Here is a 281,114-nt window from a genome sequence, read left to right as displayed (position 1 = left end):
TTTTAAATCTTTTTGTCAGATGTTATTGTGGTATACCGAAGCATAATTACAAGCATTCCATAAGCGTCAAATGTTTATTGATAATTACATCAAGTACACCCACCTCTTCAAGTCAAGTAGGCTTTTCATTTTAATCATATACAGTTCAATTCAATTAAATTTTCTTTATATTGTGGCGTGGGCGGGGTTTCGGTTGGGAACCATCATGCTTTGCGGGAGGGGTTGTTTTGTTGTCACCCTGTTGGGGAAAGGTGTTTGGGTTAGTGGGTTCGGCCAGGTTGTGTGTGTGTGTGAGAAGTGTGTCTTGTGTTTGTGACTGTTATTGTGAATGTGCCGTTGTGTTCTGAACCAATTAAAAATACTCCCAGCCATTGCATTGGGCAGCCAGGAAGCTCACTTGTCTCTCCAAGTTCCTGCTTAGCGGTAAAAACGCTACAATATATTTCTTTTAACAATAGTCATTATCTCAAAGCAGCTTCACAAAATTAAAAAAAGATTATAGAAATGTGTAGGAGAAAGTAAAAATGTGTATAGATCATAGTAAACAGTTTGTCCCTGATGAGCAAACCAAGGCAGACGGCGACGGTGGCAAGAAAAAACTCCCTGAGATGGCAATAGGACAAAACCTTGAGAGGAACCAGGCAGGGAACCCATCCTCATTTGGGTCATAACAGATAGCAGGAATTGTTCTGCAGTGTTAGGACTCGTTCAGTATAACAGGAGATGTGTTTAAGTTAATATGGAATTTAGTTTATTATTGGAGGCTCAGGTTTTTGCAGACATACTGTAGGGCAGCTGGAAGTTCGACATAACAGAAGGTATCTTAAGTTAACATTAAGTCCAGTTCAGTTTAGCACTAGCATGGCACGAGTATGAGTCAGACAGGTAAAGAGGGCAGAGGGAGTCTGGATCACATTAAATCATGAAGCATAATCCAGCTGGAGGTAGTCCTTCTCTGGATGCCTCAGGGTTCACACATGGTTAACCTCTGTCTACTAGAGCTGGCACAATCTCCAGGTGCTCAAAAATGGGTAGAAAAAGAAATAACAGGTGGAAAAGAATTAGCGCAGTTGCCACTAATTATATTTATATATTAATTATATTAGCAGCACAATGCAACCACGGGGGGGCGCAATCCAGTGTCTTCTTGTGCCAGTCCCAAGTCTGGATAAATGCAGAGGGTTGTGTCAGGAAGGGCATCCGACGTAAAACATTTGCCAAATCAATGATGCGAATCAAGAATATAATTTCCATACCGGATCGGTCGTGGCTCGGGTTAACAACGACCGCCACTGGTGCTGTTGACCTACAGGGTGCTGGTGGAAATTGGGCTACTGTTGGTCGAAGAAGGAGAGGAGGAAGGAGTGTTCGTAAGCAGAGAGAGAAGAGGAAAGGCAAGAGTTTAGGAGTGATAGTAGGGACTTTGAATGTTGGGACCATGACAGGGAAGGGAAGAGAGTTAGTTGATATGATGTAGAGAAGAAAGGTGGATATACTGTGTGTACAGGAGACCAGGTGGAAAGGTAGCAAGGCTAGAAGCTTAGGATCAGGGTTCAAATTGTTTTACCATGGGGTGGATAGGAAAAGAAATGGAGTAGGAGTTATCCTAAAAGAGGAGTTTGTAAGGAATGTTCTAGAGGTGAAGAGAGTATCAGATAGGGTGATGAGTCTGAAGCTGGAAATTGAAGGGATAATGTTCAATGTTGTTAGTGGTTATGCCCCACAGGTAGGATGTGAGTTAAAAGAGAAGGAGAAATTCTGGAGTGAGTTACATGCAGAGCATCCCCAGAGGTGAAAGAGTGGTGATTGGTGCAGACTTTAATGGACATGTTGGGGAAGGGAACAGAGGTGATAAAAATGTGATGGGCAGGTTTGGTCTTCAGGACAGAAATGTAGAAGGACAGATGGTGGTGGACTTTGCAAATAAGATGGAAATGGCAGTGGTAAATACTTTCTTCCAGAAGAGGCAGGAACATAGGGTGACATATAAGAGTGGAGGCAGAAGCACTCAGGTCGACTACATCTTGTGTCGACGTTGTAACCTGAAAGAGATCAGTGACTGCAAAGTGTTGGTAGGGGAGAGTGTAGCCAGCCAACACAGAATGGTCGTGTGTAAAATAACCCTGGTGGTGAGGAAGGTGAAGAGGACAAAGGCAGAGCAGAGGACAAAGTGGTGGAAGCTGAGAAAGGAAGAATTTTGTGAAGTCTTTAGGGAGGAGTTGAGACAGGCTATAGGTGGTCAGGAGGTGCTTTCAGTTGACTGGACAACTACAGCCATTGTGATCAGGGAGACAGGTAGGAGGGTACTTGGTGTATCATCAGGTAAGGGGAAAGTGGACAAGGAGACTTGGTGGTGGAATGAGGAAGTCCAGGAGTGTATACAGGGAAAGAGGCTAGCTAGAAGAAGTGGGACACTGAGAGGACTGAAGAGAGTGGACAGGAGTACAGGGAGATGCAGAGTAAGGTGAAGGTAGAGGTGGCAAAGGCCAAACAAAGAGCATATGAGGACTTGTATGCTAGGCTAGACAGTAAGGAGGGAGAGGGGGATCTGTACAGGTTGGCAAGGCAGAGAGATAGAGATGGGAAGGATGTGCAGCAGGTTAGAGTGATTAAAGATAGAGATGGAAATGTACTGACAGATGCCAGGAGGGTGATGGGAAGATGGAAGGAGTATTTTAAGGAGTTGATGAATGAGGAAAACGAAAGAGAACAAAGAGTAGAAGAGGTGTCTGTTGTCGAACATGAAGTAGCAAATATTGGTAGAAGTGAGGTGAGAAGGGCGTTAAAGAGGATGAAGAGTGGAAAGGCTGTTGGTCCTGATGACATACCTGTGGAGGTATGGAAGTGCTTAGGAGAGGTGGCAGTAGAGTTTTTGACAAGTTTGTTTAACAAGATCTTGGAGAGTGAGAGGATTCCAGAGGAATGGAGGAGAAGTGTATTGGTGCCAATTTTTAAGAACAAGGGAGATGTGCAAAGCTGTGGCAATTATGGAGGTATAAAGCTAATGAGCCAGACAATGAAGCTGTGGGAAAGAGTAGTGGAAGCTAGGCTAAGGGCAGAGGTGAGCATTTGTGAGCAGCAATATGGTTTTATGCCTAGAAAGAGTACATCAGATGCAGTATTTGCTTTGAGGATGCTGGCGGAGAAGTACAGAGAAGGTAACAGGGAGTTGCATTGTGTCTTTTTAGATTTAGAGAAAGCGTATGACAGGGTGCCAAGAAAGGAGCTGTGGTATTGTATGAGGAAGTCTGGAGTGGCAGAGAAGTATGTTAGAGTGGTGCAGGACATGTATGAGAGCTGTAAGACAGTGGTAAGATGTGCTGTAGGTGTAACAGAAGAGTTCAAGGTGGAGGTGGGTCTGCATCAAGGATCGGCTCTAAGCCCCTTTTTGTTTGCTCTGGTGATGGACAGGATGACAGATGAGGTAAGACAGGAGTCCCCATGGACTATGATGTTTGCAGATGACATTGTGCTCTGTAGCGAGAGCAGGGAACAGGTGGAGGAAAATTTGGAGAGGTGGAGGTATGCTCTGGAAAGCAGAGGAATGAAGGTTAGTCGCAGCAAGACGGAATACATGTGTGTAAATGAGAGGGACCCAGGAGGATCGGTGAGGCTACAGGGAGCAGAGGTAAAGAAGGTGCAGGATTTTAAGTACTTGGGGTCAACGGTCCAGAGCAACGGAGAGTGTGGAAAGGAGGTGAAGAGGCGGGTACAGGCAGGTTGGAATGGGTGGAGAAAAGTGTCAGGTGTGTTGTGCGATAAAAGAGTATCAGCGAGAATGAAAGGAAAGGTGTACAGGACAGTGGTGAGACCAGCGATGCTCTACGGCTTAGAGACAGTGGCGCTGAAGAAAAGACAGGAGGCAGAGTTGGAGGTAGCAGAGCTGAAAATGTTGAGGTTCTCTTTGGGAGTGACTAAGATGGATAGGATTAAGAATGAGTTTATCAGAGGAACAACCCACGTTAGATGCTTTGGAGATAAAGTCAGAGAGGCCAGATTGAGGTGGTTTGGACATGTTCAGAGGAGAGATTGTGAATATATCGGTAGAAGGATGCTGAGGTTGGAACTGCCAGGCAGGAGGTCTAGAGGAAGACCAAAAAAGGAGATTTATGGATGCAGTGAGAGAGGACATAGAGGTAGTTGGTGTGAGAGAAGAGGATGCAGAGGATAGGGTTAGATGGAGGCAGATGATTCGCTGTGGCGACCCCTGAAAGGGAACAGCCGAAAGACAAAGAAGAAGAATTATATTAGCAGCACTAGATGAGTGTATGGATTTTAAATGTACTGGAGTATGAGGTTATGGGATAAATTATGTGTATGCCAGGCTAAAAACTGTGTTATTAGACAGCAAATTGTCCCCTGAAAATTATGTTTCCAATATTACAAAAACAGCCTTTTTCCACCTTAGAAATATTGTCAAGCTCAGAGATATTTTGTCCATATCTAATGCAGAAAAGCTACGTAGTCCATGCATTCGTGACCTCCAGGCTGGACTATTGTAATGCATTACTAGATGGTTGTCCTGCATTCATAATAAACAAGCTACACCCTGCTATGCCCAGATCTTTTATTGTCGAGCTGGTAGTAATAGTACATGCTTCTAAATGCAAGCTGAAGTGTACTGTTTTTTGGACCAATGAATAATATTCCTGTCTTAATCTCTGTCTGAATTTAGTAAGAGAAAATTATCTGTCATCCAATCATTTATATCTTGGACACACTCAGTTAATCTAGACAACTTGGATATTTTATCTTGTTTCGATGAGATGTATAACAGTATGTGTAGCAGTGGAAACTAATCCCATGTCTTTTAATGATGTTACCCAAGGGACGCATGTATATGGAAAACAGCAGAGGTTCTAAAACTGACCCTTGTGGGACCCCATATTTTACTGGTATTACACCAGACAGTGTACATGTACAGACATCGATCAGACAGGTAGGATCTAAACCATTTTTATGTCTGTCCCTGAATACCCATGGGATTTTGTAAGCGATTTATGAGATCTATAGTGTCGAATGCGGCACTAAGATCAAGTAAGATGAGTATTGATATGCAGCCTTGGTCTGAAATTGAAATCAAGTTATTTTAGTGCAGTTTCTGTACTATGATGGGGCCTGAACCCTGACTGGAATTCTTCAAAGATATTATTTTCCTGTATGAATGCGCATGTTTGAGCTGACACCACCTTTTCTAATATTTTTGATATAAAAACAAAATCAGTCTGTAATTTGTTATTTCATTAAGGTCTATGTTTTTTTTTTTTTATTAGCCTAGATAACTGCTAACTTGAAAGATTTGGGGATGTAATCTAAATATAGTCAAAAATTCATAATGTTTAGAAGCGCTCTCCAGCTGTATGCATCACATCTTTTAGTGATCTAGTTGGAATTTTATCTAACAAACACGTTGCTGATTGAGCTGTGGTGATAGGTTTGTACAGCTCTTTCAGTCCTATACCTGTAAAGCATTGAAATCTAGATGTGGAGCTTGAGCCTAAACCACTGTAGATCACAATATAGAGGTTGATCACGCTGTTAGAGGTTGAACACCCAATATTTTCTTTCTAATACTATCGATTATTTCATTGAAGAAATTCATAAAGTCTTCACTGCTAAACTGTGATGGAATACTCTCTGCAGCTATCTTAGGTTTTGTTAATCTAGCCACTGTACAAAATAAGAAGCTGGGATTGTTTTGGTTTATTGCTATCATTTTGCTCAGATGCTCGACCCTAGCAGCTTTTAGAGCTTGTTTATAGCTGGAAATACTGTACTGTCTTTATATGCAATTCAAAAAACTTCTAATTTAGTTTTTTCCATCTTCACTTGAGGTCACGGGTTGCTTTTTTGAGGGCGTGCATATGACTATTGAACCATGGTGCAGGTGTATTTTTCTCTAATGGGGGCAACAGTGTCTATTGTGCTCGTAAAAATAGTGTCTATGCTGTAAGTCACTTCATTTAGATCAACTGCATTTAGGAGTCTAGTAAGAAGTTGAGACAGATCACTTGTGAATGAACTAAAATTTCGATGTTTTTTCCCCCGAGCCACTTAGTTATCACTTTTGCCTTATAGCAAGGTGCTCCATCATGCTGGAAAACAGCATTGTTGTGAGGTCACAGTACCAACCACTACGCCATCTTAGATGGCCTACTAACCACTTGGGCCGTTTTAAATATAATTATAAAAGATTTTTTTTTTTTTTACACAATATTCTATTTTTTTTTTTATAGCTGCCCTGTTACAGAGGTAACACTTTATTGGGGATTCCCAATAATATGACGATATTGCATAAGCTGCTCAGGTCTGCTGAATGATGCCAAAAGCGCATGTAACATTCTTGCACGATTTCAGAAGGCTAACACTAAGCGTTTTTATTCTCTATTTAACACATTTCTGTAAATTATTAATTCATTTATTTATTTAAATGCCGAAACGCATTTGTGCGCAGGCTCCACCCCTTATTTGTGACGCAACGCACGCGTTACTTTTCCCGCGTCCCTATTGGTCAGACTCGGGCTTTATTCCAATCGCGTTCCGTTCTGGCGATGTGAACACGCACTGTAGCCTGCGCATCTCAGCCGCGTGCGTCCTACCGAGGACACTAGGTGTGCGATAGGGAGCGTGTGGGGCACGGGGCACTGGGGCTCTGCGATCCTGCACTGGGGCAACAACGCACAGGGAAACATGGGCTCGCTTAAACTGGTACGGTAAGATCCAGATCTCTTTATTTCTCATGGAAGAGGTCTAATATGACTCCTTTCTCTTTCTCCATAATGTCGTTGTTAACTCTTCTGTTGCTGTCTTATGCATAGTGACGTCACTTGCGTAGTTTGTTATTTGTTTATATTTTATTTGGCATTAAGTTGATACATTTGAGAGGAAAAGGAAAGTTAGGAATGTTAGTTGCTCATATTGATTCCTTTCACTGTGTGTACTTTATTTATACACTAATAACCTACTGAATTAAAGCTTTTTGTGCGTTTGCTTTATTTCTGCTTTAGGAGTCATGTATGAATTAACAATAATTATTCATTTATTAAAGTATAAAGATCGAAGTATCTATCTATCTATCTATCCATCCATCTGTCTATGTTGTTATGCATGCAATGCATATTTTCTCCTCTCTGTGAGACATTGGAGATATCCTGTAGTCTGGAATAAAACCCCGAGCTCATTGAAAGAGTTTTTTTTTTCCATCAGGGTCAGCTGCCTGTGGGGTATCTATGACTTGTTTGTAAATGTCTTCTAGATGCTCTGTGCTGTCTCTCTCCTGTGCGCATCAAGAATTTGTCTGGCACTGGTCATACAACGCCCTGGAAAACTGGACTCATCCCGCCAGCAATGTGAGCCTTACTGTTCACTCCTTTTTACCATCATAGCCTAATCAAATATCCTATTCATCTGCTTTAAATTCAGCTGTTGATAAATGTGTGTTTAAGTTTATGGGAGCCGCCAAGACAAGTACAGAATGCTGGATAACCTTTACTCCCCGTAACAGTAAATGTATGTCAATTTTTTAAGTATTTAAAAAGATGATAATGTATATTTTCATGAGTGAGTTCTTGGTGTATTTCATTCAGGACAATACACGAATCTTGTCTTGCTAGCCCCTAACTATGATTGTCACGTATGCAAAGTTTTTTTTTTCTAAATATTGTTTTACTTGCTCCCTGTCTAATATTTATATGCGGTCCGGAATCAGGTTTCCTTCAGTGATCAAACATTACTGTGTATAGAGCATTAAGAAACCTTACTTATATTGTGATATTCACAAAGTTGAAAATTATTATGTAAAAAACTAGAGAAGTACATTTCCTGAAAAATGTGAGTGGTGCTTGCCATGGCAAAGCAGTGGAGTCATGCTAGAAACATGCATAATTGTTGCAAAACATTCTAATGATGTTGCTAGCAACATGCTAATCGGCTAAACATCATAAAACCAAGACCCTTGTCCGGTGTGTGCATGCAAGCCTCTTTCAAATGTGGTAAATTTGAGATTTCTATCAAATTCCTGCTCTGCACTAAAATCCATCAAAGTTGGTGTCAATGTTAAGTCTATCCGATATATTGAAGAGGTTAATTGTCCCCTGTGGGGTCAATTTACCGCCCACTCCTTTAAAAAGTCTTAATACCCCAATCCAGAATAGGCCTATAAACCAGATATGACACCTCTTTTAAGGGTGGACGATGGTATGATACGGTACTAGTTACGCGCCAAAGTCCGCATTACATGTCAATGGGGCACCTCTTGTGCCCCGGGGGTAAAACTTGTTTCTACCCTCAAGCAGGGGATATGTTCTGACACAGTTTGCAAACCTCTTTACATGTGGTAAATATGAGACGTCTACAAAATTTTTGTCAAAATGACCCCTTAGAAAAGTCATACAGATGGTACTCAAGCGGTAATCTGGTTTGACCGCCGCTCACCACCCCTCACGCACCCCATTCCAGAATAGGCCGCATGATTTGACACCTCATTCATGTGTCTACGACAAACTGTACGGGACTAGTTACACGCCAAACTTTTTTATGGAAAAAGAATAATAAACAGAAAGAAAAGAATAATAAGCCTGAGAGATAACAGTAGCAGTGCTTCACTTCACAAGCACCACTAATAAGAAAATTGTGTGTGTGTCAGGCTGCTGCTTTGTGCTCTATGAAACAAGGCTTAGTTCTAAAGTAAGCAGTCAGAGTGAAACATGCTGATTCTGCTGAGACAGTGTATAGCTAATTTTTTACAAGCAACATTGGTGTGTGTGTTTGTCAAGCATAAGTAAAGTTCAAGGACTAACTCCTACTGACTAACAAAGCACTGACACACTATCCATTATTGCTAAATTAACGAAAGAAAGCCTCACCATATCAATAATAACATGCTTTTATTTGTTGTATAACAAGACAATTTGAATCCTTTTGTTATAAGAGTTGGACTGTCCTCTGCACCAGTCTCTTTGACTGAGCTGTTATGGGAACAACAACTTTTAGAATGAGCATATTGAATTTATCACTTATGTTACAGTCACACATAAATATTCTGGTTCACACTGTAGTCCATTGCCTGATCAAAAAAATGTCCCACAGAGCACCTGAGGTCTAGGCTCATAACACTGCCTCCAGAGGCTTGTACAGAAGCCCCATGCACCATGCACTTTCCTTTTTTTATCTGATATGCCCATCGCTCTGGAATAGGGTCAATCTGGATTGATCAGACCACATGGCCATCATTCTTTGCTCCAGTGTCCACTGCATGCTTATGTAAAATGCTAGCATTCTGGAGTGCCTAGTATATTGCCATTCTACCTCTTAATCAGATGGTCACTTCCTTTTCTTGGTGAAGATGAGTGGGAATAACTGCTAGACTCTTTGGCGATAACCCTAGTTCCCAAACCTCATATGCCTGCTATTCGGCAATACCCAAATAACTTGTATAACAACATATTGCAATATAACAATATATTACAATAACTTTTTATCCGGACTATCAGTGCCATTGTGTGACATGCATGGAGACAAGGTGTGTTAAATTCATTAGTGCCAAAGAATTTCTTGTTTCTACATTTTGCCTTCCTTGTCACAAAACACACACACACACACACACACACACACACACACACACAAAAGGAGCCCTACTGCAAAATTTGATACATGTGTCTGGCAAACAGTTTTTGATTTGGCTTCTTGCACAGCAGTCAAATGCGCAGCCCCATGTAGCCAGCCAGACAGACAGAGCAGATGTGTTAGCTCCTTCGCAATACTTGTTCCAAAAGTTGATTGCTTTTCCCCCTGCATTTAAGTGCAGGCCATTTCTTTGGGGAGTGCCTAAACATTTGCTAGCACTGTGTGTGTGCCAGCTCTGACCTTAACATATTCCAGTTACATTCACATGAACAAATACTGTTTCTAGATTTCTAGTCTGTTGTAAATTTGGGTGATTTTCACTTTATTGTGTCATATGTCAATATTGAGAAGTATGGAGTAAGTGCCAGTTATTTTTTTTACCTTAAATCAATAGGCAGTAGATTAAAACAAGAAAGAAGGAAGAATTTTACAGGAGAAGAGATATCCATCATTAATTCAGTAGTTGAAATCAAGAAGCGACACTGGCAGTCATAGCCTGCTGTTTGAGTTTAACAAACTTTTAGTTACCAGGTCAGACAATTATTTACGGAGCTCTGCTTCAGAGATATCAAAGAAGTCAACTTGTGAAGCTAATGTTAACGCCTCTGCAAACATGCAAATGTTAATCTTCTCTTTCACGTCTCAGACCAGGCTGACACCGCATATGACAGCACCTCAGGATCGTGCAAAAACAGGTGCTTCGAGCTACAGGAGGTCCAGATACCCAACTGCCGCTGTGACAACCTCTGCAAAACCTACAGCAGCTGCTGTTCAGACTTTGACGAGCACTGTTTAAAGACAAGTGGGTTGCTCTCTTCTCTAAAGTCATGTATGCTGACCTTACAGATGTTAGAGTGATGTAAATTGGAAAGGTCATCCGTTAAGGATTTTGGGCAAGATCAACAAACTCCTTGATTAAAAATGCTAGAAAGTTGGACAAGGAAAATAAAATAGATGATCATATCAAATTAAGCTGTTCTGTTATTTTTGTTCAAATCCTGACGAGTCATGACAAGAACACCTAAAAATTTACCTAAATATCCAAAAAAGGAAAACATCTGGATGTAAACATATCCTTTTGTTTAAATATATTTATATGTTCTTACTTTTTGAATGAAATAAAAAATAAGGACCAACTCCCCTGAAAAAAGGTTTCTTTGTTTCTTAACTATGATCCAGTGCTGTTGTATTTACTCTGTGGTAATTAGAGGGCCATTTAGCCATGGCTGCTTTCCAGTAATCATGAGTTTTGTGATTGGTTCTGTGTCTATTAGAGGGAGGCTTTGAGTGCAGTAAGGAGCGATGTGGAGAGACTCGAAATGACCAGCACGCCTGCCACTGCTCAGAAGACTGCCTGGCTAAAGGAGACTGCTGTACAAACTACAAGACACTCTGTAAAGGTACTAAACCTGTGCCCTAGATTAATTATGCTATGTATATTGTTTATTTAATAAACAATATACATAGCATAATGTTTAAGTCATTAGAGGGTTGTTGACATCAAACGGGTCATTGCGCAGAAGCAAGTCATTGCGGGGAAGAGCAGAAAACAGTTGAGAGTAAAATCTCCCTTTACTGTATGTCTCTGTATAATCCCCTGTTACACTAATGCACTTATCATAGCATTGCACTTGGTTTGACTTAAATACCCCTCACAGATGGATTTATTAATACGGCCATGAACAAAGTAGATGTATATAATATCTTGGTGTCTAGGACTGGGATATTTGTAAAGATTTTAATCTTATATAAAAATTTAATTGTTTAATTTACCATTAACTGTATTTTTTTTATATAATCAATGCAACTGTATGACCAAGACAAAGCAATTTCCCTCTGGGATTAATAAAGTTCTTTGAGTCTTGAATCTTGAACCCAATCAACAGAAATCGGCTAAGCAAAATTTTTGCATTAGATTAACATTTGTTCTTGTTAATTCATACATCTGTAGAGTGTACTGTAACAGTATAGCATGTAATATTGAATCACCAGCGGTTAACAGTATTCACCTCTATTCTAGGTGATACTCCATGGTTGGAAGAAGATTGTGAGGAGATAAAAAGCCATGAGTGTCCTGCTGGGTGAGTGGACCACCTACTTTTTTTTATTTTTAACTCACTTCCGCTGGATTCACACTTTCGCTGGTCTACTTTTAGTAACCTTTCTATAATAAGCTTTTACATATCCAACACCTGGATGAGAGCATCCCTATGTCGAAAAATTATATATACTGGATAATGCTAATGCTAATCTTACTACTGTGATACCCTGTTCCTCTTCACAAAAGTAGATTCTGTTTTAGCCCTTTACCTCTAAAACGCTTGTAAACAAGGGTCTTTTCATGCTATTTTGCATATCTGTAGCATGCTAATGGCTTGTTAAGCCGATGCTGCAGGATCATGTGGCATCAGCCTGCGAAGTACATCTGGTTGACCAAACACCTGCAAATGAGCTCCTTTTGACTCAGGAGGTGTGAGGACTAATTGCATGCGTGACATGTTAAAAGTTGATTAGCATTTGACACTTCAGAAATAAGACAAGAACCTTTAGTACATATTAGCGCAAAGCTTTCCCCTAAGTGCATATCAATTCAGTGCTACATATTAATATAAATTTCAGAAAGTTCATCAAGTTCAACATCTCAAAATGTCTTATCTCTTTTTTTTTAGGTTTGTTCGTCCACCGCTCATCATGCTCTCTGTTGATGGCTTTAGAGCCTCTTACATGAAAAAGGGCAACATGGTGATTCCCAACATAGAAAAACTGAGTATGACAAATTCTCTGTTATAATGCAACATGTAGGAGAGGGATTCGAGTCAAAACAGAACTTGTGATGAAGTTCTTCATGAATGAAGTAGTACAACTAATTGAAATTAACAGAACATATCATGCACAGTACAGCAATGAGTATCTTAGCTGCAGTAAAACATGTATAGTGCAAATGTTTTAAAGAAGGTCATATGTCCATGAATGACGATCCCGGCCATGATGGCTCAGAGCCACAGCAGTTGTTTTCATCAACCTTCAGTCAGTGTAATACCTGATCCTTGAAACCCGATGGTGGGGACTGTCTATGGGAGCTGTACACATGATCGTTCACCAACACCAGTTTGCACATTACAGGAAATCGACTGTGAGGTAATGCCACATCCCTTGTACAGGCCTTGTCCTTACACCAAGCCATTTTCACATTTTTGTGCCATTTAAGTAGTTCCTGGGAGGGAAGTGTTTTAGACATAATGCAGGCCATTATGGCACTGGCATACTGAGAAAACTTTCCACCTTGATGATATCCAAGCCCTAGTGAAACACTGGGATAAGTGCACGAGTGTAGCTGGGAATTATATAGGGAAACAAAGGAATAAAGGGAGTATTTACTTGTTATTCTAAACAATACACAGTCCTGGTTTGACTCGAACACCACTCATACTCTACGTTATAATGCACGAACCAATGTTGCTGGCTGGTTTTGAAGTCTGATTTTCTCCTCATACTGATGCTTTTACTTGTAGGAACATGTGGCACACACGCACCGTACATGAGACCCATCTACCCAACGAAAACCTATCCAAACCTATATACAATTGCCACGGTATACATCATTTTTATTTTTTGCACGTTATTATTGTTGTCTTTTGTAGCTTTTGTTATAATTAATGGGTAGGCATGAGACAATACATTATAACCACAATATGAGATACATCCTGATACAAGCTTCACAAGATGATATTGACACAATAAAAAATAAAAGTTTTATTTTGTAATGGAAACTAATCACAGCAATATCAATACATTGTTTAGAAAAACAAGAACTTTTGGTAAATAAAAGATATTTTGATATTTAAATTTAAAATATTTTAAAGATTTAACCAAATGGCATGTTGTTTGCGTACACACCTGAAAAGACTTAATATGACGTTGTATATAGGATCTTAAAAAGCAAAGACCCTTGCTTTTAAAAGCAAGCACTATCCAGAGTAAGTCTTTTTGTTTTGTAATTATCAAAAGAATATTGTATAACTTTTTTGATTCATTGATAGAAGTGTAATTACCTACTGGTATGGTGATTTCAGAGCATTTTCTTTGTAGGGACTTTACCCTGAGTCACATGGCATCGTGGGTAATAGCATGTATGACCCCATTTTTGATGCGATGTTCACCCTGCGAGGGAAAGAAAAGCTTAACCATCGCTGGTGGGGAGGACAGCCTGTGAGTCCATACTCTTCTCTACATTTCATTAACATGATCAAAGCCTAATTTTTAATGAATTTATTAAAATGTTTGAGCGTATAATCACTGACATGGTTTTCGGCTATCGAATTTATATGTATGGAGTATTTAAATATTCAATATTATACCTACTAGTAATGAGGAACATTCTGTTAAGATTGAGTACACTGTCAGGAAGCTGATAATGTAATCGTTTGTGTGTTGACCTTTACCAGATGCGAGCGTTGGACTTGCTGCTTAGTTTTTGTTTTGTTTTTTGAAGTTCAAAAGGACTTTGGCATTGAACACCGCACAGAACTTCCTGTACGATATCCATGTGGAGAGTTTTTTTTTTTCTCTAATACAAAGCAAAATCCCTAGTGTTGAATTAAGACCCAGACTGGTAATTTATCACCATACAGTGCTTATACGTCCAGTTTTAACGTTTTTTGAAAGTGTTAAAATATAACACACACACACTTAAATCCCTTTCTATTATAACGGTTTATTTACGCAAATGAAGTCCAGTAATAGACAGAATTAAAAATGTTTTAGTTTATATTCATTAACATAGTCCAAAGTTTTCTGTTAGTAAACATTTAATATTTATGGAAGAGATCGTCAGTGTAGGGACTTTGTGTAAGTCAATAAGTTTCCTGAGATTATTTTTATAGCAGTTACAGTCAGCAGTTTAATTACACTCATTATTGAATAATAATTGGCTTTTAGTGATTTGTAAGTTTTTTTCTGTGGCAGAATGATTAAATAATCTATATCCTCAATAGAAGAAAATTCGAAGAATTTAAAGGTTGATTTTAATTTGGTTTTCCGATATTAGCACAAAGTCAAAATTATACATACAGCGTCAATTCAGTTTTAATTCAGTCTTGCTGAAAGTTTGGAGCTATATTTTTATTTGCCACGCCTTTCAGCTTCTGGTTGGTGATCATGATTGAGTACACCTGGTAGCATCTCGGGATGAAAAAGGGATTGTTTGACAGCACTTAGTGGATTGTCCAACACACAGTTCAACTGGAAAGTTCAAGAAGCTCAGTGCAGATCTGAGAAAGAGATTGATAGAAAGTGAGGATTGTCACTTGGCTCAATTTCTAAACAACTTGAGTCCAAACTCATTTCAAACTCAGTTTAAGTGTACATACAGTAAGTTATTTGGAGATGTAGCCGCTTCACCAGGGTCTGGAAAAAGATCCACACTGCTGAGACACAACAGAGAGGTAATTAGTTCACCTAGTCAAGAACAAGCCAGGAACCACCACAGAGCAGGCCTGGCATCAACTGGTGGCTGCAGAAACACCAGTATCACTAAGCCAGTTTTATATCGCCATGGTCCTAAAGGCTGCTGTCCAAGAAAAGGGTATATTAGGAGTAAAGGTAAGGCGTTTAACCCCAAGAACACTATACTAACTGTTAACTGTGGTGGTGGTAGCATCATGCGTTGGGGCTGTTTTGCTGCCAATGGAACTGGTTCATTGCACAAAGTGGATTAAATTATGTAAAATAATTATTCAACATAACCTCAAATCATGAGTTAAAAATGAAATTGAGTGTTCAAGGACCATGAACCCAAACACACATTAGAGCTTGTGAGTGAGCTTGTGAGTGAGCTTTTGGAGCCTCGTCTAATTGAAAATTTGTGAACCAGGCTTAAAAGTCAGGTCCGCGACTCTCATGAAGACCTTCCCAGGAAGGCAAGACCCAAACCCGCCTCTGCTGAAGAGGAGAAATTCAGCCTCAGATATCACCAATTAACAACCAGCACCTCAGATTAGAGCCGTTATGAGGCTTTACAGAGCAGACACAGTATCAGACACATCTCAATATCAACTATTTAAAGGAAATTATTGCATATTTTGAAGCCTTCAGCATTGTTTTACAGTGTAGAAAGAAAGAAAAATAAGGAAAGACCATGGGATTAGAAGGTGTGTCCAGACTTTTGACTGGTAGTATAATTTTGACTTTGTATCGAATTCAGTAAACCACAAATAAATGAAAACTTATGTGTTAAATGGTTAGTGTTTGCCTTCTTTAAACATGTATATTGGAAAATCATTCTTCCCCAGAAAAGTGCAATATTGCTATGACATTCATGTTCATGATAAGTCTGTGTACATTTCCTCATCAGGATCTCCCTTTTTCCTGTTCGAAATTAAATAAAATAAAAACAAGGCAGTTCGTAATGTTATGCAGAAACTTCTTCCACTATCTGGTGTCCACACAGAATGCATGAGTGTCTAATTTTTAATTTAGCTATGATTTTGAGCACATTTCCTCACATTTCCTTGAAATTAGTTCCTGTCAATGCCACTGAACATCAGGTCAGCTGTATTAATGTCTCTACTGAGTACTTACCCTTCCAAGAGAAAAGGAAAGCATCTTTATCTGGAGGACATTAGCTCAACAGTCAGGTCTGATCTGGGTTTTCACTTTTGCTACAAACCATAGTGTTAAGTGCAACAGCGTCACGGGATGCCAGCTATAAATGTGTAACACATGGAGGTCTTTTGGGTTCTGCACTATGCTGACAGTGGTTAGCCAACTCCATCTCTGGTCCTCATTAGTGGCTCTCAGCTTTAGTAACATGTTTTCTTCTGCACATTTTGCAGCTGGAAAAAATAGGACGTATTGTTTTCACCAGCAGCAAGGGTGGTTGCTATTAAAGTCACCCTGTGGGGTTTAAAAGTCTCTCTATTACAGGTTAATTGTATATATTTACAGAGCATGTAGTTTGAAAGAAAACTAAGCTGTTCATAGTTCATAGCAATTTCAGTGCCACTAATAATAAAACGTATATGCAAATGCTATACAAGTAGTTTGAAACTTAGTAAGATATTTATGCCATGAAGGATTTTAGAACTTAGTTCTTATCTACAACCATAAGCAACATGTTATTATTGAAATGTCAAGACTCAATTGTTATACAGTAGTTTACATAAGACCTATTTTAAGTGTTATCTGGGAAATTTCTCCATAGAAATTAGAATTATATTTTTGTAAAAACACTTGAGTAATTTAGAGTAACTGAATCCACTTTGTTCTTCTAAAACTTCAAAATCACTTGGATTCCCATTTTTTCTCTCCAGATCTGGATAACTGCTGTGAAACAGGGGGTAAAGGCTGGAACTTTCTTCTGGCCTGTGTAAGTGTGAATGTTTCTGTGTGAGTTCCTTTGTAACATTATCCCCATCCTAGACCAATGCATATCCAGCAAATATATCCGACACCAGTGTTTTCCTTTTCCCACAAGTCTCGTGGAAAAGCCAAACAAAAAGCCTTAACCACACCATGGATATTTTCGAAATCACATGCCAGACAAACCCCCTAGCTCGCATTAATCACATTCGCACACAGAGGCCTGTTAGACTAGAGTCTTGTTTCCTTCCACATGAATAAACATGGGCTGCTTGGTGTTATGCATGACTGACGGAAAAGACCCCTCTAGTGTACTGGTAGCAATTTGTGCAAAAATGGCTTATATGCACAAAGCATAGCAATTGTGGATTCTGACTTTTTAGCTCTTTATTTTAAGAGTGCCATTCAAGTGCCATTTTAGGTGGAAATAAATCATGCTATGATATGTGTGTTAAAGCCAAGGCAGCTGAGGTTATGAGGCTATGTAGAATGGATTATCCTATATGATATCCTATATATCCTATATAAAAGTGCAAAAGTCTTAGGTACCATATTATCTGTAGTACAAATCTTATTCTATATGTTTTTCATGTCTGCATTATTATGTACAAAACCATTTACTACTTCCAAACATCCCTTAAAAATTAATAAGCATTACAAAAGAATATTTGCATGCCTGTAAAGAATGCAACATACAGTATCACATACCATACCTGTTTTTAAACAAACAAAAGGAAACCCTAATTTGCGCTCCTAGTTTTTGCATCAAGATAAAAAGGAGTGATGTGACAAAGTTACCAGGAGAACAGGGACATATTGTCCAGAACACTTAGTAAATATAAGTTATATAACAGCTGTTTTATTACAAAATGTAACTGCACAAATCTGTACCCAACACTACTGATTATTTTCAAGCAAAGAGTAGATATTTACTGTGTTTATTTTATAACACTTAGTGCTTTTTATAGAAGTTTCTTATATGTAGAAATGCTTTCAAAAGCATATTTTCTTACGCCATTCTTTTATATGTTTCCAAGAAACACAGAACTGTAAATAAAACAGCTGTTATGTTTTACTGAGTGTGCTGGAGAATGAGTTCTTCCAATTTTGTAACATTCGTTCCTGTTTATTTTTTTACAAACCCAGGAGCCTAGATTAGTTTTTACTTTTTTTTGTTCATTTCTATCTGAAAACTGGTCTGTCATGTAATATGTTGCTTTCTTTACAGGCATGCAAATATTCTTCTGTAATGTTATATATATTGTTTGTGTGTTTGCAGAGGAATTCCACTGGAAAGGAGAGTGTTGACCATGCTGCAGTGGCTTCACCTTCCTGACGCAGAGAGGTCAGTACACTCCTATAGTCTGAACACCTGGAGAAGTGACTTTGTGTAATAGTGTAATAACAACACCAGCACGCAGAACAGTATGTCTCTTTGGCTGTTCCACCATAAGGCTTCAGTAACTAAAGTGAAATCACATTGCAATCAAAATGTGCTCGCCCTATCATCCGGAGATCGCTGGTTCGGTTCCCGGGTGATGCTGTAACCTCTCGCTGTAAACTTTAGAGGGTACTAAGTGCTTCCAATCAGGGGCGCCTGTCAGGTCACGCGAGCGGAGGGGGCAGATAGCGCTGTCCCCTGAGTGTGTTACGCGGCCCCCAACGGTGCGTGAGCGAGCAGTTTGAAAAGATGCGGTCGGTTTCCTCCCAACCACCATTTTTTACATATCTGGAAATATTTGTACTTTTCTCCAGGGCTGTTTACCTTCTTGTTTTGAATGAATGCTCACAGGCGAGTTGGTGTGTTCACAGGCCCTATGTTTATGCCATGCACTCTGAGCAAATGGACGCATACGGCCACAAACTCGGACCTGAGAACTCTGAGGTAAGTGCAGCTTGCAAGAAAACATAAGCCTTTAACCGTGTCATAAGCACACAGACATGAAAACATGAGTATTTCTCTTTCAAACATGCACTTTCAAACGAGAATTTAGTATACACAAACACAAATTCATAGTGAGCAGCTGCTAAGCTCTTGTATTTTAAAAGTAAATTGTTTAAAATATTTCCTTCTGTATATTATATATTATGTTTACAGATGAGTAACTCATTGAAGGAGTATGATAAGGTGGCTGGGCAGCTGATGGATGGCCTGAAACAGATGAATCTCCATCGATGTGTCAATATCATTATGGTTGGAGATCATGGTAACCTCTGTATAATTGTATAATGTATAATTGTCAAAGGTGAAACATAGTTAATGTTAATAGAGGTCTAAGGAGGAGGAGTTATTGCATAGTACATGTTTTTTATTAGTATTACCAAAATCTCCATATTACGTTAGCAGTGTGGCCACGCACCCCCAGGGTTGATGGTGCTATCCTGGCCGGGTCTGTGTGTGTAGTTCACATGTTCTCCCCATGCTTCTCCAACAGTCCAAAGACATGCAGATATGGTTATTTAGCGTTCCCAAATTGCATGTAGTGCGTGCGTGCATGTCTGCGTGTGCTCTGTGATGGATTGGTACACTAACTCTTCTGGGATAGACTTTAGGATAGACCCTAGGCCACCGTGAACCTGTGTATGTTGTATGAAGTAGGTAACTGAACTGTATTCTGTTTTTTTAGGGATGGAGGAAGCTCACTGTGACCGTACAGAGTTTCTCAGCTCTTACATGTCCAACACTGATGACATTATTCTGGTTCCCGGCTCTCTCGGAAGAATCCGAGCTCGAAATCCCAACAACTCGAAATGTAAGAAAGCTGGGAGAAATTTTATTGATGCTATGAAAACATCACAGGCTGTATGTTAGGCTGTGCAGAATTGCTAAAATGTTGCAGTGTCAGTCTAGCTAGGTGGAGTAGTTGGAGAAGTTATGGTATAAAGCACTCGTGTTTTCTGACACTGAAACAGTATTAAGTCTATTTTCTCTATTTCTAGATGATCCAAAAGCAGTAGTGGCAAACCTTACAGTGAGTACACTCACTCATATAATTATGCACTGTCTATTTTTCAACTCCTATCCTATTCAAGTGCAAACTAGGCTTTGTAACTCTGCTGGCTATGACTCCTGTTATAGTGTAAGAAGCCAGACCAGCACTTCAAGCCGTACCTAAAACAGCATCTTCCCAAACGCCTCCACTATGCCAACAACCGCCGCATTGAGGAGATTCATCTGATGGTGGAAAGAAAATGGCATGTAGCAAGGTAAATAGAGATATTTGCGATATAGATAGTATATTATATATACACTTCTATAATGGTCAATCATGATACATCAGTAGATTTACTCTAACACAGATAGGATCATACAACACTGCTTCTAGAGGCTTGCACATGCACGTGTTCTTCCAGGGTCAGTCTGGACTCCTCAGAACACATGACCTTTTTCCATTGCTCCACCCGGAACACTTTTTTTCCTAATTAGCCTCACAGTGTTTTTCTTATAACCACACTGTCCCGATCCTGTTTGATGTCATTACATTATGCATTACTTTCACTATTGAACATAGCTGTGATTTCTCCTGTTGATTTTTTACAATGCCACTTCACTAAGTGTTTAAGTGATTTCTATTTCTATTTTTTTTCCGAACACATATTTTTCTGCAGTTAACAGCTCAGCTCCATGCTGCCAGGTTTCAATAAGGTGTTAGACAGTTCTTAATCAAATTCTAGTAATTTTTTTTTTACCTTTTTTAATTATTTTACCTGAAAGCTTGCCATCTTGGATAACATGAAGACCATAAATAAGAGTTTTAGACTTTGTTAATTGTTAAACTTATTCTCAGCTATTGACATTGTTATAACAATGTCAACAGAACTGTTAGCATGTGGAAAGCTGAATAATTATATAAATGCATGAAATTATAAAGTAACAATACAGAAATAAAATTAATAATAAAAATGTCCAGTATTTGTTTTCATCTTTTTTTTTTTTTTTTTTGTTTTCCAAACTTCATAGTTTGCTATGTTGCATTACTGATTTATGTCTTATTTCTGTCTAAGCTCCAGTTTGCTTGATTAGCTAGAGAAAAAAAAATTCTAAAAGGACTCTAATAAAGCATGTTCCTTAAATTACGTGATCTATCCAAGCCAGTGCTCTGAAAGTTTTTTCAATAGCTTTTAGTCCTGCACTCAACATTCAAAACCCATCAACATGCCTTACCAGCCCACACTGGAAAGCCACAATTCCTAAAGCAAACCCATGAGGTCATTCCCAGCACTAGTGGCATCCTCTGAAAACATTCCATAAAGGAGATGGAGGTGAAGACTTATGGTGGGGTCTCCCTGTGCCGTTTGCCTTGGCTGGCAATCAGTGCTTAACTGAAAAGGTTCTTTCATACCGACCAGTTGAGATACAGACCTGTCTAATCGGTGGCACCAGAGCCGTTTTTCTCAGGACAGTTTCTCTGCTGTTGGAGGCAGCAGCATGAAGCAGGCTTTTAAATCTTCTGCTTGAATGAAATAAGCTAAAGCAGAATGCTGGTGTATGTTCACCCATCTGGCTGCAGTCTGATTTATGCTTACTGCTTGAGGAGGACCACAGGTTTGCTGTAATAATATTTAATAGAAGTCATTATCAGCAGTCATGAAAAATACTTTAGGTTTCTGTTGCGTATGAACAGTAAAGCTAGAGATTCATTAGGATGCTTATGTGTCTCTTCATATAAACATGTATATTTGAGATGAGTATGCAGTGTGACCCATGAACAACATAGGTGTAGAATGCTGGAGGGTGTAATTGAACGGTTCACTTTGTTTGCCACAGAAAGCCTCCTGAAGTGAAAAAGCCTTTGGGCAAGTGTGGCTTCTCAGGTGACCACGGATATGATAACAAGATCAACAGCATGCAGGTACGGACACGTGGTCTCGCACTGGCTTTAGAACAGAGCTGTGCAAGAGTTTCTCATCTATTTGATTCTCTCTTTTTAGACCATTTTCCTTGGATATGGACCAATGTTTAAATTCAAGACCAAGATACCACCATTCGAAAATATCGAGCTGTACAACATTATGTGTGGTACGACTCTTCATGCACTTCAGCAAATTCACATTTTTCACAGAATTTAAATCTCGTGAATTGTAAGCCACGTGTAGCTAATATACTGATTTCTGTTAACATGATTATGCTGGAGCATACACCTAAATGTTATATAATCACTTATAGACAGAATATCTCATATCACGTAGCCACATTAGCAGAACACAATGCTATATAGAAACAGCAGCTACATGTTGTGTGAATTACAATCCTAAAACTCACTCACGCCTATCATTTTTAGATCTCCTTGGGTTAAAGCCTGTGCCCAACAATGGGACCCACGGTAGCCTGAACCACCTACTGAGAAATCCTGTCCACAAACCTAGCATGCCTGAAGAAGTGTCCAAACCAACCCCGTCTGGGCCAGGCACTGACGTAACGGATGACCTGGGCTGCACCTGTGATGAAAAAGTCAGTAACAAAGCATGTTCAGGGCCTCATCATAAATTTTTCACTGATTAGAATCATGAAGTTGAATCTGAGTATTTACTGAAGTATAGACTGTTCGCCATAATGATGTAAACCAGTTCGAATCTGCATTTTTCCAGTTGCCTAATTACAGCCATTTATAAAAAAAAATCTTTCTACATGTGATTAGCGGAGCTTGGGGGAAATGGATTCCATTACCTATCGCAATTCTTTGATGTGCTAGTTTATGTATCGCCACATTGGATCCAAAATTGTGTTTTTCAACGAGTTATTAAATTTATAATAGAGATGCATGTTAGAAGACTTTCTAACGACGATGGTGCTGAGGGAAAACTCCCTGAAAAGGCAATAGGAAGAAACCTTGAGAGGAACCAGACTGAACAGGGAACCCATCCTCATTTGGGTGATAACGGACAGCAGGAAATGTTAATGCCGTTATAAAGCTGCTGAATAAGGCTGAGGTTTCAAGTTATGACCACTTTTTTTAAGGTTCTAGGTCTTAAAATTGTAAAAAAATAAATAAATAAATAAAAAACGGAAAAGAGTAATATCGTATTGCCATATTTATAAAATTGTGATACTTTACAGAATTGCAATACAAGTCGAATCGGCACCTGGTTATTGTGATAACTGGTCATGGCATGATTCCCATCACTAGTAATTAGTTTTGTTTTGTATTAATGTGTATCTTAGTGACATGGATGGCAAGTGGAAACATTTATATTTTCTGTGCTGTTTTCTGCCTTTGTTTTCCTTTTCCTGTATTTCTACAAGATGTTGCACTGTAAACCTGCAAGGTAAATGATATTAACCCTTGTGTTCTGTTTCAGTCTAAAAAAATGTTCAGAACGTGCAGAAGTGCTATAATTTACTGCTTTAGACAGTGTAAAAGCTTATCTTAATGAATCTAAACATGTTCTTCGAGGGGCATTCAAGTTAAACCGGGACTTTAACTTATTGTGAATTAAGGTGTAAAACCGGTTGACATTTACAGACGACTTCAAACACAGTACGCTGATGAAACTCTTAGGTGCAGTAAAACATTTAAATGGTGCAAATGTTTTAGAAAAAGCTGTACATGTCTGTGAATAAGGATCCTGGCAGAGGTGATGTGGAACCCAAGGCATTCGTTTCCATGAACATTCAGTGAGTGGACTGTCTGATCCTCGAAAATAGACAGATTTCAGCAACTTGACTCACTCAAAGTCATTGTCATATGTTTGGACAGTATGATCATGTACTGAGAAAATTTGGAATAACGCTGGGATAACTGCATTAGTGTAGCAGGGGATTATATAGAGAAATAAAGGGAGTTCTCTTATTTCTGTTATTCTGTGCAATCAAAAATCACCGTGCTCCATGAACGCCTCTCGTATATTACAGAGATGATTAGGATAGGTTTAAGTGAGGAATCTCTTGGGTCTTCAGGTGCTCTTTCCATATGTATTATTTATATCGGTCATAACAGAGATGCTAGACTTTGCAGTTGATTCTAAAAATTTTAAGTGGATCTGGAGCAAATCTATCTTCTAATCATGAATAGAACACAGGGGTTAAAAAGAAACAACAAGCAGAATAATGTTGTCTTCCTCCAAACAGTGATTTTGTTTAGACCCTCTTGCTAGAGATTTTCACCTTTAATCTTTTGCAGTTTCGTTCAAAAAGTAGGGGGCAGAGGGCTTTGAAAGTGGCCTTGGTAAGAGCCTATAACCTGGAGTCACTGTGGCTCTGTCTCTTACAGAACAAAGTGGAGGAACTCAATCAGCGACTGAGACAAGTTATCGATGGTAATGACACATGTCTGTTTGACTAAATACATAGATTAAACTTTTCTTAGACTCAGATTAGGACTACACTTTTAAAACTAGTAATGATAGCTTAATATAGCTATTTCTCTTTGTCATTTTACAGACAGCAAGAATCTTCCTTATGGTCGACCAGCAGTCTTGTTCCACACCAAGTACAGCATTTTGCACCACAGTGACTACATCAGTGGCTATAGTGAAGCACTTGCCATGCCTCTATGGACTTCCTACACAGTCTCTAAACAGGTACAGTTGTCTCGTACTGAAGTGAATACAGGGCTGTCCCAGGTTTAGTGAGGGACCGGAGATGGATATCAGACCCTTGGCCTTTTTTAAAAACTATTATCTGTATTATTTTGAACAACATCCAAATGCACAATGTGGCATTAGGATGCGCTACTAATGCTGACGGTGTATTTGCACTTTATTTATAGGTGCAATTATGTTTTATAAGATGCAGGTTGTACGTTTGAGCAAGTAGCATTGGTTGACATTTACATTTTTTTTAAGATTTAAGCACGTGATGTAGCACAATCAGAGCTCCAGGCAAGCTCTTAATCCCAAAATGGCTCTCAATATTTAGAAATCATTATTGATTATTTAATTTTATTATTTTATTCATTATTATTATCTGATAATGAAGACTGAATACTAACTAAGTCTGTCCGGGAGTGAACAAAGTCAGAGAATTTGGTTTGGCCATGTACTTTTCTTTAGTTGGGTTTCTAGATGAGCTACGTTACGGGTAGCTGGTTAGTTAGAACGGCACTGGATACGTTTTTAAAGCTACTAAGAAGAAAAAAGGCAAAAAGAAATTCTTAATGTCACTAAAATAAATGTAACACGGATGAGAAAATACTGGCAAAATTAAGCATTAAATTACAAAATTATAAAATTCATAGCTAATCTCTCAGTGATGACTTTGTTGGATTCTTGTTTTTCACTTTATCAAGTGCTTTATTAATGTCCCATAATCAAACTAATTTGTGCTTTATATTGTGTGAAAAGAACTCTGAAAGGATCTTTTTTTAAGATGTAAACGTTGTTTGATATCTTACCCAGCTATCTTCAATATCATTAGTACCGTTGCAGTACTGTTGTACTTTACAGCCTTATTTAGATGCTTTATCAGTCTAAGATGAAAAAAAAACATGAGCTTTAAAAACGTTGACGGTCATTATTTTTGGTTGCCATATACAGTACCTTGAAATTGGTCTTAGATTTCTGGTGATGATTATGTTGCTTAGAAAACTCTGCAGTTTACAGTAACTTCTTCAAAGTGAATATTCTGTACCTGCATATACTTTGTATGTGCTCTTCGTTTGTGATTCACTAACTGCTTCAGACACCAGTGCCCTGAAATTTCAATTCACTTACCTGTCAGATAATGCATTTTAACATCTGTGATTTCTTTCTGTTTCACTCCTGTTCCAAACACCTTGGATAGCTTTAAATGCATATAAGATTCTGCCCCCTAATCCCCGCTTTGTGAAAGGGGATTTTTTCATCTCCCCGATTTTTTGCCATTATATTTAGTCATATCCAGGTCCCATCCGTCATTGGTGTGTTCCTCCATCAAGACTACTACTACCAGTCAGGTAGGGCCAAAGACCCTCACGTTTTCTCCGAGTCACCCGACGTGCGCTATAGGACAGCGCTATCCACTTGCGTAAGCTCATAGATGCCCATGACTAGCTGTAGACCTATTATTGATACGAGAGCGAAAGTACCTCTCATTCCTCCACTCAGAGAGAGCTTTGCCATTCAACTCTCTCTAGGCACCCTGCTGCGAGAGGTTACAGCATCACCCGGGAATCAAACTAGCGAGAGTCTCCAGAGTCTCCCAGAATGAGGCATTTTCTATTTTTCTGTCAGTTCCCCATTTTTAGGAATTGCTAAAATAATAATAATAGGGCAACAAACAAGTTTTTTTTATTTATTTATTTATTGCACCAACAGATCTGTTGTCTATAGATTTAATTAGGAGTGTTAATGACCTCATTAATATTAATGTGTTTAGCAAGCTAGAAGTACAAATAACCCTCTTTATCTTGTTACAACATTGGGGGCTGAGATACAAGCTCCATATCAGTAGCCGTTAGTGGTTCACACAGGCAAGTAGACACAGTTTCTGTGGGTTTTTTTTTTCTGCTGATTCCGCAAAATGACTAGCCTCAGTTTCAGCTTTCATTTTTAAGTTACATTTTGCATAGATCCAATTGTAAGCCTCCATCTTGAATTGAATTCAACCCTAAACTGTCTCTAGGTGAGAATGCAGTCTGTTGTGGTGTTTTTAATCCAAATGAAGCAGAGAATTTTTTTTTTTTTAAATCCAAGAAAGAAAACAATGTAGGAACACATCCACACTGGACTCGTGAAAGAATGGCTAGAATGCAAATTATGTGAAACAACTCCACTTTAAACACAGCAGCAAAGCAGTTTTACAGATTTACAACAGATCAAGAACTTATGTGTGAACTCCAGATACGTACAAAATAGAGGATTTCTAACCATATTGAATGTGTGAGAGATAACACAAGGGAAGAACCTTAAAAGAAGCCACACTCAAACGGGAGCTCAGATTATGTGGTTATCCATTTTTTGTGTCAATTTTTTTACATGCTATTTTAAATATGGCATAAAACAGATGAATTAAAACATGTTTCACATTCCTGCATTTGATTTTGATGAACATATATCCTTTTTTAGTGTCTGTCAACTTGACTGTCAAATGAACAAACTTTCAGGTTGACGTTACCGCTCTGCCTGAAGCTCTGAATACGTGTGTGAGACCTGATGCCAGAGTGTCTCCAGCCTCCAGCCAGTCCTGCAGCGGCTACCGAGCGGACAAACAGATCTCCTACGCGTTTCTCTACCCACCTCGTGAGTCACACCAGACTAAACAAACTGAATGAATGACTCAATGAATGACTCTTTGTTTATTTTAACTGATATAATGATATACAATATTTTGGATATTAAATGTTAAATAATATTTCTTAACATAATAGCAGCAAGATAAAATGTAAATATAAATATAATATTTTGAGTCTGTCTAGCTGGAAAAAAAAATGAAGTAATTTTTAATACATATTTCATTATTAATTAGATTTAATCACAGCAAAGTTTACATGTGAAAATGACTCTTTCACTCTTTTTGAGTCCTGGAATATGTCTGTGCCGTCAGGGCAGCAAAATAAAATGGTTGGGATAACCTGTGTTATCCGGTATATAGTATGGGATTCAGTGCATTCAGGTCATCTGCTAACTTTGTTATTGCCACATAACATTACTGAGTCTAGACCTGAGCAACTGAAGCCAAACCCCAGATCATAACACTGCCTCCAGAGGCCTGTACAGTGGCCACTATGCATGAAGGGTGCATCATTTCATGCACTTCCCATCTTACTCTGACACTCATCACTCTAAAAATGTGGTCAATCTGAGCTCATCATCCCACAAGCCACTTAATAATATAGTTAGCTGTAAAGCTCTACTGACCATGACTGAAATCAGTGCATATGCAGTTAAATATTTTTTTATTTGCTCAGTTTGGTCTTTGTGTCATTATTGACAGAGTTAGCCTCGAGCAATGATGCAAGATATGATGCTCTGTTGATCACCAACACAGTGCCGATGTACCCAGCTTTCAAACGTAAGTATTACAATCATAAGCCTGATGGAAATCTGAGTTATTTTTATGCTTTTTGACTTAGGAACAGAGCGTGTAACTGCCTGATGCCTGTGTAACTTTGCATGCATGCTGTTTTTCCAGACTTGTCTTATTTGTTTCAAGGTCTTCATTATGCTTTTTCTTTAGGAATATCTTTAACAAACTCTGGGATCTTCCAGTAACAGATGTATTTATATTAAAATCTTGTGACACTTTTATTACACACAGGTTGATTAAAACCATTTAAATAATTATGTGACTTTTGCACTAGAACCTCTGGTTCTTTGTAGAGAATTGTCCTTGATGGATGTGATAAACATTTAATATTTGTGCAAGCCACAGTACACTGTGTTTCTAAGCACAACATTTACTTAGTATTTCAAATTCATGTATAACTGTTAAAAAGCCACCCCATGAGATTCTAATAAGTATATAATGTATGTATAATAAAGTTCACAAATAGGCCTGATGAGAAATGCAGGCCAGACCACAATACTTTTATTTTTAAGGTTTTTTTTTTTTAGGTCTACCACAGTCCTGTAATAAATCTTTATATATACACTCAACAAAAATATAAACGCAACACCTTTGTTTCTGCTCCGATTTTTCATGAGATGGACTTAAAGATCTAAAATTCATTCCAGATACACAATATTACCATTTCTCTCAAACATTGTTCACAAATCAGTCTAAATGTGTGATAGTGAGCACTTCTGCTTTGCTGAGATAATCCATCCCACCTCACAGGTGTGCCACATCAAGATGCTGATCTGACATCATGAGTAGTGCACAGGTGTACCTTATACTGCCCACAATAAAAGGCCACCCTGGAATGTGCAGTTTTGTCTCACAGCAAAATGCCACAGATGCCACAAGCATTGAGGGAGCGTGCAATTGGCATGCTGACAGCAGGAATGTCAACCAGATCTGTTGCTCGTGCATTGAATGTTCATTTCTCCACCATAAGCCGTCTCCAAAGGCGTTTCAGAGAATATGGCAGTACATCCAACCGGCCTCACAACCGCAGACCACGTGTAACCACACCAGCCCAGGACCTCCACATCCAGCAGGTTCACCTCCAAGATCATCTGAGACCAGCCACTCAGACAGCTGCTGAAATAATTGGTTTGCATAACCAAACAATTTCTGCACAAACTGTCAGAAACCGTCTCAGGGAAGCCCAAGTGCATGCTCGTCGTCCTCATCGGGGTCTTGACCTGACTCCAGCACTAACACCGTAACAGACTTGAGTGGGCAAATGCTCACATTCGATGGCGTCTGGCATGTTGGAGAGGTGTTCTCTTCACGGATGAATCTCGGTTTACATTGTTCAGGGCAGATGGCAGACAGCGTGTGTGGCGTTGTGTGGGTGAGCGCTTTGCTGATGTCAATGTTGTGGATCGAGTGGCCCATGGTGGTGGTGGGGTTATGGTATGGGCAGGCATTTGTTATGGACGAAGAACACAGGTACATTTTATTGATGGCATTTTGAATGCACAGAGATACCGTGATGAGATCCTGAGGCCCATTGTTGTGCCATACATTCATGAACATCACCTCATGTTTCAGCAAGATAATGCACGGCCCCGTGTTGCAGGGATCTGTACACAGTTCTTGAAACCTGAAAATGTCCCAGTTCTTGCATGGCCAGCATACTCACCGGACATGTCACCCGTTGAGCATGTTTGGGATGTGCTTGACCGGCGTATACGACAGCGTGTACCAGTTCCCACTAATATCCAACAACTTCGCACAGCCATTGAAGAGGAGTGGACCAACATTCCACAGGCCACAACTGACAATCTGATAAACTCTATGCGAAGAAGATGTGTTGCACTGCATGAGGCAAATGGTGGTCACACCAGATACTGACCGGTTCTGAGTCCCCAGACCCCCAATAAAGCAAAAAACTGCACATTCCAGGGTGGCCTTTTATTGTGGGCAGTATAAGGTACACCTGTGCACTACTCATGATGTCAGATCAGCATCTTGATGTGGCACACCTGTGAGGTGGGATGGATTATCTCAGCAAAGCAGAAGTGCTCACTATCACACATTTAGACTGATTTGTGAACAATGTTTGAGAGAAATGGTAATATTGTGTATCTGGAATGAATTTTTGATCTTTAAGTCCATCTCATGAAAAATCGGAGCAGAAACAAAGGTGTTGCGTTTATATTTTTGTTGAGAGTATATATATATATATATATATATTAGTTATTTGGAACATATTCAAGTGTGTATACACTGGGTCAATATATTAGATTTCCATATGAGATGCCGATGAATAGACAAGGCAAAAATACTCTGTACTGTATGTGTACATCTGACTATTACACCCATATGGATCTTCCCCAGTCTGTGACCACAAAGCTGGAAGCATACAATACTCTAAACTGTTGTATGCTGTAGCAATAGGATTTGTCTTTACTGGAACTAAAGGATCCAACCTGTTTCAGCATGACAGTGCATACAGTAAATCAAGGTCCATGAAGACTTGTTTCGTCAAGGTTGGTGTGTAAGAACAGGTGTGACCTGCAGGGAGCCCTGACCTCAACCCCATTCAACACCTGTGGGATGGACTGGAATGCTGAGTGCATGCTGGGAGTTCTCGCCTGAGCTCCCTAATGCCTGAATGGACAAATTCCCACAGCCATGCTCTAATACATCTGTGTTACCTTATGTTTGGCCCCATAGTGTAGTCTAAGGTTACTTTTACTGCTAAACATTAACAATGGAGAAAAATAGAAGCTAGCATTAGAAAAACTTCATAACAGTGATTTAGGTTATAGCTGAAAGTGAAAGCATGTGCTTAAAGTCAACCATGTTGTCCAGAGGTTTATGTGGTACAGGAGAAAGGGGGTCACACAGAATTGATTTTGCTTAAGAGTTTCTGATTCAAATGATAAGGATGTTTTGTGTCTTCTGCATAGTCTTTATTCTGAGGTGAAACAGCTATCATTAAATTCCCGGGGAGGTGAGTGGGGGGTCTTTACAGAAGAAGCTGTGTGTGTGTGTTTGTGTCTTTAACACCGCGTGTGGGCTTTGATATTAGCTCAGGTTAGAAATAGCGCCTTGTATTAGTGATGCCTCTGTTTCAGATGTTGTGATCATACACAGAACATCTCCTGAAGGAAACAAATCAGTAACGGTAAAGGTTGCCCAAAAATATTATTTTAGAGAAAATGACTCTAATGGACAAATGGCCACTCTCAGGATGTTTAAGATTAAGCTCACAAACTACACAAAAATGAAAAACCAAATCAAGTTAAGCTTTTAATTTAATCTAAATGAAAAGTTATAAGTACACTCCAACAGTCAAGCCCATATTTTTAGTGTTGTGGAGAAGGACACAGATGCTTCACAGATGCAGATGTGTCTGCTTTCCATTAGTTAAACTGGAACAGGGAGCACTGGATTTCTCTTTGAAGAGCTGCCACTTGCAGAGTGCTCTCTCTCTCTCTCTTTTCCTCTTGACATGTGAAATCATTTACTTATTGTAATGTGCAAAATGCCAATTCAAGATTAAAAAAAGCGAAATGTAAAATCAGTTTTTACTTTCAGTTTTACTTACTGGCCTCCATGTCTTAATATCCCTCCATTTTTCTGTTTATCCATCTGTCTCTGTAGGTGTGTGGACATATTTTCAGAAGACTTTGATAAAGAAGTATGCCAGTGAGCGGAACGGCCTTAACCTGGTTGTCGGGCCCATCTTTGACTATGACTCTGATGGCCTTCAGGACTCAGAAGAAAAGATGAAACAGTAAGTGGATTGAGAAAATGGTGAACAGTGAAAAACTTGATGATGGTCATGAACTTTTGCTTATCATACAGTGTATCGGGAAAGCGTTCACAAAGCTTCACTTTTTTTTTACACTTTATGTTACCAGACATATTCAGCTTAAAATTCATTATTTTTCTTAAAATTCTACAAACAATACCCCATAATGACAACGAGAACAATGTTTGTTTAAAATATTTGCAAATTTATTAAAAAGAAAAAAAAGAAAAAGAAATCACACGTACATAAGTATTCCCAACCTTTGCCATGACACTCAGAATTAAGTTAAGCCTTTATTTGTCACATATACATTACAGCACAGTGAAATTCCTTCTTCGCATATCCCAGCGTGGGGTCAGAGCGCAGGGTCAGCCATGATACAGGGCCCCTGGAGCAGATAGGGTTAAGGGCCTTGCTCAAGGGCCCAACAGTGGGAACCTGGTGGAGCTGGGGATTGAACCGCCGATCTTCAGGTCGGTAACTCAGTGCCTTAGCCGTCTGAGCCATCACTGCCCCTTAGGTGCCAATTAGGTGTGTGCGTGCGTGTTCTGGTGATGGGTTGGCACACTGTTCAGGATGTACCCCTGCTGGTGCCCCGAGTGAGCTGGGATGGGCTCCAGGTCCCTGTGACCTTTTACAGTATAAGCTTTCAAGTATTATTAGATTTTTACACGTAAATAAGTCCACTCAAATGCTGGCAAAACAACAGGCTAAATTCCCCCCACAATATACAATACAATCAAGTCAAATTTAAGAAGCAAGATATTCGATACCTAAACATAAGGGTGAGTCAAAAAAAGAAAAGAAAAGTGGGCTGCACTGTCTTATCAGTGCTTTCCGTTTAAGACTACTGTCTCCCCAGTCACTGCTGTGCAGGTGTGAATGTGTTACATTAGTTCATCTGTAACTGCGGTGTGAACAAAAATGAATGCACCACTTGTGATTTGCATGAAGGAAGCGTGCAATGATTAGTTTTTGGTGGTCTGAGGGTGAGCCTGATGCCGAAACAACTCACAGAAGAGCATAAACAGAAGTGTTCACCCGAAGGACTGATACACTAAGGAAGGTGAACGTTTCTTAAAGAGAATGATTACTGGTGAAGTGACATGGATTCATCACTACGAGCCTGAGTGTAAACAGCAGAGTGTGACACAGAAGCATCCTCAACCACCAAGTCAAACACCATCTAATAAAATTAATGATAATAGCCTTCTGGGATTCTCAAGGGCCAGTATTGGAACATTATCAGGAAGAGGTTTAACAATTGACAGTGCTCATTCCATTGAGATGTTTATTGAAGAGCTAAAGCTTAAACTTCAGATTAAATGCAGAGGACTGATATCCAAAGATGTCAGGATCTTGTAGGACGATGACGTCCACATACTTCTGCTCACACTGTCAACACTCACTTAACTCAAAACTTTTGTTTTGAGGTGTTAAACCATCCTCCCTTTTGTCCTGATCTTGCTCCATTGGACTTTCACTTGGTTGGTCCCCTGAAAGCAGCCCTGTGAGTATGAAGATTCAATTTTGATGAAGAACAGATGGACAAAGTGTATTGAAAAGTAGTGAGATTATGTTAAATATTTGTCTTTTTAATTATTAATAAAATAAATTCTAGACACACCAGAGTGCAGATAATTTTTGACTCACCCTTGAATATTAAAGACAATATTTTCTATCCTAAGATCTGTGGCAGTTATAGTTTATTCCTGGGTAATTTCTGCACAGGGTGAGGGCCACAGATGTCCTTGTCGTTTATTTGGATGTTAAGTGGCCTGAACTGGCCAACTCATCATCTGTGTGAAAGCTGGGGGTGAAAGTAAAAAGACTGTAGGATCATGAAAGCAACTGAGCCCACACTGGCATGCTATCTGGAATATCAACACATTTACCTTTAATACTTTAATATGTTGTGGACTGATGTTGTGAAAGTAAGTTTGGATATCTGTGTGGCTGTTTCTAGGTATGTGACCAACCCAGTGCCCATCCCCACTCATTTCTTCATTGTGGCGACCAGCTGCCTGGACTACACGCAGAATGTAGACTCGTGCACCGGTCCTCTGAGTGTGTTCTCCTTCATCCTGCCTCACAGAGCGGATAATGATGAGAGCTGCAATGTAAGACAGACCTTTTATGCAGTTATTTTTAATCCTATGCGGTCATTTGTTTGCTGTCATACAGTTAAAGTTGGCCAAGACGCAACACAAAGCAACACATTCATAATCCTCTATTTCCGTTTTAGGGTACAAGTTAAAGTTTACTGTCTAACAGGCAACATATTTACTAACCAAGGAAAAAAATAAATTAAGAATGCTTCTGTTGTAAAATTAACCATATTGTGCAAATTACACAGCTGAATAATCATACACTTTCCTAAAATGGGTTTGTTTAGGAGTGTGTGTAGTGAAAAAAAGTGGTATTGGCCATGTTGAAACACATTTTACATTTAACTTTTATTTATTACCTTAAGAAAACCACTTAACAGTGAAGTAAGTCAGAAAAAAAAGCTATGATTTGCTAGAGAGAATAAAGGATGGACTGTGGGGCATTAGGAAAAAGATCATGGTCTGATGAGTCCAGATTTATCGGTGCGTCAGCGTAACAGGAAGGCAGTGATGCCCCCCTTCATGTCTAGTGTCTACTGTACAAGCCTGTCGGGCAGTGTTATGATCTAGGTTGCTTCTGTTGGTCGTGTTTAGGTTTAGCAATGTTACGTGTCCAAGAATTAAGGCCAGCTGATGACCAAAATGTACTGAATGACAAGGTTATCACATCTATGGATTTTTTCTTCCCTGATGGCACGGGCATATTACAAGGTGAGGATGTCAGGATTAGAGATTCTTTTCACACATGGATTTGCCACCACAGAGAATCTTTGGCATGTGCCGGAGAACACTTTACGCAGCAGTCTGGCTCTTCCTGCATCAATATAATATCTTAGAGAGAAATGATGTAAAAAATAAAAGTGCAGGAACATTGCATAAGCTGATCAAAAACGATGCCATAGACATAACCAAAGCAACTGGCACTGCAAGGAAATATTAGAGTGTGAGACTTGTTTTTTTTTTTCCATTCCTTTTTTTTGTTTTTTGTTAGTGAACAATTTTGTTTCTCCTGCAGAGTTCGGAGGATGAACCCAAGTGGGTGGAGGAGCTGATGAAGATGCACACAGCACGAGTCCGAGATGTGGAGATTCTAACAGGGCTTGATTTCTATCGACGCACCAGCCAAAGCTACACAGATATTCTCTCACTAAAGACATACCTGCACACATATGAGAGTGAGATCTGAACCACTGCCTTCCCTGCACTAATGTATTCCTCCTTTATCAAATCCCACAACCTGACCCCAGACCTGTCTTGCCCCATGACATCAAATGGTTAGGTGTATATTTTTATACAAGTCTCCTTTCAACATTTTGTAATTGATTATGTAAAAATGTCACTTTTTTATTTTTATTCCAGCTCTGTCTTTTGATGAGTAAAGAATGGAAAAAATCTTTAATGTATGCTTTTATGTAATGTTGTCTTTAACATGTACCACTTTTGTGATGTGACTTGTTTATTTTTTAAACGATTTCATGACATTAAAAACTTTTGTACGTATGTTCTAATTAGTTTTGTGGAAAACAGCATCATCTTGTGGTCATTTGGCAACAGCCAAAAATCATTGTATTGCGAGATAAAATAACATTTTTAAATTATTTGTAAATTGTCAGAATAAATTTAACTTAAAAAAAGGTTTAGATTTGATATTGCAAGTACAACATCTAAAATACCTTATCAGTACCAGATTAGTACTCAAATGTCTTAATTACTAAGCTACCCCTGTCTCATGTTTGTAGGGTAATTTGTTTTTTGCTTTTTGTAAAATCAGTGCTTTAGTCTTTCCCTTAGCAATGTACATCATACAATGTTTTTGCAATGTTTCTTTTACCAATACTGAGTGACAGAAGAACAAACACTCCCAAACTTAAAATACACCCATGTGCAAAGCCTATATAAAATGATTCAGGGTAAAGTATTGTTAAAACCTTTTTTTTTTATTTTATTTTTTTTTAGTAAAGCATGCTTCAATGGCAGCTTCCCCAAAGTTATTTCATCAACAAAATAATATGGATTTGTATTATTCATCCATCCATTATCTACAGTATACTACTTATCCTGTTTAGGGTCATGGGATCCTGGATGAACTCCATCTCAGTAAACTTAGAGCTCATGACAGTGTACACCATGGATGGGGTGCCAACTCATCATCACACCAAATCCAGAGTGCATCTCGAAAATGTAGAGTATTATGAAAAAGTTAATTTTTTTGTGACTTAATTCAAAAAGAGAAACTGATATATTCTAGATTTAATACAAGTGAAGTTTCCATTTCGATTATTACAGCTTATAGCTGATAAAAATCCAGTATGTCAATAATTTGTAAATATTTAAATCTGGGTTGGAGTGAATTACTAATCCTACAGAATAAATACCATGTATCTCAATCTATTTTTGTTTCAATTCAATTCACTTTTATGTGTATAGCGCTTTTAGCAATTGTCATTGTCGCAAAGCAGCTTTACACAATCAAAAGAACTATTTAAGTTTGTATGGAATTTGAATGCGTATGAATCAAAATTGTCAGATAGTCCCCACCTAGATGAGCAAGCCGAGGGCAACAGTGGTGAGGAAAAACTCCCTGAGATGGTAATAGGAAGAAACCTTGAGAGGAACCAGACTCAACAGGGAACCCATCCTCATCTGGGTGAAACAGAGCAGGAATTGATCTGCATTCATAGTGTGTGTTAAGTGGAAGGCAGTTCAGCTATAACAGTTGATGTTAATTGATGTTAATATGGAGTCCAGGTAGTTACTGGATGCTCAGGTAGACTTATAGGAAATTCCAGTCCTGAACTGTCAAGCAACTGCAGCCAAGTCAAGTCCTTCATCTTCTTCATGGTATAGTGAAACCGTCCCCAGACACCGGAAGCATCGCAAAGAGAGACACGGGGCATCCATGTGACGAGATCTCCAACCAGGAGTAGGGCACCACAATGAATCAGACAGGTCCAGAGGGCAGAGGGAGTCTGGATCACTGGCAACTCAGGAACCGCATGTGTAGCTCGACAGAGAAAGGGAAAGAGGAAAGAAGGGAGAGCAGAAGAGGAGAGAACAGTTAGGTATGGTCACAGTCACATAATGTATAAGGTGAATGTTTGTTTAGTGTAGAGTGCAAGCAGGGACTCCGGCAGGACTAACTATGACAGCATAACTAAAAGGGAGAGCCAGAAGGAAACACAGACATGAGGGCTCCCTGAGATGTAAAGCAAACAATCACCTCACCGTCAACAAACCTGAGTGATACCAGTTCACCATAATACTCTACGTCCATGAGTCCCCCAGATCTGCTCCTTTACCTAAGGCAAATCTATTTATAAAAATGCTTAATTAAATAAATAGGTTTTTAGCCTGGACTTAAACACTGAGACTGTGTCTGAGTCCCGAACACTATTTGGAAGACTATTCCATAATTATGGGGCTTTGTAAGAAAAAGCTCTGCCCCCAGCTGTAGTTTTCATAATATGCGGTGCTGATAAGCAGCCTGCATCCTTTGATCGAAGTAGGCGTGGCGGATCGTAAGACACTAGCAGTTCACTCAGATACTGCGGCGCGAGACCATTTAATGCTTTATATTTTAAGAGTATTATTTTAAAATCGATGCAAAGTGGAGTGAAGATAAGATAGGGGTGATGTGCTCGTATTTTCTGGTTCTAGTGAGGACTCTCGCTGCTGCATTCTGGACTAACTGCAGCTTGTTTATGCACCTAGTTGAACAACCAGACAGTAGGGCATTACAATAGTCCAACCTGGAGGTGATATAAGCATGAACTAGTTTTTCTGCATTGTTTAGTGACAATACAGTATATTCCTTAACTAGGCAATATTTCTGAGGTGAAAGAATGCTATCCTGGTGATATTTTCTATATGAGCTTTAAATGAAAGACTAGAATCTATAATCACCCCGAGTCTTTCACTGTTGCACTAAATAGAACAGAAAGGCCCTCTAAAGTTACGGTGTGATCTAAAATCTTGCTTCTAGCTGCATGCGGTCCTATGACTAGAACTTCTGTCTTATCTCAGATTAAGCAGAAGGAAGTTAATTAGCATCCAGTCTCTTATATCCTTGACACATAACTTTAGCAAGCTGGTTTTTCTCATCTGGTTTTACTGAGACATATAACTGTGTGTTGTCAGCATAACAAAGAAAACTAATACCATGCTTACAGATTATGTTGCCCAAAGGAAGCATGTTAAAGGGAAAAAAGCAGTGGGCCTAAAACTGGACCCTGTGGAATACAATATCCATTAGAAAACATGCAGAATAGTCACCATACTAGGATCTGAGCCAGGAGAGGGCCGTTCCCTTAATTCCTACTACATTTTCTAATCTGTGAAAAAGAATACTATGATCAATGGTGTCAAAAGCTGCACTGAGGTCGAGTAATACAAGCATAGTTACACAACCCTGATCAGAGGTCAATAGGAGGTAATTTACTACTTTACTGAGTGCTGTCTCTGTGCTTTGATGAGGCCTAAATCCTGACTGATACAGTTCCTGTATGCTATTTCTATGTAGATATGAGCATAGCTGCTCCGCTATTATCTTTTCCAGAATCTTAGAGATGAAGGGGAGGTTTGATATCGGCCTGTAATTGGACAGCTGACAGAGGTTGAGGTCAGACTTCTTAATTATCGGTTTAATAACTGCTAATTTAAATGAATTTGGAACATACCCAATGCTAAGTAAAGAATTAATTCTGTTAATTCTTTCTAGTTCTGTTATTTCTGGCACTATCTGTTTAAGAAAATGTGTCGGTACAGGATCTAATATACAGGTTGATGAATTTGCAGAAGAGATGAGTGAAATTAGTTCATTCTCTTCAAGTGGAGTAAAGTATTCTAGGTTCTAGCTCTTTCACTTAGTTAAATCCACTTTGAACGATTATTGTGTAAACTGCAAAGCTGTCAGACACAAGAATTAAAGTGATTCCAGAATTGATCCCCATGTCCCCTGTAGTTGGCTATGGCTTTTTTCGAGTTTAAAGCAGAGGCTGATGTGCAAATTCCCAGATAACTCGACATATATCAGACTCCTGATCCAAGATAATTTTATTAACAATAACTGCTTTAAATGTAAGAGATCTTTCTATTTTTTTGCTTAGCTTGGGTAACAGACACAGTCTCAATACAGTGAACCCTGAGTCACGACTCTATGCAGCTATGCAGACGGTTGGTCTAGCCTGTCTGTCTGCCCCCGGGCTCTGGATTGTCACCGATTAACTAGGCCTCTTCTGAGACTATGAGCTATATTACAAGAAATGAGAGCAGTCCTGCCCTAACAGGTCAGCTTTGCCCTCAAAGGTCTTCCAGTTATCTATAAAGCCCATGTTATTTTCAGGGCACCCCCTGGACATCCAGCGGTTCAGCGACCATAACCTGCTGTAAGCTATGTCAATGTCTCATTGGAATGGGACCAGAGCATACTACTTCATTGAACATCGCTTTGCTAATTTAAACACCTCTTTAAAGGTACTCTTACTAACCTCTGACTGACGAAGGCGTATACTGTTAGCTCCAGCATGTACGACTACCTTAAAGAACCTATACCTAAAGCCCTAAGATTACCTGCTATTTCCAGTGCTCTGAGCCACCATTTACAGAAATTTTTGGGAAATAGCTATAAACTGTTGCATTCCTAGTATCAACCATGTCAGAATTGTCTTGCTAAGGAGAAGTTCAGGACTCTGGCTCAAGAAATTGCTGTGTGGTGCAAAGTCCTCTTTTCTAAAACTAAACTCAAGTTTGTATTTCATTTGGAAATCAAGGTCACAAAGTCTGTTGAAGTGAGGCACAGAATCCAAGCTGCTCGAAGTGTGACTTCAGTAGTTGATGATGAGTTGAGATGTCATGCCATCTGCTGGTGCTGGTCCACTGTGTTTCATCAAGTCCGATGTAACACAGCTGTCTACCAGAATTTTTTAGAGCACTTTATGCATTTTATCTGTTGACAAGCTTTATGAAAATGCTGATTGCCTTTTTATACCACAGTGCCAAATCCATACCTAACTGGTTTGCTGACTATAGCCCCATTTGGATAGGACTAGTTTTACAGGGGGTCGTTAGAGAAATGTTTGTTTCACAGACGTACTTTCTGATTTTAATCCTATTCTTTCTCTCACACGACCTCTGTAAAATTTCCAGAGAAAATTACCTTTTTCAGCAAACTCGGCGGTCCTCTGAGAAATCTAATCCCACCTGAATGCGAATGTCTGTGATTGTCGAAAATGTTTTTTTCCAGAACGCGTTTTCTTTTGTGTTTTGATCAACGTGAACTACTTTACTATCTCTAGCGCGCCAGTATTCAAGTTTGCGCACCGATAATGGATGTAGAATCCACGCATCCTGGACATGTGGTCTTGTGCAACGCCTACATGTAAAACACAGACACTCCTATCTCCGTAATAAACACGGAGATGTTAGTCCCGTCTGAATGCATACATGAAATGACAGACGTCTTCTGAAAAAAATTCTAACTCAAACGTCATTTGGAAAAACTAGTCCCGTCCGAATAGGGCTTCAATTAATTCAATTCAATTCAATTTTATTTGTATAGCACTTTAAACAATTGGCATTGTCCCAAAGCAGCTTTACACAATCAAAAAAATTATTTAATTCAATTCAATTAGTTATTGAAAACTCAGGTAGACTTGTATGTAAGTTCCAGTCCTGAACTATCGAACTGTCAAGTCCTCAGAGAAACAGCTGCCAACACCAGTCAAGGCCAGAACCGTCTTTTAGGTAGAGAGAATCATCCCCAGACACGAGACCAAAGAGACACACGGGGCATCCATGTGACGAGATCTCCAACCAGAAGCGGGGCACCAGGATGGGTCAGACAGGTCCGAAGGCTGAGGGAGTCTGGATCACTGGCAGCTCAGGAACGACATGTGTAGCTCCACAAAAAGAGGGAAGGAGAGAGAGGGGGAGAGAGGGAAGAGAGGGGGGAGGAAGAGAACAGGAGAGGGAAGAGCAGAAGAGGAGAGATAACAGTTAGGTATGGTCACAGTCACACAATGTATAATGTGAATGTATATTAACTGTAGAGTGCAAGCAGAAACTCCGGCAAGACTAACTATGACAGCATAACTAAAAGGGAGAGCCAGAAGGAAACACAGACATGAGGGCTTCCTGAGATGTAAAGCAAACAATCACCTCACCGTCAACAAACCTGAGTGATACCAGTTCACCATAATACTCTACGTCCATGAGTCCCCCAGATCTGCTCCTTTACCTAGGGCAAATCTATTTATAAAAATGCTTAATTAAATAAATAGGTTTTTAGCCTGGACTTAAACACTGAGACTGTGTCTGAGTCCCGAACACTATTTGGAAGACTATTCCATAATTTTGGGGCTTTGTAAGAAAAAGCTCTGCCCCCAGCTGTAATTTATATAATATGCAGTACTGACAGGCAGCCTGCATCCTTTGATCGAAGTAGGCGTGGCGGATCGTAAGACACTAGCAGTTCACTCAGATACTGCGGCGCGAGACCATTTAATGCTCTATATGTCAAAAGTAGTATTTTAAAATCAATGCGAAATTTCACAGGGAGCCAATGCAGTGAAGATAAGATAGGGGTGATGTGCTCATATCTTCTGGTTCTGGTGAGGACTCTCGCTGCTGCATTCTGGACTAGCTGAAGCTTGTTTATGCACCTAGTTGAACAACCAGACAGTAAGGCATTACAATAGTCCAACCTAGAGATGATAAAAGCATGAACTAGTTTTTTTGCATCGTTAAGCGACAATATATTTCTTATCTTGGCAATATTTCTGAGGTGAAAGAATGCTATCCTGGTAATATTATCTACATGAGCTTCAAATGAAAGGCTGGAATCTATAATCACACCAAGGTCTTTTACTGTTGCACTTGATGGAACAGAAAGGCCATATAAAGTTACAAAGTAATCAAGAATCTTACTTCTAGCTGGATGCGGTTCTATGACTAGAACTTCTGTCTTATCTGGATTAAGCAGAAGGAAGTTATTTAGCATCCAATTTCTTATGTCCTGCACATATCGCTCAACTTTAGTAAGCTGGTTTATCTCATCAGGTTTTGCTGAGACATATAACTGTGTGTAATCAGCATAACAGTAAAAACTAATAAAACTGAACCCTGTGGAACACCAAACTCCACTAGAGAACATGCAGAATAATCACCATTTAAGTCTACATACTGATAACGATGGGTCAGATAGGATCTAAGCCAGAAGAGGGCTGTACCCTTAATTCCTACTACATTTTCTAATCTGTGAAGAAGAATACTATGATCAATGGTGTCAAAAGCTGCACTGAGGTCGAGTAATACAAGCATGGTTACACAACCTTGATCAGAGGCCAATAGGAGGTCATTTACTACTTTAACGAGTGCTGTCTCTGTGTTGTGATGAGGCCTAAATCCTGATTGATACAGTTCATGTATGCCATGTTCATTAGTTCTTCTCTTCATGGGGAGTAAAGTATTCTAGCTTCCGATCTGACATGGCTAGTTTAACATCTGCATAACTTACATTGTTTGGTTTCAAAGCCTCAATTTTATGCCTAATATTTACAATTTTATTATTAAAAAAGTTCATGAAGTCCTCACTATTGCATGATGTTGTTGTGGAGATTTCTGCAGTGGTCTTATTTCTGGTTAATTTGGCTACAGCATTAAATAAGAATCTAGGATTATTTTTGTTATTTTCTATAAGAGTGGAGAGATATGTTGATCTAGCTACACTAAGATATTTTCTATAGTTCAGGATGCTCTCCTTCCATGCTATTTGAAATACTAACAATTTAGTTTGACGCCATTTCCCTTCTAATTTCCGAGCGTTCTGTTTTAAAGAGCGTGTATGATGTTATACCAGGGAGCAAGTTTCTTATCTCTAATAATTTTTCTTTTAACTGGAGCTACATAATCTAAGGTATAGCGGAACGTCGACTCTAAATATTCAGTCGCCTGATCGAGTTCTGTGGGGGCAGACGATGATCTAATCAAAGTTGGTACTGTAACTCTGGGAGATTACTAATAAAACTCTGTGTGGTAGTTGATGTGAATGTACGTTTAGTACGGTAGCATGGGGCTGTGCGTACGTTATTACTATAACACAATTGAGAAAAGATAGTGATCTGATATAACTTCAGACATGGACTTGTAAACAATTTTCTTATACTTAATCTGAAGAATATTATTAAATCTAAAGTGTGACCTGCTTTACGAGTGGGTCCTACAACACACTGATTTACTCCTACTAAGTCCAGTATGGACATAAATGCTTTACGCACAGGGTCTTCTGGATTCTCAAAATGAATAATAAAATCTCCAGCAATTAACGCCTTGTCTACAGAAACGACTAGGTTTGAGAGGAAATCTGCAAATTCACTAGGAAATTCAGAGTACGGCCCTGGAGGTCTGTAAATGACAATTATTGGAATCGACTGAGCTGACTTTATATTTCTAGCTATACTTGTTATGTTACTATAGAGAACTTCAAATGAATTAAATTTGTGTCCATGTTTTTGTATAATAGTCAAATGATCATTGCGAATAACTGCGACGCCTCCTCCTCTACCAGTTAACCGAGGCTGGTGTATGTAGCTGTATCCAGGAGGACTAGCTTCATTTAGAGCTACATACTCGTCCTGTTTAATCCAGGTTTCTGTTAAACAGAGAATATCAAATTCCTGATCCGTGATAATTTTATTAACTATAACTGCTTTAGATGCGAGAGATCTAATATTTAACAGTCCTAGCTTCAGATCAGAGGTGTCGGCTGCGCATTCAGTGTGATCCGAGTTTGTGGTATCTATGTTAATTAAATTACTAAAACATACTTTCTGGGTCGTTCTACATTTTTGCTTAATTTGGGTAACAGACACAGTCTCAATACAGTGAACCCTGAGTCACGACTTTATGCAGCTAGCAGACGGTTGGTTTAGCCTGTCTGTCTGCCCCCTGGCCTGGGCTCTGGATTGTCACTGATTAACTAGGCCTCTTCTAAGACTATATTACAAGAAATGAGAGCAGCACCTTCCTGAGTGGGATGGATACATAAAGCCCACATTATTTTCTGAGCACCAACTGGATATCCAGCGGTTCAGCGACCATAACCTGCTGTCAGCTATGTCGCCACGCCTCATTGGGATGGGCATATTACGTCATCGGACATCGCCTTCGCTTGTTTAAACACCTCTGAAAAGTTACTCTTATTAACCTCTGATTGACGAAGGTGTATATCAGTAGCTCCTGAATGTATCACTATCTTAGAGAACCTATGCTGTCCTAGAGCCCTAAGATTACCTGCTATGTCCGGTGACATATGATATTGCCAACTTGCCTGACCAGAACCGCATAGAGGATCTGTAGGCTTTTGTCAAAAGGAGAAACACTTTTGACGCTTCAATACAGACAAGCTAAAGGCTGCTATAAAAGCAACATGATTTTCAATATTTTCTATATTGTTAATATTTTGAGATACTGGATTTTTTTCATCAACTTTATGCCATATGTATAAAAATGACAAAGAAGGCATGAAATATTTCATGTAAATAATCTAGGATGTGAGTTTTACTTAATTTAATCAAGAAAGAAAATTAACCTTTAAATGATATTCTCACTGTTTGAGATGTGCTGTACATATATAATAACCTATCATCTCCAATAATATATATGTGCCAACATATTTTTGACAGCTAAAAAATATAAATAATTATTATGTTTAATAGTTCTCCTATTGATATGATTTGTAGGTTTTGTATTTGAACAGATAAATAAAATTATTTAATGTAAAATTATTCCTGTTCTCTGGAACTTTATTGGGACTTCTCTAGCTTCCTCTTATTAAACTCTTATCTACACCTCTATCAAGCACGTGCATCAGACTATGACACCTAAGACTGGTTAACAGCATGTTAGTGCTGTGAGCTAAGCATAGATAATTGTACTGTAGAAAGACACAACGAAGGTAAGTGTTTATGTTTCCTAAATGACAGTGTTTGTTTACTCTGTAACCTCGCAGTCACGCCTTGTTTTTGAACCGCACGATGTATACAGTCCGTTTAAACGTGCGGGTCGTTGCATAACACCTGCCCTAACAGGAACGTCTCCGCGTTTGCGCATAGGAGGCGGGGCTACGGATTTGTCCCGAGTTGCCATTCGCCTAGCTCTCTGGTAGTGGGCGTGGTTACGCGGTTCATTCACAAATCTCTGGGGCTGCAGCTCGAGTACACGTGTAACGATAAACGCAATGTTGCCAGATTGGGGATAATCCTCTTCCTTTTTTATCATCATAACACCAAGGATTCGATTTTTTTTGTAATATTATTTTATTCCCATACATTTGGGGATTGTATGTGTCAATTTACAAGTTTAGCTATTTAGCAATTTAGCTATTTTGGGTATAAATAGAGTGTACAATTAGAAATGAGTTATGTGAATCAATCTGGCTACAGTAATATTAAGTAAATAGCCTGCAAAGACACTGAGCATGTTTTTAAATGTGTGTGTGCACGCGTGTCTTCTAGGGTTCATGGTTTGATTCCGCCTCAGGTTTGTGTGAATGGAGTTTGCATGTTCTCCCTGTGCTTGGTGGGTTTCCTCCGGGTGCTCTGGTTTTCTTCTACAGTCCAAAGACATGCAGATTAGCATAACTGGTGTTTGGTAGTGTGTGAATGTGAGTGTGTGTTTGTGTGTATATGTGTGTGGGATTGGGATCCAGGATGTACCCCGCTTTAAGCCCTAAGTCTCCTGGGATACAGGCCTCTTACGACACTGTATACCAGATAAAGAGTTATAGACAGTGTGTGTGTGTGTGTGTGTGTGTGTGTGTGAGAGAGAGAGAGAGAGATGGTACTGTATAAAATGTCTGCCAGCACATCACCAATTAGAATTCTTCTGATTTCCAGTATTTTTTTATTTGATTAGTGCTTACTTTTTTAGTACTTATGAGACCTTTTATTAACCTATCTTTATTAAATCTATTGAGAATAAAGCTTTTATATAGAGAAGGTAGCCATATACCAGGAGATGCATTGCTACATGATAAGGTGTTCAATACATACACAATGGTGTAAAGATATGAAATGATTATTGTTTTGTATGTAAAAGTCCAGTTTTTAATAGTAAATACATTACTGTATGTGTGAAAACATAAAATTTTAAAGTAATAATAAAAAACATGTCATTGTTAATATTACCATGTGACTAATTTTTTATAAAAATAATTGTTTTTCTTTGGACTCCACAACTGACTTTTGTTCTCCTATTAATTTACATTTTAACTGATTTGTCACCATCTAAATATACAGTAAGGTTTTTTTTTTAAATATTTTGGTCCATCCACAACACATCAGGTGACGGATACTCCACACCCTGGAGATATATGCGGCGTTTCTGTGGCAGTTACTTAAGGGGTCAGGTTGCCAGCTTGACGCCTGATTGTCTTTGATTTACACATTATGAGCAATTTGGGAATGCCAGTTAGCCTAACCTGCATGTCTTTGGACTGTAGGAAAAACCAGAGTCCCACTCACTCATTGTCTATACTGCTTTATCTTGTATTCAGGGTCGCGAGAGCCTGGAGCCTATTCCAGGAGACTTAGGACATGAGTCAGTGTACACTCTGGACAGCCAATTCATCACAGGACACACACACACATTTACACACTCATTTACACACTACGGGCAATCTGGGAACACCAATTTGCCTAATCTCCAGGTCTTTGGACTGTGGGAGGAAACCAGAGTACCCAGAGCAAACCCACCAAGCATGGAGGGAACATTTGAACTCCATGCCAACGGGAATCGAGCGCTGACCCTGAGTGTGCAAGGCGACACCACTACGCTGCCAAACACTCATGACCGGTGTGGTCAAATCATTAGACCAAGTGAATTTCGTGTCTTAGCATTTTATTACTAGTATTAGTTTATTCCTATTAGCAGTTCATTCCTAGATTCCATTTGTGGTCAAGTAGTTTTAACAACTAAAGAAGAAATAACTTTCATGAATCAAATACCAATCAGATTTTTACTGAAGGCTTTTGACTCATTCAAAGTTCTATTACTTGCTGCATCACACACCTTTAGAAGAGGCATGATCTGTCTGACAGTACCATGATCGTAAATAAATGCATCTACTCTGTGCATGGATATTGGATGATCCTTTCAGAAACAGGAACATCTAAATATAGTGGATATAAAAAAAAAGTCTACACACCCCTGTTACAATGCCAGGTTTTTGTGAGGAAAAAAAATTAGACCAAGATAAATAATTTCAGAACTTTTTCCACCTTTTAATGTGACCTATAACATGTACAGCTCAATTGAAAAGCAAACTTAAATCTTTTAGGGGAGTAAAAGATACACTCTTTAATAACTACGAATGTGGCTGTGGTCAGAGTTAAGCAATCAAACTCATGTTGAATAGGAGTCAGTCAGTACACACCTGCTGGAGCTGCAAGGCGACACCACTACGCTGCTGTACGAAGTACTAGAGTGATCAGATCAACCTCTGACAATCTATCCATCTATCTGGTTAGATTTGTATACACTTATACACTTAACCATGGAAAATAGTTTTCTGGCATAAAATGTGGTTATAATTGTTAGGGAATTAAAACCTGTTTGTTTAATTTATTAGCACACATCCTCCAATGATCAGCGGTAAATCCCAAAAGACACTAAAGTAAAAACGTTTGATGTTCACACTCATTACAGATCCAGCCCAGGACTGTGATACTAAAGCACACGTCAAACACGTGTGGGCGTGCTCAAAACGTGGTGTAGTGCACACCGTCTAATCAGAGGCTGCTAGATTACTGGCTCGCGGCTCCAGCAGTGGGAGGAGGAGCATCCGGAGAGCACGCGGTGATTGGCCGCGTGCAGCAGGGACTAAATCCGGCACGTGTATCCGAGCGCCTGCTGACGTTGAGAGAGAAGAGGAGAGAGAGAGAGAGAGAGAGAGAGTGAAGAGAGAAAGAAGGAGAGAAAGAGGGAGAAGCGGAGACGAGACACGAGTCAGGACACACTCCCGCCGAGCGACACACGTCTGTCTGAGCCGCAGGACTGCGACCGGTGTGTGAGGTGAGAATACTGCAGTGTGTTTACTCCTGAGAGATAAACAGTCCTGTAGTAACAGATTCCTTCCTGTCTCAGTGATTTCATTTAATTCGCACATCACTGATCTAGAATCAGTGTCAGCATGGACCAGACTGTTTGTTCGCTTGTTTGTTTTGCTGTCTTGTTTGTTTTTCCTGCTCTATTGTATCCGCAGTGCTTTTACTTTTCTTCCTCCTCTCTGGGAATCCTTCTGAGATTTTGTGTTCCTGGATCTGTTGTGTTTGTGTTCCAGTGCAACGTGTCTTTCATTCCTGTATGTCACTCACTTCTTCACCATCATCTCCACCGCTTTATCCTGTATACAGGGTCACGGGGACCCCAGTCCACCCCAACAGCCTCCTGTATGTTACCTTGAAAGGTATTAACGTAATATATTGCTATAGTGATTACAGCATTGTGTTGCGTTATATGAGGAGGATATGGCACATTTACATTTCATGTTACTGTGAGTTGAATTGTGTACCTACTGGACTTATAATTGACACAGAGAGTTGGCATCCTTTAACAGTCTACAAACTTTTGTGTCTGTTGGCATATATTACTATGTCTAAATGTGGTTTAGTGGTTAGCACCGTGGCCCAACTTTTGGGGTTTGATTCCTTCCTCAGGTCTGTTTACATGCAGTTTGCATGTTTGTATTGTTCTATGCTTGGTGGGTTTCCCCAGGTACTTCAGTTTCCTTCCACAGTACAAACGCATACAGGGTAGGCTAACTGGCATTTCCAAATTGTTTGTAGTGCGTGAGCAAATGTGAGACAAATCATTAGCCCAATCAAACTTTGTATCTGTGTAGGTTTTTTCTATTCCCAATTTCCTTGTGGTCAAGTAGTATCAACAGCTAATGAATACTTTACTTCTTAATGGTAATTGGCATGTTTAATGTTGGTCTTCAAATGCCTGCTGCATCACACACCTTGGATGGGGCTGACAGTGTCATGATTGTAAATAAATGCATCTACTCACGTGCATCAATGACGGGTGATCTTCTCAGAAACCGGAACATCTAGACATGTGCAAACATAAATGTAAAAAAACTGCAAACATTTTGTCCAAAAGCTGATAGTTGAAACGTCCTGGTTACCATGCCATTGTGATTTGCTACAACAGACTATTGTACTATTACACAGTAATTCCATCCTCAGGAATTTATATATGCCTTTTTAGTCGTATCTAGTCTGTTTTACTGCACTCAACAACTTAAATAACTCCAAAATATTACAATTGACTGTAAACTGGTAAATAATCTTTATTCAAATTAAATTTATCCTAAAATCAAAACCGATTTAAAGTACTTAAAATCACTTTTGGATGGGAGTGACCTTGGACCCACCACTGGTCTGGATAAGCTTAAAATGGCAACATAGAGCCATATTGGGGACTAACTACATGCACAATGAAGGTAGGGGGGCTGGTAAAATGCCAGTAAGCATATGATTGACAGCTTTAGATGGTCCAGGGCAGGGATGGCGAACCTGTTTGCCATAATGAGCCCCCCAAAATAAAAACAACAGTATCACAACTTATACACTTAATTACATAACAGAATAGTTTTCGTGGATTTTAATTAACCTACCTCCTTTTATTTGACTCAGTGGGACACCTGACAGTCCTTTCACGATCTTTTTTAGGCCTGGCTTGTATTCAGTTGTGGCTACTCGTAGTAACTCTTTCACATGTGTCGAAAAAAGTGATAAACAGATGTAAGTTGACCCAAACATTGGGATATCTCTCAACCGGCACAGTCTTCTAAAACTCCTCGGTTTCTTCCTTCAGAACACTTTTAAGTCTGTCATCCTCAGATAGTTAGATCATTTCAAGCTGAGACGCTGCTTTATCTTCCACTAAAGTTTTTTTTTTTTTTTTTTTACAGTCTGATTCTGCAGTGAATGGGTTGATCAGAAATGTAATCTGCGGTCTTTTTGCCGTAGGTTGGAGAATCTCTCCTCAAAACTTTTCAAGTAGTGTTACATATTGTGCAGTACTCCCTTTAACAACCTCTGCTGCTTGTTCACTTGCCTTCAACAAGGTTGGAAAATGTGTAAAGTCTCCCTTTTGGAGATGTGTCCTGAATAGCTTGGGTTTGTTGACAAATGTGAAAACACTCTGCACCATCTTTAACTTCCCTTGCTGATCCACATTCAGTCCACTTAGATAATGCAGAATGTCGACCAAAAATGGCAATTCTGAAATTCATCGTGTAGCTCGGGATAGTCCTTATGTTTCTCTGCAAGGAACAGTTTCACCGGATTCAAAAGCTCAAAGAAACGAAAAACCACATTACCTCTTGAAAGTCATCTCACACTGCAGTGCAAAAGCAAATCAGATGGAAGGTTCTTCATCAAGTTCATCAATGAGATTTTTGAACTGTCTGTAAATGAGAGCATGTGTGCGTATAAAATTGAAAATTTCCAGCACAGGTTTCATGATGTAGTCTAAGTTCAGCTTTTTAGACACCAAGTGCTCTTGATGAATAATACAGTGAAATGCAGTAAAAAATCTGCTTTACACAGCCCTACAAGACCTTTCTCAGATCCCAACATGGCCGGAGCCATTAGTTATTGCTGTTAGTTTTGATAACTGCAGATTTGCTTTCTCAACAACAGTTATCAGTGTCTCTTTTAGACTGATGCCACGAGTTCTGTCTTTCAGCGGCACAATGTCAAGCAGCTCTTCCTTAATTGCGCTAATTGTGCCTTCTGACACAAACCGTACAAATATTGCCAATTGTGTCTTGTCTTGAACATCGCACGACTCATCCAACGCAATGCTAAAATACTGGCACTTCTGAAAATCAGATAATAAATGTGTTTCTACTAAATTGTTAATGTCCGTTATTCTCTGTTCAACAGTGTGCCATGACAGCTGAAGGTCCTTTACTGTGAACGTTTCAAATTTTTCATTTTTGGGACAAAGTATAGCAACAGCATCACTGAGGCACTTTTTAACAAATTCCCCTTCAAGGTATGGCTTTTTTGCATGAGCAATTTCCCATGCTAGTTGATATGATGCTAATGTGAGCGTCTCTGAATGCTTGGTACATTTTCTGAAAAGCAGAGTTTGCCGGGTATGGCACAGGACCCATCTTTGTGATGGCAGCCCGTGAAAGAAACAGTGGCACGCTCCTTCCCTCCATAGTGCTAGGGTCTACCCCTTGGGCAAGCGAGATTATCCCTTAAGCCCCCCTTACGAGGGTCACATTTAAACTCTTCTACTATTCTATCTTTACATGATTGGTAGAACTTTCATCACTCCGTAGGGATAATAATTGATCCCCACTATCCCAATTAATTTAAAAGGGACAACTTGTTTGCCGTCATTTGTGACTCGTGTCGGTGGAGGAAGAGATCCGGGTTTCTGAAAAATGTGGTTTGCTGCGGCTTCCATTATTTCAACATGACACTTTAGCTCCTACTTCATCTAGACGAGAGGTTGGAATGGCTTGATCTAATCAATCAGCTGGTCAAAGCATACTCCTAGAATGTTCTGAGATAAATGAACATCAGTAACTTTCAGACTCATTGAAGACTTTGGCTAAGGGTCAATCAAGTGATTTGAGCAACTTGTTGCTTACTTTGCTTGAGTATATCATCACTATATCCTTGATGCATAATCTGCAGGAGTTCCGCAGCGCTGTGCAACCCTGGGCTCCAAGGTGGGTGAGGAGTAGAGATGATGAAAAGGAAAACTTAAAATATGGCTACAAAACACAACTCAAAAAAACATTTTTTGGACCTGGATACGAACAACACCTTTGGAAAGACATGTGCTTCTACGACAAGTAATGATGACTGGCCAAAATTTATTATAATTGAAGCTTCTTCTTCTGATCTCCCAATCACCAAACTTTCCCCTTTTGCTATACAACAATGTATTAAAGGAATAGCAGCAACGGTTAAAGAAGTAAAAAAAATTACGAACTGGACAAATTCTTGTGGAATGTAACAAAAAGGCCAATGCTGAAAATTGATTACATGCCAACATGTTAGCTGGTATACATGTTAAGACATCACCACATACAACGCTGAACTACAGTAAAGGGGTAATCTGTACCACAGAACTGGATGATGTCGATGAAGAAATAAAAAACGAACTTAAGACCCAAGGAGTAATAAATGTAAAAAGAATAATAATCAAAAGAGAAGAATGAGTAATTAAAACAAATACATACATTATTACATTCAATAAACTAAAAATCCAAGGATGAATTCTGATTGGGTATCTAAGTGTTCCAGTAGACCTCTTTATACCTAATCCCCTTAGGTGTTTCAACTGCCAAAAATATGGGCATGAATCGAATGGATGCAAAAATAAACACATTTGTTGTAATTGTGGGGAAGGAGGCCATGACAAAGAGAGCTGTGAAAGGCCATCCAAATGTTGTAATTGCTCAGGCAATCACTCAGCTGCATCAAAACAATGTCCCATGTGGATCAAAGACAAAGAAATACAGAAGGACAGATGTTTAAAGAGGATCAGTTACTCTGAAGCAAGGAATATAGTGGCTGCTGCTTCTGTTTTTGCTTTAAACAAAATGTTTGCTTGTGTGGTCAAAAAAACTGTGAAGACAATTGATTGCCAAACAGATATCACCTGGATGCATAAAGATAAACCCCAAACCATTAACCAAGACTGATACTTCAAAAACAAGACAAATTAAAGATGCAGAAATGGAAGATCTGGAACACCCCAGCAGTAGCCCTTCTCCTAGAAACAGAATATAGACAACGGTCCTTGTTTTTCCTAATAGATGATGGAAAATGTTATAATTCAGTGGAACTGTCGTGGTGTTCAATGTCTAACTGCAACCATCAACCTGATTGCTGTATGCCTTCAAGAGACACAGCTATCATCAGATAACGCTTTCACTTTTAAAAATTTTATTGCTTTTAATACTTTTGGTCCCAATAAATAGCCATAAATAGCCATAACTACCATTGGGGTAGTAATCACTGCAATGCAAAAGGAAAGAAGATTGAAGATTTTATTGAAAACCATACCCTATGTATCTTAAATAATGGATTAAATACATATCTTCACCCAGGACATGGAACATACTCCGCAATCGACTTAACAATTTGTCAGCCTGAACTCGTTTAAGATTTATCATGGAAAGTACATCAAGATTTATGTGGAAGTGATCATTTCCCAATTATAGTTACTATCAAAGGAAAAGAAAAAGAAGTAAAAGTACAAAGATGGCAAATAAAAAAGGCAAACTAGTATCATTTTCAATCTCTCTGCTATAAAAGATTTGTTGAACTCTCAGATCATAGCCTAGACCCCATGCAGAAATTTACGCTACAGCTTTGAAACTCTCATAGCTGTAGCGAAAACTACAGTTCCAAGAACATCTCTAAATAAAGCATCTAAACGAATCCCATGGTTTAATGAGAGGTGTAAGGAGGCTATAAAAGAAAGAAAAAAAGCTTTTGTTTCTTCAGATACTCAACAACAACAAATCTTATCAAACTTAAAATGAAGAGAGCACAAGCAAGAAGAACCATAAAAGAAGTAAAAAAGGAAAGCTGGAGAAAATTAGTTTTCAACATGTCAACAAACACTCCATCAAGTAAAATATGGAAACTAATACGAAAAATGAAAGGAGAAAATAATGGTCCACAAATACAACACATCAAACAGAATGATTCAATCTTGACCTCAAAAGAAGAAATTGTGAACATATTAGCAAAAACTTTCGAAAAGAACTTAATTGAAAACTGCATTCCTGCTTTTAGAGCCCTTCATGATAAAAAAATAAAAAATAATAACTTTAACTCCAGTAATATAGAGCCCTACAAACGACCTTTTTAAATGAAAGAACTACAACGAGCCATTAAAAAAAATTCCAAAATACAGCAGTTGAACCAGATAATATCCACTATCAATTTTTAAAGAATTTACCCCACCTCTTTCTTAAAAAAACTTCTCAACAATTTTTAACTCTATCTGGATATCAGGAAATATTCCATCCGCTTGGCGTGAAGCAGAAATAATTCCTATCCCAAAGCCAGGGAAAGACCATAAAGATCCTTCTAACTATTGCTCTAACCAGTTGTTTATGCAAAACAATGGAACGGATGGTGAATGACCGCCTGGTCTGGGTACTGGAATCCGAACATCACATAAATACTGCCCAATGTGGATTCAGGAAAGGACGAATCGCTATAGACCACCTGGTGTGTCTTGAAAGCTATATTCGTGATGGCTTTCTTAGAAAAGAACATGCTGTGGCAGTATTTTTTTATTTAGAGAAGGCCTACGACACAACATGGAAACAAGGAATTTTAAACGATTTGTATCAAATGAATTTTGGGGGACATTTACCTATTTTTATTCAAAGTTTCTTATTTGATAGAGTTTTTAGAGTAAAAGTAGCAAACATTATCAAAACTGCACAAACAAGAACTTGGAGTACCTCAAGGAAGCATTTTATCTGAAGATTAATAGTATTGTTAAAAACATTGGCTTTGTAGTCTATATGTAGATGATATCTTCATTTGCTACAGAAGTAAGAACATGATAACTATTGAGCGGAAAATCCAAAAGAAAATAAATAAAATACAATCCTGGTCAATACAGAATGGCTTCAAGTTCTCACATACAAAAACTGTCTGCATGCATTGTTGCCAGCTTCAATCACTACATAACGAACCAGAGTTGGTTATGGATGGAACCCCCATTAAAGTCGTTCAAGAGACTAAATTTCTTGGCGTTACCCTTGACAGCAAATTATCTTTTATTCCACACAATAAACTTCTTAAAAAGAAATGTTTCAAAGCCATGAATATTTTAAAGATTTTATCCAAAACCAAATAGGGAGCAGACAGTTCATCTTTAATAAATATATATAAAACTTTACTTCGATCAAAACTGGCTTATGGAAGTATAATTTATGGTTCAGCCAGGAAATCATATATACGCCTTCTGGACACTGTACATCACCAAGGCATACGACTGGCATTAGGAGCCTACAGAACATCACCAATCCAAAGTCAGAGGTCGAAGCAAATGAACCCTCCTTGGAAAACAGACGATTAAAATTGGCACTACAATATACAATTAAGCTGAGAACAAATAAGGAAAATCAAAAGAAACCAAACTATATCCGCCCACTTGGTTTACGTATTAAAACACATTTAGAGAACCTAAAAGTTGACTTGACCAACTTTTTGCTCATGGAGTTACCCCATGGAACCTCAAAAAGCCTAACATCTACCTGGATCTAAGAAAAAAACAGAAGTCTAAGACCCATCCGAACGAATATCACCAACAGTTTCTGGACATAAGAGGAAAATTACCACAGCATACCCCAGTATACATGGATGGGTAGAAATCGGGTAATAAAGTGGCAGCAGCCTTTGCAACAAACCTACTACAGCAAGGTGTACAGTACGCATCTCCGGTCAAAGTAAAATTTTTACTGCAGAAGCAAATGCTCTGCTCATGGCTTTAAAATTCATTGAAACCACATCATGAAAGGTTTACGGAATAATATCGGACTCAAAATCATGTCTCCAAGCATTAGAAAATACAAAAACAGATCATCCAACAATAGTGGAAATACTAACAAAGGTATCATTCTTAGAAGCCAATAATTTTAACATAGTTTTCTTTTGGATACCCGGACACTCAGGAATCCCTGGTAATGAGAAGGCGAATAGAGCTGCCAAGGAAGCATTGTCTAAAAGACCAGTCAAATGTTTTATTTCCTCCTCAGATTTAAAGCCAGTTTTAAATTAATTCATCAAAAATAAATGGCAATCAAAATGGGACCGATGCTCAAATAATAAACTATATCAAATAAACTCTGATGTTGGATCTAGACATACTTTTCCTTTTAGAAATCGCTGGGACCAAGTGACCTATACAAGATGCAGGATAGGACACACAAAAGCAACACATTTTTACTGTCAGGAAAAAAACCCACCACAATGTTTAACATGCAGACCCAGTTGTCCATTAAACATATTTTATTTGACTGTACTTTCTTACATGTTTTCAATAAGGCTCATGCTCACACTCTCATTATAACAAGATGAACATTTATTAGTCTTCCCCTTTTTGACCAATGCCGATCACTGAACACAGTAAAAAAAACTGTTCGCCTCCTTAATCATCACACCTACAAGGGCAGTGTGGCCAACAGAGGTTTTTAATATAACTGGAGTGCAGATAATTTTTGACTCACCCACATTGTTTCACATGTTTATTTATTTACATCTGAGCAGTTTTAGGTTAAGTGTTTTGCTGGGCCTCAGGGGCCCAACAATGGCCCAACAGTGGCAGCTTGGTCATGCTGGGATTTGAACCCATAATCTTTTGTCTTAGGGTGGAAAAGATGTTTAAAAGAGTGCCTGCTCCTTAATGCTTCTTATGGATGGATCTCTGTTCTTATGTTGGGATTGAAAACAAATCATCCAAATCATGTCCAATCAACTGAATTTACCACAGGTGGACTCCAATAAGCTGCAGAAACATCTCAAGGATGATCAGGGACAACAGGATGCACCTGAGCTCAATTTTGCAAAGGCTGTAAATACTTGTCTACTTCGGATGCTGTGTATCAGTCACACTCATCAGTCACAACACAAAACACTAATTTACCAATCAGGAGTCATGTGAATCACTTTCACTTTCCTCTTGCTTCCTCGTTTACTTTTGATGTAACTCGTGTGACTTATTACATTGAAGCAGCTTTTAGGAAGCAGTTTACAGGAGTAGTATGCCATTATTTTTATAAGCCCACAAATTTTGGCAATTAATGCAGGTCGTACAGGTGGAGGGACTGGCTCATGAAGGGACCCAATGGCTAATAAAACCTCCCCACAGTAACAGCTTGTTTTTATTTTTCTAAGGGACCCGATCAATGATCTTGCCTAAAATCCAGTTTTCTGATTTGGGACTAGGTGGTCGGATCACCCTAAATTTTGCACCCATTCCCACAAAACTTACATAAACATGTCCGTCTGGGTCTCCAAACGAGCTCCACTTTGGCACAAAACTGTTTTCATTATGGTTACTAGATTGATACCAATGCCGAACCATCCTGACTCTTAGCTCACTTGTTTTTGGCCCAATCAGAAAACGTGACATATCAAAGGGCTCAAAAACTCTACTACTTTGGTAAAAATCATCCCGATCACACATAATCAATGGGCCAGAATTCACTGCAAATATTTCTCCATAGACTGTAATAATGGGGTTTCTACAGTGGTCACACACTTATTTAGCAAAAATCAAGTCCATTTCTGTATGGACAATGTGCATACAGTTAAAGTTCTCTTACTGGTATAATCAACATCCGTGCACGCGTGTACTGTTTACTATAACACTGTGACCACGTGTGTGCGCGTAAAACATTTTATTTTGTGTCTGTTTGCGTGGGTGTACAGCGCACGTGTACAGGAAAAGCAAGTCTCATTAGAGAGGTTAAAGATCCATTTTCTCTTTCTGTATCAGCCTGCTCTTTGTGTCTGTGTGCGCGTGCATCATTGGACACCATGCCCCACACACACACAGACCCCTACCTTCGCTTTCACAGAAACACACACTCTTTCTCTCTGCTCTTCACAGAAACACTGCTCTGTCGCGATTTTTTTTCCGCACAGTAAAGTGCAGGTTAATTAGTTTTATTTTTACTTTACAGCAGTCATTCCGTTAGTGTGTCACTCAATCGAGTGTCATTAGAGACATTTCTTGTTTATTTTTACGATAAAAGTGTTTCCGTTGTGTGTGTGTGAAAAGAGTGGAGGAAGGGTAACTGTGTAAGATGAGAAGGGGGAGGGACTCCTTACTTTAGCTTCACACACAGCGCCTGTGCGCACAAATGGAAACACTTATCTGTCTGCATTTATTTTTACTTTTTTTTTTACAAACTAAAAAAAAAAGTACTTAATTAGATTGTTGTTGTTGTTGTTGGTCTTTTGACTGTTCCCATCAAGCGATCTGCATAAAACTTGGCAGAGGGTTAGAATTATATTTTGATAGTTTAAATTTTCATGTATAAGGTTTCATAATTAACCTGTCCTGTAAACATATCCTGTTTCATTATATAAATGTTAAGTATTATAGCATCTTCCGTTCACATGAGCTTACATAGCCAACATACAGTAGCTGTAATTGACAGGAAAGGATGAGAGGGTCATACACATCCAAAAAGCATGGCCACTTTTGCTCTCTTTTTTTTTTTTTTTTGCTTCAGTCTGTGGCATCATCTGGATTTGAATTTACGATCCCTGGATGGAGTGCACTCTATTTTTTTTGTGTGTAAAGAGCATTATTGTTGTTATTATTAACCAGTAGTGGACAAGCCAGTTTATTGTAGCGCTCATTCCACTTCTTGTTGCAGTTAACCGGTGTGAATACTCTGTGGTGACTGTATATCATGGGCTCATACCTAAGACTTCTTTCACATATGGACTTGAAAACACAGATAGCAGTTTGGCGTGAATGTTAGAATGACATCCTGAGAAGATCGACCGAGATTCCTTCAACCTGTAGACAGGTTCTTGCATGAGTGATGGACAAGAGTTCATTGGGAATACCTTAAATGACATGTTTGAATGTTTGATTATACATATAATTATTTATCTAATAAGTCTATACGAGACAGAAAGTCTAACACATTAGCACAAGGGAAATTTCTGAACTGAGAGAACTAGGATATAGGATATACTGGGATATAAAAGGAATCAGAAATGATGTTTTAATGTTAGAATTTACATGATGACTGGATGAATTGATCTTTGCGGATGAGCTTGAATTTATGAACATGCCACCCTATACCTATTTCTTTATGTGCTGGTGGTGGGTCGCAAGGGGTAGAGGGGGTCACTTATCTGTTCGACATCATGTGTGCTCTTTCATGTTGGTGGAAGCTAGAAACAGGCATTCCACTGGCACTGCTCGAGCTGGGTCTTGTTTTGGAGTCACATGTGCTTGCAGATTCACAGATACAGAAGTGTGGTTTAGGTGTATGAGGAAACTGGGTGGTGGGGGATGGGGCAGACAGTTAGCCAGTTTGTGTGTGAATGTGTGCGTGTACACATGTGCGCACATGAACTGGAAGGGTTTGAAGAGTATTTTACACGTGCACACACACACACACACACACACACACACAGTTCAATTTCCCTTTCATTGCCCAGGAAGGTTCAGCCAGGATGGTGTATCCCATTTGAACTGATGCTGAATGCAGTTTCCAGCTGACAATTATACTTGCCCAGTATTTTATTTATTTATTTTTTTGTTTATTTAGTCGTATAAGTATTTTTTTAATTGTTTTTTTATATCTACTTAATGACCTGAAGTTTTAAAATGATTATTGTTATAATAATATTTTTTCTCACCCCTTCTCTGTTTCTTCTTTTCATCTTTCTTTCCACCTGCCTGTCTGTCTGACCCTTAGACATGCAGTCAGTAGAAAGCACATCCACTCAGACGTCACCCTATTGTCCCAACTTTGGTGCCAAAGACTCTGAAGTCTTCCTGTCAGGGGATGAGAGGTCAGAAGTCACTGGAGATCACGGTCGATCAGGCTTGTCTTCATCCTCCTCTTCAGGACAGGAATGGAGCAGCACAGAGAGCGAGCGAGAGAAGAAGAAAGAGACAGCCGGAGGCACGCAGGGAGACCAGCTGTTCGCTCAAAAAGTGAGGATGTCTAATGTTATTTACATAATGTATTCACATTCATATCGATTTAAGTATTTTTTTTATTATTATTACAAGACATCTGCACAGAATTCTCCATATACATTTAGATCCTTAATAAAAACACCAGAGGTGAATCAAACTAAACTCAAAAGGGAGCCCATGGCAGGAGAAAGTATAACACACATGATACTAGTCTTTCACACATGATACTAGTCTTTCATATAAGCATAAGCATAAGCATGAGCATAAGACAATACTAGTCTTTCATATGAGCATAAGCATTTGCATATGAGGTCTTGTTGTTGTTTTTGTTTTCTTCATATTGTTACTGCATAGCTATAAATTAATAATATAGTTTCTATAGTGTATAGTTTCCTGTGTAAAGTGCAATCTTTAGGCTATCCATTTAAAACTGTCCACTGGAGTCTTCATAATTTTTGTGCAGTGTGATCCATGTCAGTCCCGAAACAATTCTTCATACAAACATCGAAGCAAAAGTGAGTGATTTTCGTATGTAGCAGAAGTGAGTGATTTTCATCAATCACTAAACAATTCTCCAGGCAGGAGCACAGCTGAGTTATTTATGTGCCAAAATTTAACAAACAAACACAATCTGCTTTGCAAAGAAAAAAAAAAATCGACTTTCTCACAAATGCACCCTCCGTATTTTCTCACAAATGCAATGGAGCAACTTCCTCTTCCAAAACAGCAGATGGCGCTATCGGTCAATTTACTCTATTCTCCCGAGACCTCAAACAAAGTGTTTATATGGTTTACCCTTATCCCTTATATAACTGTGTTCCCCTACAGGGCTCTATCCTAAAGATAGTGGATTGTTAATATCTCTGGCTGTCTGAATATATAATGGACACCTCAAAACTGTTCCCCACTCATATTCCTCTGGGACATAAGGGTAAACCATATAAACACATTGTTTGGGGTCTCGAGAGAATAGAGTAAATTGACCGATAGCGCCATCTGCTGTTTTGGAAGAGGAAGTTGCTCCATTGCATTTGTGAGAAAATACGACGTATGCATTTGTGAGAAAATACGGAGGGTGCATTTGTGAGAAAGTCGATTTTTTTTCTTTGCAAAGCAGATTGTGTTTGTTTGTTAAATTTTGGCACATAATTAACTCCATACTACACAGCATCAGTTTTATCAGGTACATCTAGAGACTGAAGGAGTCAGGGTCACCATCAGAATGGACATTATGTTCAAAGTACAAGCAGGAACTCTGGCAAGACAAGCTACGACAGTGAAGCAAAAAGGGAGAGCCAGAAGGTAACACAGGCAGGAGGGCAACCTCTGATTAAAGCATGCATGGTGGATTATAACTGATTAAGTACTGTGGTGCAAGGCATTCAGTGCCTTATAAAGCAATAGTAAGGAGTCTTGCTGCCGCAGTCTTGACTAACTGCAGCTAGTTTATATGATACTGTAGGTTAGAGGTGTATTGACAAACTAGACTTCAGCAAGTTTTTATTTTTTGCAATTCTGCTACTAGAATGAAAGTCCTATACACATGAAACGTTACAAAAAACTAAAATGTATATACAGTACCAGTCAAAGGTTTGGACACACCTGCTACTGACTTAGTGTTTTTTGTTTTTTGCTTCATTTTCGAAATTCTACAACAATACTTCAAAAACTATGAAATAAAAAGCAAGAGCAAGGTAATTAGAAGAACAGTACTGTGTCAAGTGCTTTGCAAATTCCATCAAGCTCCATGATGAAACTGTCTGTCATGAAGACCTCCCCAGGAAAGCAAGACCAAAACTGACCTCTGCCGCAATCAGAACCTCAGATTAGAGCCGTTATGAAGCTTTATAAAACATGAGTAGCAGATACAGTGCATTTCGTTACCACCTGTTTAAAGGAGATTATTGCATATTTTGTACGCCTTCAGCATTGTTTTACAGTGCAGAAAGAAATAAAAACCAGGAAAGACCATAAAATTAGAAGGGGTGTCCAAACTTTTGACTGGTAGTGTGTATGTGTAATTTATAAAAGGCTGGTAATGAGTTGAGTAGTTAAATCAGATGTGCAGGAGAAAATACTCAAATGTGCAGGGTAAAGTGCTTTTCAAGACCAGGGTTTAGAACCATGTTTACACCTCACATGATTTTTTTTATGTCTGCACTTTATGCCTGTAATTTATTCTGTCTCTCTGTCTCTCACTTACTTGATTTGTCCCTTTCTCTCTATTAGTGTTTGGAGCTTCATGGTTTCATCCGACCCCTTCTTGAACTTTTGAATGGCCTAAAGAAAGGACGATTTGACAAAGGTGATTTGTAAGCATGTGTAAAATTTTTAGCACATTCCTGATGGAAAATTACAGCAAATGTAATGAGAGCTGTTTGTATGCAGATTAATAGTTGCTAACTCTTTTCCAACCAAGAATGTACAAAATAATGAACAGATACTTTTACAGAAACCAATAGCTAATCAATTGACTAATTTTTTTGACGTGCATCAGTAACGGAAAGAGTGCTTCTAGCTTTTTTTAGACACTTGACTACAACAAACCAAATATAAGATTATTATATCAATATTTTAAAGGTAAATTTCTTATTCTCTTGTAAAATAACTTTGCTTGTCTTAAACATTTATTTCTTGAAAAAAAGACCTAAAAATGTTTATTTAACAAACTTAAGTAAAATGTGCCTGCAAAAAGGATTAAATTATTTTTTTTTATTTGCTTAGTTTTAATATAAAATTTAAAAAATGTCAATAGATTATATACGTTTTTTCACTAGCTTCCTTTCTGCAGTAGATATAAAAGTCTGTCACTCCTGGTAAAAACATATTTTAAAAAAATACAATTTAAAGACAAATCATGGATCTTCGTCCTACCCCTAGTTATTTATTCATTTTGTGTGAATGCAGAAATTCCTGACTGCACATTTATATCACATCCCTCACTATTCTCCTTAAACCTGCACTAGTGGAAATGCTCATTTTTAATTTTTTCTTTTGGCTGGCGGTTCTCTGCGATTACTTTGTTTAGTGTGATATATATATAAATATCAAAAATTCAATCAGGTAAATTTCAGCCTTTACAGACATTATATGCCACAGTATCTCCAGAGACATCATCAGGATTAAAAATGTCTGAAGTCCCCCCTCCTGAGGATTCAAGTACTAGCTTATTTTCTAAAGTCCATATTTATGCACTTAATTGGATCGTCCCACTTTTGAGTTGAAACATGTTAGTAGCCTAGTTAATTGAACTTCTGGGACAAGCATCATACAGTAAATACTTATGGCCAGTTAATGAATTTTTGATTTACCCAGCTTTAACCCATACATATGGCTGCTATGAGTGTTCCACCTTCAACAAATCCTCTGTAATCATCAGTCGCCTGTAAGCAAATTCTGCTTTGTTTAGACCACAACATCAATGCATTGAAAACAGGAGATGAGCCACATGTATTCAAAAACTCTATTTAATACTTTACTTAATTAATAGTCTGTTGATGAATATGTTTGTCATTCACATGTTGACCAGCACAGCCTCGGGTTATGCTTGAGGTCTGTAATAACCACTGTGTGTGATTGAGTGTAAGTGTGTAGCCAGGATTTCCAATGCTTACATCTTTCTGGACCCAGTCCCAGGTTAATGTACAAGAAAATAAATATTAATTAGAATATTAATTAGAATTAGAAAGCTTGTGTATAATAATTCTACATATAGTAAAATTCTACTATAGTCATAATTATATACCAGTATAATAAGAATCAGTATTCCGAATATATATTTGAAAATTTAATAAATGGAAAATAAAAAATAATTTATTTATAAATGTATCACTTGATTAGTTTGACCTTAATGAGCAATGATTGCAAGGAAAAACTCCCTGAGATGACAGAAGGAAGAAAGTTCCTTGATCAGAGCCATTCTTTTTTGGGTCATACCGGACAGCCCGACCATAAATAAACCCATTCTTTTACTGGGAGCTATATGGTTTAAAGTGCCATATATACAGTATAGCAGGAAATCATATCAGTTGCAGTTCAAACCATCTTCATGTTTTCTCAGTGGAACTGTCCTAAGCAGTCCTACTGCATGTATCTACTGTAAGCAGACCATTTGGGGCTGTTCTCAACAACAGTGAGGGTCTCCATGTTTGAAGAACTCCAACCAGAAGTAGGGCATTAGAATGGATCAGGCTGATGCAGAGAGCATATGGGGTGAGAATCACTGGTAACTCAGGGGTGTTGTGTGTGTAGCTCAACAGAGGGAGAGCGAGAGGAATGAGGGAGCAGGGGAAAGAGGAAACCTCACTGTTAGCAAACCTAAGTGGGGAAGACTATATCCAAACATAGCAGTTTACCATAAAACATTATCTCCCCGAGATTCGCCCCCTTAACCTAGGCCAGTGGTTGGCAACCTTAAACACTCAAAGAGCCATTTGGACCCGTTTCCCACAGAAAAGAGAACCCCGGGACCCACAAAACCCTTTTGACATTTAAAATGAAGATAACACTGCATATACATATACTGTGTTTTTTTACACACTGTGTACGTACACTGTGTACATGTGACGTCATTCTTTTATCACGTGTACTGGAGCGGGCAGTATCAATTAAAGTAAAGATATCATATTAATATGACACAATAATTTAAACTTTGATTAAATCATGAAATATTAAATGTTCTATAGGCTAGTAATCTGTAATAAATAAATGTTGGTACATTCTTAATCAATTATACATTCTTAATCAGTGCTGGTGACTTTGCAGAGTGTTTTGAATGGTGGAGTTTTGTTCCCTTCACCGACATTCACTGCAAACTTGACAGAATACAGTACACCCAAAATCATCACAGACTATAAAAACCTTACCCTGGACTTCAAGCAACTTGGATTCTGTGCCTCTCCACTCAGTTAAATTCTTTTCTTTCTCTGGAAGTAGTTGTATGGCCAGTTCCAGTTAATCATACGACTAGTTCCAGTTGGCCATATCTAATGTACTAAATAACCTGTAACTTGGGTTAGCTCAGTGGGACTGCAGAAGCTTCATATGAGTCTTAGCTGAACTTTGGAATGCATTTTTTGCACAGAACATGGAAAGCCCTTTTAAAAGATTTGAGGTAAGGCCAAGTGCAACAGGGGAATATGGAATGGGATGTTAATCACATGTTTAAAATCACTTGAAGAGATGTACTACAGCAGACATGTATGAATCATTGACTACTATTATTTGTGGTTGACATCCTATCACCTGTGTGTTTATTTGACAGGCCTAAACAGTTTCCAGCAGAGTGTAGCCATGGACCGAATCCAGAGGATCATTGGAGTGCTTCAGAAGCCACACATCGGGTAAATTAACAGCATAAGCTGTACATATGCCAAAAGGGCCAGCAGAGCCCTGGACATATACATTAGCAGTAGCATAACAGAAAGAGATATAGCCAATAAGGACTGAAAACAGCTTGAAAGCAGCATGGAAGCAGTAGAAGAAGAACAAAGCTCATTTAAGAGCAAGAATTATGAAAAATAGTATTTAATAGGGGTTAAATACTGTCAGTATGTTAAACAAAGGGTACCATGTATTGTACATTGGACAATTAGGCAGAAATAGATTTTTGTATCTCTATAAGCTGGTTTCCACCAACATGAAAACTTAACTTTTACCTGTGTAAAGCATACATCCAAAGCCATTTTATGGTCAGAATTCTTGTAAAACTTTACCAAAATTCAGCTTAACATTACTTCTTGCATGCAGACAATCGATACAGAACTGCAAAAAATGAAGAGCATTTTACATGCAAACATTTGGTGTGTACTTTTATAAAGAGAAAATTACTGAAGTTATCAAATTATCAGTTTAGACAGGTCAGGATTTGCCCATATCTAATCTTAATTATGTAATGGTAAACAGATGGTGTAGATTAAAAAAATGGGGGACAAAATTGCCCAGGATCATTTGAAAAATATTCCCTAAAGTACAGCTTTTGTGCTTAATGATCCTAGTAATAGCCTGGAGCATTCGCAAAACAATATGACAGTGAAATGTCATGGGAGGTGATGGAGGAATTAAGCATTGACAAAACTTCACTGTAATGGAAAAACTGTTTTCTCTAGGATTTAAACAATGTAAATTTTCCCTTTCACGTATACTGGTGGCATTTGGACGAAATAGCCCATTAACAAGGTGTTATACAGTATCAGAAAAATTATTGTGAGGGGAAAATTTTTTTAAATGCTGCCCATGTTGTTGAACTCTCTGGAGTCACTGTTTCCTTTCTTTAAAGGGAGAAGTATTTGCCGACTCTGCTGCAGGTGGAGATGATGCTAAAGCTTTGGTTCCCTCAAGTAAGCCCTCAGGCTACAGGCACAAGTGTGTCTCAACACCTATCAGGACAGGGTCCGTCCAGCAGCAGCACACCTCCGCACAAGCAGAAAGACCAACTGCACATTCCGGTTAAGGTCAGTGTGGCCAAAATCTGCCGTCCTCTAATGTCTAACTAAACCAAAGCTGTGATGTACCTTTAGTAAGTTACTGAAGATGTTTTTGATTAACAAGGAAAAGACAAACAGCAATTTAAAGAATGCTGATGATGACTTGAATGATATTGTTTACTAATTTTTGTTAACCTCTCTGTCTCTCATTAGAAGCGAAGACTGAGCTGGTCAGACACAGACGCTTCTCCTACTTCTACTCCTGTTGCATGTAAGTGCTTCCACATAAAAGGTCAGCAGAAAGAAGAACAAAGACAAGGTTTGTCTGATAGCTCTGTGCCCGCATCCCATGTAGACCAATCCGACTGGAGCAGTGAGCAAAAGTCAGCTCCCAGAGGCCTTTGTGGTGCTGAGTCTGGCCTGACATGGGTCCATGTCACCCCAATCCTTTCTCCACCCAAGTCTCATCCCCTTCTCAGTGAGAGAGAAGGTGGAACCAAAGACATCAGAAATGACCACTTTTTAGTTACACCTCCTTCACCGGCCAGCAGGGGCAGTCCAGCAACGCAGGACAACTCCATATCCTCGACTACGCCCTGCTCTGACCCAGTGACTTACCAAATCCAGCCAGTGACTCTGGTGACTCCGACAGAGAGGCAGAGTCAGTGTTCTCTGGTCACAGAGCAACTTTCAAGCGTATTACAAAGTCAGAAACAAACACAGACTTGTTTGGAAAACTTTTGAGAGATTTCTTTTTTTAATGGTGATTCTTTATCTTAATTTATATTTTATTTAGGCAGCTTAGCCTTTGCAATTTTGTTCTTTAAGAAATATAATCAAAAACCATTGGAAGCCCATGAACATTAGCAGCAGTGGGACTGGCTGATCCAGCAGGTGTGTGCATGCTTTTTAGGAACTTGACTCTAGATGTTTGTCTAAGTTACCTTAAAAAAATATGGTGAATGAAATTCACCCAATATTTGATGATCTTTAAAAAAAAAAATTCAGTAGCCGCGTTTATTAGGACATGAGGAAGACATTACACAGAACCTAGCTACAAATACACAGGACATACATACATGCATCCGGTTTTCCTGTGTGCGGAATTTAGGTTTCCGTTTTTCAGAAGGGAAATCATTGGAGGATATAACTACAAAGCCACAATGTTTCCAAGAAATGTAATGTTGAATTTAAAAGCAGAAGATGTATGCAGGATAAGCAGGATATGAAAAAAATATTTGTAAATTATTCTATTGAAATCCCCAAAAGAAATTCACAAATTAAGACAAATATGGTTAGCCATTTAATCAGGACAAAAGGAATGGCATCATAAAAAGGGAGGAAGCACATGGTAGGATACACAAAAAAATGTATTTAGACTGTTATTGAATATTAACACTAACACTGTTAGTGTTTTTTAGTTTTAAAAACCTCTTACATCGCCTTCAAATCCACCGGTTTGCCTACTGTATTTTCTGACAGCAGCAGAAGGTTTTAAACACACTGATAAGCTCGATATATGTTTAACATCACTGTGCATAAAACGTTTTAATGTAATGTCTCACTCAGATTTAATTATCAAAGATTGTTTTAAGCATCTTGCCTTGCTCCTGCTTCTGCAAAAACACAGAATCATGCAATCACAACTCAGCACTTCCACTCAACTGGCAAATACGTTTAAGCGTAGAGTATTGTTCTATATAGGTTGATAAAGTCTTGGGGTCGTAGGTGCTGTAATGTCCATTTTGGATAATTTTTCCTTTGGTTTGGTTTGCCATTTTCTTTTCAGATCTTGCTGGCTTTTGCCTTTTGTGGTGTTTTGTTGTCTCTGAAATGTAAATGAAAATTTAATGAAATGTAAATTCTAGATAGATGAAATAAGGTTCCCTTCATGGTCTTTCATGAAGCTTGTTAAGACATGAATCTGAAGTGACTCCCCAATATATTCTGATACTCGCCGGCTTGTCCAACACTAGGAATAGGTTAAACCTAGATTCTATTCTTAGTGCTAACCTTGCGATTTAAGTATGACAGCACAATCTGGAGTGTGTTATTCTGTTTATACCACAGTGAAATTCCACATTAGCGTTTACTTTATTAATTAATGACACATAACACATTTTACCAGTCTAGATTTATTGGGAAATGTCTCCAGCGTCTTTCTCTATCTCTGAATGAGCCGTTACTGTTAGTGTAGAAACTATATAGTCACCAACATGATGTGAAAGTAGTTCTGTATGGTCTGCAGTACTGGAAAGAGAAGAGACCAGATGCCTGCCAAAAATGTGCTACCATTCACAGAAGCACTTTTAACAAGATAACACATCTGATAACTTTGTCTCATTAGTAAGTACCTCTTTTCAGATGGCCTCAGGACCGTCTGTGTTGTTTTGTTCATGACTAAGATGTGCTACAAAGCTAACTCGCTTCTACCACATGACTGAATCTCTTTTTAACCATTACTTGGTGTGTGGAACAAGGGATTGTACACCCTATATTCAACCCTGAAACTGGGAAGTTTATATAATAAACTATAATTGAAAATATATAATAAATCTTGTATGCTTCTCGGGACTGACCAGCACATTCATAGTTTATTCTCCACACCTTTTGGCTACATAGTACCGGTGAAAATTTAAGGCTACTTTCACCACTGTTAATTACACTAATTGTCAGTCGCCAGCTCCGTCAGTCGGGGTCAGTCTATTTCGCCAGTCATAGAGGGCTATGTGTTGGTGGAGCAAAATAACAAAACAAATCTGTTGATGATAAACTGTATTTGTGGAACTGTTGTATAAAAGTAATATCACACTTAAGGTTCTGTGTTTTTTAATGAATATTAGAATATGCCTTTGACAAGGCCAGTTATTATAGAATCTTAGTTAACATGTAATACCTGTTAAGTGAGAAGTATAAAGTTTTTTTATGTAAAATACAAATTATTTAATGCAATTATATAGTTTTCTATCTATATACTGAGACTAAAGAATAACAGTGAAAAAAAAGTTAAACCTTTCCTTACTAGCCCTATTCAAAATGAATAAGAATGGTACTGAGGATTTCTTTCATATATTTATTTCAGAAGAAAACCCACTTAATTTTCACAATTTAGTGATATTAAATTGTCAGTAGTGATAATGTAGTTCAAAAGACATCAGCTAAACTGGATACAGGAGGCAGTGTTGGAGATAAAGGTGGTTACTCCTACTGTAGATACAGGAGGTTTTGGGAAACAAAAAAAATACAAACCATAAAAGTAGTGTTAAGAATGTTTTTCATTGGGTTAAAAAAAAGAAGTAAAGGGAATGGCAGGCCATGAGACTAAGAAGATTTTGCTTAAGACATAAAAAAATATTGACAAAAATGGTGAAATCTAAGGACATTAAGAGGACAGGGGTTTCATAATGGAATAAGAAGATGTAGTGGTACGGAACAGCTTGGGCATATGTTATTTTATACTTTGTTATTTTATATTATAGTTATATTTTGCTTTCAAGTCATAATTCTTTCAAAAACAATGAAAGTGCTTTAAGTCATAATTCTTAACCTTCAACCAAGAAAAAAAAACAATAATTAAAAAAGGCTCTTCATCTCAAACACAAGTTCAGCACGTGATGTCTAGTCAATGGCTGTGTGCAGCATCAGCAATAAATAAAATAGCACTTCTGATCTCTAAAGTCAGATGATACTCTATTGTATATACAAGTGTTTATTTAGATTGAGCTAAATCAAATGCAACAAAAGGTCCTATCTGAATAGTGTATACACAGGATAATGTAAAAAATAAATAAATAAGTGCAATAAGTGGGTGCATGATACAGAGCTGGCGGAAGATCAAGTCAAGAGAATCAACCTGGAGCAAAATAGTGAAAAACTGGCTCTGGTTTTCTCAACTCAGTCTTTGATGTTCTCCTTAAGGCAATGCACCAATACCTGGTTCCCATTAATCTTGGATCTTAAATGTTTAAAAGACGTATGGAAAACACTGGAATAGATAGGTGCGCAGTTTCAGTACGTACTGTACTGTGGATAGCTGTGGTTAAGGGCATGGTCAAAGGTCAAATCGGGTATTCCACATGCAAAGATTAAAGGAAAAAAGATGTGTGGAAGGAGAAAAGAAAATGCCAGAATAGTGGGGTCAGGTTCCTAGTATGATGCTTTTTCCCTCATCAGTTCCTGGGCAATGTCAACACCTGTAGCAAGTCAACATCAGTCTTTTTTTTTTGAGGAATAAGTATCTTGTGTATGTAAGATAACAGACGTGAACATGGCCAAAGACAATAAAGGCCCAGAAAGAAATAAACGTTTGCAAAAAGTAATGGTTGTACATAGAGCCCCTGAAGGTGAGCACATATTTTATATTTATTTGTTTGTTTATAAATTATTTTTTTTCTGTTGATTTGGTTATTAATTTATTTGTCCCCATATGTGAGGGGTATTTCTTGTACAGGTTTTTTTTTTTTTTTGGTGCAGAGAGTGACAGTTAACTGACAGTTGCATTACAGTTTCATTGTTGTCTATATTAGTGGAAAGAAAGCAAGAGAAACCTGTGCCTTTTCATAAAATAGAATATATGCAAGCAATTGTTGATTATGGTTTTTATTGCACATGGGACATGCTTAGTTCTACACACATCTTTGTTAGATGTCCAAGTCCACTAAAATGGTTTCATTTTGATTTCATTAAGAAATTTTTACTATTTACCAATGTAATACAAATAGAGATGGTAATACAATGAACATCGTAAAGACCTCCTAATTAGAGCATTTGAACCATTTAAAGAGTTAAAACTGTATTTTAATGGTTTGAATGAAGCAAACATTATGCTGCTACACATTAAAAAAAAAAAAAAACGTTTAATCTGTCCCACTTTTTATTCTCCTTTTTTTTTTAACCTAATACATTTTTACACATTTTTAAACAGTAGTTTTATACCAAATTATTGCACTTCTCTTGTGTTTCTCTGCTCTACAGTCTCTAGCTTTGTCTCTTTCTGTATTTTTATTGTTCTTACTACTTTTTTCCAGTCTTTTAATAAAAGAAAAATTGAAAAAAGTGTTCCATTATATACGTTGTGTGCATCTGTAAGGATTGTGTATGTGAGGTTTTGTGTGTTTGTGCAAATTCAATTAAAACCCTAGGCTTAGGAGGTGACAATGTGAGAAGTGAAAAACTCCTGCTTCTGATAAGGAACATACACACATACAGTGTGTACAGCCAAAAAAGTCTCACACACTAATATTCTTATCTGTCCTTTTTTACAGCAGGCAATATGAGGCATTCAGTGTGCTCCCAAAACCAGTCTTTCACAGTTTGATTCCTGAAACATGCCAACGTCATTAGAGAAGAAAAACTCCATACAGTAGATGTGATACTCTGGTCATTAAGTACATTCAAGACATTAGCTGACATTTTATTACCATATAACATTGCTGAGCCTAGACCTGACCAACTGAATCTCTCAGATAATACTGTAATACTGCCTTCAGAGGCTTGTATAGTGGGAACTATGCATGATGGCATCATGAGGGCACACATCTCTGCGAAACAGGATACATCTGGACTCATCAGACCACATGACCTTTTCCCATTGCTGCAAAATCCAGTCTTTATGCTTCCTAGCAAACTGAAGTCTTTTTTCTTGAAGAGGTTTCAAGTTCTCTATTTTTTTATGGCCACAAAGCTGTTTAGCTAAATCACATGAACACACATTAATGATTTTCCTCTGAACACATTTCTTCCACACAGTTGGCGTTTAGGTTTTAATAAAGCATTGGACGGTTCTTAATTCAATTACAGTAACTTCAGTAATCTGTTTTCTTTGTTGCGTTTAGCCACACAGTGTAATTTACACTCGAAACACAAAAAAAGAATCTGATCATGTGTCAGGTAAAGAAGTCATAGTCAGAAAAGTATGGTGCATGCTATATACAGTGGGGTCCCAACGTCTGAGAGTAAATTTAAACCTAAGAAAAATAAATAAATAAATAAAGCGTAGAGTATTAAAAACATAAAACAAGTTCAATTTATGATGAGTAAACAAAAAAACAAGTACTTTATAGATTAATTTATTTATTCATCTACTATACTGCGTATCCCGTACATAGAAGCTGAAGTCTAGAGACGGAACGGATTAAATCTGTATGCTGAGGTACCCCTGTATATTATTTAAATATAAAATCTAATTTATCAGAAAAGCATCAGAGTCCGGATAGAACTGTAGTGATTTGCCTGGTTTAGAGGTTTAAACAAATAAAACAAGTAAAATTCATAATGAGTGAACTAAACAAGAACTCTATTTCTAAATCTATTTTATTGAGTTTTATCATCATTGAAACGCATTCAGTTAACACTCAGATGGATTTGGTCTAACATGGGTCATCTGGTTTTTCAAATCACTTTGTACACTGAGTTCATGTCATCTGAGTGCACAATTTCATTAAAGCAAAGGAGGCACAAATCACTCATTTTTTTTTTACTGAATGCAAACATTTTCACTTATGGTGTTACACTATGCCACTGTTCATTTTCTTAAACAGATAGTACCAGCAAGAACAGAACCCCTGTTGAGAATAATTAATTCTTCACTTAGCATTGGGTATGTTCCAAAATCATTATTATTGATTTAATAATTATCATAAATTAAATTAGCAGTTATTAAACTGATTATTAAGAAACCTGACCTTGACCCCTGTCAGCTGTCCAATTACAGGCAAATATCAAACCTCCCATTTATCTCTAAGATTCTGGAAAAGATAGTAGCAGAGCAACTATGATCATATCTACATAGAAATGGCATACATGAACTGTATCAGTCAGGATTTAGGCCTCATCACAGCACAGAAACAGCACTCGTTAAAGTAGTAAATGACCTCCTATTGGCCTCTGATCAAGGTTGTGTAACTATGCTTGTATTACTCGACCTCAGTGCAGCGTTTGACACCATTGATCAGCGTGAGGCCAATATTCTTCTTCACAGATTAGAAAATGTAGTAGGAATTAAGGGTACAGCCCTCTCCTGGCTCAGATCCTATCTGACTCATCGTTACCAGTATGTAGACTTAAATGGTGATTATTCTGCATGTTCTCTAGTGGAGTTTGGCGTTCCGCAGGGTTCAGTTTTAGGTCCACTGCTTTTTTCCCTTTACATGCTTCCTCTGGGCAACATAATCCATAAGTATGGTAATAGTTTTTAGACGACACACGACACACAGTTACTGTATATGTCTCAGCAAAACCTGATGAGATAAACCATCTTACTAAAGTTGAGCAATGTGTGCAGGACATAAGAAATTGGATGCTAATTAACTTCCTTCTGCTTAATCCAGATAAGACAGAAGTTCTAGTCATAGGACCTAGAAGTAAGATTCTAGATCACACCGTAACTTTAGATGGCCTTTCTGTTCCATCAAGTGCAACAGTAAAAGACATTGGTGTGATTATAGATTTCAGCCTTTCATTTGAAGCTCATGTAGATAATATTACCAGGATAGCATTCTTTCACCTCAGAAATATTGCCAAGATAAGCTTTTATCACCTCTAGGTTGGACTATTGTAATGCCCTACTGTCTGGTTTTTCAACTAGGTGCGTAAACAAGCTTTAGCTTGTCCAGAATGCAGCAGCGAGAGTCCTCACTAGAACCAGAAGATATGAACACATCACACCTCATCTTATCTTCACTTCATTGGCTCCCTGTGAAATTTTGCATTGATTTTAAAATACTACTCTTGACATATAAAGCATGAAATGGTCTCGCGCCGCAGTATCTGAGTGAACTGCTAGTGTCTTACGATCCGCCACGCCTACTTATTAAAACCTATTTATTTAATCAAGCATTTTTATAATTATATTTGTCTTACATAAAGGAGCAGATCTGGGGGACTCATAAAAGTTGTGACATTGCATAAACTTATCAAACTTATGCCATGGTGAATGTGTACCATAATCAAAGCGAAAGGTAATCCAACCAAATATTAGAATGTTTTTTTTTGTGGCTGGGCACTGCAGATATGGGGACATATACATTCTTTTTAAATCCAGTTAGAAGTGAGATTAGATCTTCAGATTAAAATGGCTCAGTATGTGTTGTTTACCCTTACCAAATACATGATTAGTCTATCCTAAACATGTATTTGTACTCTCCTGTGCTTAGCCTTTACAAAGTCTTACCTGTTACCATAGTTGGGCAAAGTGTACAAATCCTGTAAGTAACATATTACTCAAGTAAAAGTAGAATGCCTGTACAAATTCAAGTACAAAAGTTGGGTTAGTGGTTAGCACTATTGTCGTCCACCTCTATAGTCTGGGCTTGATTCCCACCTCCCACTGTGTGCATGATGTTTGCATGTTCTCCTTGTGCTTGGTGAATTTCCTCCAGGTTCTACGTTTTCCTCCCACAGTCCAAATACATGGAGGTTAAGCTGATTGGTGTCAAATTTCCCCTAGTGTGTCTATGCGTGTACCCTGTAATAGATAGGCACTCTGTCCAGGATGTACTCTGCCTCGTGCCCTAAGTCTCCTGGAATGGGCTTCAGGCCTCCCGCGACCCTGTATACAGGATAAAGCGGTAAAAATACAAAAGTATGCCCCTTCAAATTTTCAGTTAGCATCACTTACCCTCTCTCTACATAGCTCCCCTAATTTTGATCTATGTATTAATTTATTGGGGCAGTGGTGGCTCAGAGGGGTAAGGCACTGAGTTACTGATCGGAAGATCGGCAATTCGATCCCCAGCTCCACCAGGTTGCCACTGTTGGGCCCTTAACCCTAACTGCTCCAAGGCCGCTGCTCATGGCTGGGATATCTAAAGAAGGAATTGTGGAATTGTACACTGTGCTGTAATGAATATGTGACAAATAATGGCTCAATTTATTGAGCTTCCACTGAGCTCTTCTAGTTGCCTTATACAGTGGAACCTTGGATTACGCGCATAATTTGTTCCGGAAGCGGGCTCGTATTCCAAAAGAAATAATGGAAACTCAAATTATTTGTTCCACACCTCAAAAAAAATAAATACATAAAATTAATTAACACAAAATATTAATTAAATTAAATTAAATTAAATTTTATTTATATAGCGCTTTTAACAATGGTCATTGTCTCAAAGCAGCTTCACAAAAAATTAAAGAATCTTTTTTTTTTTTTTTTAGAAAAGAAAATAAAATAAAATATTTGGAAGTGTGTATGTGTGAGAAAAATGTGTCTAGATAATAATTAGATGAATGAATGATGAATGAAATGTCTCTGATGAGCAAGCCAAGGGTGACGGCGATGGCAAGGAAAAACTCCCTAAAATGGCAATAGGAAGAAACCTTGAGAGGAACCAGACTCAATCAGGGAACCCATCCTCATCTGTGTGATAACAGATAGAAATAACATCATGTGTGTTGTGCAGGTGAAAGTTCAATATAACAGAAGTTGTGTAGATTAACATGAAGTCCAGTTCAGCACAGGGAGTCAGTAGGTGCAGAGGGCAGATGGGGTCTGGGTCACTGGAAGCACAGGAGCAGGATGTGTAGCTCCAGCCATCATAAAGCAGAATCCAGCTGGAGCTGGTCCTTCTCTGGATGCCTCAGAAACCTTGCAGGGTTGGCCTTTGTCTACTAAAGCTGGCACAATCTCCAGGTGCCTCGGGATGGGTAGAAAAATACAGAAAAGATTGAGAGAATTAGCGTAGTTGCCATTCAGGATAGGTGTACTGGAGTATGAGGTTATGGGATGAGTTATGCGTATGCCAGATTAAAGAGATGCGTCTTGAGTCTACTTTTGAATTGGGAAACCGTGTATGCTCCCCGAACACTGTCTGGAAGGCTATTCCAATGTTTTGGAGCTAAATATGAAAATGCCCTGCATTTTTAAAATTCTGTAGATTTTAAAATTCTGGGAATTACCAGAAGTCCGGAGTTTTGTGATCTTAAGGAACGTGGTAGATTATAGCGTATCAGAAGACTAGTGAGGTATGTGGGAGCTTAACCATTTAAAGCTTTGTATGTAAGTAGTACTATTTTGTAATTAATTCTAAACTGAACAGGTAGCCAGTGCAGAGATGATAATATAGGTGTTATATGATCATATTTTCTGGATCTAGTGAGAACCCTGGTGGCTGCATTTTGGACTAACTGTAGCTTGTTTATTGAGGATGCAGGACAACCACCTAGTAATGCATTACAATAGTCCAGTCTGGAGGTCATGAATGCATGAACTAGCTTTTCTGCATCAGATACGGATAGGATACTCCTAAGTTTGGCAATATTTCTAAGATGGAAAAAGGCTGTTTTTGTGATATTGGAAATATGATTTTCAAAAGACAAGCTACTGTCTAATATTACGCCCAGGTCTTTTACTGTTGAGCTGGTAGTAACAGTACATCCTTCTAAATGCAGGCTGAATTGTGAAAGCTGTTGTGTGCTGTTTTTTGGGCCGATGAGTAATATCTCTGTCTTATCTGAATTTAGTAAAAGAAAGTTATTGGTCATCCAATCTTTTATGTCCTGGACACACTCGGTTAATCTAGACAACTTGGGTATTTTATCTGGTTTTGTTGAGATATAAAATTGGGTATCATCAGCATAACAATGAACACTAATCCCATGCCTTCTAATGATGTTTCCCAAGGGAAGCATGTACATTGAGAACAGCAGAGGTCCTAAAACTGACCCTTGTGGGACCCCATATTTCACTGGCATTACATCAGATGGTTCTCCATTTAGATCTACAAAATGGTATCGATCAGACAGGTAGGACCTAAACCATTTTAATACCTGCCCCTGAATACCTATATTATTTTGTAGGCGATCTATGAGAATATTATGATCTATGGTGTTGAATGCAGCACTAAGATCGAGTAAGACTAGTATTGAGATGCAGCCTTGGTCTGAAGCTAAAAACAAGTCGTTTGCAATCTTAACTAGTGCAGTTTCTGTACTATGATGGGGCCTGAAACCTGACTGAAATTCTTCTAGGATGTTGTTTTCCTGCAAGAATGTGCATGTTTGAGCTGATACTACCTTTTCTAATATTTTTAAAATCGGTCTGTAATTTGTTATTTCATTCGCGTCCAAATTAGATTTTTTAGATTTAGATTTAGTAAAAAACAAATTAACCTTTGTTAACCTTTGTGCGTCTGGTGTCTGGGGATGGTTCTCTCTACCTAGAAAATGGTTCTGGCCTTGACTGGTGTTGGCAACTGTTTCTCTGGGGACTTGACAGTTCGATGGTTCAGAACTGGAACTTCTTACAAGTCTACCTGGGTCTTCAATAACTACCTGGACTCCATATTAACATCAATTAACATCAGCTATTATCCCACCCTACACACTGTATAAATGAAGATCATTTACTGCTTTCTGTTTCACCCAAATGAGGATGGGTTTCCTGTTGAGTCTGGTTTCTCTCAAGGTTTCTTCCTATTACCATCTCAGGGAGTTTTTCCTTGCCACTGTCGCCCTCGGCTTGCTCACCAGGGACAAACTGACCATTTTGATTCATACAAATTCACATTTCATACAAACTTAAATAATTCTTTTGACTGTGTAAAGCTGCTTTGCGGCAATGAAAAGTGCTAAAAGCGCTATACAAATAAAATTGAATTGAATTGGAACCTGCACTTTACCTTAAAAAAAAAAGTAAAAATAAATCCCAACAGATAGGTGTTTCTATTTATGCACGCAGACACTCTGTGTGTGTATGTGTGTGTGTGTGTGTGTGTGTTTGGGTCTGTCGTTATGTGTGTGTGCCTGTGCGCGTAACACCGTACCGGTTCACAAACACACACACACACGGTAAAGGCGAGAGAGAGAGAGAGTGTGTGTGTGAACCAACACAGTGTCAAATTACGCACGCGCACACATAAGCTGATAAAGAAAATGGATTTTTAACCTTATAATAAAAAACAGTAAAAATGAATCCCAACTGATAAGTGTTTCCGTTTATGCGCGCAGGCGCTGTGTGTGTGTTTGGGCCTCTCGTTATGTGTGGGCGCGTAATTTAACACTGTGCCAGTTCACAAACGTACACACACGCTAAAGGCAAGACGGAGAGAGAGAGAGTATGAACCGGCACGGTGTCAAATTTCGCACGCGCACAGGCTGAGGGAAAAAATTGATTTTTAACCATCTAATGAGACTTTCCCTTGCTTTACACACGCACACACATGTGTGTTATAAGAAACAGTACACGCGCGCTGTAAACACAAAATAAACTGTGTTTTACACACACACGTGGTCACAGTGTTACAGTAAACACTACATGCGTGCACGGATGTGGATTATACCAGTAAGAGACACGCGCTAAGACCCAGCAGGGGAGACGAATACCAGCAATTCCGCAGCGCAAGAGAGAGGAAAAACCGTTGGCTCAGTTGTGATCACGTGACACTGTTAAAACAAGAAGCGCATGCGTGATACATAATACTTGGTGCTCGTAAAACAAAACTTGCTCGTTTTTCAAGTCAAAATTTATTACAAATTTTTGCTCGTCTTGCAGAACACTCGCAAACCGCGTTACTTACAATCCAAGGTTTCACTGTATTCAATATACTGTATTAAAAAACTTTTTTTTTTATAAACACATAATCAATGCATAATCATGCTCAATAATCAGGATCTCAATATTGACCAAAAATAATCAGGATTATATTTTTTTCCCATTTTTTAAGTAGTCCTATCTAATAGTATCACTTTGCTTGACATGTCATATCTGGACAAGTCAATGTAATGCAATTTTCAACAGGAAATGTTGCAAAGAAAAAAAACTACCAAAACATGACTAAAAACAGCATAAATATCATTGCTATGCTCAGAATCATAGTAGTGTTTTATAGTGGGTAAGAGGCCTACTCATGGGGAAACCAGTCAGAGTTGAGTCCTATCACCATAGCAATGGTAAGAGAAGCTGGCAGAGGTATGATAAAAGGAGAAGAAAGTAAACAGAAGAGGAGATAATCAAGCTTCTGCTGCCAAAAATTCCCCAGGCATAAAATCTGTGTTTGAGCTCAGCAGCCTTTGTTCATACAAATAACAAACAAAATTAAAATTTTAGAAATAAAATTGATGTAAATTGAACTTAATTGAATGAGGTAAAAAAAAACTATTAATATTTTATTATCTACCGTGTTGCATTTGCACACAATAATTTAATATACTTTTATAATTTATGTAATAATTAATTGAAAACAGCCATGGTCAAAAACAAACGTGAAATCACCTTGCTTCCCCTTGTCCTACACACACACACACACACCTCCTGCTTCGTTTGAAACTACCCCTGTTTTTATTTTCAGTCTAAAGAGGAGAGAGGGAAGGCAGTAGAATGGGGGTCTGCCAAAAACTGCATGGAGACAAGGGGGGAGGGAGGGACAGTTGTATGTGATGGGTGAGGGGTTGGAATCTATGCAAGCTGAATCATACAGGGACGACTAAGTGGGCCATGTGAATCCAAACGTTTGTATGCGTGCATGTATATGTGTATGTGTGGAGTGGAAGATAAACTAAAGAAATGTACATATGTTATTTTTGTTTAGATGGACACCATGCCTCACTAAATACCTAAACCTTGTATGCAGTTAATGTGCTGCTCCGACATGTGGATGCTTTTGGGAACTTAAACAGTGCACGTGGATGCAAATTTACGCTGTGGCAGAATATAACATGCACAAATCAAATATAATACATAAACCACAAATACTGTACATTTGGTCAAAGCAATCAATCTGACAAGTCTATGAAAGTAAGCTAAGTAATTAGTTAATAATTTATTAACGCTACAGAGTGGCATCCCCCAGCGTATACACTGTTATATGAATATATGACTGCACTAACCAAATTTCTTTTTATAAATTAAATTAAAAAATTCAAGAATGCTATAGCACAAAATATTAAATTATAATATGTAACTCATACTTATGTAATTTAAACTACCATTAAAAGTTTCACCTTTAAATTTCCATGGTCTTTCCTGAATTAGATTTCTTTCTACAGTGTAAAACTATTCTGAAGCCGTCCAAAATATACAATAATCTCCTTTGCACAGTGATATTGAGATGTATCTGCTACTCATGATCTGTAAAGTCTTTCTCACGGCTCTAATCTGAGGTGCTGGTTGTTAATTGGTGATTTCTGTGGCTGGTGATTCTAAATGAACTTCTTCTCTGCAGCAGAGCTCAGTTTTGGTCTTGCTTTACTTGTTTCAGTTCATTTGCTATAATATATATATATATATATATATATATATATATATATATATATATATATAACATATGATCTGTTCTATAGCCCATCTGCTTTAACTTATTTTTTTATTTATAAGACAACCTTTCAGTTTTGTAAATATTCTAGTTATAGTGTGTTAAGTCTTCCTTTAGGTTAAACATTTTTGAGAATTAGACCATCCAGCTAAGATAAATGTTATGTCGTTGATTGATAAAATCTGAATTAAGGATATTTTCTTCTTCTTTGTCTTTCGGCTGTTCCCTTTTAGGGGTCGCCACAGCAAATCATCTGCCCCATCTAACCCTATCCCCTGCATCCTCTTCTTTTACACCAACTAACTTCATGTCCTCTCTCACTGCATCCATAAATCTCCTCTTTGGTCTTCCTCTAGACCTCCTGCCTGGCAGTTCCAACCTCAGCATCCTTCTACCGATATATTCACAATCTCTCCTCTGAACATGTCCAAAACACCTCAATCTGGCCTCTCTGACTTTATCTCCAAAAAATCTAACGTGGGTTGTCCCTCTGATAAACTCATTCTTGAGGATTAAGGATATTTTATTTTATTTATTTAATTTTATTTTTCAGTTTCACCCTGAGGGATTGCCACCTTATTGTGGTCAGGGGGTTTGCGTGCCTCAGTGACCTTAAGATCTATACCAGCAGGAGCTTAGTCTTCAAGTGGGACACCCAAGTTAGACAGGTCTGAAGGTCTAACTGGTATGAAGGTGAAGGTGCTGGTATATGTTTTTGGTGCTGTCTAGTTTTCCTTTTTGTTACTTTGATTATGTTCAACAGTTAAAGACTTTATCCCTCAAACATGGACATTTATTTATCTATCAGTAAATTACTACATACATCCTGAGTCCTAGAGGTCTTTCATTTACATGTCAGCCTAAGTAAAAGTACAAAATTACGAACCTTAACATTTACTCAAGTATCAAATTTACTGAGCTTGTACTAGCTCACAGTAGCCTTTTTTCATAGTAAAAACTTCTCTCTCTCTCTCTCTCTGCTTCCAGATGGCGAACATGCTGCTTTGTCTGCAACAAGCCCCACAACTAAGTTTTTAAACACCTGTAACATTATTAAGCATGTCACAAAGGAAACACAATTACGCGTAATTTTTCACAGATGACCCATGCTTTAAATACTACACAATACAGTACTTTGTAATGCAATGCCATGCAGAAATATAATGACGTAAAGTACAGATATTTGTTTTAGGATATAATAGAGTAAAAGTAAAAAGTAGCTTCTAATATAACTACTTAAGTAAAATACAAATACTTAAGTACAGTAACAAAGTAAATTTATTATAATGATAATTTCAGTTCAGGTCTGGAGACGTGACAAACACAAACATGATGAATAGGACATGTGACTTTGCATGATTAAAGATGTACAGCTGTTATCACTTAGAGTGTACTCACTTTTGTTGCCAGATATTTTAACAATAATGGCTATATGTTGAGTTATTTTCAGAGAACAGTAAATCTGTACTGTTTTACAAAATGCACATTGACTTTCTCTGAAATATATCCATGTCTCATTTCTATAGAATTGTTCTATAGAAGATATTTGCTGAAATTAGAGGTGTGTACTCACTTTTGTGAATTACTATTTTATAGTCACAAATTTCCACTCGTCAGCCTTCATAAATGAATTAATCTGTGGAGGGGGGATGCACAGCATACACATGACTAAGAAACAAAGATGGTGAGCCACAAAAACTTCCAAAATATTTTCTTGGTCAGTAGAAATATGAAAATGTTTTTTTAAGGCTCCTTTTAAAATGTTTTTTGAGATCACAATTGTTACTACTGTAGTTTGGAGGTTTCTGAGCTGAGAGCCCAGACAGAAAGAGACCAGCCTTCGTAGACTGAACACAGAGTTACATTATTTAAGGCCAAAAGCATGTGGAAACCTTATTATCAATCACATATGTGGCTTTTCCATAAAGGGTTGCCACAAGGTGTGAAGCACACAACTATCTAGAAAGTCCTTCTGTGTCGTAACGTTTGCCATCTCCTCACTGGGAAGTGGCCCAAACCACTTATTTCCAGTAAAGAGAACGACAAAGCCATTGTTCACAAACTTAGCTCCATAAATATATGGTTTGCCAAGCCTGAAGAATTCCAGTGCCCTTTCACAGAGGCCTGGCCTAATCCTAGACAAACATATTTTGGATAAACTGGAAGACTAAATACATACCAAGCCTTCTTGCCCAACCTTAGTGCTTGACCCTATTAATACTCTTGTAGCTGAATGGACAAATTTTTGCACAAACGAGACAATAAAAGTGAGAATTCATTTTCCCGCCCAATACACTGATGTAAGCGTATGTCGTCTTTGCGCCATCTAGCGGTAGTAATAATTAAACATCATTAAATGTGGTAGTGTCTGCTGTAACTGCACACCACACTTTACAATGCTGCATTGTACAAATTTGATTGATTAAACACTTTTTTGCTGTTAGCATTGCTGCTACACTTATTGTTGCTGGAATACTCAGTATTAAAGCCCAATGTCGCACTAACAAGAAGTTCTGTTGTCACTGCACGGTGTATTGTCCTGTTTATTCACTCTTCTCTGCATTTAGACAGTCACGTGTACTGCATTAGTATGTTGTTATATTCTGCACCATGATTCTGTAGAAATGATATTTGTTCTGATTTACACAAGCTACTGTATATAGAGAAATGACAATAAAAACACAAATGGTCAGTGTTGTAGGATAAAGTAAAATTTTCCCAGGTGACATCATGTTGCTTCAGGCCTTGTGCTAAAACCCCTTACCTTATTATGTGTTTTTTTGTTTGTTTGTTTGTTTCAGGGGGTTCCCTGGCACACCTGGATGACATACTGCATGCCACCTATATTTTCAGTCGGCGCTTCATTAACGTGGTTGGCATGTATTGCCTGAAGGAACAACGACCTCTGTACAGAACCAAACAGTCATCAACAGTGACATCAGGCTTTAGCATTGTAAAAGCATGACAAGGGCTCCACCTATTTGCCCTTAGCAAATGTGTGTGTGTGTGTGAGAGAGAGAGAAAGAGAGAGTGAAAAACCTTACAAATATACTTCATCTGCACTCTAATTCCATAAACATATTCTCAATTGCTCTTCTAAAACTACAGGCTTTAAAGTGACCCAGGACAGTATGCCAGCTTTTTGATTGTCACAACATTGTGGCAAAGTTACTACGCTAATTTTTAAAGTTAGAATTAATTTGATAAAATGATATTGACCAAATGTTGACTAAGTGAGGTTGTTTCACTAAATATGAATCAAAGTGGAGTAAGTGATCGCCACTAGTCCAGCAAGGAACTTGCTGAGCCTCAACTCTATAAATAAATATACTGTATACTCTTTTTTCAAATAACAGGTCAAAAAACAAGTGCAAAAAAAGCTCTTCCAGTCAAAAAGACAGTCTTACCTTGGTATCCGCGTGGGTTTAGTTCTAAGAACTTCCCCTCCCTATCTGTAGATGTTCAAAGCCCTTATATAAAAGGTGTAGTATCACATATTCTCCCTTAAACATTTAGTTGTCTCCAGGTTGCCTGTAATATCTAAAACGCATACTGTATATTGCTATAGTTTAATACTGTATTTTTTTTTACACAATTGACACAATTTCTTTATTGAAAGAGCCTGCCTAAATAATCCACTGTAGAAGGTACAACTGGGATTTACCAAATCATTAAATGAAGACGTAGCTGAAAGGAAAACAAAAACTAGCATTATACAAATTCTATAAATGAATGCTAACTATATTACTGACTAAGTCATAGTTTAAAAAAACAAACTAATACTATTATTGGTCCTTGATTCTTGGGTGTGGACATTGCAACCTAATCACAGCTATGTGATGATGTCATTAGAGTGTCTGCTGGGTAATAGTGTTGTTGTTAATTTTTCTTCTTTTGGCTGCTTCCATTAGAAGTTGCCTTAGCTGATTATTGGATGCGCATATTGGATTTGGCAAAGGTTTTACAATTAATGGACTTCTTGTTGCAACTGACACTGAGAGTGCCCTGACTTGTGTAAGCCCAGTTCGTAGCCAAATGATGAAAAGAGTTTATTAAAATATAAAATTAGTCACTATTAAATTTTATCACTTTAATCTAATTGTTGACAAGGAGAGCTATCAAGGTTCATACACAAAATAATGTTATTAACTAAAGGCTTTAAGGTTGTATTCAGTGCTCACAGCTGAAGGAGCTACTGCTTTAACAACATCAGAATAAAGTAGGCATAATTGTGGAAGAATAATAATGAATAGTTGCCCAATTTTTTTTACAAATAAAAATCAGAAAAGTGTGGAGCATATTTGTATTTAGACCCCTGTACTCTGATACCAGAATCTGATATCCTTTGGAATCAATTGGCTTCAGGAGTCACCTAATTAGTAAATAATTAGTAAATAAAGTCCACCTGTGTGTGTAATTTAATCTGTGAATTAAAAAGTTGTTCTGTGAATCCCTCAGAAGCTTGTTGAGAACATTAGCAAACAAACAGCATCATGAAGCTCAAGGAACACACCACACAGTTTAGGGATAAAGTTTAAGGAGTTTGAATACTTTTGCATGACACTGTACATATCCAAGGATAAATTTATAAAATTGGAAAAACTGTGGCACTCTCTAAGTATGTTTAAAGTATGTAAATAACCTTTAAAAAGTAAACGTTTTTGCTCCAAATGTCCACATATATTCCAGCAATTATTAAGTATTTCCACAGCAGAAGCTTGCTAGTCTGCATCAGGGAATAATGGACTTTCTCTAACACCTGACTGGTCTAAATGGTGTTCTGTTAACATAGCAAAAAACAAACAACAACAACAAAAAAAAAACAGCATTGCAAGTCCGAAGCGTTAATCATCTTGCTCCATACGTTTAAAGAATTTACAAAAACATTATCATGAGCCCATTAATGATGATGACGATGATGATGATAATTATTATTGATAATGTTGTTTTGTTATATTATTGTTGTTGATAATGTTGTTTTGTTGATAATGTTGTTGTTTTGTTATATTACTTGTTGTTGATGGTGATTTTGTTATTGTTGTTGATGATGGTAATTTTGTTATTGTTGTTATTATCGATGTTGTTTTAGTTATATTAATATTATCATTATTATTGGAAGTGTTTTTGTTATTATTATTATTATCACGTGTTAACTGTTTATCTTTTAATGAATTAAAACTTTTTTTTTCAAAGCGCTGGAAAATGTTTGTAAAGGAGAAAATGGAAAAATGTTAATAATGGAAAAACAGTGTAAAACTGGACTAGGCAATTTTTTTTCCATCACTACGTCAATCAATGACTGTGGCTCCGCCCCTTTAGCACAGTTCTGATACGCTGGCAGGCTGCGAGCCAATCGAATGCTTGGCCCTTAGTGATGTGGGCGGGACGGAACAGTGACGTCTCTGAATACGTGATGAGCAGCGTTGAGGCTGGGTTCAGGCCACGCCTCTGCGTGAGGAATGTCACAGTCAGACTGAGGCAAGTACGAGCCGGAGAGACCTCGCGTCCTTAAGCGTTAGTGTTCCAGCCGGGATACATGTGAGCATGGCGTACCACAACCAGTACAGAGCTCCTCAGTACAGCGCCGGGCCGCCGGATCAAGCGTTTCTGTGGAATATCTTTCAGAGGTGAGAGAGAGAGAGAGAGATTCCGCATTGATCTAGTGCTGCGGCGGGCGCGCGCGACCTCAGCCAAGTTGTTGTGAACTGATTAGTTTCGGTTTGCGATCGACTGGATCTCTCAGGAAACTTAACAGCTGTGCTCTGTGTTTATGCTTAAAACGTGTGTCTGTAATGTTCTGAAATTGTGTCTACAGGATTCGAAGTTGATTAACGGCAAACCTTTAATGTAACTGTAGCCGCTTCCTGTTTAATGAGCCACATCTGGATGACCCGCGTTTACTGAATACACACACACAGAGAGACACACACACGCTACAGTACAATCCTGACACTAACACACTGCGGGAGAGAGAGAGAGAGTTATCAGTGCTGTTAAACTGAGATTTGGTTGAGTTGTACAGGTGATTTTATGAGCTGTGCGTTTACACTGGCGGAGCAGCTATTCAGTCTTTACGGTAATTTGCAGGAAGCAGAAACAGGGGTGGCGCGCGCACACAGTGCTCGAGCTTTACCCTGAGAGCTCTGTAAGATTACACACAGCCTCAGTCTAACAAGTCTCAGCTTCATTTCCACCAGAACAAACAAGTCCTCAGTCCTCCTGCTGAGATGTCTCTGTTTCCTCTGTGTGTGTGTGTGTGTGTGTGTGTTGGGGGGGGATGTTGGAAATCTTTAGGGTTTATACAGTATGTTCCATTCCTTCCTTGCTTCTGGCCAAATAACTCTTTTCCAGCTAGACTTCTATACGATTGCCAGGTTCCCCCCCCCCCCCCCCCCTCGCTCCCTCTCCCTCTCTCTTTTTTTTGTTCAGTAGTTACTGTTACTGTGTGTGTAGTTGTTGTTTCTGTGCCCGGCCTGTTGCTAGGAAATATCTGACTCACTTGAGAATTTCTAGCTTTCTTTTTAGTTTTGTTTAGAGCCAGCGATTATGGGAGGACGCCTGATCCGTAACGCAGAAAAAAACCAAAAGCATATTGAAATCATTATTCACCAAGCAAACTTGTTTCAGCTGAGGATTTCAGTGTTTCTTGTAATATAAAAGCTGAAAACATCAACCACGTGAAAGGCTCTTTCATCAGAGAGAAAACTTGTTTGCTCTCTTTGTGTGGGAAAGCGTTGACTAATATGTATAGACAGCCGTTATGAATTAATAAATTGGAGGCTGAGTGTAGTTTGGATATTTTATATTAAGGATTTATAATACAACAGTTAGTTCTAATCTGTTTGGTCGAGAAGTGCTGACAATAGATGTTAACAGCACTGGGATTTTCTCTAACTTTATTGTCTGTATATATCTATGAGGACAGTTTTTTTCTTCCTGGATAAAGACGTTAATCAAATTTGCTATTTAGGGATACAGTCATATATATAATATATATTTATATACATACATACATACATACATACATACATACATACATACATACATACACATCAGGTGACAACCTGGATATATATATATATATATATCACTCACTCACCGTCCATACCGCTTTATACTGTGTGTATATATATATATATATATATATATATATATATATATATATATATATATATATACACACACACACATAATTTCAATGGCAGTTACTTAAGTGCTGTGATGAATTGGCACTCTGTCCAAGGTGTACCGTTCCTCGTGCCCTAAGCCTCCTGGCATAGGCTCCAGGCCCCCGCGACCCTGAATACAGTATAAAGCAGTATAGACGGTGAGTGAGTGATCTTAAGTGGTTGGGATGCCGGCTTGATTGTCGCTCACACATTTCAGGCACTATTTGAACGCTAATTAGCCTAACCTGCAGGTCTTTGGACTGTGTGAGGAAATGGGGTACCCAGAGGGAACCCACCAAGCATCGGCAGCACTTTCAAACTCCATGCACACCAACCCGAAGCGGGAATCTAACCCTTGACTTAGAAGGTGCACAGCGACAGTGCTAATCACTAGGGCGCCGTGCTGGTATATCTTTCCGTTTTACAGGTATTCTAACAATCATTAATTAACCGACACTTACTGTTGTTCGCAGCATGGGTGAAAGTACGGGCCCCAGGAGAGAGCAACTCCCTGTCAAAACCAACCGTCAACAACAGGCACCGAAGCAAGAACGACATTATGACATCTTTAACAACACTGTAGCGGTTGCCTTTATATCGTTCCGAATTGCCTCTAAACCGAATTGCCAAAACACCGTATGTTGTTGAATCACAATTCTTGCTCTAACCCTTGATCAAGGGCACTACTCTGTGTGTGACAAGGGAATTTACCCACCTACATAGCGCAATTAGACCCTGGGATTAGACCCTGAAATTTGAAAGTTATTGGAGCTGATTTTCAAAAGTGGAATAAGTGGAAATTATAAATAAAATAAATCTTGTTAGTTTCTCAGGCCATGGTTTAGTCTCCGCACCTTTTGGCTACATAGTACTGGTAATACATTGAAACTACTTCTAGCTTAACACAAGTTGCATTAGTTGCGGAAGGATATGAGATTGTACGCGCAAAATAAATGAATAAATAAACAAAAAAATCAAGAGCTGTTGATAATATATGGTGTTTGTGGAACTGTTGTATAAAAGTGATATCACACTCAAAGTCGTGCTGTTGTGCTGGAAATCTTGACTATGAACACATGACTACACCCTCATGACTATGACGCATCACATTTAATTTCACACATGAAATATAACATGTCCAAATAATAAATAATTTGTGTGTGTGAGTACGTGTATGAGCAGTTTGTTCTATTAACTCGACATTGTTGTATCCAGGTTCATTTGATCAAACTGACAAGAAAATTGTTGATTAAAATTTTGTTTTTACCCCCATAGGGTGGACAAAGACAGGAGCGGATCAATCTCAGATACGGAGCTTCAGCAAGCTCTATCAAATGGTACGTAGGTTTCAGTACTCATCACACCTGTTCATCGAGCACAGTGTTGGTCAAGCACAAAAAGTCCACGTGAAAGTCTAAGAAGGCAGTTTCCCATTGCTCAAGAGTGTTTCAGAATTTGGGCAGTTACGCACCAAAGTTAGGATTACCATGAAGGAATAAAGTTGCATGTGCTTAAATATGGAGCCTCAAGCTTATGCATGTTAAGTTGTTTGTGTTATGGATGTCAGATTCCATTGTACATAGTCCATATATACATTTTTTCACAAAAAAAATAATTTTGGCAATAAGTAAAACAAAAAGCGCTATTGCACATATTCCTAAATGTTCATTCTTTTAACTGAGTAGTTTGTTGAACAGGCCTTAGTCTTCTTTTTAAGATTCTAAAAGCTCAGCGCACTGGTCATCGCCTCTGTTTCCATGTGTCTTTAGAAATGTCCATATGGGTTTGTCTGTCTGTCTGTTCATCCGTCCGTACATACCCCTCAAGCATATCTAAACCAGCCCTGAAACCACCCGTGCATTATCTTGGTTGTGTTTTTGGTCACTGTTACATGTTTGGTTATTCTAGTTACCCCTTTAACATAAAGCCTTGATTGGTGAAGCTCTGAGGATTTCCTGGCCATAACCCACTTCCCCTGTGTTTGGTTAGGCTTAGTTTAGTTTAGTAAGAGTTTGATTTAGTTCGATGTTGATTGTGGTGTTTGATGTTTGCTCGGGTACTGTGAGGTTTGACCGCTTGGTGTTTTTTTTTTTTTTTTTAGGTAGTGTGTTAAAATGGATGGAACATTTATCCGGTAGCCAGTGTAGTATGAGTACATTAGGGGTAATCTTGTTAAATGTTTTGCCAGTGCATGCACCATGATCCAATTTTAGTCTAATTAGATTACTACAACAAACTTTACAGATACTGACAGTGACTGATTTAGCTTTTTTATTTTGAGCTAATCAGTAACGTTTTATTAGAAGTGACATTCCTCCATGTCAAGCATCGCTACAAGTCCTTGACTTTTTTTTTGGATGTCCCAAAATAGGGGATCTTATTTATATGACGTAGACCAAATATTTAAACGTGCATTTGTGACATTTCCCAAGTTTCCATTACAAGTTTCAAAACAAATCATATTTATTTGAAAAGAAAACTCAGCTCTGCCATTTGCTTCAGATCAGATCGTTGTTAAATGTTAAATATATGTTAAACAAGTGGTCAGTTCAGCTTAGACACCACGACAGGTTTACTCTAATGGTGTTGTTTCAAATCAAATTGAAATTTTATTTGTCACATACACAGTCGTACACAGTATGATATGCAGTGAAATGCTTATACGACCACCAGTGACCTTAATTTATATTTATTTCATACGTATAAGTTTTTATAAAAAATTAAAACTTATATGTAAGAAAGAAATATGACTAAAAAGAAATACGAAAGAAAATAAATTTAACTAGGAAAAATAAACTGTACAAATAAGGGCATGATAAAAATATTACAAAATATAGAAGAAAAAAAATTATATATATATATAACATTTGAACATCAGCAGTTTATGAACATCAGCAGTTAGACAAACTCATGATGTTTTTAAAATACCAATATGACCACAAATCACTTAAAATGAGATGGCTTGCCAATTTTGGCTTGCCTAAAACAATCCATAGTTTCTTTAAATCTTTGACGTACCCAAAGAGTGTAAAACACTGTTTATCGTTCATTTTGGGGTAAAATAAATGTATTACGTCCACAGCAGCCTGTATACCAGTATCACCGACTGGATCAGGAGCTGTTTGTGGGAGCACATGGCTGGTGATAAATGTTTAAAAGAAAGCAGTTGCAGTTTCACTTTTCAGTTTCTCGGTTCGTCACATCGCTCTCCAGTTTTGTTTTGCCAACTCTGCTTTCTAGTACTGAAGACTACCAGCTCTCATTTATAATGAGTTCACTGTGTGAATGTGTGGTTCAGTCTAGCCAATCATATAACGCTGGTGTGAATAAGAAGTGACGTGTGCAAATGTACGTGTCCAAGAAGGTTCCTACGCACATGACCAAGAGCTTTCATTACACACACACACACACACACACACATACATATAATGTATAATACCGTATTTATGAGAGAGCTTAAGCTACATATTTATACTGACACCCAATGTTTTAGTATAAATCGTGTTGTAGTTAGTTTTAGTCTGTGACCAAATAATAACAGAAAGATATTTTGCTGTTATTAATGTAAGCAGCATATTTTCCATAACTGACCTCTTTGCAGGCCAAATTTAAACATAATGGTAAAGTCAGGTTTTGCGTCTTCAGTAAAAGCTGTTAAGACGCCGAGTAAATTCCTTATGGAACTGCAAAGATTTCTTACATTCTTTACTCAAGAAGCAATTAGTCTTCACACCAAATATCAACTTTCTTTAGTGTCCTTACTGTTTGTTGTTTTTAAGATACATAACACAAAATCCCTCCCACCCGAGCACAGTTTATGATCTCTATAACCTCTCATAGTGTGTGTTTGTGTTTACGTCTCTGTTTTAAAGGGTCAGTAATTTGATAAATCTGCTTAGTTGTGATTTTTACTATCACCTTATTAAGCTATCTTTTTATTTATTTTTTATTTTTTTACACTTAGCTCTTTTTCTCACCCTCGGTGTGTGTTGCTGTGGTTTCGTTGTCTTTTCCTACGCGGGCGTAGCAGTGAGGAGGGTCAGTGTGTACTGCATAAAAACGTCTTTGTTTCTGAGGCCAGTCCAGTGCGCTGCCAGATTCCATCGCCGTTAACCAGCTTATTAACAGACAGGCTTGAACCTATGTGTATACACACACTCTCTCTCTCTCACACACACACACACACACACACTATGTGACCGACCTGACCTCACTGAGTCTGTGGAACCCACATACAGTATGACTCATATCGGACACATGGTGTCACCAGGAGAACCTGATTTGAGTCGTGTGGTAAACTCTTCTTCCCCTCCACCTTCTCTTTCTATTTAATTCACTCTTTAACTTTACTCCTCTCTATCTCCTCTGTGATTTCTCATCCTTTTCTCCCACTCGTGTGGTCAGACGTTGCTGGAAGATCTCTTTTAGCCCGTAGGAGGAATTAGCCTACATGGAGCGTAGTTTATCACACCTGCAGTCCATCTCGCAGCGTACTGAGCGCCTGACTCAGCAAAAAACAAGCAGATTTATTGTCCACTTTGTCCGTTCTAGTAATTACATCCAGCCGGTGGCCGAAGCCCTGCGAGATAACGCGCTCTGTTTCTCAGTAAAGAGTCCGTGAAATTAAATGTAGTATTTAAAGATCACTATGGGTCGTGATTTTTGTTGTTGTCGACCCAAATATGTATAAGAAAATTATAAGACTTATAAATAATAAACCCTCATCCTGTGTGTGCCTGTCTGTCTCTCTGTTTGTCTGTGTGTGTCCCTGTGTGTGTCTCTGTGCCTGTGTGTCTGCGCCTGTGCCCCTGTGTGTCTCGGTCTGTCTGTGTGTCTGTCTGTGTGTGAACTCATTGTCCACTTTTATTTTCCTGTATGATTATACATCAGAAGACTCCAGAGTAAAGGACATTTCTGTACATCATGGCGTCCATGTGGCAGTACAGACTTTTGTGTCCACATAATTGCAGTGCGTGTGTAAGCAGTCAGTCGAGTGTGCCATCATGCTGTACCTTGCACGTAACCTGTAAATGTGTCCACTAGGGGGCAGAAAAGGGGAGAAAGTTATAGAGTTTCCATGAGCATGTGAGCAGGGAGCGTGGATGAAGGTGACCTGGTCTGATAAGTCACATGTTCTGTTACACATTCACTTCAAACTTGCACACATTGTGCAGCCCGGCAGCTGAAAACATTGATTTAGAAATTTGTTACTTATAAATTTACAGATTTGTTTCTTTGCAGTAAGAGCTATGTATTGTAATACATAATATGCAGTAAAGGAAATGTAGCTACAGTAGTATTTAGATAATTTTATGGTTGGGTAGGTCTGTATGACTTTAGATTACACTCATAAAGGGAAAGGCAGCTCAGACCAAAACTTTTTTTCGGTCGTTGACCCTTATTTACCTCAATAAATACCACAATTTACCTTGATCACCATGCAGAGCTACAGTACTGAGCAACAGTCTCAAACTGTCCCTAATTGCTTCATGTTAAATCATTTTAAATGATGTAGATTAAATCAGGGGTGCGGGAGAAACAAGTTGGCCTCACCTTTTTCAATGAGTCAGTTCGGGAGCACCATGATAGAAAATGTCTGTCCTGTAAATCTGTCCTGATGGTGAACCATCCTAATTTCAGAAAATCTTCAACAAAACAGAGTTCACAGTCCAATGCAGTGGAAAACAGCTCTGAGACAAAATGGTGTCCGGGATTCCCCTCGCAATTTTAAAGGCACAGAGACAACGCTGTTACGTTTGACGTGTGAGATTCATTTCCTTACGTGTGGTTATAGTGTTTGGCCGCATGATGGCCCTGTGGGGAAAGGTGACAGAGATTTGTTCAAGTAGATTGTTATGCTTTACATTATATATTTGTGTCAACGGTGTATAAGACTCACTTTATTAAACTTAGAAATAAATCCGACTTACAAACGTAACTGACTTAGGAATGGAACTTGTCAGTAAGTCCCTGTATGATACCTGTATTAATTTTTTTTTTAAGCTTGACTGATTCATAGATCACTGTGTGACCAAAAAAGTCCTAACGGACGCCTGGGAAACTGTTCCTAAAGGCTGTTTCTACATTTAAAAAATACAAGAAAGTCTATCTATGTGGAATATGAAAAAATATGAAAAAATGAGGGGTGACTCAAGACTTATACACAGTACTGTATATCAGACGTCATGAGTGATTGTTTAGTATTAATCAAGTCTTTGAAATAAGTCTCTGGCTCAGTCATAATCATGAGCTGTAGAATAAAAAAAACTGAACTAACCCTGGGATGTGTGAAGTAAAGAATTTCTCTGTACTGTAATGTGTATTTAGTAAATTAGGGCTTCATTGTCTCATCACGTGAAACGTTAAATGATTCCTGCTGTTGCTTGTGTTATTAAAATATTTTCCTCTTTTGTTTTTTTTTCTTTGCAGGCACATGGACACCATTCAATCCTGTGACTGTCAGATCAATTATAGGTGAGGAAACCCTTTGTGTTTTAGCAAGTGTCTCACTTTAATTTGTGTCACAAAGGTCGTTTATTTATAGTTCCTGTACAATTAAAGTGAGTGTTTTAGAGCTTTTTTCGTGTAGCTTTCTTGACGCTGTGGACGTGAAAAAGCCAGTGTATGTGCAGTGTGTGTAGTGTCTTAACACTGCTGTTAAAATTGCAGGGTTTTAGGGTGTAAAAAAATCTATCTTTAAAGCTGGCTATCAATCAACAGAAAAACAGAAACCAACCTTTGATAATCTGTTTGTACACTCTACATGCCACATACACACCTTAAGTAATTAAATTTAAAGCATATTTTACAGACATAGTGCTCAGTCTTTTTTGGAAAACAATCGAGATTCCTCATCATGATTTCATCAATTTTATTCCATTGTTCCTTGCAAAAGTACTCCAGATTTGAGAAATTTCCAGGGAATCCCCTGTGCAAGGTCTCTCTCATGTCATTTCACAGACTCTTTTAAAGTAGTTTGTAGGTCTGGGATCTGACTTGGCCAATGCAAAATGTTTGTCTGTTAAAGCCATTCCACTGTTGACTCGTACTTGTGATGTGTGTCAGTATACAGGCTGGAATGGAGTTTTTGTTCAGGCTGTCTATGAGAGAATCCTGATGATCTTCTGTCAGTGACCAGAACTCATTTCTCAGCTAAAAGAGCCTTACACAGACTTGTAGCGCAATGCTGCCACCACCATGTTCAAGAGTGTTTAGAGCAATGGACTGTCTGGTGGTTTTTGCACCAAACATGTCTTTTAGAACTAAATACAAAATGCTCTGCCTTGGTCACATCAGACTGCAACGTGTATTAAGACATGGTTTGCGGAGATAGTGTGTATGTTTTGGACATCTGTCTACTTTACCCTGGATCTTAGACAGACAAAGAATGCAGTAGATTGTTGTCACTTGCATGGAGTGCAATTCTCACCCGTCACTAGGGGGCTCCATATTAAGGCTACTCCTACCAGTCAGTCAGGGAGCGCTGAAGACCATTTCCTCCAAACCACGTGACACCAGTTGACCGCATCCTTTCGATCGATGGGGGCGGCGTAACGCACTCGGAGAACAGCGCTATCCGCTTCTCCCGCTTGTTCGAACTCATGCCCCCTGGCTGCAGAGCCGTGATTAATGTAAGAACACTAAGTGATTCCCGTTCCACCCTCTATGACACCTCGACCAATCAGCTCTCTCTAGACTACGGGAGGCTTCAGCTTCACTTGCGATTCGAACTTGAGATCTCCAGATGTTAGGGCGAGCACTTTACTGCCACACGACTCTGGAAACCAAAAACCTGCAATTGTATGCAGACTTTTTAAATCCACTGAACATACCGTGACTCACACTCACATGGGCGATGGATAATAACAAAAATAGTTTTTATAGAGGTGATTATTTTATTTTACAGTTCCTGGGGAAAAAGGAAAAGTTTTTGATTACTCATTCTGTACTCATCCAATTTTTTTGCAATCAGATGCTCTCTAGGACTCGTCCCACCCCATCCAAAAAAAGCTGTGTTTACCGGCTTACATTAGCAGATGGTGGGTCATTCATATGTAGTTTTAGTCGTGCAGCTTCCCACACATTATTTCTATTTCACACGTCCCTCAGGCGATGGTTTGAGTTTATTTGTGTTGGTCTGTACTCATTCTCACAGCGAAACCAAACATGTAGGACAAAAGGATAACGAGCTCCGCTGGACATGACTGTCTATATGATATGATGCACAGTTTTTGTACGAGGCTTAACTTAGCGAGCATTTATTTAAACTGCTTCGTTCTGTTTCATACTGTTTGTCGTGTCCTGCTCTGTTCTGCTGTACTACACAAGTCAGGTTTTATTACATATTATATTTTAGTTAAACTGTAAGCAGTAATTTGGCACGTTGTTGCCTGGGGGGGTTAGAGGGAATGAAGATACTCAAAATCTGGCACATGGGGCTCATACGGAGAAGTTTAAATTTATTTGACCCAAAGGTTGTGACCTTTTTATTCCAATGAGTGCATCACTGATTATTAATTTACTAATAATCAAATGCTAATTACGTTCCTCACAGCACGGCTGATGAGTTTCTTTAGCCTTGGTGAGAAGTGCAGAATGTAAGGAAGTATAGTAAGCTGTAGCCCTTGTGGAATTGAACCAGGCCCTTTGACATGCTCCCTCCCTGACTTTCTTAAAAGGAAATAAATCAGCGAACAAAATCAATTTATGCCTCTCAAGTCACTTCTTGTGCACTTCACCTAATTATCCTCGTTACTGAATCTGGTTATAGGACTAAACCTGCCCTTTGCAGCAAATCACGATCATCGTACCGCTCACTCATTTACACGCTCTTCTGCACCCACACGCACACACACTCACACACTCACCCACGCACACACTCGAGGACAAAAGTAAAACTGTGCCTACTGTAACTACTCTCTCTCTCTCCTTTCTCATCTCTCTCTCTCTCTCTCATCTCTCACTTTCTCTTCTAGCTATGTTCGACAGAGACAACAAAGGCGGAGTGAACTTTAACGAGTTTGCTGGTGTGTGGAAGTACATCACAGACTGGCAGAACATCTTTCGCACTTACGACCGTGATAACTCAGGGTTCATTGACAAGAACGAGCTGAAACAGGCTCTCACTGGCTTTGGTAAGCAACATAATGCTAATGTTTATACATAATTCAGTACAGGATCTCTGAAAACGCAAGAACCAGTGGGAGTGTGACGATCTGCAAAAACACGATAAAGGGACTTGACATACAGTAATATGTAGAACATCAAGAAGAAAGAGATGGCTGACCACGGTGTAAATAATACATTTACATTTAGCCGACGCTCTTATCCAGAGCAACTTACATTTTTTATCTCATTACACATCTGAGCAGTTGAGGGTTAAGGGCCTTGCTCAAGGGCCCAACAGTGGCAACTTGGTGGTTGTGGGGTTTGAACCTGGGATCTTCCGAACCATAGTCCAATGCCTTAACCACTGAGTTCTGTGTGTAAAAACATGATAAAGATCATCTATCATCTGACCTCAGACAAACAACAACAACAAATCATTTTTTTGTTCACCGTGCCATTATTTATTTTAATGGAAATACCAATAAAAGTACCCCCTGATCCAATAGCGTGTAGATCCCTCTTCAGCAGCAATAACCTGATGCAATCTCAGTCTCTCACAACGTTTTGTTTAATTCTTCTTTACAACTTTGTTTCAGTTCATTGAGGATTTTGAGGTATTTGACTTTGACTCAGCCATTCCAAAACCTTGATTCTTCTCTCTTTCAGCCGTTCTGATGTAGAGTTCCCAGAGTGCTTTATATAATTTTCCTGTTGCATGACCCAATTTTAACCAAGCTTTAGCTGTCAGACAGATGACTGACCTCAAATTTGCCTCTACAATATTCTGTATGGTGTACAGAGTTGTACAGAAGGGTACAAAGTCGACTTGAAGCTGCTCAGGTGCTGCTGCTGCAAAAACAAGTCCAGATCTTTACCCCTCAACTGCTCTGCTTAACAGTGTGTGTGAGGTGTTTCTGCTAAAATGATGTTTGCTTTTCCCCAAACATGGCACCGGACATTAACGCCAGACAACTCCACTTTGGTCTCATTTGTCCACAGGACATCTTATCTTTTCAGCCACAGTTTTATGAGCCTCATTCGTGCTTCCATGTTCATGTTCCAAGAGCATGTTCCTCCTGGCAACAATCCAAACAAACCGTAACTGTTCAGTCTTCTTCTAATAGAGCAGTCATGAACTTTAACATTTAACATGCTCAGTGAGGCCTGTAGGGTCTGACCTTGGGGTATGATATGTATTGGGACGTCCACTCCTGGGAAGATTGTTTACTGTCTTGGATATTTTCCACTTGGTGAATAATCTCTAAATTGTTTGGAAATAGTTTTATTACCCTTTTCAGATTGATGCAGCAACAGTTACTTCTCTAAGACTACTGCTTATGTCTCTTCATATTGTTAACTCGCACACCTGAATGCTCCAAAAGAGCAAACTGACCAAACATCTGCTTTTGTAGTTTTTTTTTTTTTTTTTTTTGTTAAATAAATATTATGATGATTGTTGTTCGTTGTTGTTCGTCTGAGGTTTTATTTGCCTAATACCAAGACCGGCTATGATCAGATGATTTTTATTATGTTCTTACAATAAAAGAGGGTGCACTAACTTTTACACCTCACTATATGTGTAGTTTTGGAGATTTCAGACACCTTGTACATTTGTGTGTCTGTAAATTTGAATACAATAGAAATAGAATGGTGTAAATAATAAATTTGTATTTATTTACCTTGGAAAATGTTTTGTGTGTGTGTGTGTGTGTATATGTATGTATGTGTGTGTGTGTATATATATATATATATATATTAGGGATGCACCGAAATGAAAATTCTGGGCCGAAAACGAAACCGAAATTTTTGGATGCACTTGGCCGAAAACCGATACCGAAACCGAAAATGGCTTCATTAAAAAACATGTTTAAAATATTTTCTTTTTGTTTGTATTAAAAAAACTACAAATTAATTAAGCAATCAAACTTTTATTGATAATAAATAACAGTAATAAGGCTGTTTAACAATAACAAAACTTGCTTCCAAGTGCTTCCGAACCGCCGACATACTCCGTGTTTGATGCGTAATGACAGCGCGAACGAGACGGGAGGATGGGAGAGGCGTGGCGACAATTTCGGCTTTTATTTTCGGCGCTTTCTTACGTTTCGGCCGAAACCGATAATGCTATTTCGGCCGAAAATGTTCGGCGGCCGAAATTTCGGTGCATCCCTAATATATATATATATATATATATATACTACTCTTCAGCATAAGGCAACATGACCTCTTTAAGTATTCTGATCTACTCAAATCGATCCATGATCCCTGAAATGTGATAAATAGGCCCAACACCATAGTACGAGAAGCATCCCCATATCATGATGCTTGTGCCTCCATGCTTCACTGTCTTCACAGTGTACTGTGGCTTGAATTCAATGTTTGTGAGTCGCCTGACAAACTGTCTGCAGCCTCTAGACCCAAAAAGCACAATCTTGCAAAATCAGTCCACAAAATATTGCGCTATTTCTCTTTAGGCCAGTCAATGTGTTCTTTGGCAAACTGTAACCTCTTCAGCACACATCTTTTTTCCAACAATGGGACTTCGCGCGCTTCTTTCAAATAACTTTCTGGTTTTGGTCTCCATTTTAAAGCATTTGATATCATTTTAGCAGAGCAGGCTATCATTTTCTGCACTTCTTTGTATGTTTTTTCATCTCTAATCAACTTTTGAATCAAAGTACGCTGTTCTTCTGAACAATGTCTGGACAACCCATTTTACTCAGATTTTCAGAGAGAAATGCACTGGACAACATTTTCTGCATTTATCCTTAAATAAGGGGAACTTGTTTGACACCTGTTTTTTACAGAATAATTTACCTCTCTAATTGAACTTAACACTGCAATTTTTTTTAACAGACTATTTTTTTTCACTTACATTAAACTAATAATACATTTAGCACATTTTTCTTTATGTTGTGATTCAGAATACAACCTGCAGGGTGTCCAATGCATTTATGTGATTTAAATTAAAAGTTATTATACGGATCTGGGCCCGTATTCACAAAGCTTCTTAAGTCTAAAAGTTGCTCCTAGTGACGAAATTCTAAGAAAATTCTTAGAATTATGACATTTTTTTTTTTAGAATTTTCCCTTAAATTTAGGATTAAATCTTAGTTAAGATAACATCTTAGCTTTAAAAACAGCTCCTGGGGGAAAGAAGAAATATTCTCCAAATACTGAACATAAAGATAAAAGAAAACTTTCTGTCCAATTTGGTTTTCTTGTTGTTTTACTTCCTCACATCTCTCTTGAATTGTTCGCTACATAATCTCCAAAAGTGCAACTTAAAACATGCAATCATGTAAATTGGTAAAAGGTCAGCCATTTTGCTCCCGTCAATCTGAAATGGTATAATAAAAGTAATAATAAAATCAGTATGGTAAATAAATGTAAGAACTTTAATATAGTAACTACTGTGTGGAAATTGTAGGAAAGAAGACATATTTTTAACATTTGGCTGTTTTAATTAACTTTAATATATTTAGTCTATACAAACATTATGATATCATGTATTCTATTTTCACAAAGAGTGTATTTCAAGACCTTTGCAAAGGTTATTTTTTATCAACCAATCACAGTCCTTGAATTGCTGCATCATCCCTAGCAAACCCCCTCACTAAGATAAATGTTTTTGTACTTTCCTTACTCAGAGTTGCTCTAAGAAGTTTTCTAAATCACTTTTAGCCTAGGACTCCCAGCTAGGACATTTTAGGCTAAGATAGGAGCTCTCTGAAAGAATTCTAAGAAGCTTTGTGAATACAGGCCCTGGAGTTTTACTCACTTTTTTTAACACACTGCTATTATTTTGAACACCACTGTATGTGTATATATCTATAAATAATTTTTTCATTTATTTTTTGTTACAATTTTTTTTGAAAAAGTCAATTTTCATATATAATTTTTTTAAAGCATAATAATATGCATTTTGTGTTGATTGTGCCACTATGTGTTTACTTTTATTACTATGTTATTTACATTGTTCCTTAAGTGTGCTTGTGGTAAATCTAATACTTTGGCACAGTTGTTTAAGCGCCACGTTCGTTTTCTTGTGCAGGGTATCGTCTCTCAGATCAGTTCTACAACACGCTGATAGAGAAGTTTGACCGGCAGAGGAAAGGACAGGTAGCTTTCGATGACTTCATACAGTGCTGCATTGTACTACAGGTAAAACTCACCCAGCAACCAATCAATATTTATTATAAAACTTTGTCACTTGAACGAGTGAAATTAATCTTTTCCTTTTTTCTGCTCGATCAGAGGTTAACTGACGTCTTCAGGCGATATGACACAGACCAGGACGGCTGGATCCAGGTTTCCTACGAGCAGTATCTCTCAATGGTCTTCAACATTGTATAGCACAACCTGACCACAAACACCAGTGCCAAACCAGAAATCTTTCACTTTCTACTGGTCTTCCACCAGTGACACCATACACACCTCACTGAAGGTTTACGGGACAGGAGATTTAGTCTTTACTTAATGGATCTTTTTGTCTGCCCTTCTGTCTGTTTTCATCTTTCTTCATGTTGATAAACATAATGCATCTAAAAAGATGGTAATACTACTCCCCCTTTTTTCCCCCACGTTAAAAAGCTTTGTATTGTAAGCTGTGTTGTATCATTAAACCACATTGTATATGTCATAGTACCATTCAGATGCATGCCTTCTGATAAATGTCATTGTTCTTAAAGCATGATCTAACTTGAGTTTTCTGTTAAAGCCATGTTTACAGTGAAGATTTTTAACTGAGCATTTTGAAAATGCAGAAGATTTTTATTTGAGATCACAGGAACAAGGACTTTTGTATGGCCGTGTGCATGGAGCTTTGCAACTGCAAAATGTTCTATCCAGATAAAAAAAAAAAAAAATACAATAAAACAATTTTATCTGTTTTTTCCCTGTGGGCTCGACTTCCTTTTGGATTTATAGCGCAAGACATTCCAGCTACATGTTTAACACATGGTTAAGTGCATTTCACCAAAAAAACTAAATTCTGTATATTGATTGACCAATCATCAGCAGATATGTATGTGATATTTTGTTTCTTTGCTAAAATAAATATTTGTAATCACTAACATTTCTTTAAGCATAATTCTTTATCAGTTATTTAGAATGTTTTGCCAGTTGTTGTATTATTAAAACTGGCAAATACAGGAAGAATACATCAGTTTATATACGGTATAACCAGATTTATTCTTATGTATTTACTTGAAAAATATGTAACTGATAACAAAAGTACTCATCTTCAAATTTTACTCAGCACTTAGTCTGTATTAGCTCACAATAAAGTTGTAGTTAAAGAGTTTCGCTCTTGTGCTCTCTCTTTCATAAACCTGGAATCTTTCTTGCAGACCTTCGATAGAACATCGGAGCCAGAAGGTTGGCGGGAGTGGAGCACTAGCCTTATCCCACTGCTCACTCCAGAGGATAGCTTGTAGATGGCTCCAGCCCACAAGGTTGTGGAGAAAATCACCATTGACTTTGCCTTGTGCCTCCTCCCGGAAGAAGAACGAAAGGCTGTGGTGCTCTCCCCTGATGTAGAAAAAAAAGGACCCCCTAAAGCAGGAGGCCTTACAGCATGTCCCTCGAGCTGAACCACCCCAAACTACAGCGTACCAAAGTCTATGGGCCGGTGACTACAGCAGCCAAGAAAACTTTCCTGCTCCCACCTTATGCAGTCGTACCGCCGAAGGCTCACTCCCCACTGCCTGTGATACATGTGATCATCCCACACTACAGCCCAACCAAAAAAAGAAGTTGCATCTTATGGCCTTGGAGCTGGCTCTGCAAAGAGGCCGCACGGCCTCGTCCAGCATTCATGGCCCAAGTCTAGGATGATGGCATAGATACTGAGAGGGAAGGTGAGCAAAACCTTACCGCTAACCTGTTTCTCTTCCTGCCTCAGCAGGTTACACGTAAGCCCTACAGCAGAAGGAAGACCTACGCCTAAAAAACAGCTGGGGTCAAGTGAGGGAGATCAAGGGTGGGACTGAGGATAATGGATGCCCCAAGCCCCATTATATTTCCTCGTCCGTAGAGACCTCCTATACTATCACACAATGAGAAGAGGATAATTGTGTGACCTCCTAGTCCCACAAGAAAAAAGTTGACATTGTTATGCACCTGGCGCACTCTCACCTTCTCAGCGGCCACCTGGGAGTAAAGAACACAATGGAGAAGATCAAGGATCGCTTCCATTGGCCGGGGCTTGAGGGCGAGGTAAGGAACTTCTGTCAACGGTGTCCTGAGTGCCAGAGGACTGCGTTCAAGAAGCCGGCCCCCGCCCCACTAATTCCTCTGCCCATAATCGGAACACCTTTTAAACGTATCGGGATGGACCTGGTCGGCTCACTTCCAATGTCTGCGAGGGGCCATGAGTACATCTTGGTAGTAATAGACTATGCCACACACTACCATGAGGCTCTTCCACTTCGGAAAGTGACTTCCAAAGCTCTTTAGTCGTGTGGGCCTATCAAAGGAGCTCCTTACTGATCAAGGAACCCCCTTTATGTCAAAATTAATGGCAGATATTTGCCGGCTGTTGCAGGTGAAACAGATGCGCACCTGCGTTTATCACCCCCAGACCGACGGCCTGGTGGAGAGGTTCAATCAAACGCTCAAGAGGATGCTACATCGAGTGACCAGTGAAGGTGGTCATAACTGGGACCAGCTACTCGCGCATGTCCTCTTTGCAATCCGAAAGACTCCCCAGGCCTCCACTGGTTTCACCCCCTTCGAACTACTATTTGGGAGGAGGCCTGCTGCCGCGGTCTGCTGGCTGTGGCGAAAGAGGCCTGGGAGAAGCAGCCTTCATCGTTCCGTTCTGCAGTGGAGTACGTGTGAGATATGCAGTCCAAAATTTCCCAAATACTCCCTATAGTGCGAGAGCACATGAAGCAAGCATAAGCAGACCAACGGAAAGCATATGACCGGCCAGCCCAGACCCGAGAGTTTCAACCAGGGGACCGAGTGCTCCTGCTCCTACCCAGTGCCAACTGTAAGTTTCTGGCTCGGTAGCAGGGACCTTACACCGTTACGGAACGAGTGGGACCAGTAAACTATAGACTGCAACAGCCGGGTAAGAGAAAAAACACTGAGCCCTATCATATAAATCTTTTAAAAAAGTGGATTGAACCGTTGCCACTAATCTCAGCTCTTGCCTCTCTCTCCAGAAGCACAGGGTCATGAGCTAGTGCAGCGAGGTAAAGACCTTTCACCACTACAGCAACAAGGGCTGAACGAGCTTATAGAACAGTTTCAAGACATGAACTCCTAAAAACGCACCTTGTGAAACATGACATCAAAACCCCAACAGGTACAATTGTCCGCTTACGACCCTACAGAGCCCTGGAGGCCCGCCGCCGTGCCATTGGCGCTGAAGTCGCAAAAATGCTCCGTGATGGCATCATAGAGGAGTCCACTAGCCCCTGCTCCAGCTCCATTGTTGCCATGCCAAAGCCGATGGATCGATCAGGATATGCAACAACTTCAGGCGCCTGAACCAAATCTGAGTTTGATGCATACCCGTTGCCTCGAGTGGACGACCTTGTTGAGCCGCTAGGAACAGCAAGGTTCATATCCACACTGGACCTAACCAAGGGTTACTGGCAAGTGGCCCTCACAGCTGATGCTAAGGAAAAAACTTTCGTCCTTTTGTACTGGACAGGGTCTTTGGCATTACAGGGTCTTTCCCTTAGGTGGGCCAGGCACTTTTCAGCTGAAACCGCAAGAGAAAAAAGTTACAGCGGTCCACACTTTCCCACCACCGATGAAAAACAGGTACAGGCTTTTCTGGGGCTAGCAGGATACTACAGACATTTTGTGTCTAACTTCTTCTCTGTGGCAGCACCCCTCTCCAATCTTCTCAGGAAGGGACAGCCAGAGAAAGTACCATGGACCAAAGAAGCAGAAAAGGCTTTCCAACAACTTAAAACCCACCTCACCAGCTCCCCCATCCTCCGGAACCCGACTTTGACCATCCTTTTCTTGTTCACACCGATGCATCAGAAACTGGGCTAGGATCAGTTCTCTCTCAGGACTTTGAGGGTGAGGAACACCCAATCCTATATATGAGTAGAAAACTCACCCCAGTGAAACAGAAGTACGCGGCTATTAAGCGATCGGCCCTTGCCATCAAATGGGCAATAGATAAACTAAAGTATTACCTGGTGCTGTGATGGCGGGCCTAGAGCCAGCGCCTCTTATCATGTACCACCCTCACACTTAACCAAGAAGAGGAAAACCCAGCATAGGTTCAGCACCATGGCCAGCTCCACCTCATGCACACAAGGGGGACTGTTTTTTAACTTTGACACTTAAAGGAGCACATATAGCATATGTTAAAATATATAAATGTACTTTTTCATACACAGTATACTGTGTACAGTGTGTGCATATATATTACCTGCCATTAAAATATATAAATACTTATTATAATAACCATAACGGATAAATAGAAAAATAAATACAAAAAGCCCAATATCAAAAGAATTACGTTAATGTGGATGTTTGAAAAACTCATCAGTAACTCAAGACAACAATGCACAAGGGGGTCAAAATGGGAATTATAGTTAAATGTGATTTGAAGTATTGAGCATCTTTAAAAAACCATAAAGATGGCTTGCAACTACATTTGCTATGAGTAGTATTAGCCTTACACTGACTGGCCACTCATTAGGTACAATGGCTTGTTAATGCTTATTAATTAGCCAGTCACATGGCAGCTATTCAGTGGCTTTAGGCATGCAGACTTGGTCAAGACAAGCTTCTAAAGTTCAAACCAAGCACCAGAATGAGGAAGAAAGGTGATTTAAGTGACTTTGAATGTGACATGTTTGTTGGTCCCAGACTGGCTGGTCTACTGGGATTTTCTCACACAACCATCTCTAGCAGGGTGCGAATGCCTTTTTGATGTCAGACGTCAGGGGAGAATGGCCAGACTGGTTCAAGTTGATAGAAAAGCAACAGTAACTCAAATAACATCTCATTACAACTGAGGTATGCCAAAGAGCATCTTTGAACATACAACACATCGAGCCTTGAAGCAGAATGCAGGAGACCACACAGGGTTCTGCTCCCATCAGCTAAGAACAGGAAACTAAAGACAACAGAGGATTGGAACAACTTTGCTTGGTCTGATAAGTCTCGATTTTTGCTGCGACATTTGGATGATGGGGTCAGATGTTGTGCTTTGTGCTTAACGAGAGAGGCATTCTGTTCGTCCTTGAAGTAAGGCCCATGCCGTGCACAGGGGAGAAAAATGTGCTCTCATATAATAAAGTAAAGTAAATACAGAAAAGCAAGAATGTGACAGACAGATTCGTTAAAGCTCAGAGAAAGTTATATAGTAAGGACGCGGGTGAGAATTTTTTTTACAATACAAGTACGGGTAATGTAAAATCATGCTTAGGTTCATCCACTGTCCTGCTCTCTTAGACACAAATGTGGAAAAATTATGTTTGTCTTTTCTAAAACTTAATTAAAATAAATTCTACAGCCAGAGTGCAGTTAATTTTTGACTCATCCTTGTACCATTAATCAAACACTGTTGCACTGGAGCCAAAGTTTATAAACACTTATTGGTGTTTATTGAACCTAATAAATGAGTTGTATTTCACTCTGACTTTTGTCAGACACGAAATCACGAACAGTTTGCATGCTCTCTGCTATGTGATGGTTAAATAAAATGTACATTGTGTGCGGAGAACCAGCAGGGACTTCAGCGAGACTATAGAAAAGTGAGTGCCAGAATGTACAGACGTGAGGACGACCCTTGCTGCTTGTTCGTCTTCCTCCATGCACTGTGCAACTCAGTAAATGTCCAGCTGAGCAGTGAGCTCTGCTGCTTGCTGTTAGATAACATGCAGCAGACGATCCTGAGCTGCTCTCTCCGCCTCATCTGTTCATTCTGGCACACTGTGCCGTCAGTCTTTGGTTGATACTGGGAGTGTGACACATGACACGGATAGATAAGTATGCAGTCGAAAACACGGCATTAGTTTGTTTATTCAGCTGTGGACACATACGGTGCCATGCCACACACAACACCAGCCATGTGGTTCTATACAGTTTACACTGAGGTTGTACCGTGTGGAGGCATCGTGTTCATTTCTGAGAATGTGCACATGCAATTCAAGGACACATGTACTGATGAATCTTAACAGAAAATTAAAAGGCCTTGACAGACATTTTATCTTTAGTAGCGAGAGCATTGCTGTGAAAAAGAAAAGGTTCAAAAGATTGTTCTGAACACATGAAAGCCAACAAAAGGGATTTAAAGTAATGAGCTTATTCGTGTGCAGTTTCTTTCATCAAGATGGATTCTCCACTGGGATGAATGGAACAATTAAATAGAAATACTGAAAAGTGGCAAATATGCAGGAACAAAGAATTTACTCTAAGCTCACCAAAGAATCAAAAATCAGGAACAGGTCAGATTGTCTATTAGTTACAGGTGAAGTAATGTTATTCGCACCTTTAATGTCTATTTGCAGGGGCTAATGCCTTTATCATTACAGTCCTACGGGCATATTGTTACCCAGGAGTAAAGAAGCAGGGGAAAAGTTTGGATACACCTTGGAGACATGCTGGAGATTTCAAAACTATACAATTATGCAATTAAGTAACAACAACAATAACAACAGTCAATTACTATTTTAGGATGTGAAGGTCAGCTGTTCTGGAATAGTTCTTGCAAAAACAGTATTGTTGAGTGCATTTGCAAAACCCATTAAGCACCATGATGAAACTGTCTCCATCCCATGACCGAAAGACCAAAACGTACCTCTTACGTACGCTGCAGAGGAGAAGTTCATTTAGAGTCACCAGCCTCTGAAATCACCAATTAACAACCAGCACCTCAGATTAGAGCCGTTATAAAGGCTTTACAGAGCAGAGGTATCAGATACATCTCAATAACAACTGTGTAAAGGGGATTATTGTACATTTTGGACACCTTCAGCATTGTTTTACAGTGTAGAAAGAAAGAATCAGAGAAGACCCTGGAATTATAAGGTGTGTCCAAACTTTTGACTGGTAGTGTAGTTTTTCTAAACCTGTAGACTAGCTGTCTGGTCTTCTGTATGAACTCTGGAGTCAATGACTTTCAAATTGCTTTACTTTTTAGAACAGACTTTTTATACTGCTCATCAGAAGGTCCCCGGGTTCAAGCCCCAGCGTCGCCTGGCTGCCACTGTGGTATTGTGGTAAATGTACAAATGTTTTTGGTTTATCGTCCTCCTGTACTACTCTGCATCTCTTTCTCTGCGTGCCTTTAATTACTCCCCTGGGGATAATTTTTTTTTTCTTTTTTATTTGATTGAATTGAATTGAAAAACTATGTGGCCTTGAGCAAGGTCCTTCACCCCAACTACGCAGATACAATCAAGGGTGTGGATGGACTTTACCGCACCTTATAGACTCACATATTCCTCCATAGTAGCTGTAGTGTTGCTCATTATCATTTACAAAGGACACTAATAACACTGAGTGAAGCTTAGCAATTTTACCTCCCTCCTGTTAACTCCCGTTGCTAATTGTCCTGTCTGCCCTAGTTCTCCTAGTTTTAATTTTAGAAGAAACACATCAGAACTTTATCAGACAAAATAAAAGCTAAAATAAGAATATTTTTTTCTGAGCCATAAAATCTATCTATCTATCTATCTATCTATCTATCTATCTATCTATCTATCTGTCTGTCTGTCTGTCTGTCTGTCTGTCTGTCTGTCTGGCTAAAGTTAAAAGAACAAAATATGAGGGTGGAGGATATTCTCATTTGTAGGCATGCAAGGGGAAGAGGGAGGGAAAACAGTGTTTTCCTCCTAGTGTGTGACAGCGTGAGCAGAGTGCAAAAAAAATTACATTTAACTGGGAACCTCTTACAGCAAACAGCCCAAAAATCTGACTACACTGAAGAACTGAGGAAAAACTAATTAAGTAAACATTGGGAAGCTGCATGGTGGTATAGCAGCGTCCTACACCTCCAGGGTGCAGGTTCAATTCCCACATCAGGATTTGTGTGCAATGCATGTTTGCCTGTTCTCCCTGTTCTTGGTGCGTTTCCTCCGGTTTCCTCCCACAGTCCAAAGACCTGGACATTAGGCTAATAGGTGTTCCCAAATTGCCAGTAGTGCATAAATGAGTGTGCGAGTGCTTAATTAGTATGAGTGAGAGTGGACCAAATGTCTCAATTTGGTACACTCTGAGCTGCCAGTGATCCAGACTCCCTCTGCCCTCCGGACCTGTCTGACCCATCCTGGTGCCCCGCTCCTGGTTGGAGATCTCGTCACATGGATCCCCTGTGTGTCTCTTTGGAATGCATCTGGTGTCTGGGGATGGTTTCACTCTATCATAAAGACGGTTTTGGCCTCGACTGCTGTTGGCAGCTGTTTCTCTGAGGACTTGACTTGGCTGCGGTTGCTCGATAGTTCAAGAATGCAATTGTCTTCAATAACTACCTGGACTCCATATTAACATCAATTAACATCAACTGTTATAGATGAACTTGCTAACACACCTAACACACAGTATGAATGCAGATCAATCCCTGCTATCTGTTTCACCCAAATGAGGATGGGTTCCCTGTTGAGTCTGGTTCCTCTCAAGGTTTCTTCCTATTACCATCTCAGGGAGTTTTCCTTGCCACTGTCGCCCGCGGCTTGCTCACCAGGGACAAACTGACCATCTTGATCCATGCACACTTACATTCCATACAGACTTAAATAATTCTTTTGATTGTGTAAAGCTGCTTTGCGACACTGACAATTGTTAAAAGCGCTATACAAATAAAATTGAATTGAAAATTGAATTGAATTAAATCGTTTGTGAAAACCATGAGTGAGATTTAAAGACCTCCTCTGAAAACCAACAGAAATTGAAATAAAAAAATCTATAGAATTTTTTTTTTTAATGAATGACAGCAAAACTAATTCAAAATCCACCACTAGAGGGCGCAGACTTAAAAAAAAAAAAAAAAGAAAGAAAGAAAAGCTTGGCTTTATGTAAAGGGCCAGTTAATAAAAAGTTGTGAAATATCAAAGCACAACTTTAATTAGGTATAAGTTGATATGACATGTTTTGGATACTGAGGGAAAAGTTTGCATTAAGCCAAATCTGTCCATCCAGCCCTGTCCATACTCATTATTAAAACTTACATACAAATGATACAATCTGTTAAGCTGGAGTCTGGGAAAGCAATCGAATGGACGTTTTTGAAAAATACAGAATGAGAAAGGATTGTACTGGGGGAATCCATCTCAGCACAACTACTTTAGCAGAAATGCTAATTAAGCAACTCGGCTAATAGATTGTGGAACGAACGCTGAAACTGTTAAAATACTAAATGTAATCTCTTTGTGTTCTTGATTTGACTAATATAATGTAATGTTGTAGTGCTTCAGTTTTTCTCCAGGTCCTATTGCCTTCTTGACTGAGACAGAAGCTACGCCAAGTGTGAGTATCATTGTTTAAGTTCCAGGTGATTTGTAGCAAAATACAGTATGTGTGTTCCTGTGGAATAGTGGATATTAATAGAGATTAACTATATAGTATGTCTATTTGTAGATCTCATCGCATGGAGGCCCTGTGTGGTGGGCTTGGGATGTATGTGGTGACGGTTCCACCTGGACTCGGCCGGCTCATGCAGACAGCTGTTCTCTGAAGCTTGTGACTGCAGTCACTCAATAGTTCAGGACTAAACAATTTTGTACTTGAGTCTCCAATGACAAAACTGGTCTAACACATCTCTCCTAACACACAGTATGAATGCAGATCAATCCCTGCTATCTGTTTCACCCAGATGAGGATGGGTTCCCTGTTGAGTCTGGTTCCTCTCAAGGTTTCTTCCTGTTGCCATCTCAGGGAGTTTTTCCTCACCACTGACGCCCTCGGCTTGCTCACCAGATCATTTTGATTTATACACATTTTCAAACACATTTCAAACTCATTTCCATAATTTTTTGATTCTGTAGATCAACAGGGATAAATAGAGATCAGGGACTTATACAGTAGATATTTTCTTACACATTTCATACTCAATTCCGTATTTATTCTAGTCTGTAAAGATGCTTTGCAACAACAACCATTGTTAAAAGTGCTATATAAATAAAACTAAATTTGATTGAATATAGTGATTTAAAAACACACACAGCTGTTTAAAAATTTTTTAGTTTAAGGTAGACAGGGGAATTTTGCGAGGAAGGAAAAAAACAATCATGTCTGTCATTCATGAACCATCCATAACATAATGGGCTTTACTACTTACTGTAGGCTTGGGCTTTATTACTACTGGTACTCGTATATATAATAACTCGTACCAACTCTGCAGCCTGAGATGTCATTAAAGAATGCTTTATCTGCCAACAATAATATCAAATTTAATGGCAGGAAAAAAAGAAAGACCAGTCTGACAGCTGACACAATAATTTAACTCTATTCACACCAATCCAGCTAAAAGGAGGAAGGACATCCCACATCTTGGGACATACAGGCTTCAATAAATGTTAATGAGAAGGAACGTACAGTACACTCTTTACATAGATGTCTTTTAGAAAAGGGTGGCTGCAAAAAAAAACATTCTCATCAAAAAGAATATTACAGCCCAACTGTGGCAGCAAATTCTCAGTTCCAATTTCAGCATGGTGTTTGTGTGTGTGTGTGTGTGCGCGCGCATGTTTGTGCACGTGTGCGTGCGCATGTGTGTGCACGTGTGTGTGTGTGCGTGCGTGCGCGTGCGTGCGCCCTGCAATGGATTGGCACTGCGTCCAGAGTGTGACCTGTCTAGTGTCTCGTGTCCCCCGGGATCAGCTCCAGGCCTGCTGTGACCCTGTGAGTTTGTGTATGGGAGCATTTTCTGAAAACTGAAGTCTTGGTATAATTAAATGGCCAGAAATAGCAGAAGTGAATGAATGTGGGATATTTTTGGACAATTTGTCTTTGCTTTTTCTCTTAAAAGAAATATTGAGGAATTGTGAGATGGACTTTGGTACCCAAGGAAACAGGAACTATGCCTAGGGTCAAGAACATGAGTTTAGTACAAACCTCAAAATTGCAGGTGTGAGACCAGGAAAAATAAAAAATTAGGAAATTAAAAAGATGGAAAAATATAAAGCAAAATCAGGAGGAGGTCCTAGAAACAAAGCCAGAACAAAGACATCCTTTTTGAGCAACCAATGAGGACTGTGCCATCCTGCAAATAGTGACGGGGTAAAAAATGTCATCAAAACCTATCATGATTCTTTTGTGTGGCTGCTCATGTATCGCCACAAAGATTCAGCAAATGAAGTCATATTAACCCGGTTCCTGTTCGTAATTAGTATAAAGAATCTGGTACGAGTATGGATGTTAAAATGAGCTAGAAGACCCAAATAAAGAGTGACCTCATTTTTTACACACACACACACACACACACACACACAGTGTACAGTGAATTGAGGGCGTATGAACAATACTGCAGGAATGTAACACCAGCCTACAATAACACGTCACGACAGAACAGCTACTGGAAACTGCAGACTACAAAATACAGGCCTGTGCAACTAAATGCATTACTGAAAATCTGTAAATTGTAACTGAATCCTTTATGCAAACTTTAATATAAAAATGCATATTACAGTACTTTTAAATTTTTTATATAATTTTCTGTATTTATTTTCCCCTTAAGAATAACTGGAACTTTTAAATAAGCACCGCTCCTGTTCTTGACATCTTGGTTTCATTTTGACAGAGATGAGTATTTCAAATTTTAAACTATTATTTCTTTGTACAAAATAAGCAATTCTAGTCTTCATAGTGTTTGTCTGGCAAAACCTATTTCTGATGATTGCCAGAGGCTGTTTGTTCTTATTTATCTGATGTCAGAGTTTCTTCAGTGACCCCAATGGATACATGAACAAACTCGCACAGTAACAAGAACAGCGGGTGAAAAGAGACTAAACATCTCAGTTTTAATTATTGACAGTTTAGTTGATTTCTTATTTTTGTTCCAGATCAATGTAACATACTGATAGTCTTCCTGGTAATGTAGCCTCGGGGCTGTTTTCTTGCTGGTACCAGAACATTTCATTCGAAACCGAGTTGGCTCTGCGAGGAGGTTCCAAGATTACATACACCGGTGGCCAGAAGTATTAAGACTAAAGTGAAATTCAATGGTTTCATGACACTCATTTTTTTTAGATGAGACAATTAACTACTGACGATTAAGATAAAACAAAGAATTTGTTATTTTATGCAGTGAATAATACTATACATACATATACTATACAACAATCAATATTTAGTATGAACACTATATTCTTCAAACCCCTTCTTCTCCTCACCAGTGTCTGCTTGTGGTCCACCAACACCATGGACAGCTTTTTGTTTAGTATGTGCTGCTTCAACACTTAATTTTGAACTTAATTTACATTTCCTCATGAAAGTGATCTATTTTTGTGATGCATCAAGAATTATGAAAAAGAGATTAAGCCAAAAACAAGCTACATAACGGCGAAGCATGACACACTAGGAGATGTTCAGTAGAAACTCGGTTTGTTATGAGGTTTGTTCCAGGTCTCTTGGAATCCACACAAGCCCGGTGGTAACTACAAGCCCCCAACAACCTACATCAACAAAAACATTTCACACTTTCAGTTATGTGTCTGACAGACTAGCAAACTTCACAGGCAAGTTCAACATTACACGCATTCGTACGGGCCGGTTAAATTGGCAGATGCTTCAGAATCTCTCCGAGAACGTCTCCACACCCTGACACACTCCGAGGACTTAGAGGAGAACAACACAAGATCAACTTCTTCATTTGTAATTTGTTTTAAAAGACCTGCCACATATAAAAGACCTATTTATTTGTTAGTCGTTGGTTTTTTTGCTGCTGTTTTACACTTAGTTGATTGTGGAGAGAAAAAAACAGTCTGAAAGAACAACATAAAAATTTGGAATAGAAAAGGTAGAACTTCTTTGTTTTTTGCAAAGTTACGCTGGCGGGCCAGGAGAGTGATCACAGGTTCCAGGAAGAGGCTGGCTTTCGGGACGCTTTAAAAAATTTTGGGGAATTTTTCCAAGAAGAGAAAATGATACGGACGGAAACTGAGAAGGAGATTCCCATGTGTGTGTCTCTGCCGATTGAAGTGACGAGTCCTGACCAGGCGTTTCCTTTCCTGAACACCACGCTAGCAGACCTGGGTATTGATGAGTGAGTCCTTAAAGCCAAACTGTTAACACCCTATATACATGTTTCTGGATAACGTTACTGTTAAAAGTTAATGTACAATATACACTGATCAGCCACAACATTAAAACCACCAAGTGAATGGAATAACATTATCAGTTATACAGTATATCAGTGAACTGGTGATAGGATCATGAGTATACTGTAGACCAGCTTGTCCAGTCTGATCCCACAGAAAAGCCAATGTAGCAGAAATTGCTGAAAAGAAACCCAACACTGACCGTGATAGTCCCCAAGATGCCAAACTCCCCAGATCGTTTTCTGACCATGATATGCAAACAAGTCTAATCCATTTGGCCCACAACGCAACCCACAGCATCCAAAGGGTCGACCGCTAACATCAGGGTGCCAGACACCACAGTACACCCCCAGGGCGCGGAGCCACAACCCAAGGGGCAAACGCTGCTCCAGAGGAACAAGGGGAACCTACACAATACTGGGCTGAATGTTTTGGGTTGTAATGTAATGGCTGATCAGTGTACACTTGTAAATTTTTTATACAAATGCTTTATGATTTAATTATATAAAAACTCATAGCAAAAGAAAGCAACCTGTTGAATATGAAAGTAAACTTTGAGAAGAACCATGATCACAACTAAATAAATTTAGCAGATGATGTATGAAATGTCCATGATGGTCCTAACATGTATATCTTTCCTTTTGCAGACCTATACTTTGTACATTTATGATTGTCTCTGCAACATCCTTTAGTTACATCATGTCATTTTTAGATGTTTTCTGTGGTGTCAGTGCGAATAACTTGTAAATGAAAGACACCGTGTTTGTTTGTAGATCTGCAGTGAAGGAGCGTGTGGTGTGGGTGGACACCAAGCGCACACAGGTGAGGAGCAAATCAGGAAAACTTAAGGAGAAGGAGGTGTCTGTGCTGGAGATACGAGTGAAAGCACAGCTGCCCGGTCAAACCAAATGCCAGGAGGTTCTCTACAGCACCGAGTCTCACACGGACCGCTTATACTGTCGCAGCGGCATCACCTTCCTGCCATGGACACACACTCAGCCAGGTTAGGAAATCTTCAATGGTTATGCATCATCAAGGTTTTTTTTTTTTTTTTTTTTTTTTTTAAACCCCAAAGTTCACCTTATTGTTTTGGTCAGAAATACTGAAGACCATGAGGTGTGATTCATCAGGATGGCTGGGCAGAATTTTAATCATCACAGTGTAAATGTTTTTCTATTTGCAGTTGACAGTGAGATGGTGGAAATGACCCTGGCTCTGGACACACAATCCCACACCACAAAGAAGTCGTCGGAGGAGAAAATCTCAGTGGAATAAACAAACATCATAACGCACAACATTTTTAGATATAAATCGTCTGTAGCCTGCTGCTCACTGCAACACTGCTTTAAGACAGACATTGTGGTTTTATTAAAGCATCAAACCTTCATTCAATCTCCAAACGGTGGTTACAGTAACCGCTTACAACAACTGCATTGAAAGATGGGACAATAATAACATCACGACTTCTTCAGGATAAATGCATTTTAAACGGAATTTTAAACAGCAGCAAGGAAAACTAAAGAAAAAAAAACACCAACTTTCTTCTTTGTATAGAAAACTGAAGGAAAAGCCTTTGGTGTTTAACTGAAGATTAAACTGTATTCCACTAAAAACTGGACATATTTAAAGATATAACTTCTGAGCATGCTTTGTGAAACTCAAAAATAGCTACTGTACATTTAAACACTTCCTTAAATATAGTTTTGTTTTTTCTTTATATAACCTTTCTGAGTTGCAGTAGTGATGATGAATAACCAAGAAATGAAGTTTTTATTAACTTTCACAAAATATAGAATTTCATGAAAAGAATTTTTGAATTCACCTCGAATTAAATCAAGCCACATGTTGATAAAATGAAATGTCACAACTTTACAAAACCAACATCAAAAAAAAAAAAGAGAAATAACATAACACTGCAAAACAAACATGGGTAAAGGGAAGTGCTGAGGTGTAGATAAGTGACTAGTTGTTAGTTAAATATCAGCTATACCTCAAAAAAAAAAAACTATTTGTATTTTGGTTCCTCTTCTAAGATTGAGTGACTAAAGTTGTCATATTCGTTCTTTTCTCGACTGGAAGTGACATCACAGCGCTCTCGAACTCCTGAGAGTATCGCTGTCCCATGTCTCTGAGCAACATGACAAGTGTGTTCTGGGTCTCTAAAAACAAAATTAAAAAAAATAAAACATTTAATCCGGATAATGGATTAAAACATACTTATTGGACATGCAGACATTAATAACCTTTATAAAAGCAGCACTTGAAAGAAACCGTAAAGCCAGCCATCTAACCTGCATCAATATCCTTTGTTCCTAGGACTTGTGCTGCAGCACTCAGGATTGGCTTCATATGGCTGACAACCTACAGAGATTTAAAACAGTGATAAGAGATCTGAAGAGAACTGAAAATGGCATTACACTATGAAATATGAGAAGTCTAATTAGCACTGAGCAAATTACCAGTGCTGGGTTATGGGAGTAGAGGAAAGCCAGGCAACTGTAGACAGTCTTATTCTCCTCGAGGTCTTCTTTAAGAGGAAGACAATCCAGAAGAGCAGGAAAGACCTGGAGAAGTGTTCAAAATACAGCACAGGATTTAATATCTGGAAGCAAAATGTAGTAAAAGCCCTTTGAAGAGCAACGTTATACAATAATGATGGAGACTGTTGAGGTAATGATCCTCCAGCACATCGGTCATGTTTTATTCCTGACATACAAAATTTAACAGCTTCATTTTAGTTCAGTGAATAATTTAGTTCCAGTTTAAACACTGCAATGGTTTTATTCATCCATTGTCATTTATACATCTTCAGGAAGCCCTTTGTCCTCGTCGTGGTGGTAAAGAGAAACTGATCTACCTGCTGGCACACTGCTGGCATCAGTGTGAAAATGAGTTGCCTGTTTATCTGGGTCGTCATTGGTTACCTTTGTTTCATGCACTTTACAGAAAATAATCAATCAGCTCTCCAAAAATGTTAAGTCTGGGACTTTAAAGGTTTAAAACCCTTAAAGCTCAGAGCATTTTAGCCATTAGGGTTTTGCTGTTTTTAAGAAAAAAATATTGCAGCTTGTGCAGGATTGGGCACTATAGCATGACATTCTGGTAGTGGTGAAATTTACCCTTTACAAAAGTAATGATAACCTTAGTTTTACCTGATATAGCCATACAGTTTGAAGTTTAAAGCCTCCCAGTCAATCGTCATTGACCTACGCTGTTGCCAGCACACATCTGTGCCACTTGAGTTTTAAGGTTTTATTATTTTTAACCAGTAGACAGAACTAGAGCCTGGATCTCTACTGCACCTCAGAGCACTCAGTGTCTCCGGGTTCCTGACCCTCACTGAATTGTTCAAGCTTCAATGCTGTCAGTTATGTTCATTACTGTTTCAATGACTTGAGACATCAAGACGACTAATCCTTTTAACCAATCAACATATAGACAATGTGTGTCTGAGCAGGACAAAAAATGTATATGTATACATGTATATGTATGAAGAGTGTACTGTCTAATAAACTTTGAGCCTATGTTAATCCCTCCCACCTACACATGTTACCGAGGCCCAGTGAAGAACTAATTCTGCCTAGAAGCTAATTAAAAACCTTTTATCTTAATGGACAAGACAAACCAGGATTTCAGCAGTGAGTCTTGGGGCTGATGTGGATTTCCTGCAGATTGTATTATCCATTAAAAACAATTTGGGTTAAATAAATGGTATGATGTGAGAGATTAGAAATTTGGTTTATGAAAAATATTGAACCAGTAGACACAGGGGTTATGGTGCAGTTTGGGAGTTTCTACTCAGTGGTGGGGAGAGAAATAGGTGCGACAGTGTTTGTTGCATTTCAAATAATTCAGCCAGTGGTAAATCTGTGTTCATAAATCCATTTCCAGTGAACATCACTAACACTACAAATGATATGTTTAAAGAATGCAGATTATTATTAAAAAGAAATCAGAAAAAAACATACTGTGATACAATTTATCACAATATTAAAATCACAGTCAGAGAACCTACACTACCAGTCAAAAGTTTGGACACCACTTCTAATTACATTGTGACTTTTATTTTAAATAACATTCTAAAATAAAATATTAAATATGCAATAATCTCTTTTGAACAGTTGATGTAAAAATGTCTGATACTTATGATATGTAAATCCATCATAATCTCTATAATCTTCATAATGCCTCTAATCTGAGGTTCTGTTTGTTAATTGGTGATTTCTGAGGCTGGTAACTCTAAATGAACTTCTCCGCAGCAGAGGTCAGTTTTGGTCTTACTTTTCTGGGAAAGTCTTCATGAGAGACAGTTTTATCATGAAGCTTGATGGGTTGTGAATCAAGTTGTTTAAAAGATGGACAATACTGTTCTTACAAAAACTGTTCCAGAAAAACTAATGTTTTACTTCATTATCTAAACGCCATATGTGTAACTATGTGCAACATCCTTCATATCACTCATTTAAAATATCCAGTATTGATCTAGAATGTATAAAATAGATCACACAGGAAAAAAAAAAGATTGAATTAGAAAAGGTTTCCAAACTTTAACTGGTACTGTACTTTTAAAAATGTTGTTGTTACAACTTGGCAAAAGTTTTTACGCCGGATGCCGTAAAATTTTTTAAATGAAAAAATATAATATATTATTTTTCAAGTTGATGCTTAATGCACTACAGATCGTTCTCTACGTTTTCTTCAACACACTTACAAAAGGCAAATTTAATCAAAATGCGTCACCAAAGACTGGCCAACCTGCACCGTACTGTACCTGCTCTAGTGGTACTCCCTCGGTGTGGCTCGTGATCATCCGGCAAAGTGCAGCACACAGATTATCGATCACTCTCCTGTCTGACTCTTTGACCAGCATGTTGGAGAAGACAGACAACATCATGGGGTAATGACTGCAGTAAGACGATGAGGAAAACCAAACGATTCAGAACCAAAACAAGTAAAAAAAAAAATTACAGGAGAGAGACATGTAGCGTATACAGAAAAGAGTCAAGGATACGAGGAGATGAGCGGTCCGGCGGCCTGTGCCAGAGCTCCCAGGCCGAACACACTGTTATTGCGCACCTCTGCATCGCTGTCTTTAACACCACTAACGAACACCGGCAGCAGCCGATTGGACAGCTTTTCTGCGATGGCCCTACCCCCGGATACACCGGCCAAAGAATGCAGCGTCTCGCTGAGTGTGCCTACAGAAAAGGACCGGTCTGCCACGGTGCACGAAGACTTCTGCAGGCCGGAGGAAAAGACTGAGTCACGCTCTACAGAATACAGATCACTGTGGGATTTCTTATGAGGAAAACAGAGGGTAGAACTCACAGCTTTGTTCATAATCAGAGGCAGAAGATCATTGAGGTGAGAATAAAACGTGTCCGCTGGTACGGCTGAAGCGAGGACAGGAATTCCCTCCCCAGCAAACTCCTGCAGCATGGCATCGTACTCGGCCTAAAGCAGACATAATTACAAAAAACTAATGATATCTCTGTGATGCCTAAGCGCACCTGACTTTAATTTTCTTTTGCTGATGTATGTACACATGTAGATTAGTATAAGGAGGCAGATAAGAACCTGTTGTTCGTCATCATCTCCTTCATCACCTCCTCCGTCCTGACAGACAGTCTGTGAAACACAAAGAACGTGACAGATGAAACAAACGGCATTGTATTAAAAATTTATTATACACAACTAAAATTAGTTAATCACAATCATAACAATAAGTGGTTGGTTATTGTTATGATCATGATTAACTAACTTTGGTGTTACCCTTAACATAGGCTCTCTAGGGACAAATATGTTTAGAACAATCTAAATAGAGTGGTACGTTGGCATACAAACATCTCACAACGTAAATTTTCACATTAAGAACTTAAATTTTGCAAGAAATTTGCCTCGGCATACGAAGCATTTACAGCACACGAGAGAATTAACCAAGTTTTCTTTGCGTCAGTGGAAAGCTAAGTAAAGAGTTTTATTTTTATTTTTTTGCAGTTTGTGCAAAAAGACATAGCACCATGGATCTTAATAAAGTTAGCAAAGCTGGTAGCAAGAAGGTAGCAGAGGTACCGCTGTATTTACATTTTAGGCTACGATTATCTAGACAGCTAAATTAATAGTCAGAGCTTTTACTTCCTGAAATTCTGACCCACATTTTATGAAAAGAAATTTCAATTTGCTGAACAACATTATCTTTAAGCCATTTTGTCCTAACTATACAAAGTACAGTATGTCTAGAAACCCTGTTCTGGGAAAGATGATGTCATCAAGTTTATATCTTAAGTTGTTGCTTTAGTATATTTAAATAATTAAATACTATTAAATACTAAATAGTTTCTCACCTTTCTAAAGTACAGTCTCATTTATAGAACATAATGCTACCACCACCATGAAACCCTGGTCATCACCTCACCTTCTTCTTCAGCACATCTCGGATGGCATGACTGACTTCAGCTAATCTTTGGGGCGTCTGCAAAGCTTCACCTTTGCACATTTTGATAACGCTGTTCATGGCCTCCAAAACTCCCATCACTACTTGTCGCTCACGCTCCTGCTTCACTGCCTCGAGGAAGCAGGGAATCACCACATCCAGCAGTTTATGCAGCGCTACAAAACACACACACACACGCTTTTGATTAGACATAGGACTGATGATCGTCAAAGGGTGGGTTATTTTAATTTACTTAAAATCCAGAGCCTAATAACTGCATTACTGGATACGCACTGATTAGAGTAGAAGATGAGTACTGGGTATTGGGTATATGAAAGATGGTGCTTTAAATAATAAGATAAAGAGGGGTGTGAAAATGATGTGTATGAGGTTATACCCTGACGATTAGCCTCAGTAGGATTTTCCTGCCAGACTTTATGCTGAGCTCGACAGAATTGGCCCAGGGCACCAAAGGCTGCTTTTCTCACGTTCTCGTGTGGAAACTGTTACACACACATACCACAAGTTATTGATGAAGCATTACACACAATGCAGTTTACTGACCCACACATAATAAAAAGTCACTTAAGCGTTGCACACACGACTAATTTAATATGCTAAAATCATATTTTAATAAAGTCAGTGTGTTAAAATCCAGGTAGTCCCCGACTTATGAACATTCGAGTTACAAATTTCCACAGATAGGAACAGAGCACGGCTCTACAATACGTCCGGTTCAATCACGAAAGTAGCTCATGTGTATTGTATGAAAAAAACAGTATAGTGCAGCAGATACCAATATTTACAATTATTTACAATATTTTCTGTGTGAAAGTGAATGTATAAAATGTCTAATAAAAAAATAAAAAGTCCGGTACATTGTACGTGTGTGTGTGGGGGAGCGAGAGAAATGAGTCAGCCTATGAATCAGTCCGGATGTCAGATGTCTGTCCTGTAGTCAATCCTAATTTCCTGTGTTCAGTCCAATAGAGTGGAAAACAGCTCAAAATGAGACAGAGAGACAAAATGGCGTCCAGGACCCCCTTGTGATTTAAAGGCGCAGGGAAAACACTGTTACATGTGTGTGAGAATCATTTCCTTAGGCACCCAATGACAGTGTGGGGGAAAAAATAGACAATTTTTTCAAATCAAGTTATGCTTTACATATGCTCTTTATGCTCTATATGCTTTACATTGTAAATTTGTGTCAAAGGCGTAAAAACTCTGTCGGACGCAAAAACAAATCCGAATTACGAATGCACTCCCGGAACAGAACTCGTTTGTAAGTCGGGACTACCTGCACTGGCTAATGAATATCAATGCTTGAGAGACGTTTTTTCAGCGACTTACATCACAGAGACCAAAGACCTGCTCAAAGCTCGACTCCAAGAAGGGCTGAAATGCAGCACTGAGAGAGAGAGAGAGAGAGAGAGGTTTATACCCAAACCATATAAATCATCAGCATCAGACAATTTTATGAAAGCAACAATATGTACACAAACACACAACCTTAAAAAAAATACCATGCTTTTGAAATTAAAAGGAAAAAAAAAAAAAGGGTGTGTTGTAGTATCTATGCTGTTACCCGGTGTTAAAGGCGATTTCCCCCAGGGCATCACAAGCATCCTCCTTCTCATCAATGTAAGCATTTTCCACACTGAAACTACAAAAAAGAAAAAGCATTAAAATCACTGTGACCTCAAAGCACACACAAAAGAAAAAAATCTGTAAAGACAAAAGAAACGCACCCAGCAACATCCTCAACCTCATTCTCTCCATCTTCCTCCAATACAGCATCACCTTCATCATCATTGTCGTCATCATCATCATCCAATAGAACAAACTGCTTGTCCTCCTCTACATGAGCCTGTGATGAGACACACATTACGAACATTCTCGGAAAGTAATTGGTACGAGCACAGTGTGTCTGTTACTTTTTCGGCACTGACCGTCACACCCTCTGTAGATTTTAGGGACATGAGCATCAGCGTGGTGATCGCAGTAAGGTGAGGGTCAATACTTTCTGAACTGATTGTGGACACGGCTGAGAACAGGCTGTACCTGAACAAGCAAAACAAAAAGATGAAACAATTACTTGCAAATTTAATTGACATTAACTACAGCTAGACAGTTATTTACAGTGTGTATCTGAATGGATCATCACGCACACAACACTGCATTTATTCATGTATTTTCCCCTCTAAAAAAATATTTTTTGGATGGGGAGGTGTGTTAATAAAGTCATGGAGTGTACTTGGTCATTTAAGTCACAATCAAATATTTTATTTTTTTTTTTTGTCTGCATAGTCATGTCACTAGAAAGAATAGACTTCCCTCCATCCCTGAAGTTATGTCCACTGGGTCTTTTATAAAAAAAAAGATCCGTTCCGAATTGACATTTCAGACAATATTCAATGACATCTGTTACAAAAAACATTTTTTTATTATTTTAGAATAAAGAACAATAAAATTAGATAGTTTCAGAGATCGTGTCAGAGATTTGATTTTAGTCAAGTTACTCAGTTAGAGTATATAAAGTGGACTCCATATGAACTTTAACACTTCTCCCCAAACACTTAGTATGACTGCAAATTAAATTCAGTTTTATTTATAAACCGCTATTAACAGTGGTCATTGTCGTAAAGCAGCTTTACAAAATCAAAATGATTAATTTGTCCCTGATGAAGCTGAGTGTGACGGTGGCGAGAAAAAAACTCCCTGAGATGGCAATAAGAAGAAACCTTGAGAGGAACCTGACTCAACGGGAACCCATCCTTATCTGGGTGAGCAGAGAAAGCAGGGACTTTAGAGACCAAGAGGAAAATTGGTTAATACGGAGTCCAGTTTCGTTATTAGAGGCTCAAGCACCAAACTGTTTATAGGAATTTCAGTATTGAGTAACTGCAACGTAGCTACAGACATTTACACATACACCTAAACGGTACATTTAGAGACAGGGTAAAATGAAGGGAGTATGAAAAGAATATTTATATATTTTTTATAAATACAATAAATGAAACAAGCTGCGTTAACTGACATGCTTTGTGGGAGCTCTGAGACCCACGTTACCTTGTTAAAGAAATACTGTAAAAAAAAAAAAAAGAAAAAAAAAAAGAAAAAAAAAAAAGAAAAAAGGGACCAGTCATCAAAATCATGGTAGAATCGAGCGAATTAAACTCGTCTGTAGACGTACGTGCAGCGGCGCAGATCCGGATCATCTACAGCATCAGTAAGCTTCAGACCCAGCTGCACACACTCCGCAGCCAATGGACCGAAGACATCCTTACCAACAGTGCGGGCCAACACGGACAGTGTGTCTGAGTCAAAGTGGAGAAAAATAGAAAGAGAAGGATGAGGACTCAGGAAAAAGTTCAGATTATGAAATATTTTTTTAAAAAGTATAGATATAAAGGAAGTAGGTATAATCTGTACCCAAGGCCTGGGTCTGCAGCGGTCTCATTTCATCACGCGTGTCTATTAGGAAACCCTTCAAGCTTTCTATCACAGGAGGGAAGTAGGGCACCAACATCTCTTTGGCAGCATTTGCTATTTAAAAAAAAAAGAAAAAAAATGCATTAATCTGGAGATGGGATGTGTAGACACAGCATCAAACATGCAATGAAATGAAAGAATTAAACAGAAAAAAACAAAGGCAAGCAACAGTAGACTAGCAAAACAGGTATGTGTAAGTATACACACATTTTGACAGAAGGGGTTAAAAAAAAAAAAAGAAAAGTTATTAATTTAAGTTATTATTAAGACTCTTCTGATTACCGATGGCTCCTATAGCACTGACAGCAAGCTCCTTAAGCTTAAGGTTGACCGAGTTGTTCAGGGCGGATAGCATGGTCTCCATAAGAGTAGGCAGGTAAGACTGAATATCATCATCTGGTGGAGAGAGAGGAGGAGAACATCTACACATCATTAAACTAGATTTTGCGTGTGTGTGTAGTACAGTGGAACCTTGAATTGCAGGCATAATTCATTCCAAAAGAGGGCTCGTATATCAAACACCCATAAACCAAAGCAAATCTCACCATAAGAAATAACGAAAACTCTATTCATTCCACAACTAAAAAAAAAAGCATAAAAATTTATACAAAACAAAGTAAAAAAAAATAAAACAAATTAAACTGCAGTTTACCATTTAAATTTAAAAAAGATTTTTTTTGAGAGAGAACGACAAACATACAAACAGCAAATGTTGGGATCATATTAAATAAACAAATGCGTTTGCGGACGTAAAAAGACATTCATTCTAAGGGCTGCATGGTCATTTTTTATGTTAAAAATAAAAAAAGTCAGTCAGACTTGTGTAGCGCGCGTGCTGGTGGTCACGTGGCTTTCCGCAGCGCAGTGTGGAGATGGGAGAAAATGGATACAGAAGAGACCGACGCTGAACTTGTGCCCAGAAAAAAAATGCAACCTCTTTTACTTGGTGATATTTTGGTTTCAGGATATCGGACACTGAGCAGAAAGAGGTACTGTGCAAAATTGGCAAAACTAAAGTCGCTACATCACGTGGCAACACGACAAATTTATATCAGCACCTGAAGCAACACAGAGAAAAGTATGATAAATGCATGGCGGTAAAAGCCAAGAGTAGTAAAAAAAACCAAACAAAGCACACCCCAGTGTGAGCAGAACAAAACAACACATTATTACAGATGCGTTTGTAAGTCTCAGTAAGTGGCGTAGCGACGTTGAACTTGAAATAACTGCAGTGAAATTCTTTTTAACCCCCCCTTTGGTCAAGCAGGACGACTGACATAACCGCGCACAATGAGTTTGAACTGAAAAGCCGTTGCCTGCAAACATCGTATTTCCCTGACGATCACACCGGAGAGAACATACTGTAGCCGCGGGTTTGAGAGAGGCCCTGACTGCATGGGACCTCTGTAAGGATGGCTTGGTCGCAGTCGCAACAGACAACGGCACGCACATCGCCAAAGCGGGGGGTTAATCACTGGACTAGGTTACAGTGCTTCGGGCATAGACTTCATTTGGCCATCGGTAAGTTAAATTAATTTAATCTTTTCATATTTAAAGCTACTTAACTGTACGTTAGAGAAAACAGCTATTAACAGATTTATTTAAGAATAAATGGAAATACAGTGTGTCACAAAGAACACTAGAAATGTCTCATTTAAATTATTTTCATGATTATTAGCAAGTCTCTAAAATTAATATGTTTAAGGGCCCTTTTCTTTCATCTTTTCTTCATCATTAGATTAAAAATGGTGAGTGATTTGATAAGAATACCAATAAAGTATGTTACATCCTCCATATAAATGTCCCTGTTTTGTTTTTATAAAATACTGATTCCCATCCGTTGTAGGTGATGTTAACTACGTAAAAACATGAAAAACAAAACATCAGTCAGGTGAACTAAACATAAAAGCAACAGATTTGTAACAGAAATAAATACACCCTCAAGCACCTTTTACACATAAGACTCTGAGGCACACACTCTCACAGCACTTGGGTCTGATGTTTCTAACATTATTTGACTGTGCTTTATAAATAAATAAATAGGTTACCTTACCGTACTATGATTAATAATGATTTTTTTTTTTTTTTGTTTACTAAATAGGACACATTCTTACCCAGGTTCTCTATGAAGTTCTCCAGAGCATAGAAAGCCTTGGTGACATGTCCGATTTTCCCCTCGTTCAGAGAAGACAGGTATCCTAGTAACAGGGGCATCAGCTCCGCGTGATACTTACTGACCTCCGGCTGTGACAAAGCAAGTCATGAGTAAACACACCAGTTAAGACTGAACCCACCTGCTTACTATAAAGCATCTACGGCTTTACACGTCACATAAAACACGTCCTCTTACCTGCAGGTATTCAGAGAACTGACCCAGAGCGAAAAGTGCCGCACTGCGCACGACCTGGCTGCTGTCAGACAGACTGCGACACACTGTCTCCAGCATAGACGACAGCATCCTGATACACACACACATGGGTTAGCGCACATTTATTCACTTATGTGAAGAAAAAAGTCAACACATAGAGTAAGGCCTACTTGGTACGAATGTGGTCTGCACAACCCTCTGCCAGCACGGCGAGGCACATGATCCCCCCTTTTCTCTGATAAGCATTCTCACTGGACAGGCAGGCCTGAGTCAGGGGCATCTAGAAGACAGGAGACGCCAGAGATTTAGGAACGAAATACAACTCCAAGCACAAGAACCAAGTCACTGAGTATTTTCAAACAGCAACATGCTCTAAAATGTGATTCTGCTCATAACACCTTAAAACACTTTAATTAGCCACAGACTATATACAAACTTAAATAATTCTTTTGATTGTGTAAAGCTGCTTTGCGACAATGACAATTGTTAAAAGCGCCATACAAATAAAAATAAATTGAATTGAATACATACTTGTGTCATGGTCGGGTCCATAACAGACCAAACTTGAGGTTTTCTGTTTCTAACATCATTTGACAAAAATACATGATGTCCCAAAAAACTTAGGTTCACAGTTCAACAACAGACACTTCTCACTCAGGAATAGAGAATGGTACGCAAGCGTGTTTGGCGCGAGCTGGACTTGACGTGTGTCGTGTCACAGGCAGTAAGCATATTGAACATTAGTAAAGCTTTGTGAAATCCTTTATAAAACTACATCTGTTTGAATATTTTGTTGGAATTTAAATATTTCAACATGTTGCACATAGTTCAGCATGTTTAATTTCGTTTGCCTCGACCAGGGGACGGCAACCCGCGGCTCCACAGTTACATGTGGCTCTTTCATCCCTCTGAGGCGGCTCTCTGTGGCTTTGGAAAATAAATAATGTACATTTAATTTAAATATATTTTAGTTTTTCTTTATGTAATTCTATATTTAAAGATTATAATGACCTTAAAATAAAACATTGAATTTTTTGTTGCTTAAAATGTTCGTCACAACCGCTGATGTGCGACAAAAGGGATTTGTGGCTCCTGGTGTTTTTTTTCTGTGGGAAAAGTGTTTAAGGTTGCCGACCCCTGGACTAGGACATGTAGTTACCCAGATATTTATATTTAAAATTATCTCCATTTTTTTGGGACACCCTGTACTTTAAAGAGGACAAATTCACCCAATTGCACCCAAACAATCATGCTCCATTAAAGGAATCTCCTATACTGCTTATTCAGCGCATGGAAACCACACACACACGGATTCCAAGGCGGGAATCGAACCCTCGACTCTGGAGGTGTAGGGCCACAGTGCTAACCACTACGACACTGTGACGACTGTATCTGACCATGTAAGAAGATGCTACAAATGTGAGTTTATTAAATAAGATATTGTAATAATTTCTTTAGTTACATTTATAAGAGACAAGTGAGCCGCCACTCAGCGCCATGTCAGCTGCTTAATTTTAGGGCTGGGTAATTAAAATAATTTTATATTTTCAATTAGGATCTTGGCTTCCAATGATTATACAAAAAATAATAATAAACAGTTCAATTCCCAATGATCATCTAGTTTTGTGTTAAAAATTCATTAGCCTTACAGCAGTGCTTGTGCTTTCGTCCAAAGTTAGAGTAATCATATTAAATAAACCTGATGTTAATATTGAAAACAATTAACTCAATTAGGACTCTTGCAGTGTAATTACACTTTAGCACTCTTACTAAATTAAAATCAATCAAAATTAAGAATTCAACATCGTATTTGAAATTACAAGTGATTAAATAAGAAATAATAAATATTACCAATGGCCTCATATTACATTCTATATATTGATGTTCTTACTTACCACATGGCTGAAAAGTTTTTCAGGCGGCATATGAAGAGCCATCGTGTCGATCACCTGAAAATTTTAAATTAATAAAAAATATGTTGGAAAGATTGTTTAAATTTATCCTTCTCAAGTGTCAGTCACATGAATTAATTAGTTTTTATTAATAATTTTAAAAATGTGCTTCCACTTTTTTTAACTTTCCTTTCTATTAGTCTTTCCTCCTGACATGTTTTTTTATATATAAAATTAACATACAGTGGAACCTTGGATTCCAAGCATAATTCCAGGAGCGGGCTTGTATTCCAAAACACTCTTAAACCAAATTTAATTTTCCCATAAAAAATAATGAAAACTTAAATAATTCATTCCACAGCCCAAAACATTAATACATAATACTAACAAAATATAAAGTAAAAATAAAACAAATTAACCTGCACTTTATCTGCGCAAAGGCTGAGGGAGAAAATGCAATGTTAACCTTCTAATGAGACTTTTATAAAAAAAAACAGTACAGGCATGCTACAAAATAAAATATGTTTTACACACACGCATGGTCACAGTGTTACAGTAAACAGTACACGCGTGCACGGATGTTGATTATACCAGTAAGAGAAGTGCACTTAGACCCAGCAGGGGAGACGATTACCCACAATTCCAAGAGCGCAAAAGAGAAAAAAAACGTTGGCTCGGTTGTGATCACGTGACGCTCGGCGTCAGAACAAGAAGCGCATGATACATGATACTCGGTGATCGTAAACCAAGACTTGCCCGTTTTTCAAGTCAATTTATTAAAAATCTTTGCTCGTCTTGCGGAACACATGCAAATCGCGTTCCACTGTAACAGGTTCCACTGTAACAGGTTCCACTGTATTTTTCCACTTGTATTTAAGCGTTCAAGGTCAACGTCTTTGTGTGTGACTGTCTATTTATCTTTTTCTTTTTGCGTGACTAACAAGGAGCCTCTCTAATGACACTTGCTTTTGCCTACTTTTAAGTAGGGTTGGGTATTGTTTGGTTTTTTTCCGATGCCAGTGCCAAATCGATACTTTTAAAACGGTACCGGTGCCAAAACGGTGCCCGACTTTACAAAAGCCACAAAATGATGGTGGATGACTCAAGAATACATTTTTATTGAGAAAAAAATATATAAAATAATTTTTCCTTAGTCAAATTAGCCTTCTTTGCAATGGTAAATGGGGTCACTGTTGTAGTACTACTAGTACTAGCTGGAAAGCCATAATGGTAAATAGAATCCATGTTACATTAGTTTTTACAAATCGTTTGACCATTTGTTAGCATGAATGCAAGATTTGCATTTTGCAATTAACATTACATTAGCCTACGACTAACCTGCGGAAAGGCTGCTGTCGTTATCATAATCATGGACTCCCCTTTTTGCTACGGTTGGTATGACTGGGGCTGGGCTCATCCACACCGATAGTGCCAGCTGTTGTCCACAAGCTGTCAAACACGGTGCATCCCTCTGCTTTTAAGTTTATTCTGTGTGCCCTCAAATGTTTCATTAGATTTGACGTGTTTCTCCCCTTACTGCTGTAAAACATTTGCTGCACGTCGCGATGTCGGAATCCTTTCTTGTGAAATATAGCCACACTATCGACTGTTTAGTTTTAGTCATTTTAACTAAAGTTGTTTAATTTAGCAAGCTAAGCTAGCGGTAGACCACCTGCTGCCGTCAGAGCAAGTGTATCTCGGATGGTCTCATTTCCTGATGATTTGTGCTTTAAATTTTTTTATTTAATCTAATAAACTTTTAATCTACACAAATAAAATGGACAGTAACATTACTGCAACAATGTTCTGGATTTGTATTATCAAAGCTTTCCGAAGTTCTCAAGATGTTTCTTATTAAGGAAATAATTTATTTTTCCCCATCATTTCTGACACCCCATGAATGCAGTATTTAAATTTTACTAGCGATCATGTGTGTTGAGGAATCTGATGCTTATTACAACTCCGTCATTCAATCGACAGTTCAGGCATTTAAGTGGCACCGAAATTCGCGTTCCGTTTCAGTCCGGTACATACCGGTTATATAGGTACCAGTGCCATATTGGCACGGGTTTTCGGTACCCAACCCTACTCTTAAGGACTGCACAAAAATGTGACGTTGCATTGTCGTTAGACTGATCTCACACACTGCTACAGACCTTTAAACCCTTTTTTTCCTGTTGCAGTACAGTTACTAAAGAAAAGTCACTTTACTTGAACACAAAATAATGTAAGCAAAGGTTTATCTGTATATTATTCATTAAATACACATTATTGCTCACTCATCTTCACTTTGTCTTGTATTCAGGGTCGCTGGGATCTGCACCTTATCCCAGGTGGCTTGAGACAGGGTGCCAATCCATCGCAGGGCACACACACCAATTCACACACTACGGGCAATTTGGAAACGCCAATTAGCCTAACCTGCACATCTTTGGTTTTGGGAGGAAACCTGGGTACCTGGAGGAAACCCACCAAGCACAGGGGAAAACATGCAGACTCCATGCACACAGAGAAGGGGAATCGAGTCTGGACGGGAGTCAAACCCGGACCCTGGAGGTTCAAGGCGACAGTGCTAACCACTACACCACTGTGCACACATCAATGTTATATAACTAAAATCTTCCAAAAACAAAAGTTTGAAATCGGGCAAATACGAGCGTGCATACCTGAGCAGCAAAGTGTTTGGGTCTCTCACTGTCCTCATCTCCGTCATCGCTCTCCTCATCCTCAGGGTCCTCCTCTCCAGGTGCAGGTGTGGCGCTCAAAATAGGAAACACGACTTGCAGGATCGGTGCCAGAAGCTTCTGCTTTATTACAGCCTTGAAGAAGAGCGTAGGGTATAAATGCCTGCTCAAACACTATTTTCACAGAGTATGACCTACTATGAGTCTCGAAGAGTAATAAGTACCTTGTTCTTGAGTCTAACGAGGAGGGCAATACAGGACAGGGCCTTGACACGGAGAGAATTGCTAAGGGAAACATCAGCGCTCACCTTAAAGGAAAAAGACGGAACCAAATCACTCTTAATAGTGATCATTTATTCATCTTTCTACTGCACCACACTACTACTTGACACACACAAACCTGTTAGAAACGTCCTTTAAATCATAAACTAACGTTTGCAAAACAGAGCTTGTTAAAACCCACCTCCAAACAAAAGCGAACAATTTCAGCGATGTGTGGAACCACGATCGAGACCTCGCTCTCCAACAACTCATCAAACACCTCCATCGCCTGACTGGCCTGGTCCTGTAACACAAGACAAAGTCAAGGACACACAAAAGGACAAAACATTAAAACAGATTTAGGAATGCTGAATGGTTTTAAGAAAGCTCAATAGCTGAGTAGTTAGCGCATGCTTTATGGGTGATCAATACATCAATACAGGGTGGAGAACGCATTGTAAGAGACTCTGACCTGGTCAGCCTGAATGAGGTGTTTTAGAGCAGTTAACAGTTGGGGGATTAACGAGCGCATCAGATTCTAAAAGAAAGAAGAAAAAAAACACACACACAAAGAAAACAAAGTAAATGATCCTGTGACAATACTGAGAGATTTTGTTTTTGTTCCTATACATGTCCAAACAAGAGTCTAGAGTTTTTAAAAAACAAACACCATATGGCATCATGTTTAAAATATCTAACCATCAAGAGAATTCATTTCATATGTATGACTTAAACAGGATAAACCTATTTGCATTAAGATCGAGGCGTGTTTAAAAAAAAAATCTTTTTTTTTTTTTTGCAGTTAAGTTGGACAGAGCTCACCATCTCCTCTGTGCCAGTGTAAGCTGTGATGGCAGTCAGGGTGAGGATGCAATAGTACAAGGCGGTAGTGTTGGTCACATCCTGGAGCACAACGCCAAACAGTTGCAGCAGCTGCTTGTAGTGAGGCTTGAAGGGCTCAGGGTTTGATTCCACAACTTTGCTCAGCAACAACAGACCGACCTGGGAGAGAGGGAAAAAAAAAAGATTGTTTAAAAAAAAATTGAGAAAGAAGTGGGTAACTCATCATAAAAGCATTTAATTAATTAGCACAAATAAGAATGATTATATTAGGTTGTCCATTAAAGTGAAACAAGCTAAATAAAGTTTGTAAAAAGTGGTGTATATATATACACATATATACACACACACACACACTATAAATTGAACTATAACTGTAAATGATGTTCTGTAAGCAATAAACAAAGACCTCAGCTGACTGAAGACTTACAAATCTACAGTCATGATTACAGACCAGGATGTTTTTTTTCTCCTCCAGCACACGATAGTTTAACCAAATGCAAATCAAGTGTGCTTTTGACTTTAGTGTTAACTCGCATGCCTTGAGCTCCCCTAATTTATTTATATTAGCTGAAATTAAATAATGTAAAATTAAAATGAAAGAAACAAGAACAGATGTTTTACTGCAACAGGCTGCAAAGTGCTTAAATTTAAAAACTAAGCTGTTTATGTAAAAAACCTCAGCAGCAACCCCATTTCCCCTCTCGTCTGTTCCAAACAGTCAGCGTTTAACATCATCGTCATCACTTAAATCATTCAAATGTCAGTTTGTGGCTTAACAAACAAAAAACATTCTTCTGAACCTGCTCAGAGACCAGGAATGGACTGAAAATGAGAGATACAAGTCCTTCAGGAAGCCTGGAGAACTAATCCTCAAGACCTCATAAAATAAAAATACAAGAAAATCTTTAAAAGCAAATTATGGCAATTAAAACACAACTTTACGTATTAAATAAATAAATATATTTAATATATGAAGCCCAATATGAGGATTTCTCAGAGATTTATACTGACACCTTGTGGCATAAGATTTGTACTTCTCTGTTATCCTGGTTTGTGTTTTTTTGAAAAACAATCTCTTCATACTAAATAGACAGATTTATTGAGTATTAGTATCAGGAGCATTTAGTGTTTAATAAAGCTTACTGTTAAACTCTCTGAGCAGTGGGTCTGTACTCTGGTGTTACAAAAAAAAAACAATAAGTATATAAAAATAACTTTGCATGAGGAACTTAAACCTTTTCCTAGGAATCGGTTGATACACTATTAGTTCATGGTTCAAGTTCATTTTCTCCCCATAGAGAGAAGGGTCTCTCAAATCATTACAAATTTATTCTGGCTTTTGAGTTAATGATAAATCTTTAACACCCTGATGGACATGGAGGTGATCCCCGGAGTGATCCCATCACCCCCATTAACAGGGTACAAGATCATCTTAAATCTGTTGCACTGGCTGTTTCCAATCATAACTTTTCTTCTTTTTTCATGTGATTTCTATAACTCACCTGTCTGTCCTGAGGGTTGTTGCTGTTGGTGGATTCAGTCAGTAGTGTGAACAGAGCGGGCCAGCGGTCGGGTGTTTCGTGTTTCACCATCACAGCACTGAGCTGAGCGAGAGAGTAGCGAACTGTGTGCCTTGACAAGGGGGTGAGGGAAAGAACATAAGCAATTATCTAAAAACTAGGCACCTTCCTGCGAAATTAATGAAATTAAATAAATAAAATTCTCCACACAAGCATGTTAAAGGTGAAAAAAAAAGACTGACTTACTCTGTTTCTTGTCTGAAAGCTTGCAGGACCACAGCCTTTAGACTAAAGAATGAAATTAAAGGCTTAATCTGACATGTCCATCCCATAATATACAGTACAGAATGGGCCATGAGTTTCCATACAGAATTTTATTATTATTTTTTTTTAATTAAAATAAAATATTTATAATTAATAATTATTTTGTTTACATTTCAGATACAGTACACTTAAAAGATTTGGCAAAAGAGCAACAAATTGAAATCATACAGATGGCAGGGTCAGAAAGCAGTCACATGGCTGCAACAAAACTTAACAGAGATATTATAACATAATATTGATGGGTATGAATAAATACCTAGGAGTAAATAATTCCATTAAAAAAAAAAAATCCCCCCACCACCATGTATGGAAACTTAAGCCTCACCCTGTATAACGTAAATGCCACAGTACATGTAAAATAAGCTTTAACCTCTCTCTATGATCAGGAATAATTTTCTTCCAATGCTTTTTGACTCGCATTCTCAACATCACCACAGCTGACTGCCGGATCTAAAAAAGAAAGTGTAATAAACTTTAGAAGATGAGACAGCATACACTGATCAGCCATAACATTATGACCACCTGCGTAGATCCTTTTTGCCACCAAAACAGTGATGCACTATGTGTTCTGAGTACTTTCTATCAGACCCAGCTTTACCCATTTCATCCAACTGAGTTAACTCAGGAACACCACCCAGGCAGAGCAAGCGCAACACTCTCCAAATAGTCATAAATGTTGTATTGATCATTGGATCCGACCCCACCTCCCAGCTCACTTTGTGCTCACGCACGACACACCACAAAAGACCAAGTTTAATCACACACACACAAAGCACGTTTCCATAACAGCTTCTTTCCAGCCACAGTCAGACTGATGGCAAAAGAAACAAGGGAGGAAAACAGCACCCTTGTAAGATACTCTGTACATATGGAGACCTGCTGTTGTACATGTATCTGTTATAAGATTGATGATCCTTTATCTATTTATCACTAAAGACCAAAAAGCAACATAAAAAACAAAGTTATTATAATAATGTAAACAGGTTTAGCAGCTTGCCTTCTTTTGGACCGTTTTTGGTAGGTCATGCCCTCTGCACTCTGACAAGACCTGCTGTATGCACTCAAACAGTCATCTAGTCATCACAATGTGGCCCATGCCACACTAGCTATGGTTACAATAATTCACCTGAAAGTGGTTGCCATATTACGCAGTAGAGTGAACCTTTTAGTTTTTCCTGAAGTTGATGTGTTGAAAGCAGTAAAAAAGTGATCTGAACGACTTTTACAAGGAACAAACTGTGACTGTAAGAACACTGGGTCAGTCCAATACTAGGGAATCAGTGAATCCTGCGAGGGTCATGCACGTAGGGAGCCTGTGAAGTTTAATTCAAATGAAGTAACATACTGATGGAGATTAGTGCTAGAAAGTAGGGAGGGAAATCACCAGTCACCTCCGGATATGACGTTATAACAGTACCTATACCCAAGTTTAATTATTTATCAAACATAGCCTGTTAATTGTAACATTAGTTCTCACCAAACTTAAACAATACATCACAAACTTCAAATACAAGAGCTTAATAATTAACATCAAACTCAATTAAGCAAAAAGCAACATTGTTACTGATCAACACACATCTCTGTCATACATTTATTTATATATTTAAAAAAAAAATTGAAGAGAGCAAATAATTCAGTTTAATCACACGATGGAAAACATCACAAAAGTTCACTGCGTCACCATCATTGATGTCACATGGGCAGGTGGTCATAATGTTCTGGCTGATTAGGCTTGTGTGTGTGTGTGTGTGTGTGTGTGTGAATGAAGACACAGTGGGTTCCCACCTGTGGATTTGTGGATCCAGTCATGACTGTGCATAGTGCTGGGATTATAGCCGGGTCTTTGAAAGCCTGTTTCAGCTCAGCAGTGGCCTGGAATTATTATAATAAAAATCACCATTATCATAATAATAATAATAATAAAAATAACTGAAGTAACTCTACAGCAGTTAAGCCTCTCTGAGGCAGCCTCATACCTGCTGAATAGCCGCATTATCAGGGAGAGTCAGCTGGGACAGGATGCGCTCTAACTCTTCAGACATTTCAGCTGGAACTGGAATTTACAGGAGGAAACGTCAGCAGTACCGGCTACCACGCTAGCTCTCGGTGTGTGTGTGTGACTGAGAGATGAAGAGGGGCTTGAGGCTTTGTGAGGTGACAGAGGTAGGGTGAGAAGTGTGTCAAGAATCACACTGATTCGAGTCAAACAGAAAAAAAACTGACATAAGATTAAAACGTACGCGCGCGCGTGTGTGTGTGAGAGAGAGAGAGAGAGGACCGAGCTGACCGGAAACACGCCCGAGGCGCCAAGCACGCGCGTTAGTAAAGTTGTGCTCGAACTCCGGCAGCACGCGGGCTGGAGGGAAAGAAGCGCGAGCCGGGTTGTTAAAGGGACAGCAGCTTGTACACCAAAGCCGAAGCGCACCCAACCAGCGCCACCTATAGGCACGGAGGACACTCTCCCGCAATAATAATAATAATGATAATTCTGTATCACACATGCGTCAATCTACAGAAAAGGTGGAATTTTGTTAATAAAAATTTCCTTACATGTATTTGTTTTTTTTTTTCATTCCTAGAACTTCTTTAATAGCAATGCATTTTAAACTCTATGAACTCTTTGCTGTGCATTAAATTAAAAAAATACAATAATAATGACGTTTTTAAACAAACGTTTCTAACATTCCTTTTGCAGTTGTCCAGTGCTCTCCACCCAATGACCTCTGATGACTTCAAATTTGCAAAATTATTTTAAAATAAAGCTCTTTTTGTGTAACAGCAACACCATAACATATTTTAGGGTGACTGATATTTATTTTATATTATGTATAATCAATTATTGCTTCAGGATTTTAGTGTTTATTTTATTTTATAATATATTGTTGTTATTGTAAATCAGATTTATTTCAAAATAAAAATATCTAAAAAAAAAAGTACATGGTCCCACTCCCATATACTTAAGTATGACAAGATATTTGTCTTGGTCTTACTTGGTCTTTAAAAAATGCTAAAATTAAATATCGAACATTAAAATAAGAAATTGTATTTCATGATTGATAGTAAATACTACATTTTCTAAACATGTACAGGTAATGTGTCTGTTTTGTTATTGTAGAATGATCCACATAAGTTTCAGGTTAAACAAAAAGTTTTTTTTTTGTTTTTTTTTAAGAGGGGAAAAATCCACCCAGTGATTAGCATTAAACATTGTAAAGAAAGTTTTCAAGAACAATAGATATCACTCCTTGCTTTTGAAGTTGATGTGCAGACACAGAGCGATAATGTGGTGATGATTGGCTATTTGTGCATGAATTAACACCTGAATACCTGAGCATTAACCCATAAAGTTGAACAGATTAGGCTCATTAGGAAGGAGAAAAACAACTCCATTGAAAAGCAAGACAAACGCAAAGACATACATGGGGGAAAAGGTAAAAAGCATTAGGGTATGAATTGCTTTATATGTTTTTACATCTGTATTAATGTCTCTTGTGTTCAGTTGGCATTATTTTTACTGTCTTGCTTTTTGGGGTCCCAGAGACACCAAGGCTGCATTTGTATTAAAAAGAAATCCAAATATTTTATGAGTCTATAACTCTGACTACTCACTACACAGAAAGTGTTTTGTATAAGGAATTTGATTCCTGTTATTAGTGACTCTTAAACAGACCTACATAACAACACAGTACATCTGGTTTATAGACAAGACACCATACAAAGTAAGTACACAACATTTAAGAACTATACAGAATAAATTAAGCCAGCAGAAATATACAGAGTACAGCACAGATCTACAATGTACATAAAGTAAGTGTTCATGGTAGAGTGCATCTCATAGAAAAAGGGAGGATTCTTTATGACTACTTGTCCAATATACAATACATGGTAGACGATGTGTACAACAATTTTACATTTTAAAATGTACTTCTATCTTTTTTCCTACTGCAGTAAAATTTGTCTCTCTATTTTTCTATTTTTTACCACCATTCTTTCTAGTACTTCACTGTATATCATACTGTGTATAGGCAAGTATGTGGCAAATAAAATTAGAATTTAAATATTCAACTCCAGACAGAACATACATGTACAAAAAGATTTAATTCATTGATATTGTATAGCTGATTTCTCTGACACCTTAAACACAAATTATGTATAAATGAATACAGAGAGTGTCCGGGGCACAATAACAGAATGCTTGTTTACTGGCGGAATCTTGCAGAATTAGGAAAAGCTAAAACTGAAAAAAAAAATAAAGATAAAACTGGTTAAAAAAAAACTCTGTGGTCCCGGTTACCCCAAACAGAACATAAGGGTTTATCTCAATATTGAATTATATCATAATATAAAAATAAAACCGCAGCTATATTGCAATTATCCAGAACAGCAAATAAATTGTTTTTGCTGTCGTTGGAGTCGAAAAATGCAAGGTTCCTCCTTTGAAAGGATCTTTTTAAACAGTTGTCTCTAAGTCATGCTATACATAGGCCTACTTATACATTTTATAAGATTATTAGCACTCTACTGCATCTAAAAAAAAAGGATATATTGCAACGATATTGCAAACTTTCTTCATACTTACAGGTATTTAAATTAGCAATTAATGTGCTCTTTAAATAATGAAACACAAAAATAATCAAAGACAAGTAATCATTTAAAATAAATAAATACAAGTAAAATAAAACAAGAAAGCACAAAACGTGAACCACACTGAGTTCTGGAAAAAACTTTAGAACTTAAAGTAGCAATAAAAGATGAAACAGTTCATTAAACAGTAAATCATTAAATAAATAGGGGAGGTTTTTAAGGGTGTGGTTTTTCAGAGCCCTAAGTTTTGACTCCCCCACCCTGTTTCTGATTGGTCTGAACAACAGTCTTCCGGATCCACCTGATCCACCCCCACACACACACCTGGCTTTATAAACCCTCATCAACACGCTGGACGGTTTATGTAGATGATGAGTGTGTTACTGGGACACAGCGCGCGCTCGGACTGAGGGGGACTTGCTCTGCAGGAGTGCCGGGTTTCTGTTCACTCACTCACTCACTCTGTGACGGGAGGTTAGACTGTGCATCAACCCTGCGACTGTTTAATCCGGTATACCTGTTGAACCCACTGCTAGCACAGAGATGGCGGACTGGAAGGTGCCGGTGAGCTACAACTACAGTCCGTCGTACCACGCTTACGCGTACGGGTTGATGTACCCGCAGCCACACGAGCAAGCACACCCTAACATGAGCTGGGCAGAGCATGCTTACGGCTCCTCTGTAGGGCTGACCGGGGGCTACTACACCTCACAGCCGCCCTCCTCCTCTCAAACTCCACCCGGAAGTCCGGACTTCACCACCCCGAGCTCTGAGGCGCAGTACCCGGGCTCGGTGGTGTACTACGCAGACTCGAAGGGACACACGCAGACCGGCCGTCTGTTCCTCTCGCACAACCGGGTCCAGTTTGATCACGTGAGTAAGGAGCAGGAGCGAGCAGGCAGTGACACGCCGAGCGACTCCGAGGGACACACACCAGGTCGCCAAAACTTTTTACGCAAATCCTAATTAATTACCCATAACAGGCCTTTTCTCGATATTAGTTCCAGTCCTATTTTTTTCCTCTTCACTTTCACGTGTATAAGTGTTTATAACTTGCTCTCATTTCCTCCGACAGATTCCTGGAGTTCGGGGAGCAGTCGGGAGGGCAGCGCTGCACCGGTGGATCTGGATCTCTCCGAATGGACTAAAAAAGAGCGGACACATGAGCTGGACACCGGCAGCCCCGAGGTCGTTTCCAGCTCACTGTCCGCCCCATCAGAAGAACCGAACTGCATGAGTGTAGAGAGGGACTGCGGCTTGCCCGCGGTGTCCACAGTCCCGCCGTCCCCTGAGCCGGTCTCCGCGCCGCACCCGCGCAAGGCCAAAGCGCGCACCGCCTTCTCCGAGGAGCAGATGAGCGCCCTGAACGACCGCTTTAACATGCAGAGATACCTCACCCCGGCCGAGATGAAGACTCTAGCAGGGCTCACGGGACTCACCTACAAGCAGGTATTTATTCATTTATTTATAGCTACAATTAACCAGCTGTAACTTCCATAAGACCTGAACACTGATCATCTGAACACTGTCTTCTCGTTTGAAGGTGAAAACCTGGTTTCAAAATCGCAGAATGAAACTAAAGAGGCACCAGAAAGATAACAGCTGGGTAACTGAGCGGTACATCACCACTGGGATTCCAAACGCTCAGACTACACATTCTCAGGTAGATACAGGTTGTTTTGGTGATGTTTATCATTAAAGCCATGCTGCTGCAGGTAACTCTCTCCTTCCGAATATTGACCTCTATCTTGTCCCTCTCAGTTCCAGGTGGATGCCCCAATACTGACCCAGAACCTTTATAACAACTCCCAATTAAGAGATGCTGTGTTTAAGAAGAGCCCTCCACAGACTCCCTCGTTTTACCTGAACTACCCCAGGCCTCTGTCCCCTTCCCAGGTCTCACCCAGGTCTCAGGGGACTTGGCGTCTACCCCCAGCTGTGCAGCACTACGAATTCCTCAATCCTTCCAGCTATGTGTCAGCTGGTGGGAATGTTGGTACCAGTGATGCTGGCACTGTTGATCCAGGCAGCAGCCCTACACAGATGGCCACAGTGCATAACGCCACACACTGGTCATCTTAGTGAACTGCACTTGGCTGGCTGCCTGTGGTTTGTGTGCATGTGTAAATAGTTTTGAATCTGTTTGTGATCATGGCAAAAAGCATTCCATGTTGCACTCATGAAGGGTTGGGGGCTGGTCACTATTTGGTTATGACTCTGCTCTGACCGGGGGCATTGGTTCCAGACCCTGACCCTCCAAGACTGGAACAGGAAACCCTATTGTAGACTGTCTGTGAATGGTTCCTGATTTAAGGAGTCATTTTTCTCATTTTTTTTTATTTTTTATTTTTAAATTGGCTACAAACTAATTTGTCAATGCTCTGAACATGATTTTCATTCCTCTACTTTTATATGGAAGATCTATTTTTATAATTTCAACGCACCTCCCAGAGTATTTAATGTCTTACCAGGAACCCTTGCTCTTTTAATCCCTGCAATTCTCAAGGTGTTCAGCACCGGTCTTACAAGCTGTGCTTTTGCAGCCATTCTACACATGTATGTTGTCATGGGGTGTTAAATAAATTTTTATTTGGTGTTCCTGAAAATGTCTTCACCTATGCTAAAAGAACCTTTTTATATAACCAAATCTCTTGTCTGTGTTTACAGTAAGCTGTGACGTCCAAATCCATTTGTACTTGTAACTTGGCTTGTATATGGTTGTCTTTGAAGCTACCAATGACTAAAGAATGCATTTGTTTATTGACCTTTTGGTTTGGTGTAGCTTGAACCTTCTTGATGTCCGTTTAGTAGCTATAGGATGGGTGCAAGTTTCCCCACAGATGGCATTGAAATAATCAACTTTTATATTGACCTCATTCCTTAAAGTTAATTTGACTAAATCATTGTATTGTCGGCCAACACTTTTTTTCTTTTTTTCTTTTTTGTAAGCAGATAATACTTCATCTAATTTAATTATGTATGTTTGCATAAATGCTTTTGAATTTACATCAAAATGGTTTGTGCATCTTTTATTAGGCAACTTTTTGGGGGTGGATTAAAAAAAAAAATAAACACAAGTTTAATAAATGCCATGTAATTAATCATGACATACATTCCACTATTAATAGATAACACAATTACTGTACATCACCATGTATTTATATCAGGAAACAAAGTTTTTGGGGTAAATCCAATCTTTGACATTTTACATGGCAGAGGGGGCACACTTGGGGTATTTTGTTTAATAAAGTTGTTAACCCGAAGTTGAAAATGATGTGGTTTTTTTTTTTTTTTTTTTTTTTTTTGCATAATGAAGTTAGGATTAGCCATATGTCTATATTCTGCTAATTTGTCTACAACACATATGCCAAAGTTTAATATTTCCAATACTGTATATGATGGCCTCTAATTGGTAAATCTGTTGGTATGGACCAAACAGATTTTGGAAACCTTGTTTTGATCTTGTGTTTTGCTAAAGGGGAAATATATTGAACTCAATATATGTGCATGGAACCAGTGTACTGTGTGTCAAAAAGACATTCCCCGCACCCTAAACGGGTGTCCCCATCAGGATGTGTGGGTTCATGCTATCTAGATCAAATTTGGACTCCGTCATTACAAAAATTTACATACTGGCAATTTCTTTTTAATGTTTGTCCAATGTAGACTTCAGATTCTGGGTTGCCAGGATGAGAAGTCTGTATTTTTAAGCCATGTAAACCATTTGCTCCAGTGATCCCAATCTAGTTCTTCCTCTTTTAAAACAGTTTGCTCCACTTGTCCGTCTAAGCCAGTGGTTCTCAGTCCTGGTCCTGAATGACCTGTACTCTGCACATTTTCTTAGCTACAAACACACTTGGTATAACTAATCAGCTAATTAAACAGACTTAACACTAAAATGTGCTGGACCTGGGTTTCTCCATGAGTAGTGTTGCAAAACTGCTGGTCTAAGAATAAGTAAATCTATTCGGATAGAAATAAGGTTAAAAACAACCAATATTTAATCAATAGAATTTTTCCTATAAATGTTTGAGGTGATTACCTTGGGTTGCCGTTGCAGTGTATTTTCAGCATTAGTACTGACATCAGTGTATGTGGCCTGTCTAAAAAAAATGAAAGGTAATGTCAGAGTTGCTTAGGCAGACCTGCATGTACTTGGATGCTGACATGATCAGAAATGACAAAAAGCATTTATTTGTGCATCATTTATACATGTTGTGCACCCAAAATAAACATGTGCACTCATTTGGTTTTTGAGAGATTAACCATTAACACATTCATGTTTGTGCACATTTAAGGTATTAAAATTTAATATATGAATACATTTTATTATAGTATATATATATATATATATATATATAGTAATTTTCTCAACAAGGAAATCTATAAGAATAAAAAAAATTAGATTTATATTGTATTTTATTACTGAAGTAAGTTTAAACATTTCAAACCCACATGTATCAGTGAACATTGACTTACTCTGTGGTCACAGTGAAGATCAGTTAGTTTTAGTTTAGAATTCTATCAACAAAAAAATTGATCATCTAACGATTGTAATTGTCCATTGTAAAGTTCATCAGGAATAGCCTCCGTCTGCAAAAGTATTTAGAAACAGCTGGGCCAGCCTATTAAGGCCTAATATTTTTATTATTCCAGCAGGCTCCTTAATTTATATTGCAAAGAATTCCTCTTTGCTCCAAATGATTGATAAAAGGAGCTATTACTGAAATGAATAAAGTGTCATTGTGTTATTACATAGGCTGGTATTTCATGTATATTAGTTAAATAAAATAAATAAATTAGTTAAATTTGCTGTAAGATAATATTTTTTTTTGAAAATGCAAGTCATCTGACAAAAGAAGAGGATTAGGAATGTATTCAATCATAGAACATTTCTTTAACATATATAATAACTCCTCTGTGATTAGGATGTTTGATAAATTGATATTCAATTCAAGTCAATAAATTAATATTTTCTTTTCTTGTTAATAAAAAGGTACAAGGACAGATTTTCCCCACACACTCAAGTCCCAGATATGTGGGCTGCTTTCTGATGTTCTGCCCACTGGACTGGAGCAGCAGGATGGTGAAGAGAGTTTGGCTGCAAGCGGGTCCGAACCCCCAGTGGAAGTACCATGCTACTGTATGTATGCTGTGTGCTGAGTTGTTGGATGGTGGCGGTGACATCAGCAGCTTAGTATCGTTGCAGTTGAACCTTTACCTATCAGAGCCAATGATCTATACAAAATATACAGCCTCTTGTTTTTTGACAGAACAATAAAAGCCGCTTTCCTGCTACCAGACAAGCAGCACGAACCTCCCTCTGTGCTCCATGCACAAGTGCTGATAGCGAGCAAATTTTTAGCACAGCAAGAAATATTATAGATGAGAAGCAAAACAAGTTGTCAGCCAAAAATGGGGAGATGCTTACAGTATATTTCTAAAGAAAAAATCTGCGATTGATGCTTAAGAAATAAGCTACTAATCTTTATCCACTCTTTCTCATTCTCCACTTCACTCCTGCTCTCTCTACTCCTCTCTAAATGCCCACAAAACCTCACTGAGCTTCTTCTGAGCCACCGTGAGAGTGCAGTTGTGCTTCTGCTTTTCTTCTTGACATCCCAAGAGATGTGAACATGCAATGGCCGACCTCAGAAGGGAGTTAAAGTTATAGACGGATATATAAGACTGTTTGTTCTGTCTGTTATTTTGTTTATTTTTATATAATCTACAGGAAAGTTCTATTTGTAAAACTCAAATAGAGCCAGCTCCTACCCAGCACATGCTGCTTGCCATTTGTCAATTCATGATATTCCTCTTGTAATTTCAATACTTAATTGTTGTTGTAATCATAGTTGAATAAATAATGCTACATGATAAGACTTCAAATAGACCCTGTAATCGGTGTAATCAGTTTCTAGTGATCTGACATCAGTGATTGCCCCTAAAATCCTGATGGAGCAACCCAAGGGACAAGTGAGCAGAAGTATCTTATCTGATAGGAGATCCATTATACAGATGTTACAGTCACCTCTGGAATAATCCAGGCATCCTTTAAAACTCATTAGCCACCTAAATGCGTTGTAAATATTGTTGCCAGTTAGTATTAAACATGATCAATAGTGGTGCTTTGACGTTTATTAGGCACAAAGTCACAGAACACAGCTATGATCTGCAAACAGACAAACATTACTGCAAATGAATAAACTCTACTGTTTTTGCTGGTATCAGGAGTGAAGTGAAGGGGTTTAAGTAAAGACGATCGCAAGGGCCCTGAGTCACTTAAAATGCTTGCAGTTGAAAAGTGCTCAGTATATTAGTTTTTCCAGGGGCCCAAAATCTCTAGTGGTGCCCCTGGCTCACATTAAACTTTAAGAGCTATAACCACATTCACATTCACCTGATTGCTGTTCCTGCCCTTCACTCTCACAGTGTTCCTCTCCTTGTGTGCAAGACAGCTCCTCTTCATTCTCTCACTGAGGTTTAAGTTTTTAAGCCTGACGCTGAGTGTGACACGAGGGAGAGAAAGGCCCTATGCAGCTGCAGAGAAGTGATATCTTAGTAAATGGAAATATCTTGAATCTCGTAAAACAATAAAAAAAAATGATTAAGCTTATTTCTATGCAAATTTGTTGCTATGTCTAAACAAAAGCCACCATCATTTTGCAAGGATAATTGGTTATGTTGTATGAGGGTCAGAATCAAAAATTGGGTTTATTAGACCTTTTGTTTGCTGAACCATCTTATCAGGCTACTGTCTCCCCAGTCATTTTTCAGTTCCCCCAAAAGCAGCCCTACAAGGACGAAGACTCACTGCTGATGAAGAAGTGAAGACGGCGGTGGATTTGTGGCAAAGTGGATTGAAAAGCAATGATGTTATATGGAAAAATTATGTATTTTTACAAAAATGAATTCTACAGAGTGCGGCTTATTTTTGACTCACCCTCGTATGTTTTTTTCCCAAATATTTTATGAAGCTTAAGTGAAAAATGTCTATACTTGTTACATTGTATTTTAATTGTAATACTATATGAGATGATTAAATTATAATTGAGATGATCTTCCAAAAAAAGAAAAAGATTTGCTATGATGTCACACAACTTAATTTCATTCAGCTAATCTTTTCAGAATTTCTAAACACACCCATTTTTAACGTGCAGTAATTACTAGAAACTATCACACCCCAAGAATTGTGTGTCATACCATCGGAGAAAACTGTTCTGACCTGATTTTCTTCTTGATGTGACTGATTTTTGGTTGGTTTAGGCTCGTCAGTAAGCCAATACATTTAACTAGTTAATAATAAAATAAATTATAGATGTACACCTTATTGATATGTTATATTGTCAAAAAAAACAGGGTTTATGAAGCACGTATACATCATGCAGTACAATATTTTAGTATGACTTGTATACTTTGTTGTAAAAATTCATGAACATTTAAATTTGGAAAAGCTTTAATTTCCTAATGTTTATTAGAGAAATGCTACAGATTTCTTTTTTGTAGGAAAAAGGTAGCTTTATTGAAAAGATTGTATATGTACATCTGAAATAAGATCACAGTAAATGGTGTATAGTAGAACATATTGCTTCCACATCTGATAATAAAACCTTGATCTTGCAGACTGTTCTCCCGTCTCACTCCACAGACAGTTAAGACGTCCCTACACTCACAGACCTTAAACTAGACAGCTCCTGGCTTGAATGTTTATTTATGCTTACTAATACTGCTTTAACAGATTTAATATAGCTTTAACATTCGCTGGTTTCTTTCTCATTGGTCTTATTGTTTTAAATATTCCTTTTTAAAACTGTCTCCTCTGTGGTTATTCAGCTCCTCTCACTGCCTCGCTGTTCACATACACCTCTGTGTATTTCACTGTATTATATAAAAAGACGACCCCTTTTGCACACATATGCATTGATATATGTACGTACACACCTACACACACACTCACATGCACGCACACACCCGATCTACATGACAAACATCACATCCCATAGCAAAAAAAAAAAAAAAAAAAATCTGGTTTCTGAACCCCGTATAAACTACCTAGTTCTGATTGAATGCACTCTGCATTTGGAAAAAAAATAATTAAATATCATTACTATACGAGTCAGATTCAATTTTAGTAAACTTTTGTTGAACATGCTATAGTTTTTCCACTCTGCTTTCATGTCATTCAAATACAAATATTGTAATGTCAACAAATATTTGCTTATAATTTAACTGTATAGATCTCGTATGAATTTAAAGCGTTAGTCTTTCTTTGAGATAAATCTCAAATTTCTTAAAGAGATGGTTTACAATCAGTTTCCTGAAAAACCACCGATCGTCCATTCTCACAAGTTTCACGATAAAGTGTCCAGCAACAGACAAAAAATAGTGGACGGTGCTATTCGCACCCATCTTCAGTCCATTTTCAGGCTGCGATAGATGTAACGAATAAACGTGAGCGAGGCCCAGAACGAAACGGTCCCGAGCATGAGTGAGAAGACGAACGCGGTGAGAAAGGAATAGCCGAAAAACTCTGTGCTCTGCACCAGACCGCTCATGCTCGATCGGTTCCAGTAGTAGAAGAGAGAGTACGCGAATATGAACAGGCCGGTGGACCCGGTGCTCAGGATGCTTCGCCACCACCAGCGATAATCTTCACCCGAAAGCAGGAAGTAGGTGAGGGCCACAGAGATGCACGCTCCCACGGACAGCAGGATGGCAAAGACGCACAGCAGGATGCCGTACAGCGTGTACTGCTCCCGACCCCACACGGTCGCAAATATGTAGTAGAGCTCCACGGAGATGGCGCTGTGGGATAAGGCGTACGGAAATTGCATCGTTAAAAACATTTTCACACACTGTTAGATCAAGGCTAAAATGTATTCTCTTACACTGCTCACCTGAAAGGCAGGAATCCCCCGATGGCCATGTGCACAGCCGTGTGTTTATACCACGGTTGTGCTGGAATCTGACGTGGAATGTTGCGTGTGCGGCACGGTGCCTGAAAGCTGCCAGACCGGTTTTTACCCACGATCCCTCCAATCACTGTAAGCGGGAACCCAACCAGCACCCAAGCACCTAGCAACAGGAGCACTGTAGTCGCAGGGAGTGCCTGAGTGGAACCGCTCCACCAGTGTACAGAGTTTACTACACTCCAAGTCAGAAAGAGAGGCGCTGCGAGAGAGACAGAGATTATACAACGCAAAATAATGCACTGAGCAATATCCTAACAAATCCTAAACTACACAATGTCTCACCAGAGAAAAGCGTGGAGGTGAGGATGATGTTCCAAACCCAGCGCTGACCGTGGATCTGCGTGTAGAAGCTACATGAGCAGTACCCAGATACACAGCTAGTCAGTGCATACAATACGATCGCCGCAGAGTTGATGGCTCCATGTCGATGCACGTTAAACATCCCCAGCAGTGCCATGATGATAATTCCTAACAACGAAAAGATCATCATTCAGGGTGCACGACGACAAAGATGCGGCGCACTCACACACAGATTCTTACCGGTGGCCAGGGTGAGAAACTGCGTTCCTACTCCAAGCACGGCGCACAGCAAGATTTTGTAGGGAGGAAACCGAAAGACGTCTGTGTGAATGATCTTCCAGCCGTTGTCCCCCTGATCCAGATCGTCACAGCTCCCGTCTTCTTCTACGTTATATCTGTAACATTTAAGCATTTTAACAGAACTGAATCAGCAACAGAGCTGCATATACTGTATGACTGAAGTCGTGCTTTTTAATAAAACTCTATATCTAGCACTGATGTGTGTGTCCCATACCATGCACTAACTATGTGCTTTCCATAAATCTCGTCACGATTATTTGTATTCTATTTCTCTTTTAACTTGAATGTTTGAAAATTAAAATAGAAGTAGAGGTAGAAAAAAAAAGGAAGTGGGAGGGAAGGAGAATGGAGTTGGAGCTGATAGTTTCTGCTGATAAAAGATAGACAAGTAGGAGTGAGAGCTACAACATTTATCACCTCTGGGAATAAATTAATAGCATTAACACATTCCAGAAAAGGATTCCACGTGTCACAGAATGTCTTGCTAGGGCCTGTATGTGAGAATTTAAGTTACAGAGAACTTCCCTGATCCAACGGTCAAGTGTTTGGGGGCGCGTGATTTTAAACAACATCAAATTAAACAAGATCAAATTCCGGGCTGGCGAACTTGTGAAACAAAAAAACAGAGCTTATTTCATTGCCACCGAGAGGTTAGTGACAAAATCAGAATACGATTAGCTGGGGCTCGTGTACACCAGCTGCAGACATCAGGGACAGTGGGTAAGTCCTGACTAGTTTTGCATTTGTGTAATGAACTTTGTGTGAAACTTTGCATTGGATTAGACCTTGGCAGACACAATATAGAGGAAGAGTCGACCAAGTTTAAGGCCAAGTCTTATTGCTGATCTGTTAAATCCAAGAACAGGTCATCTTCTCACATCTGTTATATCATGGTTAGGGGGTTCCTTTTGTTGGTGTTTACAGTTAAACATGTCAGTCAGTCAATGGGGTTGTGAGTTTTAGAGGTGATATTTGGATGAAAGTTCTATAAAGAATTAAAAGAGGTCATCTTTGAAGAGCATTTGATGCCATTACTCTGTCCGACTTAAAGATATGGTTTTTAAGTATGTTAATGTACATTTCAATATATGTAAATTTAAACTTCCTGTGCAACTATGCAACTTTTTTGTGCAAGATACGTTAATTGATATTTTTACATTTCAATATACGTAAATAAATAACGTAAAACTTCCTGTGCAATATATGTAAATTTTGGTGCCATATGTCTAAACTGTTTCTAGTCTAATTTATGTTGTGTATAAAGTGTGTAAAGTTTAATTTGTGTATCATGTGTAGTATGTTTAAAGAACCTAATTTCGTAGGACTTCCCACAAGTTTTAATGACAATAAACATTCTATTCTATTAAGTTTTTTCAAATAAGGCTCAAAATTTTTAGCACATTAAAAACAATTGTGTTTGTTCTTATACTGTTAGAGGGAGTCAAAGGTGGGAACATTAGGCAGAACGTGATAAAAGGTGTGGGGCTAATGTCTCACCTGGATCAGGTGCTCCATAGCAAAGGTGGAAGGTAACGGAGGACATTTACTTTGTTACTGTAGTTATGAACATTTTTCATGCATCTGTACTGCACTTGAGTAGTTTTATTAGGAGGATATGTTTAACTTTTACTCTGCTCAAAAACACAAAAGGTATCTGTACTTTTACTAAACTACACTTCTGCATGGTGTTTTATTACCCAGCAGTGGTGTGAAGTATCAAAAGCAGACTGTTATGTGCGACTTATGACTCGACTTTCCTTCGACACACGCCTAATTATGAACTGGTGTTTGAAATCAAAGTGGAGCCGATTTCAGACGGCAACAGTAAGTTTTTTTTTTACTATAAAAAATTTAAAATCTATTGTGAGCTTGTGTGTGTGTACAGGCCCTGTACTTTTGATCCTTAAGTAAATGGAGGACTTCTTTGGCTTAAGTAATATTTGGCACAGGAAATCTTTGTTTAATCAAGTACAGGACTTGTGTACTTTGCACACCTCTGCCAGACCATCATATTAAGGAATAAAACAGAATAGAATAGAATCTTTATTGTTACTATACAAGTGCCGTTCTTAGTGCAAGGCAAAGTGTTGGACTGTAGGATTGCCTTCAAATACTAGCATTTGGTGATTAATATAGGAATATGTTTAAAAAGGAATTTTGTGAACGACAACTAAATTGATGCAATTTATTTGGCCTATAAGGGAGAGCTGTCTGGGAGAGCTGTAAGACGGACCAGCAGTTGAAATCTCTTTCCGTTCTTTTGACTAGAGGGAGACAGTTTGCACAGAACGCGTCACGTACGGATGCTTTGACAAACACTTCCAGTTACCGAAATCCATCATCTTGGACAGGCAGTTTAAGTCGTCCTAAAGCAGTATAAACATTATGGACACTGTAGTTACCCCTCCCCCCCCCGCCCCCTAACCCAACCTCCACATATGACTTTTTCTCTCCCCCCATGCTACGTTCTTCCGTCTCTTTGATATCATTTCTATCCGTCCTCACCTTGCAAAGTCATTCTTTAACACCCTCATGAGGATGATGATAACGAAGCCTAGCAGCAGCACCACCAGCACCAACGAGTTAATGATGGACAGCCAATGGATCTCCAGCGTCTTCGGGAAGAAGGAGTAGTCTCGGAGGCGCTCGGCTCTGCGCGCATAGGGCAAGGGACTTTCGAACCAGTGGACACTGTAGGTGTGGGTCACCAAGAGACCCCCGTTATTGTGGTTTGCACCTTCGCCTGCTCCCTCCTCCAAAGGCACCGGCTTCACATCTTTAACGGACACGTTGGCAAAGATCACAGAGTTTCCATTATACTCAATGTTGAAGTCTAAGTGGGTCCACAAGCCAACCTGAGAAAGAGAGAGAAAGAGAGAGAGAGAAAGGGGGAAAAGGCAGAGATGTTCATTATGTTACTATCAGGCCAAACAAAATATCCAGAGATGCATCGGTATAATGAGAAAACATCGGCAAGTGACACAGCATGAGAAAAATCACAGATTTAGAGATTTAAAAAAAATCACAATAAGCAGACCTTGTGACTGTGAGGCAGAAAACCACTTTCTTCCATGTATCCCACAAATCCCCAGATTGGAATATCATCCAGAACAAATTCAAAGTAATATAGCTCTTCGATTGCTTCTCTCAACTGATCCACCTATAAAAATTTTTTTAATAAAAATAAATTGTTACCCATCATTACCTGTAAAAAAATGCAATACTTCTTTTTAAAATAAAATATTTAGCACACGCAAATCAAAGTCTAAAGGTACACCTGAAACATAAACGTTAAGTTGATTGATTATATGACATGACGGATAAGCGCTGTGTAACCGTGCGAGTCCAATGTCAACGATACCTCTTTCTCCGACAGTGTAAGCTGACATAGTGTTTGCTTTTCTGTGTTTTCCCTGAAGTTGATTTTGTATAAAGACTCTGCCATCCTGTCACCATCCAAAACCTCTCCCAGACTTAAGGCTTTATGGTGCACCTGCGCAATTCATAAATCGACCATAAAATCAAATTTTGCAACGATGTCAAATCCGGCTGTAATAAAAAAAAGTCACAATCACCTCTTTGGGTCTGCAGACGGGGAGTGTATAATAATGATAGGTTTCCTGGGGGTTATGATAAGGCCCCACTTTATTCACGTAAAGAACCATGGGCTCCCCTTCTTTATAAGTGGCTGTGTAGGACACTTGTGGAAACAGGCACAGGAGAAGGAGCCAAGAGCCCGTGATCGAGCCAAGAGTCGCCATCATGGTCCCTGTGAGAAAGAGAGAGAGAGAGAGAAAAAAAAAACATACCTTTAACGCCACAAACAGCTTAAAATATAAAGCTGGCAAAAATCCAAACACTGAATAAATATTTGTTGCTCTGCTCATGGCTCTCCTTCATGATTAGAAAAGCAAACAATGTGATGGAGGACGTCTCTAAAAGAGCATTTTAATTTGCTAAATAAAAATTATTCAGAATGTTTGTTTGTTTTCTCACAATTATTAAATTTAAATAAAAAAATAATAACCTTCAAAATAATTTTCCCCTTATTATTTCTATTTCATTAAAAGCATAGTCATACAGTGAAATCTCGGATTGCGAGTAATGCAGTTTGCGAGTGTTCCGCAAGACGAGCAAAGAGTTTTAATAAATTTTAACTTGAAAAACAAACGAGTCTTGGTTTCCGAGTACCGAGTAGAGCAGGCTGATAGAGAGAGAGAAAATGGATCTTTAACCTCTCTAATAAGAGTTGCTTTTGCTTTATTTATCATGTGCTTTTTGTTTTAATGCCGAGCGCCACGTGATCACAACTAAGCCAATGGTTTTTCTCTCTCTTGCGCTGCGGTTTTGTGGGTAATCGTCTCCCCTGCTGCGTCTTAGTGGGTGTCTCTTACTGGTATGACCATGTGTGTGTGTAAAACATTTTATTTTGTGTTTGTATGCGTGTGTGTACGCATGATGAATGAAGCAAAAGCAAGTCTTATTAGACCCTGAAGTGGAGAGCGTTTTCTCTCTCTGTATCAGCCTGCCCTTTGCATCTGTGTGCGCGCGCGTCATTGGACATCGTCCCCCCCCCCCCCCACAGACAGACCCCTCCTACTTTTGCCTTTACAGACACATACACACTCTTTCTTTCTGCTCTACACAGAAACACTGCTCTGTCGCGATTCTTTTCAAAGGTAAAGTGCAGGTTAATTTGTTTTATTTTTACTTTACAGCAGTGATTCCGTTAGTGTGTCGCTTAATCAAGTGTCAGAGATTTCTTGATAATTTTTTTGATAAAACAGTGTTTCTGTTGTGTGCGTGCGTGTGTGTGTGAAAAGAGTGGAGGAAGGGTAACTGTGTAAGATGAGAAGGGGAAAAGGGGAGGGTTTAAAAGGGGAGGGACTACTTACTTTAGCTTCACACACATACATGCGCTTGCATGCATAAAAGGAAACTTATTTGTCTGGATTTATTTTTTACTTTTTTTTAAAAGGTAAAGGGAAGGTTAATTTGTTTCTTTTTTACTTTATAGTTTATGTTAATTATTTTTATGTATTAAATTTTTTGGGGCTGTGGAAGGAATAATTTAAGTTTCCATTATTTCTTATGGGGAAATTCAATTTGGTTCACGAGTCTTTTGGAATATGAGCCTGCTTCCTGAACGAAACATGCTCGTAATCCAAGGTTCGACATTCTTTTTTCAGGAATCTATCGTATATCATGTGTAAGTACATGACCCCAGATCTTGGTCATTATAAATGTTTTTGCTCTGCACACCGTCTGTGAAGTTTGCACAATGTAAGTAATCGGGGCCAAACACTCAATCTCTCATTCCGGGCAAAAATTCATGTATTTGTATCAAGCATTTGCTGTCAAACTAAAATCGTGTTGTTGTTTTTTTTAAGTTACAGTGTATTTAGAACAAATCTACCTTGTTTCTTTACCAGGAACTAGCTGTAATTGCTGATCACAGCACAGTGGGACATGAGGAATTTTCATACGAAAAATGTAGATTTGGCCTCGATTACTTTTAGTAAGCCACTGTTGAGTGACAATCTCACGACTGTCACCCAACAATTTGGTTGTGCAGAACAGGAAAATAAATGACGACTGAGACATTATATAACACTTATACACAACTTAACATCAGACACAACAAGACATCAGACACTTATATACAACTCAATTTTGATTTAAGATAGACTTGAAAAAACAAACTAGCACAGCAGAAACTGCAGCTCCATATTGAAACTCCATATTGTGTGAATGCAGAAACTGCAGCTCTGCATTCACACAATATGGTTTTTAAGTTCTCATCACAGATGCTGGTTATATAAGCTGTAACTCCGGCTTTTGACTCACCACCAGTGTGGAAGTCTGACTAAGTTGTGCCTGCGTGAGCATATGTTCCCACCAACCTATCGCTGATCACCGCTGTTTGTCCAACCCATACACTTCTTCGCTCTCCACTTCAGGGTCTGCCTATATTTACAAGTAACTAAAGTGAGTTGTTACATCCATAACATTTCCTGCATTTCTATTGCCAGACTACCCACTAACACTATATCGAGTAGTCATATTCTAATAGCATTTTAGCTTCATTGCTTAAACCCCATCCTTATGTACCATTCTAGACCTTTGCTGAGCAATAACTAGAACCAGATCTCTTATTACAGTTTTCCTGGAACCTTTTAAATGTTCGGTTTTCCTTATCAGTCATTTGGGTTTTCTAAATCGTTAAACACTCTGAAATGTAAGGTCAGGGTTGTGAATCTGGTATGCAGTTCATGACAATCAGGATGACAGTAGAAATTTGTAGAAAGAAAAATCTGATAGAATCAGAGGTAGACTGTTAAATCAATTTAATTATTTAGGGGGGCACATTTATTACATTATTTTATTTATTTATTTATTTATTTATGGGGCCAAATTTATTAAATTTAATTAAAATTGTTTTATTTAAGTAATTTAACTCTTCCTTCAGGCTTTGGGAGCTTGATTTTCAAATGAAATGAAACATTTTATTTTATCATATTATTTTTTTTGTTTTTTTAGCCCAGGTAAAGGCACTGCTGATGTAACAGTTTGTAGGCCATTTCCTGAAGACGTCCGTGTGGTGGCTCTTAATGCACTGACTCCAGCCTTATTCCACTTCTTGTAAAGTTCTTGGATTAGCTTCGCTCCCGCACCTTTTCCTGTCACACTATTCCCCCTCCAGTCAACTTTCCATTAATATGCTTCAATATAGCACATTCTGAGGGGGTCAATGAGCGTTTTCTGGACAACTGTCTAGTCAGTAGTCTTCACCATAATTGTGATTGTGTGGACTGAATTACACGGAGAGATTCACAATATTTCTACAGTTTGAACAGTAATTTCCTCAAACCTGAAATTAAATATTCTAATATTTTGAGATACTGTCTGTCTAGATGATTTTCCTTGATGTGGGCGTGGCTATACGCATCACTCAGCAGAGCTAATCAATGCAATAGTTTGCTGTGTATACACAAGGTATGTGGAAGAAAAAAAAACGACAGTAATGCACCTTACAAACTTCCACAATCCTCATCAAACACAAACAAAAAGCATGACACAGCATGGCCTACACCAAGAAATGCAATGTATAGAAAGAAAATTGAACCTTGCGCCCCAAATTAAATAAAAATATTGATTAGAAGGGAAGTTATGAGCAGTTGCTTGTCCAATGCTTATCAGCTTATTTTTTAAGGGTAACTTTGAACTATTTCCACAAACCCATAACCCATCAATGGCGGGTACTAACGCTAGTTATTAAAAACATTTTCTACAACACTATAATTTTTTTAAGAAACACAGTACAATCAAGCTACAGGATTAGTTTTAGTACTTACATTGAAACCTCAGATTGCGAGTAACACGGTTTGCAAGTGTTCTGAAAGACGAGCAAGATTTTTAATAAATTTTGACTTGAAAAACTAACAAGTCTTGATTTACGAGTACCAAGGATCATGTATCACACATGCGCTTCTTATTATGACGCCGAGCGTCACGTGATTACACTGCATAGCGTCTATGGAAGTCACCTGACAAAGGAACAAACAATTCAGAGTGGAAGAGTCATTAAGAAAGAATCGCTCAATTTTGTTAACTGTACGTACTCTACGGAGGTTTTGTGATGATTTGCGCATGCCCGCCCAGTAAAAAATGATCAGTCAATCTCTGAGACTACTCATTCTTCTTAGTCACATTAAAAATTTGTTCAAAAAGAATGAATTTATGAAGTTTATGAACGACCCACCACTACTTAGGGCTCGTCTCTTACTGGTATAATCAACATCCGTGCACGCGTGTACTGTGTACTATAACATTGTGAACATGTGGGTGAGTGTAAAACATATTTTATTTTGTGTCTGTATGCGTGTGTGTACAGTGCGCATGCACTGTTTTTTATAACACTTGTGTGTGCGCGCATGTAAAGCAAAAGAAAGTCTCATTAGAGAGGTTAAAGATCCATTTCCTCTCTCTGCTCAAGGCTTAGCCTGCTCTTTGTCGGTGTGCGCATGCGCGTCATTGGACACAGACACGGTCCCAGTCCCAGTCCCTTCCCACTTCCACCCTCTGCAGGTAAACTACAGGTTAATTTGTTTTATTTTTACTTTACAGCAGTGATCGCTGTATTGTAAAAATGTGTCGCACAATCGAATGTCATTAGAGAGATTTTGTTTATTTTTCCGATAAAATAGTGTTTCTATTGTGTGCGCGCGTGTGTAAAAAGAGTGGAGAAAGAGTAACTGTGTAAGACAATACGGGAGAGAGGGGAACTTACTGTAGATTTGCACACACACAGCACCTTTGCGCACAAACAGAAACACTTTTATCTGTCTGGATTTATTCTTACTTTTTTTGTAAAAGGTTAAAAAAGTGCAGGTTAATTTGTTTTAGTTTTACTTTATATTTTGTGTTAATTATTTTTATATATTGATTTTTTCGGCTGTGAAATGAATAATTTGAGTTTCGATTATTTCTTTTGGGACAATTTAATTTGGTTTACGAGTGTTTTGGAATACCGCTTCTGGGGCAAATTATGCTCGTAATCCAAGGTTACAATGTACTGTATTTGAGCATTTGAAACTAATGTTATAAGAAATAGGCTGCATTTAATTAATCATCAAACTTTTTAAAGGTTTAACCGCCAAAATCGCATAAAATACACACAGTGTTCAGTTTGTACACAGTGTTCAGTTTGTGAAACCCTGAGTATGACATGCGAATCATGGTGACGATTTAAACTTGTCACTGACGTCATTTGGTGGCTTAAAAGCGACTTCTTGAATACGGAGTAGACACTTTCCCCTGAAAGCACTCCAGAACACTGGGGTTAGACGGACAGCCTGGTAAAATACATCACTGCTGGAGTGAGAAGATCAAAGCAGACAAAATAACACAGAATATAAACGTGGAGTTTTATAAATGTAGACACGCGATGAGGACACCGGTATGACACTGACTAACTTACTTTACACTTTCACTTCACAACACTCTTACAGTCGTGTAGCTCCAGACAATCGAGTTTTAATTATTTTTTTATTTCTCTCAAACTGGATTCACATACGTACAAGATCCGGGAATAAACGGCTCTCTGCCGCCAGCCTGCGTGAAGCCGAAACGCTTCCGTGAAAAGCGAAATGCAACAAAAACCTGTTTCCGCCGCCTGTAGTGCAGGAGTCCTCCCGGGCAGCCGGCGGGCTTTATCCCCCCTGTCCGCTCAGCAAGCAAAGAACACACACAGCCGCATATCTGCGCGTATCGCCGAATCCAGAGTTATTAAAAAACAGGTCGATTTACTTCTTTAACACATCCGAATGACTCGGGAGGAGGCGCCGCGCCGCCGTATCCACGTCACCGTCAACCAAAATATCGCCGATTTTTCCGGGATGGGCGTGGCCAAGAGAAACGCTGCACCTGTTTAGATAGTTTTACTTTCCCACAAAGTGAAATGTCATACCTAAACTTTTAAACAAAATACATAAGCCTACACTTATATCTTTTTATTTTATTTTAATATATACATTTACACCCGTTTCCGACAGCTCTTCATCGGTTGAATATTTCAGTAACTCTGATTTGACGCATGCGCAGTGGAGCCGCCGATCTTGTACTAAAGATGCACGCTCGGTCCTTAGTGAAGATTAGGTGAAGATTCATAAACCGCGTTCTCCATAACCGGGAAGTCGGAACCGCCTACTTCCGGTATCAGTACACAGTTCGATTTGACATATATTTAGCCAAATAAATGTATACCCACTTCAGAAAAACCTGTATAAATATTTTAATACTAAATGTATTGCAATACGTTTCTTATTTATATATGGTAATAATAATAATATATACATATATGATATGATATGAATATAATATACATCATACTATTTATCTTTTTCTGATGTGTCATAATTCTTTTGGCTGATTCTGTGCCTTATAGGTCTTTATGTGCTGTATGCTTCCCCCTGCAATTTTCTCCTTTTACAACAGTATTTAATGTTTAAAAAATGGTTGTCATATCATATAATAATAATAATAATAATAATAATAATAATAAACTAAGCCGTGTCGCTAAATTGGAACCAAAAAGTAATTTGGATAGTACTTGAATTACAGTATTTTTAAATAAAGTGGACATGATATTTGTGTTACTAGCGCCGAACATGAAAGTTCGATTTGATTAAACGAACGTGGACTAACATTTAAATTATAAAAATTTCAAATACAAATAAAAATAAACTTACTTCTTAAAAACTTATTTTACTTTGTTATTTATTCCTTCCTGTTACTTGACTATGAGCGCCGCCATCTTGAAATAAACTTGAAGCTCTTGGGAAAGTTGAAATTACAAGTCGGAAAGTCGTTTAAACAGATATTTCCCTAGCTAGCCAATCGAAAGCACCTTATTTGGAAATTCCTACTTGATCTAAAATACAGCAGGTCCGCGGTGGCTTCGCGCATGAGCCCATACAAATCAATCCTGATGAATCGATGTACAATATCCGGGGGGCACGCCGAGTCAGATCGACTCGTTATGTCTGATTACGTAAAGTTTTCGCAGCGCGCGCGAAATAGACGTGCTCGTCCCGCGTTTGTGCAGGAGTGCTGTATCATTTATATAGGTTTGTTTTGGGTGAGTGATGTCGTTTAATTATCTTTTTGCTAAGTGTGTTGTTGTTGTTGGCACAGTTCTTATACAGGCATAATCGATGTGTTAAAGCGACAGAGTTTGAGTGAACTAAACGCTGTAATGTCTGTGTCGCAGCTGCGCGCGCTGTAAATTACCCGCAATAACTGTGTTTATTTGTTAATGGAGACCGTGTGGAGTTGTCACTGATGTTAAAAACATATATTAAGTGTGAATACACAGCAATAGTGCCTGCCAGCGTCATAAAAAAGAGCATAAATTCACAGACGTGCATACAATACTGTGCAAAGTCTTAGGCACGTGCAGATACCTAGTATAGAGCATGGATGTCTATAAAAATACTGCAATAATCAGTCTATAATTAGTGTGACCAGCCTTTGCTTAAAGCATAGTGTCAGCTACAGTGTGTGCAGTTTTATAAGAAAATTAGCTGCTTAGTTTTACTGCAGACACAGGCCTTATGAAGATAGCTGATATTTTTTTGTAAAATTATTATTATTTAGCTTGAATACTAATGCTTGAAAATCAAAAATGTTTTTTTTTTACTAGTAAATTCTGAACTAATGTTGTCACAATACTGAAATATTTGTTTCAAACCCAGGCATCACTAAATGGTGGTCTGTACCTAGACTGATTTACAGTTCTGTCTGGACCCTGATGCTTTTCTGATGAATAAGAATAATTAATATACCATGTAGTCAAAGGCTGTTTCCCCCCAAAGTGTCTGTAGCTGTACGCATCACTTAACAGAGTCGCTCAACACGATAGTTTACCATGTACAAACAGTGTGAGGAAGAAACAGAAATGAAAGCACGACAGAGCGTGGATTACTCAAAAAATAAAAATAGAGTATAAAAACTGAACATTTAAAGATGAGTGAACAGATCAATGTAAATTCTTTTGCGGGAAGTTTTAAAAACAGTTTTTCTCATCTGTTTGAGCAAATGTATTCGCAGCAGTCCAAGGTGAGGGTGTGTAAAATGCTTGAACTGAGAGTGCGGTATGGCAGATTCACTAAATATTGATTAAAAATTGTTTGTTATCCAGACAAATACTAAGAAATATACTTGGCAATCAAAGCTTTAAATGTACACATGTTTTACTATATTTACTGAAAACTAGCAATACATTTTATTTAAATACTATGGAAATTTTAAACTGCTCATGTTTTTATAGACTTCATAAATACACATTAATAAAATACATATGCTATGAAAATTAAACAAATCCTGTATCCACAATGTATTTTAACACTGCAGTACATTAGGCCGTTTTACATTAGGGCCTTGGTAGCATTTCCGAGAACACTTGACCCCAAAGTCTGGTTCACTTTGATCAGTGAGGACACAATAGTTTCAATCAGTTGTTCCTGGTGTTAGTGAGTGTTTAAAACTGCATGATAACTGACTGGATTATGGTGCTGGGAGATTAGGTTCAGCAGGTATTAACTGAAGAAAAAAAAAAAAATATATATATATATATATATTTGTTTGTCCTCTGTCCACTACAGAGTAAGAAAGTATACATTTTGTACTTTTTTGTCTATTTTTTGAGGAAGTAGACTGGAATGTGTAGCCAATGTCCCAGCTCTCCCACACTTTAAAACAGTGTGTGCACAGCGGTGCTGTTATCAGGCGCCCACTTTTTTGCCCACTTTATAACTGAAATATGTTTTTCATTTTAAATTCTTTATTACTAGTAGAAATATATTAAGTATTTTTCTATTTTTACTCAAGTACAAATGTAAAAGGAGGACTTTTATGTGAGTAATTTTTTTACCTTGTGTATCTCCACTTTTTCCTCAAGTACAGGATTTGTTTACTTTGTCCACAACCTTTTTTCTAGTACAGTGGTACTATTCTGGTATAAAGCTCAACATTATTCTTCATATATATTTCCCCTTTTTTTAATGTAATTTAACTGCAATATTACAATGCTAATATTGTATTTCTTTTTCATCCATTTGTTTAAGAAATCGTGTTTTTCATAGTTAATGTCTTTGTAGTTCAAATAAAGGATTTAAGTGTGTAATTAGTGTGTTTCCATTCTCAGGCATCCAGCTGATCGACATGGGAATTCACGGCCTTGCCAAGTTAATAGCTGATCAGGCGCCAACAGCCATCAAGGAGCAGGATATTAAAAATTACTTCGGTAAGTCGGCAGACTATCATACAGTAAAGTGAGGGATAACGTGTGCAGTAATCATCAGGCTTTGTACACGTAAAATGAATTGTGTTGTTTATTATTATTATTATTATTATTATTATTATTATGTGCATTGTGGATTGATATTTTTAACCTACTTTTTTGGACAACAACAAACACATCATCAGGTGTACATACTGCAAAACAAACGCACACAAAAATAAATTTTGAGTTAAATGTAAACAAATGTGAAGAGTAAACAAACCACGTGTATTTTGATAGTTTTTAAGAATTTCAAACAAACAGTTCTCCTCAGACATATAATAATTACACAACAAAATGTGAAATAGTTACTTGTCCAAAAAACATATTTATTGTTTATATCCATGAAGTAAGTGGACAATAAAAGGTATCCTCCAGGTTATTTTTTCATTTTCCAAACTAGAAATTCCTCAAACGTTGAAGTGTAAAACTGAGAACGATGTCATTTTTGATCATAAACATATGTGACCTCCAGAACTCTGATTACTTTGAACGTTTGTCCCTCGTTTCCTGATAACCATAGGTGTTTATAAGTGTTTATCATTGCTTATTATTTAATTTCTTAAAAACATTAGTGTTTCCTTACCAATGGTCAAAATGAATGAACATCTCTACTTAGTGTGCTTATACACTGATCAGCGATAACATTAACACCACCGTCAAGTCAATAGAATAACTCTGACTAATCTACGTATCACAGCCTGCCGAGCTGGAGCTGACACAATACTAGGCTTAACATTTTGCTGTTTAATGTTCTGGCTGATCGGTGTATATGAATATATTGATCAATACATCTCTCCTGACAAATGGAGTGTACTTACTCTATATATTTCACTGCTTTGATTGTTTGTCACTAGTGTGACCTACCCAACTTTTTAATCTTTGCTGTACTTCACATTTAGGACGCAAGATTGCCATCGATGCCTCCATGTGCATTTACCAGTTTCTGATCGCAGTCAGACAAGACGGGAACGTTTTACAAAATGAAGATGGAGAGACAACAAGGTACCATACAAGTGATAGCTATAACAGATGTAGATACTCCTGTTTTTTAATATCACGCATTTCTGTAATAAATGTCTCCGTACTCAGGAGCAGTATTTATTAGTGTGTTATTAAGTAGTTTAGTGCTCAGAGTTGGATTTGCTCCACCCTGTATGAGAGGTTTGTATGAGTAGTCCAGGGGTGAGCGCTCAAATCTGTCCATGCCGGTACTTAGTAAGGAATTGGACATACAGTGGAACCTCAGATTACGAGCTTAATTCGTTCAGGAAGCGGGCTCGTATTCCAAAACACTCGTAAACCAAATTTAATTTTCCCATAGGAAATAATGGAAACTTAAATTATTCGTTCTACAGCCCAAAAAATAAATACATAAATATAATTAATACAAAATATAAAGTAAAAATAAAACAAATTAACCTGTACTTTACCTTAAAAAAATGTAAAAATAAATCCCGACAGATAAGGGTTTTCGTTTGTGCACGCAGAGTGTACGTGTGTAAAATGTGCGTGCGTGCACACACACACACACATTAACGGATAGACCGTTTTAAAAACCATTTAATAATTAGCAAGGAACATTCCTAGTCACACTCACGTGAGTGCATACTAACAGGATCACTGCTGTAAGTAAAACAACAACAACAACAAAAAACAAAGTAAACAGCTCCTCACCTTTGAAAACAATCGCAACAGAGAGAAGTTTGTTTATTTGGCAACCTGAGAGAAGGGGGGCTGAAGGGGGGCTCGCTCGCGTCTACGGCCCCCTTCTCTCAGGTTGCCAAACAAACACACAAACTCTCTGCCTTACACAGACACAAACACACACACGCACACTCAAAAACACTGCAAGCACTAAGACCCAGCAGGGAAGACGATCGGTCTCGGCTTTACAGCTCCCCTTCTCTCAGGTTGCCAAACAAACACACAAACTCTTCTCTGCCGCGACTGTTTTTAAAGGTGAGGAGCTGTTTAATTTTTGTTGTTGTTGTTGTTTTACTTTACAGTAGTGATCCCGTTAGTATGCACTCACGCGAGTGTGACTAGCGATGTTCCTTGCTAATTTTTAAACGGTTTTAAAAACGGTCTCTCCGTTAATGTGTGTGTGTGTGTGTGTGTGTGTGCCCGCACGCACATCTCATACACACAGACACACAGCGCGTGTGTGTGTGTATTCACCCAGCAGGAGAGACGATTACCTACAATTCCGCTGCAAGAGAGAGAAAAACCGTTGGCTCACTTGTGATGGTGACGTAACGCTCGTTGTTAAAACAAGAAGCGCATACGTAAAACATGATACTCGGTGCTCGTAAACTAAGGCAATGCTCGTTTTTCAAGTAAAAAATAATTAAAAATCGTTGCTTGTCTTGCAAAACACTCGTAAACCACGTTACTCGTAATCCGAGGTTCCACTGTATTTTGACTGGACTGGTCTTCTTGGTGTTTTCCGGCGGTTTGTATCCACTACGTTGCATTATCGCCATCTTCTGGTCTTGATCTGCACTCTGCAATTCATTATGAAGTTTACTTTAGCTATGAGCCATACTGATGTCAAAATGACTTCGTACCAGCTCAGCATCGTAGTGGTTCAAAGTCAAAATCTGTGAATGTGATGAAGTGGCTTTATGCATTTTGCATTGTTACTCTGATTTAAGGCTCCAATATTTTACTATTTCTTTAGAACAGTAACCAAGTTAGAGTATGTCTGTTAATGCCCCACCACATAATGCTTTTTGGTAATTACCTCAAACTCCCTTTATTTCACTCCAAATCTGCCATTTTAGTGTCTATTTAAATAAGCTACTGCTGAGCCACGCCCCCCACCAGTGCGGAACAAGCTGGGGGAGGGGATCTTATTATATGTTGACTAACATTGGTTGGTTTATTACAACAATGGGAAATATCAAGGAGTAGGGAATATTTTCATTTCCTCACATTTTTTGAATGTATACAGACAACTAAAAAAGTGAATTCTGAATGATATATCCCATTTAACATCAGACTACAGTACTGAGCTGGCGTTCAGTAATTCGCATTATATTCGGTGGCTGTGATACTGTCATCACAGCCATGTTTAAACTGCATGTGTCAGAAACTTAAGTGTACAGAATGTCTATAGTCTATATGGGATGTTGTACTGTAAGTGCTTGGTGGTTACTGTAACACAGTATATATAAATACACTACAGTTCCTACATAATACCAGTGATTAAAAACACTTTGTCTAAACTAAAACTACACAATTCTTCGAGATTATTTGGAAATAGTTGAGCTTTTTAGGCATAAAATAATATATTTGTTTTTTTATTTCTTTCCATATCATCCCGTCTGCCTGGCAGCCACCTCATGGGCATGTTCTACAGGACCATCCGAATGCTGGACAGTGGCATCAAGCCCGTGTATGTGTTTGACGGGAAGCCGCCTCAGCTCAAGTCCGGAGAGGTAATAAACGATTAACAAGAAGAAGTCCTGTTGGTCTCTGTGTGTGATCAGTAAGTCGCGAAACATCAGTAAGTCGTGAAAATCAGTAAGTCGGACAGAGTAAGTCTTATACGCCTTTGACACAAATAAACAATATAAACCATACCAATCCACTCAACTTAATTTGTCCCCTTTTCCCACACTGCCATCATGTGGCCAAGAACATAAGCACGCCTAAGGAAATGGATCTCACAGTAAAATGTTGCCTCTGCATCTTTAAATCACGAGGGGAATCCCAGGTGCCATTTTGTATCAAATCGAATTTCCCCATAAGATATAATGGAAACCCTGATGATTCATTCCACAACCCAAAAATATTTATATAAAAATTATTTATAGAAAAAGTTAAAAAAAGGTAGAAATAAAATGAAGAAACAGAACATGAATTTCGGTGCCACTTAAATGCCTGAACTGTCGATTAAAATATTTGTTCTCTGGATTTATATATTTTTGTAGATTAATAGTTTATTAGATTAAATAAAAAAAATTTAAAGCACAAATCATCAGGAAATGAGACCCATCCGAGATGCGCGTGAATGCAGCAACTACCGTTACACTTGCTCTGACGGCAGCAGGTGGTCTACCACTATCTTACCTTGCTAAATTAAACTTTGGTTAAAATGCCTAAAACTAAACGGTCGAAAGTGTGGCAATATTTCACAAGAAAGGATTCCGACACTGCGACGTGCAGCAAATATTTTACAGCAGTTGCGTGTAAAGGGGGAAACATGTCAAATCTAATGAAACATTTGAGGGCACACAGAATAAAGTTAAAAGCAGAGGGATGCACCGTGTTTGACAGCTTGCGGACAACAGCTGGCACTATCGGTGTGGACGACCCTCATACCAACCGTAGCAAAAAGGAGTTCGCTGATTATGATGACGACGGCAGCCTTTCCGCAGGTTGGTTGTAGGCTAATGTAATGTTAATCACAAAATGCAAATCTTGCATTCATGATAACTAATGGTCAAACAATGACATTAGTATTTGTAAAATACTAATGTAACATGGATTCTGTTTATAATTATGGCTTTCCAGCTAGTACTAGTAGTACTACAACAGTGACCCCATTTACCATTGCAAAGAAGTCTATGCATGTCCTGTGCAGGGCATGCAATAAGTCAGGAAATGTGTCGTATTTTGCTAGAAAAGGCAAATATGGTGAAATTTCTGCAAAAGAATTGCTAAAATTTGAAGCGGTTTAGTTATTGTAGTTGGGTTAGGTGACTTATGTTTTGTTGCTGTTGTTTTTTGTATTTACTTATATATTCATATATTCTTTAAACTTTTAATATATTGTTAAATTTTAAGCATTCAATTGTTTGTTCAATAAAAATGTATTCTTGAGTCATCCACCCTCATTTTGTGGCTTTTGTAAAGTATCGGTTAAGGCACCATTTTGGCACCGGTATCGAAAAAAACCCAAACGATACCCAACCCTAGATGCAGCCACTAGATGCAGCACTATTAATCACATAAACTAGTCTAAAAATGTATTACAGGTAATATATGTACAAAGTGAGGAATTTGCATAGAGTTTGTCAATAAAAAAAGTTTATTTATTTTGAGTTGGTAAATATATAAATATCTGCTTAATGAGATTAGTCCAATTATTTGATGTTTGCCTGGATAATTACGTTCCGATACAAAATTGTACATTTAATAGGTAAATATCGCAGCTTAAATTGCAATCATGTGTCAGAATAATTACAATATTTTCAATAATTAGTTTTTCTTAATCATTAATTCTTTACATGAGGCCTGTGATCACTTGCATTCAAACTACTTCAAGATCAGAAATAATTCTCATACACTTGTCACTGATGAAGTAATTCAGATTAACCCCAAATAAAGAGTCCATGGTCATCAAAGCAAGCTCATTATTAAAAGGAATCCAGTGTACGGGTATGTTTACAGGTGGAAACTTTAAAGCAGTTGTGGAACTCACTCAGGATAAGAGCATCTACTAAATGCCTAAATGTAAATCTAATGTGAATCTAATCACACGAGGTGTACAAAAGCATTTCAAAAACTGTACTATGGACTACATAACTTGGAATCCTGTAAAGGTTATTTACCAGTGAAGAGAATCAGACACCATGGTTAAGTTAACAAGTATTGGACACTCCTCCCAAAAAGACAAAATGACGTTTGTTCAAGCATTCAGTAAACACCATGTAGCGTTATCATCCTCTTGACGTCTTCCCGGGCTTCCTTTAAACAGGGTCAGCTGACCCCGCTGCTTTTGTAGAACCAAAACACCAAACCTATGTGCTTGTTTTTTTTATGCTATACATTGTATATTTGTGTCAAAGGTGTGTAAGATTCATTTTATTGGACTTACAAACGAATCCGACTTATGAATGTGCTCCCGAAACAGAACTCGTTCTTAAGTCAGGGACTTACTGTAATGTACAATTTTATGAATGCATATGAGTGTTTTCATTGTGACAGCGCAACATAATTTTCTGAAGTACTGACTAATATTATTTTTAAGTAATAATGTTTATATTTCTAATGCCACTTTATTCTAGTGTAACTTTCTGAGGCTGTGCTTTTATCACTGAACTTTGATGCTTTTTTTTTCAGTTGGAGAAAAGAGGAGAGAGGAGAGCAGAGGCTGAAAAGCTGCTAGCACAAGCACAGGAATTGGGTATAACAGAAACGCTTCACACGGCGAGCTGATGTTTAAAATCTCCAGAAATGACACCTTGGTGTTAAGTTCAAATGAAGTGAGTTAGCAGGGTTTTGAAAAGAGCGACAATTAATGGCAGTGACTTTTTTTTTTTTGAAGGTGAACAGGAGAACATTGACAAGTTCAGCAGACGTCTTGTAAAAGTCACCAAGCAACATAATGATGAGTGTAAGAAGCTCCTTACGCTGATGGGAGTGCCCTACATAGAGGTATTGTTTATCTAGTTATTGTTCTAAGTCTTTACTTACACAGGGTCACTTTTCAAAACATAGTCGCCTTGGATATTGATGTTTTTAGTGTACACGTAAGAGAGACGGATAGTGTTACAGTTGAGAGTCTGCTAGCTGTAGAGCTCTTAGGCTCCAGTAGACACTAAAACACAATTAACACTCATGAACAAACTCCACTTGCCCAGGCTCCATGCGAGGCCGAGGCCAGCTGTGCGGCTCTGGTGAAGGCAGGGAAGGTGTACGCCACGGCAACTGAAGATATGGACGGGTTAACCTTTGGAACAACCGTCCTGCTGAGACACTTAACCTCTAGCGAAGCCAAGTATGTTTATCTCGCTGTTGATTTCTATGTTATCTGTAACCTCAGTTTTAGGGAAGAAGAGTTTGCCACATTTCATGTCTTTGCATAATTGACTATTTAATATGTTCTGTTTAAAGCATTGCTGTATATTGTTAATTTGATACCCGATAAGGTAAACTGTCAGTTTAAAGCACAAAATAAATACATCGCTTAACATCTATTCTCACCGTCTAGGAATGTCTACAACTGCACATTTAACTGCTCAGTATTTGAACACCAGAATCACTACCTGGGTAGCGTAGCGTCTTCTTAGAGTAGAATTCTGATGCAAAGAGCAGCAGCATTGTGTCAGATCGTGTAATATACTGGTTTAATTGTTTAACCAAAGACCAGGAGGCAGTGGATGAAAGACAAAAGTAACAGACAGGTGGGAGAGAGACTGGCTCTTATGGAGTTTACTGATCAGAACTAGATGCAAAGTTTCTTCTCTCTGAAACTCCTGTGTATACTGTACAGTGATACAAAGAAATTTGCAAGTGATCCCAAACCTTAGTGGTAGTTTAGGTACAGTGGCCAATATTGGTTTAAGCCCAGGGGCCCATCGCTCTGTGTAGTACACCAATCCTAGGTGTAATACACAACATTTAAATCTAATAAGACGCCGTGTGTAACAAACTACATAGTTACACCACTGTTGATTTTCCAGCTGTTGCTATTATTGCTGTACAATGAATCAGCCAACAGGGAACTAAAACCACAGAAACAGCCGTTTTCACCGTACGCACAGACATCGTTGTTTGGAATAACAAGTCATATTTGACAACACATGTTTAATAGTAATATTTTTACCCTCTTGACCCTTTTCTCCCCCCACCACATGTAGGAAACTTCCGATCCAGGAGTTTCATTTCAGCCGCATTCTGCAGGAAATGAACATGTCACATCAACAGTTCATCGATTTGTGTATCCTCCTCGGCTGTGACTACTGTGGCACAATCAAAGGAATTGGACCCAAGAGAGCAATTGACCTCATCAAACAACATGGTTCAATAGAGGAAATCCTGGACAACATTGACCAGTCTGTGAGTTCACATATAATCACTAACACATGTTGGGCTGCATGGATCCCCTAGTGAGAAGTCAGTGTTTTTGTAGTTATGATGTATTTATTTTTAAACATGTTGATGACAAATGCTGTTTGTGTCAGGGTCTGATACTTTAATGTCATCAAGCTTTAAACCATGTGGGAGAAAATACCTGGTGCAGCAGGGAAGTTTTTTTTTAAAAGATAAACTTTGGAATTAGTGTTAAAATAAAGAAATGCATGACAAACTGGTTAGAGAGTTTTATAATACAGTATCTCAAACAATAACATTTAACAAAGGTAAATTAAAATCTCTCAAGTGGGATTGGCACTGCGTGCAGCGGCTTGGCAGTATGGGGTGTGTCAATCTACCGATGGTAGGGCTTAGACCCGGATCCTCAGATCCAAAAATCAATGACCCAGAGCCCTAGCCACCGCTTACACGCCTTACATTTAATGTATCCTTGTAAAAATAGTTCCTTTTGACTTGATACTTGACACACAGCTTTGATTTTAACAAAGTATCTATACTCAGCAAAAAAAGAAACGTCCCTTTTTCAGGATTGTGTATTTCAACAATAATGTTGTAAAAATCCAAATAACTTTACAGATCTTCATTGTAAAGGGTTTAAACAATGTTTTCCATGCATGTTCAATTAACCATAACCAATTAATTAACATGCGCCTGTGGAATGGTCGTTAAGACCTTAACAGCTTACAGAAAGTAGGCATTTAAGGTCACAGTTCTAAAAACGCAGGACACTAAAGAGACTTGTCTACCGACTGTGAAAAACACCCAAAAAAAGATGCCCAGGGTCCCTGCTCATCTGCGTGAACGTGCATTAGGCATGCTGCAGGAAGGCATGAGGACTGCTGATGTGGCTAGGGCGATAAATCGCCATGTCCGCACCGTGAGACGCCTAAGACGGCGCTACAGGGAGACAGGAAGGACGGCTGATCATCCTTGCAGTGAAAGACCACGTGTAACAACACCTGCACAGGATCGGTACATCCGAATATCACACCTGCGTGACAGGTACAGGATGACCACAACAACTGCCCGAGTCACACCAGGAACACACAATCCCTCCATCAGTGCTCAGACTGTCCGCAATAGGCAGTCCATGAGGAGGAGATGCACTGCAGTACTTCAAGCAGCTGGTGGCCACACCAGATACTGACTGGTACTTTTGATTTCGAGCCTCCCTTCATTCAGGGAAACATTGGGAAACATTTTTAGTTTACGTCTTATGGTGTTGACTCTTTTAGTGTTCATACAAATATTTACTCATTAAGTTTACTGAAAGTAAAAACAGTTGAAAGTCAGAGGACGTTTCTTATTTGCTGAGTATAGAAGCTTTTATGAATGAAAAATGAAATGAGTAATTAAACTTGTTTCCTCAGCCATCTTATTATCCGCACTAAACGTGCCTTTATCACTCACCGTTAACCGGCTAACCATGCTGCCATTATGAAAAGACATTAGGATCAGACTTGGTCATATGATGAATCTGCTTCAAAAAATAGTACCGCGTTAACATTTCTAGATTAATCACAAGTGTTAACATGTTACTATTGACAGCCCTAGTAATTAATTGAAAAACATATTGTGTGTGGTTGCACAGAAACACCCTGCCCCAGAAGACTGGCTTTTTAAAGAGGCTCGAACCCTGTTTCTGGAGCCTGAGGTAGTGGACTGTTCCACTGTCGATCTCAAGTGGAACGAACCTGACGAGGAGGGACTCATCCAGTTTATGTGCAGCGAGAAGCAGTTCAGGTGAGCATGGACACTTCATACAACACACACCTCTCTAGGATGGATTTAGTTTATTTACTGATAAGACGCAGGTCTATGTTGAGTTGTTTAGTTTAAAAGCAGTTTTTAATAGTACACTTTTACATTTAATAAGGAGAAGTATACGTTTTAGACAAGAGACAGCATATTGTGAAATGTTCCCAGCTGTCAGGTCTGTTATCTGTTCAGTATATTATTTAACATTTATTGCTTTCATGTTCGTTGGCAGTGAGGAGCGTATCCGTAACGGCTGTAAGAAAATCATGAAGAGCCGACAGGGGAGCACTCAAGGACGCCTGGACACATTCTTCACCGTCACAGGATCCATCTCTTCTAAACGCAAGGTTTGTACTGAAACTGAAATCTTTGTCCCTGTGCTGTGGCAAGCTTCATTCTGGTTTTAGATTATTTTAATTTCTATTTCACATTCCTACAGGAGCCTGAAGCAAAAGGCTCAGCCAAGAAGAAACAGAAGACAGGTGCAACACCAGGCAAATTCAAGAAGGGCAAATGAAGCCGTCTAAAGTGAACGCATGGGACTATGAGGAGCCGGGGACCGGTGAACACGCTTTGACTGCGTCCTTGTGCTTCCTGTGGGGTTTTCATATTGAAAAGTCACCTGGAAAAACAAAAGCAGTTACTGAAAAACTTGTCGATGTGAACGTGTTCTAATTTGAATTAAATAAAGAAGCTTTTCTAAACGCTTTGTGAAAGTTTTTTTTTTTTTCATGAATTGTACTGCCAATTATTTTACACTTGTTCAGGTCAAATCATTTATCCCCATTTAAGTTTATTTTTTTTGTCTGTGAAATAATAGTGATTTTGCAGTCTTCAATAACTGAATAAAACGGCTTAATTAGCGTTGGGGGCGTTACTTTTTAAAGTAACTAATTACATTACAAAATTACTGTCATTAAAAAGTAATCAGTTACATTACAGCATTACCTTCTGATAAAAGTAACTAGTTCGAGTACTTTTCCATTGCAGAAAATGAAAACTCCTTCGTGATTCCTCATGCATGTTGTTTTAGTCAAGAACTTTATAATTACTCTACCATCACTCAGCCAAGGCTGGCCCATAATCTGTTAAATACTAACACCCCTATCTCACCTACGCGGTTTCTTGCGGTGGCCGTGAGTACGGTTCATCATGATTCACCGCGAGTTTTGGCGATGTGATTAGGTTTCCATCTTTCTGTGCGTCTGTCCTCGTATAGTCAAACCTGAATGAGCTAGTATAACCACAGGAATAACAGAGTCGGAGATCCTGCTCACTGCGACTAAAGTGAAGCTGTTCTGTCGGTCCAGGCCTGAATGCAAATCCTCCGTACTCGGCTGCAGAAATGAACCACGGCTTTAGAGGGAAACACACCAGGGCTCGACTCGAATTGATTCACTGTTGTGAAAACACCCACAGCGTTTGCTTAGTTAGTGTGAAATGAGACATTAATATCAGAGAGTTAAAAACATCTGCGCAATTCGTTTCAGATTGAAATTTCATCTGCGTTGTTGAGAAGTAAAGTATGTTCTTTGTGGTGTGTATTTTCGAGTTATAGCTCAGACGATTATAATATAATAATTTTAATAATAATATTATAATAATTTTTATCTTTGCAGTCTGAACCTATAAACTACAACACTGATAATGTAGTGAATCCTTTAATACCGTATAAAGTGCACGGTAATTGTCAGGTTTGTGTTCAGTGGCGCCGGAGTAAGTTTGTGCGAGTGTCTCTTTTCCCCCACAAAAGTAAATAACACGAGAGCTATTAGAGGTTTTCCCTCAGTGTGAGTACTGCAGCTCAGCTGCGAGACATCATTTATAACAAATTAATAAAAAGTGATTGAGCGTAAAATGACTATAAAGTATTTCTGGTTCAATATTTACATTTAAAAATAACCAGAACTAATGAAACAAAACCACAGGATTTAAACAACATGATATTTATTTTTGATTGATCTCATTCCAGATAAGTGTGTTGATCTGATTTAAAGTCTGAATACAAGTTTGAGTGTCTGCAGAAAATTTTCACATTTCTAATTTTTAAGTTTGGGAATGGCTGTATACGGTTTACACAGTCACATGACCTCCACAAATGGGGGTCACTGTCACATGCCCTCTAACCTTTGGTCATGTGGCCAAAAGTTTTAAAAATGACACAAATATAAGTTTACACACAGTTTGTTGCTAGTCTGCTTTTAGATCTTTGTTTCAGTTGTTTCTGTGACGTACGGAAATATAATTACAAGCACTTCATACGTTCCAAAGGCTTTTATCGACAATTACATGACATTTATGCACAGAGTCAGTATTTGCAGTGTTGGCCCTTCTTTTTCAGGACCTCTGCAATTCGACTGGGCTCTCAACCACAAGGTGACCACACTTGACCACAAGTTCTCAATGGGATTAAGATCTGAGGAGTTTCCAGGCCATGGACCCAAAATTTCCATGTTTTGGTCCCCGAGCCACTTAGTTATCACTTTTGCGTTATGGCACGGTGCTCCATCGTGCTGGAAAATGCATTGTTCTTCACCAAACTGTTGTCGGATTGTCGGAAGACGTTGCTGTTGGAGGATGTTTTGGTACCATTCTTTATTCATGGCTGTGTTTTGGGGCAAAATTGTGAGTGAGCCCACTCCCTTGGATGAAAAGCAACCCCACACATGAATGGTCTCAGGATGCTCTACTGTTGGCATGACACAGAACAAGACTTTTTCCAGATGCCCCGAACAATCGGAAAGAGGCTTCATCCGAGAACATGACTTTGCCCCAGTCCTCAGCATTTCATTCACCATACTTTCTGCAGATGATCAATCTGATCAATCTGTTTTGTGGCTTCTTTGCTGCCCTTCTTGACACCAGGCCATCTTCCAAAAGTCTTCGCCTCACTGTGTGTGCAGATTCGCTCACACCTGCCTGCTGCCATTCCTGAGCAAGCTCTGCACTGGTGGCACGCCGATCCCACAGCTAAATCCTCTTTGGGAGACGTTCCTGGCGCTCCTGCTTTTCCTGGCGCTTGCTGGACTTTCTTGGACGCCCTGAAGTCTTCTTAACGAAAATTGAACCTCTTTCCTTGAAGTTCTTGATGATCCTATAAATTGTTGATTTAGGTGCAATTTTATGACCCACAATATCCTCGCCTGTGAAGCCATTTTTATACAACGCAATGATGGCTGAACACGTTTCTTTGCAGGTCACCATGGTTAACAATGGAAGAACAATGATTTCAAGCATCACCCTCCTTTTAACATGTCAAGTCTGCCATTCTAACCCAATCAGCCTGACCTAATGATCTCCAGCCTTGTGCTCATCAACATTCTCACGTGAGTTAACAAGACGATTACTAAAATGATCTCAGCAGGTCCTTTAATGACAGCAATAAAATGCAATAGAAAGGTTTTTTTTTGGGATTAAGTTAATTTTCGAGGCAAAGAAGGACTATGCAATTCATCTGATCACTCTTCATAACATTCTGGAGTATATGCAAATTGCTATTATAAAAACTTGAGCAGCAACTTTTCCAATTTCCAATATTTATGTAATTCTCAAATCTTTTGGCCACGACTGTACTATTGTGAGGTTATACACCGATCAGTCATAACATTACATCTGGAAGAAGTGAGTGGGAGATATTCGGCAGCAAATTTACATTTTGTCCCTGAATTTGACGTTGAGAGCAAAAAAAAAATGGAAAAGTGTCAAGGATGTGAGAGGCTGATAAAAAATGGCTGGATGGCTGGGTGACTGGATCAGAGCAACATCAAACCTGCAGCTTTTTAATTTTTATTTGTTTAGCGCTTTTAACAATTTACATTGTCACAAAGCAGCTTTACACAATCAAAAGAATTAAGTTTGTATGAAATGTGTATGAATCAAAATGATAAGATTGTCCCTGATGAGCAAGCCGAGGACGACGGTGACAGTGGCAAGGAAAAACTCCCTGAGATGGTAATAGGAAGAAACCTTGAGAGGAACCAGACTCAACAGGGAACGCATCCTTATCTGAGTGAAAACAGATAGCAGGGATTGATTTGCATAATATTATGCGAGACTGGAAGTTCAGTATAAGAGGAGATGTGTAAGATTAAAGTCCAGTTTGTTCCTGGAGGCTCAGGTAGACTGTAAGAAATTCCAGTCCTGAACTATTGAGCGACTGAAGTTACAGGTCCTCAGAGAACAGCTGTCTGCATCAGTCGAGGACAGGACCACCTTCATGGAGAAGTGGAGCCATCCCCAGTCACCACATGCATCCCAGGCAGACCACACGGGGCATCAGTAGCTCTTCTGGTCTGAAGTGATCAGGAACAACTAAAAGTGCCTCAAAAAAGGAAGACGGGTTGATGGGAGACCAGGGCTCTGGTGCATCATCTGGTCTGATCCAGTAGAAGAGCTACTGTAGCTCAAATTGATGAAAAAATGAATGCTGTAAGTTCTGAAAGAAAGGTGTCAGTACACACAGTTTGTTGTGTATAGGGCTGTGCAGCTGCAGATCATGCCCACCCGTGCCCACTTTCAAAAACACCTACACTGGTCATGTGGGCTTTTGATGAATTGTGTTTTCTTTTGCACCATGTGAAAGGCTGTGTGTGTGTCGCTCACCTGGGGAAGAGATGGCACCAGAATGCACTATGGGAAGAAGGTGAGTATGATACTCTGGGCGATGTTCTGCTGGGAAACCTTAAATCCTACCATTCATGTGGGACGTATTACCTCCCACAACCTCAACTCATCACCTCATTACCACAGAGTCTTGTTTGCACATTTGCACGTGTACTTTATGTTGTCTCTTTTGTATAAAAACATAGATAGTTCCCAGTCAGCCAGCTAATTAGGTTAGCTATTTTTTTTTTGTTAATTTATGTTGTATGGAGCACCCTGCTCCTGGAGGAATTGTTTTCGTTTGACTGTGTACTAAACTGTATATGGTTAAAGTGACAATAAAGCCGACTTGACTTGACCTGACCTGCTTAAACATTGCTACAGACCAAGCAGTCACACCTTCCCGAGAACAGCGTTCCCTGATGGCAGTGGCGTCTTTCAGCAGGATAATGTGCTCTGCTAAAACAGTTAGACATTTCTTGAAGAACACAATAGCGAGTTTGTGGTGTTGACTCGACCTCCAAACTTCAGACTCGTCCTCCAGATTCTCCAGATCTCAATCTAATTGCCTGTGAGATGTGCAGGAAAAACAAGTCTGATCCATGGAAGCCTGACCTCGCAATTTACAGCTAGTAACGGATCTGCTACTGATGGCTTGGTGCCAGATAATGTGATAAAGGGTTGACCACTTGGCAGGAATGACTACTGGTCTAGTTTCATGGGCTTGACAGGGAATTACTCAGCACAATGCATATAATGTGTTTAAGGGAGAATCATCATTGTAAAATTGTGAATTGAATAAAATCTACATGGGTCATAACGTCAAATCAAACTCCTCAAACCTTTTATAAATAAATGACCATAATATACAACAGATGCTGGGTGCAGAGAAGGGGAGTTTACAAGAAAAAATTGAATCTTCCAATCCATATTGCTTTCCTGTTGTCTGATCTGTAATGTCGGTGTGAGTGAGCAGGAAATGATTGCTGTATGACTGCAGTGATGATTATAGATTCTGCTTCACAAGTCACCACACACCAGACATTAAAGGCGTGGTTGTGCACACAGGGTTATTCAGGTGTTATACACATCACCCTGCTGGTTAAAGAGAAGTGAAACTAATCTTAATTGATTGTATGAAAGTTCTAATAAAAGGCATTTGATTCCAGATCTTTCACTAAATAAATAAATAAATAAATAAACAAAAGGAGTCGATTTAATTGAGACAACATAGTAGATATACATAATAAAGTATAAGGGTGCCATTACTTTTTGAAATATGTAATTAAATAATTTTGAACGACATTTTTTTATGTTGCTGCTTGTCAGAAAGTCCAGTAATAATTTGTGTTTATTTTTTCTTTTGCTTTTGTGACCAGTTTTGGGGGGAAAAAGAAGAAGAAACAAAATTAGGTCAAATACATTTTTGTGTTCTACTGATACTGAGTCCCAGTGGGTCCAGGAGGAACATAACATGCTAAGGCACAATTTCTCTGTTTATAAAGCTCTTTTCTTTTTAATGAGCATAATTACTCTAATTAACAGGCTGGATATTCTCGTCAACAGCTACTGACTTGTCATGTGATTGTGTGTGAAAATGTAAACAAACAGATTTTTACTGTTTGTACCAAGAACACTGCGGTGTGCAGAGCAGTGGGAATACAGTACTCTGAACAGTAAACATTGCTAAAATCTTTCCAGGTGTAGCCCAATTTTTTTGTTGTTTGGGTTCATTTTCTGTGTGAAATTGTTCTTAAAAAAAATGGAGTGGGAAGTGCTGGGTCCATGTAGGAGTGTCGTCAGTTTAAACGTGTCCCGCTGATGAAATTGTACACCAGAAACTGTGAGGTTCCACAGTAATGTGTAGCGAAAAGCTTGCCGTCGGGTGTCGGGTCTGAGAAGGCGATCTCGTCTTTGCTTAAATGCGACCCGTAGATGAAATTGTTCCTGAAATGGCAAAAAGAAACTGTATAAGTTATAACATGACTAGGTAAGTATAGAAAATTATTTTGCATTTGGCAGTTGACTGGGTCGGTGTTAGTATGCTATAGATTTTCATTGACATATAAATCAATTAATTTGTTTTACATTCGTTGTCTTTTTGATAATAATTTCCTATAATTTTAGACCATGCTAAACGGTTTTAGAATTTCAGTGTTTTAATATTAATTAAGGTTTCTGTCGGGTTACGATGTGTGTGTATGGTGTAATAAAGGACATCAACCAGAACGCATTTGGAGCCATCACTTGCAACATGTGTAGGATTCTTATTTATGCCTCTATAACTCAAAATGCAAATTTCATCAAGACTGAAAAAAAAAAAAAAACTCTCATGCTTTGTAGGAAAAGATCACAATCACATTACTACATTTTAGGGCTGCATGATTAATCGTATTTTTATTATGATAACGATATTTATGACCCACGATCAGTTAATAAATATCGTCGCGATTTTACAGTATAAAGACCAAACTGTTTTTTATGGCCGGAGTTTATGGATTGGACTGCGTCACTATGACGTTACTGCGTCTAGATTGCAAGCGCTTTCTGAAGCAGTAGAAGTCAATAGCAGCAATAACAGTCAGTCAAAATAAACATATGATGGCGGAGCAACGTGAGGAAGGTGCAGAAGTTAGTCATTAGTTCATAAAAAGGGGTCATAATTAGTTGTCTGGAACTATTTCGGTTTCGAGGAATGTGATGTTGATCAGGTACGGGTACTTTGCTCCTGTTCCATCCAAACGTCCCAAGGTAACACTAAAAACCTCATCAACCACCTTAAAAGCCACCACAAAGTACACTATCAAGAATTTCAACGACTGAAAGCACAAACAGCAACAACCAAAAATTTCCACCCATCCACAACACAGACAACAATACATCAGGGACATTGTTCAACACAATATCATATCTGCCTAGCTCGCAAAGACACCAGGAAATAACAAAGGCGATCACATACCATATAGCCAAGGATATGTGTCCAATAACCACCGTGAGCAGTAAGGGGTTTAAAAAGTAATCACAACACTTGATAAAAGATATAGCTTTTCCTCACGCAACCATTTTTCCAATGTTGCGTTGCCCTCGCTGTATGCGAAATGCCGAAAAGAAATAGAAAGAGGAATTTTCAGCCTTGAATATTTTGCTGGCACGACCGACTTATGGTCAAGCAGAACTGCGGAACTGAAGCGGGTTTGAGATGAAAAGCAAGCTTTTGCAAACTTCGTTTTTCCCACATGACCATAAAGCGGAGTTTATTGCAGTGGGCCTTTAAAGAAGCGATGTCCGCTTGGGGCTTGGTGGAAGAAATCACTACAGACAGCGCAGCTAATATGATTAGGGCAGCATTTTTTTATAACTGGCCGAGGCTACACTGCTTTGGTCACAGACTTCATTTAGCCATCGGTAAGGTGTATGGTTTTTCCCCAAATATACTAAAACAATTTGACAATTAAAAAATATTAATAATTGTTGTTGTTTTAGTGATATTATAATGACACATTATAATGACAGTGAGTCATATGTCTACAGTATAATAATTATCATTTTTATTCTGCTAATCTATCAAATTAGATACATTTAAAAGTTAAAAAATAATTGATTAGTCAAATACTATTCTGTAACATCTATTTTTTTTTTTTTTTTTTTTTGATTTTATTACAAGTTGATGTAAAAGAGGCAGTTTAATTTTATATATTCACCAAACTTTCCAATCTAAACATGTTCGGTTTGTTTATTTTTCTTTATTTGTGGCTGTAAAGTGCAATAAGAATACACAAGTGAATAAAAGTTCATTACCAAAGGAATAATCATCATTATTAATCGTGCTAAAAATTTTGAGCAAAATAATCGTAATAATCATTTTTTCTGTTATCGTGCAGCTCTACTACGTTTGGACCTGGCTTGCTTTAGTAGATATCTACATTGTCTATATTGCCCTATAACTCCAATTGATTAACTATTATTATTATTATTATTATTATTCAATCTGCAAAAAGTATGTATAATATGTAGAGAAATTGTTAAATTGTTTTCTTTTGCTGATTTATATATCTGCTGAAAACACAATGTTGCTGTTGATTCCTGGCAGGTTTGAAAGAGTTTTAACACACACCCACACACCGAACATGACTAATCAGATCTACCCGATTCATGTCATGTGATGTACTAAACGTATTGCTGCAGTGATGTGATAACAGCTGCTGCTCACCTGAGACACTCTATCATTCGTGAAGCAATGCCTCTCCTCCTCATCATGCTGAAGACCCAAATGCGACTGATCCCACACACTGCTGGCTCGGGAACAGTGGAGCAACACCAGGCTCTCTGCCGCTCAAACATCACCTTTTCCCTCTCGGAACCCTCTGGCACTGGTTCCTCGATCACTCTGTAACCCTGTAGACAAAAATCAATATGTAGACTTATCAAATCTATTATACAAAATCAAAACTGAATTAAATTAAATACAAATAAATGTTCTATCGTCGTCTTTTTTTGCAACATTAGACCTTACCAAGCAGGATACGAAACGGATTTATTCACAAATCAATCATTACGCACACTTCCAGAAATGGTATATTAATGAACATCCTGGTTCAAGCTGGTATGTTGTTCTCTGTAACGATTATTATTATTTTTTTTGCTTGAAGTCACGGTTATTGATGGAGAAGTCATAAAATAAATATTTAAAACCTAGTTTGTATTTAATTAATTAAAATAAGAGCTTCTCTGCATCACCATAACCCATCCGCTGTTGTGTACTCACCCAGTAATACATGTAAACACGTGAGTATACAGAAAATCAGCCTTTAGCAAAATAAACTAATATTCAATTCACGTGTGTACTGCTGAAATTTTAAGCATCGGAAATGTTTTTAGATGTTAATGATTTCAAGACGTTGGTAGCTCAATGATAAGGTTCTCATCTGCCACGTGGAAGGCCTTGGGTTCAATTCCCAACCCCTTCCCAATGTGAGGGTGAAGTCAGGAATGTGTAAAACCTCTGCCAATAAAAAAAAAAGTGCGGATGTGATAATAGCAATCAATCTGACCACCTCAAGCTGAGAGATCACCTGTAGGCTGATGAGAGCACGTCAAATTTCACACGCTGCGAAGCCACAACAGATGATATTGTTTTTTGAAGGATTAGGGGTAGTTCAGTGGTTAAGATTGTTTGGCCCTTAAGCAAGGCCCTATACCCTCAGATGGATAATGATATAAATGTCGGTTTATACCACCTCGGTTAATAACAATAAAACACTGACCTCCTGAATGTGTTCAGCAATCAGACACCCTGAAACTCTCTTGTCATTAGAAATGAAGAGGAAGGTTTTGGTCTGGGAAGGGACCTTTGTGTCTGCTTGCTGGAACCCCAGGTCGTTGTCCACCATCTCTCTTATTTCCTCTACCTTAAAACAGGAAAAAAAAATATTAAAGACAATAAATTCCCCTGAAGCTTTTATTCAGCACCAATTAAAACCAGCCAGCAAATAAAGGATCTTTTAACATGCACCAGTCAAGGGTCAACTCTGAGCGACCTTTAGCCTGCCCCTGCTTAGTAATGAAAGCACTTTAAATTAGAACACTAATCTGTACCTTTTTCAGTGCATATTTAGGGTCATCTGGGAGAACAAGTATAATCTTGCCATCTGGGTATTCCCCTAAAATCCTCTCCTTCTTCCAGCCCTGTTAAAAACAGATTGTAAATAAGTTTCATTATTAGCAGTTTGTCCCAAAAGACTTCACACCTTATATATAAATAGTACATCAACAGCATTTTAATACTATTTCTGATGCAAAAAACAATGTAAAAACCTGAATTTTTATTTAAATGCAACAGAATGCGCAGTAAGGTACTGTAAGGTGAAATACTCACCACGTATCTGACGGCGCTGATGAACTGGTTGTGGAACAGCAGGTGCTGCGTCTCGTCCTCGGTGGTAGACGGAGAATAAAGCATCCCACACACGTTGCAAGAGGTGGCTCCGAATGCATTCTGGTTATCCTTCATTACACCATACACACACGAAGCGTAATCAGACAGGAACTTCAATTGACATTAAAAATACAAAGACTGAAATCATAAAACCATTGAAATTTTTGAGACTGGTCTAAAATTATATACACAGTGAAACCTCGTATTGCGAGTAATGTGGTTTGCGATTGTTCCACAAGATGAGCAAAGTTTTTTAATAAATTTTGACTTGAAAAACAAACAAGTCTTGATTTACGAGTACCGTCTATCATGTATCAAGCATGTGCTTCTTGTTTTGACGCCGAGCGTCACGTGATCACAACTGAACCAACATTTTTCTCTCTTGCACTGCAAACTGCCAAAACCGCACGCATGTACTGTTTACTATAACACTGTGACCACGTGGGTGTGTAAAACATATTTTATTTTGTGTTTTATGTGTGTGTGTACAGCGGGCACGTACTGTGTATTATTGTAAAACACGTGTGTGTCTACGCGTAAAGCAAAAGAAAGTCTCATTAGAAAGGTTAAAGATCCATTTTCTCTCTCCCTCTCTGTATTTCTCCTCTCTTAATTCTCTTAATTAATTTGTTTTATTTTTACTTTACAGCAGTGATTCTATTAGTGTGTCGCTCAATCGAATGTCATTAACGATGGTCCTTGTTAATTTTTTCCGATAAAACTCTTTCTGCTACAATATGTGTGTGTTTCTTTGTGTGTGTGAAACTTAAATAAGAGAGGAGAAAAGGTTACAGTTTAAGACTGGGAGAGGGGAGGGTCTGATTCTTCCTCTCCTCTTACTTTAGATTCACACACACACACACACACACACACACACACACACACACACACACACACACACACACACACAGCGCCTGTGTGCACAAATGGAAACACTTATCTGTCAGGATTTATTTTGTACTTTTTTAAAGGTAAAGTGCAGGTTAATTTGTTTTATTTTTACTTAATATTTTGTGTTAATTATTTTTATGTATTTATTTATTTGGGCTTTGGAACAATAATTTAAGTTTCCATTATTTCTTATGGAAAAAATTCAATTTGGTTTACAAGTGTTTTGAAATATAAACCCATTCCCGAAACAAATTATGCTCGTAATCCAAGGTTCCACTGTACATCATAAAGGACAACATGAATTTATTCACATTTCAATAAAAATCTATAGAGTACTAACAGCTAAACAAGTGATAGAAACAAAATGTAAATTTGAAATATAAGTAATATATTTTTTTAAGTTGTAAACCATATAAATCCAGTGTTGTTCTTGGTGCTTTTGATGAAATTAAACTTACCGTGTTTTTTTGCTCCCCTTCTATATTTTCAGCTTTGATATTATTTGTGACTTCATGTCTAAGCTCTGTGTCTGACCCACTCCCACATGTGCCCCTAAAAAAAAAAAAAAAAAAAAGCAAACATTTTTTGGTGCATATAAAGTTTAAAACGGTGCATTTAAGGGAAACGGGGCCTCACAGAGCATTCTTAAGCGGATTATTTTCCTGTGTTTACCTCCGGTGAATCATGGACATGTTCACTTATTTCTAGCAGATATAATGGAAAATATGTCCTTGTTCAAACTTAAAGGTTCTGCAGTTATATAGTGACTTGTCCAAAATAGGAATAAAAAAACTTATTTTTACCACATATGTTTATTTATCCCTTTACAGCTCAATCTGTCTCAGTTTCCTTCTACTTTTTTCCTTGGGCTTAAAGCAGAACAGACTACTGGCTCAGGAAGAGAAGCATGTTGCAATCCACTTGCACCTTGGATTTTTGTATCCTCTCTATGAGGGTTTCTTTAAAGGGGAGGTTCCTTGTGTTTTTTTTATTTAGTTTTATCATAATTATATAAAAAGGTACATTTTCCCTTAAATAACATAACGGAAGTGAATCAAGAACACCTGCACATCAGTGTATTTACGCAGTCATTTAATCAACCAATTAAAAACACTGAACGTTAAAGAGGATGGGCTACAACAGCAGAAGACCACATCAGGTTCCTCTTGAATCAGGAATCTGAATCTTTCATTGGCACAAGATTATCAAATCTGGACAGGTGAAGATTCAAACAGCAACAAAAAATTCCAGTCTTCATTGGTTCAGTTTCAGTCAGTCTGTGCACATGATATCCAAGAAAGGCAACCTGATATGGTCTTTTGTTGTATCTTATCCACCTAAAGCTTTGACATGTTGTGCATCACTGTCGTAAAGAAAGCTCATTACTATTAGAGTTTGTGTAGGATCAGACCAATCTTTAATTTTTAAAATACTCAAAATCCGCCACCAATGACTGTACCCTGGTTAAAAATCACAGAGATCACATTGTTCCCCCTTCTGGTGTTTGTTGTTCAAGCTCTTGACCTGGTAACTTTATCTTTATGACGGTTTCATTCTTCATTGGCTGATTAGACAGCATTATTAACAAGAAGGCGTACATGTGTTCCTTTTAAGGTGGATGGTGATTGTATACAGACAATAAAGCTTTTAGTCACAGTCGTAAGAAAAAGCTCATTACTATTAGACCTTGTGTAGGATCAGACCAATCTAAAGCAGAACTTCAAATGGCAAAATGTACTTTTTTAAATATTAACTTTACACTTCGAAGATAAGAAAAGGTACATTACCTGTTTTTGACTTCTGAATTGTCTGTTGTAGTCATATGAGAGACATCTTGATGATTGGAGGACTTGACATTTGTTGATACTATTAATAGGGGAAAAAACACACCTCAGAATAATTGTTTTAACCAGCAGTTTTGGCTACTGAAAGGAATACATGCTCAAAATGCTCAGATTAAGACTGAAAATAAACAAAAACAAATTTTGGTCTAGATTGTGATAAGCCCATTTTTCAGGAGTTGTGATTTAAAGATTTAGTAATGTGCTTCAGATCATTGTCCAGCTGCATGATGGAATTTTGACCAGCTTTAGCGGTCAGACAAGTGGCCTCACATTTAACTCTAAAGTACCCTTCATGGTTTATGGTCGACTCAGTGACTGTAAGGTGCCCATCATCTCCCCTCTACCCCATGTTTGACAGTGTGTATGAGGTGTTTCTGCTGAAATTGTTTGTTTTTTCCCAAACATGGCACTGGGCATTAAGACCAAACAACTCCACCTTGGTCTCATCTGTCCATAGGACATTGTTAAGGTTTCTTCTGGCAACCCCTCCAAAGAAAACCCACCTGTTCAGCCTTGTTCTAATTCTGCCGTTGTGGACTTTAATGTTTAACATGCTCAGTGAAGTCTGTAGGGTCTGAGATGTAGCTCTCGTTTTTTTTTGTATTTTAAGGTCTGTCCTTGGGGTGAGTGTGCTGGGACGTCCACTCCTAGATAGACTGTCAACTGTCTTAAATGCTTTTCATTTGTGAATAATCTTTCAACGTTGAACTCCAAATTGTTTGGAAATGGTTTGTATAACCCTTTCTAGATTGATGTGCAGAAAAAGTAACTTCTTTAAAACCATTGCTTATGTCTTTCCCTCTTGACATTGTTGAATGCTCCAGACCAGCAAACTGCCAAAACTACAGATCAATCAATCAAAAGCTGATGATTAACAGCACCTGTCTGCAACTTACCTTCTTAAATCCTGGGGAAGCAGTAAATGGGTATTTAGTATTTCCTGCATATTTTTTGCCTTTATTTTTATTGAATAAGAAAAATGTCACGGAGAAAAAAAAGTTAAAAGTTGTTCATTTGAGGCTAGCCTAATACTGCAACCTGCTATGATCAGATGATTTTAGATGTTTCTTTTATGCGTGATACCTGTAGAATCGCAATAAAAGTCAAATCGGTACGCAGGTATCGAGATGATATGGTATCAGGTTGCGCCCCTGACAATTGTTTACCTGTAGGGGTCTTGGTGCATATGTGCTTTCCCAGTGTTCTAGAAGACTCTACAGCCAAAGTGCAGGTTTGCTCGGTTCTGCCCTATGAATAAAATACAAATATTTCATCAGTATAACTGATCAGTGTGGCAGAATAAGGCAGAATCAGTGCAGCGAGACATCTACTGTGTATCTCTGGTGTCTTTACCTCATGTTTGGGAGCAGCTGGCTTGCTGGTTTCCTCAGCTGGCTCATCCAGCTCAAAGTCATCTGGTGAGTATTTCGGTCTGGGATTATATGGCTTATACTCCACGACAGGCCTTGGCTTTAAACTAGTAATACCGTTTGGCATGGGCGGTACCACAGCCGGGAGTGTCCCCCTGCACTCGCTCGGTCCCGCTTTTAACACGTTAGCTGGTGGGAGGGGTGTGGGAGGATGAGGAGGAGGAGGAGGAGGAAGACTGGCTTGAGGGGTTGATACCAAAATGGATAAAGTCTGTGTGGATTCTTTCGCTTCATCCTGACTAGCCTGCTCCGATTTCAGCTTTTTAACACGCGTCCATGTCAGTTTGTCCCTCTGCAGCTCGACCTGTCTCAGCTTCTGAAACCGGGACAGTTTCTTTTTTTCTTGGGTTTTGAGTGGGACGGACACTTGGCTGAGGAAGAAGCGCTTCTTGGGTGTACCCTCGTTCGCCACGTGTTCCACCGTCTCCTCGGTGGTGAGGCTTTCCGGAACGGGCAGGTCACTTGAGACGGTGGGAATTGTCGCGTCCTCAATCTCGTTCTTAATCACGACGGATTGAGCGCTGTCGTCCGTTTTCTGTTCTTTCGCAGCTGTGTCGGACGCGATGTCGTCTGCGATTTCCTCGCACAGAGCCAAGAGGTTGAGCTGCTTCGGCGGCGGCCTCTTAGAAGCAGCAGCTCTCTCTTTAGCCATCGCTGCTAGACGAGCCTTGGTCCTGGCTTGAGGGTTCATTGCTTGCTTCTTCGGTGGTTCTTCGCTGGTTTGGGCAAGAGAACCTTGTGCGGAATCTTTCGCGCCGTCCTGCGGAAGAGAAGGAGTCGATGTGGTCTCCTTGCACACCACGGCTTTGCTGGTTTCTTCGAGTCCCGTCGATTCCTGCGGGTCCTGGGACGGCTGCTCATTATTGTCTAAGGCACTGAGGTCACCCGATACTTCTTCCACCGTTTCAATTTCAACTACACAGTGTTCGATCTCAATATCGTCCAGCGTTTCCGAGGTCACGGAGCCCTGTGTCGCCCCTGGAGCGTCCGAGCCGACCAGGTTCTGTAGGCTGTCCTGTAGAAAACACGTATTCGCCGCGGCAAATGCATCGATGTCTGAAATGTTGTCGCTATTTAAGTCGTGCTTGTTTAAGCTCGGTTCTTGAACGATATTGGAAAAGGTTTGTAAAGGATTCAGAGATTCCTTTGTCGCCTCTTCTTCCCCAGCGTCTACACGTGCAGGTGTTTCCTCGACAAAGTCGGGCTCTTTCTGCTCTCTGAGCGACAGTTTTTTGGTTGTTTTTCTACCTGTCTCTTTTTGACTCTGTTGGTTGCCCGAATGATGATACACCTCGGCGTGATCGTCGTTCAGATCGAGACTGAAACTGGTGATTCCTACGACCTTGTCCTTGTCCGGCAGCGTCGTCTCTTCACTGTGTGAATCGGGAGGCTGACCGTAGCTGTGCTCTATCAACACGGGGTACAGCAGAGCGGACCCTGTGCACGCCGTTTCCGAGAGCGGAGACTTACATTTGTCCTTATTTTTCACTTTTGGAGAATATTTCCTACTTCCCTTTTTAAGGACGGGCGAAGTCAGGCACAGTTTTTCTCCCTCTTTGTTTAAAGCTTTACCACTAATTTTGACGCCTGGGTCCTTCGCCGCTGCAGATTTAACCGAGCCTTTTTTCCTCTTTACGCCGGTCACGTTCTTAGAAGGGGTTTTCAGTCTTGAGGAGCGGCGAGGCGGGTTTTCCACGTCGTCTCTTAGCTGTGTCGAAGATTTCCTTTTGGATTTAACCGAGACTTTTTGCGGCGCTCCTGACCTCAGTGACCTTTTGGGCCGCAGGCACTGTTTGTCAGGTTCCGGCAGGTTCGAGTCCACCTGCTTCTTGTTGTCTTGGAGTTCTGAGGATTGCATTTTTCTTTTCTGACATGGCATTCTAGTGCTTCTGGAATACTGAAACACAGGAACATACGAGTGACACACAGACAATGAGTATAATAAAAAATCTCAACAATAATGTTAATTGCAGACAAATTAACTATTTTTTTGGACTCGCTTTCTCTTTATAGTGAGAAGATACTGACATTATATCTTCTTATCTCTCATACAATGGGATTTGATATGTTGTGAAGTAGTAATGCAATTATACACCAGCGTCAAACGTGATGCCTGTCAAGTTAAATATGTAACTTTGGTGCATGAACATTAATAAACGTTTGAGTGAGGGGCGTTCAAATCAAACCCCGGACTTCTGATAAAATTTCTCAGAATTAAGGGTTGACATAGATGCTTTTTATTCCCCTAAACATTGCTGTTCAAGCACGGTTCTTGAACAAATTAGAAAAGGTTTGTAAAGGATCCAGAGATTCTTTAGCCGCTCCTTCTTCCCCAGTGTCTAAATGTGCAGGGGTTTTCTCGACAGAGTCGAGTTCTTTCTGCTCTTCGAGTCACAGTTGGTTGTTTGGTTGTTTTTCTCTCAGAGGACTGACTCTGTTGGTTGACCAATTGATGATACACCTCGGCGTGATCGTCGTCAAGATGGAACATAAAAAAGCCGTAACACCTGACTATTGATAATCGACAGATAACTTGTCGGCAACTTGCAGAATAGACACATCTGTCTGTGGCAACTGTACACACCATCATTCAACTACACCACTTGCAGGTTACAGGGACTCGGCTGTCCTCGCTCCGAGCCATTTCCTTTAAACAAGTTCGACAGGCAGTCTCATCATGGCTCCGATGTACTAAGAAAACTTGGTCATCAGTGTAGCAGGGGGGTTACACAGAGGGGCGTTCAAGTCAAACCAGGACTTTTGATTTCACAGAATAACAGAAACTCCCTTCATTTTTCTATTTAATGGACAGTTAGTTAGATAGTAGGAAAATCCAGTACTTTTTGTAATAAGATAATCAGACTGCAATATTTACATTTCTAAAAGTGTATTCTGACTAAAAGCATGAAGACATTTACACAATATAATATTAAAGTGTACAGTCAGAAATATCAAGAACAGATCTTTGATAAGGATTGTAAGATCACTTTATAACCTTAACAATATTTATAAGTTATATAATATATATAATATATATATAACCAGGAGGCAGTATGATCTCTCTCTCTCTCTCTAGGTGATGAGAAAAACAAATCCGTTTTCTCCTCTGATTTGATTTTAAGGATCTCTGGTCGACTTTTAGACATTTGGGAGTCTGAGACAGTCAGGAAGCCGTTTAAACCCGCAGGTTCCCGCACTGAACCCCCGGTGTCGAGACAGTCCAGTGAGAGGACACGACGCTGAGACACGGACCTCTACTGTGTGTGTGTGTGATTTTTTTGGACGATACTGTAGCTTTAGCAAAACAGCTAACCTGCGGGCAGACAATTCAAAAGCGGCTCCTTGGTTGGAAAAGCGGCTCTGGGATCCCAAGGACGCTCAGAAACGCATGTTTAACGCACTGCACGCAATTATAATTTAATCAGAACTCCGTTTGATCACCGGAACTTACTTATCTTGCTCGGTTTTCAGAAACAGCTGTTCTGTGCTGAGTGAAGTTTACGTTCCCTTCCGGAGCTTATGTTTACTTCGTCAGCATTGGCACGTGCTCATCGTTCGCGTGTGTCTGAGTCGTCGCCACCTGTCGGTGTGGAGCACAGAGTTAACGTTTCGTAATAAAAGCTAGGAAAAAACGTTCCTATAAATCCTAATAAAAACTTTTTAACGTTTAAGAAGAATTCTCATCCATAAAAAGCGCTAATATATAATATTTTTAGATAATATTAAATTATTTTTAAGCAAAGGTAAAGGAATTCACAGCTGTTTTAGAACCAGCCGATAGATGGCGCTAATAAGTCTCTGCGCTGGAAAGTAGAAACGCGAGTTTTGATGGCTGGATCCCAAAAACAGGACAGCTCCATATATAATAGCACTACTTAGGGTAGTTACAGCAATTCCTTTTATCAGGCGGTATATAGTGCACTACGTAGAATGAATAATGATGCTGTTTGGGCGCGACGCAAACACGACTGGCGCCATATTCGTTTGGTTTATCAGATTGCGGCTGTGAAGTTGCATACAGTATTAATGATTCCGAGAAAAGATTGTTATTGCTTATACTTACGTTAGAAGTTGGATAGTTTGTTACAGACACATAAACTAGCAAGATAACGCGGAAGTTGAACGTCTCGCGCGCAGTCGCTATTCGGGTGTAGGATTTGGCTGCTCGCTCTTTCAGCACAGGAGAAGAGAGTGTTGTTCTCCCCCGGTGAAGCTGATCGACGCGCGGCAGGTTGTTGTCCCGAGGGCCGGGAGGGCAGAATGAGCAGCGCGCAGGGCGGCAGTGATGACGTGTGCACTCCGGGAAGCAGCGCGCGAGCCGCCGAGAGCACCGAGCTGTTCCAGGATCTGCTGCAGCGCCTCAGGGAGTGTCATGGCAACGCAGTGCAGGGTCAGGGGGCAAGATACTGTGTCTCAGTCTCACCTCATCTCATCTCATCTCATCTCATCTCATATCACCTGTCACACTCAGTACTAACACCAGTCATGATCAGAGAAAGGGACGACTGATCAACTCCACCATCTTCTGTGTCTCACCTTAATCTCACCTTAATCTCATATCACCTCGGATTATCCTCAGTTTATCTTTATCTCAATCTAATCTCACCTTATCTCATATTCAGTCATATTCAGTACTATGAGATGATGATCAGAGAAAGGGACGACTGATCAACTCCACCATCTTCTGTGTCTCACCTTAATCTCACCTTAATCTCATATCACCTCGGATTATCCTCAGTTTATCTTTATCTCAATCTAATCTCACCTTATCTCATATTCAGTCATATTCAGTACTATGAGATGATGATCAGAGAAAGGGACGACTGATCAACTCCACCATCTTCTGTGTCTCACCTCATCTCACCTTAATCTCATATCACCTCGGATTATCCTCAGTTTATCTTTATCTCAATCTAATCTCACCTCATCTCATATTCAGTCATATTCAGTACTATGAGATGATGATCAGAGAAAGGGACGACTGATGGAAGTTTATGATAATCTTCCTCTTCTTTTTCTTCTCTTTCCTGTTCTTCTTCTTGTTCTTTTTCTTGTTGTTGTTCATCATCTTCCTGTTTTTCTTCTTCTCAGAGCTACAGTTAAAGGTGAATAAACTGAAGAAGGATCGTTGTTTGTAAGTAATGTTTTATTCAGAATCTATTTTTCCTTAAACATACATTTTTTTTTATCAAGTTAGTTCAGATCCAGACGTGGAAAGTACTGGTGGTGTTCAAGTCAAACTGGGATTTGTGATGACTTGTCTCACAAACGAATTAAAACACTTCAAACACAGTGACAAGAATGAAAAACTACAAAGCTAAACACACCTCCACGTTCTCTCCGATCCTGCAGCACTTGCTCGACACTTGCACTTGGTCCCAGCATCTCTCATGGATTGAGGAAGACATGGATCTAGACTGTTTTCTGTACTTCCTGTAGAGGTCTGTACAGCCGAGTCACTTTACTAGCAATCCTTAACCAGCGACTAAAGAGCTAAAACAGTGTTTGACTGATATGTGAAGGAAACTTCGAAGCACTTTTGAAGGAGAGCGTCCGCAAAATGCTGATGATTTCTCCAACTTGCAGTTTAAACTGTACACGCAATCATCCACCAGCACCACTAGTAACTCAGCTAAAAGTTGTTGTCACATCCCTCGTACAGTTCTGACCTCATTTCAAGTAATTTCCACATGTTGGGGGGGGGATAAAGGAGTTCCTGGTAGGCCAGCTTTCCACATGTGAAGCAGACAATTCAGTTCAATTCAATTTTATTTGTATAGTGCTTTTAACAATTGACATTGTCGCAAAGCAGCTTTACACAATCAAAATACTTATTTATGCTTGTATTAATCAAAATGTAAAGATTGTCCCTGATGAGCAAGCTGAGGACGACGGCAACAGTGGCAACGAAAAACTCCCTGAGATGGTAACAGGAAGAAACCTTGAGAGAAACCAGACTCAACAGGGAACCCATCCTCATTTGAGTGATACCAGATAGACCGACAGATCGATCGTGACTTTGGTGTAATGAGAAAGCTTGCAGTCTTGTAGAAGTGGTATCCAAGCACTAGTGAAAACGCTGGGATTAGTGCATTAGTGTAACTGTGGATTATATAGAGAAATAAAGGGAGTTTTTATTTTACTTGTAACTGTGTTCTGTTATTGTCTGCAATCAAAAGTCCTGGTTTGACTCGAACAATCATTGTACAAAGCATACAGACATGAGTATGATTGATGTGTTAGTACTTTAGTAATAATTCACTTTTTTGAAAAGAAAATGAATAACTAAATAAATTATGTACTTGTGACAGTCTGGTTACTCAAGTAATTATTTAACAACACGTTCTATTCTGTGCTGTGTTTTCTGAGTCTGACTGATTTACTTTTGCCGTTAGTGATGCACAAAGACTGGAGGAGTTTTATAATAAGAACCAGCAGTTACGGGAGCAGACGAGAACGCTGCAGGAATCCATTAAAGCCCTGAAGGGAAGGTACTTCACATAGGTTTCCTTTCACTTTTACAGTTTCCTCACGTGAATGTTTGCTCATAAGATTCATACTTTACACTGTATAGAGATATGCTCTAGGTAACAACAAGCTTTTGACCAGTTTAGACCAAGACCACTTAAATAAATCAGTAAATAAAACTGAATTAAATATGTAATTAGTGGAAACAAACAGAACAAATTAAAGTTTTTTTAATGAGTCCCACAAACGAGTGGTTTTCTTTTGGCCATACAGCTGTTTAGTCCTAATCCTGTGAGTTCTTGTAACTGTGTGTGTGTGTGTGTGTGTGTGTGTGTGAGAAGCATACTGTATGTTTTTCTTCACCAGTGGTTTAAGTGATCTCCATTTATTAGTTTTTTTCTGACCACATTTCCTCCACGAGGTTGGAGGTTCAGCACTAAGCACTATCCCTCCAGGTTTTAATTAGCATGTATAATTAACAATAACATGTTGTAACCTCGTTACAGTTATTTAAAATCTACTTAATTGTTTTCAGGATTTGACACAGGCCGATAATTCGACCCTTATGAAGTGGTGACTTTTTTTCTTTTTCTTTCCCTTATTGGCCTGACTGTGTATTTGTGCATGTTTGAGGTGTACAAACAAAGCACCTTTGTTCATCTTATGAGAACAAATCAAACTTCTGCAAATTGATATGCTTATTCCCTTCTTCAGACATTTCAACACGCTTATTTTGCTTTTGAAAGAGAGAGAATTTTGAAGTTGAAGGTCCATCACAACATCCTGCATATCAAAGTAATCAGCAGAACTGAAGCCCTCTATTACTGGGTTTCTCTTTCATCTTAGTGACAAAGCATTAGGATATCTAATCAGAAGTTTACAAGTAGTCTTACTTTTTTTGGTTCCTAAAAACAACACCTCATGTTGTCTAATACTGTTTCTGTCCACCAAGTCACATGTCTGAAAAAGGTCTATTGCCTTGTTAACACTTTCATTCTTAGTTTAAGAATGGATTTAGTCAGAATCAGAATAAAGTCCAGTGTTTGTAAGTTTTTTGCTATTTGCAAGTTTTACCTTGTTACCTTTAATAAATGAATGAATCCTCAGCATGTATGTTTTGTTTGAATGTTTACTTGCATTTATTTATTACGATATATAGTGTTTATAAAAAAAAAATCAGATATATTTCTGGCTTTATAGTTTTTCATTGTACATTTCACATCTCTGAGTCTGATGAACTAACACACATGAATTATTAGATAAATAGTTAATCAATATGTTAATAAGAAACACTGTAGTAAGTAACTTCTTTTAAATAAACAAAAGTCTTCCAATAAAATGTAATGAAATTAGACGAGTTCATGTTTGTGTAATATGTGATGAATATGTTTTTAGATTACAGTCTGGACCATGTGATCGCTGCGGAGAAACAGAAAAGCAGATGAAAAAAACACAAGCCATGTTTGAAAACCTTCCACTTCTTAATGAACTTCGTAAGTACACACTCGCCTCTCTTTCAGTTTCTCTTTTACAGCGCGCTGGCAATTTGTTCATTTAAATATGTTTCTAAAAACCTATTTAAGTAAGTTTACAATATACAGTAGATGTGAATTGAAGTTTAAATATAAAAGAGTAGAATTCCAGATATACTTGTACAGTACTAGCCGAAAGTTTGGACACACCTTTTAATTCAATGTCTTTTGTTTAGTGATTTATTTTCTACATTCTAGAGCAATAGTGGAGATTTTAAACTATGAAATGACACGTATGGAATTATGTAGTTAAGTAACAACGACAGTCAGTTGTTATTTTAAGACATGACGCTGTTCTGGAACAGTTCTTGGAAGAACAGTATCGTGTTAAGTGCATTTGCAACAGCTTCAGAAATCGATTAACAAACAGCACCTCAGATTAGAGGCGTTATGAAGCTTTACAGTGCAGAAGTAGCAGATACATCTCAATATCAACTGTTCCAGATAACCTCGCCTGGATGCCTAAGAATCTTTTACACTAGTCAGCCATAACGTTAATACATTAGCGTGTATTCTTTATTGTAAATCAGTAAATTGGAAACAGAATCATATGCCTGATGGGGGCAAAGACCAGCCCGTCCGGTCCGATCTTACAGTAAAGCCAGAAAACCGGGCCTCCAAACTCAGCAGAGCCCAGTCCACATGACGCCCATGGTATGTACTGGACGAACAAGTTCGATCCATGAAGGCCTCACCCAGTCTACCCTGCGAGGTCTTGTGCACACCCCAGAGGTCTTGTGCAGTCATCCCCGAGGGGGCGGAGCCATAAAAACGCATAACTTCACAGTGAAATGGCGGATTGGTGTGTAATGTCATTTTTGCAGTAGTATTAAAGTTCAATACTACTGCAAAAATGACATTAGTATTAAATATAACAATATTTATATATTTTTTATTTTAGAATGTGAGAGGGACATGCTTAAAGAAGAGAACAGAAAGCTAAATCTTCAGCTAGAGCGGCTACGCGGCCAAATGTAAGTGATATGAACATGCGCGCTCACACACACACACACACACACACAAACACACCTCATGTTACTGTACCAGAAGCACATTCCATATTCACAGGTGCTCATGCATTCTGGAAAACCATGGAAATGTAGAGATCAAAGCGCTTTGCATGTGAATGGGATAAAATGCACTGGTGGTGTAAAACTGTGCCACAGAGGGTGTACATTGTGGCATATTTTTCTCAGCATGCTTGACGTATACACGTTTACTTTACATTTAAGACCAAGCAAGTCTATACCTCACTTCTAATATCCCATTAACATGGCAGTTGGTTAATGGTTAAATGGCCAATGAGAGAGAGTTTCACTCAGTAAGGTGCTCTTAACTGTAATGTTGATGATGTTGATGGATGCGAGGAAAAGGAGAATTTTGCTGGTGAGTAATTCTGTGAGGTGTGTGTTTAGTTTTCAGCAGACATCGTTCTCAGAGCCAGAGGAAGGCATGATCCCGGACTCGCCGAAGCAGCCGCTGTCCTTTCCTGTAGTCAACAAGATGAAGCGCAAGAAAGATCAGAGCCACGTTCGCTATGCTGAAAAACTGCTGTCTCAATCACCACCTGGTTAGTCACGCAGAGATTATACACACACACACACACACACGTGTCCTCCACAATTCAACATTAGGACGTTGATGGTTATAAATCACACATACAGTATGCAAGAAGAAATTCAAAGTTGTGGCACTTGTCTGTGTTTTCTGTCAGCAGGGAAAAGAAGAAAAGTGCAAATTAATTGATTAATCAGTACTGCACGAGGAAAAGTGCTGAATGACTGATATTCAGTGCAAAAGCATCACATTTGTTAATTTATTAATCTTGATTAGCTACATTTCAGACACTGAATAGCCAAATCATTTGTGAACAGAAATAATTCCCCAAAACACTACAAACTGACTGACAGCCCTGAGTGAGTAAAGTAACAGCTCCAATATAACAAATTGCTAGAATTGGACTTTTATATAGTGAACACAAACACATGGCACGATATAAACAGTACAATGTACTACGGCTGCACTTCATATCAGAACTAATATAATGTCGCTTTATCAATCAAAAGGTGAAATAAAACCCACTGTAGAAATCCTCATTTGATAAACTTTGCTGTCATTACAAAAACATAATTAAAATCGTATAACTTATTAGAATCACTTGATGACGCATTCACAAAGCACTGTGAAGGCCATCCTGGTAGACACTGAAGTGCAGAGTGAAGTGAGGAGTGGAGCGGATCACCAGACTCATGCATCAGATCATATTGAAGGGAGAAAAATATAATTTAGCTTTACATGTATTACGTCTTACAGCTTATAAAACACTTAAACTAACTTTTGTCCATGGTTTTAAATGAAAACAAGATTCATTATTCAAGATTCTAGTCTTAACACAATCCTAAAATAAAATAGTCTATTTATTTGTTCATTTTACTTTCCTGCGTTCTTCTTTCTTTCTTTCTTTCTTTTTAAAAAAGTTAAATTTTTTAACCTGGAACCCGTGTAGCCCGGAGATAAAAGTGCTTTTACCTGGAACCCGTGTATTGCGCGTTCCAGGTAAAAACCTCGGACACGTTGTTACACACAGCTGCGTCTGTCGCCAGGCGGTATAATTTGGAACAAGCTGCAATGTTGCAAGGTAAACAGACCCGTGAGGCCCGGACAGGACTTCACTCTGTACTTTGTTTTTTAGGAATCACACACAATTTAAAATATGCAGTGATTTGCTGAAGGAAAAAAAACTCTTGACAAGATATGAAGGGTAGTAGTATCTGTGTCAATTCACACGGTTTACCGAAAGATTTACAACTTTAGGAAGCCTCAAAACATAAAGGCAATATTAAACTTTGCCAAGGCATGTATAAAAAAAGATATTTATGGTAAAACAACTTCCTATGTCATGGTGAAACCTGGGTAAACTTGATGCGTGTCAGAATTATGGATATGTATGATAAACAGAAGGAACTGCTCATGATCTGTAGCATACCTCCCACATCTTATCCTCTCAGGCTGCTCAGATTTAGGCAAATGCTTAAAATATCAATGGATGGTTCTTAACAGACAGTTCTATTCAATTTGGTTTTATTTCCATAGCACCTTTAACAACGGCCATTGTCGCAAAATAGCTTTACAGAATAAAAAGAAATTATGGAAATGCGTTTGGAAAGTGTGAGGAAATGTGTATAAATCATGATCAGATTGTCCTTAATAAACAAGAAGAAAAACTCCCCAAGATGACAATAGGAAGGAACCTTGAGAAGAACCAGACTCAACAGGGAACCCACCTTTATCTGGGTGATAACAGATAACACTTAAGATGGACGATCACCTGAAGTATGTGTTGAAAGCAATGCGGAAAGTGGAAAGTTCTGCAGTGGGCGGGTCAATCACCATGTCACTTGCTGGAAGCACAAAACTGTCGGTGATGTACCTCATAAACAGGCAGGGAAGAAACTGATGTATCTGGGTTTCACACTTCAGGCAGTCATTGTGAATATCCTTAAATTAAAGCTGAAGGATTACACTTCACGGTTATTATGATTCTTTAATTCCAACTTCAGTATATTGTGAGACAGCTTAAAAAACAATAACGTTGTCTGTCCAAATATTTTGGACTGACTGTACACTTTGATAGAAAGTGTTGAAAGACCTGCTCTTGTCTGTTTTGTGTCCTGTAGACCGTCAGCAGCGAGAGCTGGACCGCCATGCTGGAGCTGTGCTGGTGCCAGAGACGTGTGATATGGATGTGACGTGTATTACAAGTAAGAGCTTCATTATCTGATAAACTAATGCACAAATCCAAGTGCCATCAGATTCTTACTGTTAACTCACGGTGATGACTATGGCTTTTTTATTGTGCTATTCTTAGGAAAAAAAGGATTTATTTATGATACAGTTTTTATTTAGACTACAGCAGGTTCTACAATTACCTTATTTCTAACTCTTCTATGTAATCTTGTTTGTGTGGTTTATTTAGAGAGCAATATCAAAATTCATGGCAGAACTGTGGTTGCAGAAAGTTGCCAGATAGAGATAAATTCTGAGCAGGTTAGTCAAAAACTATTGATTTTTTTTTTTTCCAGTGAAATGTTGTAGGTTGCATAGGTTAACACAAAACATATTTCATAAACTGCTATTTTTCTCCTGTTCCTTTATAACGCAGCACATGGTGCTCTCTAACCTAATTACACAGCACAGCATTGTGTGGCGTAGAAGCGAACTATTTGCTATGATTGTTTAGATTTAAATATAAATATTATATTTTAAAATTGTGAATCATGATCATGAGTATCTCAATACAAATCAAATCTGCACCTAGGTATCGCATCGAGTGCTCCCTGGTGATACTCATCCCTAATGTAAGGTGTGGCAATGCATTAACTTTGTTAACTTTAAGTATCTCTTGCTTTCAGATGTCGGAGAGTGAAGTAAACTCTCAGAGCGTTGTCGCTAAATCTAAGCACAAAGCAAAGAATGCCACTAAGTAAGTAGACGTTCGCAGCGAGCTGTTATCAGGAAACTAACCGATGTTAAAAAAAAGTGTTAGAGCTTGGTTTTAGTAATATCCTCACTTTAGCTAGAATATTATTTAGCATACAACAAATTTTAGTCTTTCAGAAAGGGGAAATCAAACGCATGTTGTTGTCTGTTCTCCGTTTTCTTTATAGTTGTCTAGGGCCTGAAGAGCAGAATAAAATGAAAACTCAAAATGGGCCGAAATCTTCACAGAAACAGTCGAGCAAGCAAACTGAGCAGGTACATGGTGTCGTGGATCAGGGGTTTGTACTTCTCATGAAAAAATTAAATAAATAAAGCTCTAGAGTATAAAAAAAAACGATGTTGCACTTTTATCCGTTTTACTGTGTTATTTTGAAGTTAGTTGTATTATATTCCCATAAAGACACTTTTCAAGGAACCATGTGTGAGACGCAGCTGGGAGACAGAACGGTCCATGCCTGATGCTCCATCTTCTCCACGCAGGGGTTCACTGCTGAGCCAGAACTGTAGTCCCAATGGTATGTGAGTGATGTTTCCCAATACTACAGCTGCTACACGCACATTTTTGCTGTTGTAATGTAAAAATATGAATGTATTTTAATTTCCACTTTTGTGATGATGCTGTGGCTAAACTAAGGTTTACAGTGGGTGTGGTCAAATAAACTAACATGATAAAAGATTTTAAGGCGGAATGGTGGCTTGGTGCTTAGCACAGTCGCCTTGCACCTCCAGGGTCGAGGGTTCAATCCCCATGAGTTGAACAAGTCTGTGTGCATGGAGTTTGCATGTTCCCCCCGTGCTTGATGGGTTTCCTCCGCGTACTCTTGTTTCCTCCCACAGTCCAAAGACACGCAGATTATATTAATTGGTGTTCCCAAATGCCCGTAGTGTGTAAATGATCGTGTGTGTGCTCTGTGACGGATTGGCACCCCGTCCAGGGTGAACGCCGACTCGTACACTAAGTCCCTTGGTTCCAGTCCCCCCCTGTATAACCCTGTATACAGGATAAAGTGGTGTAGATAGTGAGTAAGTTAGTGGGTGATAAAAGATTATTTTAATTATTATTATTATTAGATAATTTTAAACTTCTAATTTCAACATGATTAAATAATTTGTGGGTTGTTTTTATTCCAATAATATCTAAGATGATGAGCAACTCTTATTTGTAATTACAGTATTTATTTGTATAGTATACGAGTGTAAATAATAATTTTCTCACCATCTCCCAGATGAGAGCTGGAGCATGGACCCAGGAGCTGCTCTGTCCCAATATGATGCAAGTATCCTTCCTCATCCAGAGGTACTACTCTGAATCACACTTAAACTTGTGTAGCACTATCTATTGGTGTAAGTTTTTTGGTGGTAGTGGTAGCTCAGAGGGCTGAGGCACCGAGTTACTGATCAGAAGGTTGGCGGTTCGATCCCCAGCTCCACTAGGTTACACTGGGATATGCCAAGAAGGAATTTCACTAAGCTATAATATAAATGTGACAATTGAAGCTTAAATTAAAGTGTTGTGGATTTGATTTTGAATCACTATAAATGTCATTTTTACCCATTATTCTACACTTCCAGAATTAACAGTGAACAGGTGGTCATGTACATCGCATTTGCTTTAGTTATGCTTGAGATGTGTCTAGAGGTCAGTTATAGTTGTTTGATTTCAGTACATACAAGCGGTGCGAGTAAAGTTCTGGGAGTAAAAACTCCTATTATCTATTACATATACTAAAACTGTAAAGTTGGCTTGTCTGTACATTGAAGATGTTTGCTGGAACTCATCAAGATGGTTTTTGAAATTTGTGTCTGTCTGTTTGTGCACGCATCACATAAAAACTACCGAACAAATTTTAATGGGGTTTTAACAGGTGTATTTGGCCGAGCTTGAGGTAACATATAGGCTTTGTTTCATCGCAATCGGCCCGCGGGAAGAGAAGATACAGTGGGGAAAATAAGTAAGGAAATAAGTTTGCCCGCTTACAAAGAAATGAAGGGTCTATAATTTTTAACATAGGTTTATGGTACAGGATAGAGACAGAATATCAAGCAAAAATCCAGAAAAAGCACACAATACAAATGTTATAAATCGATTTGGATTTCAGTGAGGGAATACAGTAAGTATTTGAACCTCAAGTGAAACATGACTTAGTACGTGCTGGAAAAACACTTGTTTGCAAGCACAGAGGTAAGACTTTTCTTGTAGTTGGTTACCTGGTTTGCACACATCTCAGAACGCATTTTGATCCACTATTCTTTACAGATTTTCTCTTACTTTTTAAGATTTCTTGCCTGCCGCTTGGCAACTCAAAGTTTCGGCTCTTTCCATAAATTTTCTATAGGATTATGGTCTGAATACTGGCTACTACTATGGCCTATACTGGCCACTCCATGACCTTAATGTGATTCTTCTTGAGCCACTTCTGTGTTGTCTTGGCAGTACGTTTGGGTCATTGTCATGCTGGAAGATCCATCCACAAACCATCTTCAGAAGGGTTCTCGTCCAAAGTGTTACAATACATGGCCCTTCTATTAACCCCTCAATGCAGCACAGTCAGTCTGTACCTATAGCATGAAACCCGCCCTAAAGCATGATGTTTCCACCTCCGTGCTTGACTGTAGGGATGGTGTTCTTTGGGTCATCGTCAGCATTTTTTCCTCTAAAACCAGAGTGTCAAGTTGATGCCAAAGATCTCAATTTTGGTCTCACTTTATCCCAATCCTTCTGTTTATTGTCAAACTTTAGATGGGCCTGTACATGTGCATGCTTGAGTAGGGGGACCTTGCTGCACAGAATTCAATCCTTGGCGGCATATCATGTTACCAATGGTTTGTTCAGTGACTGTATTCCCAACTGCCTTGAGATCATTCACAAATTCCTCACTTGTAGTCCTGCACTGGTCCCTCATTTTTCTCATGATTATTCTTACTCCATGAGGTGAGTCAAAGTCCTGACCTGAATCCTATTGAGATGTTGTGGCATGACCTTAAAAGGGCGGTTCATGCTAGAAAAACCTCAAATAAAGCTAAATTACAACAATTCTGCAAAGATGAGTGGGTCAAAATTCCTCCAGAGCGCTGTAAAGTGTTGCAAGTTATCGCAAACGCTTGATTGCAGTTATTGCTGCTAAGGGTGGCCCAACCAGTTACAGTATTAGGTTCAGGGGGCAATTATTTTCTCACACAGGGCCATGTAGGTTTGGATTTTTTTTTCTCCCTAAATAATAAAAACCATCATTTAAAAACTGCATTTTGTGTTTACTTGTGTTATCTTTGACTAATAGTTAAATGTGTTTGATGATCAGAAACATTTTGTGTGACAAACATGCAAAAGAATAAGAAATCTGGAAGGGGGCAAATAGTTTTTCACACCACTGTATGTGTACCATATGAGCACATAACCAGTCTGTGAGAGTCAGATCTATTGTTGGTTGCTTGGGGATCAAATACTTATTTCCCTCACTGAAATGCAAATCGATTTATAATATTTTTTATAATATTTGTATTGTGTGTTTTTTCTGGATTTTTGCTTGATATTCTGTCTCTATCCTGTACCATAAACCCATGATAAAAATTATAGACCCTTCATTTTTTTTATAAGCGGGCAAACTTAGAACATCTGCAGGGGAACAAATACTTATTTCCCCCACTGTACACTAATTAGAAATTTAAATAAAAAACGCCTTTATATCACAAAAACATCGACCATAAAAAAATCATTAGTTTATATCAAAAATTCAACAGATGGCACTAAAATTTTTTTAATAATGCGCTTACGAGTGTGCACTTAAAATCTACTTAATAAACACAATCTCACACCCTCATTCCGCGTGCTTCACGTTAACATATAAAAAATTTAGTTCAATTACAGAATTAAAAGATGGCACTGTACATTATTTTAAAAACACGCTTATGAGTATAAATTCCATGTGAATGAAGTCGTGGCGCATCTAGTTTCTCTATATAATCTCCTGCTACACTAATGGTCTTATTCCAGTGCTTCACTAGTGCTTGGACACCATCAATGTAGAAAACTTTCTCAGTACGCCACAGCCATGACCGAACTGCCTTCTTCATGTCTGCAACTCCTTTAACATGTAGAAATGGCTTGGAGCGAGGTCAGGCCTGTGTGGGGGTTTGGCAATCACTCCAACCGAGTTCCTGTAATGTGCAAGGGGTTTTATGACACATTTTTTTTTCTTTTCTTTTCTCGCAGCCCAAAATACAGGCAGAGACTGTAGACTTTGACTGCACATATGTGAGCCATAGTTTGCTAGTAGCTCACCAAAAGAAGACTGAACTGGACCAGACGAACAGCATCCCAGGTATCTGCAATTCTGTTCACATTATTATCTGAACATTATAAATGTGTGAAATGTGCCTGGAGCCAGTGAAGTGCCAGTTAAATTACATTATTATAGATATGAGGGATTATATTCCAGGACCCAATGAAATACTCACCACAAGCAGAAGGACAGAAGTCTTGGACCAAATTATCAGAGTCGTATAAAGACACAAGTTAGAAATTAAACAAGACATGGCAGCACAGTGGCATAGTGAAGTCTCCTAAGATACTTTTCAGGTTCCTGCGGCCCTGTAGAGGATTAATGGTATAGAAAATTAATGTCTGAGACATCAGAGTCAATAATGATTTAAAGGTCGCGTGGAAAATCCTCGGGGAGCACATTAGTCATGTTGCAGGACCTTAACCAGTGCTCGTTAAGCAAGGTAACTTTGTGTCTTGTGCAGTTGTCCCTTCCGGCAAGTAAAAAAAAGTAATGTTTTTATCACTTGGTTCTGTGTTGAAAACAGTTACTCCTGCTAGCCATCCACTAGCAGTCTACAGTTCTGTCGACCAATCAGAGGATGTGTTTCTGACTGTAGCAAAAGAACTGCAATCTGCCATCTTTTAACTTAGTCATATTATTATTGCTGATAATTTATATTGATGATTGCTAAATGAAAACAAATGATTATTTACATGTTTCATAACCAGAGCAGATGAAACAGTCAGCTCTTATAATAATATGTATTTCGCAGTCCCAGTCTTTAATTTGCTTTCTTAAATCATTCTTAATCTTCAACAAATCTTGAAATTTTTAAATTCTGTATTTTTTTTTTTGTAGGAATAGGGCAGAAGGCTAATGACAGCTTAGCAAATATCTTTGATACCACTGGGCATGAAGATTATGAGTCCTGCCCTCAGGACGAGACGAGCGCCTTGGAGGAGGAGTATGATCATGAGGATGAGGAAGAATGTGAAAAACAAAAGGAGGACATGAAACAAGATGAACAGATGGAGGAAGCAGAGTTTATGGATGGTAAAGATTTTTACACTTGCCTAATAGAGCAATTAATAGCACTATGTAATTTTATGTAAAAACCACAGGCATGTAGTTGCATCAATGTACAGGGTGGGCCATTTATATGGATACACCTTAATAAAATGGGAATATTAACTTCCTGTGTGTAGCACATTAGTATATGTGAGGGGGAAAACTTTTCAAGATGGGTGGTGACCATGGTGGCCATTTTGAAGTCGGCCATTTTGGATCCAACTTTTGTTTTTTTCAATAGGAAGAGGGTCATGTGACACATCAAATTTATTGGGAATTTTACAAGAAAAACAATGGTGTGCTTGGTATTAACATAACTTTATATTAACTTCCTACAGTCTAATCACAACAATACATCATTAACTAATGCATTTTTGTTTGTAAACAGAACAAGAGAAACCCATGGGAGATTCTCCTGAGAGGTGAGATCTGGAATTATGTGTTCTGTTAACAGAGTATGAAATAAACGATGTATAATCATGGTCTGTTCTTTCCTTCGTGTACAGTGATAAGAACAGGTCTGTTGCTCATGTAGTAGTTGTACGCAAGAAAGCTGAACGGAGGAAACTTCAAGGTCACACGTGCAAGGAATGTGAGATTGTAAGTAAGATTTTGTTCATCCAAATATATACAGAGGCAGGAAAAACATGTATATGGACTTCAGGAAAAGTATAATATTTTAATACAAAATTTATTCTTAGACATTATAAAGTGGAACCTTGCATTACGAGCATAATTCATTCTGGAAGCAGGCTTGTATTTCAAAACATTTGTAAATCAAAGCGAGTGTAGTTTTCTCATAAGAAATAATGAAAACTCAAATTATTCGTTTCACAGTCAAAAAAAAAATACATAAAAATAATTAATACAAAATAAAAATTAAATAAATTAACCTGCACTTTACCTTTGAAAAAAGTAAAAATAAGTCCTGACAGTGTTTCCATTTATTTTTCCTGTGTGTGTGTGTATTTGTGTGTGTATGTGTGTGTGTGTGTCACACGCACGCACGCACTAATGTAAAAACACTATTTTATCGGGAAAATAAAAAAGAAATCTCTCTAATGACACTTGAGTGAGTGGACGGAATCACTGCTGTAAAGTAAAAATAAAACAAATTTACCTGCACTTTACCTTTAAAAAGAATCATGACAGAGCACTGTTTCTGTGTAGAGCAGAGAAAAAGAGTGTGTGTGTGTATTTGAAGGGGCACGGTGTCCAATGATGCTCGCGCACACAAAGGCAGGTTGATACAGAGAGGGAGAAAATGGATCTTTAACCTCTCTAATGAGACTTTTTTTCCCGTTACACAAAAGAGAAAAACCGATGGCTCATTTGTGATCACGTGACGCTCGGCGTCAAAACGAGAAGCGCATGCGTTTTACATGATACTCGGTACTCGTAAACCAAGACTTGTTCATTTTTCAAGTCAAAATGTATTAAAAATCTTTGCTCGTCTTGTGGAACACTCGCAAACCGTGTGTGTGTTTGTAATAACCAGTAAAGACCAGCTCTGTGCTCTGTGAAGATTTGTTTGTTTGTTTGTACACTGAAGACATCTGAGTATGCGTTTTAATGATGAATATTACATTTTAGCTTTAGTTCCCTGGTACACGGATCTGAATGTGTAAAGCCATGTAGAACATGTTTGAACATAGAGTCAGAGTTTGTATTGTCCTGAAAAATCCTGAAAAATCTAGAGTTTTTTTTTTTTTTTCAACCATTTTTTAACAATGTTTTATCTCTCATTTTCTGTCCAGTCTCAGGGAGTTTGTTTTGTTTTTTAAGCCACACATTGACCTATGAATCATTCAGGCATAAAAAACATCTAACTTAAGGCAGTGGGAAACAGGTGCAGGTGATGTGAGATGAGTGATTAGTATACTGGTGATGCTGGGGTAGGGGATCTACTGTGTGTACACACAACCACACACGCGCACACACACCAGTTTAGCGATTTAGACTTTCACTCACACAAGTGCGCGCACACAAACACACATGGACACATAGATACCATCTTGCTGCCAGAGCCAGAGACAGGAGGAAGGGGCTAATGTGTAGGACGACTTTCTCACACAAACACAAAAAAAGTACATGCGCACACGGATGTTGACTTTACAAGTAAAGCATGCAAACTTAAGACCTCGCTCGTTTTATTTAAAATTTTTGCTCGCCTTGCGAAACTCACAATCCAAGGTTCCACTGTACTGTAAACTGTACTATGCATAGTTATGAAAGAGAGAAAGCAACATAAAAATATATTAAATTCAGTGCAATAAAAGGTACAGTAGGCTAAAAGCAAAAGGTACCGTGGTCTAAGTTGTTTATAATACCTATATGTAAATAAAGTTAAAATTCAAATTTATCTTTTCAAATCAAGCTTTTGATTTTAAACCCACATGTCTTTAGCAAATAGTGTAGCAAAACCAAAGGAATTTTCCTTACTGTCCCAATACTTTTAGAGGAGACTGTGGGTCACCAAAAGTTTATTCATTCAAAAGAGTCCCACATCATATTTTACACTAATATTATATGTTTGAGGTAGTGCAATGTTTAGAAAAAAATATCAGGATTCAGACGTTTTACCAAATAATTCTCATGATGCCTTAATGTGTTTATGTAGTATTACGCTGACCTCCCTGAGGAAGAGAGAAAGAAGAAACTGTCGTCCTGCTCACGGCACCGATTCCGTTACATCCCCCCCTCCACCCCAGAGCACTTCTGGGACGTGGGCTTCCCTTCTACACAGACTTGCATAGAGAGAGGTACTGTTTTTATTTATTTATTTATTTATTTATTTATTTATTTACATTTAGAGAATATTTTAGAGTATATCTTCCCTCTTTGTGTCCATTCTAAATCACAATGATTACATTAATATAAATTAAGAATATTTGGAATACATTAATGTAAAAATTTTTAATATTTTAGGAATGAGGATATTTAATTCAACTTTATTCGTATAGCGCTTTTAGTGATGGTTGTCACATGGAAATGTCTAAATTCTGCAAAGGAACATAATTGTAAACATTAAAAAAAAAAAAAATGAGCAAATGTAAGGCAGTGATTTTAAGGAAGGACTAAGACAGTCCTGAGACAATAAAAGTAAGAAACCTTGAAAAGAACCAGACATAAAAAACAGACATTAAAGCATATGAATAATGTAATTATAAAAATTTGTAATACGTCAAAATGTGCAACTTGTCACAGAAAATGAATTATTGCTTTAAAATTAAATCTACCCTGCCATCATCGGACTTACCTGGATTTTCATAAACATTACCTCGATCCGTTAACAGGCGCCAAGACACTTGGAGAGAAAAAAGGTTTTCTTTGTGATGTGCTTGAGGTCCATGGTCAGTTTAATTGGCCTCAGTCATCCATTTCATGGGCGTGGTTTGCTTTAGGACAGCAGAGAGGACATCCAACGCAAGGAACATGTCTTTAGAGAACATACTGTATATCTAGAGGAGATCTGTCACCTGTAAGGAGATCTGTGCAGACTGAGACGCTTTAGTCAGGAGAGGTAGAAAGACCATCTCCCAAAAACGTGCATGATGAGCTTCATCACCAAGACTGAAGATGCAAAGTAGATCAAAGTGTAAAACCTGGCAGTCTTTCAGCTTGTCATCACCAATTACTGCGAGATCAAACCAGCGGAGACCAACAACTCTACCAGGGCTGTTTTAGATGTCTTTTACCTGCAGCAGCTTTACCGAGGACTGGCAAAAACTAGAAAATTGTGTATCAGTTAAGAAATCGAGAGAAGGAGCCACACTTACAGCTTCTAATAACAGCAGAAGAGAGGTGGATCTTGGAAGCAGCCAAAGGCTGAATTACAGAAATGATTGAAGTTCCAGATGTCTAGAAAGCTTAGATAGGCCAGCAGCATGTGGTTCTTTAAAGGAACCTGCAGACACTGTTTGTCTATAAAGTTTTTCTTTCCACAGTTTGCTGGAGGGATTTCCCACGATAAACACTTTGGAGTGGCTTAGGAGTAATGGGTATGAAAGTTCAAGCTTTGAAGAAGCTATAATAGAAGTTGTTAACAAAGTGGAAAGTTTATCCTGGTGACTGTGTCTGACAAGACCGTTTGTTTGTTTGTTTGTTTACGCCATTTGGCCGAAACCCTTATTCAGAGCAACTTGGATTTTTATTTCATTATACATCTGAGCAGATGAAGGTTAGGGGCCTTGCTCAGGGGCCCACGAGACAACTTGGTGGTGGTGGAGTTTGAACATGGGACCTTCTGGACCTAAGTCCAGTGCCTTGACCATCGAGCTGTAATAATACTAATACTAAATAATACTGGCAGCGAGGAGGGAGATTTGGACACAATTAATCACTCTCAAAGTTTAGTAGATAAATGGATGAGTCATTTGGTCTAAGAAAGTCAGAAAAGTCTTTCTTTATTAACAGAGACCGTTTTATATGTTAGGCTAAGCACCTGGTGTCACATACATGCACGTTAAAAACTTTAACTAGAAGTTTTTCGTTACAATAAAAACTTTTATCTTGGTAAAAGTTTAATAGACATATTAATAGAAAATGGTACATTATTTTAAAAAGGTTAAACTTAAAATTGTAAATTGTTTGTTTTTAACAGGATACATCAAAGAGGACAACCAAGCAGATTTACGTTTGAGGAGGAGAACACCTTACCTCGCTACATTCTCACCAAAAGCTAAACCGTAGTAGTGGGTTCTGATGTAACGCTTCATAGTTACGGAAATTTGTACAAACTAAGACTATAGTAGCATAACACAATATTAACTCTATAGCCCATGGGAAATTCTGTAGAAATCCAGTTTTGTTTGGGAAACTTATTTGTAATTAGTAGGTGTAATGGGTGTTTTGGTATATGATTCAGGTTGTAAATAGTAAATTGTTATAATATTGTTGAAATAAGCTATAATAAACACTTGTTTATGTTACTTTTATTAATGAAATCTGCCACATCTGCTCAGAGCCCAACATCACATGCAACTTAAAAAAAAAAAAAAAAAAAAAAAAGCTTAATGAAGACCATGTGACATTCAAATAGTGCCAGTACCGTGGAACCTTGGATTACGAGCATAATTTGCTCCGGAAGCGGGCTCGTATTTCAAAACACTCATAAACCAAATCAAATTTTTTCATAAGGAATAATAGAAACTCAAATTATTCATTCCACAGCTAAAAAAAAAAAAATAATAAAATAATAATTAATACAAAATATTACATCTTACAAATAAAACAAATTAACCTGCACTTTACCTTTCAAAAGAAGTAAAGATAAATCCAGACAGAATAAGTGTTTTCGTTTGTGCGTGCAGGCGCTGTGTATGTGTGTCTGTGTGTGAATCTAAACTAAGCTCTCCTCTCCCTGTTCTTCTCTTACACAGTTACCCTTCCCCCACTCTTTTTACACACACACACACACACACACACACACACGCGCGCACACAACGGAAACACTGCTGTAAAGTAAAAATAAAACAAATTAACCTGCACTTTACCTTTAAAAAGAATCGCGACAGAGCAGTGTTACTGTGTAGAGCAGAGAGAAAGTGTGTGTGTGTGTGTGTGTGGGGCACGGTATCCAATGACGCGTGCACGCACACAGACACAGAGCAGGCTGATACAGAGGGAGAAAATTGATTTTTAACCTCTCTAAAGAATGATGACTTGCTTTTGCACTAAGACCCAGCAGGGGAAACGATTACCCACAATTCCGCAGCGCAAGAGAGAGAAAAAACGTTGGCTTAGTGATCACGTGATGCTCAGCATCAAAACAAAAAGCGCATGCGTGATACATGGTACCCGTAAACCAAGACTTGTTAATTTTCCAAGTTAAAATTTGTTAAAAAATTTTGCTCGTCTTGCGGAACACTCGCAAACCACGTTACTCGCGGTTTCACTGTATCTGTTTAGGCTTCAGGGTCTGCAAGGTCTCCAGGCTCAGTACTATCTGCAGGATACCTGATGCAATCAAAAGCTTGCGTATTTCACAGCTCTCTCTTTATACTAACCTGAATCAGAGCGCGAGAGACATCTGTCCATAGGCTAGTTATTTGGTAATTTAGGCAAACGTCTACAGCACATGACTGGCGAGGAATGTCAGTGTAAAAAAAGTTCTGTACTGCAATTCCTGTCTCAAAACTATGTGATGTTCATTTTAGTGCTTTAATTTAACATCCTAAACATTAATAGATTGTTGGTTAGAATAACAGTACTATAGGTGTTTATTATAACTATGAATATTTTCTACCAAAATATTTATTAAGAAAGTAAGTGTAATTACATGTAAATATAATACTAGTGCAAAATTTGCATGTTCTGTCCATGTCTGGTTCATTCCATGTAAAAAATGCAAAACATTTCTTCTATAATTGCAGGTGAATAAATAAAAAAAATATATAAGGAACTTTTACATTTCATCCCCGAAAAATATTACTGTAGAAATTACAAATTTGATATATTTACTTCTAGAGACAATAAGAAGAGTTCACCAATTAATTTGTCAATTCTGTTAGGTTGCTGACATTACTAGCTAACCATATCAATTATTTGAGACATTATTGTTTTACTCTCTGTACACACTTGGTGTTTTAGTTCTGTGAACCAGACTTGCACATTGAACAGCTATTCAGGAAAACACTGAAGATTTTTACTTTGAAAAGTTTTGTACAGTCATGCATCATTTAATATCCTCAATATAGTCTGTGAAATACAGTGTAAACCCAGATTAATTATATTAAATAGAAATAACGCTCCAACACAAGAGATGTGTAATACATGAGGCTGAATGCTGCGAGTCAAAGAGTACACTCCTATGTCGTAAACCTATTCGTATTGGAAAAGGTCACTTAAAAAAAACAATAGAGAGGCAGAAAACATAATCCTGTAACATAGGAGTTTTTAATGGCTATCTATATATCAGTGTATGTGTATATGTGTATATATGCCTGGCATTGCAGTCACTTTGTTTTCTGAATTCTTGGTTTAAATAATAGACATGAAAAAAGCAATTTTTAACTTAAATAACTGATACTAGAAATGTGAACAATAACTATTTATGTTAAAGTACTGCAAAAAGATGTTTACTATCATTAATTGCATCAATCACAGCAAGAACGTGCAAACTCCACACCCACAAACTCCACACACGCAAACTCCACACACACAAACTAGATGGTTAAGGCAGGACTATATTTGTGTATAATATTCATACATATTTCCCCTATTTTCCAAAAACTGTGAATCCAAAAAATATGTACATTTAAACAACATATATGAATAATAAATAAACCTAAATAATATAGAAGCACATAAATGTCAGTTGAATAAGGTAGTCAAGGTCAGCAGAACTCTGCTGTATTCTCATTGCACGTCCTGCTCATCCAATTATTACCCAATTCTTTGGCAACAGTGCAGTGCATAAAACCACGCAAGCAAATACAAGCTACTGCATCAAGTGGGAAAACTTCTCTTGGAAATGCCTTGATGGAAACCACCAATAGATTGAGCTTGAGCTGACAGAAAGGCTACAGTAACTCTGATAACCTCTCTTTAATTACAGTATGGTGAGGAGAAATCACTCACTCACTCATCATCTATGCTGCTTTATCCTGTATTGAGGGTCGCGGGGGACATAGAGCCTATCCCAGGAGACTTAGGGCACAAGGTACACCTGGACAGGGTGCCAATCCATCACAGGACACACACACGGTGAGGAGAAATGCATCTCAAAATGCACATCAATCTTTTCAGGCTGGTGAGCTACAACAACTTATGACCTCATCAGGTGGCATTTCTGCCAGCCAAGAACAGAAAGCTGATGCTGCAGTGGGCACAGTCTTACCAAAACAAGGTAACAGAAGACTGGAAATAATGGAGCTTGGTCTGATGAGCCGCACACGATGCCAACACAACGAATCCATCGATCCAACCTGATTTTGTCGTTAGGCCAGGTCGTGTAATGGTCTGGGGAATGTTTTCTTGACACAGTGAGAAGTAGTTACTTTACAATTCTACTGTACAATACCCTTTATTTATCTTCATTGTAAACATACAATAATCATACATGACTACACACAAACATACAGTAGTCAAGCATGATACATGATACACTTGTCTTAACGATCTGAAAGGCCCAATTTATAATGAATCACTTTAGCCTCCTGGTATAATTATACTGACAGACTGATGGAATTTGGAGAATAAAGTAAATGTCATCTGCATTGTGAACATACTGGAAAGGAGGTCAGCGTGAACTGATATTCATGCATTTGATTGTCTACCAATTTTAAATTTCTTAAAAATATATTATTTATAGCCCTTCTGGTTCACTTATCCTTTTAAAGAGATTTGATTTTTGATTTTAAAGAGGAACTGCTTTAAATTCTTCAGTAAAATGGATTTTATATTGTAAGCGTATTTCATATTGAACTGTCAAGCGTAAAGTGGGTTTGATTCCTTTTTGTGAATTAAGTCCATCAGTAATGTAAATATTCTAAAAAATAAAAATATTAAACATTAAATTACTTTGGTCACAGCTTTTGTCTGAACATTAAGCATTTATAAAGCATTTATAAATATCTTTTTTGACCCTTCTGAAAAAGTTATTTATTTTATTTAGTTTTTGCCCAGTGTATGTTTCTGTGCACTGGGGGACGCAACAATATTAAAATCAAAGTCCCAGTATTACATTATATATTAGGACTTAGAGCTTAAACGACGCAATGTAATAATGAAATGTTAACTAGTAATATAACTAGTTACCATATGGCTAGTTTAATCAGAGCTTTAAGCTGAATGCAAATGAACGCAAACTTTTAATGCAAAGTTAATTACTATACAATATACCAAGGTGACATCTTTACCCCTTATAGTACAGTTAGAGTCTGTGTAGACATCAGTAATCCCTCTTACAGTACAAAATTAAACTTCATGTGGTCACAGATTTATAAATATTCACACACAAACAAATGGGAATTCATGAACATTAAACACTCCTTGTTTCTGATCGCCAGCCGTTATAGTGACATATAATGTTTAACACACTGTATTACAGTTCTAGTGATGTATAGTGAAAGTTTAGCCAATATTAGATATCTTGATGTGACTGTGTAGTTGAATTTGTTTTCAGCTCTCCAGAAGTCTGGTAGCGTATATTGACAGTGCCTCGCCAGCGTGGTTTATAAGGATGCTGCAATAAGAAACAAATGTACAAGATTATACATATTGTGGATGAAATGTGTTTATTTGTTTGTTAGTACTGTATAATAATCTTCTAAATCTATTACCACAATCATGAATAATCTCAAAAAAGTTTCCAAAGCGGTCACTTTACCAGCATAATGTTAAGGGTCCGAGTTCGGTCGTGAATATAAAAATAGACAGACTAGAAGCCAGAATCTGTAAGAGACATAAAAGACATTTAATAATAAAAGACAACAACTATGAATAAAATTGTAAATGGTACGAAATAATACTAAATGTTATACTATACTATACTGTACACACATGAAAAATATATTTTTTATAAGAAACAATTTATTCATATAATATGCTCTACGTGGTTACTACAATAATAAATATATCTTATCTTACAGGATATTGTATTATAACTACAAACTTTATTGAACATCTGTACATATATTAAAACTGTAAAGTTGGTGTGTCTGTACAAAAATTATTTGGCGGGATGTAAGATGAGTAATAAAACACATCAAGATTATTTTTGGAATTTTGTCTGTCTGTTTGTGCACGCATCACGTAATCCATACTTAACTCACCACGCATTTGTTTTGTAATCGGCCCATGGGAAGAAAAGATATACTACTTAGAAATTTAAATGGAAAACGCCCTTATATCATTAAAAAAAAAAATCGACCTTGAAAAAAACATTAGTTCTTCTTAAAATTCAACAGATGACACTGTACATTCTTAAATATGTGCTTAAGAGTATGCAGTTGAATTCCACGCGAAGTCGTGGGCACGTCTAGTACTCAGTAAAACAAATGTAAGCTCACGTGTAATGGAAGATTCAATTAAGGCAAATTTCATTAGACCTTTCACACTCATGCAGTATAAGGTTGTGAAAAACAATACCAGGCTGAATACATAATCATAATCATAAACCAAAAGAAAGAAAAGTCTTCAAAGAAGAGCAGGTGCTGAAATAACAGCAAAAGGCAAACAAATTAGTATTAATTAGCAAGGTTTTCAAATTTAATATACTGTATAGTACGCAAGTGTTCACACACTTCTGGCCGTATACTGTACATCATTAATTCACACTGCCTTAGTGTTTATAAGTACCGTGTACAGTAGCTTTTACATACAGTATGTAGGCAATGCATCTGCACATCAATCAGTTTCTGTTGTTGTTCTGTAAACACTGCATAGAGCTATTTATTGTTGATTCAATTTAATTAGTTTTTATTTATATAGCGCTTTAAACAATGCTTTACAGAATTAAAAAGAAAATTAGGGAAAGAAGTTTGAAATGTGCGAGGAAATGATCAGATTGTTCCTGATGAGCAAGACGAGGGCGACGGGGGCAAAGTAAATCTCCCGAGATGGCAATATGAAGAAAAGAAACCTTGAGAGGAACCATCTGTTCCTCAAAACTAGTATTCATCAGTCGTGGAGGAAAAACACCACAGGCATTGTTGCCCGAGCACAGGCTGGCTCAGAGGGTGGTGAACACCAAAATCATACTCTACAGGCTGTCCCAAAATTCTCCTTCTTCTTTACAGGAGGAGGTAATAAGAAAATTTCAATTCAATTTGATATGCGGTGAATCTGCAAATCGGCAGGAGGTGGATCACCTGCTGCTCTGGTGCAGTCAGAACAACCTGGAGCGGAACACGCTTAAAACTGTGGAGATGACAGTGGACTTCAGGAGAAAGACCTCATCACTTCTCATCCAAATAGAAATACCATTTCTCATGACCTGAAATGGAAATCCAAAATCAACTTCAACTTCAAAAATACCCAGCAGAGGAGGAACTTTCTGCGCCAACTGAGGAAGTCCTGTACGGTCTGCTGACACAGTTCGATACTGCAGTTATTGAAGACGTCCTGTGCACATCCATCACCGTCTGGTTCGAAGCAGCCACAAAACAGGACCGAAAAACAGACTGCAGCAAACAGTAAAAACAACAGGAAAAAAAAATCACTGCTGCTCTCCTGCTCCCTCTGCATGAATCAGTAAGAATCAGGAAACCGAGGAGGAGAAATCAGTACAGACCGCTCACTCCTGTGGACAAAACCTTTCACCTCCTCTATTCTTGCAGACGCTACAGAACTCTGTGCACCAAAACTGCAGAGCACATTTCTTCCCGCAGACAATCACCTTTATGAACAGTTGTACTTATCTGTATGCAATCCGCTAATTTATAAATAATAATTATAATAATCATTTATAATAAATCTCTTTCTCATTAAGAACTCGTGTTAACACATCTGGTGTGATGCGTGTAACTGCACTTCGAATGGAGTCTTTTAAATGCTTCATGCGTCCCTACAGGTAAAACTTAAGATCAGGTTTTTCACCGAGGCAGTTCCGGAGCGAGCTCGGCCCAATGTCGATGCAGTTCTTTGTTTTCATACAGCACAAAGCACTGGGGGGCTGGATTATCACGACCAACTAAAAGTTTGTGATTGCCATTCTTAAATTCTTTCTAGTAATGTTAAAGCCAGAACTGCTCGCAAAGCCATGATGAACAAATCAAATCAAATCAAATCAAACTTTATTTATAAAGCACTTTAAAAACAACAAGGTCGGCCAAAGTGCTGTACACCGCCTAACAAGAATAGGTTACATCACAGATGAAATAAGTGTCAGTTTAAATAAACACATGAATATTAGTCAACAAATCAAACTGAGTTGTAGGCAAGCGTAAAAAGGTGTGTTTTAAGTGATGACTTAAAAACCATAAAAGATTAAATTTGTCTAAGATGCAACGGCAGATCATTCCATAGTTTAGGACCCGCGACAGAAAACGAACGTTCCCCCCTGAGTTTTCTCAGTGTTTTGGGGACAACCAAACGAGACTGAACAGCTGACCTAAGAGAGCGAGCAGGGCAGTAGGGCTGGAGCATGTCTGACACATACTGAGGGGCGAGACCATGTAAAGATTTAAAAACAAATAAGAGAATTTTAAAATCAATACGAAAGCGAATCGGGAGCCAGTGCAATGACTTTAAAATCGGAGTGATGTGCTCTCGTTTTTTAGTACCAGTTAAAAGCCTTGCAGCAGCATTCTGTACCAGCTGTAATCGTGCATGAAGTTTTGAATGAAGTTCACCATTGTTGTTATTGTGCTTGCTGCTAGCATTTTTTTTCCCGCTCGCATTGCTGAGAAAGTAGAGCCGTACATGGACGTATACAGTGACGTAATGACTCTCTATCCCACGGAAAAACAAAGCCAGTTCTTAGCCGGTTGGCTCTGAACCGAGACCAGCCCCAGACGTGAAGCAGCACATGGTTCACTTTGGTGGAGAATGGACTTTAACGTGGCCACAGAGGAGCCTAGGAACTGTTGATACAACTGTGTGCTATATACGGAGAATTTTGGGACATCCTGCATATGCTGGTTGGATACAAGGTCACACCCTATGATACGCCCCTCTGTAGATCCCTCTATGAGAATTTCACCAGGACACAACCAATGAAATGCGTAAGAGTATGTCCCTTGGCCTGACCGCTTCGGAACACCTTTTGGGAATTTTTAAACAAACAGTAAAAAAATGTAACATCTTCAGAGAAGAAAAGATGAAAAGCAAATTATAAGGTGTTTATCATAAACAGCAGAATATTATACAAATACACAAATTAAATGCCATAAGTAAAGGGACGTACCAGCCTTCACTGCAGTTTCATGGGCTGTAGATGTGATGCTACAGTATCTTATTCTACACTGTGTATGTACACTACTTATGTTTCATCATTTGTGAGTAAAATTTAAGGGTGGATGTGTTTTTTTCCTTCAAAATAATTAAGATTTTTCACACAGGACATTTAAAAATAAAGTACAAAGTGAATAAGACTGAATAAGAATCTAGACACTGAAATCTCCACTCGTTTTTCTCATTCATGTGTAATAAATGAGTATGAAAGGAGAAGTCTCTGACCTTGGCCACGAACAGCCAGACTGCGCAATGCACCAAAGAAAGTCCGCTCTTCAGCTTCACCCAGGCTAGAACCAGAAAAAAGCCAAGTACAGCACTGTTGGAAAGAATATTTCATTAGCACATCAAGTTGTATTTTTCATTCGAGTCACAATATAATTGCTTATACTGTAGAATTGTTAGCAGAATCTTTGTGCGTGTGTCACAAACTAATAAGGATAAGGGGCAATTATATATTCACATAGGGCCAGGCAGGTACGGACACAGTTTTCCCATAATGAATCAAATAATAATTAAAAACTGCATTTTATAGTTTTCTGTAAGTAATAAAATTAAAATGAAGGAAAATTAGGTAGGAAAATTACTATCAGAAACACAATGTAAACATGACATCCTGAAGGGTTTCTTTCCTACCTGGCAAAACATCCACTATAGAACTTATAGGACCTGCGGAAAGGAAAATCCAGAGCACCAAAAAGATCACCTAATAAAAAGAAATGAATACATTTACAAATAACAAATGCTATTGGAGATTCATCACAACACACTCCCTCGGTATAATGAGCCACGATGCATAACGTAAAAGGCCCTGAGGAATAGATGCTGGATCACCTGTTGGATGTGCTGCAGTCGCCAACAGCAAGATGCTTAAAGAAAGGGAAAAAAAAGAACAAAATTATTATCAACAACAAATTAATTCGACTGTAAAAGACAAGCGTGAGTCGGTTTATTACCTGACCGTGTAGTTGATTAACTGTTGTTCAAGATCACTGGAAAATACAACAAACAAACTTTTAGATTGAATATATGACACTTGCCACACACTGAAGTCTCTTGGGTTTGAGTATAGCGCATCCCATAGAACAGAATTCCAGTTTTTAATTCTGGATTTACAGCTCAGTGTTAACAAACAGGTTTATGTACACAAAATTATTAAAAACAAAGTACATGATACTTAATATTCGGCTGCATATTCCTTGTTTACAATAACTGCATCAGCGCATCATCAGTCTGAGCACAACAGGGGTTCTTTCTCTTATCTCGGCTTTAAAGGAGCTTTTTCTCTCCCATGAACAGCTCCCTGGGGTTTATGTTGGTTTATGCTTTTTTGAGAACAAATACACACAGGCATAACCCAGGACTCAGACCAACAGACATTCAGAGCTGTTACCTCTGTAAAAACCCAACATAACACCTAGAGTCTCTTCAGTTTGGAGCAAAACAAATGAATTGACCTTGCCATTCCAATGCTGCAAAAATATATACACACATTAATATTTGTACCTATGCATATTATGAGGGGCGTTCAGGTCAAACCAAGACTTTTGATTGTGCAAAATAACACAACACAGTTTTGAGCGTAAAATTAGTAAAGTAATTTCTCTCTATAATCTACTGCTAATCTGCTACATTAATGCACTTATCTCGGCAATTGGATACTTTCAAGGTAGAAAGCTTCTCAGTACAGAGCCATGACCGGACAGCCTGCTTCACATCTCAGCTCCGTTAATGACCCACAGACATGTGGAAATGGCTTAGAGTGAGGTCAGGACTGTACAGAGGATGTGGCAATAACTCCTAGCTGAGGAGTATGAGGTTGTGCATTGTCCTGCAAAAACAGAACACCCTTGGCGCTCAAACCAGGGCATTTTAATTCCCGAGAGCAGTCAACTTAGAGTAAAGAGTCTGATCAGCGTACTCCGCTTGCTTCATGTCTAAATGTGACGTGTGACTGCAGTCGCTCGATAGTTCAGGACTGGAATTTCTTACAGTCTACCTGAGCCTCCAATAACAAACTAGACTCCGTATTTACTTAAACACATCTCCTGTTATACTGAACTTTCAGCCTAACTCACAGGATGACGACTGTAGATCAATCCCTGCTATCCGTTATCACCCAGATGAGGATGGGTTCCCTGTTGAGTCTGGTTCCTCTCAAGGGTTCTTTCTACATCACAGGGAGTTTTCCTTGCCACCTTCGGCTTGCTCATCAGGGACAATCTGATCATTTTGATTTATGGTACAGGCCAAAAGTTTGGACACACCTTCACTCATTCAATGTGTTTTCTTTATTTTCATGACCATTCACATTGGTAGATTCTCACTGAAGGCATCAAAACTATGAATGAACACATGTGGAGTTATGTATTTAACAAAAAAAAAAAGGTGAAATAACTGAAAACATGTTTTATATTCTAGTTTCCTCACAATAGCCACCCTTTGCTCTGATTACTGCTTTGCACAATCTTGGCATTCTCTCGATGAGCTTCAAGAGGTATTCACCTGAAATGGTTTCCAACAGTCTTAAAGGAGTTCCCAGAGGTGTTTAGCACTTGTTGGCTCCTTTGCCTTCACTCTGCGGTCCAGCTCACCCCAAACCATCTCGACTGGGTTTAGGTCCGGTGACTGTGGAGACCTTTTTTTTGTTAAGTACATAACTCTACATGTGTTCATTCATAGTTTTGATGCCTTCAGTGAGAATCTACCAATGTAAATGGTCATGAAAATAAAGAAAACACATTGACAGATAGATGAAAAGGTGTGTCCAAACTTTTGGCCTGTACTGTATATAAATTTACATTTTACTCAAACTTCACAAAAACTATAAAAAAATTAGTTTTTTTGGAAATTAGGTTTGAATAAAACATAAAATATTCGTGGTTAAAAAAGTCATTAGATCTAATAATATAAGGCCACATAATTCTAATCACGTTATTTTTCATTTCTCTTCGTCGTGTTTATTAAAGGTTGGGCTGGAGATTTTCACATTTCAAACTGACACATGGCCCACTTAAGTTTAAAAGAGCTCACTAAAATGTCAAAATAACAAAAGCTGATTCACACACCCACCTCAGATGGTTGGACTTTGAGTTCCTCTGGAACACTTTGTATAACCCTAAAATAGACAAAATAAAAAACTAAACATGATTACTGTACATTGATTATATTGCATTGTATATACAGTAAAGCAAAAAAATTATTTAGTCAGCCACTAATTGTGTTAAGTTCTCCCATTTAAAAAGATGAGAGAGGCCTGTAATTTTCATCATACCTCAACTATGAGAGAGAAAATAATCACATTTTAGGATTTTTAAAGAATTTATTTGAAAATGATGGTGGAAAATAAGTATTTGGTCAATAACAAAATTTCATCTCAACACTTTATAAACCCTATGTTGGCGATGACAGAGGCCAAACGTTTTCTGTAAGTCTTCACAAGGTTTTTACACACTGTTGCTGCTATTTTGGCCCATTCCTCCATGCAGATCTCCTCTAGATGTTTTGGGGCTGTCGCCGGGCAACACGGACTTTCAACTCCCTCCAAAGATTTTCTATGGGGTTGAGATCTGAAGACTGTCTAGGCCACTCCAGGACCTTGAAATAAAGCCACTCCTTCATTGCCTGCATTGTGTGTTTGGGATCATTGTCATGCTGAAAGATCCAGCCACATTTCATCTTCAATGCCCTTGCTGATGGAGGGAGGTTTTCACTCAAAATCTCATGATACATGGCCCCATTCATTCTTTCCTTTACTCGGATCAGTCGTCCTGGTCTCTTAGCAAAAAAAACAGCCCCAAAGCATAATGTTTCCACCCCCAAAGCATGATGTTTCCACCCCCATGCTTCACAGTATACCTACTGGTGTTGTTTGGATGCAACTCAGGATTCTTTCTCCTTCAAACACAAAGTTTTATTTTGTTTTCATCTGACCATATAACATTCTCCCAATCCTCTTCTGGATCATCCAAATGCTCTCTAGCAAACTTTAGACGGGCCTGGACATGTACAGGATTTGACTGGCTTAAGCAGGGGGACACGTCTGGCACTGCTGGATTTGAGTTCCTGGCGGTGCAGTGTGTTACTGATTGAAGCCTTGTTACTTTGGTCCCTGCTCTCTGCAGGTCATTCCCCTCGTGTGGTTCTGGGATTTTTGCTCACAGTTCCTGTGATCATTTTGACCCCACAGGGTGAGATCTTGCGTGGAGCCTCAGATCGAGGGAGATTATCAGTGGTCTTGTACGTCTTCCATTTTCTAATAATTGCTCCCACAGTTGATTTCTTCACACCAAGCTGATTACCTATTGCCGATTCCCAGTCTTCCCAGCCTGGTTCAGGTCTACAATTTTGTTTCTGGTGTCCTTTGACAGCTCTTTGGTCTTGGCCATAGTGGAGTTTGGAGTGTGACTGTTTTAGGTTGTGGACAGGTGTCTTTCATACTTATAACAGATGCCATTAATACAAGTAACGAGTGGAGGACAGAGGAGCCTCTTAAAGAAGAAGTTACAGGTCTGTGAGAGCCAGAAATCTTGCTTGTTTGTAAGTGACAAAATACTTATTTTACCAAGGAATTTGCAAATAAATTCTTAAAAAATCCTACAATGTGATTTTCTGGTATTTTTTCTCTTATTTTGTTTCTCATAGTTGAGGTATACCTATGATGAAAATTACAGGCCTCTCTCATCTTTTTAAGTGGAAGAATTTGCACAGTTGGTGGCTGACTAAATACTTTTTTACCCCACTGCATATGTTTCTGTGTGTGTGTGTGTGTGTGTGTGTGTGTGTGTGTGTGTGTGTATGTATACTGTACAGTAATGTGCAAAAGTCTTAGACACCATATTATATGCTGTACATATAATACATTTTTGATTATATTTGATTACATTTTTCGTAAAAGAATACATAAAAGAAACTTCTATAAAGAGCAATAAACTAATAAAATAAACAGTCAATATTTGGAGTGAAAACTCATTGTTTAAAAGGAGTTTTAGACACAGATTTGTGCAGTTTTATAAGAAAACAGCTGTTAGTTTTTACTGAGCATGCTGGAGAATATGAGTTCTTCTGGTAACGTTGTCACACTCTCTCCTTTCTATTTTTTATGCAAATCCTAGAAATTAGGACATTAGGTTTTATGTTTCCATCTGAAAACTTGTCCGTCTTACTATACCGTACTATATTTTCTTTCTTTACAGCTATGCATATATTCTCTTGTAATGTTATTTATTAATTTTTAAGTTATATATGAAAATACTGAATGATTTTGTACATAATTATGCAGACATGATAAACATATATAACACTATTGGTACAACATAATCACTATAATATTGTGTCTAAGACTTTTGCACAGTACTGTACACTGTATATACACACTATATATATATATATATATATATATATATATATATATATATATATACACACTACTGTTTAAAAGTTTGGGGTGACTTTCTAACTCCAGGATCGTTTCTGATTTTAATTTCTTTCTACATTGTAAAGGAATGCTGAAGGCATCCAAAAAACGCATTAATCTCCTTTGAACAGTTGATATTGAGATGTTTCTGCTACTTCTGCTCTGTAAAGACTTCATAACGCCTCTAATCTGAGGTGCTGGTTGTTAATTGGTCATTTTTCAGGCTGATAACTCTAAACGAACTTCTCATCTGTGGCAGAGGTAGGTTTTGGTCTCGTCCTCCTGCAAATGCACTTGACAATACTGTTCTTGTAAGAACTATTACAGAAAGGCTGACCTCTGTGTCTTAAAATAACAACTAACTTTTGTTTTTGTTGTTGTTATGTAATTACCTAATCCCATATGTGTTATTTTATAGTTTTGAAATCCTCAGTATTGCTGTAGAATGTAGAAAATAAATCACTAAACAAAAACAAAGAAATTTGCAAGTGACCCCAAACTTTTGAACGGTAGTGTATATATACTGTATATATATATATTTTTTTTTTTTTTTATTGCTGTAATATTATAGAACAGTTAGCTCTGGTGCACTCATGATTTGACAAGCGGTGCTCCAAAGAATTAATAGCTTGTAACATTAAAATCCATTAGTTCGTTTCCTCCTGGCTCTCGGTCACGCTGCACCGCATGCCAACCTGTCTCACTCTAGATAGTCATGGGAATTTTTTTTTTTGTGTGTGTGAAACTTCCGTATTGATAAAACAAAAATACAGAAAATATTGTGTCATACTGGGTCTGTTCAATCTGGATTTTTAAAATAATTTAAATTAAATCAATATTGCAATCATGAGGCTAGATATCAGCACTGCTGTCACTGCCGGTGTCTGAGGCCCAGCCATGCTGAGATTCACAACTTGCTAATTTGATAATAATATATATTTATTGTATTTAATATAAAGATGATTATATTGGTCAAACCACCAAGCAGAAAAAAAAAATCAGTAATATATTTGTGGTGATTTTACAATTAAAGATTCATACTTATTTAGGGGATGTGAATTTTTATTTTTAAAATAAATAAGTCTCTGAGCCTATACTTTTTATGTCCTTTTGTTACTGAATGTTTAAATTTCCTTTGAGGTCAATAATGCATGGGTGTATTCTATATATCTGTCTTACTATTTATCTTTCTGTCTATGTACAATATTAGAAATTTTCACATCTCTTAAATAACAATGACATGCCGTATTAATCATGGGCATGTTATCCTGTAAAAAACACAAAGAATTCTCCATCTACAGAATCACCACACATCTACTGGTGATTTTGCTGCTGAAGCGGTAAAACAGGAAAGCTTTTTTGCCCCATCATGTGTACATCGTGACTTTGATTCCTCCACATCGGCCGGACGCCAAAGAGACCAATTCAGGCCATGCTTTCCCTCCTTTATTAATTATTCCATGCAGAAATGTGCTGTCCTTTCAGCATGTTAAGCCAACCTAATGTGCTGCCTGAGAAGAAACATCAACAGACAGCTGTCTGCTTTCACGTGTCTCAGAGGGAGTGTGATATGACGGCTGATAGCTGTCGCACGATAGTAGAGACTAAAATTATCAAACAAACAAATAACATGAGACTATGGAAGTTGTACATGCATCTAAATTGGTTCATCAGGAAATGACACAGGATATATGGAGTAAAATAAGCCATCAATAACAATTAACACTGTAGACGTAAGAATGTCCAAAATGACTAAATTAAATAAACAGACTCACCAACACAGCAAAAGTGGACGATCGCCCAGACATAACCGTTTAGCCCAAACTGGGGTCATTATGCAAACAGAGGACAACCAAAAAGACTATTATATTGTGCCAAACTAATGAATTAAGTTCAGCATAAACAAATCTGATGCAATTTGATTACAAAAATCTGACCTGATTTAACCCTGTTCAACTAAATAGTAATGTCACACCTAGCTGTACTTAAAAATAAATAAGAAGTTATACTGTGCAAAAGTCTAAGACACACTGCGTTTTTAGTACAAAACTTTGTTATAGGTTTAAAAATATATATATATTTTATGACTATTATTGAATCTGTACAAAAAAATCAGGTTTTCAATCATCAATATTCCACCACAAAATTAGATGTTACAGAACAATGTTAGTACACCAGAAAAGAAAGCAGCATTTTAAATAAGCTTCCCCTTTTAGACAAAAAAAAAACCCTAAAAAAAAAATAGAAGCTGCCGCGTTCTGCATGCAAAAAAAGACACAGGTGCAACAGAAGACCTGTGCGTGCAGGATGCAAAACTTAGTAACTAATTTCCTTACAAAACTGCACAAATTGAAAAAAAAAAAAAAAAACCCTGCACAAAACTAAAGAGTCCTTAAAGTGTCATCATGACAAATACTGACTTTCTGACTCAAATACTGACTCTTTCATTAATTCCTGCTCTACAACCCACATTTGCATGCACCGAAGACTTTTACACACACTGTAATGGAATATATACAGAGTCAGTCAAAAAAATGTACACACACTTCAGAGAGGAAAAGTAGTATGATGTCTATTATATGAATAGTGATAATATTATTATTGTAACATTATATTTTTCAGGATATTGATATATAATTTAGTATTAAAATATTTATACAATATTTATACAAGACTATATATATATAATAATTCCACAAATATGTGTTTTTGTCTGGAGATACTGAAACCAGCACTTGCAAGTTACCAGAAGTGGTTGTTGGCCTGATTTAGGGGTAAAAAATGTGTTTAAAGAAATGATTTCATTTAATGTAATAAAAAGCTGTTACATTTGATAATATAATTGGAGGTTGAGATAAAGACCTTTAAACAGCTTGTTTTTGTCTGCATGTTGTTTGGTATGAAAAAGAGATCATGTGCTTTACCTGGAGATTTTGAAGTATAAGAGTACCAGCTGAGATCACCAACAGATTCTCACTAGAAATAATCAGAAATCTAAATTACTCAGGGAGAACTGCAGATAAGAAATGCCTACAGTTAAACTGTATTTGTAAAGCTTGTTGTCTGTAGTAATAAAATCTACATGTGTCTGTTTGTTAATTCCAAATAAAAGCTCTGAAACTTGGGTTATGATATTTGATACTAAAAATGAAACGAGACCAACATACGATAGTCGACATGGGATACAGGAAATTCCTGCACTGCTGCTGTGCCCAATCACCACTTAGTAAAAATGCTCACCAAGAAAGTTTTACATTCAGTCCTGCTCACTATTATTGGCACCCCTGGTGAAGATGTGTTCTTAGGCTTCTAAAAAAATAATTTTTTTATTGAAACAATATAGAACCACAAGGCAAAAGAGAAAACTCCAAACTTTATTTAAAGAACAATTATTCAGTGGAAAAAAATCCCACATTAAGAAATATATATTTTTTACATGAAAGTATGTGTACCACAATTATTGGCACCCCTGATGTCAATACTTTGCACAACCCCAAGACAGCACTTCACACATCAGAGAATTGGAGAATACAGATAGAGGGATCTTTCACTGTTCCTTTTTGCAAAATCTTTCTAGATCACCAAGAGTCCTGGGTCCTCTCTTATGCACTTACCTCTTCAGCTCACCCCACAGGTTTTCAGTTGGGTTGGCGTCTGGGGGATGAGATGGCCATGAGAGGAGCTTGACTTTGTGTCTGCTGAACCATTTTTGTATGGATTACATCACATGTTTTGGGTCATTATCCTGCTGAAAGACCCAATGACGACCCATCTTCAGATTCTGACTTCAGAGGCCATCAGGAAAAACTCTAGTCTCTTCTGACCACAGCACACGGCCCTAAGTGTTAGCACCGCTTAGCAAACTCCAGATGTTTATGATTGTGATTGTAGGTGAGAAAAAGCTTTCTCCTTGCATGCCTCCCAAACAGCTTGTTGTCATGTAGAAAGCGTCTGATGGTTGTCATGGAGACTTTGTGACTCCACTTTTTGATGTAGTTCTCTAACAGTGAGGTTTGGAGATTTTTTTTACTTCTCTTATCATCCTTCTTACTGAGTGTAGTGGCAAGATAAACTTGGGTCCTCATCCAGCCTTGTCTGTCTCTGTTCCAGTGGTTTTAAACTGCTTAATGATTCCTCTGACTGTAGATATGGGCGAGTTTAGGCGAGCGGCTGTTTCCTTGTAGCTGTCGCCTGACTTATGAAGGTCGACACACATCCACTGTACCTTACTGGAGTGGGATGTTGTCTTGTCTTTCCCATGTTGAAGAGTGGATAAGAGAAATAGGCCACTGTTTCAAGTCAGATTTATTCCAAACAGAAAGTCATGAATTATTAATTAATTAAAGGTGCCAATAATCATGGAACAGGTGATTTTATAAAAAAAAAAAAAATAAATAAAAAAAAAAAAATATATATATATATATATATATATATATATATAGTTTTTGGTCCTGTTCACTTGAGTTAAAGGTTAGATCTTTCTACATTTTTTAGCGTGAGATTATGTTTCCGCATTAAAAAATTATTATTAGAAATATTATTATTTATTAGAAGCCTAAAAACACATCTTAACCAGGGATGCCAAGAATTGTTAGCAGAACTGTATAATCCTGGAGAACAAGAATAAAATAAACCTTTACCTGAATATCTTCATCCATGATGACTTCTTCATAGAGTAAAACCAAAAAAAAAAGAAACTTTGCATTATTATATGGTTCACTATTATATTAAATATCTTCGTGGATATTCAGGAAACTCACGGTTTCACAAATAGTTTCACATTATCAAGTGTTAAGATAAATTCATATTCTGTTGTTTTGTTTTCATTCAGTAAAACCTCGTCATCAAAAAACTTGATTCTGAAATCTTTAATATATAGCATGTGTGTGCACAGTATTGCTTTCCAGTGTAATTTTAAGTTGTGGGGTGTAATAACTATTGAATGTTGTTACTGAAAGTCCCAGGGTCAAGGGTTCAAGTCCCGGTATTAATTAATTTATTTTTTTTGGATTGGGAGAGAGTATTTCCCTTTCGATGTAATAAATCTAGAATTACACTTTACTGAAAAATAAATAAAACTTTTTCATAATATTATAATTATTTAACATTATATACAGATTGTTGCTTTTTTACGTTTATAATATATTATAATATTTTTTTTTCATGGTTAATATACATACACACACAGAGTTGTACTTTTTAAACCTCTTTAATGAGTTTGAGAAAGAAAAATATACATCCTAAACAATAATTCAACATACAATATGAATGTGTAGATATATATTGGACTATGGTTCAGAAGATCCCAGGTTCAAACCCCACAACCACCAAGTTGCCACTGTTGGGCCCTTGAGCAAGGCCCTTAACCCTCAACTGCTCAGATGTGTAATGAGATAAAAATGTAAGTCGCTCTGGATAAGAGCGTCTGCCAAATGCCCAAATGTAAATGTATTTATGTAACACATAACGAACATAAGAAGTGTTTTTGTGCTTACCCCTTTTTGAGTGACTCTAAAGAGCAGAGAGGAGACCACCTCTGACACATTTTGCAACACAAAAAAGAATGGGACAGGCTAACCAGAAAACAAACAAACAAACAAACAAACAATAAATAAACGAGAGAAATTGTGGGTGTAATTTAACGTTATCGTTATCTGTACAGAAATAACAGACGTACCAGAACAGACAAGGCCCTGGATCCGCCATATATGTTCCCCAAAAAAAGGATGGATCCCGGAAGCCAGGACACTGCTGCAGATCTGATCATTTTAATAACGGATATTATTAATACTCAACTTATTATCGATTAATAAATTAATTGATTTAAAAATAACTTGTATTAGAATGTGTAAAGTGCAAGAAATTTGTTAGTAATTAAAAGCCTAAAGTCAGAAAACATGCATCCCGTTCAAGCTCCTGAGTGAGTCTAGTGTACACATAAGAAGACTAACAATGTGTTTATCAGGTTAAAATCATATAATCTGCCAAGGAGTTACTGCATTTTAATATACGGATTATGCGCTGAAGTTTATATTATACAAACATTTTTTTTAATCCTGTGACCTACTGTTAATATAAAAAAAATGTTAAGCTAAAAAAAAAAGGGGAGAGGGCATGCCAAACAAAATGAATTTTAAAACAAATAGGTGCTAAAATAATTATATTTTGTCTCTATTTGGCGGCACTTCTTTTAGTGTTGACTTTGGAGCGAGCACTCTTTCAGCCAAAATTATTATGGTGTCATAATCTGGCTTTTCTAGAATAAATTATGATATAATAATAATATTATAATTATATATAAATTATATCTAGCTGGCATTAAGAGGAAAACTCATTAAACACAAGATTTACTAAGATAGCAGATACCTGCAATGCAGCAGTCAACCAGCCACATTTGTTATAATTAAATGGTGTGGTGTCATTATTTTAATTGATGTGTGTCCTGAATGGAGAATCTAGCTGTGGAGACCAAAACGAGTCTGTGAATATGTTCATTCCAATTATAAAGTTGGGTGTTTTAACATGGGGGTCTACAGGGATTGACTCGCTTTTCCACAACAGCTCCTAGTGAACATTCTAGGAACTGCACGTTTTGGGACTTCTTTGTTGGTTTCGTTTTTTAGAAACGGTAGAGCTTTATAACTATTTAATAAACCACCAATCTACAAAATTATGCAGCATAATTCTGTTACCTGGGAAACCCATTTATTTCCACCCATCCCAGTTTTCCAGTCAGCCAAAGCAGAAGAGCTCCAGCGCAGGTCTGCCACCTGGTGGTCAGAGAGAAGAAGACAAGAGCAAAGCAGTTAATCAGTTAAGTAAAAAAAAGTTATTTAAAAAGGGTGTTTTTATGAACAACACTTACAATGGCAAATAAATGAATAAATAATAAGAAAAGTTAAAACAAGGTGATCATTAGGGATGTGAATCACCAGTTACCTCTTGATATGATATGATATTATGTGCTGATTCGATTCAAATTGCGATTTTAAGTGTCCCAATTTTAAAGTGTCCCACATTCCCCCCGGATTTATTACAATTTTAAACAAAATAGGTTTCTTATAACATTAGTTTTCTTACTTAAAAACCACCTGCAGGATTTAAACAATACAAACTCAAATACAAGATTTTTGCATTTAACTTCAACTTACATTAAACAAAAAGCTTAATTGTTACTGAGCAGTGTGTACCTCTGTCATGTCATCCACCATAACGACTCTTTCTAAACAAACGTAGCATATTCACTTTTAGCACAGGGGATAAAAACGTCTAAATAGTCTAAGAGTGAGCTAACTGTAAGATTATAAAGAATGTCTCTAAAGTCTCAAAACTCAACTTGACAGTGAGCTTGTGGGTTGAGTGGCTGCAAGCAGCTTCTAGCGGGGCGATCTTCTAGCGGGGCGATCTTCTAGCGGGGCGATCTTCTAGCGGGGCGATCTTCTAATGGGACGTGTGCGATTTCTTGATAATGTAACACAATGAAAATGTGTTTCCTGAGCTTCTTCTCTCTGTACCCAATCATTTATATCTGAGGTTGATCGTCCATGACCGGTGGTCCCTGAAAACCTGGTATTGTGGTAACTGCTGATTCTGTTAATCTCTATTTTAACGTAAAAATACTTCAAAAAACAAAACACAATTCTGGAGTCAGTGGGTTGATTTGTGAATCACCACACCAAAGAATTTGATTCATACCTGAATCAATTTTCCCATCTCTAATGATCATGAAGTGAAGAATATGTAAAGAGTTTTGCTACTAAAGTGCATGTAGCTGCTATAAGTGTCAGACTTTCTTACCCCTGGAACAGGGTGGGGAAGGTAAACTTCAGCACAGAAAGTACATACTGAAAAATAGAAGGTTACTGTTTGTTTTTAGCATTTTAGTTCGAATTTGAACATATAAAATATAATATTAATAACAATAATATCAAATATAAATATAAACAGAATGCCAGTTAATTGTAATAAATGCCCTTAAATGATGTCTATTGTCTTAATTATAATATTATAGAAGTTTTTCACCTTATTTGCGAAACAGGATCCGACAAAAAGCATACAGAACAAAATGCCTGGAATAACTCGTGCTAAATTCATCAGTTAGAAAGCCAACTTTTTGGAGGTAAATAAATACAATATATTTAAATAGATAAACATTGATGGACACTGCGCATCCATTAGAAACCGAACTTTACCGCGGCACGAACACTCAGGTGGACACGTAAAGCTAGGAGGAAAACATTACTTCCGGTTTCCGGTTTGGAGTAATCCCCGTTCTGCCAAAATTCAGAGATGAGCACGAAAACAATCATTTTTTGCTTATTGTTTAAGGCTAAGTAAATTATTTAAAAAAATTATGTAAATACCAAAAAATATTCTGTTATGATATTAATAAATTTGATACTGTTAACTGAAATAAAATATGACTTTTATTTTGAAGAGTCTATTTTTGTGCTCCTGACGGCTAATCGCTGTCGCTGTGACGTTTACACAAAAACCCGAGCACGGTTTTTACCAAGTGTCTGAGTTTAAGTTCAGGTTTAAATAGGCGTGTGAGCGTAGTTAACACACACACATACACACACCGCTAGTATAAGCACTGTCTTAGCTGATAATTTAAGTAATTTATTGGTTTAGTTTGTTATATCTTGAGATAAATCGTGAGTTGCCGTTATGGATCAAGTGAGCGCAGGCCAAGGGGAAATAAAGGTGAGTCTCCTGCGTTACGGGTCTGTTGTACAGGACCCTCAGTAAGAGTGTGTGTTAGTGTAAATGAATACGTGTTTTAAAGTGAATTACCCGGTTTATATAACAGCAGTGAGACGTGTGACTGTCCGGCTGAGGCCTGTTCCTCTTCCGCGAGGCAGTAACTCACTCACTAATGGTGCTGTAGGGTTTTTATGCTGTAACTGGTCATGGATTACAGTTCTAAAGATTAAATGCTCTACGTAGCGTTAAAATGTCTCTCTAGACACTTTATCGTGTTTAATGACATCATAAAGTTCGTTTTTCAGACCTGTCATGCTGCCCTGATTTGTATTTTTTTTAATATAAATTCTATTTGTGCTCGTTTAAAGTTTTGATCTGAATGTCATACATGAATTTCCCCATGAGATAATGAGACGTGAATAAAAGTATGATATCTTGTTTTGACGTTGGAACGAATCAATAAAATGACGTCATCGCTAACTTACGTATGATTCTATTTAAAGGGGACGCGTAAAGCAAAATGCACTTCCATCTTCTAACTCTACTGTACACACCGGCCTCTAGTGTACAAACTTAATAATAATAATAATGTCAGGATAAAAAGTCTCTGCTTTCTTATACTTTTTTCATTATATATAATTGTATGTATTTTTCCCGACGTTATTCCCCTCAGAAGCCTGTTGCCCGGCTGCTCTGTGTCAGGGTGCGGCTCAGCACAGACTTATTTACATAGATTATGACTCAGCAATTCAGTCATAGGACTAAAACAGAATTTCCTCGCATTCTACATCAAGACAGTTCAGGATTAAGGGCCTTGCTCAAGGGCCCAACAGTGACAACTGGGTGGTGCTGGGTTTTAAACTTGGGACTTTCCAGACCATAGTCAAATGTCTTAACCACTGAGCTAAATGAACTCTAGAAATACACCAGATTAACCAGATATACCTATATAATTACTCTGTACAACTGTGGTAAGCAGAAAAACATCTCAGAAGCCATGGAATGTCAGACCTTGTAAAGGCAAATGTGCTTGAACAGCAGATGAACACATCACGTTCCACTTCAGTCAGCCAAGAACTGAATACAGAATTGTAGAATACAACTTCTTTAAACTAACCCAAACAATAAACAAACACGAAAAAATATCAGTTTTTAACATATAGTCATTTTATCAAAAAAAAAATCCAAGAGTTTTGGAGGTGTCGTTCCCCCCATGTTACTAAATCACACGCATTCCATAAGTAACTCTAGACTTTCTAGTACAATAATGTCCTTCAAATGCAATACAGTATTTGTATTCTGCATCTATTTACTAATATGTAATTAGATTTTGGTATTGACAATAATTAATCATACAAAAACACAACCTTCACTGAATAATCAGATTTCAACAGGCATTAGACAGAGTTAACACTAAGCTCTTCAGGTGGTAATTTAGGGTAGGAACACTGTTAGGAGAGTCATTTCTGCACACCAGCATATATTTTGGTATCTCTTAGGGTTTTTTAGTCATTTATTATTATTATACTTCGACTTTAAGTTTGTTTTAAACATGTGTAAAGTATTTTACAGTAATTGATGATAGTCCCAGTTATCTTTACGGCAAAACTCGGGGTACTCTTTGTAACAGGTTTTCGTTAATAATTTTTCTGATGCATTTGTGTAGTACTTGAACTTCTTCTTTTTTTCCCTTCTTTCTTTTTTTATTTAGAATCCATGGGGTAAAGTAAACGTCCCAGCAACCACTTCCTCTCTGACAGATGTGATGAGTGAACAGCTGGCCAAGCAGCTACATGAGGAGTTTAACCCCTCCACTACCTGTAATGAGTGAGTCTTTAGGCCATGTTGTTGGTTTGCATTACTCGACTACCATTTTATTCAGTTTTAGCACTAAACCTCTTCTACAGAGTCCTCTTGCAGTTCTGACAGTTATACAGACGTGTGTGTTCCATAGACTCGTCTCAAAATGAACACGCTTTGTTGATGGTTAAGTTTTGCTCCTTTCAGTGACTTGGACGTTGCCAGTTTCCAGCAGGACGCAGATACAGATAGCGACCTGATGTTGGCTCAGATGCTTCAGATGGAGTTTGACAGGGAATTTGACACACAGTTACGCAGAGAAGAAAAGAAATTCAACGGAGAGAGCAAAGGTACATCGTAAATCCATATACTGATCAGTGACTCATCAGTGCTAGGAATAAGCCACAGTTCTACAGCAGACATCCAATCTTTAGTCAAAGTCCTGTATGTGTATCATGTGACACGTTTTACGAAAGAAAAGACTTAAAGAACAAGTATTTTATAAGTTTATTTTTTCTCTGATTTTAATAAATGAATTAAATGTGCATAAATGACATAAAAAAATATCATTACAGCCTCATTTCTAACACAGAGTTGCGTACTTGCATTTATGAACTGTTGGTCTTCTCTAGTGTCGATTTCCTTTGAAAACTACCGCATGGTTCACCCGTTTGAGGACAGCGACAGCTCTGATGATGAGGTAGACTGGCAGGACACGCGCCACGACCCTTATCGCCTTGGTGAGTGTTACCCCAAGCCTAATCCATGTACACCGGTGTCATGCACAGACTTATTCAGTTGTATTATTTGTATAGTCGTAGTCCTGTGAGTAGCTGTGCATGTACTCATGTAAGATCACAAGTCAACAAATCTAGTATATCACTGTTTTACTCAGTAACTTGTATTTAATTTCTATTTAATTTAAAACTCCTGACTGGAACCTTTACAGGCTGCACGGCTGATTGTCCACAGTAGCTGGCAAGGAAGCACACTGGCAAAGAGCTTTAGACGTTTATCTCTTTTAATTGTTAAGATCCTTATCTTGTTGTGATGCGCCATCTGACAATTCATACTTAAAACTACAGTAAAAATAGGAAAAAAATATAGGTAGATATTTTAGCATTAATGAGTGTGTGTTAGTTTCTGCGGAGGTGTGTGAGGCATACCTGAAAATAAGAAACTGTAATTATAAATATATGCAGATACACAATAAAGAATAAATGCAACCAACATTTTTAAATAAGTGCTCTAATGTTATGTACACTAGATGCCTTTTAGCGTAAAAAAATTAATAAATCATTATCAGCATTTCACCTCATTGTAGTGGGTGCAGTTTAATTTTTGAATTTGAAAAGGCAGGGTGTGACTGAGGGATTAGCTGAGAAGGTATGTTAAATTAGTTTTACCATCTGCTCAACATGCCAACTGTGTGAGACAAGTAAGTAATTGTTCTTTGGCGGATGTGTGATCCTGGATACACACACGTACAGTATTATGTAATTTAGTGGTGCAAAAAGTTCTACAAGTTAAAGTAAAACTGTATTGCAACTTTTGGGGACACTAAACCCCATATGCCTTTGATATTTTGTCTGATTAACAGAAAAGCCAACCACTACACCAAAGAAAGGTTTTGTAGGGAAAGGCAAGAACATCACCACGAAACATGATGAGGAGGTCTGCGGACGCAAAAACACCGCACGCATGGATAATGTAAGTTTGAGCTCATGTGATTCCAGGCTGCTTTTCCAACACATTGGGTACAATGCAAGTCCTTTAAGTGATCTTTGTCACCTTTTCACTACTGATCATTTGCATCCCTGAATATTAATAAGTATTATTGTAGTGTAACAATTTACTAGATAATATATTCTCTTCCATTTGGGTTTGTTTCTTTTGTATTCTGCTTGACCTCGTCTCCTACAGCATTTCTTCTGTGTTCTTATGTTGCACAGTTTGCTCCAGAGGTGCATGTCGGTGACGGGATAAGCATGGACCTGAAGTTGTCGAATCAAGTGTACAATCATCTGAAAAGACATTGTCAGGCCGAGCAGAAACGCAGTGCCCGGCTCCATGAGAAGAAGGAGCACTCCACCGCTGTAAGTCCTGCGCCGCTCTTCAGTGTGCAATCAAGCATGAAAAGATATCAGTACTCAATGGATACCTTTCACTCCTTTAAAAAAAATGGAGGGAGGAACGAAATAAATTAAATAATTCTAATAAACATAGACAGTGGAGTATTTGAGGGTTCCAGATTTAAAATATTTAAGTCTTAAATTTTAAGTATCACCATATTTTAAAATGCGATAATTTTTCTCGTGGTTAAATTCATGTGATTTTGTTATTTAAGTAGAAAATCAAGGTTTTAACAATCCTACAGTATGTAAAATGATTCTCAGTTGCTTTGTCAAGTGTTCTACACCGTTTGCCAAAAGTATGTGCACATCTGTCAATCACATTTCTATATCAGGGCCTTCCTCGAAGTTATGTTCCCATAAAGGTACTCTTGTCTTAAATCAAAAATAAGTACGGAAAAAAACAATCACATTGTATCTAGAAAAACTGTAAAACCTAGTGTTTTTTTTTCTTTCTAAGCTTTTGCTATTTGAATTGTTTCCATCTACAGGAGCAGGCAGTGGACTCCAAGACCAGATTGCTCATGTACAAAATGGTGAACGCAGGAATCCTGGAGAACATTAATGGATGTATCAGTACAGGGAAAGAGTCTGTGGTGTTCCATGCTGATGGAGGGAGGTGAGTGCTGGCTGTGTGTGTGCAGGACGAGGATGAGGGTTTAGCATAGAGGTTCCCAAACTTCAGGATTTTGTAATGTTACCTTGTTACACATCTAAAATAACAAGACACCAGTTTTAATTGTAAATGCCCCCCAAAAAAGTAAATATTTGTTTTTAGCATAATAATAGGTTAAAATATTGTAAATGTTGTAATTCAAAGTATCATTCTAAATCTAAAGTATTATCTCTCAGCTTTGAAGAGATGCAAATTCCAAAGGAGTGCGTCCTCAAGGTCTTCAAGACTACGCTGAATGAATTCAGGAACCGGGACAAATACATTAAGGACGATTACCGCTTTAAAGAACGCTATAGTAAGCTGAATCCTCGTAAGATCATCCATTTGTGGGCTGAAAAGGAGATGCACAACCTGGCCAGGTGAGACTCCAGCATCCTCAGACACAGTTGTACAGGTTCTTCTTTATTGATCATTTTAAAGATTATATTTGTTCCTATCTTCAATATTCTATTTTATTTTTTATGGCTGTCAGGTGCATAAATATTTGGACAAAAAAGTAATTATTTTAGTTAGCTACCACAGTTGCACACTTTTTAGTTTTTTTTTTTTCTTTTAATTTATTAATAAACTCCCTTTAGATTTGATTATGTTGCTGGTGAAATGTGGTGAAAAATGATTCCTCATGTACACACAAATGTTTTTTTATGAAAAAGTTGAAAGTATGGAATATGCCCGTGGCATCAGGAAAGAAAAAATAATAGACGTGATAACCTGGTCATTCAGTACATTCAGGTCATCAGCTGACCTGCTCAACTGAAGTAACCCTAAATCATAACACTGTCTCCAAAGGCTCGTACAGTGGCCACTATGCATGATGGGTGAGTCATATAGGAAAAGTATGGACTCATCAGACCACATGACCCTCTTCCATTGCTCCAAAGTCCAGTCTTTGTGCTGTATAAACACAGCTGTTGGTCCCAATCCTCTAAGCTCTCATCTAAGTGTGTGTGTGTGTGTGTGTGAAAATATTCTTACTTCACTATTTAATTATTATATATGTTTTTGTTTGATTAAAAAAAAAATAGTTTTACAATAACTTCCTCCGATAACAGATTTTTTTCCTGACTGCATTTCTAGCAGTAATTTAACACTACACAGCTGTCCTTCAAAATGTTATAGTGTTGAACAGGTTTTAACCCAATTTCAACAATCTCCAGAGTTGTTTTCTTTGCTTGATGTAAGGCCAACAATTTGACCCTTCTGGTCAGACAGTTCTGTAGATTTTTAGCTTTTTGTTCCTATTGCCATCTCGGGGAGTTTTTCCTCGCCACCGTTGCCTTCTGCTTGTTCATCAGGGACTATCTGATCCATGATTTATACACGTACACATTTTAATAATTTCTTTTGATTGTGTAAAGCTGCTTTGCGACAGTGACAGGTGTTAAAGCGCTATACAAATAAAATTGAATTAAATTGAATTTTACATTAATAATACTTACAGCTAAGTAGTGTCAACATTGTAGAAATTACAGCACTTTGTGTCTCATCTTTTTAAGTGGACAAAATTAATTGTGCAAATCTTTTGCATTATGCAGGTAGCTTAAAATAGTAACTACTTTATCAATGTCTTACATTTTAATGGACCTGACTATACGTTTTTCTCTTGGATATAAACACAGGATGAAGAAAGCTGGGGTTCACTGCCCAGAAGTGGTGATTCTGAAGAAACATATTCTTGTGATGTCTTTTATCGGTCAGAACCATGTGCCAGCTCCTAAGATAAAAGACGCCATGCTGACTTCGGAAGACATGAAGAAAGCATATTACCAAGTCCTACAGGTACATACAAGTGTACACTTTCATACACAAAATTTGTGCATGGTTTCAGTTTACTTCACCCACTGTCCACTTTAATGGGAACACCAGTATACCTGCTCAGTTATGTGCCAGTAGAATGATGCAGAAGATCCTGCAGATACAGGTCAGAAGCTTCAGGTAATGTTCACATCGAACTGCAGAATAAGGAAAAATGTAATCCTTCACTCTGTCTGTGCTATGGTTTATGGGCTGATGTGAATATTTTAGAAACTGCTGAGCACCCAGGGCTTTCACCCATAAGATTTACATTTGGCAGACGCCTTTATTCAGAGCAATCTGTGCTTGAAAGGTTGTTTCAAAAAAATAAATCTTGATACTGGTTCACTACCACAAGTTGGGGGGGGGCTGAACAAGCACCTGAGTGGCCTGTGTGGATAGAAATGGATGAAACTGGCACAAGAGTGTAGATCAGCAGTGTGAGAGGAAAAGGAGAGTTGATTGTTCACACATTACCCCAACGTTGTTTCTGTGCACTGACCAAAGCTGAAATCTGAGTTGATCAGTGAAATCGCATGATCCTGACTTGATTCATCTCCTGGGATTCACAGCGGTTCGGATTTGCTAAAATTTGGTATGAGTTTTATAAAATCCCATGTGAAGATGGCTTACTAGGTGAATGGTTATAGAAGAAGAACAGAAGACCAGCACTGAGCCTTGTCACGCATGGGTCCATTGGCGTTACAATATTCTATCCACAACTCCTCCTAAACCATTTATGGGACTTTGTCCAAACTTTCACAGAACCTTCATCAGAAAGCATAAATATGCATTAGCTATTTCAATTTAAAAGTAGGACATTCAGTTTTCCTTAAGGCGCATAAATTCTATGCCATTTTGGACAAAATTCTTAATGTTGATGTGTCCAATGGTGCACGTAAAGATTCAATTTAAATTTAGGTCACTGCTTTTTCATTGTTTAAGAGAACCAAAATGGCATTTAAAAAAACATTTAAAGTAGACATGATAATTCAAGATAAACCATTTGTCTAAAATAGGTGTAAATTACACCATTTTTGGGGAGGAATGATTCTTCCTAGGGTTCTGTAGTTGACTTGTGTCTCTCCACAGATGATGCAGCAGCTGTTTAAACAGTGTAACCTTGTTCATGCTGACCTAAGTGAATATAATATGCTCTGGCATGAAGGAAAGGTGAGGAAGTTGTTTTTAGTTTCTGTAAGATTTAAAATGCTTTTTAAATGGTTGTAACCTAATGGTATTGGTGTAATTGTTGTACAGGTATGGTTAATTGATGTGAGCCAGTCTGTTGAGCCCACTCACCCTCATGGTCTGGAGTTTCTGTTTCGGGACTGCAGGAACGTTTCCACAGTAAGTGTCTCCCTACAAAATGGTACAGTGGCCAGTTACCGTTTTTATTACAGTTTCTACATATCCCAGTTCAACACAATATTTAACTTTCGCAACATTCCTAATATATTGAGCTAGAGCACTTTTACAGTACTAAATTGCATTGTTTTATTCATATTTCCTTTTTTTCCCCTCCAAGTTTTTCCAAAAAGCTGGAGTTACAGAAGCCATGGACGTGTATGATCTCTTTAACACGGTGTCTGGACTGAAAATCAGCAGCGACAATGAGGCAGATTTCTTAGCCCAGGTAATTATACAATAAACTGTTAAAACATGAGCTTTTATTGCTTTTTAAAAACACTTCTGGAGTGTTTTTGGTGAAAAAACTGTTTCCCAAATCAGCATGTGGTGAATAAGGAAAACTAGAAGCTTTAGGGAGAATTTTTTTTTTTTAATTTGGTTTAAAAATGTGTTTTCCATATTGTCTTGTGAGCTGTGCAGCACCTTCTGAATTTAGTTCTTATCCAGGTACCATGCAAGTCAAGCTAGAACTGGCACATCAACAAGTGTTCAACTTCAGTTTCAAAATCTGCCATCGTCTATTTAGGGCATATGCCAATTTTATGGACGTTAGAGTTTGACTGCCAGCTAAATAAGTATTTAACATGATAGAATTGTAAGCACTACCTGCTCAGACTTTAAATACACCCATCTTCCTGTCCTTACAGATTCACGAACTGGAAAAGATCAACGAGGACCACGTCCAAAAGCGAATCAAGCAAGCCTGTGCCGATATTTGCGAAAATGGCCCGCCCTTGTTAAATGAAGATGATTAACAATAAGATAACCAGATAACCAGAAAAGTCTGGTCAAATCGCAAGTCGTGAGGTGTCAAATGTCAGGATGTTTAAATGCACTACACAGCGTTTTCTGCTGCCTTGGCATCTGAAACATCCTTCTTTAACCATGTTTTGATGGACTGCTTCAAATGGCAAGCAAGTTGTGTATTAATATATCAAATATATTAATACAAGGCAGCATCAAATCTGCTGTTTGAGCGCAGCCTGTTAACGATCAGTTTTGCAATATGGGCAAATAATGGGGCAGAAATAAAATGACAAATATAACTAAATTAGTAAATATGGCATGGTGTCATATAACTCTCTTTACATAGAGTAGTGGTTAGAGTGGATTGAATGGCTATTTAAAGCATTCTGTACCGAACATATGAGGCGTGTTGATGTATTCAGAATCTTGTGGCTTTATGTTCATGTTGCTAATTGCTGGCTTCATGTGATCTTTTAAAACTCCTGGAGGAAATGAATAAAAGTTGAAATTGGCAAACGAAATGTGATTGGTTCAATTTTATTAAGCAGTTTTTTACAGAAATAAACAATTAAGGATATAAATTAGAACATTTTAAGGAAAAAAAGTATAAATTCTCAGTTCTTTATCTTTTTGGCTCACGTAAGATGCTTCGGGCATCTTTGGTACAGGAGTGACTTGATACTAGGAACACAACACTTGTAGCCAGTCATCAAAAAAAAAAAAAAAAAAAAAAAAAATATATATATATATATATAAATAGACTATAATGACTAAAACTAACCATACAAAATGATTGTGAAATATGCAAAATAATTTTAAGAACAGTTTTATTAGCAAAATACAAGCTTAATTAAATCAACTTGGAGCCGTCAAAACAAAACATGCATTTAAACATGCAATCGTTAAAACTATCATTTGATCCTTTCCATGGCTTTCATCTGGGGAGAATTAAAGGAGTACAATAAAAATCTACATAAACATTAAAAATTAAATAAATTTAAATAAATAGTACTGTAGTTTTGTATGACTATGCACCTCTCTCTCTCTCTCTCTCTTCCTCTCTCACACACACACATGCACATACACAAATCATCAAATTACTATTATGGTATTTAAAAATCTATTTTGACCCTTTTGTACCCAAGCATTGAGGTGAAGCCACAAAGTCTAGTGAAAAAAAACAACTCTTAAATTATAATGAAATTACACAAAGAACAAGTCTTTTATAATCATTAAAGCTGTCAGTCATTTAAAAAAACTCCTGTTTTAAACTGACTCCTTGTGGGGTGCGGGTGAGTAGTGTGTTACAATATTGCATTCTGATCGCCGTTATTAGTTCCGAAATGATTATACGTATTGTTTTTAATATTTATAACAAATATTACATAATACATGGCATTATTAATCTGTAGGTTAATGGTAAGGGGGATTGGGGTTTCTGCATCCCCCCTCAAATCAAGCCCTGGTTGTAGCTCATTTCATAAAGATATGTGTATGTGGATAGTGGCTCTTGATGCACTGACTCCACTCCTTGTGAAGCTCTCCCAAGGTCTTAAATTGGATTTGCTTGACAATTTTTTTTAAGTCTGTGGTCATCTCTGTTTGTGCACCTTTTCCTAGCACACTTTTCCCTTCCAGTCAACATGAATATGCTCCATTACAGCATCTTCTATGGCCTACCCTCCTGTCGATGATTGTCAGGAAAAAAAAATCATTAGTTCATCTTAAAATTCAACAGATGGTGCTGTACATTTTTAAATGTGTGCTTATGAGTGTGCAATTGAAATCTACTTAATAAACACGATCTCACCTTCATTCTGTGCACTTCATGGTAACACGTAAAATTTTTTATTCATTCAACAGATGCCGTTATACCGTTATATTATGCAATTAAATTCCATGTAAATAAAGTTGGAACACATCTAGATTAACAATATAAAGTCTACATATACTGAATAAAATACAGGCATATCAATACTATAAAGATGGTAGGTGTTCATTTTTGTGTGTTCTAAGGAACAATCTACAGTGGAACCCTGGATTACAAGCATAATTTGGTCCGTAAACCAAATCAAATTTATCCATAAGAAATAATGGAAACGAATTATTCATTCCACAGCCCAAAAAATAAATATAAATAATTAATACAAATTATAAAGTAAAAATAAAACAAATTAACCTGCACTTTACCTTTAAAAAAAGTAAAAATTAATCCCGACAGATAAGTGTTTCCGTTTTGTGCGCACAGGCGCTGTATGTGTGTGTGTGTGTCTTCTCCTTTCCTTTTTCACAGCTGCCCCTTGTACTTAAGCAAAAAAGGGTTCATTTTAATGGTTAATGTTTTGGGTCAGGTGTAACCCTGAAAGTAAAAATATGTCATGTGGCATAAAGTTTCTTTTTTCATTTCTTTTCTGCTATCGATGTCCATAATAAACATATAATAATTACAAAAATCCAAAATCCACCAACGTCCCCCCCAAATAATTTTTCACAAATATCTTCAATGTGCAGACATGCTAACTTTACAGTTTTATTATATGTAATATATATATATATATATATATATATATATATAATAAAACTGTTAAGTTAGCATGTCTGCATCACGTAAATACCATCTAATGAACTTTAATGGAGTTTTCACAGCTGTATTTGGTGGAACATATAGGTTTCATCACAATTGGCCCTCAGGAGGAGAAGATATGCTAAATTCAAATTGAAAACAACCTTTAAATGGAAAAATCAACCTTGGAAAAAAATTTGTTTATCTCAAAATTTAACATATGGTGCTGTACAAGTTTAAAAAATGTTCTTATACTGTAAGTATGCAATTGTGTTTCCAAATATAACTGGTCAGTTAACGTATGTCTGTCCATTTGCGATATCTACACAATTAAAAAATTTCACGCAAACAAAGCACAAGTTATTAATAAAAACAACAACACAATGTGCCCAATACAATAGTTTATTTTTAAGTTCACTTTACTTTAAATTGAACAATAGCAATAACACATACATCATGTACATTTGAAACAAGTGATTTATGTTAATAATCAGTAACTGTTTAGATTAACAAATTTATTTTATAATCTTCTTCTTTGTCTTTCGGCTGTTCCCTTTCAGGGGTCGCCACAGCGAATCATCTGCCTCCATCTAACCCTATCCTCTGCATCCTCTTCTCTCACACCAACTAACTTCATGTCCTCTCTCACTGCATCCATAAATCTCCTCTTTGGTCTTCCTCTAGACCTCCTGCCTGGCAGTTCCAACCTCAGCATCCTTCTACCGATATATTCACAATCTCTCCTCTGAACATGCCCAAACCACCTCAATCTGGCCTCTCTGACTTTATCTCCAAAACATCTAACGTGGGTTGTCCCTCTGATAAACTCATTCTTAATCCTATCCATCCTTGTCACTTCCAAAGAGAACCTTAACATCTTCAGCTCTGCTACCTCCAACTCTGCCTCCTGTCTTTTCTTCAGCGGCACTGCCTCTAAGCCGTAGAGCATCGCTGGTCTCACCACTGTCCTGTACACCTTTCCTTTCATTCTCGCTGATATTCTTTTATCGCACAACACACCTGACACTTTTCTCCACCCATTCCAACCTGCCTGTACCCGCCTCTTCACCTCCTTTCCACACTCTCCATTGCTCTGGACCGTTGACCCCAAGTACTTAAAATCCTGCACCTTCTTACCTCTGCCCCCTGTAGCCTCACCGATCCTCCTGGGTCCCTCTCATTTACACACATGTATTCCGTCTTGCTGCGGCTAACCTTCATTCCTCTGCTTTCCAGAGCATACCTCCACCTCTCCAAATTTTCCTCCACCTGTTCCCTGCTCTCGCTACAGAGCACAATGTCATCTGCAAACATCATAGTCCATGGGGACTCCTGTCTTACCTCATCTGTCATCCTGTCCATCACCAGAGCAAACAAAAAGGGGCTTAGAGCCGATCCTTGATGCAGACCCACCTCCACCTTAAACTCTTCTGTCACACCTACAGCACATCTTACCACTGTCTTACAGCTCTCATACATGTCCTGCACCACTCTAACACACTTCTCTGCCACTCCAGACTTCCTCATACAATACCACAGCTCCTCTCTTGGCACCCTGTCATACGCTTTCTCTAAATCTAAAAAGACACAATGCAAATTTATTTTATAATAACGACTGTTAAAATTGTTTAGCAAGTCACATGATACGACACTACTCCCACTATTTACTTTGGTTTTCCACCTCATGCACGTCTTACATACGAGTATATGCGGTTAAATGCAAGTAAAGTGCATGTATTATTACAGTCTAATTATAAATCAATACATTTCTGTAAACTGTATAGATACACTTTATACACATTTTCTGGTCACAGATTAAAAGTATTAAAGGTAGAAACGTTAAAAGCTTCCACTCTGTGAGTTCACAAAGCATTAAAATAAAGATACATATTATAATAATTGTTAAACAAAAGCAGAGATATATAACACATATAGATACAAGCTCTCATAATTTCAATAATAGATGCAGTATAATATGATGTAAAATAATAAAGAAATATGTAATTTATACACATTTCAGATTCTTACACCATTTAGATGACAACTGAGAGCTCGTCAACATTTCCAGTCTGTGTATCCACTGAGCCCTCAACCTGGGTCATGTAGCGCCTTATACACTGCGCACGGACACATGGTGTCTGGAGGAGAAGCCTGGCGAGATGCTGCTTATAGTTCTCACCCACAAACACGTAAAGAAATGGATTGAGGCAGCTGTGTGAGTACGCCACAGCTTGAGTGACTTGCAGCATCAGATGGATCCCTTTGCTGATCTCACACTCTTGAGGTAGGATGCCCATCAGTTCCAGTGCTTCGAGGAATGCTGCAATGTTGTACGGTATCCAGCAGCAGAAGAATACCACCGTGACCACAACAACTAGACGAATAACCCGTTTCCTAGTTTTCTGAAGCTTCCAGAGCACCATCGATTAACAAAATCCCACAATACCCAGTGGAATCATCATGCCCAAAACATTCATTTTAAATAAGGCTGTACTTCTCCCATAACTGTGATACATAATTGCTTGGTAAGCAGTGCAAACTACTCCAGTATCATAAGCTTTACCTTCAATATGCAGTAGCTCAGGAAATGATGCTGCAACAGCTAGCATCCAGACTACCATGCTAGCTAAAACACCAAAAGCCTTTTTTTGGATTCTCAAGGCAAACAAAGAATAAACAATAACTAAATATCTGTCGATGCTCATCAGCACAATAAAGAAAATACCAGCGTAAAATCCGATGTAGTACACACCGAGGACCAGAGTGCACATGACGTTACCAAATACCCAGGTATCTCTGGCATAGTGAGCCTGGAAGGGGAGAGTGAAGATTAGTAGAAGGTCAGCGATGGCCAGGTTCAGGAGAGACACATCTGTCATGGTTTTTATCTGAGCACCTCTTAACATCACCCACAGCACCAGCATGTTGCCCAGGAAGCCCACCACGAAGAACAGAGAGTAGAGCACTGGAAGGAACCTGCTTGCATCGGTTCCATAATCACATGGCTCAGAAACAACAAAGTAATCATATGTTGTGCTAAAAACAATAAGCAGAAAGTTATTAAAAGAGAATTTTCTGAACATGAAAACATGTTAGTGTGCCGTGATGATTTGTGCACGCTGATATACAGACTTTATATATTATTACAAACTTAAGCACAGTTCAAATGTTGTGTGAAAGTTCAGGACGCAGAATAGAATAAGATAAAGACAGAATATCAATCAAAAATCCAGAAAAAAACCACATTATAAAAATCTAATAAATCAAGTTGCATTTCAGTAAGTAAAATGAGTATTTGATTCCCTACCAACCAACAGTAATATTGGCTCCTACAGACTGGTTAGGTTAGGTGCTCCTGATAACAACTCGTTATGTGTATAAAAGCCACCTGGCCACAGAATCTCTATCTTCCATTCAAACATCACCACCATAGGCAAGACCAAAGAGCTGTCATAGGATGTCATGGACAAGATTGTAGACCTACACAAGGCTGGAATGGGCTACAAGTCCATCAGGAAGAAGCTTGGTTAGAAGGAGACAACTGCTGGAGCGATTATTTGCGAAGTGGAAAAATAACCATCAATCATCTGTCCTCTGTAGCTCTATTCAAGCTTTTACACTATGCAGTAAGGATTATCATGAGAAAATTGAGATATTAGTCTAGAACTACATGGCAGGAGCTTGTGAATGATCTCAAAGCAGGTGGGACCACAGTCACCAAATAAACCATTGGAAACACAATTTGTCTCCATGGATCTTTCAGGGCCCCTCCTCAAGAAGGCACATATTCAGGCCCGTCTCAGGTTTGCCAAAGAACAGAGAAGGATTGGGAGAAAGTGCTGTGGTCAGATGACCAATATTAAGCTCTTTGGCATCAACTTTGGCATTGCAGTGTTTAGAGGAGGACAAATGCAGACTATGAGCCTAAAAACATCATCATTACAGTCAAGCATGGAGGTGGAAACATTGTGCTTTGGGGCTGTTTCTCGGCTAAAGGTATGGTAACTTTGCTACATTGAGCGGTCACTGGACAGGGCCATGTATTGTAAAATTTTAAACAGCTGGGATAGCTCAGTGGTTAAGGATTTTTTAATTGAAAAGATGTTAACACAGTCTCTCTTGGAAATGGAAAAAATGCACAATATTTTCAGCAAACATTGATGCATAGTTACTTCTTATGCCATAAATTGAACAAAAATGAAAAATAAAAACATTATGGCACTGTGCAAATGTCTGAGCACCCTAAGAGTTCCAGAGTCTCAGAGTTTTTTATAAGGTTTCAGACCTTAATCAGTTCATTAGGTCTGATGCATGGCAAAAGCTGTCATTAGTAAATGGCAATGAATATATTTGGCAATGGCAAGCTTTACAAATACTTTGATATTTGGTGGTGGTGCACCGTTCAACAAGACCTTCATGGAAGAGTCAGCAGAAGAAAACCTTACCGGCACCCCATTATAAAATCCAACATCAGAAGTTTGCAACAGAACATCTACAGAAGACTTGTTTTGGAAACAAGTTCTGTGGACTTATGAAGTTAAAATAAAACTATTTGGCCACAATCAGCAAAGGCATGTTTGGAGGAAAAAAGAGCAGCATTTCATGAAAAGAACACCTTGCCAACTATTAAGCATGGGGGTGGATCTACAGTATCATGCTTTGGGGTTGTGTTGCAGCCAGTGGCACAGGAAACATTGCACGGGTGGAGGGAAAAATGGATTCCACTAAATACCAGACAATTTTGGAAGCAAACATCACACCATCTGTAAAAAAGCTGAAGCTGTAAAGAGGATAACTTCTACAACAGGACAATGATCCTAAACATACCTCAAAATCCACTATGGAATACCTTAAGAGACGCAAGCTGAAGGTTTTGGAACGGCCATCACAGTCTTCTGATTTAAACATCATTGAAAATTTGTGGGTAGATCTCAAAAGAGCTGTGCATGCAGGATGACCAAAGAATATTACAGAACTAGAAGAATTTTTGCAAGAAAGAATGGGAGAAAACCCCAAGTACTGTACAAGAACTGAAAGACTTTTAGCTGGCTGTAAAAAGCATTTGCAAGCTGTGATATCTGCCAGAGGAGGCGTTACTAAGTACTGATTATGTAGGGTGCCCAAACTTTTGCACAGTGCCACAATAATGCTTTTATTTATTTATTTTTTAAAGCTTTGTTCAGTTTATGACATAAAAAATAACTATGCTTTAATGTTTGCTGAAAATATTGTGCCTTTTTTCTATTTACAAGAAAGACTGCGTTAACGTCTTGTCAATTAAAATATCACCAAAATCTGTTATTTATCAAGGGGTGGCTAAACTTTTGCATAAGACTGTATATTAAAGTTGATACACTTGATCACTTGTGACATTATATAAAGGAATGCAACTCCATATTCATATTATTTCATAATTTTTAGACATGTGATAGAAGTCATTATGGAGAAAAAGAAACACTTTCTCTCCATTTTTCCAAAGTGCATTTGACTGCCATTATTATTTAGAATGTAATATCTACTCACCTGTCCTCATATGTTGTTTCTTTCCAGGGACCACTGGTAGTGCTCATTGATGCCATTCAGCTTCAAACACAAAAATGTAACTTGGGTTTAAAGATATAGAAAAAGAGGGAAACATCTGTATGCATTTGTATGTGTCAGTAATCTTCTGAATCTGTTCTTATTAACAAATAAAAAGTAAAAGTTTGGACACAGCTGCTCATTCAACATCACTTGGACTGATTTTCCAACATTTCACATATGTTGACAACACCTTGCCTGTCAGTTGAGCCAAAGCTGTTATAAACAGTGGCTACTCTGAAGAAGGCACTACCTTGAGAAAGTTATTTTTAAATTATTTATTTTTTTAATGATGTGCCTATGACATCATCAGAGCCACACTTATGTTCTATATAACAGCACAACCTCAAGTGTCATATTTCTTAAGTACCCCGTCTGTAAAAACCTAGTTAAAGTAGTTTTTGGCGGGGTTTTTTTTATACCATGATGAAGTGTAAATTTTAGTGTTCCTTCATTCAGTTCTGAGGAGCCTCGCCCGGAGCATCCCTAAGAAGGTACTGTTTATAGAATAGGAGAGATTAAGACATTTGAAATGCTTTGATGCCCAGGTGTCATATCTGTATGATTTGCAGTTTTATTTGGGTCAGAAAGTTGTATTTAATTTGTTGATATTATTGGCTTAATGGCATGTAATTGGAACTGATCCTGCTTTTATGTAGATTATGTAAATGTTTGTGTTGGTCTGTGTTCGCAGATTTTAAAGTCAGATATTTAACGTCAGTTCGCATCATGTTGACACAATCGTGCATTACACAGAAGTTTATTTAATTTCTTTTTTACTCATTAATTTATTTGTGGTCATTTTTTCAGAATGAGTTCAGTATACAGGGTTTTTGAAATTTAAGGTTTATACTGTACAAAAGCTTAAGTACTGGGATGTTCCAGTGACACTGCTTCAGTTTGGTGGAGCTCATTTGCTTTTTCGGTAATTAAGTTTTTCTCAATGCTGTTTCTTCACACATTTTGACTGATATTTTATGTGCATTTTTAATTGTGTTGTACGTTGTTAAATAAAAGTAAAACTTTTGTAATAATCATTTTTTTTATTGTAATTTGGGATATTTTAAAATGTAAATGGTAAGAAAAATAAAAACCCCAGAATGAGTAGGTGTGTGTAGTAACTCTTACAATACAGAAAGTAAATCATTCAAGCAATAGGTAGAGTTTCCTGAAGCACAACGCCCACCATACTGTATACACACACAATTAGTGAAACACTTTTCCTTTTTGGTTCAAAACTACATAAACTAAAATAAAATGCTGGGGTACACTCTAAAAACTAACTCAGAGGACCTTTTACCACTACTTAATTTAATACATGGATGCAAGTTAAACATTCTAATTAATTGATTTAGATGAACTTTGTGAAGTTGTGATCAAATAATAATGCTGGTAATTATATTAACTTAATTTTGCATGTAATTTAAACTCGAATTTAATTGTTAATGGGTTAAAAACAAAATTTAAGTTGTCTTAATTTTAAAAAGTTGGCATAATAAGTTAATTTTTTTAAGTTATATCCTACCCCCTATGCCTGGACGTGTTCCAGTGGTAAGATTGTGTGTTACCAGACTTATAGGCTAACCAAACTCAATATAAACAAAATTTCATGGTGAGTAACACTTCAATTTACATCTAATAGTTCTACTAAAGTAATGAATTTACACTTGTTTCATTGAGATAACTGCTCAGCAAGAGAGCTGTTTGGAAAAACATTATTCAAGTTTTGCTAATTTGACCATTTGACTGTAAGCTACATAATGTTAACTAATTTCAGTCACAGCCACAGTTTTTAAAAGTCTTTTGTTCATTCACATAGATGGCTGTGTGCTTCCACTGTAGGCAAATTGTAGTAGCAAAAAAGTAAAAGCAGAGTGTTTCTTTTATTTTAGTTTGCCTGTATTTTAGTTACTTTTGTAATACAATTCAAAGTTAATATTTGTCTGGGGTTTGTGGTATTTTTCATAATAATATGTAAAATGTTGGTATTGTGATTCTGACCGTATCACTGAGGTGTATGTGTCCACCTGAAATTAATATTTTCCATCAATAGTTATTCAATAGACATTATCAATCTAATTAGATTAGTGTGTTGTTAAGTTTGTCAATATTGTTTTAAAAAATGGGCTGTGAGTGCAAACTGTAAATTTATCTCTCTCATTGGAAATGACTGGTGTCATTCAGAGCTTAGTCTCTTGGAATGTTCTATGACATGCTACTTGGCTTTTGACTGATATATTTATAGAGATTTGCCTAACTTTGTTGTGATAGCATAATTTATTATGCTTAGTTATTCTTAATGAGGACTTTTGAATTTTGAGTTTTTTATTTGCATTTTGTGCAAGATTTATATATAATTTGTTCACATACTCAACTGCATTTGAAAATAAAAGCTAATTGCACAAAAATAATGGTTGAACTAATGTATTTTTTTTTATATATATATCTACTACATTAACAAAAAACAAAAAACCCTACATAAAAAGAAACCTGAAAAAAAAATCTATTTGAAGTCACTTAATTTTTTAAATGGTTGCTATTTGAAATTATTATTATTATCGTACTTAAACAACATATAAAATTGCTTTAAAACAATATGGTAAAGCCATTTGGAGCAACATAATTTATACGAGTTATCAACTTAAAAACTTGCCTTTTGTCTAACAGTTAATAAGTGAGGGGTAATTAAAATAATCTTTGACTTTGAAGAGGAAAAGCTAATTCCCCCAACGCAAAGAAGCTTGTTGGTTCTAAATAATTTCAAATGAAGTTGTCATAACTCAAAAAGACTAATGCAAAACGTTGCGTTAATTTTTTTTGTTAAGTCTAAACATTTCTTTTTAGAGTGTATAAAATCACTGTATTTTTCACACATCTGTTTTTGTGACATCTATATACACAGTACATAAAAACACATACACAAAAAGTACACAATGTTCTGCTGTGCTTCAATGATTTGAATCAGTTCACAAAAACAGCATGTTTATGGGCAAAGCACAAAGCGTAAAGCTTATCACGGGGTTGGCATTAAAATACCCGTATATAGCAAAGTCAGCTGAGAACAAATAATAGAATAATGTATAGGCATCTATAAAACTATTCCTTATAAAACAGAAAGTAAAAGTGTACCTTGGTTATTCACGGCAGCTGGAGCTCGTGTCGTTCTGCGCTGTAGGAGAGTACGGGTGGAGGAGTCAGGGGCGTAGGAAAGGGAGGGGTGGGACAGACGGGTCCCCTTATATTGAGAGGTATATTAAATCATTTTGTTTTTTGGCAACAAGGGTTTCTCAGCATGTGAATCTGAGGGGAGCGCGTCTCTCCAAGTCCAATAATAATAGTTTGGATGGCTTCATAGGTGTACGTCCAGTCCTTTTAAAATTCAATGTTTGGAGCACAGTTTTAGATATTATAAAAGGAAGATGTAAATGTGCACATGGACATAGAGACAGCATTTATCATCCCATGGAGCATGTACAGGTTCATTAGCTGGCTTAGTGAGCTAGAATACTGTAGCTAGCCAGAGCACAAAGCCACACCCAAAGACTCATACGGTTCGACTCCACTCACTGCAACACAAATTAAGCGTCAGCAGGACTAGAGTTGTGTAACTTTTTACGATACTGGTGCCAAATCGATACTTTTAAAATGGTAATGGTGCCTGAACCTTTAAAAAAAATAAATGAAAAAAAAAAAAAAAACTATGCAAAATGGAGGACAACATTAAAGAATGCCTTTTATTGAAAAAAAAAGAAATAAAAATGTATTTATATCAGTTATATTATTTATATAGTATACATACATATTATATACAAGACACCTAATTTACATACTACCTAACCCAACTACACTAATTTAACTGTAATTACAAACAGAAAGCAGTAAATGATCTGAGTCATACTGTGCGTTAGATGGCAGGCAGTTCATGTTAATTGATGTAAATATGGAGTCCAGGTAGTTATTGGAGACAATCGCATTCTTGAACTATTAAGCAACCGCAGCCAAGTCAAGTCCTCAGAGAAACAGTTGCCAACACCAGTCGAGGCCAGAACCCTCTTCATGATAGAGTGAAACCATCCTCAGACACCAGACGCATCTCATCATCCCATATGTCGCTGGACTGTCAAAAAAGCTAAAAAGGATTTTTGGAAAGCACAACATACTGTACCAGTTCACTTCAAACCCACCAACACTAAGTCACTAAAAAGCTCGTCCAACCCTAAGACCGCACACTCAAACATAAGAAAAGCAATAATATATATATATATATATATATATATATATATATATATATATATGCGGTCCAATGCAGTGAAGAGTTTTCAGAGCTCCACAGTAGATTGGGAAGACAAAACAACCCTTCATAAAATGATGCATCAACACAGAAGGAGCAACACCTCAGGACTTGAATCGGGGGTATACCTTCATCTGAAGGACACACATTTGAGGATGAAAATGACCAAATTTTGAGGGAAGAGGACAGACGATTCAGGAGAGGGATGAAAAAAGCCATTAATAAGCAAGTGAAAAATTCTTTAGGTGGAGGTGGAGGTCTTCGACACAACCTGTCTCCTATTTATATGATGCCCTTCCATCCCGATGAAGATCAAGACCTCTTCACAGGTCCACCAAGTAAGCCACACTTCTGCAGGACTTCCTTTACTCTCTTTGGTTTATACATCTTAACATCTCTCCCTAATCCCTCACCACCTCTATTCTCACCTTCTCCATGGTTCACATAAGGAGCCTTCTCAGATAGAGGAAGATCCTTTGGCCTTGGAGGATTAAATACAAGGAACTTTCCAATTTACCTTAGACTGAAGAAGCTACTTGGAAGAATAGTGAAATGTATCTAAGAAACAAGAAAAGTCCAGGTGACATGACTGAGAATCTATACAGACACATTTAAGACCATCTTCGGGTCAGTACTTCTGCTCACCTAAATATTGAGTAATCTGCTGCCAAGTTGTTTAACGTAGGTAGATTTAAGTAAATGCACTCCTAATATTGAACACTTGCAAGCATAGGAATTACACTGCTTTAGGAAGAATGCCAAACACCATTAAACATACCACAATCAAATGCTTCAAGCAAAACAACCCCAACGAGTGTCAATCAGAAGCAGAGAATGAATAGCGTAGATGGAATGCATGAGGAATATTTCCCAGGTCAAACACAAGGAGCCCTGGTGTCATAAAAAAACACAAAATTCTATCCCAAACTGGCACAGAACTACAGCATGTCTGCACAAAGTGAAGCATTTAAAAAAAGAGGCTCAGCCAGGTGCATGGAGTTTACACTGAATTTGTTTTTTAATAGTCAACATTCAAAGTCTCCTTTATTGTCCATGTTAAAAATACAGAAGACAAAGAAAGAGATGAACTTGCATTTGTTTTATATGATACTGCAAAGGCAATTAAAATGTGTCTACACATAAATACAACAAAAACACAACAAATAAATTAACTAGGTTGCTCGATCTTGTTCTTTACATGGCTGTTTAAGAAGCACATGATCTTGTTTGAAATACACTGTCCATTTTAAAAGAAGGTTCTTAATGACTTTTTTTTTTTGTGCAAAAATACTTACTATAAGGCATGAACTAGAAATCAGTACATGGGACATATCCATCACATGACTATCAAAAAATAAATAAAAAAATCCAAATATTCAGTGTCTTATATGTGCTCTATCATTTTGCCATTTCATTACTGGTGACCGTTAGCAAAGCTCAAGGCGTTCCCGTAAGGGTTCTCAATGGGTAGAACACTTGTTTTCTTGTTCAATCTCTGGTCATGGTGTTTCCTGCTAGAAGACGACTGTTGTTTTGCCTGAACACGAGCATTATATCCACCTTCCTCTGCTTCTTGAATTGATGTTGGATTGGTGTGCAAGTCATTTGGAGCTTTTCTACACATTTTTGAACAGGGCAAAAGGGAATAACATATGAAGCTGGCAATTTCAGTTTCCATATTTATACCAATAAATATATGTAACACAAAAAAAGCGCTAACCTTTTAAGGACAGACTTCCTATGATTAATATGAACTCCAAGACAAACAAGGAAGAGGATAAACAGAAGAACCAATACAACTCCTGCTATCACTCCTGGCAAAAAAAAAAGGTACACAGTTTGATATGAATCATAGCGTCTTCAATTGCACAGCTGTGGCCAAAAGTCTCGAGAATGACAAATATTAATTTTCACAAAGTCTGCTGTTTCAGTGTTTTTAGATTTTTTTTTGTCAGATGTTAGTCACGATTACATTGTTTTATGAAATAACAATATTTGCAGGGTTGACACTTCTTTTTTTAAAACGTCTGCAGTTCACCCAGGCATAGTATCAATCAACAAGACAAACTTCTATGCCACATCCTGACTGAAGCAGCCTTTTTTTTCTTGAGTAATCCAAGGCTTGGAGCCTCCTAAGGATTGACGAGTTCTCAATGGGATTAAGGTCTGGGGAGTTTTCTGGATTCCTACCATGGATGGTTTGTTCCCCGAGCCATTTAGCTATCTTACAAAATTGTGAGTAAGCCCACTTCCTTGCTGAGAAGCAACTCCATACATGGTAGCACTCTTGAACAGCTTTTTTTCAGATGCCCCAAACAATCGGAAAGGAGATTCATCAGAGAAAAATACTTTACCCCAGCCCTCAGCAGTCCAATCCATGTACCTTTTGCAGAATATCAATTCGTCTCTTATGTGGCTTCTTGCTGCACTTCTTAAAATGTATGAAGATGAGCTCTACCATCAGTCCTGTGTCATGCCAACAGTTAAACTCTTCATGTGCGGTTGCTTTAATCAGCCAAGGGAGTGGGATTACTTACAATTTTGGCCAAGAACACCATGAATAAAGAATGGTACAAAAACATCCTTCGACAGCAACCATTCCCAACCATCCAAGAACAGTTTGGTGTCAAACAATGCCTTTTCCAGCATAATGAAGCACCTTGCCATAAGGCAAAAGTAATAACTGAGTGGGTCTCTTCCAGTAACACCACTCTTCAAGTACCAGTTTCACAGTTTTCCCATGTCATAATTTTTTTCGACAGGGGTTCATTTTGTGGACATAAATGAAATAGGGAGTAGTGTTTTTTTTTTTTTCTAACCTACTGAGCTGGAATAGACAGAAGTGTCAGATTGCTTAAGAGTGGATTTATCCCCCCCATGGGGACAGGTTTTATCCCATGGTTAAAATACATGCTTAAAAAAGTTCCCTGGTGAGTAACTGTGCAATTTTCCCTTGTGCTGACATTTCCCTGTCTCGTGAAGTACAGTGAGCATTGCAGTATTAACCCTTGACATTCCACCGGCTCTCCAGCATGTTTGTTGGGATGTGCACCATGTGTTACAGAGAGGTATGGATTAGAGCTTGGTGTAGACCACTGGAGTATGACTGAGGGGCTAGCTGAATGGATCTGGACTAGGTCTTGTCAAAGTCATTTAGAACTCTGCCATGACTCATTAATGTTTTGCACACATTTAATCCCTCTGCTGCGTCCATGATACACAGTCTTCTTTAGATGGTGATGCACGTAAAAGTTTTTTACAAAAATGGATTGGCAAACAAACACGGGTAATCACAAGATTTTTTTTTGTGAATGACTGTTTCCTCTACTTCATAAAAAAATAGCTAATTTCATGTACTTTTGAAATTAAAATTAAAATTATTTGTTTATTTTCAATGAACTAAAAATGTTGGGTGAACATCCTCCAAGTGTGGTAATTCCATAATTTTTGCCAGTACTTTTATCTGCATCACTTGAAATATAATACAGTGAAACCTCGGATTATGAGTAACTCTGTTTACGAGTGTTCCGCAAGACGAGCAAAGCTTTTTAATAAAATTTGACTTGTAAAACGAGCATTGTCTTGGTTTACGAGCACCGAGTATTATGTATCATGTATGCGCTTCTTGATTTGACACTGAGCGTCACGTGATCACAACTGAGCCAACAGTTTCTCTCTCTCTTGCGCTGCAGGTAATTATCTCCCCTGCTGGGTCTTAGTGCTCGTCTCTTACTGGTATAATCAACATCCATGTGTGTGTTTTTCTTTCTCTTGCGCTGCAGATGTGTTGTGTGTGCGCGCACGCGTAATTTGACACCGCGCCGGTTCACACACACGCTCTCTCTCGCCTTTACTGTCAGTGTTCGAGTGTGTGTTATGCGTGTGCGCACGCGTAATTTAACACCGCGCCTGTTCGCACACACTCTCTCTCTTTCGTCGTTAGTGTGTGTCAGTGTTTGATTGTGTGTGACCGTGTCAAATTACGCGCGCACACACAACACACACTCAGCAGCGCAGGAGAAAGAAAAACACCCACACAGCGCCTGTGCGCATAAATGGAAACCCTTATCTGTCGAGATTTATTTTTACTTTTTTTAAGGTAACGTGCAGGTTAATTTTTTTTTTTACTTTATATTTTGTGTTAATTATTTTTATGTATTTATTTATTTGGGCTGTGGAAGGAATTATTTAAATTTCCATTATTTCTTATGGGAAAATGTGCTTTAATTTACGAGTGTTTTGGAAAATGAGCCTGCCTCCGGAAAGAATTATGCTCATAATCCGAGGTTCCACTGTACAATATATAAGCAATATTTTGTATTTAATCATATATGTTCCACAAACAAATTTTAGTAAAAGATAATATACTGTATGATCCAAAATATACAGTACTGAAACTCGCACATCTTGGATGCGCATTTGCATTTTTCTATGGGGCATCGCTACAGACACACAAATTCCCAGTAGTGAAAAGGAAGTTGTGTTTCAGTTGTTGTTGGAAATGAGTCTCTCGACGAAGGAAAACGTATTTATAATTGCGTATTATTTCTGGCTCATACAGAAGTGGTTGTGAACGGGGTACGAGTTTAAAATAGATGGCTAAACAATTCCTTGCTGTACCCGTCCCATTCCCTTGATGTAACACCAACTGATGCCTACTTGTGGGGACGTGAAAAGAGAGTGTGTTCAACTGTAAAGATCCGCCAAGAACCATGCCTTTATTACATAAGCAAATCATTTCCTTTTGCAGGAGTCTGCAGTAACCTTTGTTTCAGGAATCCGGGTTGAGAATCTGTGCGAACGATATGAACACTGTCTACAGCAAAGCAGTGCACACACACCGCAGTAAATCAACATGCTAATAGTGTTTATCTGTATGGTAGTTTCTTTCAGAAGAAATAAACTCACAGATGACAACGAGGTAATATTGTTTATCTTTTCATTTCAGTAATTGTATATTTGGCATATGCTGGATAAATAATTTTATAAATACCTCACCTCTTGGATCAGTCTGACAGCTGATTGAAGTTGGAGCGCTCTTTACATCTCCTGAACATAATTTGAACGTCAGATCATACCAAAGAGCTGGATGGAGATTGTGGAGCTCAAGTCTGGTTCCGTTCAAGTACTGAGGGTTTCTTCCTTTCATCTGCACTTCTACTCCTGTCCATTTCCCAGATGGAGCATCCCAAACTACACCCAAACCACTTCCTCCAGACAGCTGCTCACAACGCAGACCAGTCACAATCAGAGATGCTTGAAAAAACAAATAAATAAAAAAAGATTACTTGCGCAGACTCAGAAAGTAAGGCTTAAATCATCATTCTTGATTGAACACTGCAAAAATATCCCATCAGTCAATCATGTGGCAACAGTACAAATAATGCACATGTTAAGAGTTACAGTTCTGAGTGTCATTAACTGTAAAGTGGTGATGGTCAGATACCAATGATCTCCTGAGTTTGTATGGCATAAAAGTCTCTGAAATTCACTTGCTTTTTGATCACACCACACTTTGACCTCCACTTTGCAAAGTAACGCTTAGTGCATATGTATGTGCACCCATTCAATCCTTGCCTTGTGTGCAGATCTGCAGTATTTGAGTCTGAACCGTAAACATCTTTTTGAAATTTGGGGATTTTTGCCCTGACTAAACTTAAGCACATGGAACTTACATGTTTTGGCACCGTATTACCTTAACGACTTGCTGTAATTCAACAATAACAGTTAGCTGAGCATTAATTTCTGTGTTCAAATACTGGCACCTACAACAGATAACTCAGGGAGTACTCATGCACTTTCCTAATAAATGAATTCATTCTGCTGTTCAAACATGAATAGATAAACACATAGTTAAAAAGACAATTGGAACCTGTGACTGAAGTGAACGTCAGGCCTCTACTCTTCACGCCTTCAAACACAGTATAAAGAGTGAAGCTGTACTTGGTCCTAGGAGAGAGTGATGAAATTGTATGCCTAATTACAGGAGCGTTCTCTAATACAGCAACTGGGGTCTCAGCACCGCCGCCACGTCTCAGGATGTAGCTGAGATTACTGCCTTTCACTTCTTCCCATGACAGTTCTAATCCATCTGCTAATTGCTGTGTAACATTAACTCTTGCCACATTGACAGGCACTGGAACAAAAACAAATATTCACAAATTTACTGCATTATCAAATATGTACAGTATTCAGTATTTTAATTCATTTATGTTTTCCTCATTACAGGCATAGTCTAAAAGTAATATGCAATAGGCAATTTACAGCTCTATCTGGCCAGACCAAAAGTTACGATTTAGCTAAGTCAAGAACACTGGAGAGGGTGGGGGTATCTTTGCCAAGTCTACCATTAAGATACTTCTGTATATAAATACATTTATTTGATATATTTAAATATAAATACAGTGATGGATACACTGATTCCCAGCCCTGATCCTGGAGGACCCCCTGCCCTGCACATTTTAGTGTTTTGTCTGCTCCCAGCACACCTGATTAACTAAACAGCTTTTTTTAAATAGAAGTGGCTGTGGTAGAGCAGGGAGATGATCAAAACAGGACCAGGGCAGGGAAACCCGAATATACAGTATATCTATTCAGAAACAAAGAAAAGTGCCTGAATATATTTTTTTACTTTATTCAATAGTTTTTTTTTTTTTTCATTTCTGTTAAGTGAATATTTTTACCAGAATCAGTCTCGGCCTGAATTTCTTTCTGGTTGGGTTTTTGCATGTAAATAGCACTATATACTGGCTACAGAAACACATCCTGTACATACACGCTTCACCTATATAATGATGACATAGAGATTTAAAATGGGGAGGAAAAAAAAGAAAAGGGACCATAGCTTACAATTCCAGCTTGAAGATGCACATCGAAATGTGTCAAACAGCTTAGAAAATGGCAATGTTCATGGCAAATCACAATTTTTAAATAAGCAAAGTATAGGAACATGTGTTAAAGTTGGTTGCGTATGGATAATGAGTAGATCCTTTCTTTCTCCATACTTTGACCTTTCCATCACATTGGTAGAGGTAAATCTTGTTTTCTTTATGGACATGAAATTCAACAAAAAGGCAACCTCAGGTATCATCAGTTCAATGAATCACTTGGAGTAATAGCTAAGACCATGTGGGTGAAATTGTTTGTATCAAATAGGGTTTAAAAGACTCTAAACACAAAATAAAAGATGCTTTAGGCACACACATGGTCACAGTGTTATAGTAAACAGTACACACAATTTTAAATATGCATATATGAATATATAAACACGTACAATAATAGCAGTACTCAAAGGTAGACGTTCACCAAACCTGCTACGATCAGCTGATTATTATAGTTTTACACAACACATAGCACTAAAAGAGGGGTGCTAACATGACTGTATGCTTTTACATGAGTTAAACATAAAGAACATTTAATTTATTGAAAAATGCCCCCCCACACACACACACTTACTTACTGGTCACTGCGGAGAAGTTGTAGCCACTACTCCTCTCTCCTCCAAATACTGTATAAAGAGTGAAGGTATATTTGGTCCCGGGACTAAGAGATGTTACAGTATGCGTTGCCAAAGATGATCCCCAATACATAGGAGTGTATGCCTCAGACCTGTTGCTTGGTTTTAGGATGTAAGTGTATGCATTAACCTGGTTGAACTTAACCCACTGAAATGTTATTGCAGTCTCAGAACGAGCCCCTACAGTCACTCTGGCAACGTTGGAGGGATCTGAGGAAAAGAAAGAATTTTCATGCGACATTACCGATTCTCCACTGGCACATTACAGAGGCTACTGGACGTGAGGAATCTTGAAAGAGCTTACTAGTAACAGTAGTAAAGTTGAAAGCATTTTGCTTTACTCCTTTAGATACTGCATACAAAACAAAGTTGTACTTGGTCCCAGGAGACAGCGATGAGACTGTATACCTTAAAACAGACCCATTAGCTGATACAGTAAGTGGAGTTTCTGTTCCATTACTGTATCTCAAGATGTAGCTGAAATCATTCACTTTACTCCACTCCAGTGTAAGCTCGGTCTCAGTTCGTACCTTTACAAAGACACCAGCAGGAAAAGCTGCAGAAAAAGAGAAATCATTTATTGGGGGATCGATCAAATCCTCTATTACAATTAACATAACGGATACAATGAGTAAAAGAAAAGTTATTAGCCGTATAGAACGTTAATCCCACATCAACCCAGCATGTGAGCAGGTGGCAAATTTTGAAGGGAATGAAAAAAAAGATGAGATTAAAATACAGTTTTAAAAAGTAAGAACTTGAAAGGACTGTTTATAACCAAAAGTCTCTTTATCTTTTACAGAACATGTGGCACATTCCACAGAGACTGCACTTCTGTCAGTTACTGAGAAGCTCCATGCTGCGACTGTAGATCAGCTAAACTATCATCTGTGTTGATCCTCCTGGACCTTTGCTTCTTACTAAGAATATAGTCTTATACGACCAAAGACTGAAGTTTTAAATAGCTGACAAAATTAACACTAGTATACACTTCGTTGCAACAACATCTATGATGATGCTTTTTGCAGATTAATTCAAAGAATTTTCGGACTAAACGCAAAATTCTAAGAACTGGCTTTGTTCTTCCATGGGATAGAGAGTCACGGCATTACATCACTGTATACGTTCGTGTACATTTCTACTTCACCCACTAATGCTAGCAGCAAAAAATGCTAGCGGCAAGCACAACAACAATGACGAACTTCAACATGGTTTTGAGGGCAGTTCTCCTGGCTTTATTATTACTAGAATGCATTTAGGGTACAAGGTAACAGTGCTCACCACTACGCGACTGTGCTGTCTACATCTAATGAACCAATTACTTAATAACTTGCCAAAAGGTACCAGCCAATGACTATTTTAACAGTATTTTCTTGTAGAGGACATCAAACTCTATATTTCCAGTAAACTTCTGGAGGAGGTTATGTGCATTTTGGTGCTTGTAAACGACAGACGCTAATGAGTCAGTTTTGTCAGGACTTAAATTACTGTAACTTTGTGAAGTTTTAAAAATATCTTCACAAACATGGTGTCATTTTTAAGGGGTTTTCAAGAGCTATCTACTTCTGTCACATACCTAGAATGTGTTAAAAGAGTTTTGTCAGTTTATTTGTGATATGAATGATAGGCATGCATACTGTACAACCCAGTGGTGAAATACATCATGCGATTGGGTGAAAACCACAAGTCTTTAATGTGGAAAGCAGATAATGTCTAAAAATGTGGTCAAAAACAAGAAAAAACGAAAAAAAAAAAAAAAAACCAACCCAACAACCTAAAAAAACTTCAAGAAACCCAACAAGTGCTTTAATCTTACATGGCAGCTGTGACTGCGTCTAGAATTCATGAATAGTTGGAAACACATGAGACAGCAGTTCTCCTGATAACATTTCTTATGTTTACTTTGCTTATTTAATTATAAGTACACACTTAAAGGTTTCATAAGCGAAATTTAACATCTCAGGACGAGAAATAATTACAAAAATGTCACCAAGGTGAAATAAATCAAAAACACACATACACAAGCCATAAAAAGGTTATCCAGTCAAGATGTACTGTATGGAACAACTAAAGTTCATTACATTTATTACAGTACAGAAATACAAACTCACCCACAGAGGAGCAACTGAGCAGCAAATCAGCAGCAGGTGGAGGATCTCCATCTCACACAGGGTAGAGTTAAAGTGATACTGAACCCTAAAGACCAAAAACAAACCGGGATACAAAGTTTGGGAAGACAAAACCTCCACCAGCTCAAGTCTCGTGTTAGCGCCACCTACAGGTCACTAGGCTGTACTCACACTAGTCCTCAATATGGAGGGAAACATTTCGAAACACACTATTTAACCTACTTTCCCCCTTTGTTTTTGAACAAATGCTTTAAACAAGTATGTCGTTTGACAGTTAGTTTGTTTTCCCCACAGGTGAAGTGTGAAAGTATAAACCTGTGAAGTAGGACTTTGTAAAATCTGATGTGAGACAAAACAGAAGTGAAGCAGTTAATCAACTGTGACCATGTTCAGGTGTGTAGAGTCAGTGAGAACCTCTTCCTGTTAAACATGGTGGTTTGCAGAAATACATTTAAAATAGTACAATAATAATAATAATGATAAATAAATAAGCTACTACCTTGCCAAGTACACATCGAGCACAGTGTAAAGTGTTCGAGTTGAGTTATCTAGTGAGCATCCGTTAACATGTCCAATCAAATGTCCAATAAAATGTCCAATCAGTGCAGAAAGAACCGTTTCCGTTTCTCACACACAATTGTTGCAAGTTGCATTTGGCAAAGAGACATGGGTATGTGCCAGGATAATGCCAGTGTTTTATCCCAGTGATAAAAATACAGAAACTTTATTTTCATTGCAATGATACAATGTAATCTATTTGGTACTGTAGCTCTCAAAGAACAGCAGCAATAAAGAAAATGTAAGAACAAAAGAGAACTTCAATCAAATCTAAATATATCTATACAATCTATGCAACAGAATATCTGTACAGAAGGCCTTCGATCTTCATTTCCTGACAGTGCAGTGCAAACAGGTATTGTCAAAAATAAGAATGTATTGCAATAATAATAATAATAATCATAGAGTCCTGATTGTCCAGTATCTTTCCCTCGATGGAAGGGGCACAAACAGTCGGGGTTGAATCCTTGATGATGTTGCTAGCTCTTCTGTGCAGTCGGATTGGGGAGCTTGGTTCCCACAATTATCTATGCGTTCTTAACTATCCAAGCCAGTTCTTTTCCCCACTCTGCAGTGCACCTGGTGTACCACACTGTGAGCTTTATTCACTAAGTAGGAAGTGTTAGTGGTCCATGTTAAATTCCTTGTGATGTGCAGCCCCAGGAATTTGATGTCGTTAACCCTCTCAGCTTCCTCACCATTTATGTGGAGACGGGGTGATGTCGATTTGTCCTGGTTCTCCTGTAGTGCACAGTGATCTCCTTTGTCTTAGTGGTGTTCAGAAACAGGTCTGAACACCACTCAACCTGATGTTGAACTTTCTTTCTGTAGTGTGTCTCCTCGTTGTCTGATATCAGTCCCAATACTGTGGTGTCATTGGCAAACTTCACTATGATGTTAGAGGTGAATTGGTGTGCATTATGTGTGAATAGGGTGAAAAGGGCTGGACTGAGGACACAACCCTGCAGTGCTCCTGAATTCATGATGAGAATGCATGATGTAACAGGTTTGACTAAAAGAGTCTTACTAATGTGTTTTTTGTGATACACAGCAAGACATCACAAATCAATTACTTGCACACTTTTATTACAATATTGTTGGAAAAAAACAAGCATTTCATTACAGCTTGTGTGGAGGCATCAAATGCACTAAAGTAACAGTTTAAGATAACAGAAAAACATCATTTTAATTGCTAAATACCTGTTTTAATACAAAATAAATAACAGAAGCAGCCATGCTTTATTCTACATGTATATACTACATAGCAAAAAGTAACACAATCTGCATGTTTAGGACTTTGATTTGAGGGTCTTCTTATATCTCAATGATGTGTTTGAGTAAGCGCTCTAAAGTAGGAGTTTACTATTATTCTCATTTGGTTTAGAATAACACTAAATGTACATTACTAATGTAAACGGTTGCTTTCTGAGCTCAATATTTGAATGAAAACACACCCAAATTTTAGACATAGCAAAGAAAATCCTAGTTCACAAATATGTAGACAAGCACAAGGACTTCAAAACTGATCAGTTGCAGAAGCTCTTCGTTAGTGTTTATGATGTGCAGCTATCTAAAAGAAAGAAAGGAGGTAATGAAATAGCCAGATATAAACATAATAAATAGATACAGTACAGAATGTCTGAGTAATGTCTGAATGCCTTCACGATTGCTGCCAGTATTAATTACCTACAGCCTGGCATAATTTTTATTATTTTTTTTAAGTTGTGTGACCACCTCACTTGCGTTAAGTTAAGGCTTTTTTAAATAAATAACAAAAATTATAATTACAATATTGAAAAAATAAAAGTGTCACACAAAATTCTGGTGTAAAATTTTGATTTACACAATTTACACAAAAAAATCAGTAAAAAATATACAGTATAACCAACATACCAAAGAATATGTAAATAATCAATAACAACAGACAAACAACAAACAGACCAACAAACAAATAAATAAAAAAAGAACATAAACTTAAAATATACCACCTAAATAGAAAAAAAATCATCGTGTTTCATTAATTAAATCCAAATGTCGATTTTGAGAAGTGGCGGCACTGTGGCTTAGACAGTGTTTAGACTCACGGCCAGGTTCGAGTCCTGTCTCTCTGTGCATGGAGTTCACTCATATGTTCACCCCATACTTGGTGGGATTCCTTAGGGTACTCCGGTTTTCTCCCACAGTTCACAGACTAGGCTAATTTTTCAACCAAATTGCCCGTAGCATGTGACTAAGTGTGTGAGTGTCTCTATTTGTGTGTGCCCTGCGATGGATTGGCACCCTGTCTAGGGTGTACCCGGCCTTGTGCCATAAGTCTCCTGGAATAGACCCCCACGACTCTGTAAAAGGGATAAAGTGGTATAGACTGTGGGTGAGTGAGTGAGTAAGTTTAAGAGGTTTTGGATTTACACACTTCCCACTACTGATGGGTCGTTCAAAAACAATTTGTTCTTTTCGAACGAATCTTTAACATGACTCAGAAAAACGAGTAGTCTCGGAGAGTGATTCGTTCGTTTTCTACTGAGCGCGCATGCGCAAATCATCGCAAAACCTCCGTAGGTTATGTACAGGAAACAGAATTGAGCGATTCTTTCTCAATGACTCTTCTACTCCGAGTCGTTCGGTCCTTTGTCACGTGACTCCCATAGACGCTATACGGTGCGAAAGATTCAAAGAACGAACAACTCTGACTGAAAGATATGAGAGGTGAGCTACTCATTCTGTTGATTATAATATGTCCTTAACTGCATTGTAATATTTTAATTACTGGAACTATATCCAGAATGTATGTATGTAGACGTAATGGTTTTGATGAACGAGATTCAAAGAACCGAGTCACTAAAATGATTCAAACTTCCCATCACTACTTCCCTCAGGGGATAAGTGCCGTTAGTGCGCATGCGCGTCGCGATGCAACTCGGGGGAGGAAACGGCGCACGGCTGCAGTGTTCATGTGGTCACGTGATGTGTATAGTTCGCTCTCTGGGTAAAAACACACTCCCATAACTTGTGTATTTGGTGCTGCCGAAGCTGTAATTTATTGTGAGTCATGAGTGAGGATTATTATTTAGAGCTGAGCGAAAACCCGGTGCAGTTTGAAAATGCCTCGAGTGTCAACAACGTGTTTTTCGACGAGGCGAATAAACAGGTAAGAAGTGTTTTAACACGATTAGCACGCAAAGCTAACTGCTGTCAGACTGACGTTAAACCGGCGTTAACGGTCTCTAATACAGTCATTTAATCTCTAATAACGTTGGCTAGTTTATTAGTGTATTATTATTATTATAGTTTTTTCACGTTTAGCCACTGCTAGCCGGTTTCTGCAGAATGACTGATAATCTCTCTCTCTCTCTCTCTCTCTCTCTCTCTCACACACACACACACACACACACACACACACACACACACACACACACACACATCCTAGTCTGTTCCTGTTTGGTGAGTTAAGTGTGGTTTTTAATGTTATACGTGACATGTTATAGTAACATAGAGGTGTTTCTCGAGGGCTGTAGTGCAACACAACAGTGTACAAAACACAAGAGGCAAGTGCATGACAGAAAAAAAACAATCACAGTATGCACATAAAGGATAAAGGCTGCAACCTGTAATAGATATACTGAGAGTAATCTGAGCTATCTTGGCTGTAGTGTAATGTGACAGTCTCACTGCAACTCTGTCACTCAACAACAGGATTCGTGTAATTCTTTCACGCTGATAGATTAGTATTAGGGACAGGCATCACCACGGACCATCTGATACCAAACCATCACAGTACAGTGTTTCCTACAGGTGTGTAACATACCTGCAGTAAAAGCCGGCATTAGTGATATTATTATTTCAGGTCGAAGCCCACAGTACATGTCTGCCTGTCTTTCTGTACGGCAGAGCTCTTTGTCTAACGTATAAATACAAAATAAATAATTCTTTAAGTTTGTATGAAATGTAAATTTGTATGAATCAAAATGGTCAGTTTGTCCCTGGTGAGCAAGCCGAGGACGACAGTGGCAAGGAAAACTCCCTGAGATGGTAATAGGAAGAAACCTTAAGAGGAACCAGACTCAACAGGGAACCCATCCTTATTTGGGTGAAACAGAAAGCAGTAAATGATCTGCATTTATACAATACAAATAACATTTGTAAGGTTGAGAATCTTACTCCTCGTTTACACCAAGTTCTCTTCTTTCTTTGTTAAACAAATACACTCGTTTGCTAATGTGCTGTTATTTTATATTAAGTAATTCCAGCTCAAGAAATAATGTTAGCTTTTTTCAATTAATATCTGTTAGTGCAGGTCTTTGTTTATATTGAGCAAGTAGTTTATTAGTAGCTTGTTTTAACATAGATTATTAAATCTGTCACATAGCTTCTCATAACATTACTATTACTCAGCATTTTTATTTCACTTATGGTGCAGGTTAAACTTTAGGCAGATTTCTAATATCTTTTTGTAAAAAATAAGGTTTTGTGTGATGCTGTGATATAATCTGTCACATAACTGCTCATAACTTCACTCCTATTTATTATTTAGATTTTAGTGCATAACACTGGGGTCTGAGTTCAGGATTTTATCCCGCGCTATTATTCTTTTTACAGCAGCTGTTATCCTCTACAATTACTTCCTCTTAGTACACTGCTTTTGCCGTAGCAAAATAAACAGCGGTAATCTGAGCGGTAACTGTCCACTAATAGTTAATCGATTTAAGTCATAAAGTCATATTATAATTCTTTTTACTTTATTATACTGAGTCTTGACTTTAAAACTGTTTACCAAACCATGACTTTAGCGTACCAATACACCCCTATCTTGTAGGGATTCAACGGTGAGCTTTGTTTTTCTGTTGCGCTTACAGGAAGTGTAAAAACTTACTTGTCAAAGTAATATCCTTGTGAATGTCAGGACACAAGGTTTCCCAGTAGAACATTGCCCATAGCATGACACTGCCTCTGCCACCTTGTCCTGTCCCGATAGTGTTTCCTAATGCCATCTCTTCTCTTGGTAAGCGGCAAACACACAGGAAAAAGTGTTTCCTCAGACCAGTTTACCTTCATGCTCCATGGGTCAGTTTTGATGCTCACATCATCAAGCGCTTTTGGTCAGTGGACATGGGTCAGCATGGGCACCCTGACCGGTCTGTGGCTACCCAGACCCATACACAAAAGACTGTGATTGACCTTTGTATCAGAACCAGCAAGTTTTTCTTCAATTTGAACTTCAGTAGCTTTTCTATTGGATCTGACTACATGGGCCGGTCTTCGTGAGTCCATACCATGTTGTCGCTTCACTGGTTTTCCCCTTCTTGGACCACTTTTTCTATGTCCTGACCACTGTAGACCAGGAACATCTGACAAGAGCTGGAGTTTTGGAGTTGCTCTGTCGTCTAGCCATCAGAGTGTAACTCATGTCAAAGTCTCTCAAATCCTTACGCTTGCCTATTTTTTTCTGCTTACGCATCTTCCGGGACAAAATCTTTACTTGCCACAATCCCACTCACATCCATTGTAACAAGATCATAACATGGTCATAATATTCAGAGGTATAGTGCAGTGCATGCCTTGATAGGTCAGGGCTGTTCTGGCTGCAAAAGCAGGTCGAATGTTATGGCTGATCTGTGTGTGTGTATGTGTGTGCAAAAAAGGATATTTATTTATTTAATTATAACATTTCTGTTATGGTACACATACTGCTTTGCTAGGTTTTTGCTGTGCGATCTGGTGGTGCCACTGGGGTTGTTGTCAAGGGCCCAGAGGACAAGAACTCAATTGCTTTCAGGTATGAATCCGATAGTCGAAACATACATCAAATCATGGTCTATGCTTATACCCAGACAAAAAAAAGTAATACGAAGTTAAAGTATAAGACAGACATTCTATTATAAACAGACATTCTATTATAAACACACGTTTTTATTATAAACACATTTTTATCAACAGACATTTTTATTATAAATGGGCATTTTATTCTATGCTATTTTCTATATAAATAAACCCAGTGTGTAAATAAACAGTAGTGTTTTAAGAATATTGCCTGCCACACTGTTAGTAGATTCTCCCAATAACATGTCTGTGTTCTTCATGTCTCTCTCATGTTCTCTCCATGCCACAGCAGTAGAGCATTTTAATATATATCTGTGTTTTGTGTTGTGTGATGGATTCCTAGGTTTTTAGTACACCACTGGAACTCTTGTTGTGTGTCTTGGGCCCAAACTTGTTTAACTTGTTTAAAACAAATGTACATTTGACCTCATGTCTGCCTTCTTATACATGGGCCTCTTTTATTAATCTTTTAGTGTTATTGTTCATGTACTGTAAGACAAACTAAAATAAAATTCCCCCCTACACACATTCAAACACTGATCATTTTTTTATCATTTGGTGGTGTTTATTGAAAACTAGCTCTTCTTGAAATAAAATTTCTGTCTTTAATATACAGAATGGATGATAAGGGTGAAGTAAAGTGTATAAAGTTTTCCCTGGGAAACAAAATCCTAGCTGTTCAGCGGACACCAAAAACCGTGGTATGTATCACAATCCAAAAAAAAAGATCTGATGTTAAGACATTTTCTTATTATTTTTCTAATGACTTTGTTAATGTTGTTACAGGATTTCATTAATTTCATTCCTGATTTTCCACATTTGGAATTCTCACATGAATGCAAGGTATGTTCAGAGACAACAGTGTTTAAAAAAAGCCTAGTGTGTACAACACAGTACTCCTTAAAAAAAAAATTGTTGTTTAAACTTTCAGACCAAGAATTCTAGTGTTCTGGGCTTCTGCTGGACCAGCTGGAATGAAATTGTTTTCATTACTGACCAGGGGATAGAATTTTACCAGGTACGCTTCCATTACAGTTAAGATTTTTTCAGTTGCATGCAGGAATGGAAAAGTGAAAATGTTAACGCTAGATATATTGAACTTTTGAAATCTACTTTTAGCAATTCTAAGTTGTTCTTTTATATACTGAATTTATTTTGTTATGCAGATAGTTATTATTATAATAATTACTTTATTAATTACTTCATTTATTTATTTGTTTGTTTATTTTGTCCTGAAAAGGTGCTGCCAGAAAAGCGAACACTGAAGTTATTGAAGAGCCAAAGCATTAATGTGAACTGGTATGTTTACTGCCCAGAGACTGCAGTGCTCGTGCTGTCCACCACTGTACAAGGCAATGTTCTGCAACCCTTTGCTTTCAAAGTGAGTACTGTATAGTTTGTGTATGATACACAAATACCTTTAAATCTCTGGTATTAGTGACTTTACAGTATTTACAGTAAGGATCCTGTCAAATAATGTCTCATTAAATTAAATAACTCAAGACGGTGCATCTTGTACAAATTCTTTAACCATCAATTCAACCAGTAAGTATAAGATCTAAAAAAATTATACTATTTTAATTATTACTTTGCTGTAAGCGAAAGTATTTAATAGGAATGGGAATCACCAGGGGCCACCTGATACGATGTTATCACGGACACATGATACTTAGGTGCCGATTTATTTTGTATTGCGATTCTGTTGTATAACGATTTTATAAACCTCCATATTCAATATACTTAAAATTATTATTATTTTTTTACAATTTCAAACAAACTAATTCACTCAAATAATTCACTCCTACCACACAATGTACTACTTCCAATGTGCAAATAGTTTTGAGCTCACCACCTGTAGGATTATAGAGGAACTGCAAAGTTTTACCAACTTAAATGCAAATGTATGTAAAAAATTGTTAAAAAATTTATTTAAAAAATGAAATGTGAAATCAATGTGGTGATACACAAATTGTCACGCAAAAGAATTGCAATATTTAATCAGTTCCCCATTCGTAATATTTTTATAATTTTAAAGAATTAAAGAATTGGTGTTGATTAATAGTGGCTCGAGTGGCTTATCAATTTGGATAAAATTTTGGAAATCCATTGTAGGATCATTTACAAATGATATTTGGTGTTCATGAAAATCCATGATGATTATACATGGATTACTGCACTTACAGATCTCTAGAATATTTCTTGTTAGCCTATTTTATTTTAGTTAAAATTTAACAGCTGTTTCGTATAATTTATATTGTTTTGTATAAAGCACTACTTAAAATAAAAAATAAATAAATAAAACACTCCAACACAAATAACAAGTTATGAACAAGGTATGTCAGCCGTTTAGTTAAGACAATGACTCTGCAGTTGAATATAAAGGACAGATTAGCTGGCTGTTCAGATAGACATTCAGAATATGGCCCTGCTGGTCTTTAAATATCAATGGCTGGGTAAACTTGGTGTGGCTTTGAATCTTATGTCCTTTAAACAATTTAAATTTATATCCAAGTTTCATAGTGATCTTAGAATATCCTTATAAGCAACTGTTCTAAATCTAATTATTTATAGTCATGTATTGTAATTAAGACATGTCTGTATGAATCCTGGTCTGAAGTTACTGTTATTTTAATTACTTAATTAATTTATTTTTTAAGAATGGGACAATAGCCAAAATGCCGAAGTTTGAGATCGAGTTGCCAGTGGCTCCCAAACCAGCCAAAATTATCCTTTCAGAACGCGACATTGCAGTGGCCACCATGTGAGTCTGGTAGTGTTAATGTTTATTAACTGCATGTTGTATTTTGTATGTTTCGTTTTTTTGTGCTTAATTTTGACAAAAGTCTGTCACAACAATACAAATGATAAGCAAGTAATAATCTTTTTCTCCCTTTTGTATTTTCTGTTATAGTTATGGCCAGCTTTATGTCATGTATCTTAAACATCACACAAGAACCACCAACAGTCCAGGAGCAGAAGTAGTTTTGTATCATTTACCTAGGTGAGCTGAATTTGTCAATTTAATCACAAAATTCCCAAATGTGTTGCAGGTTATATAGACATAGCCAGGAACTTATGTAGAGTTTGTCAATAATTTTTTAAAGTGTTTGTTTATGTTTAAAATACTTTTGAGGTGATAAATACTGGCAAACATCCACTTAATAAGATCTTTTATAAGATTATTTGCTGATATACACTTGAATACAAAGTTGTACATTTAAATACATAGATCAACAGATAAATATTGCAGTTTAAATTGCAATGTGTCAAAAATAATTGCTTATTAGTTTTTTTATTTAAAAAGAAAGTTAATAATAGTAATAAAAAATACCCCCCCCCCCCCGCCATTTTTATCCCCTTTTTTCCAGATTTTATTTTCCTCTTAGAACTTGACAGCTATAACGTTACTAAAAGTTACTATAAACACACTCTAAGGAAAACGATATCTACCAGCTATCAGACAGAAGTCCCATCACATTAGTTACACACAGGCTACACACATTTACAGTTCCAATACTTCTTTAAGCTACACTGTAAGTAATATATACATAAAATACGTACACTACTGCTCAAGAGTTTGGCATCACTTTCAAAATGAAAAATAAAAATTAGTAACTCTAAATGAACTTCTTATACGCCTTAAAATAACAACTGACTGTTCTTGTTACATAAATACCTAATTCCATGTATGTTATTTCATAGTTTTGAAATTGCCAGTATTGCTTTAGAATGTAGAACATAAATCACTAAACAAAAACAAAGAGTGTGCAAGTGATCCCAAACATGTACATGCATTTTTTACAATTCTGTGAAATAACTGTTAAAAAAAGCTACATATTAGATGTATAATATTAACTTATTTAAGCGCATACAAATATTAAATTAAAATGTAAAAGACATGTCAGCTTCAAAAGTATTGATTTTAAAACTGCTCTGTTTAGCTAAGAGTCTATTAACTGAGTCTAATATGTGCTCTACCATAAAGTTATATACTCTCAGAACTAATGTGCTGTTTTAGTACCAAATACTGAACAATTGTATTTTTAATCAAACTTACTTCTTTAACAGAGAAGGATCCTGTAAAAAGGCACATGTGCTGAAACTGAACACCTCGGGCAAGTTTGCTCTGAATGTTGTGGATAATCTGGTGGTAGTGCACCATCAGAGCTCACGGGTGAGTGTTACTTTATTGTACTGCACTTACCCTTTCTTTAGTGTTCTATGCAATGGGAATAAACATACTTTAAAAAAGCATTTATATCAATTTAATGTCAATTCAACCAAATAAAAAAAATGTTATGCATCAGTGTCTTCAAATAACTTTCTATTCTAATCTTAGAAACTGATAATTACAGAGTTCTACTGATTAGATCTTGATTCTTGAAAATATAGCTTTTTCTTATTCAAAAGTGTTGACTTGTACAGTACAAGTTAAAGGAGCACTTTGGGACAGAGAGAGAGTTTAGAAAAGCTTGGAAATAAATAAACTGCCAGTCAAAAAAATTCACTTCAAAAGTGTCAAATTATTTCAACTTCATTTCTAAAAAAAAAAAAACGTTAATAGAAATCACTTGGGGAAGTTGCATTGATAAAACTCCACAGTAGGAAGCACAGTTAAGTCTGCAGCATAAAGCATAAAATTGGGAGAATATCCACAAAACTCACAAAATTGGAACAAGACAGCTGTGTGGACATAAGAAAACCACTTGTTAGTGATGTTAATAAAAAAAATGGCTTTAATTTATTAAGGACCATAAAGATTGTGGTGCAATGGAAAAGGGTTATGTGGTCTGGTGAGTTCAAACTGACCCCATTGCACAGTGGTTGGTGCATCAGGGTAAGAAGGAAAGCGCATGAAGTGAAGCACCCATCGTGCATAGTGTTCACTGTTACAAGCCTTTGGAGGCAGTGTTATGGCCTTGGGGTGCTTGAGAGAGAGGACATGAAGTTAGTTGGGGTGAGAGAAGAAGAAGCAGAGGACAGGGTTAGATGGAGGCAGTTGATTCGTTGTGTCGACCCCTGTAAGGGAACAGCCGAAAGACAAAGAAGAAGAAGATTATTATTAAAGTTGCATTGTGCAGGTGGCTAAACATAAATGAGCATCTTATCTATCTTTTCTCACCAAACAGCTTTCCAGATCAACAAAAGACAGTTCTTTTGTAGTTGTAGATAGTTTTGCAACTGGATGGACTGGTTTCTGCATCTTTTTTTGTTCAAATACACAAAATTATGAATATTTGTGTGTGCAAGCAGTACTTCAAAGTTGATAATAATACAGATAATGTACAGATAACTGGTCTATGGTGTGTTTTACCAACTTTCAGAAATTCCTACTGCTTCTATAATGATGCCATCGGTATTTTAGGTGTACAGTTACTTTAGGTATATTTACACTATTACAATTATTGTAAAATAACACTGTTGGTACATGGCTAATACGATACAATACTAATTTTAAAGTTCTATTTTGTTTGTTTTTGGGTGTGCTCCCAAGTTGATTCAAGGTCACCCCATATATATTGAAACTGTCCCAGGATCAGTAGGAATTTTAAGGGTATTTTTTGGGGCTTTTTTTTCTTGCTGAAGGTTTGAAAGTTGGGACATGATGCTACTTCAGCAATAATTTTTTTCAGCGCCTATGGAACAGGTGTACATAACCTTTTCTTTAACTTTTTCAGACTTCTCTTATTTTTGATATCAAGCTAAAAGAGCCAGACTGTGCTCTGAATATTCACCAACCAGTACTTCCTGCACAGTCAATCCACCCGTACAAGATCTCCGTCACAGGTGCTTTCAGAAGGCCAGAGCAAATTACACTTTAGTCTATTTAATTTGTTAATATTATTAAAAAATATATTTATTAATTATTTCACATGTTGTGTAATTATAATTTGTGTTTATTCATACACTGCCATTACCTGCAATATTACAATAAGTATTTACATAGCTGACATTTTCTTAATTAACAGGTACCTAGTATATCATGTCATTTTAACGTAATTGAAATAGATGTTATTCCACAGGACCAGTGGCCGCTTCCAGTCAGCCATGTGAACTTTGTATCCTTTACAATTTTTGCTTGTGACTATTGTAACTTAGGTGGCTAAAATTCTAGAGTGACACATGGGTTAACAGGTTTTAATGAAAAGGTTTTACTGAAGTTGCTTAGGACATAAACATAAAAGCGATTTTACACAAAAATTGCACTATAAAGCTGCTAAAAACATGCTTAACACGCCGCTTTCTTTCGCTTTATTTATTTATTTATTTATTTATTTTTTCCCAATTTTCTCCCTAATTTAGTCGTGGCCAATTCCGTGGCTCCCACATTAAGACTACTACTACCATTCAGCCGGGAGGGCCAAACACTATCACGTGTTTTCTCTGAACCGCGTGACGCCAGCCAACCACACCTTTTCAAACTGCTCGCTCACGCACCGTTAGGGGCGGAGTAACACATGGTGTAACTTCCGTGTGAGCTTCCTGATTGGCTGTAGAGCCGTGATTAACGTGGGAGCACAAAGTACCTCTCATCCCTCTCCTCTGAGAGAGCTCGGCCAGTCAGCTCTCTCTAGACCTCCGGCTGTGAGAGGTAACAGCATCACCCGGGGTTCGAACCAGCAATCTCCAGATGATGGGGCGAGCACTTTATCCCTGCGCCACTCGGAGGCCCTTCTCTTGCATTTTTTAATTCACACTGAACACACAAGTTCAGCATAAACATGAATTTGCTTTTAAGGAGGTCACCTGCATTCATGATTCGAAAGAAGCCTGATGTTTAATGATGTTTCACATGACATGGGAAAGGGGCCCAGACTAATACACTGACAAAGTGAAACTCCACACAGAAAGAAATTTGACCCAGAATTGATTGTGGACCCTGCCATATTAAATACAGTTTAGTGTTCCATGTAGCATTTTTTCTCCTTGTCTTGTCTGCCTTAACATTTAGACTCATCAACTTGGAGTGTCTTTCAGCCAGATATTATAATCAGTGCAAGTGAAGGTAATAAGATTGTCCCTTAATTTTCTACTGACAATAAAAAAAATAAGCAGACATATTCAGACAAACAGTTTTATATTTATACGAAATAGTGGTTGTACATAAGCTTTGACTTTTTTGTATGTACCGGAAAGGTTATCTTTGGTATCTTCATGTCAAGCTCCATCCAACTGTGAACCTCCTTCAAGACAAAGGAAAACTGATGGACTTTCTGCTGCACAGAAGCGAATGCAAAATGGTCATCCTGTCCGTATGCTCACAAAGTATGAAGAATATAAATTTTTATTTAGATTAAATAAACTTGATAGAATTTTCTCTTTTTGCAATAACGTCCATTTGCAATAGAATCTAATTATTTAAGGTTAAACCTTAAAGCAAAACAGCTTCTGCATTATGTATCCTGAGTCGCAGCATTGTCAGGTTGACCTGTTTTGTATGAAAGCTCATTGGCCATTTTTTTCAGGTCCAAATTGTATGTTATTTTGTATATACTTTATAACAACAGAAACTTTGGCTCCCCATGCCATCTTGACCAAAATTTGTACCCAACCTTGCAAAACGTCTTGTGACTAAATGGGCTGATTTCTCTCTATCCAGTTACCAAAATCTAAGGAACACAAGATTGTAATTCATAGGATCTTAAACCAAGGTGCAGGCCTAATCAGGCCATTTAGCAGGGGAACGATCTGAAAATACAATTTAGAAATTACCTGTAAAATCTTTGCCTTATAAAATGACCAGTGCGTCTTAGTACGAGATCGGAGTCTCCAATAAAGCGGCAACTCAGTTACATGTACAGTAAATGAGGAATTGTGCCCCATAATAGTAGTAGTTTGTGCATTAAGTAGAATATTTTATTGAATGTGTCTTCTCTTTTTTCTACATTTGTACATCTTGTACTTAAGTGCTTGTAGGTGGAGAGAAAGGAAACTTGCCTGTAGTGGCCACTGTATTTGATAAACTAAACCAAGTGTATAAGGAATACCTGGATGCTGATCAAGCATACACTTTGGTACTGCAACTTCCCCTCTTTTACACTCACCAAGTACCAGCGATAGATTAAATGAACAATAATAATGAATAAAATAGGTTGTATAAACAATTTCAGTCTTTTCGTTAGTTCTAAGCAGTGTTAATACTAGTGTAATTGTCACCGTTTACTGTTTACATTTCCTCTTTTTCTAGGCTATGGAGTCAGGACCTAGTCGCTTCAGTAACTCGTGTAAAAGACCAGTTCGAACACAAGCAGTCATCGATCAGTCAGACATGTACACACACGTCTTCTCTGCATTTACTGAAAACAAGGTGAAAATGAAAGATACTGTTTTCAACAAACATCATTTAAGAAGAATGAATCTCAGTAAACGATATAGTTGATGAAAAAGTATTTGCCCTTCTGGATTTTCTTTTTTTGTACATATGTATTTGTCACATTACATAATTTCAGATACTCATAAAACATTTAATATTTAACATAGAAAACTGATCATTCTATTTATTGTAGGAAAAAATTTTACAACTAAACTCTTCCATTACGCTGTAAAGTGGTTTTTATTATTTCAACTGTATTAATGAGATCTTGCATGAATCTCAATGGGAATTAAGTAGAGACTTTAAATAGGCCCCTTTAAAAGCTTAACTTCTATTCTATTCAGAAGTGATTGCACTTGTGCTTTAAAATCATTGCCTTCCTGTATAACAAGTTGTGCTTAAGATGGCACACCCGATGGCTAGATCGTCTCTTTGAGAACTTTTTAAAAGAGCAGAATTAATTGTTTAGTAATTTATGACTTCCCTTAAGCAGCACAGCTTTCCCACACAACAGCATTACACCATCATGTTTGACAGTTAATATGAACTTATTGCTGTTAGATTTACACTTGATGTAACGAGACTCATGTTGCTTACCTAGATCAGTCTTTTGCCGTGTAGCTTTCCAATGGACCCAGTCTTGCCTAGCGTCTGTCCAGTGGTGCAAATGTGAATCCTATCTTCATCCAAGTGGAGTGAGGCCCGCAGATCCCTTAGCTGATTAGATTCTGGATTTGTCGGTATGCTGGCCACCTCTGTGAAGATTTAGCACATTTTAAGTTTTCTTTATTTGTGAACAGCAGCTCTCACTTTGGTTTACATGCGCCCCAGAATCTTAACATTGAAAACACTTTCCAAATAACTTTTTTCCACATTTGTTTCACCGTTGCTGGAAATATTCTATTTAAGTGGTGTTTACATTTAACAGGGCCAGCAGTAATCAAGCTTGGCTGTGTCCAGTCTACTTAAATATAATTTCCAATCATATTTGGTAAATTGGTTGATTAACTAACTAACTAAATAAATATTAGTTTTCACAACAGAGCCATTTGAATAATTGTTTTATTTTGATAAATTACCTGAACAATTAAAAATTGTTTTTTATTTTATTTGGGTTTTACTCGGGTTTCTTGTATAAATTTTTTTCTAAAGGTCTGAAATCAAGTTTGAATTGTGACAAAAATGCAGATGTCTAGAAAATCAGGAAGGGCCAAATACTTTTTCACAGCACTGTATGTAAGTAATTATATATAATGACATAATTGTCATTATTTCAGGTCTTGTGTGTTGTTGTTTTTTTAATACACATAGACATGTGAAAAGAATTGCAATTGAAATTTTTTTTTCATTATTTTATTTTACAGGATGTATCGCATAAGTTTGTCATTGCTGTTCTCATGGAATACATTCGCTCACTCAACCAGTTCCAAATTACAGTTCAGGTACAGGTACACTGACAGACATGTTATGATTATTTCTTACAGTCTCACAACCTAAACATTATAAGATATATAAAATGTTGAATTTTATTAAATCAAATTTATTTCAAGTGGAAAGAAAAATAACATCCCAGTTATTGGCAAGCATGCATTTAATATTAATGCACTTGAATAACAGCAATTAGCGTTCTCTCAAAATGCTCGATGAAATGGAGAGTGGAGAGGTACAAAGTCAGATACAATACAAAATGTGTAGACTTGGATGATTGCTTTCAATCATTGTATCTCTAGAGCACCCAGCAGCATTCCAGTTAATAGAGGCAGACAGATTTTTAATTGTCCTCCTAATTTGTAACGTCCATAATGGTATGTATGTTGGTGGAAAGAACAGCACCATCGTAGTTAGTGTTGTGCTTTAGGATCTTTTGTGCGTGTAACCATACGCCAAACTCACCTTAAGTGTTATTTTAGTTTTTCTAAACATGAAGGTGGTGTGTTATAGTAACTTTCTAAAAGAATACCCAAATGCTACCAACTCATACAAAACTGAAACATATTGACGCATTAAATTGTAATATGACAAATATATATATATATATATATATATATATATATATATATTTTTTTTTTTATTATTATTATTTTTTGACATTCATGCATTAAATAACCAAATTGAACACACTAGTGATTGCATAATGTTCAGCTAACTATAGAGACTAGACTAGATTACACATGTTTAAACAAGCATTACTGTATGTGTTGTGTAGTTTTAACCGGCCCTCCATGAGCTAAAATCCCCTTAAAAAGTTATTTGTTGGTTGTTTTTTTGCAGTTAATAAAGATAAGTTCAGGTCGGTCATTTGCATTACAAATGAGGGTATATGAAAAAGCCTTTTTAAAAGACATTTTAAAAAGGAACTAAGAGAATAGTGTTTTATTCGGATATAATTTTTTATGGTGTATTTACATGTAAACAAGTCATCTTTAGTTGCAGCCACACAAATGAATCTTTTATTTATAAAACATCACAAGTTTTATTAAGAATGCTGGCAAAGACATGCAGTAGTAAAGGGAGAACCATGAAACAGACATATAACATTCTCTCTTTTGTATCACACACAGCACTACTTCTATGAGCTTGTTATCAAAACTCTGGTCCAGCATAATCTCTTCTACATGCTTCATCAGTTCCTCCAGTATCATGTGCTGAGTGACTCCAAACCACTGGTGAGTTCAGTTTTAGGAAAATACTTCATGCATCTACTGTAGAACTTGTGTTCAAACTAGTGTGTCTTGCCATAGAATATACAAGTCTCTTAGTTACAAAATGAGGTTAGTGTCTAACTGCTTACAGTGCTCTCAGTACCGAATCCAGTCACACATCGCTAAAGATATAGATAAAAGAAACTAAACCAAACAATTACACTTAGATCTGAAACCATTCTATAATTTAAAAATGCTTGCTTAAATTGTACATAATCTGCATTGTATTGGTAGATTGATGATTTAGGTACTTGTATTCATTACTGTAAATATATTTTTCTGGTTTAGGCCTGCCTACTGCTGTCGCTGGAGAGCACATACCCTCCTGCACACCAGCTCTCTTTAGATATGCTGAAGGTAAAAGTGTGTTTTTGTTCTTTTTTAATGCTAAATGCATTAATAAGTGTTTTAAAATTGTACTTTTAAAATATTTTTGTATATGTCTTTGTGTGTGCAAAACAGAGGCTCTCCACAGCGAACGATGAAATTGTAGAGGTTCTCCTGTCAAAACAGCAAGTACTCGGGGCTCTCCGTTTTGTCCGCAGTGTTGGAGGCCATGACAATGTCTCAGCACGCAAATTCCTAGATGCTGCAAGGCAGACTAAAGACACAATGCTGTTCTTTACAATCTTCCGATTCTTTGAGCAAAGAAACTACAGGTTACGTGGCAATCCTGCATTTAACCCAGGTAGCGGCGGATTACTTATTTTGTACTTTTTAAATATTTTGAATGATCACACAGCAGATACATTTTAGTTTTTTTAGTTAGTACTTATTAATATTATTATTATTATTATTACTTCTAGTTGTCTTTTAGAATTTTGTGGGAAAATTGGGTTGTCTATATGCTGTTCTTCATTGGGTGACCTAATGTTTTTTTTGTTTTTTTTTTTCAGGTGAACACTGTGAGGAGCATGTCACTTACTTCAAAGAAGTGTTTGGAGAACAAACATTAATGAAACTTCCAGTTGTCTAAAGAAAAGGGTGAAGATTTCCTAGGCAAGCTCCTGAACCATTTGTACACAATTCATCTGTTTAAGGTGAAAAATGTTTCAGTGGTTCACATTCAAGTTATTTTCTGTTCATTCTAGTGGCTTAGTTAAATGTGCTTGTAAATAACTCCATTTCCATGAGAAATTTCATAACCGTCTTTAAATGTTATACAGTATATGTACATGGTTGATGGTTTTGACCAACCAAACAGTGATCCCCTAAAAGTAATAGGAGGCATGGCATGGTCCATGACAGGTGTTCACATACCTTCAACCTTATATTGTAAATGAATTGAGTAAGCAATACAACAAACCACTTAACATCAACAACAACAAAGTGGAAGCATTGAAGTAATTATTTTTATTTCTAATTAATGTAGAAGGTATACATGTATAAAATGAGAAATACTGTAAATATCTGTAATAAATAATTGCATTTACATATATTAGATAAATTGAACAGGTGTGGCTCATTCTTTGTGTGCGTGTGTGTGTGTGTAATTTATAATCTATAAATCATATAATTATGGGGAAGTGGTAGCTTTGTTACTGATCAGAAGGTTAGCAGTTCATGCCCCAGCTCCACCAGATTGCCATTGTTCCCCTTGAGCAAGGCCCTTAACCCCACCTGCACCAGGTGGGGGCACTGTATCATGTTTGACCCTGAGAAAATTTTCTCCGTGCAGTGAGGTGTATATGACATAAAAACTTTATATAATCTATGTACGCATAACATGGAAAAGATGTTAGGTTCAAGGGCTTTCACAGTGATATTGTACTGTAGGGAGAGGGGAGAGACCTTGCTGATGTATAACTATCTTGTATATTGTTGCTGTGCTCAGTCTAGCCATGGTGTGACACCTTTGAGATGAAACTGTCTTCCACAACTGACCTTAGTATCAGAGTTTGGCTATTCCTCAACCAGTTTAATCCTAAAGTCATTTATGTGCCAGTTAATGACTGTATGTCGATCTACATATGAAATTGATGATCATTAGCACCTGCGTGGTACAAGTGATTAATCATACATTTCTTTCTGATCCTACAAAATCCCTGTACAAGTGTGCAAGTGTAAGTAGTGATACTGGTTTAAAGCCAAAGGGTAGTCACACCAAATATTTATTTGATTTAGATTCTTCTTTTGTTTACGCACTTTGTACTTTAAGTGATAAAAAAAACAAGTAAAATATATAATTTTGAAAACATTCTTATTTTTACAGCGATTCTTTTTACACCTGCTTAAAACCTTTGCATAGTATGTACATTAATCAGCCATAACATTATGACTACCAACTAAATCAAATTCTAATTTTATTTGTCTCATACACAGTACAAAATGTAGTGAAATGCTTATACGACTGCCATTGACCCTAAAAGAGAATTAAAGTTTACAAATAAGAAATAAATATGAATAAAAGAAATACGATAGAAAAATTTAATAGAAAAATTAAATTAAACTAGGAAAAATAGAACTAAAAATAAAAATAGAAATATGATGTACATAAAAATAAAAAAATACTGTACAAATTGAAATATACTGTACTGGGTGTGCAAATATGCATAGAACAAAGTGTCTTTGTGCAAAGGTTATTAAAGTGTCTTTGTGCACTGGTCCAGGATGTAAACGTAAACATGTAGTGTAGTTGTGAAGGTAGGTGTGCAAAGTTATTAAAGTGTCTTTGTGCAATGGTCCAGGATGTTAACGTACAACATTTAGTGTAGATATGAAGGAAGGTGTGTGTGTAATTGTCCAACTATCCTTTGGTCCCCCTTTTGGCACCAAAACAGTATTGATCAGTGTCTGTTGACACCTTTCTACTGAAACCAGCATTTAATTTTTACAACAATTTCAGTTACTGTTGGTCTTTTCTATTGGATCAGACTATACAGGTCATCATTTACTCCCCATGGGCATCAGTGAGCCTTGACTGCCCATGACCCTGTCGCCAGGTTACTGGTTTTCCTTCATTGAAAAACTTTTGGTAGGTCCTGGCAGCTGCAGACTGGGAAAAACCCATAAAAGCTACAAAAGCCCATGAATTGGCCCTGTGGCCCCATGAGATTCACTGTCCAAGTCAGTCATCTGATCTCAACCCAAGAATTTAAATCCCAATACATGTGTAGCCAGGGAGCATTAAATCCATCAAACAGATAAACAAAATGAGTATGTATAAATTTTCTTCCCATGTACAGTAGGTTTTCCATGCCATTAAAGACAAGAAAAGCTACACATGTATATTTACTGGATTAAGGCAATCTTTTTGTGTGAGTTTGTTCCAGTATTTATGAGCCGTTAAATGAGGTTTGTGGTACTGAAATGACTGTATTTCATAAATGGTTATTGAACCCTAAAACTAAAAGTCTTGACTTAACTCACATCTTGTGGTGGTGTACAGACGTC

General features: G+C 38.0%; 14 protein-coding genes and 1 pseudogene across 22 annotated transcripts; 9 read left to right on the top strand and 6 right to left on the bottom strand.

Annotated features, from left to right (window-relative positions):
* The first annotated feature begins 6,587 nt into the window (after nucleotides 1-6,587).
* On the top strand, nucleotides 6,588-35,223 carry enpp2 (ectonucleotide pyrophosphatase/phosphodiesterase 2). 2 transcript variants are annotated; one of them, XM_053495324.1, is made up of 25 exons: nucleotides 6,588-6,708; nucleotides 7,256-7,349; nucleotides 10,271-10,426; nucleotides 10,899-11,024; nucleotides 11,645-11,705; nucleotides 12,294-12,391; nucleotides 13,137-13,216; nucleotides 13,714-13,833; nucleotides 16,935-16,990; nucleotides 18,263-18,328; nucleotides 18,796-18,868; nucleotides 19,082-19,190; nucleotides 19,611-19,736; nucleotides 19,924-19,955; nucleotides 20,063-20,190; nucleotides 21,752-21,836; nucleotides 21,916-22,003; nucleotides 22,266-22,435; nucleotides 24,195-24,240; nucleotides 24,365-24,504; nucleotides 27,006-27,141; nucleotides 27,836-27,913; nucleotides 31,562-31,694; nucleotides 33,679-33,832; nucleotides 34,836-35,223. In XM_053495324.1, exons 1-25 carry the CDS (start codon nucleotides 6,691-6,693, stop codon nucleotides 35,004-35,006), a joined length of 2,544 nt encoding a protein of 847 aa, XP_053351299.1. In that variant the 5' UTR covers nucleotides 6,588-6,690; the 3' UTR covers nucleotides 35,007-35,223. The 2 variants fall into 2 exon arrangements, with proteins under 2 accessions (XP_053351299.1, XP_053351298.1); XM_053495323.1 differs by having other exon boundaries at nucleotides 24,105-24,240.
* Nucleotides 35,224-47,749: 12,526 nt separating this feature from the next.
* Nucleotides 47,750-68,566, top strand: ciarta (circadian associated repressor of transcription a). 3 transcript variants are annotated; one of them, XM_053494843.1, is made up of 8 exons: nucleotides 47,793-47,887; nucleotides 48,156-48,281; nucleotides 59,331-59,572; nucleotides 61,787-61,862; nucleotides 64,821-64,899; nucleotides 65,835-66,009; nucleotides 66,196-66,253; nucleotides 66,338-68,566. In XM_053494843.1, the coding sequence occupies exons 2-8, from the start codon at nucleotides 48,179-48,181 to the stop codon at nucleotides 66,724-66,726; spliced, it is 1,122 nt and encodes a 373-aa protein (XP_053350818.1). In that variant the 5' UTR covers nucleotides 47,793-47,887; nucleotides 48,156-48,178; the 3' UTR covers nucleotides 66,727-68,566. The 3 variants fall into 3 exon arrangements, with proteins under 3 accessions (XP_053350819.1, XP_053350818.1, XP_053350817.1); XM_053494842.1 differs by having other exon boundaries at nucleotides 66,196-68,566; XM_053494844.1 differs by lacking the exon at nucleotides 48,156-48,281 and having other exon boundaries at nucleotides 47,750-47,887; nucleotides 66,196-68,566.
* A 17,098-nt stretch (nucleotides 68,567-85,664) lies between these two features.
* Nucleotides 85,665-101,577, top strand: pdcd6 (programmed cell death 6). The gene is made up of 6 exons (XM_053495144.1): nucleotides 85,665-85,852; nucleotides 88,670-88,731; nucleotides 93,824-93,868; nucleotides 96,370-96,528; nucleotides 100,557-100,666; nucleotides 100,760-101,577. Exons 1-6 carry the CDS (start codon nucleotides 85,770-85,772, stop codon nucleotides 100,856-100,858), a joined length of 558 nt encoding a protein of 185 aa, XP_053351119.1. The 5' UTR covers nucleotides 85,665-85,769; the 3' UTR covers nucleotides 100,859-101,577.
* Nucleotides 101,578-113,510: 11,933 nt separating this feature from the next.
* Nucleotides 113,511-115,046, top strand: si:ch211-196f5.2 (uncharacterized protein LOC556372 homolog). The gene is made up of 3 exons (XM_053495419.1): nucleotides 113,511-113,687; nucleotides 114,516-114,745; nucleotides 114,926-115,046. The coding sequence occupies exons 1-3, from the start codon at nucleotides 113,566-113,568 to the stop codon at nucleotides 115,015-115,017; spliced, it is 444 nt and encodes a 147-aa protein (XP_053351394.1). The 5' UTR covers nucleotides 113,511-113,565; the 3' UTR covers nucleotides 115,018-115,046.
* Nucleotides 115,040-135,915, bottom strand: ipo4 (importin 4). Its single transcript, XM_053495418.1, has 30 exons — nucleotides 135,536-135,915; nucleotides 135,345-135,431; nucleotides 133,930-134,009; nucleotides 133,482-133,523; nucleotides 133,218-133,347; nucleotides 131,695-131,874; nucleotides 131,345-131,410; nucleotides 131,075-131,176; nucleotides 130,836-130,919; nucleotides 130,594-130,746; nucleotides 127,931-127,984; nucleotides 126,206-126,315; nucleotides 126,018-126,126; nucleotides 125,782-125,911; nucleotides 123,950-124,063; nucleotides 123,608-123,721; nucleotides 123,369-123,492; nucleotides 122,125-122,236; nucleotides 121,924-122,042; nucleotides 121,761-121,838; nucleotides 121,526-121,583; nucleotides 120,573-120,678; nucleotides 120,158-120,351; nucleotides 119,320-119,370; nucleotides 119,071-119,196; nucleotides 118,754-118,980; nucleotides 118,514-118,646; nucleotides 116,202-116,306; nucleotides 116,034-116,103; nucleotides 115,040-115,901 (listed from the first exon to the last, which is right to left on the bottom strand). Exons 1-30 carry the CDS (start codon nucleotides 135,599-135,601, stop codon nucleotides 115,771-115,773), a joined length of 3,255 nt encoding a protein of 1,084 aa, XP_053351393.1. The 5' UTR covers nucleotides 135,602-135,915; the 3' UTR covers nucleotides 115,040-115,770.
* Nucleotides 135,916-138,643: 2,728 nt separating this feature from the next.
* On the top strand, nucleotides 138,644-141,149 carry nanog (nanog homeobox). Its single transcript, XM_053495064.1, has 4 exons — nucleotides 138,644-139,080; nucleotides 139,219-139,592; nucleotides 139,687-139,806; nucleotides 139,905-141,149. The coding sequence occupies exons 1-4, from the start codon at nucleotides 138,687-138,689 to the stop codon at nucleotides 140,223-140,225; spliced, it is 1,209 nt and encodes a 402-aa protein (XP_053351039.1). The 5' UTR covers nucleotides 138,644-138,686; the 3' UTR covers nucleotides 140,226-141,149.
* A 4,496-nt stretch (nucleotides 141,150-145,645) lies between these two features.
* Nucleotides 145,646-158,042, bottom strand: tm9sf1 (transmembrane 9 superfamily member 1). Of its 4 annotated transcripts, none has more exons than XM_053494417.1 (9): nucleotides 157,966-158,042; nucleotides 151,291-151,484; nucleotides 151,077-151,208; nucleotides 150,753-150,875; nucleotides 150,221-150,570; nucleotides 147,656-147,810; nucleotides 147,398-147,583; nucleotides 147,041-147,314; nucleotides 145,646-146,948 (listed from the first exon to the last, which is right to left on the bottom strand). In XM_053494417.1, the coding sequence occupies exons 2-9, from the start codon at nucleotides 151,477-151,479 to the stop codon at nucleotides 146,555-146,557; spliced, it is 1,803 nt and encodes a 600-aa protein (XP_053350392.1). In that variant the 5' UTR covers nucleotides 151,480-151,484; nucleotides 157,966-158,042; the 3' UTR covers nucleotides 145,646-146,554. The 4 variants fall into 4 exon arrangements, with proteins under 4 accessions (XP_053350392.1, XP_053350391.1, XP_053350390.1 ...); XM_053494416.1 differs by lacking the exon at nucleotides 157,966-158,042 and adding an exon at nucleotides 156,796-157,152; XM_053494415.1 differs by lacking the exon at nucleotides 157,966-158,042 and adding an exon at nucleotides 156,878-157,152.
* fen1 (flap structure-specific endonuclease 1) lies at nucleotides 157,412-170,845 on the top strand. Of its 2 annotated transcripts, none has more exons than XM_053494420.1 (11): nucleotides 157,412-157,429; nucleotides 160,422-160,520; nucleotides 161,459-161,561; nucleotides 163,897-163,999; nucleotides 166,629-166,692; nucleotides 166,834-166,943; nucleotides 167,150-167,286; nucleotides 168,149-168,347; nucleotides 169,975-170,126; nucleotides 170,374-170,488; nucleotides 170,581-170,845. In XM_053494420.1, exons 2-11 carry the CDS (start codon nucleotides 160,439-160,441, stop codon nucleotides 170,656-170,658), a joined length of 1,143 nt encoding a protein of 380 aa, XP_053350395.1. In that variant the 5' UTR covers nucleotides 157,412-157,429; nucleotides 160,422-160,438; the 3' UTR covers nucleotides 170,659-170,845. The 2 variants fall into 2 exon arrangements, with proteins under 2 accessions (XP_053350395.1, XP_053350394.1); XM_053494419.1 differs by lacking the exon at nucleotides 157,412-157,429 and adding an exon at nucleotides 158,268-158,354.
* Nucleotides 170,846-175,943: 5,098 nt separating this feature from the next.
* esco1 (establishment of sister chromatid cohesion N-acetyltransferase 1) lies at nucleotides 175,944-188,370 on the bottom strand. Of its 2 annotated transcripts, none has more exons than XM_053495403.1 (10): nucleotides 188,295-188,370; nucleotides 184,767-186,740; nucleotides 184,580-184,661; nucleotides 183,357-183,435; nucleotides 182,028-182,121; nucleotides 180,619-180,747; nucleotides 180,339-180,428; nucleotides 180,008-180,151; nucleotides 178,954-179,138; nucleotides 175,944-176,690 (listed from the first exon to the last, which is right to left on the bottom strand). In XM_053495403.1, exons 2-10 carry the CDS (start codon nucleotides 186,720-186,722, stop codon nucleotides 176,543-176,545), a joined length of 2,907 nt encoding a protein of 968 aa, XP_053351378.1. In that variant the 5' UTR covers nucleotides 186,723-186,740; nucleotides 188,295-188,370; the 3' UTR covers nucleotides 175,944-176,542. The 2 variants fall into 2 exon arrangements, with proteins under 2 accessions (XP_053351378.1, XP_053351379.1); XM_053495404.1 differs by having other exon boundaries at nucleotides 188,157-188,295.
* A 444-nt stretch (nucleotides 188,371-188,814) lies between these two features.
* Nucleotides 188,815-207,612, top strand: rbbp8 (retinoblastoma binding protein 8). The gene is made up of 18 exons (XM_053494834.1): nucleotides 188,815-189,233; nucleotides 189,935-189,977; nucleotides 191,239-191,334; nucleotides 192,707-192,804; nucleotides 193,745-193,817; nucleotides 194,259-194,413; nucleotides 196,521-196,604; nucleotides 196,820-196,890; nucleotides 197,256-197,326; nucleotides 197,511-197,598; nucleotides 197,744-197,858; nucleotides 198,570-198,640; nucleotides 201,554-201,662; nucleotides 202,464-202,658; nucleotides 203,062-203,095; nucleotides 203,180-203,273; nucleotides 205,294-205,435; nucleotides 207,277-207,612. The coding sequence occupies exons 1-18, from the start codon at nucleotides 189,104-189,106 to the stop codon at nucleotides 207,363-207,365; spliced, it is 1,758 nt and encodes a 585-aa protein (XP_053350809.1). The 5' UTR covers nucleotides 188,815-189,103; the 3' UTR covers nucleotides 207,366-207,612.
* A 3,851-nt stretch (nucleotides 207,613-211,463) lies between these two features.
* Nucleotides 211,464-229,208, bottom strand: LOC128520927 (transmembrane protein 241). Its single transcript, XM_053495378.1, has 15 exons — nucleotides 229,009-229,208; nucleotides 228,784-228,830; nucleotides 227,679-227,756; nucleotides 226,664-226,745; nucleotides 226,482-226,559; nucleotides 225,627-225,652; nucleotides 223,911-223,962; nucleotides 222,762-222,810; nucleotides 218,643-218,688; nucleotides 216,527-216,562; nucleotides 216,405-216,439; nucleotides 216,207-216,276; nucleotides 215,796-215,889; nucleotides 212,005-212,069; nucleotides 211,464-211,860 (listed from the first exon to the last, which is right to left on the bottom strand). The coding sequence occupies exons 1-15, from the start codon at nucleotides 229,078-229,080 to the stop codon at nucleotides 211,797-211,799; spliced, it is 894 nt and encodes a 297-aa protein (XP_053351353.1). The 5' UTR covers nucleotides 229,081-229,208; the 3' UTR covers nucleotides 211,464-211,796.
* Nucleotides 229,209-229,468: 260 nt separating this feature from the next.
* Nucleotides 229,469-238,772, top strand: riok3 (RIO kinase 3 (yeast)). The gene is made up of 13 exons (XM_053495315.1): nucleotides 229,469-229,692; nucleotides 231,404-231,519; nucleotides 231,700-231,842; nucleotides 232,125-232,232; nucleotides 233,093-233,202; nucleotides 233,445-233,588; nucleotides 234,116-234,243; nucleotides 234,477-234,659; nucleotides 235,920-236,079; nucleotides 237,187-237,267; nucleotides 237,355-237,444; nucleotides 237,623-237,730; nucleotides 238,152-238,772. Exons 1-13 carry the CDS (start codon nucleotides 229,657-229,659, stop codon nucleotides 238,257-238,259), a joined length of 1,515 nt encoding a protein of 504 aa, XP_053351290.1. The 5' UTR covers nucleotides 229,469-229,656; the 3' UTR covers nucleotides 238,260-238,772.
* Nucleotides 238,773-242,429: 3,657 nt separating this feature from the next.
* On the bottom strand, nucleotides 242,430-249,843 carry LOC128519764 (C-C chemokine receptor type 5-like; annotated as a pseudogene).
* Nucleotides 249,844-251,964: 2,121 nt separating this feature from the next.
* LOC128520561 (fibronectin-like) lies at nucleotides 251,965-260,623 on the bottom strand. Its single transcript, XM_053494850.1, has 8 exons — nucleotides 260,313-260,623; nucleotides 260,018-260,036; nucleotides 258,506-258,757; nucleotides 258,145-258,411; nucleotides 256,558-256,821; nucleotides 255,684-255,941; nucleotides 252,406-252,499; nucleotides 251,965-252,301 (listed from the first exon to the last, which is right to left on the bottom strand). The coding sequence occupies exons 1-8, from the start codon at nucleotides 260,361-260,363 to the stop codon at nucleotides 252,100-252,102; spliced, it is 1,407 nt and encodes a 468-aa protein (XP_053350825.1). The 5' UTR covers nucleotides 260,364-260,623; the 3' UTR covers nucleotides 251,965-252,099.
* A 3,208-nt stretch (nucleotides 260,624-263,831) lies between these two features.
* On the top strand, nucleotides 263,832-279,173 carry rmc1 (regulator of MON1-CCZ1). Its single transcript, XM_053495225.1, has 20 exons — nucleotides 263,832-264,036; nucleotides 266,585-266,661; nucleotides 267,322-267,406; nucleotides 267,492-267,548; nucleotides 267,637-267,723; nucleotides 267,946-268,086; nucleotides 269,363-269,466; nucleotides 269,617-269,706; nucleotides 270,774-270,879; nucleotides 272,384-272,492; nucleotides 272,729-272,764; nucleotides 273,658-273,711; nucleotides 273,843-273,971; nucleotides 274,614-274,720; nucleotides 274,894-275,013; nucleotides 276,384-276,461; nucleotides 277,581-277,685; nucleotides 278,010-278,078; nucleotides 278,184-278,409; nucleotides 278,618-279,173. Exons 1-20 carry the CDS (start codon nucleotides 263,938-263,940, stop codon nucleotides 278,695-278,697), a joined length of 1,959 nt encoding a protein of 652 aa, XP_053351200.1. The 5' UTR covers nucleotides 263,832-263,937; the 3' UTR covers nucleotides 278,698-279,173.
* The last annotated feature ends 1,941 nt before the right edge of the window (nucleotides 279,174-281,114 follow it).

This window comes from Clarias gariepinus, chromosome 4 (assembly GCF_024256425.1).
Source record: "Clarias gariepinus isolate MV-2021 ecotype Netherlands chromosome 4, CGAR_prim_01v2, whole genome shotgun sequence".
Classification (NCBI taxonomy): domain Eukaryota; kingdom Metazoa; phylum Chordata; class Actinopteri; order Siluriformes; family Clariidae; genus Clarias; species Clarias gariepinus.
Note: the sequence above shows the minus strand (reverse complement) of the source record. Positions and strands in the feature narration are given on the sequence as shown.

What these genes read in the sequence shown, in the direction of transcription:
- nanog (XM_053495064.1), top strand. Translation starts at nt 138,687, where the DNA reads ATGGCGGACTGGAAGGTGCCGGTGAGCTACAACTACAGTCCGTCGTAC. An exon ending in CTCCGAGGGACACACACCAG is followed by an intron (nt 139,081 to 139,218) that starts GTCGCCAAAACT and finishes TTCCTCCGACAG; the next exon opens with ATTCCTGGAGTTCGGGGAGC. An exon ending in CTCAGACTACACATTCTCAG is followed by an intron (nt 139,807 to 139,904) that starts GTAGATACAGGT and finishes TGTCCCTCTCAG; the next exon opens with TTCCAGGTGGATGCCCCAAT.
- enpp2 (XM_053495323.1), top strand. An exon ending in ACCTATATACAATTGCCACG is followed by an intron (nt 13,217 to 13,713) that starts GTATACATCATT and finishes TTTTCTTTGTAG; the next exon opens with GGACTTTACCCTGAGTCACA. An exon ending in ATAATGATGAGAGCTGCAAT is followed by an intron (nt 33,833 to 34,835) that starts GTAAGACAGACC and finishes TTTCTCCTGCAG; the next exon opens with AGTTCGGAGGATGAACCCAA.
- LOC128520561 (XM_053494850.1), bottom strand. Translation starts at nt 260,363, where the DNA reads ATGGAGATCCTCCACCTGCTGCTGATTTGCTGCTCAGTTGCTCCTCTG. An exon ending in CAACTTTACTACTGTTACTA is followed by an intron (nt 258,412 to 258,505) that starts GTAAGCTCTTTC and finishes TCTTTTCCTCAG; the next exon opens with ATCCCTCCAACGTTGCCAGA. An exon ending in CAACTTCTCCGCAGTGACCA is followed by an intron (nt 256,822 to 258,144) that starts GTAAGTAAGTGT and finishes TTTTTGTTCCAG; the next exon opens with TGCCTGTCAATGTGGCAAGA.
- ciarta (XM_053494842.1), top strand. Translation starts at nt 48,179, where the DNA reads ATGTCACTCACTTCTTCACCATCATCTCCACCGCTTTATCCTGTATAC. An exon ending in ACCAGCTGTTCGCTCAAAAA is followed by an intron (nt 59,573 to 61,786) that starts GTGAGGATGTCT and finishes TCTCTCTATTAG; the next exon opens with TGTTTGGAGCTTCATGGTTT. An exon ending in CTTCAGAAGCCACACATCGG is followed by an intron (nt 64,900 to 65,834) that starts GTAAATTAACAG and finishes CTTTCTTTAAAG; the next exon opens with GGAGAAGTATTTGCCGACTC.
- rbbp8 (XM_053494834.1), top strand. Translation starts at nt 189,104, where the DNA reads ATGAGCAGCGCGCAGGGCGGCAGTGATGACGTGTGCACTCCGGGAAGC. An exon ending in GCTGTCTCAATCACCACCTG is followed by an intron (nt 194,414 to 196,520) that starts GTTAGTCACGCA and finishes TGTGTCCTGTAG; the next exon opens with ACCGTCAGCAGCGAGAGCTG. An exon ending in ACAGACTTGCATAGAGAGAG is followed by an intron (nt 205,436 to 207,276) that starts GTACTGTTTTTA and finishes TGTTTTTAACAG; the next exon opens with GATACATCAAAGAGGACAAC.
- rmc1 (XM_053495225.1), top strand. Translation starts at nt 263,938, where the DNA reads ATGAGTGAGGATTATTATTTAGAGCTGAGCGAAAACCCGGTGCAGTTT. An exon ending in TGCAACCCTTTGCTTTCAAA is followed by an intron (nt 268,087 to 269,362) that starts GTGAGTACTGTA and finishes TTATTTTTTAAG; the next exon opens with AATGGGACAATAGCCAAAAT. An exon ending in CAGTCAGCCATGTGAACTTT is followed by an intron (nt 272,765 to 273,657) that starts GTATCCTTTACA and finishes CTTAACATTTAG; the next exon opens with ACTCATCAACTTGGAGTGTC.
- tm9sf1 (XM_053494417.1), bottom strand. Translation starts at nt 151,479, where the DNA reads ATGATGGCGACTCTTGGCTCGATCACGGGCTCTTGGCTCCTTCTCCTG. An exon ending in TTCTGCCTCACAGTCACAAG is followed by an intron (nt 150,571 to 150,752) that starts GTCTGCTTATTG and finishes TCTCTTTCTCAG; the next exon opens with GTTGGCTTGTGGACCCACTT. An exon ending in CACCTCCACGCTTTTCTCTG is followed by an intron (nt 147,315 to 147,397) that starts GTGAGACATTGT and finishes TCTCTCTCGCAG; the next exon opens with CGCCTCTCTTTCTGACTTGG.
- ipo4 (XM_053495418.1), bottom strand. Translation starts at nt 135,601, where the DNA reads ATGTCTGAAGAGTTAGAGCGCATCCTGTCCCAGCTGACTCTCCCTGAT. An exon ending in AGGGAGTACCACTAGAGCAG is followed by an intron (nt 116,307 to 118,513) that starts GTACAGTACGGT and finishes ACACTTCTCCAG; the next exon opens with GTCTTTCCTGCTCTTCTGGA. An exon ending in ACTCCCATAACCCAGCACTG is followed by an intron (nt 116,104 to 116,201) that starts GTAATTTGCTCA and finishes AAATCTCTGTAG; the next exon opens with GTTGTCAGCCATATGAAGCC.
- esco1 (XM_053495403.1), bottom strand. Translation starts at nt 186,722, where the DNA reads ATGCCATGTCAGAAAAGAAAAATGCAATCCTCAGAACTCCAAGACAAC. An exon ending in ATGCACCAAGACCCCTACAG is followed by an intron (nt 183,436 to 184,579) that starts GTAAACAATTGT and finishes CCCTATTAATAG; the next exon opens with TATCAACAAATGTCAAGTCC. An exon ending in CTAAATATGCACTGAAAAAG is followed by an intron (nt 180,152 to 180,338) that starts GTACAGATTAGT and finishes TCCTGTTTTAAG; the next exon opens with GTAGAGGAAATAAGAGAGAT.
- fen1 (XM_053494420.1), top strand. Translation starts at nt 160,439, where the DNA reads ATGGGAATTCACGGCCTTGCCAAGTTAATAGCTGATCAGGCGCCAACA. An exon ending in CTCAGCTCAAGTCCGGAGAG is followed by an intron (nt 164,000 to 166,628) that starts GTAATAAACGAT and finishes TTTTTTTTTCAG; the next exon opens with TTGGAGAAAAGAGGAGAGAG. An exon ending in TTAACCTCTAGCGAAGCCAA is followed by an intron (nt 167,287 to 168,148) that starts GTATGTTTATCT and finishes CACCACATGTAG; the next exon opens with GAAACTTCCGATCCAGGAGT.
- riok3 (XM_053495315.1), top strand. Translation starts at nt 229,657, where the DNA reads ATGGATCAAGTGAGCGCAGGCCAAGGGGAAATAAAG. An exon ending in ACACCGCACGCATGGATAAT is followed by an intron (nt 233,203 to 233,444) that starts GTAAGTTTGAGC and finishes TATGTTGCACAG; the next exon opens with TTTGCTCCAGAGGTGCATGT. An exon ending in TTCCATGCTGATGGAGGGAG is followed by an intron (nt 234,244 to 234,476) that starts GTGAGTGCTGGC and finishes ATTATCTCTCAG; the next exon opens with CTTTGAAGAGATGCAAATTC.
- si:ch211-196f5.2 (XM_053495419.1), top strand. Translation starts at nt 113,566, where the DNA reads ATGATACGGACGGAAACTGAGAAGGAGATTCCCATGTGTGTGTCTCTG. An exon ending in GCAGACCTGGGTATTGATGA is followed by an intron (nt 113,688 to 114,515) that starts GTGAGTCCTTAA and finishes GTTTGTTTGTAG; the next exon opens with ATCTGCAGTGAAGGAGCGTG. An exon ending in ATGGACACACACTCAGCCAG is followed by an intron (nt 114,746 to 114,925) that starts GTTAGGAAATCT and finishes TTCTATTTGCAG; the next exon opens with TTGACAGTGAGATGGTGGAA.
- LOC128520927 (XM_053495378.1), bottom strand. Translation starts at nt 229,080, where the DNA reads ATGAATTTAGCACGAGTTATTCCAGGCATTTTGTTCTGTATGCTTTTT. An exon ending in TTCCCCACCCTGTTCCAGGG is followed by an intron (nt 227,757 to 228,783) that starts GTAAGAAAGTCT and finishes TCTGACCACCAG; the next exon opens with GTGGCAGACCTGCGCTGGAG. An exon ending in GGACCCTTAACATTATGCTG is followed by an intron (nt 211,861 to 212,004) that starts GTAAAGTGACCG and finishes TTCTTATTGCAG; the next exon opens with CATCCTTATAAACCACGCTG.
- pdcd6 (XM_053495144.1), top strand. Translation starts at nt 85,770, where the DNA reads ATGGCGTACCACAACCAGTACAGAGCTCCTCAGTACAGCGCCGGGCCG. An exon ending in CTGTGGAATATCTTTCAGAG is followed by an intron (nt 85,853 to 88,669) that starts GTGAGAGAGAGA and finishes TTACCCCCATAG; the next exon opens with GGTGGACAAAGACAGGAGCG. An exon ending in TCAGCAAGCTCTATCAAATG is followed by an intron (nt 88,732 to 93,823) that starts GTACGTAGGTTT and finishes TTTTCTTTGCAG; the next exon opens with GCACATGGACACCATTCAAT.